Source organism: Anopheles funestus, chromosome 3RL (genome assembly GCF_943734845.2).
Source record: "Anopheles funestus chromosome 3RL, idAnoFuneDA-416_04, whole genome shotgun sequence".
NCBI classification, from domain to species: Eukaryota; Metazoa; Arthropoda; class Insecta; order Diptera; family Culicidae; genus Anopheles; species Anopheles funestus.
The window spans coordinates 7,136,915-7,342,500 of NC_064599.1; the positions used below are offsets into that span (position 1 = coordinate 7,136,915).

Here is a 205,586-nt window from a genome sequence, read left to right on the forward strand (position 1 = left end):
TGTAATTAAACGTTAAAAGAAATTTCTTTTATCACCCCATTCAAGAACTCCCAACAAACATGGTCATACATCGTTTCCACAGCTGTACGGTAAACCACATCACCCATATGGTACATCCATGGAAAGTGAAACTTTGCAAGGCCCTTCTACTCTCCCGTAGGAAAAACACCGCGTCCCCAACAAATTCACCATCGCCACTCCACACGTACCGGTTCCTTCATCCCATTCTGCCTTTGGTACCCACGTGAAGATCAGCTGTCGAACGAATCAACGGACGGGGTGCGTTGAACTCATGGCTGCGAAAGGCATTCAAGAAATAACCAACTAGCCCTCACCGGAACCCTTTCCCAAACGCAACCAAACGGCTAATCCGAACGAAGTCGTGAAACACCATGCAATCACTAGTTAGCCATTCGGGCGCACTTTTCGCCCGACACGCACTAGAACTTTCGATGTCGTGTGGTCAAATGCCGGGAAACCGTGTCGCCTATCGGGGCAACAGGCGACATGTTCGACGATTTAACCCTTGCGTTGCTTTACGAAGTGATTAGTGAAAAAAATCGTCTAATTTTATTGCACTCTAACCTAATCTTTCCGAGCACTTTGGAGAACTAATTAGACTAATATAAAGTAAAATTGCTATGAAAATAGTTGAACATACTCTAAAGACATTCAAATATTCAATTTCAACTGACTGGGTTTCAATTTCAACTGACAAAGTTGAAACAATTTCTAGCATCTGTTCAAGTTGAGCTAAAATGTGCCTATTTAGATTTGGAAACCTTCCTTGAACGAATTCCAGAAAAGGATCCATCTTTAACATTAGACCTCGAAAATCCTGTAATGTTTTAAATTTATAAAACATTGCATTTAAGAATACTTTAAAGAAAGCAATAAAATATTAAATTAATTCAATAAAACAGATCAAAACAAAATACAACCAATTGATGGTTTTAACAAAACCAATACAAAGATCAATATACGTTTAAGTTACACGATCCCGAGCAATCACTAAAGGGTTCACTGAAAGACGATTAAAGCAATCGCTGACCATTGAAATCCCCGTCTCCATGAACGTTCTTCCCTTGCGGGAGACAGGAATTGGCAACCTTACTAGCTGTATCTCTTCCTTCTTGTGGACTTTTCTTCTTTCCCATTTTGCTTCCAGCTGACCTCGTGCACGCACCAAACTACGATTTAAATTATTGCAGTTTCGTTCGTTTAGAAACGCAATTAGTTGCTACTCCACTGTCCCCATGCGCAACGACTCACTCACGAAACAGCGCCACGCACGGCTCATAATCTCCCAACCCGGGCCAGGAATTATCAAACGCTGATCATCATCCCATTCGATCGTTACGCTCAGCATAATGCCCGGTGCGGTGCGCTTGTAACCCAGCATAATATGACAGGAGGGAAAGTTGTCCGCCGTACCACCGCAGACACGGTACCGCAGTTTGTTTTTCTTTTCGTCTGTTTACTTTCGTCCATTTGGTGCTGCTGTTCGTTTGTTTGTCTGTTTGTTTTTCGTTAGATTTTCCTATCTCGCCACAGAACATGGAAACCGGAATTAATGAAAGAAACCAGCCAGTTCATAGTTGTGTATTTCGTGCACCCCGTGCTCGGTGCGATCGCGATGGCCTGGATCTATTGCAAGCTCGGACACACCGCTCCCAACGCTCCCAGATGCTGGCCACAAACATGGGAAGTGGGATTCATAAATCATCACCGGCACAAAAGGCGATCCAGCATGGAGGAAATTTAAGCTATCTTAGTTAGTGTCGAGGGCATACCCATTTGGTAGATGGCGTGTTTTAAGCCTTGAACTACTGCCTTCCACTGTATCGGCGCACATCTTTGGTTAACGGTGCACTGTCACGCTCGTCGGAGCATCCGCTTCCGGAAAGGGGAATCCGAAGGGATGAAGCTTACTGCAGTTGTCATTTGTGGCTTTGGATTTCTGCTGTTGATTTGCTGAAAATGGGCGATCTTCGAAGCGGGAGTGCAATTTTTCTAGCGCTGTCGATTGAAGCGCAAGATAAATTGGTTAGGAAAATATTCGCCGATGAATAATTGCTTCCTTATCAAAAGAATCTTTACGCTTTATCGAGTTCTATACGTGTGATGGCATGAACTAATGTTATTCACAAATGCAGCTTGATTCATCATTGTTGTTGACAAACAATTAATCTCGTTTCAACAAAGAACAAAATTTAACACTCGTTTTGAATGAAGAATAGGTTTAAATTAAATTTGAATTAAAGTTGTTTCAAGTTGTAAAGCCTGCAAAGGAATAATTCTTTTTCCATTTGAAAGCAGGCCAGTTTATCTTTTTTTTGTATTTCTTTCATTTATTTGTTAACTTTTTGCTCGACAGAATAATTGAATCTGATTTTGTCGATGTCTTCACAGTAAGACATTTATGAGTAATGTTTAAAACTATTCGCAAAAATCGGTTCAACTTTCTTCCCTTTCCCGAGTACGAAAGAATAGTTTTGGCCAATATCCGCAACGCTATCGATTCGTTGTGCGAAAAACAAAACGCACGCGGCAAACACCCACCCCGAGGTCGAGCGGTTGGCAAGCAGAGAAAACACTTTCCGGCAAAAGCTAACAACCCGGCCCCAAAGTGCGTTGCATTCTGCTGCAATCTCGGCTGCATTCGGTACCATTGCAAGCCACCGGTTATCCCGCGCAGGGAATGCACTTTCTCCCACACTTCGCTACGCTCCCGCTAACACACACGCTCTCTCTCCTTATTTACTCTCCCATTTCTCCACCTTTCTTCGTGTGCATTTTTGCTCCGCTCGCAAACAACTCGCACACCTTGCTGGGGAGCGAAATTTCCTATCTCATTTTCACTCATTTCACCGGCACAGCTTTCCACAGCATCACGATCGTTCAGATTTTCCCATCGACTTCGGGTTCCCAGTTCGCTCGCATAGTGAAGATCACGAGCGTGTGCTACGCAACGGGAGAATATTCAAATTGCATCCAAAACGTTCCGTTGCGCCCTTTCTGAAGGGGAGCGTAAGAGATGTTACGATTCGGGATGAGAATGTAAGAGAGCGAATGGAGAGCCATTCAGCAGAGAGAAACATCCCCCCACCGTCGAAGAGGCTGCAAACACCGGAGGGATGCTCACAACAAAATCCTCCGTCCGCTTGCTGTATCTGCTCTCTAATGAGGGGAGAAGAAAGAAGAAAAGCAAACAAAAGCCAAAGACCGTTGGGATGGCCGGGGGTGAAGGGTTGGTGTTGGGGATGGTTCCCTGTCGGTGGCCGATTGTGCTCGCGGTCGCTGCCCGTTCGCGGTCTCGGGGCTTTCTCTATAAATTCCGTAAGCCTTGGCATTGAAAATTCATTCTCGATTTATTTCTCCTTGGACTTGGACCAGTTTCTTCAAACTCACCCCGGATCCGGTGTGGCCCGTTTCGGTGTGGTGTGTCTGTGCTTCGCCTGTGCTTCCCATTCGACGCTAGTGCTTTGACGGCGCGCGAGTGCAAAGCCCGCTGCTGGTGTGCCAGTGCATGTGCGTGAAAGGTGCGTGTCTTTTTGCGCTTTTGCAAGTGTGAAATGACGTTCGTGAAGTGAATTTTGTTTCACCGTTCGATCATCATTACTTTCAAAATGTTATTGTTTACCGGAGCGTGTGCACGCACATGGGAGTTGTAGCTGTAGAAGTGAATTTTCCGAGTGCACATGACACTGACATTCAAATTGAGTGATTATGTGAAATAATATAAACGGCGATAAGGCGAAATTTCCGCACTAAAGACAATGTTACAAAATGATGTTTCTTCCGATTGTGAAATGATCGCAACTAATAGCGAAAGACAATTTATTGCTTGACTTTATTCAGTGACTAAACGTCTTTAAAATATCAGGACAAAAAATTTTTTGAAAACAAATGTCAATATTCTTAAGATTTTTTCTTATCATTTTTTTCTCATACCTTCTCCACATCGTTACCGTTCGCCAAATATCAATTGTGAAGTGAATGGACTGTTTTTTTTTGGCTGGCCTGCTCGCGATCGTTCGTAGGTGTCGCTCGACAATGCGTCTCGAAACTCAATTAAAGTATAAAAAACGAACACCGATTCCGGCCGACTAAACATTCTTACCGTTTGTTACCCTTCGTTACGTATGATCATTCTGCCGGCAAAACAGATTTTTGTTTCGTTTTTTTGTTTTGGCAAACACTGTACGTAGACCGCAAAAACAGAAGAAAAAAAACTCCAGATGGATTAATTAAGATGCACCGGAAGCGGAGTTGGTAATGGCATTTAAAATAAAAAATACACCAAGTTGAATGTAAGGAAAAGAAGAAAACTAAGACTCGCCTGTGTTGGAGTGCAGCGAAGGAAATTGTCGTGTCGGTTTAATCAGCGAGAATTTGTCATCCGCCCATGCTGGCGGATATTTGCGAGTGGCGTTCATTTCAGATCAGTTGTTCTTATGTATTGCTGTGATTTATTTTCTTTACATATTAAGAAAGGAACCTTTTTCCATATTCTTTATTTACTAAGTGTGTTTTGAGTTTCGTTTTTCATATATCTATATTGCTGTCTGAATTATTCTGTTATTAATGTTTGCATATCCACGCGATTTATTCTTTTCTTTGTTTAATTTATTTACATTCTAATCTTTTCTTTTTTGTTCGAGTAAATTATTCATGTTTTAATATTAAACTTTACTCCTAATATACAATAAATTGTTTTAGATGATTCTGTTAAGTTTTTTAGTAAAACTATTAGTATAAACATAAAATATGTTTCACCTCCCTTCTTATACATGGTTTCAGCCGATAGATGTGACACACACTGACAGAAATAAAATTCAAAACTAAACTAAAGACAAACCAAAACTCCCATCGTGTGCATCTCGCGGGTGAAACAGACCGCGTACGGTTATAAAAAGCAAAACAAAAACAGAAAAAAACGGAAAACACAAGTACGAAACAGTGCAGTAAAGTGAAACAGTGCAACATTCTTGCAGCCGCTGACATTTCGGAACGGTACTTTTGTGAACTAATCGTGCAACGATGTGGAAACTGGTGACGCTGTTGGCGGTGCTGTTCGCGTTCGAGGCCAGTTTTGCAAAAGGTACGTTTTTCCGAATTGTTTTTTTTATTTTTTTATAACGCTTTGGGTTACCCTGTTTAAGCAAAAAAACAAGAATATTTGATTTTTAACTGTCGAGTTAGCCAAATTCCAAATTGCATGCTATGAACCGTATTTCACATCGACTAGCTGGTGTATTTCATTAAATTATTACTTCCCTTTTTTACGTACGCGGCATCTTGGGATAAAGGACACGTGTCCACTTCGGGTACTTCATCGTCCGAGTGCACCCTTTTTAATTGAGGTCATCGACGGGGTTTTGTCAGTAATTAAAACTTCGACCGTCACAAATTTCCGCACACACCTACCCGCTCTGACCAGACGTGATAAGCGACCTACGAACCCAAACGAACTCCACTTGAACAATCTACGTCAGTCTACGGCTCAAGGGTTTTGTGTGGTGGTTTTGCAATCGTTTTCACCAAATTCGCTAAAACACTTCTTGCCCATCGTGAGAGAGAGACCCATCGGTTCGGTTTGGAAAGATACCGGTACCGGGTGCAAAATGCCGGCTTCCGGAACGGAGGACCGGATTCGACGTCCTGCCACGGCATCACACTGCTGGGAACGGATCCGGCTGACGAATGTTTCACAAGGTCCTGCGTCTCGATCGTGTTTTCGGTGTTTATTTGCTACTTTTTTTTGAGTTCGTTTTGTTTGGGTTTTCAGGTTTGTTCTCCGCCCGTCTGACTTTATTATTCACCTAGAGCTCAGGCAACAGGCAAACACTGATTTTAACCCATCAGCCGTTGAACCTATGAGATTGGTTTAATGTATAGAATCTTTAACTAAGCAAACGAGTTTTATATTGGAAAATGTAACAAAATATATATTTTTTATGTAAAACACACATTTAAATAATAAAATAGTATCGACAATTGCTCTTAACATCTGCTCTTGAAAATATTTGTTTAAAATTCAAAACATTCTTCATTAATCTAAGCTTGTAATAATTTCATATATCGTAGGAAATTTCTCTAAATTCTTTCGTCTTATCAGTCAATCGCAATTTTAGTTATCCATCCGCAGTTAGCAAAAACAAAAACGATAAAGAAACGAAAAAGACTAACAGAAACTAACGAAAATGGTACGAGTATGCTTGCAAAGAAACCATCGCATAACGCATAAACGGCCGGATGAACCTAAACCTCCCCCTCTAAACAACCAGCTTACTCTGCCTTCCCATCCCAAATTTCACCTCAGCAAAGAAAAATCAGGAGAAAGCATCAGGCAGGATTTGTGCTTTTCTCCTGTGTCTGTGTTGTTGTAGGTTCGTTGCTTTTTTTGAACTCATTCCTTCCTTTTTGACGGTTGCACATACGGATGAATTTCACTTTCCATTTCACGGTTCCCTTGACGAGAACGCACAACTGCTCAACGTTATGCTTCCAGTCCGGATGGTTTCGTATCCGCCGGCACACCGATCTACCACCATCCCGACATGGGCTACCATTTTCACCCCCTTTTGTTACCCACCAACCACCCCTCAGCGATCCTCCAACCTGCCAGTGCCGGATGCTGCATAAACATCGTGCATGTATTTCGCTTTCGTGCCACCTATGCTACCGCATACAACCCCATCGCACCTTGGTGTCTGACCTTTGCGATGTGCGCTTTAATGTGGGCAGCATAAGCACATATTTACTTTAACGCTCATTTCCCACCAGACAGCAGTTGGCTCAATCTGCGGCAGTGAAAAAAAAACAGTGCCAGCACAAGAAAGGCTCATTTGTGCCGAAACCTCATCCTTCGTAAGCTTTCTGACAAAAGGGTTTTTTCTGCAAAAGATCGGATGAGATCGGGGGCACTCAAACAACTTGTTGACCTTTTGCCACCGTTCTCTGGATGGGGATTGGATAGGAGTAGACTCGGGATTCGGTCAACCGAAGTTACCAACCTGTCTCCGGACACATCAAATAAAAGTTAATCGTCTTCGGCTGCGCCGGCATAGAGAGATGGCAAAAAGGCGAACGCAGTAAAAACCACCGTTGTCCTTGAAAGTCCGAGGATAATTCTTTGGGCGGGAAAATTGGTAGACGCGATGGTTCATAAAACAGGCTAGATCAGCAAATAAAGGGAAAGTAATATCGCTGCTTGCACATGGGTATAATACACCTCGTTAACGATATAAAACCAAAATTGATTCATTATTTCTCGCAAGGAGTTTACACAGCCAATGACTCGGGCTTTCGTGCACGGTGCAGCATTCTATTTTCTGGAATAATATCTTCATAAAAGCATAGTGGTACTTCCATTGTCTGGGTATGGTTAAAGATAAATAAGAGAGAGAGAGATGAGATCATCATTAAAATGGATTTATATCAATTCTTTGAAACCAATAGCTTTTTATCAGATATTCTAGCAAATTTCCCCCAAGAATAAGAATACTGAAAATTTATGCAAAAAATAAAAAGCGAATCATCTATGACATCAAATAATTAATAAAAAATACTAGTAAATGTTCTTAAGTATGAGTAATAATTTCGTTGAAATAAGTTTTTTTTGATTACATTAATCGATGAAATAAAAGACTTTTATTTACTATAAAGTTACTGATAAGCAGTTGGTTCACACTGTACCGGAGAACTTTAATTCTTGAAAATTTAAAGAGAACCAAAGAACAGACAATAGAATTCGCAATGGTTAGCTACAGTTACTTTTGGATTGGATTTTTTTTTCGCGTTTTCAACAGTACAAATCTGCTACGATACCGTTGCTGGTAACTTCATCACTGCAATCGTTGCATGCTAAAATAGACCAATTTTCTTCCATGCCGCGCTTTTTCTCATGCAAAAAGGCACTGCGCGAAGGCTGCCAGAAGAAGATTTCTGTTTTCTTTCTCTGCCACTTGACGTTCGCCTTCTAATCAATTTGCTTTCAGTTGATGCGGTGAAGAGTTTAGGGTAACACTCGATACCGGCACGCGCTCTTTGATACGATTCTACGATACGAGTGGAGCAAAACAAAAACCTCGGAAAGTACAGTCACCAGTCGAGATTTTGACCATTCGCTAGTGATCTTCAAAAACCTGACATTCAACTCGTTGGAACGTTAATCAAGCTCGATTATCGCGTATCGAACAGTGTCTAGGGAATGAAAATTTCTTTCTCATTGCAACCCCTTTTTCATCACGGGCACTCAACGCGATTGAAAAGATGTTCTTGTAAAAAAAAACAGAAAGAAAATAAAACAGGAAAATACTTAGACCAACAACTTCAAAAAAATAAAAAGCGAACACAACCAAATGGATATCAATTAACCATTTTTCGTTCTCCACGTCTCAGACTGCCCTTGCATTATCCCGTCCGTTCCTTCTCACCCTTTTTTTTCGTTGTTGTAGGCGATCACTCGCCAGATTTCCAAGCCTCCGAAACCAACAAAACCGACAATCGTCGATTAATGACGTTTCGAAAAGCGATAACGATGGCGTAGGAGATGGAAGCGAGGATTCGCCAAACGGAACGGAAGAACACCGTCCCCGTTCGGACTTCGTTTCGGTATGCTAAGAAGGGAAGAAGAATCGGAACAGTTCTACATCTTGCAGCTGATACAAAGGCAGCCACCGGCTGGTAACCTCATGTCCATGTTGGTGCTCAAGGTCTCTGAACCTTTCAGCTTTGCTCGGCTGCTAAACACGCGGTAACAACACTGCAACTGGTTGTATCCGCAGAACCAAAACCGGGCGTACAGTGGCAGCTGTTTTCCTTGCACGATGGCAGTATTACTGTCGCTTCCTTACCGCAACTTTGCACTTCTGGGCGCGGTTTAATGTTCCCGTATCACGTGGCATGAAAGATTTACAAGAAATACTGCAGATGGATTTATTACAAGCGAACGTAATGTGATTTGAATTGGAGCGAGTGTCTTAGACAAACTTTAAGTTTCTTCGTTGAGAAGTGATAAAAAAGTGGACGTGGGATAATGATCTACTTCTTCGAGGGGTTGGTAAGTTTTATTCCAACTACATAGTTCCCAGCAGTAAACGAGTGTTTCGCATAAATAAGACTATCTCTTCAAATTCTCCAACAAAAAATAACTATCTCTCAACACATTCGTTCACTAGACCGAATGGTGCAAAAAAACGAAGAAAAAAGAAATATATCATGATCCCACGAAAGTTCAATTTTAGCCAACGTCATCTGAGAGGATGATTTCCGGTGTACTGGATGAAGATGTACGTCCCACAAAGTTTAATAATTCAATTAAATCAAATCACCCTGACAGAGTGACCACAAAAAGCACACTGCGCTGTCTCACGAAAGGATAGTCGCTCGGGTACCCTGAAACTGAAGCGCCTAGACCGGTTCACTTAGCTCCCTACATGTACTGGTTTTTTTCCTATCTCCAGCTGTTGGAACATCCAACATGATTTTCGCATGTTCATGCGATCGTATTTACTTTATCCCCTGCTGCACCTTAGTCCACCCTCCACACATTCCTTTCCATTTCATTGGTGCCTAGAATCCTTCACAGTGCTTTGGGAACTGCTCGTGCAAAAGATGCTTCACGCATACGACGATGATTTACGATCGATCGCCGATCGTTGGCTGTGTAGCAAAAGAAAAAAGCCACCATAAACGAGAGGTGCAAAATCGAAACAGGAGTAAACTTCTACTTCTGGTCTAGGTCTCGTTACAGCAGCTTTCCGCACTGGGAAGAATGGGAATCGAGTGAACAAATAAAAAATGATCACCGAAGATATCAACTATTCCGTTTGATCTTATTGTTGACTCAGTTGTTTCTTCTTGTCAGTTTCTTCCCTATCTCTTCGGCCAAAAACCATTCCGCGTGTTCTGTTCGGTATTCTATTTTCCACTGCTAACTGCAGCCGTAAATTTACGCGCTCGTTAACTTTTATTACGACCTGTTAGGACATGTGTTGCATGGATGGTGGAAAATTGATGGAAGAAAGATCATCGGTCGGTAGAGTCGGTGTTGGGGCAGTACTTAACAGAGAAGGATAACGATTAGCACACTACAATTGCGGAGGTGTGATAGAATGCGAAACAATATTTTACACTAATTGTAATGTCATGTACAAATCCCATTGAAAGATGATAAAGAAAGACGAATGGCTTCATTGACTTAAATTATTGTCATGTGTTAAAATTCAATTTCATGTTATTCTATTAATTCTTGTGACAACTAAGGAATTGGGGAATAATTTTATATTATTGATTATAATTAAAAAGTAAACATTCATTTATTTTGTTTTCAAAGTATTTTTAAATTTTTATAGCGATTTAATACGTTATAAGTATTTTAGAACAAGTCTATTATTCGGTATTCCATATTTGAAGGTTCATTTTACTATTTACAAAGAAAATATTATTGCTTAAACTATTACTTCTTCTTGAAAGTACAACAGCAAAATAAGCACGAACAAAAACAAATTTCATTTACAAGATTTAATATCTTCATTTTACATATAATACCTCAGGGTAGTAAATCTTCAGCGACAGACGTTCCGTGTATGAAGCAAATAATAAAAAATAGTCAGCAAACGATTAAAACAAGATCAATATCGCGGGAAATCACGAGACAACCGGAAAAATGTCTAGAATCGCGCACGCTGGGAGTTCCACCACCAACACCCTCCCTTCCTCCCTCCCTCCCTCTTCAGATGCAATGTTGTTCCCGCAGTGTTAGAAGAGCATTGGCGAGCAGTGTTCAGTTATCGCTTTTGTTTGTTTTAGCTAGGCCTTTTGCCCGGACCCGTCCAAACGTCCGGAGCCAGTAGCGGCTGCCAGCGGGCAATCCAGCCACGGTACAATGACTCTCCCGACGATGACAAACCTCCACCTTAATGGAACATTTTGAATCGCGTAGGAATCCGGTAGAACCGCTTGTCCAACTCAGCGAGCCTCCCTGCCCGGGTGCACACACTCGTACAGTATAAATTAGCTGCTAAGCGAAACGAAGGAACAAAAAAAATACTCACCAACTACTCGCGAGATAAGATGACATGATAAGCAACGATTGGTTGGCGGTTGATTCGTTCGTTTGCTTTATGTTTTGCTACCCTTCCCGGGTCCTGGGTCCCGATTGCCTTCCCGTGGCGCTTGGCACGAAGCCGGGAAGATTCGTCGGAGCGATATAATTACAAGCTCCGATCTGATGACGAGAAGATTCGCAACCGTGTAGATCTTGCTCACCGTGTCATAGTTTGACGGCTGGCTGCCGGGTGGTTGTAGGCGACCAGTAGCAATCTGGCTTCTTGCTATAGTATATAGTTCTTGCGGTTTTGCCCCAATCGACTTCGGTTACTTCTCCAAGTCTTCAAAAGGCCTCAGCAAATTCTCGACTAATTTCTTCAAAATTCTAGAAATCTTTTAAACCTGTTGCTTTATAACGTTCCTCACATGCTCTTTCGAAGCTAATGTTGAAACCCTTTTCATGCAAACCTCATCATCCAATGACAGACTATGAGCCCGTAAAAACAGGCCTCAAACGCCTCAATCCACTCATGCACGTCAGTTCGACAATCCGCAAAACGACGGGAAAGTTTCCTCTTAACCCGATTTTTGGGTTTGGTGTGGAAATGGTATGAAACATTACCGATCTTCAACCGGCTTGAAACAATGCTTCCAACATACCCCTTCCGTCCAACCTCCTGGCTCCTTTCGCTACCGCCGAGACGACGAACCTTCTCACGCCCCAACTATCTTACACCGAAAGTGTCGAATTATTTGAATATTCATCAGGCCGCCACTTTAACACACGTTCGGAATCCGGTTGACCGGTAGTGAGGTGAGGTGTTGTTTACCGTCAAATGCTGTCTAAAAAAACCCCGACGCCGCTTCTGGTCCAAAAACCAGCGACCGGCCAGAGGTTTCGCGCCGTTGACTTATCCGCAACTGAACAAACGGTCCGCACATTGCTATGTGCGAACAAACTTTACGTCAAGAATTTTGACCGTGGTTTACTGGTGCATGCTAGCGTGCGGTCACGACCACATGCCGCACAAGCAAAACCAAACAAACCCAGAAAAAAAATGAACCGGGACAACGAATTTTGGCCGGAAGGTTGTGTGAAGAAAGTTGGTAGAAAATCGCCCTACTCTTCCTGCTGGCGATGAGTATGAGCAACAATACCGGTCTAATGTGGTTTTTTTGTTGTTGTTTATTTAGCAAAACTCTTACCAACGACATAGGTCCAGATGCACTAGTGCGAAAGTAAACCGAGTCACGAGGTGATGAATGTTTGTTTTGACAGCAATAAAAAAAAACAAATGGCGCACTTATTAACGTTTATTGGCGTGTGTATACTATGTCTTAGTTTGGGAAGTAACGATGAGTAATACACAGCAAATGCTACTAATATTAATTCTCTTAGCTATACGATTGTCGAAGTTATCAAAATGATTGAGTTTTATTATTTGAGTTTATTATTGAGTTTTATTATTGAGATTTGATTAAATTGTTTAAATTAATATTGTGGTATACAAAAATGAACAATGAAAACATAAAATAAAAATACATCAATAAATGAATAAACATACAAATATAAGCTTTGTTTGGAAATAATATTATTTAATATTATAAAAATGTTCAATTCCATTGGTTTGCAAGACTGTTTTCAAATAGTATCAGAATATTCGCGATACGAAAACAATGAAAAAAAATCGATCTGGCTCGTCAGTGTAATTTGAAGTGAAACATAACACTAAATTGCTTCCATCCCTTAACGGTTATCTCTCGTCTGTCACAATCAACGCAGCAGCATAAAATCCTTTCGTACGAGCTTGCTGTGTAATCGTCGTATCTAATCCATAGCTTACACGCCCCTTAGCGCACCGTAGCTGCGTCCTTATTACAATGTACCAGCACACACATCCATGACCCTAATGGGCACGATGCACAAAAAAGCGATGTAATGCGTTAGCGAGACGAAATTAACAGCAGCCAACAAAAGAAGATGAAAAAAACGATGCTACAAACCGGTCCGATTCGTTTAAGCGGGGCCGATTTCAACGTTTGCAGTGCGAATTTTTTTTCCCTCAAAAAAATCCACCACAATCCGGGTGGAAATGATTTTCACTGCTCATCCATGGATCGTGCATGTATTACACAATCGATGGTGTTACACGGTTACTACAGTGGTTTGGCCGGAAGCGTGAAAGTAATTTCACAACGAACCAACAACCCGATTAAGGTCAGTCTGCGGATGAAAAAAAAAGATCCTATTTGGGCGGAAAAAACCGCATCGCAGTCAAGCAGCGGTGTATGGAAGATTGAAGTTTTATTTTCGGAAAACAAAATGGAAATGGAAAAAAGTTTCAAGGATCGTTCGAACCGTTGTGCATACCGATTGCATACCTTCGAGGCGCAACGTGACGGATTATCCTTTCATTTTGCAAAATACGATACGGAAATAGGTCGATATGCAGAATGGAAAATTGGAAAACAAGCCGTCGAGGGTAAACCAAGTGCAAGCAGTAAATTAGGTAAAGCGAACCAGAAACATCTAATCAATTGTGCAAACAAACAAACAAACCGAACTCCGTGCAACGTAATGAAACAATTCGAAATGTACCCTTGTCCGGATTAGTGGACACGAGGGACAATTCTTTACGCTAGTTAGATGTTGTTTGAAGACGTACCAACGGGAAGCTTCCTTTCGCCTGATTTGCTTACGTTTTTCCCTTACTACTAAGCAAGTGGATTTGAAAGCGTAAACAAAAGATGACACAACAACAAAACGATTTTCCTGTTTTTTTGCTGATCGTAGCGCTTTTTTCCCCCCTTTTCAAAGACACATTTTAGAGCATCTATTTGTGGTAGCGATTAGTTATGCTTCAGAGGAGTCGCACTTGTCGCACAATTAGCGGTACCATTGCCACGATTTCCACAGGAAGAAAACAATCAACGGCACCACAGTCGGCACACGAGACCTACCGCGACGAACAGTAAACCACCGTGCCGGGGCGGTGAAATTCCTATTTCCCTCATTCGCAAACAGCAAATATCGCATCAGAAAGGTGTCAAATGTTTGGTTCTGCTGCTGGTTTTCCGTGTCAAACCGATTGGTCGCACGGTGCGAAACGGTTGTGGCGTGTGGCGGATGAGAAAGGTGTCCAACATAAACCGTATCGAAAAATGGTGGGAAAAACTCTCGGTTCCACCTTCTCCCCCTCCCCCAAACCGTGGTGCGCCGTATTACCACGTGGTGATTTATGTAGGTTTTCCGTTTTCCTTTGCATTTTTTTCTTCATCCCCTGCTCAGTTCCGGTGGCAGACCAAACGGGGTGGATAGTAACTGGTCTGGGCCTCCACGCTTCGTGCGTTAAATATTGAGGTGCCTGGTTTTTGTGTTCACGAGCAGAAAACTCTTGTACGGAAAATTTGCTTGATGGGAAAAAAAACTGACAGAAGGTGAAAACAAACAGAGAAAACGGTGCGGAGAAGATGCAGAAGCGAAGACACGATCGTACACACAAGCAAACAGTCTCTGCAGTGGTGTTATCAGCTCTGGTGTCTTATGTTAATGAGACGCTCGATAGCACCGATAAGAGCTGTATAATTATACGCTTTCAAGCTTCGGAAGGTACCCCATCGATAGTTGTGACCAACTTTTATTTCCTCAACTACCGTCGTTATACTTTAGAGGAGATTGATCATGAGGAATGATCAAACCTATCAATTAATTGTTCTGTATTAAGACGTTCCATTAACATGGATGTTATTTTCCTGCCAACGTTACTTATTTGCCTTCCGAATGACATACATCTGTGATACGCTTTACCTTAGTGAGGTGTAATTTATATTACATATGCATAATGCACTCCATCACTATACATTGGGATTGAACAACTGGGATTATTATACGTTTTTTTAAGTTCCAGCTGTGATATTGGACGAAAAGTAGAACAATACATCAATACACAAACGGAAATGATCAATCTCTACCGTACGAGTTTACGCCCTACAATTGGTTTTATGAAACAGCACAATAAGCACCACAAAGCGCCTGTTGTTATGCAATCGAGAGACATTTACGACTTGTGGGCTCTATACGTAAACGGTTTCCATCTTTCCGCTGAAATTACGTGCCGATGATAGAATTCTTCATCCGCTATTAGCTGACGAATGAGGCCCTTTAGCAATCATCATACGATCAACAGTTCAATCATTGAATACCTATATTAGAAACAATTTTGTTCGCCCATTTACGGCTCTAGCGTCATACCAAGTGGTAGAGAACGATAAATCAATAAAATATTTTAATACCTCATAATTTGCGGAACATCTAACAATCTTGATTTTTTCATTCTTCATACTAAACTGAAAATGATCACACTAGGATAGTACGCTCGACATTTCTCATCAACGTTTTCTTCAAAAAGGCAAGAAGGAGATGAGAATTGAAATAAAACGTGCTAATCCCTCTTATTGTCCGGTCAGCAGAAAAAGAGGTTTCGCTTTAGCTGCAGCCGACCAAACACATGACTTCTAGGGTTTCACACCGCTAACCAAACAGAGATCGAATCAATCGATCACGTAGCACGTCGGGATGGAAACTTCAAACTGCGCCATAACCACTTAGCGAAGAATGAAGGAAAAATAATTGCAGTCCCATTGCGGACCAGATTGCCTCATAATGCAATTCCCGGACAAGGAATGTGTTTATCACTCTCGCTCTTTCTCTGCCACAGTGGTCAGCTTATCGAATAAAACTGTTTGACTGTTTTCCTGGTGCATTTCACCCTTTTGCCTTTTTGCCGTATCGCTCGTTTATGCTATCGTTATCATCTTTTTAAAACGCTGCATCGCACTTTTCTAGCCGCTTTTAACACATTTTCCCTTCTTCTTATCTTTCAGGTGAGCATATTCGAGCAGACTTGTAAGATGCGGCACCTTCAAGAATCGATAAAGCGTACCGGCTAGTTGGTGGGATTAGGAATGTAATAAAATTTCCAACGGCAAATGATTCTTCGGCTTTCCACCGTTGATTGCATTCTACTTTACTGTGTCGGTGCCTAAGTAAGTGTTGAGAATCAACCGAAACGTGTGACTGCAGGTTGGTGATATGATACGGGGTTGGTTTATTATTATTGCCCCAAGCGTAGCTATCTCTTCTAGGGACGATAAAGGTAAATGACCTTGACCTATATTTTGTTTTACCGAGAGCATATCGTCTGATTAAAAAAAATTGACGTTTCAATGTTACTAGCTTAAAACATAAATAAAAAGTGTTAAAGTTCCGATACATATTTCCCATACATTTAATTGCTGGAGAATTCGGAAAATTATGAAGATTAATATTCCAAAAATTACTTATTCCCTAATAATAATTTAATATTCCGCTTCGTCTTACTATTGAACAATGGTAAATTGCACTTCATTTATATTTTTTTTTCCAAAATCTATACAAAAACAAATATTGAAATATACTTGCAGACGCTCATGAAGTGAAAGACTAGATTTTCTGACGCATTGTGCAAGAGCCCCATTTACCCCGAATGGAGCGTTATTAACCAACGGGTTAAGCAACGATTTGAAGAAAAAAAACCTCCATAATGCAACCCATTTTGCAAATCTCGTAAGGTTTACGAATGTAACTGACATCGACCGCATCGGTACCAAGGCATAATGCTCGCGAGGTGAAGATGACAGATTTAATCTAGCCCCAAACAACGGCCAAGACATCGTCGTTAACATCGCGCACATTACCGTCTTTCACTTCCACTTCCTTTTTTTTATTCGTTACCGTTTCCCTTCCACCTATTCCCCGTGCGGCTAACATAATGTACAATGGAGCAGTACAAACTATACTCGAACCGAGCAGCAAACGGACGACAAATATGTTGTTAAACTACCCATTCCATTGCTCTCCCAAGGTAACGCACACCGCCCCGTAACCATGCTGGATGTACATCGGTACATTCAGAAATAGTGTAACATCTTAAACGGACACTGCCTCGAAAGCAAATCCAGCCGCATCAGTGCACCGTGCACTGCGCCTTTGTGGTTCGATTCGGTAAATGAAGGCGATGAAGAGTGCAACAAGAGCAAAACAGTATACAACCTCTCCACTCCATTCCAGCGGCCAAGAATAAATGTCACGGTTGAGGTTATGTACTTCGGTGTCACCAACGGTCACCACACCGTTTCCCGGAAAGTGGATGCCGGCCAAGAGAAATTCTTCTACCGAACGTTGACGGGGAGGGGAAACGGCACCGGTCCACCGAGATGTTCGAACTCGGTTGAACCGGGTGGAAATAATAATACAGAGAAAAAAAACTCTTTGCACGCTTGCATACATATGCACCGCATGCACGTACGAGAGGCGCTCAACCACCGTAACCAGAACATGAAGTTATTTCACCATGCCCCGAGTCAGTAAAGTGACAAATGAATGTCGGCAATTTCTTTCCCTCCCCGGCTTTCCCAACGGTCCCAACCCCTCCAGTCCGTTCCCACTTTTTTTAAGTCGCCTTGCACTCAATGTCGGGATGCACTTTTATGTTGATGAAACACGTCGCGCCATCTGTCGGTGACAGGAATGTTGCTGAGGATTGATACCGGACAAACGAAACGAAGTCATAAAAACGAAACGTAACAATTGTGTGGTTATTCGCTTACCAACGGCACATACACACACACACAAAACACTGTGGCGACAGAGTTGAAATGTCGCGATACGGTGATCTGGGACGTGCAGCAACGTCAACATGTGCTATATTTCTTCATACCGTGACGTCTTATTGGCCTCAACGCCAGCGACCAGAAGGACCGTCGACTGTCTTGTCTAGTCTTCGAAGACCGATATAAAGACATGACTTAAAAGCACAAGAACTTCTTCAAATGTGCCGATTAACTTCCTTAGTACAGTGTCCTAAGCCCTCTCGGTACGACAAAACACGGCCAGAAGCTGTTCGAGGCCGCGCTAATACCGCCCGACTTTCGACACGTTTCGTGTGTCGGCTTTTCGTGCGCTTGCTGCCGTGGATTCGAACTCTGTCCGGGCGGCCCAATTTAATACAGCCGGATTTGTATTCTTTCAACAATGGCACTGGACGCTCGCAAATACTTAGCGCTTACGAACCGCTACATGAAACAGGTCAGATCATAACGTCACACGGTTAGATGCTCCGTGCAGGGAGGATTAGCTGGATTGGTACGGTGTTGTGGACATACTGTCGGCACGTCGCCACATGGAAATGCTCTCTATTTTAATTGCTCCGTATCGTACCAGCGTAATGAAGCCGTCAGATCGGTGGCTACGCTAAAGTGGCGGACAGGATTCGAATCGTAACGGAACAGCCAGACGACGTTAAGCTGGACCGGTCTTGATGATGGCCGTGTGTCGGTTCATTTGTCAAAGCTCGTCAAACAGTGCGCGGTGGGTTGGTAAATCTTGGCACGCTGTATACTTTTAGGTTGACGTACGGATGCGTTAATTCTTGCTGAGAAGTATTAATCAAGATGGCTGAACAGAGTTACGTAAACTTGATCAGCAGTTGATCCGGTCTTAGCCTTGTTATGAGAAAATTATTCTATTTTAAGTGTTTCTCATGCAATAATATCAACTGTAGATCGTGTATCCTGATCATGGCACCAACACGAAATTTGAAGTCATTTCTTCCTAATTTTCCGGACGCATCCATCTGAGAATATCGTATTCCTTGTGGATACCTGATGGATCTGTATGTCCTCTGCCTATAGATGCAGATCCGATCTTTAGATGACGTTATCCGGATTTCTGGTAACTGGCTCTCTAAATCATAAATCTGGGGGATATAGTATTTGGGATAGGTGAACTAGTACTTGTCAGTCGAATTACCTATAAAAAGTCCATAAATCCTATGAACTTTGGCTACATTCTTGAAATAATTTGAAATCATTTTAAACCAATTACTTCATCATCAGCAAATATTGCTTTACTTCCACTTCTCAAATATATCCTTTATGAAACATTTGTTTTGTATTACCATTCCAAAGCATAAAGCAGCTAAGTGCATCAGATTAGCAATATATTCCACTCTGATTATGATTTATCACCTTCTGTCTAGCTGTCTCATAAAACAAGCTCTCTTAACAAGATGACTTTTCCTTCTATTTCTACCAATAAAAAAACCCTTCCTGGCTTCCATCACTAAGTGACAGTTCTGCCAGGTTTTACAGTTTTGTCTAATTGTTTTCCCGCGAAACAGTTAAGCGTCTCATCCAACCCAGCTCACACACTCATTGCATCACATTCACTTAAACCGTCCGCAGCCGCTGCCGATCAAACGGACGACGGGAAGAGCGAAAAAAAATCCGCACACAACCAACCTAACAGTAATCGCAGCGGCAAACGGTTATCTGGTAGCGGGCAGAAAGGATAAATCATCACCCATCGACCGATACATGTTGCTCCAGTGCGGGGCCAGCGATCGGGTGAAGAAGGAAACGGAGCGAAAGTCAATTTATTTAATGATCAGCAGCGGGCCCGAGCCCAACCACAGAACGTCACTCAACGGCCTTTCCGGGGCTGCGTGTTCGATACTTTTCAATTTGCGTTCTGCTGCGCTTCTCAGCACCGAGAGGTGGCGAAGAAATGGCAAACACCGTGAAAGTAAAATTGTTTTCCCGGGATCCGACTGACCGTGGTCCGTTAGGATCGGTCTTTGGCAAAGAACCATGCGCATGCTTGATGTGCTCTGCCCTGTGGGCGTTTGCTGCGGTGAAGCAGGTGAGGAACGTTCTAAAATATGGCCATCCTCAACCGTGTGCTGGTGTACCCGAGCAGCTAGCTTGTACCCTTTCACAACAATCCGCCACGGACATTGTTAATCAGGGCAATTATTATTTGTCGACTTTTCATGTGCGCTTTCCTTCTGACGCAGAGAGAAGACAAAAAACTGATGGGAACGTACACCTGACCCGGGGTAAGGCATTCACACAAGCTCCAGCAGCTCTTGTGTTTTTTTTTGTGAAACGAAAAAACAACGGAAAAACTACAAATTTCCACGCTTCAAAACTGATTCCTGTAGCGGTAGAGCCGATAGATTCTAACGTACCTTTAATAGCCGATGATGAACCATTCCCGTTCTCGCTAATATTCGCAAGCATTTGGCGAAGATCGCGATCAATATTCAGCTCGGCGCTACTCGGTGCTTTGCGGATCCATTACGGCGTCAATGACAGGAATAGTGATGGTGGTCTATTTGTAACATGATTCAACGATTGTCCTAAAGCTACAGGGCGTGTCGAATCTAAAAATAGTCCACCACTTCACTCAAACATGCCTCCAAACACCGGGCAGCACCTTCGAAAGCCTATCATCACCTTATTTCCCTAACAACCGTTGCACGAAATGTTGGAAAGAACACAAAACGAGCGAGTAGCTTGTTAACCATCGAAGACCACCGATTCCGCGCACCAATTAATCATTAGACTAATTCCGAGTCTGTGTTGCAAATCTTCACCACTTCTGTCGGTTTCTACACCCAACCAACTGGCAGATGACTGGAGGTAATTCGATCAGGAAGAATCAGCTGCAATTGTTTTAGCTGGGAAAGCTCCCAAGGTTGAGGCGGATGGTTCATAGTGAAGATCGTAGCGGCATTTTCAAAACGCAGGCAAGAGGTTCGACCAAGAGGTGCAGTACGGTAGCCAACACCTGATCATCGATCAAGTTGCTTGCACGTTCCTCAACCTCAACTACCTGTGTGCCACTTGAAGTTGAGGTTGGGACGTGATTCCACGCAAGTGCAGAATACGTGCAGATGTTATTTGATTAATAGAGTCCTTTTAAATCATACTTCTTCGGTGTTCCAATTTATCCTCTAGAGAAGTCGTGAAGATAGGCACTATCTGCTACATCCAGCCATTTTTTCTCGGTGAATGGTTTTCAATGACGCACCCTTCTTCAATGAGCTGCCTGCAACGGAATCAGAAAGGATGGAATCGGTATGTTTCTATCACACAGCGGTTCCTCATTAGCTCCTCAATTCAAAACCCTGTAATTGGGTTAGGCGAGCAAACTAAAGACAAGTCTCCCGCTGCGTGCCTAGAAACGGATCCACAGCGTATCAATCTTCTACGTTACCATGCTAGTGATTATAAAACCAAACCCTTCTAGATCCTTTCTCCCGATCGGGTTTTTTTGCCAATCGATTTCATACGACCATGGTCAAGCATACCATCGTGTCGGGATCGAATGACCTACTGCCAATCCTTACCGGGTAGCCCATCCAAAGAAGAAGGCCTTTTTTATTAAAACGTTAACCTTATTAAAAATGGCAAGATTAAAGATCCCCACCCCATCGGATGCGCATTCAAGACGTGCCAAGCATCCAGATCGATCGAGCGTTCTATTCGCGTTCCATCACCACCGAAGAGCTGGCTTTTCTTACCCTACTGCCATAATGCAGTCCTGTCCAACTATCCGATCGTTATTGCACGATTGATTTAAGTACATTTTTCTCTGTTTTGCGTTGCGTTTTTCCTATCGGTTAGGAGGCGCTTAAGCATTATAGCCTTCCATCACCACTACAGGAAACGAAAAGCACGATCGTAGCGCGATGTTCGATCGTAAAGTGGTGTACTCACATTCAGCCTGCCTAGTTCGCGTTCGAAATAACAAGATAATTGGAAACACGTGTTTACGCGGGAGAAAACTACATTGCAAAACATTCTTGTGGCTGCGAGAATAGAGGCTTCGGTTCGGGGAAAAATATCGACCATTCATTTACAAAACTACAAACCAGCCGAAACGGCGGCTAAAAGCATAAAAGCGAACCGGTACACTATATTTACCTCATAAATTGTTTCCATTTTGGAAGCTTCTGCTTGGTTAAGCACTTCGTTTGCTTTTTTTTACCTTCTTACACACACACTTAGACTAAACGATTTGCAACAAACAATCACTCAAGACGGTTTTTTTGTTACATTTTTTTATTAAAAATAGATCGTGTAGATTGAACTTTTCTTCGACGTTCTTTTTCTGTTGCTTTTGCACTATATGATATTGATCATTACCGACACTTCCGATTCTCGTCAATTCTGACGTAGTTTTTGAATGGTGCTACAATATGGATTAAGGGTGGAAAGAAATATTTGCTTCGCACAAGTAACAAGAGAGGAGCATCAAGAACAACTAAAGGTGATCATTTGCTTTTTCGTACAAAAAGTATCGTTGCGTTTTTAATAATCATGTCATGAAAAACTAAGAAAAAAGACTTCTATCTTTCCTCTTTTCTATCGTACTGTAAGAAAATTCATAAACTTAACACATTTTAAACCATTTCCAAAACTGTTTCAAATTCTACAAGCCTTTTTTATCAAAAGACTTCAACAACAAGCAACGAACCCGTTTAACTTTTTTATTTTATTTTCATTTCGAAACGAAATTTTATCTTGCAACAGAATAAATACCACTCGTAATCTCCCCATACGCGCATAGCATAAATAATCGATACCACCGTGTATTAACACCATTTAAATCATCCGTGCAGCGCGCATAATGCGCGTGCTGGCGGCATCACCAAAAGAATAATCAACACCAACCACGGCACGGCACAAAAGGTCGTCCCGAAGCGCTACGATAAGGCTACGATATATGGGAAAAAAACTACGCAAGAAAACGCGCGGTAAGACAGTAGGTTATGTGTATCATCAGTTCAATGCGACCCGGATCTGACCCAATTTCGAACCCGATCCTCGCATTCGTCCCATTTGGTTCGCGCACCGTGCCCAAGAACGTTTCGGCCGGTTTCGACGATGGGAAAATTTATTTAATCAGTGTATTCCAATTTTCCTTTGCCATGGTTTTGCCACCATCGGCTGTAATGGGTGCGTTCAGGTTCGGCTCTAGGGGTGCATTGATTGATTTGTGCGATTATAACTCGATTAGCCTACAAACAAAAAAGAAATACCAACAGCAACAACACAAGAAAACGTTTCCCCCGGACGGGCAGTGTTACACACACATTGTTGCCAGGTGTACGGCTAAGCAATTCCATCAGGTCAGGTGCATCAGAGGAAGCAACCGAATCCATTTTTATCGAGTTCTGAAACGAGGCATCTAGGGTGTTATTAAATTTCACCCGATGTCAGAAAATTGAATGATCGCAAAAGCCTTCAATCAAGCTTCTTGATGGTGTCATCCGTGTTAAATGGCAGTATCATTTTGACCTGCTTCATTTCCGACGACACCTTTACCATCGGATAATTATGTCCTACCACCATTTTTAAGGTCAATCGCAAGTATATTGATGCCCTTATAGAGGAGCTACCCGTGACAAGTTAGTTATTTTCATCTGCGTATTTTAACAGAAGTCATAAGGGAAATGGGTTCAACAACCCTTATTCCAGTTGTGCTTCATGCACATTCTAAGACACCAAAAGCGATCCTCAAATAAATTCCATCCAAGGTACAAATTATACGCCTCATGAATTCGTACAACTACACCTCGAATGAGCAAAATTACCATAAAAATCTCGCTACAACTATTCAGAAAGATACACAAAACGCTTAACACCATTTAGGGAGAAACAAATAGCCCAAAGCAGTATTATCAACACCCTAGAGCGACTTCTACATTCTACAATTGCCACGCGAACCATTTGTACTTCCCCCGATGCTTCCCCTGCTGGACGACTCCCCGCGATGCCATTTCCATAATTGCACTTCTACAAGGTTTCTAGTCGCGGCTCCAATCACCAGAACTCGTTCTTATCCTGCCTAAGTGGTTAGGGCAGGAACTTCACCGCGGGCACCAAATGACAACGAGATGCGAAACGTTAATTAACCCCAACGCAGACGAAGAAAAGCCTTGGCAAGGTAAACCAATCACTACAGCAAATCATAAAAATGATATCCAACTAGAGAGATTTCGCTCCATGTGAAACTCCAACGCAAAGGAGAATCTGTGGAGAGTCATCATGTGCATGTTCTGCAGACATAGCCTTCCCGTAGAACAACGGCCGTAATTAAAACCGATGTTAAACTGATCTTTGAGCGAACGTATGCTTACAGAGATGCTGAGGATTGTGGTTCGATCTGATGTCTTGTTTGACTCTGTCTTGCTGTGTGTTTGCAAAGTGCTATTATTACACCTCTACATATTGTCTAGTGAAGTTTCATCTTGTCTCTATTCACTGTCTTCATGCGGGAGCTCGTCAAAATCGCTTCTTTCTGTTACAGTTTGGACTCAATTTATTCCAAACCTCAGTGCGGCGCAGGTTTCGGGTTATTTTAAACACCGACTGCAATGAAACTATGACCTTCCAGCAAATCCAAAGAAAGAAATGCTGAATATGACAAGAAACAGGTTGTTTTGAAGAAAACATATAAACTTTCACGGCTGTGAGGTTTTCGTTTATTTCGACACACTCGATGTTCACGCTTAGCACGGTAAATCTTGACTAACTTAGCTCCTCTCAAATGTTCCTCTTATATATTGTTTTGAACAATCGATCCCATTGTTCGTCCTTTGCTTTGCTGTTCTTCTTCTTCTTCTGACTGTCCTTTCGCTCCGTGTCCTTTTGCTCTGTGTCCTTTCGTAGTTTAGTTATTCTTTTGTGTTTATTTCGTAGGAAATGTTTTCGTCAGCTGTTCTACCAAAAACTAGGACGTCGTGTTTCAGTTTGTTTTTTGAGATCATAATCTTAGGGCGTATCCTGGCTAGAATTGTACTTTAAGAAAACATGTTTTTGCCGTAACACAGGTCGTAGCTAGTTCGTAAAGCTATTTTTGATAGAATATTAACCAAATATAGCTCTATAACAGTGCGATTGAAAATAAGAGATAGTTCTTATATGGAAATATTAATGAATAAAAATGATTTTCCAGTTGCAGAACTAGACTCTCCGTAAATACTCGAGGTCTCCATATTATCCTGTCCTGTGAATTAAACATTACTGCTCTAAATATCTTTATCTTAATCTTCAAATATCTTTATCTGCCACGCTGTAGTAAAACAAAACTGCACCCCAAAAACCAGGATCGTCACCGTAACAATAAGACAAGCATTCTCCGATCAAATGGCGGTACTAAAATGCCGAAACCACAAAATGGTACACACGCCACCTTTCCGGTTAATCGTTTCGATTTCAGCGAGCCACATAATTTGGGCGAAGTTTAATTAATTTCGCTCACGTGCCATTCGGGGTTTTCGGGTAGGTTCCGGGCAAAAGAGGAATGCGCCCAGTTGCATGGCTGAACGGGCGTCAGCCCGTACATATGTGTGTGTGTGCCAATGCCAAAGTGAAGGAATGTGTTTAATGTTTCGAACCGCCACCGCATGCTTGCTACGTATGAGACTACCACATTGAAAAGTGGAGTTTGGTGAAAAGTGTGGCCAGGGAAAAGCGATATAAACAGAAGCTTTACTGTCGGCATCTCGACCACAACCACGCAACCGGGTGGTGTGAAAATGAGATTGATTTCCCGGTCAGCTCCACATCCAGTTTCCACCCCCGGTTCCTCCCACACCGTCTCCTTCCATTTGGAGCGCTTTTCCTCGTGGCAAGCAGCGCATAATAGAGAGCAGTTGTTTTTTTTTGCGATGTGCAAAGGATTTTGTCTTCCCTTTTTTTGTAGTGCTGTTACTATACAGAGAAATTCCGACAATACCGATGGAAGATTTGTTTCCGTCTGTTTTTTTTGTTGTTGCTTCCACTACCAACCTGGTTCCGGTGCTCATAAACGTACGAAGTTCGGTATGGGTTCGGTTGGGTGCCCAACAAAACCCGAACACTCATTGTAATTGATATGTAGAGAAGTGGGCACTGTTCCCTGCCCGCTTTTAGCACGGGTGCAGGAACTTAGTTGAGCGAAGAATTGCATACTTTCCGTACTTTGGTAATTTAAAGTTGGTTGAAAACAATTAAAAGTTTACCACCATGAACCGGAGGATGTTTATGGTGCCGTTTGTCTTTGCGTTTGGCAATTGCACTCCAACGAAAGATGCTAAGATTGACTGTAAATTGCAGCATCTGAGCGGTTTGTAAGAATGTTTTTGGTGTGTTTGTGTGTGGTCTTACATTTGGTCAATTATTTCACTGCATATGGAAAAATTAGAACCGTTTTAGCATTTAATTATTCTTTACAAAGGTTAATGAACATTTTTTATTGAATAAAAAATATATGAAATACTATTTAAACTCTATCAACTTGATGTGAGGGTTTCATGACGTCCAAAAACCTTTATGGTGCTTGTTATAGCTAATTATACAACTTAAACGGCTTATAAATAATTATCAATTTGTTTAATTGACCAAACGAAAATTAAAACTTTGAATTCCCTTAAATTATTCCAGTCTAGAAACGGATGACCTGGAATGCATAATTGATTTTTCCCGTTGATTTTCAGTCACAAGTTTCTCTCAGACACTTCACTCCAGCTCTTTCTAGTTTTTCTTTCCCTCTTTCACCAAAGAGCAATCATTTGGAAATAGAAGAAAAAAAAACAATTCCAAACAAAGCGAAGCCACACTGATGAAGATGACTCTTTTTTGCAAGATTTACTCGTATTATAAGCAAACGTAAGGATGGACATTTTCAATTATGTCGTTTGCTCAACGCTCCACCCTAACGGACACGCCATCGTTCATCTTGTTGCGCAGCGTAACTCATCCACGATCAGCACGGGTAATCGTTCTTTGATGACTTTGATCACACGCACATCATCCGATCGAAAGCAGTCTGCAACTGTATATTCTCTTCTACACCGGGAACGATTTCGTCCAATCGTGTGCAGTGTGTACGGTTCGGGGGTGTACATCCCCCGACCACATAATCGAACCACCAACCCTCAGGCGCTTCCGTAAACGATCCTTATAATGTTGCCCATAATTGCGCAACAAAACGGTGCAACAAATATCGAATGTAACCGAATTCGTTCTCGGAAAACGTTCTAGCACCGTTTTTTTTTTTTAGGAATGGAAGCTCAAAATTTCATGAGTTTTCCTCCCCGGTTCCCCGGGGGATGTTGGTGGCGGGAAGTGGGCAATTTTGTTGGAAAAGGAAAGCACTGATTTCTTGCACCGGACCAGAGCAAAATAGACAAGAAAAAAAAAAACATTCATCAGAAAGGCACGACATAATCATGCGAAGAACAAACAACGAAAAGGAAAAACTCCCCCGTGAAAAGGGGATGAACTTACTATGTTGGGGGTTAGGAAGAGTTTGTAGTGCGAGGAGACGGGGAACGTGGGGCAATAGCAGTTTGAAGGAAACCTTTTAACCCATAAAACTGTTGCGCCAGTACGGGGCCGATTTCGTACAGCGTTAGCGTGGTGTTTGGCTAGCGATGGCCAGTGTCTCAGCAGCATCCGCAGCATGCGCAGCCAGCAGCCAGAATGCTTCACGATCAATTATAACTGTAAAACCAGATTATTCGGCACCAAGTGAGAATCGAACCGAGCGATCGTTCCGTGAGCGAGAAAAGTGTCAGTGGGAGTAGAAGGCAAACAAAGTGGAAAACTCAACGCCAAGACCACGACTGCGCTTTTGCCATGGTGACATGGTAAAAAAAATTGCAAAATTCTTTAAATCCTCTTTCGTATGCAAGCGTAACGTCTTCGATGGGTTGCCTTTTTTTAATTGTGTTTCTTCTATTTTAATTTCCAATTCGCGTCATCGTTAGAAGCATCATTAACATTTTCGAGGGGTTTTGTTTCTGGGGTTTCTATCGCGTTCTTCAGACGCTGTTGATCTAGAAACAGCTTCTGGTTACCGCTAATCACCTTCAAACCCTGGTTGCTGATTTGCATTTGCCATTGTTTTGAGATCTTAAACAGCAAACATTGTTCTTGAAGTTATGCAAAGAAGTTATATTTTTGATACAAGAACGCTCTCAAGATCCAATATTCCAACATCCAACAAAATCAAAGATCCAAATGAGTATAAAAGTATGAAAATCTGTGTGAGCCGTATGGAAGGATTCTTTCGTCACCGACTGTGCTCTAAATCGATGCCTATCAGAACAATGCTGCTGTTACACGCTCTATTCTACACACGAGCGTTCGTTTAATCGCTCTAGACGTCTAAAGAACTTTCCAGCCCAAGAACCCCAAGAAAAACTATCGTCCCAACCCCCCTCCTGCTCTCCCCGAGGAAGGAACGCCAGAAACAATTAAGCAACGATATCGCTTGACACATCTCCATCAACCAAAGGGAGAAGTTCGAGCACCTTGCGCCATCGGTATGGAATCACCTCAGTCGATCACCTTGTGTTCGAACCGAACGGTTTCCTCATAGCATGAGAATTCAGAATGATGTGAGGAAAGAATCAATAGATTTAGAAGAAAAGAAACCATACCATGGGGGAAATTATCATAAACTTTTAATTTCTCATCCTCCTCCACTCGACACCCGTCGTCCGATTGTGTCGATCGATCAAGTTCATCAGCATTCTGAGTGCTGAGGTTTCATCATTTTAACATCGCTAGCACGGTGCGTTCTGATTCTGTGACGAGCGCCTTGGGGCCCTCCTATAATTAATTGATCTTCTTCAACCGCATACAAATGGATTGATGCATACAATTGTCCTGGTTGATCCATGCGTCGAAGCAGAAAAGCATCTGTAAGATTACATTAGATCACCACCAAGTTCTCCATCCATTCAGCGAGGGGTGAATCGAACTAACAACATACTAACACACACAAAAAAACTCTATCAATAATAATAGGTCGTGATATAAAAACATTCCCGTCGCAAACGACGACGAACCGAATGCCTTTCGCTGACGGTAACAGTATTAATGTCGTATCGATAACGTCTACCGGGCATCGGGTCGAAAGCGATCCGACGCATCATTTTGAGGGTGTTTCAGGTTCATTAATTAGCATGACGCGAGATAAAAACTGGAGCGAACCCACACCCGCACGTACCATCATCTCATCGCGAACGAAATGCTCGATTAGCGTGATGACGGCTTGGACTGTCCCGGCTGCTGGTGAGTGCCGATATCCGCTAGTTGAAAACCCGACCGCCCTTTACCAGGCCGAACCATGTTTGGCGTTTTCCCATCCTCCCAAAAAGGTTGGTGGTGCATGACGGCCACAAAACCGCATACCGCGCCCTACTGCAACGGGAACAGGAACGGGATTTTGCTGCAACAAGAATGCATTTCAATCTCACTTGGGTTTTTTTTTTATTTGTTTTGGAAGCTTCGATAGCCCCTTCCATATAAGGGTGCTATTTTTGTGTTAATGGAAATACGCACGAGGTTTTCGGGGATTTAAGCGATAAAACGGAAAGCTGTGCAGCGCATCTGCACATTTTTACTGATAGATGAAGAAAACAGCTACGTTCTAAAAGGTTTTCTTTTTTGTTGGAGGAATAAATGGATCGCTTTATTGGGGAAAAAAGCCAGCCGGTTCGGTATCCAGTTCAGGAGGCATTAAGATTGTATGAAATCATCTCTTTTCACCATTCACCTGCGAATGGTATACTGTGGGTGCAGCAAAAATTTGATAGTTAGACTGGTATTTAAAAGATTTCATTTAAAAACTAGAATTAATTTAAGTTTAAGGAATATTTTGAGCTATTTTGATTGAAGAGAGATTTTTAAACTTTAACCAATTCACTTCAAACTTCCTATTTTATATGTTAATATATTTTCAAATATTTTGTTAAGCTTTGTGTCTCTATAAAACTAAACCAATGGATTTATTAAATCGTTAAAGTGAATAGTTTTAGATAAACAAATTTGCTTGGTTTATGATTAATCCTTTGGGCATGTTCAGAGTATCGTTTACCGGATATCATCTTTCGACTTAGACCTCCACAACGTTTAAGCGTCCCATACTGACCATAACCTAACTCCTACAATAAGATCATTTGATGCGATGGATTGAAACTGAACTGATACGATTTCCCGCACTACACAGACATTCTAAATTAATTATCACTATCCATTCCACTGCACTGCACCTGGACCTGGTCGCTGCCGGTCGATGACAAACGCATGCCAAACGCTATTGGTACGTCCCGGAAATGCCGGATGCGTCGGATACACGCGCCACAACCCAAGCCACTCGACTCGTAACAAATCGTTTGCTATCAAAAGTTTCACCCAATAAACTTTCCCCTTGGTCCGGGAAAACTGGGAAAAGGGAAATTGACGCCTCAACGCCTCGTTCGACGTGATACAAATCGGTGACCAGAGATGGTGAAATGGGTAGACAAAAACGATGGTATTGATAGAGAAAGGGAGCGAGAGAGCAATGTGACACCAACCGGATGAGCTTTGCCGTGTGCTGCACGACGAACCACCGCATCCATCCATCCATTCATCGGTGGACTTTTGAGATGCACTGCTGGCCTAATTTATGGCACAGCTTGCAATTAAACCTCAGCAAGAGATAAATCTTGGGACGGTTGAAACATTTATAACCTCGAACCAAACAAATGTCCGACCTGACCGCCAGTGTCAGCGCCCATGGTGGTCTGCACCGTCTGCCTCAATAGTGCTGTATTAGTACCCTTTCAGAAATTAAAGTACCAATAGGAAGACCAAAAAAAAACTGCTCCCCAAAAACTCCAACTTCCAATGGATCTTCACAACTTTGGCGCATCTCAGTGACCGCTTACAAGAATGTTTTCCTCCAATTTTTGGTGCATTGACGTAATAAAGCACAACAAGAAAGATCATTAGAGATGTGCTGCAACAGTAATCTCGCATAGTCTAGGTAGATGTGTCTATCATCACCACACACACGAAAAAAACAGCCATTGACTAGGAGGCAAGCAAGAACAAATAACTGTTACTGGTTGGATAATTTGTCGAGAGGTATTGGGAAATCCCTTCAAACACCTTCCTCCTGCCGTGAGTTTTACTTGCCCCGAAGCGGAATGCGATGTGTTGCGATTTAAGATATATTGCGCGGTCCAGAAGATCCCGTTGGAAGCTTTGCTTCTACATCCTTTGCTTTTTTTTATCTCCCGCCACTTTGGCAGAAGACACCGTTTCTAACTGTCATCGTTGGTGGTATGCTGATGTGTATCCAGGTTTGCTTGCCCATATTCCAAGAATTGGGTGAAAAACATTGGAATTCAATCTCATCAGTCAATAAATCGTTACGCGCGATGCTACTGGTGGCCCTGGGGTAGTGTGTGTGTGTGTGTGTTTTTCTTCCTATTTGCATTATGTGTCTATCGTGCGTCCTCCAGTGAACAAACAACAAAAAACTACAACTGGCCACATGAAGTGTACGAACAGTTCTTTCCGTAGCAATCTTTATCGCCATCGTTAGACACCTTCATTAGCAAAACAACCGAAGGCGATCTTAAGCTCAGCTGGCTATTCTGACATGAAGATGGTACTACAGCAATAAGAAAAAAATACAGAATTCTACACAGTAGCTACCTCGCCTGGCATCATTTATGCTAATAACATCCAGATCCAACCCCGTTTGAAGCCACCCGGTTGTTGTGTTGCGTGTTTGGCCCCGACCGACACTTTTCTTCGATTGATTGGAAAAGCTTCACTCCGCTTGGTGTGCCTCGAGATCATATGAAACGGAAGATAATAGAAGGTTCTAAAGGCAATTTACTGACATTTCTTTTCTACGGGACAAAGCCGATAATAGATAAACGTACAACAGAGCCTTCAAAACAGCAACAAAAACGCGGCATTATTTTTATCTTTATTACAGGTCGCAGCATCAATCTTTCTTCTAATAGCTAACAAATCACCTTCACTAGCAGGCAATCATACACTGACACACCTTAACAACCGGAAGTGTGTTCTGTTTTCTTTTTTTTTAATGAAACGCAACTAAAAATTCTCCCTCGATGGCACCATACTGGAACGTTGAACGCCTGATCTACACAACATTCCCCAGCGTTCTCCATTTTTTGCACTTGCGAGACCATGGCCTTATCGCACATTCAAGCTCTTCCCGGTACTCCGATTTCCGGTGTGCCAAGTCTCGTTTGAAGGCACCGTTCGTTCGGCTTCCTGACTGATTCAACCCTCGATAAAGTTCAGCCGGTTTGGTTCCTGTGTGGAGAAGTCGATACAACTGTCGTGCCGGTAACTTCCGGCGTCGTCGAGCATCAACCGGAAGCTGCACTATTTCGTTTTGTTTTCGCACGGTAGTAGTCGGTGGTGGAGTGGTGCTAGTAGTGCTTCTGGAAGTGGACTCTAGAACAGACACCTTACGGACAGGAGATGGCGTAGGCGTTTGTGGGGTATTGCCAAGTTTTTGTATCTTTCTGTAGATTCGTGCATAGACATCATCTTTACTAATCCAGCGCCGAACTCCGCCACGATTATGTGACTTTTTAATTTCGTTTTTCATAGGTGAAGGCTCTGTCGCATCGGAAAGACAGCTACAATTCTTTTTATCACAATACAGATAACAATTGCAATTCTTAAGTGGTATTAACGGTGGTGAGAAGTGAGACGTTGTACACTCATGGGACATAGGGGTAGACGCCGAAGTACTAGACATCGAAACTGTGGAGGTTTCTGTTGTTGTAGAGGCCTCTGTTGTTGTAGAGGTCTCTGTTGTGGTAGAGGTCTCTGATGTGGTAGAGGCTTCTGTTGTGGTAGAGGGCTCTGATGTAGTTGAGATGGTCGACTCAGTTTGAGACATCGTCATTTCTGTTGTAGTAGTAATCATCTCCGTAGTAGAAGTCGCTCCTTCGCTGGAAGTTGAACTCTCCATAGCTAAAGTTGTCGACGTGACCATGTCGTCAGTGGTCTTCTCCTTTGTGCTTTTTCTACTTCCTTTCCTCCTTCGTTTGGAAGATTTAGTAGTACCTTTGGAGTGATTGTCAGTTGGATTGTTCGTTGTGGTCCGGTTTGTTGGGGTTCTTGTGGGTTTTTTTGTTGGGGTTTTTGTGGGCTTTTTTGTTGGATGTTTGGTAGGTTTCTTCGTGGTACTCGAGACAGGATCCTCGGAGGGATCTCCAGTAGTCCTCCATTCCATAGTCGTCGTGGTGGTAGCTTCAGTGCTAGAGGTCATCATCGTGGTGGTCGTCACGTCCTCTTCCGATCCGCAATCGAATACTTCATGTGACACATCCGTAGAGTAATCCTCGTTCTCACTCTCATCCCAATCTTCCTCCCCTTCATGCGCATCTTTCACAAATTCTTCATCATTCTCTTCATTCCAATCGCTATCAAGCTCATTAGCGTTATCTTCCTCCTCCATCGACTTCTGATCCTCATCACACACATAGAAATCGCACAAATAGCTCGGCTCACACGCACAATCTCGTTCGCAAATTCTGTGCATCAGATCTTGCGGAAATAGTGCATCTTGTGGATGATGCCACTGATCCACCTGTGGAGCAGCTTCCGCCCATCCAACAAAACTCACACCGACCACCACTACCGACACTAACAGTTGCACCGTCACACGCCTCATCACTACATTCCCGTACAACATTCCGGCGGAACTAATGTGATCCGGCCAGCTGACGTGCTGTTTTTACGGAAAAGCAACCCTGTCACCTACCCTACCACACCGGGGCAGATGTTTACACGCCCTCCCATCCTTCCCTATTGCATTGCGTTCACCTTGTTCAACAGCTTTCCGGCATGCAACTGTAAACAAAACGAGCGCACTACGATGCGGACATGTCTCTGCGGGGTGCCACTGTTGACAAAACGACTTCCACTCAAAGGTCAACGCATTCCCTAGCGTCAAAACATCGTTTAGGTATAATGGTCAAACATCACGGCGCTTCACAACAGCGGATTCGCAACATAAACCGATCACACCCATAAATCGCCCACCGTGGATAGTGTCATAAATGGTAAAGGGAGGAAAAATCGACAACCCCCCGTTAAGGGTAGATTAAAGTTCCTTTTTCCCAATATTCCGAAATACCTTACCTCGCCAAAAGACGAGATGTTAAAAGGTTTCCGATACGATCATCTTTTTATTACAGCACTACGTCAAACACAGTTGTCTAGCCGGCACAGATTCTTACTGTTTTACTTTTAATCGCTTCTTTCCGCGAAACCATTTTCATTCACAACCGTTTTTTTCTCGTTTTTGCTTTCGCACAAAACCAATTGGGTAGACAATGGTAACCGTTTTTTTTTTGTTTACAACCTTACTGCCGTTTTGTAGCACTAGCTCTCTTTTTATTACTGTTATTATATGTTTTGTTGTACAAATTCTTCGCACATTATGAAGCGATTTATTAATATCTTCTCTTTCGCTTTCTTATATCTTTCTCCCTGTCGCAGGTTTGTACATCGCTCCGGTCATTCGCTTTCCATCCAGCCGACTTTATGGTTCGCGACTCGCGGGAACTAGAAATTGATTTAGTGCCATTTGCGTTACCCGTTACCCCCGCTAGCCGTAAGGGCCGTGTGTCTCACCATGGATTTTGGCTCACCCCAAAAAAAATAACATTGACAGATTGATCGTACAGGTGAGAAACATGACAGTTGCGGATCCCATCGGCTGGTAACTATGCACCATTCGCTATTTTATGGCTGGAATGAGCTTCGGGAAGAAATCGAAAGGAAGAGATAGTGCGCTAGACACGTTGCCTACCACCCTAACCATCCCAATCGGCGAATGAAAATGGATTCATCAACCGAAGCGTTCAGGGTGGCACTAATGTTTCGGAGAAGGCTGAATGTTGTCGATGATAATTAATCATTTTATCACCCCCTCTTACGCGGCCCAATGTACCGGTGGCACCACCCGGACTAGTGATTTATTTCATCAAGACAAATGATTTTATAGTGGTAACTATTTGTTTATGTATCTATTGAATTTTTTTTTTGTTAAGCTAAATTTTTTGAAAAATGATAACTGCCGTCGTTTTGTGATGAATACACTTTGTGCTGATGAGCTACCTACTCATCATACAATGGTGGCCGGTTGTTACGAAAGCTGGATTCTTTCACTCAGTTTAAAGTCACAGTGCTGATTGTAGTTAATAAACAACGTCGCTAATTATTACAAATTGCTCACACCTTTTGACTGTTTGTGTTGCGCAGCACTCACGGCAAACAACGCAAGGTTAATTGTGTCCCTCTTCCATGTTGTCGTTACGACATTAACAAACGTGACTTCTGCGACCAGTAAAGGTGCATTGCAGTTGCGATCTAACGGGATGATCAACAAAGTCTTCCGAAAGACACATAACAGTGTCAACATAAGGGTAGGGAGCTGTTTAAGTTACAGATAGAACTGGTGTTGATGTTATCAAATTCTTTCGACTGAGTTTTAACAACATTTTCCTCTTTTTTTAAACAAAAGCTCTTTAATAAATTCTCTTCCTATCGTTATTATTTTAAAGTTAAAATTTTCCTTGTTTCACACTCATGTAAATGATGTCATGTGCTATCAAACAAGACCGAACCTGACGTATTTCCTCATCAACATTAATTGTAACCCATAATTATTTGGCTGCATATGTTTAATGGAACATATTTAACCGAGTTTCAATTTTCACCTGATCAACATAAATACATTGCATCGAACGGTAAAGGAACCAACAACGAAAAAAAAGCACATCCTTTACCCACAGGTAACGGTTTCAAGCGTTACCGCGAATAGCACTTCAAAGCAAAAATGTGCGCAAGTACTTTAACAAAAAAATGGCAAACATTTTTCACCCTACATTTTACTTTTTTTTTGCTTATTTTTATTTGTTCCCTCCATCTTTGGGACGATATTTCTCGATCAGAATAAATATTGCCGCAGTTAAATTATATAGACTTGGTTCCCATTATTTGGTCTGGGGTAATGAATTTTTACTTCGTCCAAAGTGCCATCCTAAGAGGGCACCCATTATTTTCACCTCTGGCCACTTGTACAAAATGGGGGCCAAAATTTTCATTTGCAAAAAAAAAAGACAGAACGTAACGTTTCGGTTCCATTGACGAGCGGTTGTGTGTGTTTCACTGCGTATTCCGCCCTGTTTTTTTTTCGCTGGTCACAATAAATCGCACCCCGGCTGGGTTAATGACCATTTCAACGTTTTGGTGAACTCCTCGTTCCATCCATCAACCAAGTACTCACCACCAAGCACGCCACCCTTCCCATCGGCACATGTCCCGCTCTTGGGTGTTCTGGAGCGAGCAATTATTTACATACGAAATTGATTTTCACTGTCGGTACTGGTGACATCGATGTTATTGAATAAAACAATAAGCCGCCGGGCAAATGACCGGTGCAGCTTCAGCCGATACACGACAAACGGCAAACTGTATCAAAGTGCAATAAAAAGGCGATTGAAAATGCAACACCATGCATCGAGTGTGCTGCTGCAGTTGGCCCGCCAGAAGCGATAGTGACCAACCAGAATTCAATGAAGAAGATGATGATTTATTACAACCCAATGTGTCTTGTCTTTTCGTTCTTCTTTTTATTCCGGGTTTTGTTTTGATTCATATTCATCGATCGTTCTTGGTGTGATGCCGCGTGATCGCGTTCGGTGCTTGGAAGAACGGGAAACCAAACCAGACGTTGACCATAAAACAACGCATAACAGGACCTTGCGTCTGACTTTTTTTCATCATTTTAAATTTCCTTTTTCAACAGTCGAAGTGAATGCAGCACAGAAAAACGCACAATCAAGAGGGAGGAAGGGTCACTGCCACCGGTGATCGATGCAACCGATATCGATTATGATTTATTTCGTACATGAATGAACTTACTCGCTGCAACTGCTTGTACGATCAAACAGCCAACAGGGAAAGAATGGTTGAATAATGTTTTATTGGATAGCAATTTGGGTTAATTTTATTGCAAAAATAAACTGCGTAAAAGGACGAGAAATTTATGACAGCTGCATTGCATTTTAAGTGATAATGTGAAACAAATGGACTGTTACTGTGAAGGATTCCGTCTTTACATATATCCCTCGAAGATTTAACGTTTACTTTACAAATGTGTTTACAAGAATAATTATTTGTGTATTTTTTAAACTGCTTAATTTTTAGTCTCTTCTCTCTTATCTTTTTATTTATTTTTATTTAATTATTTATTATTAATTATTAAAAAATAATTATTTATAATTATTTAAGATTTTCGTATTGAAAATAATTAATATTTAATTGAAATTGAATGTTGTGTAACCTATAAATAAGTAAAATTTGTTGAAAGGTTTTAAAACAGCTACCCTAAAAAAGGGCAAAACAAATTGAAAGTATCAACTTTTCCCTTGAACAAAAGATTGTTGAAAACGATTTCCTTTTTTCAATCAACTTGCGACACCACATAATCGGGTAACAATTCAATTTGACTTAAATCGCCATCACCATCTCATGAAGCACATTTGTATTCCTTTCCACCCGTAACCGAAACTTTTCATAATTTAAATAAATCGCTCCAGACAGTTCTTATCCGATCATGGCACATTTATTTCTCAACCACGACAAATTAACGATGCTTTCCTTTCGTCCATTTGTGCTCGGTTCGTATTTCGCTTCCTTCCGCTTCTCTCGTTTTTTCATTCAATTCAAAAACGTAAATGAGCACCCTTTACGCTAATCTTTCGCAATACACAACGCTTCATTCTGAAGCCGAAAATTCAACAAGCACCCGGCGCGTATCGAATTACCACGCACAGCCCTCAACGATTTTATACGCCGTGATCTCGCTGTCATTGCGCAACCGCGTACGCAAGCAAACGATCGCACATTCTCGATCATTATCTCGACCGTCAAACGGAGGTAGTAGAAACAGTGGGATGGAAAAACACCAATGTACTGTTACGTGTGATCCGCTAAAGGTCTGGCTAAAGGATGGAAGCAAAAGACGAAAGGGCAAAAAGTCCAGAACCACTCAGCGGGGTGGAAAGAACAAAAAGGGAAGGTTATCTTTGTGAACTCTTCCCTAGCGATGCACTACGCAGCCGTATAGCCCTTTCCATTTTCTAGCTTCCATCGGTCGGGAAACCGACACCTTGCTGGCTTCGGTCTGCTTGTGGTTCAGGCTTCATTAGCAGCTAAATCAATTAGCTAATTTGGTTTTTTGTGCTGGGCCAGGAAGAAAGAGGATGAGTGCCCCTCTTGGGATCGCTCTGGGAGATGATGGAGAAGAAGGAGAAGAAACGAAACACCCGCAGGGAGATCCCTGACGTGACGCCACGTTCGAACGGGGCAAGGAAGACTTCTCGACTTGTCGGGGTGCGTTTGCGAGTTCCGCTAGACGGGCAAATTCCGCGAGCCACTTCAATTGCATGAAGGTGTGATGGAACGAGAGAAAGAGAGGAAAAGATTGCTGAAAAAAGGGATGGTAAAAGGGTGAAGTATAGAATCTCTACTCTAGCTGATGGCGACCACAACCAGTGCCACAGTTATGTAAATTGATCATCTCCACCGCGGTACGTCGGTTAGCCATCTTCCCTTTTTGAATGTTGCATCGCGAAAGGGAGGACGCGAAACACTTGAAGCAGGACAGGAGCGAGTGAAGAAGGTAAAGAGAGGTCCAATGGATCTTTGCTTCCCATGGAACCAGCCAGGCAAAGCCTTCACCGAATCTTTCGAATTTCAAACGACTTCCGAAGTAGATGTGTGCAGCACCGGCAGCTAATGGTGCCGGTAATGAAGAAGGACAAAAAAGCGGCGGATGGCATACGGCCAGGGATACGGCCTACGGCAACAAGATAAATTATCGCACATCGCACAAATTACATAACCGCATAACCGTTTTCGGGATACGGTCGCGTTCTCGCGATCGCTCAGAAACGATCAGGTGCGGCCTGTACGATGAACGATGCCTGGTGCGTATTCCAGCCTTTAGTTGTTTTGCTCTTCCACCCTAAGCCGAAGGGTTATCCTACAGTGTCCCTACTTTAGTCGCTTTTTACATATTCTTCTCCTATCAAACATCCTTATCTTTGTTTTATTTTTTTGTTTTATTATTCAAAACCAAGCAAATCCGCGTTTGCACGTTTCACTTCATTTCGTACGGAACGTCAGCGTGTGAATGAAAGAGCAATCGTGCAATGGCTGAGTCAGTTTTGAAGCCATGGAATCATTTTTATTTTGGGCTACAGCTATTTTTCATTTCCTTTTTTTTCAAATTTGCACCATCTAATTGAGGTTAACGACCAGCGTACGTTGCAACAGCAGCATGAAAATGAAATTTGCCTTCCTTCGTTTCTCTCTTTGTTAGTGTTGTTTCCTTTTATTCTTTGTTTTTGTTGTTTTTAATTATTTTTCAAGTATGTTTTCTTTTCATAAACAATTTGTTTAACATTACGTTGCAAGCAAGTGCTATTTCTTTCTTTTTGTTTGTTTCGTTTGTTCTTTTGTCTGTTTTTAGTTCCATTTATAAATTTAAATTTTGAATTTTTAACAATTTTACTTTATTCAAAATAAAGATTGTTTTTCTTTCCTTCTCCATCTCTCTATAAAAAAAAGAAGAAAAAACACTTATGTAAGCTAAGTTTAACTTCAACCCAACTGACTAAAGATAACACATACATCATGCAAATGTACACCTTGATAAAGGAAAACATATGATCATTTCGGTTCCATTTAATCAGCTCTGAATTTCGACACAGTATTCCTTTTAGGTTCCACTTTGCAATGCGCCCTTTTCCATTCCGACTCGGGTAAGGGTCAAACCGTACCATTTTATTCATTTCCTTATCCATTCCCATTCTGGTCGCCCTGTAGAAGCATATCAAATTTTGACTCACAGTTTAATTTTGACTAATTTCCGGTACAGATTGCCAGACCGCTTTAGCAATCATGTAACCGTTGCCAAGCGTTACTTTTTCTTATTCTACCGCTGCGGTTTGTTTCTTGCTTTGTGGAAGATTAAAATGCAGCCTTTGATTGCAACATAATTGAACGTTGCATTTATCTTGCAAATGAATTGTTAAATCATAATGCAGTAAAATTGTTGCCATTAAATGGTCCATTTATTTTAAATTATTTTTTTTTTCGAATTATTGTAATGGAAGGAATGAATGGAAGAAATGGTTTTATGGTTAATTAAAATGAAATTAGCGTATATTATATAATTTCACATGTCTTCAAAATACATAATAGAGGGGAAACAAAATTTTCAATGTACAAACTTCAACATTTTTATTTCTGTATAGTAAAGCTACATTATTTTGTAATTATTTAGAAAGGATTTGTTCATTGATTGATTGATTCATTTTTAAAGTTAGCTTTTTCTCTTTTCTATATTTCTTACAATCGATATAACACTGACCTAGTTCGAATCGCTTTCTTGAATTTGTTTCGAACGTAACATTAATCAGTAAGCTTACCTTTAACATTAACACCTGCATTAACCATCATTGCTCACTTTCACAGTGCCCAGTAAAATTTTACTTGACCTCAAGATTGATGTGCATGTGCATCAAGAAGTTACCAGTGAATGCTAAGAAGAAAGCTGTCGGCGCCGGTGTTAATTGAACATGTCCATAAAATATGCTTCCATCAGTCACTCGTACACTTGGCGGACTTTTAAACATCAGACAGCAAGTACAATAACTTTAAAAATCGCTACGTTGTTCTTATAATAAGTAACTTTCAATAGCAATTTCTTTCGCTTCGTCGCAAGTTAGTAATTAAACTGCCATTGGAAAAATAACAACACATCCACAAAAAGCCACCACGCAATAGCTCTACGGAGACCATAACGAGCACACAGTTTTCCCTCGGTTCATTAGCAATGTTTTTCGACAGTTTTCTACAAACCAGTTTTTCTTCCATCTGCAATCAAATATGGATAGTGTTGATTGAAAACCTTCCGTTCGTCTCGCTGTATATACCACCAAATGGCAAAAGAAGATCACTTTCAATATGTTTACCCGTCAACGAGGCTCACTCAATGCTAGTCTACGAAGCAAAAGAGGACAATCCGAGCGAAAAAAAACACACAATAACAAAAATCACGATCACGAAATGGCGAAACATAAACATGCACGCACACAAAACCTGTGCGCCAAAAGACATTCGTTCAACGCAAAATCTCATTCCACGCGTTTCCGTTCCGTTCCCTGCTCGAACGTGCGCACAGCAGGCTCCCCGAAATTGCTGGCGAGGAAATGAATTTTCAGCACCCGCTTACCATACCGTAACCCGGCACGTCGCGAGGTCATTAATCTGTGTGCAGTTTTCGTGCCGCTTGTGTGCGGTTTGTTGTTTTTCCTTCCATTCTGCGTGCACCTTCCGTTGGTAGCAAGCAACAAGGCATCCCATTAGCGTACCCCGTTAGATACGCATTTCCTTTCTGGTGGTGGTGGTGGCCAACCGGGGAGCCATCATCTACTCAAAACCCTAAACTGCCCATAAGTTGCCTCTTTGACCTCCGCATCTCTTACCTTGGAGGTTTCAAACCACTTTTGAATAGTTGAAGACACCGGTTTGCAACACGTCCAGAAGTCGGGACCCCTCATTTCGGAGGTCAGGTCGGATCGGTTACGGACATATGCATCTCATCGCGAAAAAGGTTCACTTTCTCTACTAGCGTTTTCTAAAAAGGTTTCGTTTTGTGAACCTGCCGTTGATACCAGGGGGCATTGAGTTGATTTATGCATCCGAACGAAAGTAATCTCGCAGTAACTGTCATCTTGTTGCGAAAAATAAAAAAGTGGACAACATATGCAGATAACCAGGTAGATAGTTAAGTACGATGCGCCGCCTGGTGGAGAATTTAGAGAAGTAACTGACCATGAATTTCTGGTAAGGAAATACTGACGCTTAGCGGTGTGGCTTTTTAGCCGTTTAGAGAAGCATTCACGCAATCAAAAGTAAGTCTGTAAGTTTAATGGCTTTAAGAATTAGTTTGTCCAGCGATTTGCTCATGACGTACTTAGCCATTAAGCCTATATCAGTCTTTTGTGTTATAGAATAGTGTTATGGAACATTCTTCTAAGCAAAGTTTGGTGATCTTTCACTTGAATGCTTATGACATGGCTTTCTAAACTTAGACAAGAGCAATTGAAATTATTGCTAACTGCAAAAATATAACAACATGTTCTGACGAATAAGAGATCCTCAACAACAAACTAGCCGCCTCTGTTGGATTTTAATCAATTCCAATAATACATAAGTGTACCGTTAGAAGACGTTCCTACCCTATGAATATGCCGACTACTCTAGCTTGTTTCTCTCGAGGTTAGAGGTGTCAAACTCTTTAAGCAAGCAAGGCACGTGCGTCAGAGTGCGTCAGATTCGACCATAAATCATACAGTAGTCAAGAGGGATAAACTCCCTATACATCGCGCTTCTTATTTTGCAAAAAAAAGTCTAAAAAGCCTTTTAGCTCTTCCTTGCATTCAAGCTAAGAAGCACTCTCCTTTCGCTTCTTGAAGCTACTTTCTTAGTCCATACGGTTGTTAGGGGGACTGTAGCTGAAGTTTAGTCACGATCGAAACGTCCGGCAAGATGTGATTTGCATTAGATCCCGGTCGATGGCCTACCAATCGAGGCGGTTCGGTTGGCACACGTTCCGTGGTCATTTGTCAGCTCCCCAAACTCATTCCACACGCTTGCCCGTACGATGCTTCCCGATGGCAAATGTGTTGCGGTGTGAAAATTTACCTTAAAAAGCCGGCAGATGCTTTTCATCCGAAGCAAAACGCAAGATGGGATGCTACAAAGCCTAGACGCGCTAGTCGAGTTCGTCTTCGGAACGAAACCGGGAACTCTGTTTACCCCCGGGGGTAGGGAAAACACTCGTGAGGAAGAGCGACCCAATCGAAAGTCAAACTCGCGCGAAAAAAAAATGTTGTGGGCAGTCATTTCTATTTAAACATCGAGATCGCCGTTTTAAACGGACACCTTATTGCCTTCCTATTTGCCATGTTGGGCAAAGCATCTTCACGGTGTGACGCCCCGAAGCACACTTCAAACACGTGACATTCGCCCGGGTATGGTAAATGGAGACGTACAGAAAGGCTCTCTGCATCTCTAATGGAAAAATGGTAGCGACGACGACAATGTTGTATGCTAATGAGCGCAGCCCAGCTAGGTTCAAAAGATAGAGCGCCTCAGGTTAGAAACGGTAACTCTGGCGTTGTGGACTTAATTTATCACAGCCTCACAGCACAGTGAAGATCGATGATATTTCTGGGTTTGTTAATGAGATAGGCAGCTGTTTGGTTGTTTACTCGCTGCTACTTTTCTAATGGTTAAGGAAGATACACTGCTTCGCACTTTCACTTGCCTTTATAAGGCGTTATTAACTGATCGTATAAATCGTTCAATCCACTTCAAGTCTTTAAAACAGACGATTAGATTATATAGGTATTGGGATTGTAAGCATTCTTAAATAGCCTCTGACAGGTTTTCATAATGAAATCTTAGTGAGTCTTTCCATATCTCGCATTCATGATTAAGCTTGTAAAAAATACTACAATAACCTGGGAAGCTTTGATGAGATCTTCAATAAAATAAAATAAAGAGTATAGTTGCAAGTGATCCCATCATCTTCTTCAAAAGTTATGAAACTCTCCTCTTCTTATCTCACAAAGATCTTAGATCTCCTTAGATAGGAAACTTTTTTTTTAATTTATTGGAGTTCCCTCGATGTATTATTACTACATCTCCAATTTTTGCCCTCAACTTCATTGTGTTAAAAACCAAAAATACCCTCCCAATTACTACTCAAAGTTCTTAAACGTCATTAACCCACTCCACATAGGAGAAACTCAACCCCAACTAACAAAGGCAACCCTTAATCTTCTTCGGCCACCAAGGTTCTATTGCAAAACTGGAACACGAACCTCGGAAAACGAGCTGCAAAAGAAATAGCTTCCCCGTAGCTACTTAAAACGACCCACACAAGGTATGCACATCGGCGGTTAAAATATGTAGGTATGTTTAATACCCTATCACGCTTCACTCCAATATCCACACTCCCACACCACTCCATGAGCACTGGCCAACAAAGACGACTGCAGTTTGCCAGTGCAAGAGTGCAGCTAATAATAACAATAAATGATGTGTGCCCTTTTCACGGACCCCACCTGAAGCAATAGAAACGCGGCAAAAACCATTCTGCGATGTGCTCCATATTCCGGGGCAAAGCGATCCGGGCAAATGTGTCCGCCGTGAAATGGGTCAACCCCGTCGGTTGTAGGGGTGCTGGTTGATTGGTTACCACCGTGATTGGGGGCGCTACACACCAACGCCCTTCGAAGCTTTTGTCTTCCGCGTTTATGTGTGCGCGATGCTCCTCACGGAACGGAAATGGCTTGTGCCAAGCTCTTTGGCCATTCGTCGCTTGCCAAAGGGTAGTGCAATTTTGCGGTTTTCTCTTCACTCCCACCTTGAAGATTACTGTCCTGTACTGACTGGTGCAAAAGCAACAAAAAAAACCCAGAGACTGATTTATAAGTATCGCTTCGGAAGAAAGGGAATTGTTTCTTTGGTAAAGACTTCTCATTGCGGGCGCTTAAGTTTTTCTTCTTTTTTTGTTTTGTTTCGTACCTCATCCGTGCTCCATGTAATCAATCGAGAACGTCGATGTTCCGGTACGTCCTCTGCCCTGTTTGAGATGTCGGCTTTACGGAGTATTATGTGGTGGGACGCGCCAACAATAATGATCGCGTTTCGCACGCGATCGCAATCGACGCCTCGAATGGGATCACTGGTGCAATGGGCCTGTTCACACCGCATTTCAACCTCCCCATTGCTAACAGACCCCCTTCGGGTGGGTGTAGCTGTGCATGTCATGAGGGCACGAGTCTCCCTTACGGAATGCATCCCTACGGTAGGGATGCCTACGCAGTCTCATTATATCTCGAGACGCCCTCCCAAGTTATTCGCCAGAAACACATCATTCGCCCGAACAATAATCTGCATATTTCGAACTGATTTCTGGAACGCGATGCTATACTCATTGACGATTCTCACACGCAGACGGATGGTGATAAGATCTCTTTCTCGAAGCTTGAAGTGCTTTGCCATGGAGAGGGTATGTGATTGGAAGCGGAACGAAAACAATCGAAATAAATGATGGTTTCGAAGCCACTCGTTTATGTTCCGTACTCGCAATTATATCATTACCCGTGGGTAATTCTTGCCGACTGCAGCGGAAGAAGTCGCTCTTATTGGTTGGTGAGTCGAAAGCAAGACCGGAAGACAGAACCACTCCCGGGAAGGTGTTGCGTCTGACGGGAGCTGCTCGCACGAGTCTGGTCCATTAGCATATGAAAGTAGGCTAAGCTAGTACCGGTGGCGTTCTGTCATTTGGGACCGTCAGGAGATCAATTTGTTATTCTAAAGATTAGAATAACAAAAGAAATCCCTAACTGTACTCAGTGATCATTTGGCACATCGATAAATTAAAAGTTGCAAATTATGACATCTTCATTAGGATTATTTCTTCATTAGCATCACTAACCTAGATCGCAATGCATACGGGTAATAATTTCTTTAGACGTGTGGTATAAATATTTTAATGATATTTTATTATTTTAAATATGATTATTAATAGTTCACCTTTTGTTAAGCAACATATTTAATTCGTTATCACAGTGATTATAAATCAGACTCCAGCGTTTCATTGGATATATTGTAATTATAAATTCATATCGAAATATACACCAAAGTGGAGTAATCGTGTAGGTGATCTTTCATTTGAGATCAATATTTTGCTATTCATTTATAGCCTTCCATCTGCAACAACAAAAACAAAGTTGATCATTTTTAAGATGGGATATATATTTCATACATATCTTGCTTGACCACAATCTTGCTTTATCATCGCTCAAAGCAGCATTCAATATCAATTTCACAACGTCGTTTTCATGGCAAAATCACCTGATACCACATCATTTCCATCGCGATACACACCTTACCATACATTCTTGCAAGCGCCCATGGAACAGCCTGAGGATAAAAAGCATCAAATACGCTCTCCAACACCTGACAAGCGACATCAATGAAGCTACATTTCGGTATGCAGATCTGCACCGTAATCTCTTTTAATGTGCAATCCGAGGGCACCAAAATGGACCGCTTAAGAAACGCTGACTGGCAGAAGAATGTTACCGAACTGAACGCTCGATCGTGCGATGGTAGTCGACCACCTTCACTAACAGTGTTTCCCCTTTTTTGCGTTCTGTTTCTTTTACTTCCCCTAGAATCCATTCCTTCGCTGATCGATACAGACACACACGGTGCGGATGGTTCCTCCAGCAGACAGAGTAAGGCCGTATCGACTCACTGTCCCCGTTCCTGCCCGGTACAGAGCTCGCCGCAAGAGCCGGTCTGCGGTAGCGATGGTCTGATCTACGCGAATCAGTGCGAAATGAAGAAGAAAACGTGTACGAAGGCGGCTCCAAATGCGGTCACCGAGGACAAGGCCGGCTGTGAACGATCCAAGGGATCACCGTGTAATCATCGCTGCCCGACCGAGAAGGATCTGGTGTGTGGAACGGATGGCCGAACCTATCTGAACCGGTGTATGCTGCGTGTCCAGGCCTGTCGCGTTGGTACGGCGGCTGTTTCGCTAGCCCATGTTGGTCCGTGTGCAAACGGCAGCGTGATTCGTGAATCTTGCCCGGTTGATTGCAATAGGTGAGGTGATATATTATTCCAGGATTATCAGTATCTCGAGAAGCTCTTTTGAATTTAAAATAAAATAAAGGAAGCTATTTGCTAATAACCCATAGTACTTAAATACTCTTCTTAGAGGCTTCGAGATCGAAGATCGATCGAGGCTTCGAGATTCGAGTCTCTGTTCATCATAAGCTTTACCCAATGAAATTAACTTGAGTAGATAGAAATAGTTCTACTTTTAATGCTGTATTCCAACAGTTTTCCAATTGATTGAACAATATTATGATAAATTTCCTCTAAGTACATTAATTTATCTTTTCTTTACTCTTCACTCAACCTTACAGTGCCCCACAGGATGGTCCCGTGTGTGCATCGGACGGTAACGTGTACAACTCGACCTGCCAGATGAAGTTGATCACCTGCGGACAGGGTGTGGTATGTTCGCGATAAGTGCTATCTCTCATCTGTTGTCGTTACTTCAAGTCAATTTTCCTTGCCTCTTTTTAAGGTCCGAACAAGCCGCAAACACTGTCAAAGCACACGGAATTGTCGTGAATCGTGTTGGCGTGTAGCACGTCCGACCTGTGGCTCCGATGGTCGACTGTACGCTAGCGCTTGTAAGATGCGTGCGTCCAACTGTGGCAAGCACGTGTTCGAGGTACCGATTTCGTACTGTATGTCACAGGAGCGTGCAGGCGGTAGTTCGCACAGTGCCAGCAACAAGATCGAAGACTGCCCCACCGAATGTCCGAAGGATGCGCAACAGATGATCTGTGGCAGCGATGGCAACATATATACCTCTATGTGCGAACTGAAGATGCTTAACTGCGGGTAGGTTTCTGTGTGATTACAATGTGATATTGCGGAGTTAAATAAAACGAATTTTGATTGTTTTTTTTCTGCTTTTCAGACAAAAGAAAAAGATTCAGGCACTTACACTCGACCGTTGCAAGCAGAAGATGAACCGTTGTAAATCACTGCCGGCCTGCAAACAGCACTCCAAGAATGGAGCTTCTTTCTTCGGCGACCAAAAGGACATGCTGTGCGGTACAGACTCGAAAACGTACAACAACGAGTGTGAACTGGCCCGAGCAACCTGTCTGTAAGTTTGACGACTCTATGGGTTCTTTGAGTTCCTTTTGCTTACGCTATTCTTTCTCTCGCTAGTCGTGGAGTACAGTTGGCTCATATCGGACCCTGCACGCAGCTGAAATCAAAGGTAGATGTGACTGACTGCAGTAGCTGTACGTACGATGAGGAACAGAATGGTCCACTTTGCGGTTCGGACGGAAATACCTACAAGTCGCGCTGTGAGATGAAGCAGAAGACGTGCGGCCTGCGAGTAGTTCCAGTGTCACTGAAGAACTGTGCCACCACGGCACTGTGCGAGGCAAACTGCGAACAGCAACCGACCAACTACGTGTGCGGCTCCGACAATAAGCTGTACCCCAACGAGTGCCACATGCGACGGGAGAACTGTGGACGCCATATGTTCCTGGTGCCGATGAAGCGTTGCCTAGCCGCGTTCACGTTCAAGGGTTGCTCCAAGATCTGTCCACAGGAGTTCGAACCAGTGTGCGGTACTGATGGCAAGACTTACTCGAACGAATGTTTCCTAAGCATCGAAAACTGCCGATCGCGATCGATGGTACAGAAAAAGCACGTCGGCCCATGTGGACGACCCGAGGAACCCTCGCACAACTATCTCTACTAAGGATGGACAACGCCAACCATAGGATCAACCGTTTCCCAAACTCTATCCTCTATCTGCCACTGCCAACAATCGTCATATGTTTTTTTTTCTGAAGAACTCTATCCACGTGGAGAAACTCTCGACCATGCTGCTTCTTTATTTCACAGCATTAGTTTGTAAGGATAAACCCTACGTAGAATTAGAGTAACGAAAGAAATCCTCCCTAACCTCCGTTCCCTTCCTGCTCCCACATGTAGCATGTAATTTGTAGTTAAGTTAACTTAAATCGGAACGAAAACACATACAAACAAAAACGGCACACGTGTAACTTTCGCGCTTGCAGAGGAGATCTATTTGGGGATCTTTCAATGTATCGCATCCCTGCCACGACGTATCTGAAAGACTAAGCCACGACAAGCCTTTTAGGCAAACTAGGTAGAGTTGCCACCATTTTTGTAGAATTTTTATATTCCAAGCCCACCTCAAAGTAACATTTAAATTCACTACTCTCGCGTATCAGAACTCATTCCACTGGACAACCTTTTTCTATAAACTCCCGTACGGTTGCAGGATAGCGATGTCATATTCATACTGAAAGACCCTCCGAAAAAAACAACGTCATCATCTACTCCCATATCCTTGTCTACGGTCACGTGATTTTAATGAAGGATTAATTTAGCGCAAGAAAAAGTATTCGTTTGTGTAATTTATTTAACAATTTAAGTAAAACGGAGGATCCATCAAACTGGTAGCCTCTTTAGTAGTGCTTGCGTGGGCGCTAATTTATTATTCCAACTACTGCAGTAGTAGCAAACATATCGGCAAACCGTGAGCTCAGCCAAGAAGATTACACTAGTGAGGTTAGCAGTGGAACGAACGTCAAGTCAGCGCCCATCATGAGCGGTTCGGCGCTTTATGGTAGGATATTTCGACAAAATGTGTTTTGTTTTTTGCCAATAAAGAGAAATGAAAATTGGACGTTTAACTTGTTACAGCGAACTTTATTATGCTTGAGAAAACATGAAATTCCGAACTTCCGAAAACAAGAATATATTCTTTTATATCTTCAGGCTGAGATGAAGATCCGAAATAATATATGACAATATATTTGAATTTGAGTTTGAGAACTTTAATCGATAGTTAAGAGTAGCTGGATATTGCGTGTTGTTAGTGGTAACAACCGACAATATGAACGTTCCATTGGTAAATATTACACAATAACTTTAACTGTGTTCATTGTGATAAAGTCTTATCCTCCATTTATGAAACATATAGGTATAATTTAAATTATTATTAACGCACAAACCTAGTCGCCAACCGCATTAACGATTTAAATTTAATAAAGGAAATTTATGACTGCCCTACACCTCAAGCCTTTTGACAAACTGTCGAAGAAGCAGATATGTCAAAATAACCTCAAAATATTACCCAATGAACGGAAAGCAAACTGGTGTCATTTAAGGGTTATTTAGTGAATTGGGAAATTTACTCTCTTTTCGTTTAATGGTAACAATCAAGCGGTATCAAATAAATTTGTAGATTATGTTTTCCGCACAACATTCGTTTAATTGCTATGGGTTATTACGCACTAATAAGCTTCTCAAAATGGATAAAACGAAGGATTTTTGCTATTTAATAAATATTAAATATCCTCAAAACAATTCCCTATCAGTGAGCCACCCTGTGCAGCTTGTTGGTGTGTTCATTTTAGTTGAGAAAACCCCTGAGCAAAACAGAAAGAGCGAGAGAGAGAGAGAAGCCGTGTAGTTGGCCAGAGTATACGAGCGATGCCATGTAGAAAGTTGAACAGTTCATCCATCCATTCATTCGTAGGAAACCATCATCGCGTGCGGTTGTCATCGTCGCGTTTCGATTCCGACTGTTTAGTGAAATGGTTTCTTGTAATATTGAACCATTATAAAAAAAGACCGGGCAGTTTGCTAACAATTGCAACAACGATCTGTTTGACGGGCAGTAGTAACAGTTTGCGGAAAATTGTGTATCTTCAACCATCGACAAAACGCTAGTGCCGTGTATGTATATGTGTGGCCTGTGTGTGCTTGAGTTTGTGTTGTGAATTTCCCAGGGACGGAAAAAGGGCCCAAAATGCGTATCCGTGCTTGTCACGGTTTTTCCTTTCGGTTCCATTTCATCCCTTCCCGTTGATTAGCGAGGAATAGTTGGTGCAAAATCCAGCCCGCAGTGTGTCGCAGGTGAGAAAGACGAGTTCCCGTGGACTGGTTGTCATATCGAGAACAACAGTTATCTTTTCATTCCGCGTTAAAAGAGGCTGTGCCGTTTTCACACGCACACACACCCTGTGCAGTAATATCAGCGACCGTAGCAGGGTAATTTTTTGATGTGTGCACATGCAACTTCACGATCGATGCACTTTTTGGTTGCTGTCAAAAAATGCAATCTCCTCCTTCGTAACACGGCCAACTGAGATTCGTGAGATAGGCCAAAAAAGACATCTTGTGTACGACCTCGTCTCGTTCCGCGGAGCAGAATCAGCTGAATGACCTCAAATAGAGGCTGTATTGTAGGGTGCGTGCTGTATAAGAAATGTCTTGTGCAATAAACAATGGATACGCAAATGAATTAGGGCCCTATTTAGTAAGTTTCCTTTTTATTTCAATCACTCCATGAAAGGTGAACTTTGTATAAGCAAAGTTAAGGAGTGTGGCTTAATATTTCTGTGAATGTGTGTGCATCCCCCGTTTCGCAAATCTCACGCACACACTGTCGCGAGGCGCGTGCTGCCACTCACACAGTGACAATGTGCGTCGTTTCACTGCCCATTGGAAATACCCGAACGGTTCACTGCCGGTGGGTGTGTGTGCGTGTGTGGGTGCGATTGCTTTGGATGAGATTTTTTCTGCGGCGGAAGCGAGACAGGAATGGTCAGAAAACGGGAGTGAGAGCGCAAAACTGGAAATCACTTCTTGAGATTCATCTTCTTTGTCTTTTTTCTTCCTGGTTCGCTTTGGCTTCTGGTAAAAGTGGATTGTTGTTTTTCTTTCGAGCCGCATCCGTCTCCACTTGTCTCACGCATTTTCCCGCTCTCGTGCGCTCTTGCTTACCCAATTTACCCGTCCCAAAACCCCGCCACCTCTCATGCGTAAGGTTGCCCCTTGGAAGATTGCATCGTGCCGCTATGCGGCTTGAAGATTTGTTTATAAACTTTTCTATCCTTTCCTGTGCGTTGTTGTTCTATGTGGAAGGTGCGTTGGAAGAAAAGAAAATACATCACTGCACCGGGAATGCACCGTTGTGGCTATAGCATAATCAAAACGTTTGAGTTTGTTAGCTTCTTTGGTGTGTGTGTGTGTGTGTTTGTGAAAAAGAGTAATAAAGTAAATACACTTTTTTCGAAGTTAAAAATAATGCCGCGCATTGGATGAAACCGACAAATGCATGTGGAAATGGATTTAACTAAAAATCGAACCTTGTATTATCAATAAAGTAATATATTTCTCGTTTTGTTTATTTTAGTCTCGTATGTAGCGAATTGCATAGCAACCGCATAACGGCGACGAAGCAGGCCATATCGTTCGCAAATCACGATGCAATTTTATCCCATCCTGTGGTGAAGCCATTTTCCATCCCGCAAAACGTGGAACACAGACCAGACCCAAACATTGATTTTCTTGCACCTTACCCCACCACCGGAGGCTAGGCCTTACAAAGCGAAAAGGAATAAAAAAAAGTGCAAGAACCAGCCCCAACCAGCGTTCGTGAGTGAACGGAAAGAAAGCAAAGCCTCCCCTTCGACTCTGGAACCCCTCTTGGCTGGGCTTGCTTGGGCCTTGGCAGCAACGGCGAAGAAGGAAGTGTACGGGAAAGCCTGCGAGAGAAGTTCGAAGGTTTAAAAAGGGCGCAGCGCAACACCGTAAGAAGGAAGGAAGCGAAAAGAAATCCCGAAAGAAAGCCACACAACCAGCAAAACGACGTCCAAACGTCGTCGAGATCAAAGAAAGCCATCTTTCTCCTCTTCGCTAGCAGAGTGCGCGCGCGAGTGTGTGTTTTTGTCTATGCGTGTGATTCGCTGTGTGGCTGTGTCTTTGCGTGTATGTGAGCTGTTGGTGGCTGCAGTAAAGCCTGCTGTCCCGTTTGTTGTTTTTTTTTCTTCTCTCGTCTTTAAAACCGGTGTCTTGCGAAAAGGGCACACTCAAAGCGAAAGCCACACACCCCGCAAGAAAAAGTGGTTAAAGAGGTTAAAAAGCGCGGAAAAGTGTTTTGTAAAGTGAAGGGGGAAGGTTGCACCTATATGTATCGTGTGTGTCCAAAAGTGTCGTCTGGTGTGGAAAAGTGTGCTTGTTGAGAAAAAGGGGAGCGAAAAATTGTATGAAACGCCCTTAGGCGCAGTTCGCCTGAAGTGTGAAAATTGCATTCAATCCAAGCAAACCGCTGCCAAAAAGTGGGCTGGAAAAACGCGACCCACAGCTGTGTGTGTGTGAGTGCGTGTATTCGTGTATTTTTGTTTGCCAAATTTTGCTCTCCCTTTGCCCCATCCGTTCGATCATGTAGAGGGGCCGCAAAGAGGAAAAGCGAAAATTAAGTATCCAGAAATTTCATTTATTTTTTTTTTTGCGTGTGCCTCCCGTGTGTTTATATGTTTGTACCATCGTTGGTACGTCGGCTGTGTATGTGTGTTTCGCGGTGTATCTGTTGCTAGGGGTGAGAATTTTCCACGCAATGTGGCGATCGTTTTATTTTTATTTCTCTGTCCGACCATCGTTCGGCAGAAGGCGACCGTAAAGTAAAGGAGCCGGGTTTGCGGTTTATTTGTCGTGCAAGAAAACCTATCCAGCATATCGAGCGTCTCACGGACGTGAAGAGGAACCGCATCCACAGTCCTGCGTGTGTGTGGGACGGCTACTGGGAGAAGGGTCACGCTCACGATCAAGCGATCCGTTCGTCGCCCTTCGAAACACTTCCCTGTGTTCCCGCATGTGGTAGCGACGATCGACGTTCATCGACGTATATCGGTGTGGCCTCCTTCGCTACGAGTACGACTGTGGCCCGCAGTGAGAAACTTCGCAAAAACACCCCAACCACCCAACCGCCTACTTTCCCCCTCCCCACCCCGCTCCACGCTCATTCGGCACAGCGGTGGATCGGTGGTGCTGTTGCGCAGCCCGCAAGATGGCGGCCACTAACCGGGCGCGGCCACAGCCCCGCGCCAACATATCCTTCTTCTCGAAGATTCAGGGCAAGATCAGCGATGCGTGCGCACAGCAGAAATTTCTCACCGACAAGAAAACGCTCGAAAAGACGTGGAAGCTGATGGACAAGGTGGTGAAGCTGTGCCAGCAGTCGAAAATGAACCTCAAGAACAGCCCACCGTTCATACTGGACATCCTGCCGGATACGTATCAGCGGCTGCACCTGATCTACTCCAAGTACGAGGATCAGATGCATCTGCTGCACTCGAACGAGCACTATAACATCTTCATCAACAACCTGATGCGCAAGTGCAAGCAGGCAATCAAACTGTTCAAGGAGGGCAAGGAGAAGATGTTCGACGAGAACTCACACTACCGGCGGAACCTGACCAAGCTCAGTTTGGTCTTTTCCCACATGCTGTCCGAGCTGAAGGCCATCTTCCCGAATGGGCTGTTTGCTGGCGATCAGTTCCGCATCACCAAGGCGGATGCGGCCGAGTTTTGGAAGACACGATTCGGCAACAGGTAGGTGTTACCAATCCCTTCATGGAAGACTTCAATTCCTCAGAATGGTTGAAATCTTGAAGTTCCTCTTCATTTCCAGAGTATCTTTTAGGAAATACATAGACAGGATACTAAAGCGATTATTCGTCTTTTATAATATTTTAATATTGTTCTTGTCCTAACGTAAGGTTGTTAATAGATTCTGCTCAGTATATTCGAAACTTTAAGGCTTGGTTTCAATTCGAAGCATTTGTTTATGCAACAAACAACTTTAGTACCAATGTTTAGGATCGATTTTCATAGATCATTCCACCACTGTAATGTTGGGCAGTGTTTCTCACGCTTCACTTCCCAATTCGGAGAACCACTTTGTACGCCGCAACCGAGCACTTTTGAAGTGCTGAATCGCCATCTACCAAAACACCCCATCTTTACTGGTTTTGGTTGCGTTTTCAACCCCGAGTTTCTTCAGAATTGTTCGGTTTCCGTTGATGGTGTTCTTCGGTTGATTTGCAACAAGGGAAGGCACGTTTGATGTTGCCCGAAGGCGCGCCACATTGCAACAATCGGCCAAAGACCCCAAAAACTGCTGCCACACCGGAAGCTACCAAGTGTCGCGTCGTCTGCGTGTCTCTTTCACACGCGCGAAAGGTTCTTTCCACCATTCATCAGCGTGCTAATTTTGGGCTGTCAGTTTCAATCAAACAGTAAGCGCGAGTCCTCACGGGAGACCGAGCAAGGCCTGCATCGTTTAATTTTTTCTAACCGATCTTCCTTTTTTGCTTCTCCTGAATTTGGAATAGAAAGCAAATGGTTAAAATCAAATGGAACGACCCGTTTGCCAAGTGCGCTGCGGGCACAAACGTGCGCGGGTTTGAAAGGTATTTATACGCCCCATCGCTAAAGGGACAGCAGATGACCATCATCGCCTTCGTGGGAGGGTTTCAAAGTTCCCTTCGGACCTCGAACCGAGAGGATAGGAATGGTCGCTCGCATTATCAAAACCCGAAATAGAATTGTACATGATGGTGGTACGTGGGCTTTCGGTTAGGTCGGAGATGAAATGGACGATATCTTGCCGGACGCCTACCAGTGGTCGGTCAGTTTGATAACGCTTTGCTCTCGCACGAAGGCGTACTGATTGATGGAAAGTCTTTAAACATTTATCAGCAGGTGTTTATTCGTTTAAAGTTTGGGTTTTTTTTTCCTTGTAAATTATGATCTGTTAACTTGCGACTTTAATGCAATGTTTAATGCTGTTGATATGTACTTTCTCTCCATGAATAGGATAAAAAGCGTGTGATTGTAAGTATCTATGCGTTCCCTACATCGTGGCAAAGGTTAACGAGCAGAAAAATCGATTATTCTCTGGACACCTTCACTGCCCTCTACAGTGTGCGGGAGCCCCTAAACGCGTTTCCACCAAAACAACTTCAATTGCTTTCAACTAGCTTTAAACGATACAAGATTAATCGTAAAAGCTTGGCCGAGCCTCCTCCAGCGACTGTTGTTGCAGATCGTACAAAGTGTACCTTTTTTTTCATCATATTTGACCTGACCCCGAACCCCCCTTCAACCGTATCCACCTGCCCCAGAAGCGGAACGATACTCGAAAATTGTATACTTCACACCTCTCAGGCGCGCGCACGTTAAAGTTCACTTTACGTCAGTCCCGACACACTCCCCCGGACCCTTGTGGCGTAACCTCGTTCGAGCAAATGTGGCCGGCGGCCGTAGCTTAAGCGTTTCCAATTAATTACACATCCATCACTTTGAGCTCCATCTTGCACCATCGAAGTTTCCGCCGACGAGAGTTGTCCGCGCTCTTTGCACATCAACACACTCCGTTCGATTCGGCATCTTTGCCGTACGATACTGTGTGCGATCTTGTGTGCGGTCCTCGGAGTCACCGCCGCAGTAGCAACAGCAGCAAACGAGTGCCGCTTCCAAAGGCAAACATAATCGACTTATTTCATTAAATGTGGTTGATTTTCAGTAGTGAAACGCGGGTGGGTGAAATGTTTAGTTTGGTAAAGAAAATATTCCAATTGACACACATTTGGTAGTTTGTAGCAACTGTTTCATTTGTTTGCTTCGTAATTTGAGTGCTTTCTGCGTTAAGTTTTGTTATTTAAACATTATTATGGTTCATATTGGACGGCTGTCTTGCTACACATATCAAAGACGACTTTGCGACTCCATTCTCACGAACTCCACAGAAATTGGAGAAATAGAGTGAGAGATTTAAACTGAGCTGTCGGCTAAGTATAGCTCACGAGCTCACAGTAGCTCTTAGCCATTCTCAATCTCCCTCTTAGTCGAACATAATTTAACTCATACTAAATTGTTGGGATTCACTTCACAAAGCAGATTCGAAACGTATTCGATTGAAGTCACAATTCTGTTCTGGACATTGCTGAAGTTATGGTTGAAGAATTTGAAATTTTTCAAAGTTCCTTAGGATCGGCCATCTTGGTTATCTTAGGCTTGTCCCATAGTTTTAGGTTAGTAATCTCCAATAAAGAAGAACAAAACTCAACAATTGTTTTTGTGAAAATGATGCATAAATAATTTTTAACTCTCTACAACACAAAATTTACTCCGAAATTCTAATTTTTGATTTCTAGTACTAAATTTTTGGAGAAGATTGCCGACCACTGTCACTGAATCATAAATGTCATATATTGTCTTAATAAACTCTGAATTTAACTCTGAAAGCTGCGAATATTGGGAACTCCCTTTCACCTTCATTTGGAGTTTGGAGTCCGATTTGTGCGAAGTTCACTAAGTCGAAGTAAATTTAACGCAGGTGGTTGATTCTTGCGATTGATTTCAAGCGTTAAATTAAAGGATAGTCTCCATCATCCCCAAACATACTACGACTTACGTAGCTTAATGTCAGCTGGAAGAGCATTTTTAGAATAAGAAACACATATTTCATTCGAAGCAGGTGAGCACACCATAGATCGATCGCCCTCCTTTTACTACCAAGGTTATGTCGTGCATGGTGTTGGTGTGGTGGTGGTGGTGGTGGTGGTTGGTAGATTTCGTACCCAACCGCAAAACTCGATCAGCGCAACCCTCTGTTTTACGATGGCACCCCATCACAACGTCAAACTTTGGTGGGGGATGCAACTTTTGCCAACGATGATCGCGGTTTGCATTCACAAAACGTCAGTTCGAGCAAAAGGTGTTGCATTTGACACACGCTGACGCGTCCTCCATCGTTCGAGAAATGGGGGGAGATCCTCACGGCGATCTTCGCAAACAGATACCCGCAACTAAACGGTGAGCGAAGAAAAGTTAAACGAAAAACATGCACAAAAAAAAATTAATATTCGCCCCCCGTCAACCAACGTGAATGTAAAACGTGGCGAACGATGAAGTTTGCTGTACGTCACAGATGCTCGCGATCACTTGTCCGTTCATACTGGTGTGTGAAGAAAATAGGGAAATGCTCCGTAAAATCGTCACTTGTTTGTTTGTGACTTTGTTGATGATGACGCTTTATATGTTTTGCGTCTTCTTGTCGATGCTTTTTGGCGAGAAGTGGATATTTATTTTATTTTTCATTTGCCCCTTAAATTGTTGCTTTATTACTCATCGTCGGGAAATTGGTTGTAAGCTTTCTAAATTAATAAAGTAATGTAATAAAAAATGTATAACAAAGTGAGGAATTAAAAAAAACAACCCCAAAGGTGCGATTCTTGTCACTCGTGACAATTTTATCTTTCTCAACATTGTTGCCGAACTCGACATGTGTGCAAGTTGCAAACGAAAAAAAAGTTCCTCACCGTCAGCTACCAAAAGTGGAAAAGCAGATATGATCAACATTACCGTTCGGTTGCTAATTCTAACCAACAACGAGAAAAAAAGAGTTAAAATAAAATAAAAACGATCAAGCTAATTACAATTCTGCAACCGCACCGGGGCAAATCGCACTTTTGTACCGTCGATGTGCTACCACTGCCAAATATGCAGACACATGGCCACCGGATCCGTTTCATTGCGTTGCAACCACCCCATCCCCTATAACTCTCCGTATACTTACCCTTCTGCAGGATGTCCCACATGCATGTAGTTAATGTTTTATTGCAAATTTATGTTTTATCGTGTTTTTTTTCTTTGCATTTCTTCTCTCCATTTCCGTTGCTGTTCCGGTGGCTTGGCTTGTCCCGGGTTTTTTGGGCTACCTTTCGCGCCCTTAAGCGTTTTTTTGCGATTCAATCGCACCCGTAAGGGGGCTGACTAACGAATGGCAAACGGAATGGACAGCTGTTTTAATTTCTGTTGCTTATGCTTTCCGCGTTTGGGACCGGTGCCTTAACAAAAACCGAAGTTTCGATTCAGAGAAAACAGTTTAAATTTTTCAATATTTAAAACACTTTTAATACTTTTGTTTAAAATTATGTTACTAAACGTATATACGGGGTTTCAATTTTAATTTGTGTTTGAAATTTAATTTATAACATTTTATTTTAATTAATGTTTATAGGAAATTTGTAAGCAATTTGACAGCAATTTTTAAATTTGTATATATTAATATACTTGACAGCAAATGTCATTTTCGCCATAAACGAATCATATTTTTTATGCCAAAGAGTTCTAAACAATCTGTTTCGTCCTGTCACGAATGCTCATGACAGTCACTGTGACAGTGATGTCAACAAAAAAAAAGATAACATTAATCCCCAAATCATTAATCCGAACGTTCTATCCTTCCTGTTTCTCATTTTTGAAACGCCCGATTGATTTTCCCAACTCAAACTGGCTCTTTTTTTGTTGCTTTCAATTCTACAGCCTCACCCCGGAACTCGGTTTAGCAAACCAAAACGTAGCAAATGACATAATAATGATTAATGAACATTGACGTACAATTTATTTGCCTTTGCATATTCGGCCATATTCAAAACGGATCTTCCAGTTTGTGTTATTAAGTTTTTTTGTGAACCATGTTTTGTGTGTGTGTGTGCAAAAAATAGTGAACAAAACAAAAAATCATCCCCAATTGATTCACCAATTTCGCATTATTTTGTGTGACGTTTCGGGATAAATGTTTTGCCATTGGTGGATGGAGCGGTAAAAAAAAAATCCCTTATTTCCATATAATTCCCACGCACACGAGAAACACGAGAGCGCGATCCCTTTTTTCCCCTGTTTGTTTCTCCTTCTCTAAATTGGCCACAGAGGAAGCTAATTTTGTTCTCAATTCATTTTTGGATAGAAATAAATAGTCTGCTACGCTGGTGAACATTATTATACGATCGGTTCCTTTCGTGACTTTCTCAGTAATTTAAAATGCATTTCATTTTCCTTCTTTTTTTTAGGCTTTAGCACACATTTTTCAAGTTCGATTACGGGTATTACCGTCCCCAGCTTCGTAGCATTATTTGAGCGCTCTGCGGGACGTGCTTTGGTTTGGGAGTTTTTCTTTCTTTTTCCCCCCGTAAAGCATTAAAAAAATCGTTTTTTTTTCTTCTGTTGTTGTGCGCCGTCCAGTGAAGCAGAACGATCGGTGCGAGGGAGCGCGATCATTGATTATGGTTCGATTCCCAGTTCTCTCTTCCGCGTGCCGACGGGCGGGCAGATCAGAAAAGTTTAGAATTAATTTGATTTTCATCCGCTGCGTGTTCCGGATGCTGGGCCCACCTTCGTCGATATGAAGAGGGAACCAAAAACCGGATTCGTTAGGATCTTTACTTTTTCCTTTGGCCGTTGATAGCTTTCTTTTGTCTTCTTTTTGCTTCTTCTATTTGTGGGCATTGCTTGACCATTTTGTTCTCTTTTCTTTTTGAAGATGCAATGGTTTGTCTTTATTCTCTTCTCTCACGCATCGTTCTTTGTCGCGTAGGAAAATCGTCAATTTTAAAGTTATAAGCGACACACAGTATCGTCGGACCTTTAAGGTTCGGCGGAGCATATATATTATCCAAAAGGGAAACTTTATCCTAGGGGTTGCTGGTACACACCACCCCACCATCTCAACATGCCTGAAGCTGTAAGGGCCCACGGCCCATCCAATAACGAGGGCAGTTGCCCTGAGCTTCGGGTTGTAGTAAAAATGAAATCGAAATTTGATTACCATCATCCTTCGATTTTGGTCGTTTCCTACCAATTTCTCAGTATTTCCTGAACGCAAAGGAAAATCGTCCGTCAGAAAATGTTATCGAAATAAGCTGTCAAATTTCATTTTACTCGCAGTGACTTTTTTTTGGTTTGTTACACCACCCTGTACGACTAGGAAAAGTCTTATTCAAACAAAAATTTTTTTATAGTAAAGTTTGACCAAACGTAACGCGAGGTAATGGTATTACTATGTCTTACAATCAAATTACCTTCTTCACTCCTACTGTTTGTGATTTGCTTTCCCACTTCCACATACTCATACACACACATCGTCGTCATATCCGGCGGATGCAATCACGGTAAACAAACATCGCCACCCCTTTCTGGTGTGTAAACTGTTAACAAAACTGGCCTTTCGCCCTTGCTGCTGCTGCTGCTGATAACGGAAGCCTTCCCTTAAGGCATCGATGTTATTAGATGTTGATTTCCCAAAGCCAAACTTTTCTACGGGGCTAGTGTAAAAGAAAATATTACAAGGAAATGATCCCTACGACCCTACGTTCCAGGGAATAAAACATGGGCAAAAGTTTTTTTTCCAACACGCTTCGGACATTGTAACGTGTTCGACCTAATCCTTTCCTATTCCACTCAATCATACTGCTAACGCATCTTGGGACAAAAATGGGAAAACCAGGAGAAAACCCAGTACAGGATTAGAGGGTGGAAAAAATTGCAGATCAATGAAGAATCCAATCTCGGTGTAAAACGGTCATTCCACAAACGGGAAGATTTTGTGAACACGTTTGACAACATTCCAAACGTTTGCCATTCGAATCCGGGATTTCATTCACTGGTTTGTATGTATGAGTTTGCAATTGGACAACCTTTTGCTGGATGATTTTATCCTCAAAATGGATTGAATTGTTTGCTTCACCGAAAGTAATGAAATAGCAGGAGAAATTGTATGACGCTTTTCTCTGCTAACGAGTCTCCCTTAGGCCAAGATATTTATTGTACTTTGGGAAGATATGGAAAAAGGAAAATCTTTGAAGATTCGGTGAGCAAAATAGCTGCGTTTAGTATTTTTTCCCCGTCCAAAACTATTGATTTTTTTTGCGATTCTCTTCAGAAGTTTGAAAGAAGATGGGGGCATTTTTTTTGTCAAACCAACATAATCGTAGGTTAATTGATCTTCCTGCAAATTATCACCATTGTTTGTCTCTTTATGTATGTTTTTTTATTCTGTTATTGCTGCAGTTAAAAATCCTCCCCTAGGTGATAATGTTCCCCAAAGATTTGAATGTTGAATATGCTTCTTTGAACATCGTTCCTGCACGATGATTTCAAGCGCTTAATTCTACAGATTATTTTCAGACAAATGAATATTGATTATTCATGCATGAAAAACACGGCGACAGATTCGAAGCAAACGGTGCGATTTTTATGTTCCATCCCAAAAATGGAGCTTCTGTTTACACGCTTTTCCGGTATATGAGCGCGAGATGTGATTGTACCTTCCTTCCATTATAAAGTGCTTTGACAAAAAACATGCACACGACACAGAGGTCTCCGTCCAATGCAAATTTCTTTTCGTGTCGTGTGTGTCTATTTTCTTTTGCGCTAATGGAAAATGAGCAAAGAAAAATGATATTACAAGCAATTTTTTATCTTCTCCTGTACCAGTCCCCGCACCAAGCAAGTGTTCAATTTTCCTTTTCGCCGGAAAATACTCGCAAGAAAATGCGCCCTCAGTGAACCCGGTTGTGCCTCGGTGTAAATGATATTGTCACTTGAACAGTTTCGATGCCGTCGGGGGTTTCCTTCGTTTTTTTTTTGTGTCGCTTCTTTTGATCTTTTTTTTTTTGCTCCCCAAGTAGGAAGGGATGGAACAGATTGTCATAAATTATAAATAAATTGATTTGCACAGATCTCAACAAAAGAAAAATACGGTGGAGCAGTTTTTTATTACATCCAACGAAAGGAGAAAGGAAGACGGAGTGGAAGACAAATTGATCAAAAAGCAGAAAACGCATCAGATGTTCCGAATTCAGCATAAAATCTCTGGTGTTGTTTATCTTCTTATGAATATATTTTTAGACTACAGGCAGATTTTTACATTGAATGCTCAAAATGATGGATGCGAAGGTTGGATTCCTCACAGACATTTGCTTCCTTGAACGAATACATCAAACAGTACATAAATACCGTGATTAAAAATAGAATATTTTCAATAATAATTTCAACTCGAAGCATTTTATTAAAAAACATTTTTCATCCACTTTCTAAAATAATATTGTGTTTGTCAAACTGTCAAACGACTAAACTAAAGTTTTATCTCGTCTCTTTGTCTTTTTAATTATGCATTTTCTTCCTTTCGCTCTGTCCTATCGTCATTCTCCAAATGGGAAAGTTTTATCTTACCCATTGGTACATTTTGAAACGATAAAACGACATGCAACGTCCAATATTGTTGCCCCATCGCGGCACGTGTAGCGAAAACTCAAAAACCGAAGGCTCCTATTTCTTCCCGTCCGCTTGACAGGTTTCCTAGCCGGCACTTAAACGGTCGCGAGTTCAAGTGCCTCCGGGGGTGCCAAGAAGCCACAGTTCCAGGTCGGTTTTTTTGCTGTTTGAAATGGGAAATAAAATTTCACCTCCCGTCTGACCCTAACGATGGTGCAAGACGGGTTATTTCCCGGGGAACATTTCCCGGTGACAAGTGACCGGTCCGAAACTTTCCACGAAAACCGCAGCCAACCATTTTGCATACGCCGGGTTCGGGTGCGCTAATCTAATAAGCCATCAAACCATCGAATTGTTCCTTGTACTGGTCTCCCATAAATGGGTTTTTCTTTCGCACTTTCCCACCCTGTACAAACACACACACACACACATACATGGGGATGCGTGAAGAAAAGTGGCATGGAAATGTGGTTTGTACTGCTTACCATAATACCACCTCGACACGGTGCAGAGAAAAACAATACCCATAACGAAAGTGTTATTGCGCTCTGTCCCGCATCGGTAATGGCAGTAAAAGTACGGCAAGCAACAATAATCTGCCTTTTTTGTTTGGGAAGCGGCAAAGCACAACGGTCGACCGGAAATACGAGAGCTTTTCACCCATCCAGGGATGGGAAGCTTAAAGGGATGTTACGGGTGTAACGGTTTGGCTTCATCTCTTAAGTTGTGTCACGGTTAAAACGATGTTCTCTGCTTCGGAGGCCGTCAGGTTACGTACGTAGTAACGTTCTAGAGTTTCGTTTGTTTATCGAAACATTTTGTTGTTTTTTGTTTTTCCTAAACACAATTGTCTTGTTTCGTTTTCATGGTCATGTTGTCTGGTTAGAATACTGTAATCTCTCTCTATTTATTTGTATCTGAAGTGTATAAAGAAATGATCAACAGTTTTTTTTCTTTTTTATCTGTTTGAGAAGTAGTTTTATTTTATTTGTTTTTTTTTTTTAATATTTATATATGTTTGATTATATTTATTAACTGTTTGAGAAAAGGTTTTATTTTATTTGTTTTTTTTGTATTTATATATGTTTGATTTCTTTTAAATTATTAAAAATTGTTTGTAATCTGAAGATTTTTTTAATGAAATTATTGAACCGGTCAATGAATCCCAAAGTAGATTCCCCCTTGAACAGCTTCGCGAAATTTCGGATCGATTTTTTGTTGCGATATTTACCAAACAGGTTGTAGTTTTTCGAGGTTCCAAAATGTAAGAGGATTTATTCCATTTTTCTAGCCCTATTTATAAGTTTTTTCATGAGTGTTCCTATCGTGAGAGACCATCTCACTACTCACTATTTTCTCACTACTCACTTGACGAAACTAGCTTTCGTCAAATGGCCCTCTTGACGTCTACGCGTCAACATACTCCCCCCCATGACAGAACGTCATAAAGAAAACAAAACAAGTTACACGTGCTACTAAGCAGACGGCTTCGCAACAGGTAACAGACAAATTTTAGTTACTGGACGCGTAATTATACCTTTCGCCGTTTTCAGCTTCACTACACGCGTAAGCTGATCCTCTCCGGGATGTATTTCGACAATGCGTGCGAGGGGCCATCGGGTGATGGGAAGCGAATCGTCCACTAGGATGACCAGTCTGCCAGGTACTATCTCACTACGATTCACCACCTTGTTATCCTTCTGCATCTCCTGCAGATATTCTGTTGCCCAATGCTTCCAGAAGCGTTGAACAAGCAATTGCCAGCTCTGCAATTCGTCTAACGTGTAGGCCTTCAAGCGGGTGTAGTCGGGAACAGGCACCGCATGCATCGACGTGCCAATAAGGAAGTGCGCAGGAGTAAGCGCCGCCAGATCATTCGGGTCATCCGTCAGCGGCAACAAAGGACGCGAGTTCATTGCCGCTTCTATCTGCTGCAGAATGGTGCAGTACCCTTCATACGACAGCCTCGAACTGCCTAGGTGCCGATAGAGATGTCGTTTGGCCGTCTTTACCGCGGCTTCCCACAATCCACCGAAATGTGGGGCCTTAGGTGGGGTAAAGTGCCAAGTGATACCCAAGTCGGAACATTTGGATGCGATGACGTTTTGTAGCTGTTCGTTCTGAAACAATTCAAACAGTTCATTAAGTTCGTGTGCTGCACCCTCAAAGTTTTTCCCATTATCCGAGTGTATATCAGATGGTAATCCGCGCCGGGATGTAAACCGATGCAAAGCGGCCAAGAATCCTGCAGTGGTGAGATCGCCAACCAGCTCCAGGTGAACCGCCTTGGTTGAAAAGCACACGAACACACACAAGTAACATTTAGTGGCAGCAGCTCTCTTGTGTGTTGGTTTGAGGTAAAACGGCCCGGCGTAGTCCACTCCGGTTACGGAGAACGGCCGGCTTGGGGTGATGCGTTGGTACGGGAGTTGTCCCGTTTGTTGTTGCGTAAGCGACGGATCTTGTCGTATGCAACGAAAACAATTCCTTACTATTCCTTTCACTAGACGTCGTCCGTCGAGTGGCCAATACTCCTCTCGTATCTGGGAAAGCAATAGTCTTCCCCCGCCATGCATAAGCTTTTCGTGGTAGTGGACTGCGATGAGATGAGCTAGCTTATGGTTCTTGGGGAGCACGATGGGATGCTTAGACTGGTAAGGAAGCTGTGCAAGCTTCAAACGCCCTCCCACTCGTACTATTCCTTCTTCGTCGAGAAATGGATTCAACCGTCTTAGAGGTGAGTGTTTTCCCACGGTTTCTCCTATTTTCAGTAGTCGGATTTCCGATGAAAACTCGTCTTGCTGCGCCAGTTTGCATAGTACGATTTTCGCTGCTTCGATGAACTTGGGTGTAATCGACAATGCAGCGGAGGTAAACGGTGCTGACGGTTGCGTACGTATCTTGTGTTTTGTGTTGTGTATAAAACGTGTGCAGTATGCGATTATGCGTAACAATTTGGTATATGACGACGACAAATTGAACCAAGGGTGAATGGTATGTATATTGGCGACTGCAGCACTCACCTGACGAGTTTCCATATCCGTTTCAGTAGCCAGTGATGGATTCGAAATAGGCCAGTTAGAGGCAGGTAAAGCCAACCAATCGGGACCACAACGCCACATCGAACTTTTCAGCATCTCAGCTGCGGACATCCCTCGGGACACCAGGTCTGCAGGATTCGATGTACCGGGAATGTGCTTCCATTGTCGGGGATGCGAATAATTCTGGATCTCAGCAACACGATTCGCCACGAATGTTTTCCAGGTGTTGGGTGGAGACGCAATCCAGTTTAGCGTCACAGTTGAATCCGACCAGAAAACCGATTCGGTCGCATCGATTTTCATCGCCCGTCGAACACGATGATGCAGATGTACTGCTAGCACGGCTGCGCAAAGCTCCAATCTCGGTAACGTAACACGTTTCAGTGGAGCCACCCGAGATTTCGACGCGAGCAGAGTCACTCGTACCTGTGCCTGCTGGTCCTCACAACGAGCGTAAATACAGGCACCATATGCAACCTCTGACGCGTCTGCAAATATATGGAACTGTATTTCAGAGTTAGGTAAAAGCACATAACGTTCACTTTTGAAGTCAGCCAAATCCTTCCAGTCGTCAGTAACCGATTTCCATTTGTTGCAGATATGTGCAGGAACCGGATCATCCCACCCGATTTTCTGCAGCCACAACTCCTGCATCAGCAGTTTCGCGCGTATGATGACTGGAGCGATCAACCCAAGAGGATCAAACATTCGAGCAATGTTTGACAATATGGACCGCATGGTGATGCTGGTGGTTTCCATTGTTACCGTCGACTCGAAACACAAAACGTCGAGTTCGGGCTTCCAAGCGATGCCAAGTGCCTTTACCGTCTCGTTCGGCGCAAACTGCAGCGATGACTGTGTGCCGATGTGTTCCACTGGTAAACCGGTAAGCACGTCCAAACAGTTGGATGTCCACTTTCTGAGCTCAAACCCTCCCTTGGATAGCAACTCAGATAGCTGCTGACGAAGCTTGCGAGCTTCATCCACGCTGTTGGCTCCACCAATGAAGTCGTCAACGTAGAAATTGTGTTTCAGCGCAGGTGTAGCAAGTGGATAATCAGCACCTTCATCTTCCGCCAGCTGCAACAATGTACGAGTGGCCAAGAACGATGATGGAGACAAACCATATGTCACAGTATTCAACTCGTACAATTCAATCGGTGAATGCGGTGAGAAGCGGAAGAAGAGGCGAACCAATTTTCGATCATCGGGATGCAAAATGACTTGCCGATACATTTTTGCAATATCAGCTACAACAGCGATCTTGTAGGTACGAAAACGAAGAATGATGTCGATGAGTTCATCCTGAATTATGGGTCCAACCCGTAAAGCTTCATTCAGTGAATGTCCAGTCGACGTTTTAGCTGAGCCATCAAACACAACTCTAACCTTTGTAGTGGTACTTGATGCATTAAAAACTGGATGGTGTGGTAAATAATAAGCAGCTGTATCGTCACATTCAGTGCTTATACGAGACATGTGCCCCAGTTCCAAATACTCCTTCATGAACGTTTGATATGATTCTCGAAGTGCAGGATCGCGTTCCAATCTCCGCTCAAGAAGCTCGAAACGACGGATGGCCTGTAATCTAGAAAGGCCGAGCTTTTGATCGAAGTCAGGCTGCTTTGGTAGGCGTACAATATATCTGCCGGTGTCGTCACGTTTGGTAGTGGTCTTGTAAAGGGTTTCACAATACCGTTCATCCGGTGAGTATGCGTCATTCACCGTTAAATCTTCTAATTGCCAAAATCGTTGTAGCGACTCCTCCAAAGATGCCATACAGACGACCCTATACGAAGCGTTGGAAACGGTTTTAGGTGCAGAACTTCCAACGGACGTTGCGCCGCTCACTACCCAACCAAAGACACTATTTATCATGACGGGTAGATGAGGTGCTGGATGGAACTGAGATGCATTCTCGAAAACTGTATGGTAATGACGAGCGCCAAGAATGATGTCAACGGGGGCAGCTTTATCGAACAACGGATCTGCTAAAGCGAAACCAGGTGGTATGGTCCAATCGTTGCGGTCAATATCGCGCGTCGGAATATTCGCAATCAAATTGTCTACGATCAACAACTCGGTGTTCACCGTAAACGAACTGGATCTAGAGACAATCTGGGCGTGTACGGATTCACGTACTGTTTTTGTAGATTGCCCAGCTCCAACAATAGTAATGTTCACATTACTTTTCTTTAAACGTAGCCGATGAGCGAGTCGATCGCTTATTAGATTCGGCTGCGATGCGCTGTCCAACAGCGCTCGCGCAGGATGAGCTATTCCGAAATCATCAATAATGTTGATCAACGCAGTTTGGAGTAAGACCTGCTCGGGTGCTTGCTGCAAAGCTGCTGCAAAAGTGCGTTGTGCGTTGTTGGTGGCTGTGTGATCTCTAGTGGTGTCGGGTGTGTGGTGCGGAAGTGCAGTAGTACTAGTGGTGTTGTGTACGTAGTGCAATTTCGTGTGGTGTGCCGCATTACAGTAACGGCATTTGTGCGGCGATGGGCAATCACGAGCCCTGTGATTCTCTCGCAGACAATTCAAACATAAACGCGCGGACATGGTAAAACGGTGACGCTCCTTCGGGTCCATCCCTTCGAATTGCGGGCATTTAAAAAGATAGTGCGCGGATTTGCATAACGTACAATTTGGCGTTTCATTTGATGTCGAAGCAAAACTGGCTTGGCGTGAAAAGGACATTCTCGGTGAGTGACTCAGGTCATGAACCTGTGACGTATGACGGTTGTTTACTAACAACGTCTCCAATACACGCATACGACGGTGAAGGAACGAAATTAAACTATCGTAACTCGGATCGGCGTTATTTGATGCGTGCTCTTCCCAATCGCGTAAGGTGATTATTGGGAGTTTAGTGCATAACAGATGCTCAAGAATGCTACCCCAAGTGTCCGTGTCTTCTCCCAAGTGCTGTAGAATCTTTTTATGCCGCTCAAATTCATCCACAAGATGGTGCAGTGTTGAAACGCTTTCCTTCTGGGCAGCAGGAATGGCAAACATTGCTTGCAAATGGCGTTTTCGCAGCAAATACTCGTTTGAGTATCGCTCGGTTAGCGTGTTCCATGCTAACTCATAATTAGCTGCACTTATGGTGATAGATTCTATCACTTGAGCCGCTTCACCTTTAACCGCGGCGCGCAAATAATGGAACTTTTGTATTGCCGGCAAATCTATGTTTGCGTGTATCAGGCACTCAAAGGTATCGCGGAATGTCAACCATTGCATATAATCTCCCGTGAATTCGGGCAGTGCAATAGTGGGTAGTTTGATGCCCTTTAACGGATTCAATCCGGTGCTCGTTTGTGGGATCGGAACTTGTTCTGATGGTAACTTAATCTGTAACTGCGATTGTACGTAGATCAGCCTATTCTCGAAATTCTCCCTTAGAGCAGCATTTTGCGCTATTTCTTCTGCAGTGGCAGCAGAATCTTCCAAACCTTGCTGAACACTTTCTAGATCAAGGCATAGCTTCTCGAACCTTTTTACACGTATTTCCACCTCTGCTTGGTCCCGTTCAGGAACGAAATCCTCCAAAAACTTCTCGTACCGCGAAAGAGACACCAACAAAATTGTCCGTCGGGACGCCAAGACAACGGGTTGCACGGGCATTGCGTAAGTGACTATGAGTGCGTGGGATTGACAGTGTTTTGCGTGCGGCGGCAAAATCAGCTGTGCGTTTCACAAAATCACGACGAGTGTGATACGAAAGCAGGAAACGATGTTACGGTAACGGTGTGATGATCGAAATTCGCGATTAAAAACCAGGAGCAAGTACCATCCTGGTCACGGCACCATGAACAGCTTCGCGAAATTTCGGATCGATTTTTTGTTGCGATATTTACCAAACAGGTTGTAGTTTTTCGAGGTTCCAAAATGTAAGAGGATTTATTCCATTTTTCTAGCCCTATTTATAAGTTTTTTCATGAGTGTTCCTATCGTGAGAGACCATCTCACTACTCACTATTTTCTCACTACTCACTTGACGAAACTAGCTTTCGTCAAATGGCCCTCTTGACGTCTACGCGTCAACACCCCTCTCTATGCAAGTAAATAGACTTTTTTAGTGTTAATAATTTTACATAAATTCACTAGAAAGGATAAATTCCTATAGTAACGCTGCAATATACATGCGAGCCGTTCGTTCTATTGCATAAAACATAGCCACAAACGCTGACCCAATGGCTCTAATAACACCCGAAAGTGTGTTAGATAATTGAATTAATGCTATTAATTATTTCGCTGCCCTTTTGCGGCATGTTTCTTCACATCTTGTGCCTCTTGCCGCTTCCAACGCAACACGCTGTTGCTCTTCCGTGGTTTAATAATACGCACCAACGCTAGTAATCTGATATAAGCACCCTTGCAAGGCTTGAGTTGCTTTGAAAGTAGAAGCAAAAAAAAAACACCCAAAAAAGATAACAAACCGACTCAAGCTAGAAAACCAATATTAAAGTCAAGTGTAACAACAAACGCTGGGAGCATAACGGGTGGAAGCAAAGGCAGATAGATGCAATGAATGAACGTTCACACAGATACGCGACACATACGCAAACCAATTGCGCAAACAATATTACGCACGCATGAGGTGTTGTTTTTGTTTTTTTGCGTCGTGCTTACGCCGCGCATCATATCTTGCGCACATTAGTGCATAATCTCATGTGTAACTTCTTGAAAATTAGTAGCAAAAAAATGTTAAGGGAGAATTTGAATGGTGTTATGAATGAAAATATTAACAAAACTTTGTGTTTATACCTTTTTGTTTTAACTAGGTTTAATAACAAACAAAACGAAACACGGTTTGTTCTAAATAGATCAAGATCTTGACTTTTTACTATCTGAAACAAGCTTCCTGATGAATCTTATAAACAAAACTTAATTTTCCTATTGTGTTCTCCACCCTCCACGGAACAGTAAATATGGTAGCGAAACCCAAAACTCCTTCGTTCTATTTCGCCTAGACTTGCCCTGCACTCAACATTTTCTAAATGAAGTAATTTATGTTTACTCCTCAGCAGGTTAAACGTGCGATGTAAAAGCGATTTCATTTTAATAGCGCCTTTAATTTAATAAAAGGGACCAACGGGGGGAAGGGAGACTGTACATTTTCTCACCATCTACTCCCCGAACTCCGTGTTTCAAGATGGTGATGATGATGGATGCAACTGAGAGAGGAAAGAGGAAGCTTTGTGAGTCAAAGTTAACGTTCTTTTTTTTTGTAGTACAAATTGGAACCATTTGGAATGATCGTCTGAAGATGAAGGGATGGTAAAGGTAAAAGCTAAGCAAATACACATGATAAGCGGAACCCTCTCTCACCTGTCAACGGCGCCATTCTAACGGATTTATGAGAGTTCTAGGGAGTCTACAAGGTTTTTTTTTATTTCATCCGCAACGTTGGGCCAGCGTTTAGAATATGTTAAGCCGAGCTAGGCTCAAAAGTTGACCGTCATAAATTCTGGCCCTTTTTTCCTTCATGTCATTTCGGTGTTGAGACGTTCGTTTACGCTATCGGCAGTAAGCAGCCAGTCAAACAAATGGGTTAGTAACAAGCTAACAAAATCCATTACCTTTAGGCATTACATTGTTTTGTTTGATTTGTGTTACAAGTGGAATATTGAAGAATAAGGATTACAAGACATCCAATCAGCATCCTTCAGGAATTCTTCACTATTTTCAGTGCAACCTCAAAGGATCAAATTTTTGAAGAAAAAGAAGAATGAAAAATTTTGTCAAGCTCAAATATCTAAGAAAAATCAATTCTTGCAGAATTTCCTTGAAGATTTCGGATGTCCAGTAGCAAAAGTTCCCAAACACCCAAGATCACAAAGTTATCAATATGATCTGTAAACTCAGAGATCAGTAGGGAAAAAAAGATTCACTAGTTGATCATCATCACTCTGCCGTATTTAAATCTTGTATTCTTCCTACGGTTACTTTTTTTTGTTTTTATTTGGAACGGATCATGCCAGATCTGCTATATTTACATCTGACAAATGAGAGATGATGACGCTGTGTACCTCTTATACGTACGCGTACGAACCCAAAATAAACCGGCTGTTGTCGTGTTTTGTGACGCGATCGTGATGGCTAGCGTACGTGAACGAAATCAAGAAATTCCACTCTTTTAAAAGAATTGGGTCGATCAGTAGAATGAAAAGGAGAAGAGGGGGAGGAGAGAAAGAGAGGGTAGAAAGGAGCCGGCCAGGGCCGGAAGTGGATGCCATAAAAATGAGAAAACCATAAATTTGGAATGTCCATTCGTCGGTGTTCGTATGCGCGAGAGAGCGTGGAATTGCCGTACGTGGAGAAGCAGGAGGCAGCTTGATTTGCTAGTGCTTCCTACCAGAGGATGGAGCGAAGTGCATTGATTAAACAAGTCTCCTGGTGGAAGACGTAACGTAGCCGTATAGTACAGTGGAGAAAAAAAAATGATAGAAGAAATTATTAATCGCACCACTTAATTGGAACCTCTCAGCCGATGTGGCGGTGATTGTGGAGATCTGGGTAAAGGAAGGTCGGGTACGCTTCATCTCCGCGGGGCTAGAATGTCGAACGATTGTGAATGAATTGGAACCCCGCACATGAATGGCCGCAGCTGTGTATCTGTGTGCACGCGCGCGAACGTCTGTATGGTAAAGATTGACCGACCGATGGTCTATAGATAGACGGGCGACCGATGACGAATAGTGGGCCGGCACTGCTCGAAGAAAAAGAATCTCAACCGCGGCCAGACGAACGAACGGCATATTCCTCGAAACCATTTCCAGTCGACGGTGGCGCCTCGGTACCAATCGAACCGTGCGGCGCCGTGTGTAAACTAAACTACAGTAAAAAAAAACTGTCAACCACAGAAGGACACGAAATGGCACGTAATAATGAACGCATACACAATCTTACTGCTTTTTACTGTCGTGTCGAATTCGCGTCTCGCTGGGAGTGATCTCATAATGGAGCATTATTGGGCGCCCGTGTCGTCACTTTCAAATTAGGAATGTTTTCATAAACACTAACAAACGCATTAAATGAACCTCTTTGTTCGAAGAGGAAGAGGGTAAGACGGTAACCACCCTGAAACGTGATCAATTATGCTTGATAAATTTATGACTCCATTTCCTCACATTCCCCCAATACAGCGAGGTTTTGAGATCATCCAAAAGTATATTACAAAAAAGAAGAAGAAGGAGACCCTCAGTTCTTTTATTTTTTGTAGGACGACAACTTCGACACCAACTCCATAAAAGTACGCAAACACCGTCGTCAACAGTGTCGCGCTAATCGTCATTGAAAAGTTTGTAATTGTGTTCGCAGCCTTGCTTGATGTTGATTGAAATGGAGTCGATTACCGCTTTTGCAGATTAGTGTACCTCGGGTCCGTGTCAAGGTTTTAGCTCTGGATGGTTGACGACAAACCGGTGACGAACCCGGGTCACGATGGCTGTTGTGTGGGGAAAGGACCGAGAAGCGTCTTTAAATTGGAATTTATCTTCAGTGCGTCGATGTCGGCGATGTCCTTCTCAGCTTCGCTCGCACCAGGTAGTCATGCTTCGTTCCGAAGGTGGATCGTGCGTATCTCTGGAGATGGAACCATTACCGAGGTTCCATTTGCCTTCGCATCGGAAAACATGACATCGTTGCCCGTCGTCTATCGGCCTACGCCAACTCTCCCCAGTAACTGTCATACTTATAGCGAAGAAATCCTCAATTTCTATCCCTCCCCCCCGCAGCTACTGCTGCTCTTCGTTAGTCCGAGCTTCCGGCTTGGTGCTGGCGCTGGTTCATGATTAAGCAGATGTTAATCCCTCTGCTAAGCTTCATGCTTGTGCTGTTACGGATGTAAAGTTCATCTTTGCGATGTACGCACGCCTACGGAAGCAAATCACTACTCGACTGAAGACAAAAGATTTTATTTTCCTCTTTTCTTCCGCATATTTGGGCGATAGAATCCCCAAAGGCTGTCGGGTATGGAAAAGTTTTTTCGGCACGTACTGGCAAAAGATCTCATAATTTGTGCGAGCATAAAGAAACGTTTCATAAAGAGCATGGCCATAATACACATATTGGCCTTACTGGGGAGGATTTACGAATGTGTGCCGGATTGTGGCGATCGTTCTCGGCGGCACATGTTCGCCGGAAGGTCATTAGAACAAATTTCATATTTAATTTTGTTCTGCTAGAATCCGTTGGTGTAGATGAGGTTTTGAGATGAGGTTGAGATTAAAATATTCTTCCAATGATGTGTAGCTTGTGAGTTCTATTCTTGTGAGGTATTCTAACCAAGGTGTGTTCAGATCCAGTTTTTTTACTGGATTTTTTACTGGAGAGATTAGAATTTAATCTAATCTTGAATTAATCATGAATCGACTCTCATAAGATTAATCACATTTAAAAATATTGACACATTTAAAAACGTTTATAAAATTTACAGCTTACAGTTATCAATATCACACGCGTATGCAGTAATATGTCAAGGGACTAAAATGGAATGTGATGATTCCATCATGTGTCTATATTTTTTTTTGCGCAATTTGTACACTGATTCATCAACGCCGTTTTTTTTCATATCCGGACCTAGCTGTACTATTCTGCGTGCCGCCACACATCCGATTATTTGCTTACTCACCTTGAAGTAGTCCATTTTTGGTCGCGCCTAACGTATGGGGAAAATGGGTAACCTTCTATGCAACCGCCTTTATATCCGCCTTTTGACATGGCGTCGGCAGATTGGTGGGGATGTTGCATGTGTACACAGGAAGCTTCACTCAAACGACAGCAACAACAGCAAAAAAAAAACGCAACACCGCAATGCGTCGTCGCGTCATCGAAAAATTTGCACGCGCTCATCCAATAAAGGAAGACGGAACGGATCACCGGTTTGGGGTAAAACCTTTTTTTTTTTAATCTGTTTTCTAATGCGAACTCTAAACGCTACTTAACATACACGCGCTCCACGTGTGCCTGTTTGCGAGAGAAAAGAACGTGATGAATACTTTCGTTGTGTTGGGAGTGCCATTGTAAACAAAATAAAAAAAAAATCTTACTTCAACTATTCTCTCTTCCTCTTACCCATCGGCATATTTGCCGTGTTTCCCACAGGATTTTGCGAATAAGCACACAAATCATCAGATTCCACTGCCCCTCCCGGGGGGATGGCTGAACGCGTGTTTCTATCGCGTTCGCTTAAGTTAATTAAACTTGAATTCCACCCGAACGGGGTCAGATGCGTTTGTTTGCTTCGACATGAAGGCAAGCCTAGTGCATGATTAGTGTCAATTAGCTCAACGACCCAGGCTACAACCTATTCAACACCTCAGCAAAACGCATCATCATGGGATCATCGCGTTTTAGGCCAGGAAAACTGAGAACGATTTGTGAGAAAAATGTTGGAAGTAGAAATTATTTCATTTTCAATTAAAGAATACAATATTTTATTCGATATATTTCTTCAAATGTTCCAAAGTATGCGTTATAGTATTCTGAGAAATTGAAGATATATCTACTAGTGTGTATATTTCATCTAATGGAGAGAAGATCCAGAAGATGTGATAACCTTCTCTATCTTTGTGGAATGTCTAGTAGGACTTCACCAGACATCACCTCACATCAAGACAAGAGTTGTCTTAATCTATTGCCCTCTATCTAACAGTCCGTACAGTTCAAAAATTGCATTTTATTTCAACTAAATAAATTGAAGAACTCCACAATTCCAGAGTTACTCGAAGACTCGTCGTCCAACAGAATCGTTATAGCCTTATAAGTGAGTTTTTATATTTTTTTCCTGAGCAAATGATAATCCTTTATCAAATGCGCATTCATATTAGAGTAATTAATGATTGAAAAGACGTGCTGTCAACAGTGTGCCTTAGTCACTTAGTCATCTCACTGACGCGGATACCATCTTGCAAGTCTACGTCAACCCATTTCGATAAGGCGTTTGATACGTATTAGCTTACCAACATTCTAGCATTACTCATCCACTTCTCACCTTATGTTTGACTAAATCGCAACTAACGTTTCTTAATCGCTGTGTGTGCTCCCTGCAACAATGACGCACTGAACACAATTGAGTTGTAGATTCTCCACCCAACGTAAACACCTTCCCATATGTGTGTAACCTTTGAATGTTCTTCTGGGATGAAAAACAAAAAAAAAGAAAAGCCACTAAATTTCTCAAATTTCTTGGCACGTTTTAAACCCGTTTTGCCTTTCTGCCCTTGGTGTCACTCGCTACCGACACTGTTGCGCTACACTCTTAGCGCGTAAACCACGAACCGCATCCCGAGCGATGGAGATAGTTGAGGGTTCGGAAGATAGAAGCAGAAAAAAAGCATAAAATCCACCCAGAATGACGCAAACCGGAGGTTGTAATTTCGCCGACCGCAGATGAAATCCCGCGTGGGTCGCGTTACGGGAACCACCGTCATCCCTTTTGCACTATCGTGGCAGTGACAACCACAAGTTAGAGGAGAGAGAAGAAGAAAAAAAACCGGCAACGGGGATAATGTTCTATTTTCATGACCAATGAGCGAGTGTAGGCCCCCCTCTGTTTGTGACGGCCGTTACTATCGCTGCTGCAGGTACTTCGGGACCGGATCTATCTCTCACCACTTCCGAACCCTCGCCTGACGCTGTGCCATAACATTGCCGAAACGTTTTATAATACATTGTGTCAGGTTGTGTCGCGCCTCTGTTGCGCGGATAGGAGGACACATCTAAAGACGTTCGTCCACTCGTGAGTCCGTGTGCGCAAAACCTTTTTCGCAATTTGGGGGGGTGTGGAGGGCGTTAAGTCAAACCAGAACAGCTGTTTTGCGGTGAGCAAAAACAACCAAACGGCAGCTTCCGGTTCTTCTGTTCCAGTCACTGCCAGTTTTGCTATTTCTGCTCATAGTTACCTCTTTATCGCTTACTTCCGCTCCTGGGTTCCGTTCGTTATTTGATACGCGGCCAAAGACGTAGACGCGTACGCCGGATGGGCCCGGTTTTGCGCACGTGCACTCTTTTTTTTTTGACGCCTTTGCGGCGTCATTTAAAGTACAGTGCAAAAGGCCAATGCGAAAGTGTGGAGGCACGTCGTTCCGTTCATCTGTTTTCAAAAAACCCGCTACTTCGTGCGCGCACTCCTGCAAAAAGGCATATAAACAGAGATAATGTAAACCATTCACTGCAAAAATTCATTCATGCGCTACTGTGCCGATGCGGACGAAGATGATGATGATGATGATGATGCTGTGAGTAACCTCATCTATCACCACTGGAAGACATTTACATACTCCCCCCCCAGCCACACTGTGCTTCCTTTCAGCGAAATGATGGAATCGATTAATCGATTGCCTTGTGTTTTTTTACGACCGCAGCAGGGTAAAGGCGGCATTATATTGATTGAGCGAGTTGCTAGTGTGGAAAAAAATAATAAACTTTACGTAAAAAGGATGTTAGTTCGCGATTTGCCTGCTTGTATATTATTTTGTGTAGAATAATTTATGTTTAAAATAATACTTTCAATAAGAGTCGCAAACAAACCATTTATTTGTTTTTTTTAAACCTGCATTTGAAAATTAAAGTTTTTCCTTAATAGGAACAAAGTCATAAAGATCTCCGAAATACCATCAATATTTCGTCCAATTTACAAAAACACTCCTATTCAGCTGGATAAACAAATTACAAATCGGGATCGTTTATCTAAAACGCTTACAGCATTCGAGATAACAGACATTGTGCTCTGCTTGTCAAATGTCGTCGTCGCCAAGTCGGTTTCGATTTTACAGCGGCAGTTTCAATAACGTGGAACGAAAAGCGTGAAAATGCAGACGGTCGTGCCCCGTTGACGACGAAACACATCATACCAAATCGGCGATGCTCGTAATTTGATCAATTTCATTTCGAACCATCGGCCATTTTTTAAGCCACGGTTTCGCTGCTAGTTAAAGGATCCAACCTAGCATTGGGTGTGACTAACAGTCCAAACAAAACCAAGTAACTTGAAAATGCTTGGGAAGCTATACCAACAGTCTTGAGTTACGTGAATTAGAGTATACATAATCTAAGAAGTATGCTTTTTGTTTATTAAATTATTTACTAAATTTGATCTTTATTATATTATTGAATATGAAATATAATTTATTTTAGAATGGTTTATTTTTACGGAAAAAATGTCTGGAAAAATGTTCTTTACACGAGATAGTAACCTAAATTCATCTCCAGAAACAGACAACTTCGGAGCAGACATCGTTTTATGAGGCCTAGACTTATTTCGGTCATTCTGCAGAGCCGTTGTGCTGGAAGGTGCTGCTAGTCGTTTGCATTTATTTATATGCTTTCCTAGCCGTAACAGACAACCGTTTTGTGGCTCCATTTCGTCATCGTTACAGCACCCATCCATCCACCACCCCAACCGTTACGCTCCGTAGCTATGCGTCGATCGCACTGTTAGGTGGCCGTGGCGTTCGTTACGGTGTTTAATTTTCTATTTCTTATACCGTAAACAGGAACAACTACTCCTGCAACGTAGTAGGGAGATGTGGTAAACATGCGCGAGGCAGCAACGGTTGTGTGCATTAGAGTCGAATTGAAGTCGAGAGATCTTTGAAGTTCGTGCGAGTAAGATCATCGTGCTTGACGTTCCACTGCCACGATGATCCACCAAAGGCGCCAATTGTTGGATACACTCCACCGTCTGGCTCGGTCGCCTCTGGCAGCAAACCATATTGAACTGCTTTGTTCATATTATTATAACCTTTTTTTTGTGTGTGTCTGTGTGCAAAATGCAATAAACGTCTAAACACTATCCCGGACTAGAAGGTGTTTGCCAGCTTGCCCTTTCCAAGTGTGATGCTGATCGATTTGAAATCGAAATAAGCATAAATAACTAACAGCTTCACATTTTAACATCTGCTTTAAAAGTCAAAAGACACCATACCTTTCACAAACGTACCTTCTTATTTCTCATGGAGTCGTCGTCCTCCGTATCTAAATTGTAACAGCATTAGGGTGCTTTTGTTATGAAGAACGTATCAGCAAGCTGTCATCTTAAAACCAGTTGAATATTGGAAAAGATACCTATTAATATATAAGTGCATCTGACGAGAAGCAGCATGTGGTTCGATTGGGATTTGAACCTTCGATAACCCTATTGCTTTGCACTCAATAATCGTGTACGGTTATGAGGCCGGTCCGGCGTGCGACTTGTTAAAAGATTATTTGATTTGATTGGTTGTTGACGTCTAAAACTTCACTCCTTAGTGTGAGAATGCAATTTGAAATGCTTTGGAGATCTTTTTTAAAGCACATTAATATCACTTAATAAGTGTTATAAATGTCTGATAAAAGATCCTCTTGAAACTGAAGTAATTTACAGAAACTATAGTTCTATCTAAGAAAACTTGTTTTCCAACGACATTTACCGAAGTTCATTTTATACTTCTACATCAGCTGTTCCATAATGTTACAGGTGCTCCTACACGTTCCATTTCCTTTCATTTACAAACTTTTCGTGGTAATGGTAGCGTGTAATTAAAAGTATCATGATGTGTGCTTCCAGCAACACTGTCAACTTCATTTCCCATTCAGCAAGCTCACTAGTTGAAAGTGGGTAGATTATCCAACCAGTTCCTACACCACTTGCTACCGGAAAAGCAGTAAATCCGTCGACATTTTGCACGATGAAAACTCGAACTCGACATTTTGAAAAAAAAAGGTCCTTGTCGACAGCGTCCCTTACACGACCGAATTACCCTTCGGGGGCTTTGGAAAGCAAATCCAGAGCTGTTCATTATGACTTCTTTACCTCGAAGGAAACCGCGCAACACTAAACGACGTCGCGTTACGTTCTCAGCATCATGTTCTGTATGTGTGTTTGGCATACGGGCGGAGGTGGTTCACCATGGAAAATCGATCGCAATGACGCCTGGCATTCGCCGTAGCCCGGACGTTTTCCCAACTTCATGCAAAATGCAGCGATTCTACGACGAAGAGCGAAACAGCAGGTCGATACGAGGCAGCTCCAAGTTCAAGGTGTTTTTGTACGTTGCATATGACGAAAGAGGTACTGCTGCTGGCTGCCCTCGTTCCGGTGTGGTACACTGTGAGACTGGGAGATGAGGAAACCAATTTAACTTTTAAGCAAACATAAACCACCGGCCTGAAAGTGTTGTGTAAAAGGTTAGCGCTGCTGGAGGTTCGTCAGGATTTGCCTATTTGACGGAAATAAAGTACGGATCCTTTCAGAAGATGGTTTGTGTTGTGTAACTTTTGTGCAGAATTCTGTGCCTGGTGTTTCATTGAACATTTTCAACCATTAATGAAGAAAAGCAGTTTGAATTGATCGGAATACCAGTCATTAACACCTTGGTACAGACGACTAACAGACGACTTGTTAAAGAAAATTTTCCAAGAAAGAATTATTGAAGAATATTGTCATTGAGTTCGATTCAAGTTTAATGTCTACATTCCGTTGTGAGAAATGTATTTTTTAATAAGATTGTAGGGTTATGAAATACGCTTAGATTGCCCTAGTCTTTCTTGATATTAAGTTAGTTCCTCAATAAGATATATTTACACCTATATTTCATCGAATTTGACACGAAACTGCCTGCCGAATTCACAAATTACGCAAGTGATTGGCTAAATAATGGTACCCTTCCCGAGCACAGGACCTAAGCAATTTTACTTTCTCCGTTACAGCTTTTTTTCTCTAAACTCATGCAATTTAGATGAAACTTTATCAATTGACTAAACCGAAATATTGCCCAGCATGGAGTTGGCCCAACAAAACAGAACATTCAATCATCGACGATTGCGTTGTAAATGGTTTTCTTTTCTTCTCACTTAAAGTAAATTGCTTCCTTTGTGCATTTTCCCGCCCGTTCAAGGAAGTGGGAAAAAGGATCCCAAAACAGTAGCACATTTTCTCCTCGTAATGGACATACTTCGTTAAGCGTGGCCATGTCTTGTAGGTGTTCAAGAAAATGGTTTACATCTTTTTTTATTAGTACTCTGTAGAACTCAGAATTTAGACGAATGTATTGCGAGAGAAATATTGATGAATGAAATCCCTCAGTTTTTTCATCACCTTTGGATTCGAGTTCTAATTGATTAGAGGAGTAATCGCAAAACCTCCAACATTTCTGTTCAAGGTTTTCTGACGCAAACTTGTTCCCCTCTTTTTTCCTACAACCTTGGAAGATCTTTTCGGGGGGATGCAAGAAGCTTTCATACCGCCACAAATGTCTTTCAATCGAGCCCATTGCGAATACACACCCATGTGGTTCGCTTTTCTTTGATTGCGTGCCACAAATCGATTATCGGTAGCCGGTACGAATCCCACCGCGAAACTGACGTATGAACCCTTTTTGCAAAATGCGACCGAACGGTGAACAAAACCTGACGGCCAATCTACTTATCCTGTCATGACACATTTCGTTTCGTTCCATTTGTTAGCTGTCCTTTTTCCCGTGTGTAGGCAAGGAAGGGGGAGATATAAGGACATTTCCACTACATCACATTGGATTCGCTTAAAAAAGGTGTATACAAAGCGAAATCGAAGTTTCCCATTGGAAGGTGGTGGGTTGATAAAGTTTTCCTAACTCAATTAAGCACAAGCGGTGGATCGGTGGAGCACCAAGTCCTGGCAGGAAAACTCATCGGAAACAGGTCGTTTAATGGTGGATGTAATACAAAACAGGCTTGTCATGTCTTTTGGTGAAGATTGGCAAAGTAACGTTCATACAGCTTTAGTTGTATGTTGAGCCCTTAACTACAAAATGTGCTCACATTTTGGCACATTAGAGCATTCACGTTGATTGTATCATAAAGCCACCGCCATCAAACCTGAATCGATAATTTCCGAATTGAGATACGGCTTATAAGTGCTGATCGTCATTAATCTGATCATCAATCTCAATCACATCCTGCGTATCTGTTACTCGCTTCATTCTCTGCAGATGCGTTTTATGAGGGAACACATCTTCCTTTGCTCGGTGTTTTATTAAATCTTGAAGAAAGGACTTGGGAAGAAGCACTAATTCGATACATTTTCTCGTCTTTTTCCCACAATCTGATGTCCTTGAATGAAAAGAAATTGTCCTTTAAACGTGTATCAGCAGGCTCTTCTGCGTGTATCCTTTAGGATTTTATACTGCCGCTGCCTAGAAAACGACTCGTTTGTTTCTCAATGTGCGGAATTGCCTGTCGTCGTTTTGTAAAACGCTCGGCCGAAGTTGGGCGTTCGGCCCTGTATCGCCTAGGTGGCACTTTTGCTTAATGTGGTGTGTTGTTGTCAAAGGAAGCTTGTGGAGGAGAACTATGATGAATGAGATAAGCACCTTCTGCTGCTCTTCCACGCAGTTCTTTGATGTAGGATGCTTTGTCGGTACAACGTGCTCGCTTGTTGGAAGTTGTGATAAACTGATTACAAACAAGTAAATTAACCGTTTACCGGATTTGGTGTTCGTCCAATATCATTCAAAATGATGTAAATTTCCATAACTCTCTTTTTATATTTGATCACTTTTGCTAGAAGGAAATTTGGGAAATAAGAAATTTGCTCGCCAAACTTGAAAAATCCCTTATTTTGACAGTGAAATGTTATTCAAAACATACTTACTATATCATGTCCCAACGTAGTTCGGGAACTTCAGATAATCTCTCCCATAAATTTGCCAAAGATTCCAACATTGACATACCTCTTACGATAAAACGGTTCACCAGCGTTGGGTTCATTGAACGACCCACAAAAGAGAATGCTATTCTTGTGGTGAATGTATTTAATTAGAAGAATGCCTTTTCTCCTTCAAGTCTGACAGGTTTTTCTTTTCCTCGCACACTCCCCAATGTCCGTTGATATATCGTTTCGGTTTGAAGACATAAAAAAGGGGAGCTAAAGAAATATCCTTCAGTCGACGTCATTTGTGCGTGTCGGAACACTTACCATTTACCCACAATCCGCCCGGACACAGATGGACATGGCCAATTAATGAGGTACTGCTGTCAGTTGCCGACGATATCGATCTCCACGGTCCCCTACTTAGCGATTCTAATGGTGTCGGTAATGCATGCTCCAACCCAGAAAGATAGGAAAGTGTGTTTCGCTGACACAAGCGGGGACAAAACCCGTGTGTGGTGTGCTGGTGACTCCCTTACTAGCTTAGCCGATTCGCATAGCGTTCCCTTTGTTATCCTCAAAATAGCACCAGAAGCACCCCGGTCCTGGGGTAATTGGGTTATTGGCTGGTTTCGAGCCGAGCGAAAAACACCCCATCCATTCATCCATGTGAAAACCTTCAATCCAACTTTTGTGTGTGTGCTAGGGACTGCTAGGGACGACATGCTGCTGGAGCAGTTTCTCGGAAAAGCCAATAGGTCGTAATCAAATTTACTGCCTAAATGATGGCGTAGGCTTCCACATGATGAGAATTTGGCAAACGACACCGAGTAGCGTGAATCGCTCATCAGGAATGAGACACAATTTTGACGCAAGAACCCTTCGTAAACAATAGCAGTGGGAGATGAAAATGGGTATAGGTACTTTGACCTATAGTCCTGAGGATGATGATAAAGCTACTGTTTTGCAAAAGATCACAAAGGCGATTCAGGAGGGTTTTAAGAATTATCTCCAAAATTGTGGATGCTTTGGTTGAAAGGGGGAAACTTCAAGAAATAGGAATTCAGGAAATGCGAGAGACAATTAGGGCCATTAAATCATATCTTACCTGTGCGGTATGTCCTTCCGATACTGTTTTTAGTAATGGGTTTGGTAACTTAAGCCTGTATTAACTTATCTTGGACATTGGTTAGGAATATATTGTCCTTCTGGGAATCAAGATGCTTATTACTATGATATCGTTTTCTTATTTTCCCAAAACAAAATCATTCTTTGCACTCGTTCTGAGCTGAAGGTTAGTAATTGCTTCGATTACGGATGGAAGAAGTGTGGCAACCTGTTCCCTATTACTGCCGGCTGACATGCTATCCATGCACACGTTCAATTTTACCACCGACCACCATCAATCCCAATCACAAACCAATAATCTGTAATACATTGCAACCGCTCACTTGGGAAATGTGTTCGTTGCTTATGCTCTTTTCATTCCCCGACCATGCTTGGTTCGCCGAATGATCCGTACCGGCAGCATTCCGTTTCAATCGTTTCTATCATTTATCCTTGCCAGCTAAAGGCACTCAGTGGAAAATTTGAACATTACTCACGACCGGACAATGGTGGATGTTGTAAGAAATGAAAAGAAATTCAATTGTTTTATGAGTTTCATTCGAACGGAAATGGTTTTCTGTTTTTGTTCAAGGATCCATCATAAGGTTATAAAATGGTGCTTTTGGCAATTTAATCACTTTTATTTATTTCTTGATATGTTCTGTTTACATTGACATGCCAATTAAACATCTGTTTCACTAACAAAAAAAGCATCAATTTTGTTTACGGTTTGGCAAGGTATTTATTTTACTCTGCAAAGTACGTTTGCTGGACGTTAGAAGAAATCGTAAAACAACAAGCCGGCGCTGTATTAAACCTTGAACCTACGGTACACACCGCTGCAAAAAAGCGTCGGATGCAGCTTTGATGGTGAGCTTTTGCAGCTGAGAATATTTAACATGATTCTCGGCTATAAGTCTTTCGGGCGTGAAATCAAAGCAAACAAACCCACCGTTACATACGAAACACCCACCCAAAGCCCCCGGATTGTCCCGCGTGGGGAGGGACCTCGTTTGGCCGTCCACATCCGGTGGGGTCCGTTTTTGGTACGATCGCTCCATACGTACGTAGGACGCACAAAATGAACATTATATTTCGAGAAACGGTACCGAATGAGTGGAAGTTTGTTTGCGCTCACATTGATGAAAGTTTTTTTTTTGTACTTGGTATGTGCAGAAAATTCCATTTTGGAATAATATCATCGTGCGTTCTGAGCAAGTCCTGCTGAATGATGTCCTGTGGGAGATGCCTTAGAAATTTGAAGTATGTTATTGGTTGTTATTCCCTGTAAGCAGTGTATTTAAACAGAAGCAGCTCGTTTTGAATGTTACTACAAATACTCCAAAATTATGTTATCTTACAATACCATATTATTAACAAACAATTTTTCTATTATTTCTCTCGTTTCAGGTAATAACGAAAACCGCCCTACAAAATTGTACCAGACAGAGAGGAGAAACTGACTCACGTCACACAGCAAGTAACATCTTTAGAATGCGTTTTAGTTACTCTCTACGGTGCAATAACGTTACTTCCCTACACTCTCCGAAGTGCTGTAAATCCATATTTAATGGCGATAAATTTCCATTCGATCGTGCTCTACGCCTCAACACAGCACGAACACGAGCAGGGATGGCGAATTAATTATTCCTTAGTCTCGCCTCAATTTCTGCTAGCATTGGAATCAGTTATTGTTTGAACGATGTTGTACAAATAGAAGGTTTTTTGATATTCTTATTTTAAATAATGTTTTAGATATTGCCATTTACAGTTCGGAGAGTTCATCTGGGAAGATATATTTCAACACACTTCAACAGATTAATATATTCCTCCGGGGGTTTGGTTGTATTGTAAAAACAAACGGAAATTCGCTCATTCCATGTTGAGTCCGGAAATTTGGAGAAGCGATATAGGAGATTGGTATGATTAATACTTATTCTAATATCCGGTAACGAAACGAAAGAAAATAAATAGTTTAAGTTCCAACTGAGTGCGAAACATGAGTATATACTGAAGATTTCGCCAGGAGTTTTAGGAAATTCCTCATTGTTACTCAACTTTGGTATCATTTGTGGCGGCTTTTGCAATACTGGTTACGTATCGTAAAAAGTTCTCAAATCCTGTAAATATTCGCTGATATGATTATCAGCAGCACCAAATAAGGAAATAAACAGATTGGTTGTTGTTTCCTTGCTATTTTAAGATGATAACAACATCTTGTTATCCAGCTTTCGTAGCACCAAGATTTTTGAAAACGCACCCAGAGCTTCTTTTATTATCCCACCGGCAACCGATTACTTTAACAAGGCAAAACAATCTTGTTCCAGCCCATCTTTCCGATCTGACGATGATCGGTTGCTAATCCAATTTTAGCTCTTTGCTCCTTTGTATGATTGCTTATTTTGCAACAATTTGGAGGATGAAAAATGGCGCTCACTCGTGATTAAATTGCCCACTTCTCGAGTCCGCCTTCCGAGGGTGTGTGGCGTTTATTTTCGCGAAAATTGTGCACAAAAACGCATACACTTACGCATCTCTTGGGTTTTCTTTGTTTAGTTGTTTTATTTTCCTTGCTTTATGTATGTTTTTCCACACTCCAATGTATGTAACGCAAGTGGTGTTTATCCATCTAATGAGATTAGGCACGCCATTTGCTGACTGGCATGGCCTGTCTATCCGACCACGTCCCAGTAGCCTGTTTTGCCATACGCCAACTCTTTCCCGCCCGACAAAAATTCGCGTGAGATGAGGTTGTGAATTATGGATGGTATAAAGATGGATGGATACTTGTTGTGAGGGCACACCCGGGAGTGATGCTCCGGAGCTAGTTGTGTTTTCGGGAAGTAGCCCCCCGGAAGAAAGTGGCTAATTCCATGTAATGTAACTCTCCTTACAACCCCACCCGTTGGCGAGTGGTGGACTATGGTAGAAAAATATATCCTATAAATCACTCTCCACAACTCACTCGTACTTCGTTTCCCTTCCGTGTCCCCGTCAAACCATCCCCGAAAAGCCGAACATCGGTTAAAAGGACCACGCAGCCGAACATGGGATGTATGTTTTTTTTTATTTTTTGGGGCTGGTTCAAAGTAAGATCCGACGCGTTAACGTTCTCGTTTGGGGGCTGATACGTGTAGGTGGCAGAAGGTTGCTTCATCCCACGCCATCCATCTTTTCATCGTTTTTTTTGTTGTTGTAACCCATCCTTGCCTTATCATCTCCGTCGCAAGTCCTTCTCACTCTAACGTTCCTATTCAAGCGACACCGGTAACGACCTTCGATAATGGGAAATTTATTGACGATGGCTCCTTTCTGCCAATGGTGAGGCGGACAACGGTTCCTCACTTTAAGGATTATTATGAATGGCGAAGTGTGTTAGAGGCAGTATAGCTCGATGATGGCAGAAATTGCGTCGCAAAATAAGAAATAGTCCATCTTTGGGGGATCTGCCTTCCCTAGATATATGCCTTTGTGTTGAAGCAATCACAAGAAGAAACAACGTCGGGCAACGGCATAAACCATCGAGGCAACATATTTTGCGCACAATTTCATCTCATTTTCTCTTCCTGATGAATGTTAGATTGCGTTTTTGTGTTTTTCTGTCTTTGAAAAAAATACTTACCAACCCCACGCCTGTCTCTTTTTTTCCTAAGCCGCAGCGTTTTACTGCGCAGTGGAGCTTCTGCTTCGCGGGTTGTAAAAAAAAACCAATCCCCATAAACAGTAGATCCTTGTGGAGATGCTTCCAGGAAAATGCTTCAAGCCGGTACACGGCCACGTGCAAGTGCATAACCTCAAGTGAACACAGATTGCATTTTTCCCCTGCACCGGCTTGGAAATGGAAGCAGATGCAATTTGACGAAGTTCACTTGATATGGTCCGTTTCGACGGTGGAGGGTTTTTAGTGCGAAAGGGAAACCACGTTGATCCATTAAATTCAGTTTCCATTCGTTACATAATCTAACGGGGGTGCGAACAAAGTGTGGCGAACACACAACGGCCCCCCGTGGCACCGAAAGACACTCGTCGCAAATCCAAGGCTGAATGCATCTCGTTGAAAATTGGAGTAAACCCAACAGGGAAAAAAGAGGAAACATCACACACGCACACACACAAATATCCTTTTTCCTGTTACCTCCGTGAAAGCCTTTTATGGATGGTCTCTTTCCGCTTGTTCTGGGCATGGGTTGAAGTGGGGCAACATTCATTAGTATTCACTTGGCATAGCAATTTGTCTGCAACTGTTCACTTTCGCTCTGTCCTGTTTGCATTCATCGAATGGACGCGAATTCAGGTTCAGACACATGCTCACGAGGATATGCTTCACGCGGGCGTGTGACCTCGTTGACATATTTTCACCCCAAACCATCGCCAGAGCGTCGGTGGGCACACGCATTCGCAACTGCAAGTAGCGAATGTAGGTTAAGGAGCAGTGAAAAGCGAGCCTCATTTTCCACCGATTGTATCCAAACCCTTTCGGAATAGTTATGTTCCGGCAGTGCGGAAGATGTAGTTGCTTTATTAAACTGGGATTTTATTTGTGAGATGATTTAACACCCCGGCAACCGAGTGGATTCGATTGCTACACATCTGTTTTATATGTATCATCTTACGTACAAATTAGTCAAGCAAAAGAAATAAACTAAATTGTATACTGTAAAAGATGGATGCTGCAAATGACGCAACACTTGTCGCCGTTAGCCAGAAATACAGCGACTGCTAGTGGTAAGAGTACTTGGACTATTTCACTTTTGTTGTGTATTCTCTGTCTTCTTTGAACGGACTTCCAAAGTGTGTGTCATTTATAAGTAAGAGTAACTCTCGTTTGTAACCAAGGACTCAGTGTTATATGTGGTGGCGAAGTCGGTTCCACACGACAGAACCGGAACAAAATCTCACCGGGCCGAGCGAGGACTTAGCTATCAAGAATTGGTCTAATAACTCAGTCCTTGACGGGCATAATAGATCACCAAATTTTGCCATCCATAGATTTTTTTTGAGGAGCTACTTGACGTTTATAAGGACATTCGGTATTCTAACAATATTTTTTAAGGGTAACATAACTACTCTATTTTGCTCTGGTTAACGAAAAATTGTAAAAGGTTTGCCGTCGAGAAAGCACACCAATTTTCAAACAAACTTCTACAAATGGAGCAAAACAACTTCCCCGTGCCAAGCCTAACTCGCCAGTAATTGCATTGTATCTTTGTGCCGTACCTTCGGCACAGGCGTTCGTACGTTTGGCGCCTGCGTGTGCAAATTAATCAACGTTAAATTAGGCAAAGCAGCAATGGTTTGCCCTTCTTTTTCGCGTGAACACTTAGCACTTTTCTCCCATGGGAGTGGAGATGGGCAAACAGCGCCTATCTCATTAGCGCCATCCGGGACTACACGTTCGTGAACGGTAGTCGCGAAAGAGTTGCTCGTAGCTCTAGAACAACGCGTCGCACGTCTTGATGTGTAAAGTGTTTGCCATGCTTCTTCGTAACGATAGAATGGGATTCTTTTCGTTTAATAGTTTTCAGCTTGACAAGAAATGGCGATGGTAGGGAGGCAGTAGTTAGAAAATTACATTATCCTAGTCACGGCACCAAGAAGTGTTGGTAATAAGAGAAATGGATTTTTAATTCGATTAGATGTTTTCCCCCGTTAAGAATACTTTCAAATATTGTACGTTGTGTTTGACATTCAATATTTGTTGCCTTGCCATCTAAAACGTACCTCTTTTTGTTAAACTGTTAACGATCATCACCTTGTTCCGCTCGCTAAAAACGGCAAAGTTTTGGTTACAAAAATGAATTTGAAGTGGCATTCAAGTAGCGATTTAATGGACACATAAATAATTGCACTTTGCACTTGTGTTATTACCTTCGCCAGACAGCAGGGGGTGGACTATTTTATGTCAACAAAAAAAAAGTTTAGCATTAAAATGTAATCGTCTAGCTTTTAACTTTGCAAACATTCGGCAAGATTTTATATTTCATTCGGCACCTTCAGAGTTTCTACTCGACAAACGTTACGTGACGGTGAAATGTTTCCCGTCACGACACCCAATTGTTTCACCCGCGACCGCAACGATGGCGTTGTCACTGACGGCGGGTAATACATAACCTCAATTAATCTCCCGTGTCTCGGTTACACTCCTTCGTGTGGCAGGTTTGTTCTTTTTTTAACTTCCAGCTGAAATGACACCGGAACGGAGCGTAAAATCAAACCATAAATTGGAGCACCAGACGCTCGGTGCAGACGCGAGACAAAGCGATTCAATTGCATTTTCTTATGTTGGTGAATCATGTTGGGGAGGGGAACATGGACTTTTCGCTGTCGTCGAGATGATGATCAGCGACCATCTTGCAATAGACTTCTTCCGTAATGGGAGGGGGGGTGTAATGGCTAGCTGTAATTCACAGGCTTTCTTTCGACATCGTCTCCCTTTACCTGTACGTACCTCTGTTGGATGCTAGCTGAGCAGTGGATTCTTTCTGCAAACATCTTGTCGTTTGCCTCAAGACATCGTTGTTTTCTTGTTGGTGTCTTTTTTTTTTGGAATAGAAAAATATATCGGCACCCACATTCTACCCCACACGTATGAATTTCGTGTACGAATTCGTTCGTGGAAGCGTCTGTTATGTGGAATGTATGTTTGCCACCCATACAGCAGATAACACTTGTACGTACACATCATAAATATGCTTCAACCAACTGTCTTTTGCCGGTATATACACACACACACACACACGCAGGACAATACCAATCCTACATGTGTTTCTTATCGTTTTCCACAGCGAGAGCGAATGTGAAAAATCTCCCGGGACAAACATACCAACAGTAGAAAGACACTTTTTTTCAGCAGCAGATGGTGAAATCTGTGCGAATTGCACCAATAAACCCGAACGTCTCCTGCAACACACGCACCACCTCTTCCTCTTCCAATTCCATGGAAATGCTTTTCACGAGTTTGTGTGTCCGATGTTTGAAGTCGTCCTCAGCTTTAATGCTTGTGCTGTTATGCTTTCGTTCGACAGTGCAGATATAATCCTGCCAGTGTGTTGTTGCCCCGGTATTTCATTGCATTGAATTTTGAATCGGATTTAAAATATCAGTCTCCATTACCATCCAATCCTGCAGTAGATGTTTGACTGTTCAATCGAGCATGGATTCTAATACCACGTTCGTGACATAAATTCGTTAGAGAAAATCGAAGCAGAAAAAATATGTTCCATTGCATAATCGTCAGCTTAAAGATGTCGTTCCGTTGGTTAGTTTCTATCTTCTATCGATATATTTATGTTATTTTTTAAGGATTTAGCATGTCCTTCAGCTTAATTTCTTGGTACTTGCTGCATTCGTTTGAACAAATGCATCAGATTGATAGAGTTATGATTTATGAACATGTCACTGAGTTCCATTTCGCTGTTGTGTTTTGTTTTTATACCTCGCTGCAGTTTGCCAGCAAGGAGCAATATGTGATGTACGAGTTCTTCATCATCGTTGATGGATTGCAATCGATCGAATCCTTGTTCGAATGTGGAATTTCCCGCGGGCTTCCAATCGGGACAGAGCATGAAAAGATTGTTTTTTTTTTTGTATTCCTGCACATTACTCTTTGCTCCATTTTAAAGCAGATGATTGATGTTTCAAAGATACCGTGTTATGGCATTTTAAACTACTACGTGCTTGGGGAAAAATATTAGCTATTGAGGTGTCAAGGAAATTGCATCTTATATAAAAATGCTTTAAAATTGTTCATTTCTTTCATGCATTTAAAGTGATCTCCTTGCCAGTAAGCTTGAAGTAATGCGCGCTATTCCATCCCTGATAAACATGACCGACTTTCCAATAACTGCAACGTCACGAAATGTTTATTCTCGGTTATTTGTATGCGACATATTCTAAGTATCTGCCTTTATCAATTTCTAGTTGAAATAAAGATTCGAATAAAATCCCACTCTCAGTCCTAGGAACTTTCTACGCGTAGACCAGACCAGAGCAATATATCACTTTTAGCAAGATAAACAACTATTTCCTTCCACCAAGTGAACTGCGCTAGAAGAAGCATCTCCCTCATTACGAATACTTCCAGAACGGCCTTGTTCCGTTTTCATTTAGCAAAAGAACTTGCCTTGGTGACTGTTCTTCGTTATTTGATAACGAACCGAATGAAGATGAAGTTGAGAACTTCTTTCTTTGCAACTTTTCTCGATGGTTTGCTGATAAAACCGGCGAAGTAGCTACGCATGCTGCTTAAAGCATTGATTCATAAAGCCACGCGACTTCCGGTCACACGCTGGGGCTAGCTGGTGACGCCTTATCACTGCGTAATGGATGTAACCGAATCAGTACCGATGGGGGTTTTCGGCATAGAAACAGATGTAGCGATTGTGTTTGGACGACAATGTGACGAAGTTTTTTTAAGGACTCTAAAGAGAGGGCATTGCCCAGTCGCAGTATGTCATGAAGTTTGTGCGATTGTGCGCCAAATGGAATGATTAGACGACAATTTTTACATTGCTTCGATCGAGAACCGTCAAGAATTTGTCAAGCGAGCCTTAATTTCTGCTTGCTGATGGACGTTTCCTTTTTTGTAGAACTAAATCCTCAGGGTTATTATCTCTAACAGCTAATCCACAGTTAGCTACAACGTTTTTTGTGAGGTAAAGTAAAGACACGGAACTATGTATATGTCACCAACAGGAGGCAACGAAGTACAAGGAACTTAAATAATAATCAAATATTCCGCTTAGTCTTTATGTTCCTATTAATGTAGCTATTCAATTGCTGTGTAAGACGTTTATGCCTCATTATGCTAAAGTAGCGAAACATTTAGGAAATACGTTCGGAAAGCATTTTCCTCGTCCCCCTATAAACTCATTCCATCACAGCTGCCAACCAACGAATGCTTATAACACGGTCAAAAGACGTTCGTAGCAGCACTGCATGTGAAGTGTATTTAGCTTCAAACTAACAAGGCGTCTTAAGAATCTGGTAAGAGTTCCGGTCATCGTACTTGAGGAAAGTACCTCACATGTCGCCTCCAATGTTGACTGAGGAGGCATCCGAGGTCTCACGGGATTTCTGGCGTTAGTTAGCTAACGTGCAGTCTATTGCCGTGGACGTCGTTTGCTAACATTCTAAGAAGTTCTAGGCTGTAATTGGAAACCGCTACCGCCTGTGTGGAACCGTAACGACCGACTAATCCTTCAAGGAAAATCGGTGTACCACAGGGAAAACGGACCACAACTAACTTCCGACACACTTCTGAAGGTACCGAAATCCGTTGACCCCTTGTAGACGCTGGCGAAAATGTGTGCTCGAGGTTAGGTTGAGGACCGTTTCGCAAACTGCTTGCAAGGAGAACCAATTCCTTCGGTAATGTGTTTTATGCTTTATTTCGCCATAGCCTCGATTGACTTTCCCTTCACTTCATACTCCCTCTTTCTATCCCGGTTTTTGGTTAAATTGTGGCACAAACCTTTCCACCGTCTCATTAAGTTACATCCACACCCACAAAACATAACTTTGCAATTACTTCGTTTTTTTTCTTGGGCTGCCGGGAATGGGATTTGTTGGTCTGGCGGCTTTTGTCGATTCCCCGTCGGGAAGCTCTGTGCCATTCTGCTTATTTACGATCAACCTCGTCGGCTACCGTCGGCTTGGGGCTTTGTGGCAAGTCTGCGGTTAGCGTAATGTGCATCAGTTGTGCGACAATGCGACGACTCTCAAGTGCACAAGACGTAATTTCGATACCTTTCGATTGTTTGGAGTACTTTAAACGGAGGGCTGAGAAAATATCAGGGTTGTGGAGGACATTTAACGTTGTCGTTTTGCCATGCGAAAATACATTTCATGGACATGTGGGGAAACAAATAAAAAGAGGATGAAATATCTTTGAGCAATTATTGAGAAAGTATGAGTAAAGAAAAATGAAGATGTTTGTTTCAATAGTTAACAAACTATTGCTAACAAACGCCTGAAAGTATGCAGCGCAGTGGCCTTGGAAGAAGCAACAGGATATTCTGCAATAAATTTCATATTTTCAGGCACTTAAATCAAATTAATAGTTTACGCTTATTAAGAAGTGTCAAAAAAGTTCCCGAAATTTGACATTTATCGTCGGAATTTATTCGCGCAAATTGTTTTGCGATCAAAAAATAATGTAGGATTTATGTTATTTAACAGAATATTTGTTACTATAGCACATCAATCATGAAGTTACAAAACAAAGTAACAAAATCTCGATGGTCATGCTATCGGTTTCCTGTTTCCGTTGACATTAGCAAATAGTGCGAGCTTCACAACTTCGCGCTCTTATCACGGTTCGTCTCTTCGCAGCGAACTCCCAGGCACCAAACCTCACCCATCGTTATGCTAACGAGAGAAAGTAAACTGTCCTGTTTGTTCCATTTTTCCCCCGTGAAGAAGAGCTGATACAGTCGCCCTTAATCAACGAAACCAGTGGTCAGTGTGTCGCAAAGTAAACGCACCTACAGACAGGGTAGATTTTTTGTTGTCATTCAACCCCGAGAGCTGTGTGTCAGCGCGTGTGCGTGGAGCAATGGGTAGGGGCTGCGCTAACATTAACATACCATACACCACTGTGATGGGAAAACGCACCACCGCCACTGCACAACGAAAGTCTTTTGATTCGGAAGGACACCAAAAACCGTTCCGAGGAGGTGGAGGAAACCGTGCCATACGGTGGAGCCTCGGTAGATAGCGTGCACAACAGCACTACTGCTGCTGCACTCTGTAGTCACATATGGCCGTGAGCACGGAACGTTATCTAGGTCCCGTTCGAAACTATTATTGCAACATACAAACCACCACACCCCGTCGTCAACCGGGGGTTGGTTGATAGCGCGGTGACAGCGTGCTGCTGCTACATGGAAACAGTGGCAACTTTAGCACCAAAAAAAAACATGAAACATTACCACACAAAGCCCGGTTGAACGAACTTGGCGCAAGTTTTCCCAACGCACCAGAAACTCACACACGCAATGCACTTGAGCGCATGTAGAATGTGTGCTGAAGAGCCACGAGGGGCGGGAGGAGAGCCTGAGTGCATTTTCTCCACCTGGAAATTGCAAAAAAAGGGTCGCCGAATACAAACATTATCAGCTGCTTGGTCGTTACGTCCAACGGTCGGTATCGACAGCGTAACGAAAGGACTAACAGTTTTCGCAAAGCCCTTACCGCAAACGGTACGTATGTATGTTCTCTTTTCCCAGCATACAGCATAGCAAGGCCTCTCCATTCGGTTCGTGTGAATAAAGGGCATTCTTCCGTCTAGCTGTACGTGTTATGATGAAATGTGATAAGAAATGTTGTTTTTTGTTTTCCGTATCAATTATAGCTATTCTAGTCCGGGCTATGTTGGTGGAAAATTACCTCCTATTTGAGTGTGCTGGGAAAACATGAGTACACGTACAATAAATAGAGAAGTTCGTGTCTATTCGTATGCGCTACTGTACTGGCCGTGTACTGAAATGGTTTAGAGTGTGTAATTAGTGGCAATGGCAGTTGATATAGTCAAATACAAAATTAAACCACAATGTCTAATCGATGAGCATTCTTCTCTTCTGATATAGAGGAGAAACGAATAGCGATTGATGGATGTGAGACTCCTCTAATGAGTTCATTATGATTCTTTTGAGCAAATATTTATCACACTGTGTGCCTAATTTTGATGTGCAGACAGATCTGGACAGTTTTATTGAAGTTTATTATTGCAGTTAAAGTATTTTAAGAACCATTCGTAGTTATTTTTTTTTACTTAGGAGAAGAATCGAGTCACAAAAATCGAAGGACTTCATTAAACAAAGCCCTTTACCATTTTCATCTCTGGGCTTGTGTATGGGAGATTTAATCCCTGGGCGGGATTGGTAAGACTTGTTTTAACAAACTTCATTACTTCATTTACATTTCAAATATTATGCGTCTTAAAATCAATAATTCCTTTTCATGAGAACCTTTCCTATTTTTTGTTATTTAATTAAATAAAAACCTTTACAAAAGTGGAAATCATCCCAAAACTGTTAACCCAGGCAGCGTAGGAAGTTTTGCAATTATATTTCGCCTAGCTGCACAATACAACACGCCCATTCGAGAATGGGGGTTTTTGAATTTTTTACTGATCCTGCCCGAGGTTTAGCCTCCACTGCACATTATGCTCCATTTTTTTATCCTTCTTTTTTTTAGTCTTTTAGCATCCGGGATGAACCTGTCCTTCAAACGCGCTGTAATAAATCAACGTACTGTAAAATTGTTGTCGGGTACTTCGGTTTCTAACGGGGTAAAGTCTTTTTTCTTATCTTATTCTACAAGCAAAGGGTTGAATGTGTATTGTGTGCGGTGCTAACTTTTTCAACTTTTCCGTGATAAGTACCCACAGGTTTTGCTTTTACTGTTGCTGCACAACTTGAAGACGTAAAGTTCGAGATGAAAAAAGAATATTTTTAGAATCATTTTTTATGCTTCAGCTATGTATACTTGAGCTTGTGATATAAGCAGCAAAAGTTGTGTGAATTTTTGGTTTTTGTTACACTGTTTGCAAAACTTTCTTAAAATGTTTGCTAATGAGCTGAAAATCGATATCATTTCTCAGCGGCAAACACATTGCAAAAGAAAAAAGGAATAAATCTTTTGGTGTGTTTGCTGATTCCCGTCATCAACGAAATGAAACTGACCCAAAAGTGAAACTTTTCCCCGATAATAATCCTTTCCACAATCTTGGTTTTTCACCAAAAATGATAAAGGATGAGGGTGAACAATGTGACAAAATTCATACTGAAAGTTTATCTGTACCTTCATCTTACGAACTGAATCTGACATTACTTAAGGAAAGGTTAAATACACAGCTTAAGAGTTCATTTTAATTTCTAAATATGGTTTTCTTTTTTCATAAAGAACAAATTCATCCCATCGCATCAATCTGTCCATGGTTTTATGATCCATCGTTCTCCATCGCTGCTATGTGATTTCGTTTACGCGCTTGATAAACATAATCATAAAAAACAGCGGCGGCCTTATCGGGCGCGCCTTATCGGAATGGGCGCACAAACAACTTATGTTTACGATCCGTCGTCCGACTTAATGGGCGGCCGGTAAACTACACCTTTTAATTCGCGCGCTATCCCCATCCCACCAGCGGCGGCGTCGGCATATCCATGTTATGAGCGCACATCTATTTCCAGCCCATTTGTTCCGCGCCGATACCGAACGGCCGTAACTCGGTTGATATTAGCAGCATAATTGATGACGCGATAAACTTTCGCTTTCACCAGTTTTTTTGCTTCACCTTCCTTTTGGGCAGATTGTGGGGACAGGTGGATTGTCATTCCCATTTCTCAGCGTCTCTAGATGGGTTGTCGTTTTTTTTTTTTACTTTATTTTCCATCATCGCTGGTCAAAAGATGGCTGCAAGAGCTTGGGGTGTATGTTTCTGCCCATTTATGTACATCCGTCCGTTGATCGAATTCGTCTCATCCAGCCGATGGTTATTCACTGTTTGTGTTTGATGTTCCCCATCGGACCCAACGATCCAGCAGCAAAAGCATCATCAGGCAAACTATCAGCGAAGTTAACCGGAAGACGTGACGGATTATTAAAGTTTAATTTTGCTTCCAAACCATCGCGGTATTTATATTCACGATCAGCGTTTCGTCATATTTTTCTCTTTCGCTTGTTTTTTCACACAGCAAGCTAAATAATGCCACGACCGTGAATGGTTGTTTAGAAAAAAAAGGGAAAAGAAACATTCAAGGACAGTACGGAGGGTAGCTTAACCATCCTCCCCCCGGCATCATCGTCCGGACGATTGGCTCGAAAACATAAACATCAAAAATTGAATCGTTTACCTTTCGACAGTGTTTCGCTCTCCACCATCAATAAAGCTTATATTTTTATCATTCGACAGAAACGTCGTCTCGGTTTTTTGTCCATTTTTGTTTCCCCAACCAGGGGCACCTGGATCAACTCACGCTAGAAAAGAGGCGAACTACGACGGATTTCAGACCAATGCTTATAAACCCGGAATTGGTTAAGCGTGATGCGGTTCTGGGTCAAGAAGTATTTTGTCGGAACTGATTGAAGAACGTAGCTCCCTGTGTGGTGGCAACTCACTACCGCGTACACAAAAACATTGACCCAAAATGTTATGGAAATCATAATATAAGATGACCCAGCGATTGTACTACCTTGGACTTCATGTTAAAGGCACACAAAAAAACACAAGGACGAAGATGATCAAATAGTTATTTTACGGTTGAAGTGTAAACATAAATCCATTCTTCAAGATCCGGTATTTTGAACGGGAATAGATCTTTTCTTTGTTTTGTATTTTTCCATCCGGAAATATAAAAATATTTAAGATTGTTCTTCCTCAAAAACTAAAGCTAACATTTACATTTTGCATGTTCGATTTCCTGTAATCGTAAGGTTTGTTCCATTTATTCATCTTTAATGTTAAAGTTTTTTTAAACAGACTTTTTTATTTTCTTCTTTTACTCACCTCGAGCTAATTTAATTATGTCAATCGTGCTCAAAGGCTCAGACGCTCGCAATACGCTTGTCCATCTGGAAAGCTGGACAAAAACCAGACCAATGGATCATTTCGATTGCACCGTCCTAAAGCATACAGCGAACCGGTTCCCAACGCCGCCATTAATGCTTTTATCACCCGATTCGTATTGGACATATTTTTGCTTGAGAAACAACAGAAAAAAAACGAAAATATACCCCCGTGGCCCACATTTCAAAAATGCTCACAAAACTCCTTTTTGATTTTGCGATGTTTTATGCTTTTCCCGTTTCCCATACGGACGTGTCCGCCAATGTCAGTCGAAAATCGCAAACCCGAAGTTGTGATCATCCTACTCGAAACGGTGACAATAATATAAAAAAGTCCTTCAACAAACGAATAACTGATTTAATCAAGTTGTGATGAGAAAAGAAGCAAAAAAAACACAAATCGACCCAAGAATCTTGGTGGATAGTATGGAAGGAAGAAAAAAACAATCCTCTTACGCTGATGTCAACATACTTTCGCAACAGGAACGGGCATGGTACAGTGAGTTCAAGATGGGACCAGATACCGATGTTGTACTGCGAGCCGTGACGGCGTGTTGTGCAAGATTAAGACTATAAACGAAATGAAGTTGCAAAGCAAACGAAAAAAAAGCACCAGCTTACATAAATGTGAAATGAATCACATTTTTTATAAACAATTTTACAAATAACTACCACAACAACAACAACAAAAAAAAACTACATCTCAAATTGGGCAAATGTTTTCTAGCGCAGGATTGCCTTTTTTTGTTATATATGTCTTTCTTCTTCAATTGGTGATTTCACCCTGCAAGAGAAAGTGAAAGTGTTTGCAGAAACTAACTACAGGCAGAAAAAAAGGAATATACTTCCTGTCTCTTCGACGTGATTCCACGATTAAGAGGCCCCCAGAGACAAACGGCATCTTTCTTGTGTTTCGGCGTTAGAAGTCGTTGTTCAATTTGTTCGTTCCTTTGGAATCAATTCGTCTCGCCTCATGCAATTCCGGTACTGAAGACCACCCGACAGATTGGGGCATAAATTGTCGCTGAGAATCCTTTTTTTGTTTGTTCTTGTTTGTTCCGTTTTCCGTCTCAGAACCATTGGGAGATGTAAAATTACAGAAAACCCAATACTGGTGAGCAATTTACAAAACCATTTGTTCGCTCTTATTCTCTCCCGTGATGGTGCACGGTGCAATCAAATCGTCACGAAACAATAAAATAAATCTCGCTACGATCATTACCATATCGTTATTGAGGTTCGCCCCGGGGACGGGAGTGTACGTGGATGCGAATGTCACACGATGTCGCCGGCCGTATATCATGTTTTATGCATATGTTATCATCACCAATTTTGAGCTATTTACTCTCTCTGCGGAATGGAATTCGGAGCTGGAGAATTGAAAGTAAAGTTTTCTAAGAAAATGGTTTCGAATTCTTCAACTAATGTCTATCAGATATTGAGAAGGAGTTGAAAAATACCTACCAGATATTCGTGTTAGTATACTTCGCATTTCCGCACATCATACCGAGTAACATTTAATTCAATATCCCATCGTTCTTTAGCATAAACTTAGTCTTTAATACATGCTGTACCTAGTAAAGAAGGAAGCGAATGTCTAGAAATCATACATCCAATTGCTGGAAGTTAGACATTCATTGTCATCCACTTCCTCGAACTCTAATGAATTGCTCCATTTGCTGGAGGCAAAAAAGGTATCTGCTTGCTGTGTGAGATGCTGTATCGTCCACAATTCTCAAACTCCCATTTCACCAGTGTGCCCAGCATCTATCGCCCATTGCATCTAAAGTTCTCCAGTTTTTGTTCTCGATTCTGCTGTGTTGTACAGTCAGTCTCTCCCTGCTGCTTCCGGTGCACATTCCCCCGCCTCGATTCGATCGGTGGGTGTCGGTGTTGTGTTGGCAAAATAAAACGGAAACCCACATGGATGAGTGTTTCACGGCCGGGTCCGTTCATCTCCACAGCAGTTCACAACCCCTCCCTAAGGTTTGCATCACACACCATACGACAATGTCCCCGATGCATTTGCTGCACCCAACGACAGTGGCACCACTATCACTTCCCTTGTGGTGTATGTATTTCTAATGTACACACAGACACGCAGTCGGAAGTGTTCTTCCGGTCAGCGATTGGTCGGTTGATGCACTGACACTGACACTGGTTATATGTAGGGCTTGTGGTACTTGTCCCTGTAGCAAGTGTTGAAAGAAAGCAATGTTACCAGCCTGTTGTACTACTGTCCCATCGAAAGGGAGAGTGGTGTGTTTGGTTAAAGACTTTTTTTAGGTTAGGCTAAAATAACGTGGACGGCACTCGTGATAAATATGCAGAGTGGCACTCTCGTAACAAAGTTCGTTTGATCATTGAGTTTGAGACGAGAAGGAGGTATCATTTTACCAAGTGGTTGAGTTTTCAATCCACTCAAAGGTAACAATTTTGGCATAAATAGAAAAAGGTTAAGTGTGATTTGACCAAACTTTGGTTTAGAAAATGTATAATTTATTATTTATATTCTGCAGGTATTTTACTAGAACAGTTGTTTGACTTATTTCTATTGCTGCTCTACTCTACTCTCTGCTGACTGTAGCTAACAAATGAGTCTGTCAGGATATTTCAACCTCTTTTACTTCAAAGTTCAGAAATACCTAAGGTAATGCACACTCTCTACAAAGATTGATAAGCTATTATTCGTCAAGATTACATTGAACTTTTGTGAGTTGAATGTATGAATTAGCAAGATAACGCCCAGAAACATTTATGAGAGTTTGATTAGAGATTAATAGTGAGTGACCCCGATAAGCCAATATCTTCCGAAACAATCATCACTCATCATATACCGATTTTGTCCAGACAGTATCATAAGTTTGTTCGATTGAACAAATTATTGTTTCCTTTGTCGCTTACACAGCTCGTCGATCATTGCCTACCGCCTTCCTATAGTAGCGAAGAATCGGTACGTAAAATCACCAACGCAATGCAGCAATTCGGTTGACTGATTGGCGTTCAAATCAATTACTGTGCGGCTCTCCCCCCCTAATTAAGTACGGACGGATGCGAAATCATAACCCACCGTAACCATAATAGACGTATTACCTGGCCATCGATCATAGAACCGATAAGTGAGTTTAATATAGCAAGCAAAGATGCTAAATTTCGACACGTGCTGCTTCGAAACGGTTCGATCACCCGGAACTTCTGTCCCGATGAAGTTGTAATACCCACAAAAAAGGGGCAAAAAACGAATCGAACTTCAAAGCGTAAAATTATGGAACTTCAAAAGCAAATATTTTCCGAGAAGGAAACAAATATTTCAGCAAAAAAAGAAAAAAATACACTCAGACAGAGATACTGCCCCAAAATGATGCTCGACAGTGTTGAGTGGCTACTTGTCTATCCTCACGATTGCCGGGTTTCGGCCGGGAGTCGAGCGTAGAATTGGAGATTCCGTGTGACTTGACACAATAACCGGAAATGGCGTAAATGGGATCATGGGGGGTTTGAATTGAATTGGTGGTGGTGAAATGGTGTAGAAGTGGCAGTTTAACCAAGCAAATATAAAGAGTCCGGTTGTCACTAACACATGGTCTACACACAAACGGAGGGCGCGACAGATGACCTTCCATATTTAACTCCGAGTAACGTTGTGATTCTGTGCGATTCGTTTAGTAGATCCGCTTTGCGATTCTTCGTCTTTCCGTTCGTCCCAACCAAGCTGAATCCGTCATATAATTGCATTTTTAAACCGCGAATATCGTCGGCGAACCTTGAAGATTATAGGATTTATTTAGACAACCCTCCGCATTCTCCGAGTCTCGTTACTGAACCGTATTTATGCAATGTTTGCGGAAGCATAAGCATAAGTACTCAACACTTTCCAGGTTGGCATTGACGATGAATGTTAACGAGTTGCCGGAACTATGTTCTCCCATTTTCCAGTTTAACTGCCCCAACATCCTAAAACATCCCATCTCGTCATTGCATCAACGCCATCAAAGCAATTCATCCGGCACTCGAGACATGAAATTCGATACATATTTTTGGGACGAAAAACCCTTTGTCGGGTCGGGGTGGTTTTTTTTTGTCGCCCGGGTCAGAATACTTCAAGTGTGTGTGTCTCCGAACCAATCTCTTCTTTGCGCCTCTTTTTTCCCTAGATAGAGAAGAAATGAGTGAGTCACCGACCCCCCACGGATGTATGCGAATCCGTCTGGTGCAGAACGTCTCTTTATGGTCTGAACCCGGACCATGCGGGCCCGGAACCATTGAAGGCTCGGCTAAAATTATGCGGATATATTTACGCTGCTTGTGATGTGGATCCAACAAATGGTTTTGCTGAGGTATGGCATAAATGGGAACCTTTCTTCTTCTGCACCGTTTGATGGGGTGTATGTTTGTATAAAGCGGGCAACATGAAGTGTTCGTCCTCGATCAACTGTGGGAAGCCACCATTAATCATATCATCGCTTTCCTTTAACCGTCAGCACACTTCAAATGCATCAAGCTCTCGCGCAAACATCGGTTGACATCCATCGGAGGTCCATATCGCACTTGAAAAGGATTCAACGACCTAACGAGTCAGCAGACACGCAAAGATGCACGTGTGTTGCCTGTCGAAGAACGTACCAATGTTTGTGCTGTGGCTATCAAACGAGAAAAGGGTTTCTGTTTGATTTTGCTGTCCTTTCCACCCTGCCTACGCGATGATGTGAAATATTTGATAGAATTCCATTGCTTTGTTTTTTTTTTGTTTTTGCTGCGTGATCCATTTCCTGGTGAAGTTTTATTTCCTTTGTTCAATCCATCCCGATGCAAGTAAGGGTGAGAGCTTCAGGAAAAGCGTTGTGACTGTTTGTGATGTGTATGTGTTCTGTTTTTTTTGCCATCGAATCACTTCTTAACGACGCGTTATGTGGTCCCCGCAGGACATGACCATGGTGATGGATCACTGCAGTTATAGCTTTCCCTCCTGTGTCATCATCAAACCACGCAGATTGATATCTGGTTCCGGTCGCCAGTTAAAAAAGGAGAAGGATACGCTGACGTATACAGTTCTGTGAAGATTAATTTCTACTGTTGGTTTATTTGTGCCATTTTTTTTCATGACCTTGTCTTGAAACTGTAATTTTACGCTGCTCCTCAGAGGTATCATTACTGTCCTTCATCATCTTGCAGACATACGTGTGTGTGTATGGAGCAGTTTTGTTTTATTAATCTTCAGAAAAAAATACGCTCCTCCACGGAAAAGATGAATGAGACGAAGAATTTTTTTACGATTATGATCGACTATAAACTTTATCTTTGCCCCTTGAGGCGGCTCTTGAAGAGAGATTGAACCATTGAAGTTAGCGAGCGAGATTGTTACGTTCTAGAAGGCCTGAAATCATCTCACTTAGTGAGGACATTTATTATTCTTATTCCATCACTAGTTCTCGGAAGGCAACAAGTAATACAGTATCGGTCAATGGTCAATAAAAACATTGGAAATGTGGCATGGATTCAATAATATGTTTTATCAGTATGCCAATAGTATTGATTTTTTTGTTTTGCGTGATAACTTCGGCAAACATTTTTAATAATATATTATACCGTAATGAAACATTCTGCAATGAAATTTTGTACCAAGTTCCTTTTTGGGAATTCGTGGAACCAGACAATTTAAATGAAAGATTCGACATGTTTCCTTCCCTTTGACTCCTTGCTCTGTCCGCATGGGTACTGGAAGTTTTCCAAAGTTCGGAGTTAAAACACACGCAGGATGTTTGATTGTATGAAAATGTCAGTACAGTCTGCTCCACACGAACATGTACTTCGTACTTCGATGAATAAATGTAACATTTCTTTTTATTGATAAATACTAGCGTAACATTAGACATGGCTAGGTAGTTCATTCTCTAACATTGAATCATAATCTGATAGACTGTCAGATTTCAATTCAAAAATTAAAAGTGCCATTACTTTAAAAATCTCCGTACATACTCCTGTTCTACATACTGTATACAACAATACAACCTACCCCAAACTGGCTCACCGCACCGATAAGGGAAGGGTGGTGGCTTAGGCAACCGCAATGTGAGGTTTACTTTCAGCAAGTGTGGTGTTTGCCTGTGTGTATTCGATCCACTAGAACTTCATCCTACCCAGTCACTTCCGATGACACGTGCTGTAAGAACTTGGCTGGTGGCCGGAATGAAACTTTACCATTAAACCCCCCGAAGGGTTTCATTTAGAAGATTGTGCTTTTACCGCCTGCCGTACCGGTAAACGAAGACTTAGCAAACGTCCCAGACCCGAACTTATCAGCGTGTACAGGTGCGTTGCTAGAATCGCCTACGTTCCTGAGAACTTTTCATCCCAAAAACCTTGAAGCCTGTTCATTATAGTTTGCGTATGTTGCATGAGTTTTCGGACGTCAATTCCAGGACGTCTAGAAATTCGCGGAATGCCTGAGGATGTCTCTTCGGTTGCGCTTGCCATGCTTGTTATGGTGTCGCGCCTGCTCAACGTTACGGTGAAATGAAATGAAAACATGTACTCAACTGTTCAATAAATACTACACACATGTGTGCGTCAGTATTGTTCCCGTTTTGTGGAAAAGGAATGTACCATTCTGTGATGAGCTTTTGCAGAAGACTTAATTGTTTGTGCAGAATTTGTGTGTTTTATTGCAATTGACATTATATTTTGCACATGTTAAATAAATTCCACTCAATAGAACTTTTTTTCCGGAACATTTCATCGATATCTTTTAAGGGTGGGTGAAATGTTTCCCATTCCTCCAAATTGCGTTCCATCAAGTGCTTCATATTCAGCTGTTGCGTAACGCGCATATAGACGAGAACGTAGGAAAACATTTTCCAGAATCAACAATAAGACCCACTTGTCGGTTCTTGTACCACATGCCATACCGTTTATCCATTACCGAGTGATCGGGCGACGGATGAAGCTTACATGCATTCGCTACAAAGTGAGTGTTTAATACTTTGCCAACTTTTCTCACCAAAGATCTACAAAATGATCCCAATGCAGTGTTGTCACTTTGTTGCAACCCATTTGCTCGGTTTCTTGTTCTGTCGAGCACTTGTCAAGCGTGGTGCTACGGAATCTTGGAAGAAGAACCAACGAAACCTCGTTCAAAGTTAAATTGCCATGCTGTCATTTCGTCTTGGCCGTGTGTTTGACGAGCCGAAAGCAGAGGATGACTTGGTTAAGTTGATACGGCCACCGGTACCACTCGTTATTGCTGTAAACACGACACAACTTTTACATTCACCCAGTGCGTTCTTTCGTTGCGTATCGTTAAACAGGACAAGCAACAAAAATAAAAATCCTCTCTTCCTTAGGATTCACTACACTGCGCCAAACGTGGCTACTCCGTCCGGGAACTCCCGTTTATTCGAAGCCATAAATCAGGCTCTTACTTCCTTCTGTTACAGAGTTGTGCTCAGAGTGCTGCACTCCATCTAGAAAAAAGTATTCTACATCCAGTTCCAAACTATCTTCACCGACGAGAAGCCGTCCAACACGAGAAAATTGGTGCGAGTGAAAGCACATTCAAAAACATCAGGATGTCCTCTTAAGAGAGATAAAACGACAAATCAGTAACTTCTTTGCTTGGTGTATTTTTATTTCTGCTAAGTTTGTTAACAAACTCGGAATATCTCATCACTCCCTTCTGTACACTTCTGTAGCGACTTACCGCTCAGTTACAGCACGGAAGTAATGTGCATTTAATGTGCATCTGTTTCTTGGGCACTCGGGTTCCGGGATTTGGTTTCACGCGCGAGCACAATGCAGCACCAGAAGAAGCTGTTGGAAAAGTGCACCAGAAGCTGTCACCAGCTGACGCGTTGAACCGGCACACACTTTGTTATCCACTTACTACACGACGTTCGGTGGACGGTGTACGATAAGAGGCCAGCTTTGCATCACAACCCTAAACGGGATGCATAAAGTAAACTGTTTCGTAATGATATTTTATGATGTGTGATGCATTTTATTTACGTACTATGCACTGATACACTTTACGCTTAAACCTTCTACATGGCTTGAGCGATTTTCGAAAATATTGTTTTTTTCTTCTCAATATTAAGAAGATTTTCCATCGCAAGGGTCTCACATTTCATGTTGTACGTTATGAAATTATCTCGATCATCACCTTCAACATCAATCCTTTCTCTCTTTCTCTCTCCAAGCGCCCAAAGTTACTGGCTGAATGTGAAGACATAAAATTCATCCAGATATGAATCGAATAAAAACGAGTTCTAGGTTTTTGGAGCATTTTTGGAACGAGAACAGAGATATAAGTGGTGCGGTAAATTAACAACTCACATGTTTGGAAGACCAATCTCAGCATACCTCAAAAGTAGAGATAGATCTGTTCCTTGTGTGGGCTTCTTCCATTTTTCTTCAACTTCGTTAAGGGTTGTGAGCATGTATGCAGTTTCCAAAACTGACCAGCAATAGCCGAAATTCACTCCATCCTCTCAGAGGGGGAGTTTTATTTTCAACTCCGCACCATGGAGTTCCTTGGTAAATGCGATTGATCATTATCTTCAGGTCAGATTTCATTAATTTAATATATCAAACCGCTGCATGCTAGGTAAAGGATTGTTCTCTTCTCATCCTTTAGACCTTTTTTTCCCCCATTCTATCGGTTTCCTTGGCACGAATGGTACGCATGCTAGGTTATAAGCAAGATCACCTATATCCATTAGTGATGGGACATACGATTCATTTCATGGCTCGACCCGGAGTCGGGTGCAACAAAATCGGAATCGATTCCGACCCGTGGGTGCAGCGGGTTCGGGCCGACCCGTAAACATAGGTAGGTTCAGTAGTTCCGACCCGAACTCGCTGCACCCACGGGTCGGAGTCGCTTATGGTAGCTTGCACCTACCGGAATCGTTGCACCTACTGGACCTACTTGTATCCACGGGTCGACCCGAACGGGTTCGGGTCGCTTATGGATGGCTCCGACCCGGTAGGTTCGGGTCGACCCGCACATCACTAATATCCATCTCTCTTGTGTCTTGATATACATGTTTCAATTTTCCACCTGAATTCTAGCGAACATTTCAATGGCCACGGGTGTCGCTATGCTTCGGGATTTGTTTTGTTGTACGCCCAATGGATTGTTGCTCGACGGGAAATATCTCCGCGTGGAAAGCTCAACCTACATTAATTGATTTATGCACTTCATTCTGCATCTGTGTTCGAATGGCAGTGGAGGTGTAATTTAATGAAAGTAAACCTGTTTTTTTTTCCTCTCGTCGTTCGCCTATCACTCCAAACTTACTTCCACCGTTTTGCCCTACAGCATCGTAATGCAAAGGCTTAGACATTCGTCCTTACGGTAACCGATCCGCACGTACACGATGACGGGTGCCTAGCTTTCGAATGGTATTATATTCTTTACCCGTGGATGTTGTTAAAACTGAAGGATGTGTCACAAGGATGTGCCGAGTGGGTGCCAGAGTGTGTGTTTAGAGAAGTATAAAACCAACAAATGGTAAAATCTCTGCGCGCGGTGAGAAAGTCATGAACCAACGCCAACGACTAGGCTCGATGTGTGTTTTTTCCGGCTTTTCCCTTTTGCTACTATTCCACGTGTGAAAGGAAATTCCTTCTTTTTTCTGTAACCTAACGCAGAGTGGCAGAGTAGATGAAAATAGCAAAAACAGGTAAAAGCACATCCATTAAAAGCTGGCAAGTAAATTAAAAGTGATTGCTTTTTGCTGCCACCCGTCGAGTATGAGTCCAACCCGTTGCTACCCCGAGGGTCTAGTGAAAAGTGTGGAAAAAAATCAGTAAAGAAGCTCGAACCTTACTAATGTGCAGCGTTGTAGTACCGACAACAAGGATCTGAGTCTCGTTTTGCCATTCGTTTTGTGCCGTTACTACATGATGCTACCGTTTTGGAGTTGTTCTTTTGCTGTTGTTCATTTTGGGACAAAAATGTGCCTACATTTTCAACTGTTTTCCAAACAGAAGGAGGAAAAGTTGTGAAAAGCAAAAGAAAGCATCACCACGGTGGAGGATGATTTTTTTCCCCATATTGAGCACCGTGAAGATGGTGAGGAAGGAATTGTAGGGTTTTTTTTTCGTTATTATTCATTTTTTTATTACTTATCAAAGCACAACAACAATGGGAAGCATCCGAGTGAGAAAGCATTCTAAGAATCACTCCCCGTTTCTGTTTTTATTTTTATAACGAAAATCAGTTTTTCTCCACCACCCAAAAACCATGCAAAAACCTACGATTCGTCACAGGAAAATCGAAAAGCGCTCCGGGTTTGCCCACGCTACGACACAACGCTGGACAATCGGGGACCACAAAGAAAAGGAAAGGTACATGTATCTTGACCGTGGGTTTTTGCTCCCTGGAGAGGTTTCCTTTTTCATTTCCCTTTTTTTTTTGACTTGGTTTTCTTTTTCTCTGCGACCCTGAACAAAAATGGGAACACAGGATGTGGGCGCAAAATTGCAAACAAATGACGGAATCGTGACAACACCTGTTCCTTGCCTTACGAGTTCAGTATTAAAGTTGTTTTCTTTGTGTGGGTTTTTTTGTTGCTGTTCAGGTTGTTTTGTTCGGGAGGTTGGTTAGCAGATACAGAAAAGGATTTTATACCTTTTGCTACATGTAGTGATATTATGTTTTATTGAAACAAAATCCTTTCAATACATTCTGTTTATATGGACTGCACTATGGAGCAATCTGTAATAATAGGGATCTGGAGAAGTCGGAACAGTCTAAGATGGTTCAGAGTAATCGAAGTACTCCGGAATGGTCACGATTGATTGGAGTTCCCCAGGCAATTGGGAATACAGTCCTGAACAATCAAAAATAAACGAATTAGTCCGGAGAAGATCGGAGCAATCGGAGTAACCTGGACCATTTCGGAGCGCTCAACTCAACATTAAAGTCAAATCCTTGGGTTTCAAGTGGCGAAGTCGGAGTACATTCGTGAATCCATTCCAACTCTGTCCCATCACTTGCACCCCCACCCACATTATCCTTGAATGCTTTCGATGCAAAAGTCATCATTAAAATGCACGGAAAAAGGCCTGTACCGTTGTGGTGTGTCGATGTTTCCATTATCATCTACCGCCATCCAGTTAAAGGAGTTTATGTCTAGAAATGTTCGATGCACGAGTTCAATTTTTTTCTTCCCCATGTTGCAAACGAAAGCAAAACTCTTCATTCGCTTTCCGCATATTGAACGAGCCCCGTGTTGTGTGTGTGGTAGAATGGAGTGACATTGAGCCACGCGGTTTGACGTGGAGACGGGTGCTTCCGACCATATAATGTCTCAGAAGCAGTCTGAGAAACACAGCATCGATGGGTAGTGCCACACTGTTCATGTTGCGTGATGGTGCAACGATTCGTTCCTAGCTTCACAACACAACCGGCCGACCATATGTGATGTGGTGATGTGTGCATGAAGGGATGAGTTTTTAATGATGAGAATTTCCTGCACCCGCAAGTTTCCATCTTTTATCAAAACCGTTCCGGACCGGCAGACGGTGGAAAAGGCATCATTAAGCCTTAAGTGTGGTGTAAAGGCATGATGAAGGCAGTGGCCGTGGGCTGGACAGATGACTACGCCATGGGAAGGAATGCAGGAAGGTGCTGCTTCTTCAAGGTGAAATAAAATGAATCTTAAGACGACGCCGGGTGGATGTCTCTCTGGTCTTTTTCCTCCACGTCCCATTCAGCATCTCTCTGCCCTGCCCCGGCGCTAATGAAGTGGAATGAAATGGAAGCAAATGGTTCAAATTTAGTTCTTCTTCTCAAATCCCGTCCCGGTCGACCGGCACACGGTAGCCTAGGCTAGAAATAAAATCGTACAGCGTAATGAGGAATTGATTCGTTTGTGTGTAACGTTCCATTCAGTGTTATGCTGTGGAGTATTTTTTTTTGTTTCGTTATTCGTTTCTTCTTGGCGAGTGCCTTTAGGTACGAGTGATTTGTAATTATTCATGACGCACTGTCTAATTACTTTACGGGTTCCTCCCACTCGCTGGGGCGCGCGGACTGGTCCGAGCTACGGAATTAATCTTCAGTTCAAGAGGCTACTACATTAACGGAGCCGTTGATTCTTCGGGCTTCGGAACCCCATTTAGCAGACGGCACGAGTAAATGTTTGCGATTCTGCTACCGGTTCTGTCGCCGTGACATGAAAGGCGTTTTAAAAACGAGCAAAAACGATAAAAGAAGTGCACTTGAAACCATCATTATCATAAAGCAAAATCATTTTAAAACGTAATTTAAGTTGAGCAAAGTGTTATCAATCAAACGAAACTTGGACGAAGCACTGGAATACAAAGGCAACTGGGAAAAGGGAAAATGAGTTGTAAACAGATGAGAAAAGAGAGCTGTTAATAGAATTAAGCGTTTCTTCTAAGATGATTATCAGTAAACGTTTGAATAGTTTCGAATAAATCTTTACTTTTTCGCAATTCCTTTTATTCGATAAATTGTTAAACAAACATTAACATTATTCTTTTTCTCTTTCTTTCTTTTTTGCAGCACGCTCGTACCGTGGAAGCTGTTCCGGTTCGAACTCTCCTTAGTGCATCCGATCTCCTCCGGACTGGAAGCGATGGCGCTTAAAACCACCATAGACTTAACGTGCAATGATTATATATCAAATTTTGAATTTGATGTGTTTACAAGGTAAAGTAATGGGTCGTAAATCGTGCCGAAAGGTTAAAAAGAAGCAAGAAGAAAGAGAAAATAATTCTCTTTTTTTTATATTTTTTATTGCAGGCTGTTTCAACCCTGGAATACGTTGCTGAGAAATTGGCAAATCCTTGCTGTGACCCATCCAGGCTACGTAGCTTTCCTAACCTACGACGAAGTCAAAGCACGCTTACAAAAGTATATCACTAAGGCTGGTAGTTATGTTTTCAGGTGAGGAACAAACGAAAACGATCGTTGCATGCAGAAGATGGAAGCAGCTTGCTAAACGCGTAATGGAAAAGGCGAATGGAAGATTATTAATGTTTTAATTTGACTTTTTTCAATCGACTACAGATTATCCTGCACACGGTTAGGGCAGTGGGCGATAGGGTACGTGACGCAAGAGGGTGAAATCCTGCAGACGATCCCGCAGAATAAGTCATTATGTCAAGCTTTACTAGATGGCCATAGGTAAGTAAAACAGTGTGATATGAACCTCGGTAGAAGATTGTTTTATTATTTCAATTTTTATCTTCTATTTCCATGCTGTTACGCACCGCAGGGAAGGATTTTATCTATACCCCGATGGCAAACCGAACAATCCCGACCTTTCGTTTGCTGTGCAGAGCCCGCTCGAAGACCATATCACCGTGACGCAGGAACAGTATGAGCTGTACTGCGAAATGGGTACGTTTGGCTGTGCTCATCCTCATTGCGAATGAACCGTTTGATCGTTTCTAATTTTACCATTTTTTTGTTGCTCTTCACAGGAAGCACCTTCCAACTGTGCAAAATCTGTGCGGAAAATGATAAGGACATTCGCATTGAACCGTGCGGCCATCTGCTATGCACACCCTGCCTAACGGCCTGGCAGGTGGACTCGGAGGGTCAGGTACGTTTGGTTGGTTCGGTTGACCTTCACCACGGTACGGGATGGCTAATGTTGAAGCGTCAAGCTGTGGCACCTGTGTCACACTATTTCGTCTCCTCCGTCACCGGTCATCCTGAGCGAGAGAGAGAGTAAATTGTTCAGCAAAACTAATGTCACCATTCGTTTCGTTTGCCATTTCAGGGCTGTCCGTTCTGTCGGGCGGAAATCAAGGGTACGGAACAGATCGTGGTCGATGCGTTCGATCCGAAGCGACAGCACAATCGCAACTCGGCGAATGGACGCCAGCAGCTACAAAATGACGATCACGATGACGATACGGAGGTACTGTGAGCTTCCCAACCCACTCTCCCAACCCACTCTCTGCTACCGTTTCTGTGTGTTGTTGTGTGTTGTTGTGTATGTGTGTTATTATCCTTACGCGCCCGTTCACGTTTCGCTCGTTCCTGCCCGCGCTCTCGCCCGCTCTTTCGCTCTCCCTTTCCTGTTCATGTTTTCAGCCCGGAAGCGTACATCTCCTGTCGATAGAGGAGATCTCATCATCAAACCATCATAAACTATCCACGCACCCACCTCACCAACCGCCATCGCTTGTCTCGTGATCTTATGCATCCTTATAGTAGCGTTTACTTTCCTTAGTCCAGTTACTGTTCAGTGTTTATCCCTTTCGGGCACCAATGCAAAGTTCACCTTATGTGTGACACTCGTGCGGGTCAGATTTATGCTCCTGTCGTAGAATCATAGCTTTAGCACCGTGCTCGAATTGGCTGAATTGAAATTGTATAGTATCCATTCATTACAAATTCCATTACTATCCTTGCTACGCGCATATACAACTTTGCACGTTTAGTTACGCACGCGCTTTTTATCGAATAACGAGATCCAATTTAATTCCTCATCAACATCGGATGGTAGCTAGATACCTTCATCCAAAATATGGCAAGCTTTCCCAACTACTCCCCACTGCCATCTTTCTTTTGTAAATCGAAAGTGCAAATGTTCTCGGGGTCGAAAATCGATCAAAAACACAACATTACACGTGCATCGAGCAGCAGTTTTGCTTTGGTCGGGTCGGGGGGGTCGTCGTGTTGTGTGATTAGAATTGGAAATAATTCCATTTGTTGCACTACATTTAGTGTGTGTGTTTCTGTTTAGCCAAATTTGTTCAATCGTAGCGTAGGTTAAGTATGCGATAAGCTTGTTTACGTGTCTACCGGATGATACCGTTCCGCTTTTTTTTTTGTTATATAAATTATCTTCTTTTTTGCAGTACAGACACTAATACAGAAGTTATTCTGTTCATATCAATGTAATATAAATTTCTATATCGGACGGTTTACATAGTAGGGCAACGGCAAAACTAAGACAAGCAATTATACATATTAGTCAACAAACAAACAAAAGCTCGGCATATTCATAATTATTTCCCCCTGTCATAATACTTCATTCGCTAGCACATACTTTCCATGCTAGAATGTTCAGCCTTCGTTAACGAAAATCATGTTTGTATTAGATGCTTAAACATCCACAACGCACTGGAGGCAATAATTGCTTGCTATTGATAGTTAAACATAAAGAAAGTCGAATAAGCAACCGATAATACTCTCTACTGCGTACGCATGAATGTATGATTCCCTAATGCTAATACCGCTGCTAGACAGAGGCTTCCAAAAGTACCACAGAGAAAAGAGAAAATAAGTGAAAAGGAATGGTTTTTTTTCGCTAGAAGGATTGTACATACATTAAGAGCGGTAGCTTTTTTTAGATAAATCTGGTTGGCAAATTGCAACACGGAAAAATGAAAACAAACAAGTATAAAGTGAACCTTGTGATGATTAGCGCGAATATATTAATTATACCATGTGGCCTTCAAATTAGTTACTCTAAACTATTACGGTTATCGTTTTACATACGGACCAACATTCGGATAGCGTAGTGATATAATAGAATAGTGATGAGCTGTAGCAACGTAAGGTAGATAGATATACGTTTTCAAAACAAATTTTCTGTACTGAGATGCAAGATGCCATTTATTTGCTTGTTGAATGTGCACATATCAAAAGGAGATTAGGTGTTTCTTTTTGTTGCAAACGGTAGAATTGGTGTGTCTTTTTTGTAATGTAGTTTTTTTTCTCACAACCATCCAGCAACAAGTCCTTTGGTCTCGAATAATGTATGTATAAATCTTACGAAAAATGTTCCCTAAATGTGTCCAGTATGTCAGTCTGCTTAGGGATTAAGATATTTATTTAGAAAAACTAAAATACTTACCTATCCTCAATCGAGCTGATTTTAAGTACCATTTGTCGCAAATAAAGAACGGTTAGTGAACAGTAAAGAAAGTTTCACAATTATTCAGACCTTTTACTTGTGAGATGTTTATACAACAAGAAGCAAAAACACAGGGACAACTCATGATAGATAAAATAGACACAAAACTATTCGGTTAAGCAATCGTGTGAAACGTTTGCCCAAGCGTTACAGAGAACCGTATGATAAGAATACGAATATTTTAGCACAAGCAAAACAAGCATGTTAGATAGTTTAAATTTTTCGATCAATAAGCCCAATTATTGATACAATAAAACGAAGCATAAGAACAAACAACACACGTAAGCGAACGTCCAATCGATACTCCGTCCCTTCTATTACCCAGAGCGATCGGTTTTAACCGATTGCATTAATCTGTTTGCATTATTGGATTGTTCTTTTTTTGTTTTGGTTTTTTTCCGTTCCGAGTTTATTTATCACCCTTTAGCCCCCACGTATCACAGCGCATCACTTATCATCACTGCAAGGCCCACACACCTTCCCATCAAAACGAGCACCAACAAAGTATTTCGCCCATTCGCCCAAATTGGAATGAAGTTTGATATGTTTTACAAAAGTTGTTTTTCCGCATGCAGTTTGTGTTTGTTGGGTTCTGTCGTTCGTGTTTCGTTTGTGTTTAGTTCGTCCGTCGGTTGTGCTTTGCTCTGTAATCTAGTTGAAACAAAATGGGGCCCCCTATCGACTGTCCTGATAGCAAATGTTTAACTGTGTGTCCGTGTGGAGGACGATTGTTTAATGTTTACTCGTGTGATTCGTTTGGATATTGTTAGGGAAAATATGCCATTCGATTAGGCTCGTCCTACGTTCGAGATTCTGGCCAAATGAATTGCTGCTAGAAACAGTATCGGATTTAATTTATTTATATTGACATTTGCTTCACTGAAAAGGGGAATGTAAAAGGGAAGAAAAAAGGAAATGAATTTCACCAAAATGCGAAAAAATAATAAAATGTGTAACACAAAAAGCTACAAATTTTTATCAGTCACACGTTGCGCACGTTTCATAGTGAAACCCAACGTGTCATAAATCATGCATAACTTCCAGGCGCATAACCAATAATGGCCCTGTCGATGCATGTCGCGTATAAAAAAGCAGAAGGTGCAGATTGTTTAGGATATTTTCATTTTTTGTTTCCCTTTTCGCAATTGGATATCGCTACTGAAGAAAAAAAATGTTTGCATGTTAAAAAAACACACCCACACTACAAAATAAGCTACGACAGGAAGAAAAAGGCTTAATATTAAAACAAGAAAAAAACTGTTTGCTTCACTCAATAAACGTAATCAAAGTGAATAATTCAGCTGTATCCATCCAAATTGACTGTCTCCGTAAGAATTCCTGCTAATGTACCCACAAACACAAGACCCCGTTCCGGTTTTTGAAATCTCCAAAAAACACTTTACCTCTTCCCTGGGACGGCAATCCAACAAAGGAAATTTAAATAAACTCGCAGCGACAGTTTGATCCCCTTTTTTTTGTCCCAGGGAAACGGTTGTGAACATTCACGATGGTTCTGTTCTGTAGTTTGGGATCCTTTTCTCTTTCCTTGCCTAAAACCACCAGCACGAGCTTGACGGGTTTTGTGCTGTGAAAATGGATACGTCAATCGTTAAATTCAATCGTTTGATTATGGTAAACGGAAGTGAAGAAGGATTTAAAATTGTGCTACGAAAGGATAAAATAGAATCTACTTCATCATGCTGGTGAACCATACGATCGGAGGGAAATCTTCACATGCCTTTTTTTATTTTGTTTGGATAGGGACGTCCTGAAAAAACGTCCTGATTTCGAGTTGCTGCTTAATCAAACCCTTAAACAGGTTGAGGCATAGCTATTGCCCTCCGGCCGATTGTGGTACGTTTGAGGTAACCTTCTTTCCCACGGCGTAGTTTCATCCTTTTTTCCCGGAAAAACTCAACCCTCACGAATTGATAGAAATGTTCGTTTAATGAAGGAAGCCACCAGAAACTGGATCGGTTGAGAAAAATCGTGCATCATTAATCTCGCTACTCTTGAGGTTGCTTTTGAGATCTTTTCCACCAGGTTGCTATCACCGGCACCGTCTAGCTTTGCTGTGCTGGAACTGGGAAATGGGAAATTGATTCGTGAAATAAGTCATCGCTTTAGCCATCGCTGTAAACCCTGTCCTTGGCAGAATGGTTCATGTTTCTGGGTGTGGTGTACACGACCACACAGAGTGGAATATGGAAATACGATATGATTGAAAATTCAAACTTTTTTTTTTTGCTGTTCTGGTCCCCGTTTCGCGATTTTTCTTTTTCGCACCATACAGCATACGAGAGCAACATTATTACCGGAATTTTCCATCAATCTTTGCAATGGTGTATGTTTGCGTGTGTTTGCCGTGGCAAACCGAGTATTTATTGATGTTGAAATTAAACTTTTCCACCCTGGCTTCCACCGTACCTTGTGCCTGTGGCTGTCGACATGGCTACGGTATCGCAATTAATATTGCATCAATTGAAATAAGCAAGTAGGATTAGCCTACAAAACCAGTCACCTGTCAAGAATGGTAAATGCACAACAATTTATCAGGATATACAGGGTTGGATTGAAACACCAGAATCACCAGATGATGAATGTAATTTAGTTTTGGTTTCTTAAAAATATCACTTTTATTATTAACCAAAAATGGAAATTCAATGCGGCCAAAACAAATCGTCTAGTTCACGTATTAAATAGTAAACTTTAGGTAATTTACAATAGATATTTACATACAAAACCCGGTCATAGTAATTGACAATCCAATCAATTAAGAATGTTGATAATCATTAAGAAATGTAATTTACTAACAGAAAACACAATTTAACGCATGTTTTGTACACTTAAATCAATATATTACTCACAAATGCATGCATATCTTTTTCCTTCTTTATTTTGCTTGTTTGTGCTGTAACATTCCTTCAGTCTCTCAACCTGTTTCACCTCTTTCCTTTTTTATGGTAAATGTTTCGATCGATTACTCGATCAAATTGGTAATATACTAAATAATATTTCCTTCTCTGGTTCTCGTTTCTCTCTTTCTCTCTCTTTCTTTTCTCTATTACACTATTTCCTGAATTTGATCGCTCTTACCTTTGATATGATGTGTGCGTGCGTGTGATCGTGTATCTCCTAAAACTCACCGTGGATGATGGGGATCCGATGGGTACTTGGGTGTATGTGTGTGTGTGCGTGTGTATGTGTGTGTGGAATCCTTTATATTATTTATTGGTGCACGGACTGATCACGACGAGCAGGACGATTTCAATATTGCCACCTCATCCCTGCACGCGCTGAGCAACAGCATGACGCTGGCACGCAACAACAACGACAAGCAAAGTCCGCACTCATCGCCCCGTCTGCCCCGACGCCAGCAACAGCAGCAGCAGCAACAACAACAACAGTCCCAACAGCAACCGCCATCGACGTGTCAACCGATCACGCAGGCACCTTCGGCACCGGTGTTATCCAGTAGTGACATCTATGCCGGAGGTCCATCATCAATGCTACTAGTTGGAATCACCAGCCAACCACAACACCCAACCGGCCACAGTGGAAATATCGTTGCAAGCGCACCAATAGGACCTGCTTCTGTCGGTACCTGTAATTCCTGTCCTGGAGCTCACCCATCCTCCAACACATCATCCTCCTCATCATCGTCCACATCATCCACGACCACCTCGTCGTCCTCGCCCTCCTCCTCGTCCTCCACCTCCTCAACCTCTTCTTCATCGTCATCTACCACCTCCTCGTCCTCCTCCTCGTCATCTTCATCCGGGGGTGTAGGAAGCACCGGGATGGCATCAGCACCAGTCGCAACTTCGCACCCTGCCCTTAGTTCCCCGGCAGCCATTGCTGCGGCAGCGGCAGCATCGGCACCACCGCTAGCGGCGGCCACCGTATCGCACACAGTCAACGGCAACCTGGCGACACACACGAACATTTCGCTTAGTAGCTGCGGCACCAACAGTCCCGTCACACACAACAACCTGGTGAAGTGTAATAAATCTTCCTCCTCTTCCCTTCTACCGCAGGGCGGTGGCGTTAGTGGGGGTGCCACCTCCTGTACCGGATCTCACCAGCAGCACCAGCCGGCTAATCGGTTGAGTGCCCCCGTCAGCAGTGCAGTCGGATCCGGTAACTCACCGAGCAGCTATCTCATCCTGAAAGCACTCAACAAGGCCCTCTCGAGCGAAACGACTGCCAGCTGTCAGGGTGGATCGATGGAGTCGATCTACCAGCACGGCTATCGGCAATGTACGACGACTCCACCACCATTGCCACCTCGCAAATCTTCGCCGGGTATTTTAGCGGGGAGCGGTAGTGGACCTACGGATAATCGACTTCAGAAATCGACCGTCTGTAGTAATCGTGTGATCTCCAGTACTCCATCGGCGCAACACCTGCAACCGAACGCGGTACGACCTTCGGGTCAGATTAATGGTGCATCGAGCATGGGCAACTTGGCAAACCATACGACCGGTGGGCTACATCTTAGTCGCAGTTCGGAGAATCTCCCATCGTTGGCATCCTGCCAACAGCAACCCGCTCCACCGCCCGTTCCCAAACATCAGAACATCGTAGTGACGGCACAGGAACAACACCACACGGCGACATGTCCTTGTTCTAGCTCACAGCAACAATCTGCAGCAGTGACCGACCCATTCGCAGCTGCTGACGGCAGCTCCGATAAGGTGATCGTCGGTCCAGCGGAAACAATCGTCGGTATTATCGACACGAGGCCACCCGAAGCGCGCCATCCGATCATACTGAAGGTGGACGAAAAGTCGGACCAAAGTCTGATCCTTACCGCTGCCCTCACACCCAACAACGTGTACCAGTTCAAGCCGACGAGTGCGTCGGTGAGCACCAACAATCTGAACGGACTCGTCACGGTACAAACAGCGCTCAGTGAGCAGGTTACCAGCAATAGCGGAGAGTCAGCGACAACAGTCAGCACAACGTCGGTCCAGTACAAACCAGCTCCGGCTCAACCGCAACCAACGCCCCAGCGACAGCCGCAACCCCAGCCAAGGACACAGTTCACGCAACCACAACAACAACCCCCGACATCTGGTGCGTCGACTCCTTCGAACAATCATCAGCGACATCAGTCGCTACCGGCCAACAGTGCAGCCGTCGGTGCAAAGATCCTGCCGCATCCACCTTCCAAATCGATCACCTCCTCACAGTTGGCAGCATCTGCAGGTGGCGGTCGAACCGCTATATCCTGCAGCAGCAGCAGTAGTACCGGTGGTCATCCGCTTGTATACGAGAACGTCAATCTAGCATCTAGCGGTCCACTGAAAGACTGTTCAAGCAATCGGCACGTAATGCCAGCCAGTGGCGGCGTTAGCACTAGCAACACTAGCACCGCCAGTAGCAACAATAACCATCTAGCCAATTTCAGCGGTGGTGGAGGAGGGCCTTCGCTCAGCTCGGCCCTCAACAACAACAACAACCCGAACGTACCGTACGAGAACATTAACCTGGAGTACATTGCACGGCTAATGCAGGAAGGCTACTCGAAGGAGAACGTCATTACGGCACTGGGTATCTCGCGTAATAACATTGAGATGGCGTGCGACATACTGCACGAGTTCGTCAGCAAAAGTGGAGGCGGTTGAACGGGATGGGACATGAGAAGGGAAGCAAACCGGTAACAATGCAAACACTAGTTAGGAGATTAGGATTTTGTAATGAGATAGACACTGGGAAGGACGCGTGACTGCGATCGTTGCGATTTGAAGAAGGACAAAATCGATAGAAAAGAATTCCCGGCAGTGTGTGTGTACATATAGCGAGATAGTAGGATTATTATACTCTATATTTAAGCATGCGAGTGTGTTGTGTTAGGATTTTTAATTGCCGTTGAAGTAAACACGCGATCTGAAGCTAGTTTTCGTAGGATGAGTGTGTGTGTATGAGTGTAGATCAACGGTTGAGGAGTGTATTATCCTTTCATCAAATGGAAGCTTTATTTTAGTTCCTTATCGAGCGTGGTGAAGTTTACGTTTAGCATTAGATAGACACGAGGTATTTTTGTTTTTAAACTCTATCAATTTTGTAGCTCTCTGTTTCTTTTATTTTTATTATGGATCACTATCTTCAGAAGAAGAAGGATTTTGCATTAGACGACCACGGAGGAAAAATAGTCAAACACGTAGCGCGTTTACAACTTTTGCGAACATTCCTGACTGTGACATCTCCTATAGTGGAGGTAGTTTTACTACAACAAATGCGCACAAACCAAACAAACAAACAAACAAAAGATATGCAAATTTCCGCATGTGGATTTCTGTGGAAGCAGATTTATTGTATACGGCAAAAGACTCTAAAAGCTCTGTTAGTCACAAGCGCTGAAAATGTGTTGCCATTATTCTCTTTTTCTCGTAGAGTTTAGTGAGTTATTTCAATGCAACGTCTGCAGCAAAAACCGATACCAGATTTTTTGAAAAACTTTAGATAAACTCTGAATTTATAGCACGCAGTTGTAAAATGAATGTGTAACCCGTTTTGTAAAGAGTAATGATGTGGCTGTGGTTTTCGCATGTTTTTATCAAATTTTGCTAACGAAAAACTGTAAGACAAGAATAATTGTATGCTTTCGGGTAGATAAAAAGAAACTTACTAATAGTACGAATAAAGTCACAAAGCTTTGGAGTTGTAGACATATTTCAGCGCTCGTGCAATCTCGCGGCTTTAAGATGCAAGGTGCGCGTTCGTGCCAAAGTGTGACGATAGGTGACATTCAGTCCTTGTGTTCCTTTTCACTGTAAAAATAAAACAAGAATTGATAGTCGACATAGTAAGGTTCACTAGTCATGCGTTTGTCGTCCTTACACTCACCCATCGAAAAGAGCACATAGTTCTGCGTTTTATTAAGCCATAACAACCTACCAAGTCATTGCTTGCTGGATAGATAGGTTTAAAACAGACTAACGTACACGGAAATGTAGCTGCAATATGCGACTCGTCCCGATAGGACAGATGTATTATAAGTTCCGTGCACTTGTATCAAAGCAACAACAAAAAACAGGATAAAGAATCTGAATGTGTGTATAAATGATTTGACTGATCGGTTCGATCGGATCGTATACAATAAGCTTTACGTTGCCGTTGATATTACAGGCGTTTTAATTTATGCTTACATTACGAAGTTGAATACATCTCACAGAAACTAATACGTAATGTTTTCTTTCTCTGTATAAGATAATTGAAAAACAAAAACGAAGGAAAGATATTTCAAACACAAAACGGAAGAAACGCAATACCACGCTCATATGTCTAGCGTTTGGCAACAGTAGCTATTTGCATAGGTGTACAGCACGACGCATTTAAAGGTGTAACTAATGAATTGATGAACGATTTTACATTTTTAAAACATTCGGTAATCCCTACGGAAACGTTTGTCCCCACAAAAACCAAAACTCTCTCTGTCGACTGGAAGACTGGGGAAGCTTTAAGCAATAGCAACTATTACATTCAAATCTCGCTTACCAGTGTAAAGTTTGCAACGATTACTTCATCTACATCCACTACAACCTAGGCAGTCATCGTTTCATATCCCGCTAACCTGTAATACTCATCGCTAGACACCGGAATGCGGATGGAAGCGGGAGAATAAAGAGAAAAACAAGTGCATCATCTTCCACTCCTTCTCTCATTTCCTTGTAGTGATTTTAGCACAATGAAATAACGTCAAAGGTAACATAAGTGTATCTCAGTGTATATAAAAAGTAGCAAAAAATAAGGAATGGAATAGAAAGAAAGCAAGGAAATCCGTTTATAACAAAACGAACCTAGATGAAACTAAACACCCAAAAAAGGCAATTGGATCGAATGTGATGCGTGGAAAGGAGCAAGAAGCAAACATAGAAGAAACATAATGCAATCAACAAAGCGAACAAAGAAAGAATTGTTTAGTTTCATAAATTGATACAAAAGAAACAAATGAAACTAAAAAACTTACAAAATGCAACACGACCATAGACAGGAAACCAATAGAGTTGTAACACAAAAAGAAAACACACAAATATCGCTGAAAGCGTTTTTAAACGCGATCAATACACGAAACGAATGAAATCGAACTAGACAAACTAGGAGCTGAGGGAGCTGAAAACAAAAACATGCATATATTTTTTATATACATTCTTCAAGTTAAGAGATAACACAAATGCAAAGAATTTCGAAGCGAAAGCGAAACGAAACTGGCAAAACTCTAGCAAGCATCATACATATACGAAATATTAAGACAGTGTAATTAGCAAACCGTCATTATAAAGGGCCCTCCCCACCATTTTTGATCCTTTTCGTGTATTTTTTTTGTCCTTTTTTGCTGTACATCGTTCAAGGAGCGTTTTGGGTAGGTGAATGTGTGTGTGCGTGTGTCTGCGTGTGTATGAGTGGCCAGATAAGGACACAATCTATCAAGTCAAAGATTCACCACTCAAAGACCATTAGCAGTAAGCAAATTAACAGCAATTAATCTTACAGAACACAGGATACCGTAATGGAGCACAATGTTACAAAGTATACTCCGCACACAATTTCAATAACAGTCCATTTGGAAGAGTGAATATTTACATAAAACCACTTACAAAAACAGTTGCCCCACACATGCACACACACAAACCAACATCTAAACAGTGAACCTCGCTCGTAAGTACACACCCCAAAATCGGAATTTAAGATGTTTGCCAAAAAAAACCTACTAATAGTTACTTGCCACAAGGATACCAGTACGAAGGAATAATTAAAAACAAAAAACAAAGAATACAGTTGGCACTCACTCTTCACTACTTTCTGGTACTGGGTAATGATGGTTTAAACTCTGTGAATAATGAGTAAGAGATAGATCAGATAGATCGTAGCGTGGTAAGGGCAAGGGGAGTTGAAATCGCATTGCAATTTGGCCATTTAGATTACAACTCACGGTGATGAGCAATGGCGCGTATTGAAGGAACTGGAGCAAATATATGTATATGTATCTCAAACCAGAGCATATAAGAAACTTAACAAAGCCCGCTGGTAGTTTTACACTTTTATTTGTCCTTCATTTTTCTTTTTTCTTCCTATGTTTTTTAATGTGTTTTGGTCGTATCTCTAAAGAAGTTTTGTTTTTATATTGTAGAGAGCTTTTTAAACTATTTTTACAATACTTTGATAACATAGGTTGAAAGAAAATTATAAAAAAAAGAAAAAAAAATAGCCTCTATAAAAGCATTCCTAATTTATGTTCCAATGGGTAAGTAGCTAAAGTAAACGATATTTCCAGTGATGTATGTGATAAACGGCACCGATTCCACAGGACCCGATATCAAAGGATTGACTATCCGACCATGTCGGGCAAGGGGTTAGCCTTACGAAAATTTCGATTTGAAATTTTTTTTTAATTTTCAATTCGAATTTGCATTAAAATACATCAACTTATAAATGAGGAAAAAAATGAGGAAAATTTTACATTTTCTCAAACAGGGTAAGGAACTTGGTTCCTCGAACAACTTCCGACACAGACATCTGAGGGCATGGCCGTCCAAGAAGAATATGTAGCCATTGATGCCATCTATCGACCACAAGTTAAAGATTGGCGATCCGTTGAATACCGACCAAGTTATAGGCAAAACTTGTTGCAAAAATGAGGAAAATTTTACATTTTCTCAAACAGGGTAAGGAACTTGGTTCCTCGAATAACTTCCGACACAGACATCTGAGGGCATGGCCGTCCAAGAAGAAAATGTAGCCATTGGTGCCATCTATCGACCACAAGTTAAAGATTGGCGATCCGTTGGATACGGACCAAGTTATAGGCAAAATTTGTTGCAAAATGAGCCTTAGGAAATTGACAAATTTACAGATTTTTTTAATTTTTATTATTATTTTTTATTCTTTTTTAATTTAAAGCATTATTTGAGTGAAAAGAAACTTATTGTAACAATTTCGCATTAAAATAAATCAATTTAATTTTTTTTGCAAAATTTCTCAAAAAAATCGTAAGGGGTTAGCCTTACAAAAATTTCGAGTTGAAAATTTTTTTTTAATTTTTTTTTATTTTTGATTGTTTTTTAAATTTAAAGCATTATTTGAGTGAAAAGAAACTTATTGCAAACAAATTTGCATTAAAATACATCAACTTATAAGTGAGGAAAAAAATGAGGAAAATTTTACATTTTCTCAAACAGGGTATGGAACTTGCATCCTCGAACAACTTCCGACACAGACATCTGAGGGCATGGCCGTCCAAGAAGAAAATGTAGCCATTGATGCCATCTATCGACCACAAGTTAAAGATTGACGATCCGTTGGATACCGACCAAGTTATAGGCAAAACTTGTTGCAAAAATGAGGAAAATTTTACATTTTCTCAAACAGGGTAAGGAACTTGGTTCCTCGAACAACTTCCGACACAGACATCTGAGGGCATGGCCGTCCAAGAAGAATATGTAGCCATTGATGCCATCTATCGACCACAAGTTAAAGATTGGTGATCCGTTGAATACCGACCAAGTTATAGGCAAAACTTGTTGCAAAAATGAGGAAAATTTTACATTTTCTCAAACAGGGTAAGGAACTTGGTTCCTCGAATAACTTCCGACACAGACATCTGAGGGCATGGCCGTCCAAGAAGAAAATGTAGCCATTGGTACCATCTATCGACCACAAGTTAAAGATTGGCGATCCGTTGGATACAGACCAAGTTATAGGCAAAATTTGTTGCAAAATGAGCCTTAGGAGATTGGCAAATTTACAGATTTTTTTAATTTTTATTATTATTTTTTATTCTTTTTTAATTTAAAGCATTATTTGAGTGAAAAGAAACTTATTGTAACAATTTCGCATTAAAATAAATCAATTTAATTTTTTTTGCAAAATTTCTCAAAAAAATCGTAAGGGGTTAGCCTTACAAAAATTTCGAGTTGAAAATTTTTTTTTAATTTTTTTTTATTTTTGATTGTTTTTTAAATTTAAAGCATTATTTGAGTGAAAAGAAACTTATTGCAAACAAATTTGCTTTAAAATACATCAACTTATAAGTGAGGAAAAAAATGAGGAAAATTTTACATTTTCTCAAACAGGGTATGGAACTTGCATCCTGGAACAACTTCCGACACAGACATCTGAGGGCATGGCCGTCCAAGAAGAAAATGTAGCCATTGATGCCATCTATCGACCACAAGTTAAAGATTGGCGATCCGTTGGATACCGACCAAGTTATAGGCAAAACTTGTTGCAAAAATGAGGAAAATTTTACATTTTCTCAAACAGGGTAAGGAACTTGGTTCCTCGAATAACTTCCGACACAGACATCTGAGGGCATGGCCGTCCAAGAAGAAAATGTAGCCATTGGTGCCATCTATCGACCACAAGTTAAAGATTGGCGATCCGTTGGATACGGACCAAGTTATAGGCAAAATTTGTTGCAAAATGAGCCTTAGGAAATTGACAAATTTACAGATTTTTTTAATTTTTATTATTATTTTTTATTCTTTTTTAATTTAAAGCATTATTTGAGTGAAAAGAAACTTATTGTAACAATTTCGCATTAAAATAAATCAATTTAATTTTTTTTGCAAAATTTCTCAAAAAAATCGTAAGGGGTTAGCCTTACAAAAATTTCGAGTTGAAAATTTTTTTTTAATTTTTTTTTATTTTTGATTGTTTTTTAAATTTAAAGCATTATTTGAGTGAAAAGAAACTTATTGCAAACAAATTTGCATTAAAATACATCAACTTATAAGTGAGGAAAAAAATGAGGAAAATTTTACATTTTCTCAAACAGGGTATGGAACTTGCATCCTCGAACAACTTCCGACACAGACATCTGAGGGCATGGCCGTCCAAGAAGAATATGTAGCCATTGATGCCATCTATCGACCACAAGTTAAAGATTGACGATCCGTTGGATACCGACCAAGTTATAGGCAAAACTTGTTGCAAAAATGAGGAAAATTTTACATTTTCTCAAACAGGGTAAGGAACTTGGTTCCTCGAACAACTTCCGACACAGACATCTGAGGGCATGGCCGTCCAAGAAGAATATGTAGCCATTGATGCCATCTATCGACCACAAGTTAAAGATTGGTGATCCGTTGAATACCGACCAAGTTATAGGCAAAACTTGTTGCAAAAATGAGGAAAATTTTACATTTTCTCAAACAGGGTAAGGAACTTGGTTCCTCGAATAACTTCCGACACAGACATCTGAGGGCATGGCCGTCCAAGAAGAAAATGTAGCCATTGGTACCATCTATCGACCACAAGTTAAAGATTGGCGATCCGTTGGATACAGACCAAGTTATAGGCAAAATTTGTTGCAAAATGAGCCTTAGGAGATTGGCAAATTTACAGATTTTTTTAATTTTTATTATTATTTTTTATTCTTTTTTAATTTAAAGCATTATTTGAGTGAAAAGAAACTTATTGTAACAATTTCGCATTAAAATAAATCAATTTAATTTTTTTTGCAAAATTTCTCAAAAAAATCGTAAGGGGTTAGCCTTACAAAAATTTCGAGTTGAAAATTTTTTTTTAATTTTTTTTTATTTTTGATTGTTTTTTAAATTTAAAGCATTATTTGAGTGAAAAGAAACTTATTGCAAACAAATTTGCATTAAAATACATCAACTTATAAGTGAGGAAAAAAATGAGGAAAATTTTACATTTTCTCAAACAGGGTATGGAACTTGCATCCTCGAATAACTTCCGACACAGACATCTGAGGGCATGGCCGTCCAAGAAGAAAATGTAGCCATTGATGCCATCTATCGACCACAAGTTAAAGATTGACGATCCGTTGGATACCGACCAAGTTATAGGCAAAACTTGTTGCAAAAATGAGGAAAATTTTACATTTTCTCAAACAGGGTAAGGAACTTGGTTCCTCGAACAACTTCCGACACAGACATCTGAGGGCATGGCCGTCCAAGAAGAATATGTAGCCATTGATGCCATCTATCGACCACAAGTTAAAGATTGGCGATCCGTTGAATACCGACCAAGTTATAGGCAAAACTTGTTGCAAAAATGAGGAAAATTTTACATTTTCTCAAACAGGGTAAGGAACTTGGTTCCTCGAATAACTTCCGACACAGACATCTGAGGGCATGGCCGTCCAAGAAGAAAATGTAGCCATTGGTGCCATCTATCGACCACAAGTTAAAGATTGGCGATCCGTTGGATACGGACCAAGTTATAGGCAAAATTTGTTGCAAAATGAGCCTTAGGAGATTGACAAATTTACAGATTTTTTTAATTTTTATTATTATTTTTTATTCTTTTTTAATTTAAAGCATTATTTGAGTGAAAAGAAACTTATTGTAACAATTTCGCATTAAAATAAATCAATTTAATTTTTTTTGCAAAATTTCTCAAAAAAATCGTAAGGGGTTAGCCTTACAAAAATTTCGAGTTGAAAATTTTTTTTTAATTTTTTTTTATTTTTGATTGTTTTTTAAATTTAAAGCATTATTTGAGTGAAAAGAAACTTATTGCAAACAAATTTGCATTAAAATACATCAACTTATAAGTGAGGAAAAAAATGAGGAAAATTTTACATTTTCTCAAACAGGGTATGGAACTTGCATCCTCGAACAACTTCCGACACAGACATCTGAGGGCATGGCCGTCCAAGAAGAAAATGTAGCCATTGATGCCATCTATCGACCACAAGTTAAAGATTGACGATCCGTTGGATACCGACCAAGTTATAGGCAAAACTTGTTGCAAAAATGAGGAAAATTTTACATTTTCTCAAACAGGGTAAGGAACTTGGTTCCTCGAACAACTTCCGACACAGACATCTGAGGGCATGGCCGTCCAAGAAGAATATGTAGCCATTGATGCCATCTATCGACCACAAGTTAAAGATTGGTGATCCGTTGAATACCGACCAAGTTATAGGCAAAATTTGTTGCAAAATGAGCCTTAGGAGATTGGCAAATTTACAGATTTTTTTAATTTTTATTATTATTTTTTATTCTTTTTTAATTTAAAGCATTATTTGAGTGAAAAGAAACTTATTGTAACAATTTCGCATTAAAATAAATCAATTTAATTTTTTTTGCAAAATTTCTCAAAAAAATCGTAAGGGGTTAGCCTTACAAAAATTTCGAGTTGAAAATTTTTTTTTAATTTTTTTTTATTTTTGATTGTTTTTTAAATTTAAAGCATTATTTGAGTGAAAAGAAACTTATTGCAAACAAATTTGCATTAAAATACATCAACTTACAAGTGAGGAAAAAAATGAGGAAAATTTTACATTTTCTCAAACAGGGTATGGAACTTGCATCCTCGAACAACTTCCGACACAGACATCTGAGGGCATGGCCGTCCAAGAAGAATATGTAGCCATTGATGCCATCTATCGACCACAAGTTAAAGATTGACGATCCGTTGGATACCGACCAAGTTATAGGCAAAACTTGTTGCAAAAATGAGGAAAATTTTACATTTTCTCAAACAGGGTAAGGAACTTGGTTCCTCGAACAACTTCCGACACAGACATCTGAGGGCATGGCCGTCCAAGAAGAATATGTAGCCATTGATGCCATCTATCGACCACAAGTTAAAGATTGGCGATCCGTTGAATACCGACCAAGTTATAGGCAAAACTTGTTGCAAAAATGAGGAAAATTTTACATTTTCTCAAACAGGGTAAGGAACTTGGTTCCTCGAATAACTTCCGACACAGACATCTGAGGGCATGGCCGTCCAAGAAGAAAATGTAGCCATTTGTACCATCTATCGACCACAAGTTAAAGATTGGCGATCCGTTGGATACCGACCAAGTTATAGGCAAAATTTGTTGCAAAATGAGCCTTAGGAGATTGGCAAATTTACAGATTTTTTTAATTTTTATTATTATTTTTTATTCTTTTTTAATTTAAAGCATTATTTGAGTGAAAAGAAACTTATTGTAACAATTTCGCATTAAAATAAATCAATTTAATTTTTTTTGCAAAATTTCTCAAAAAAATCGTAAGGGGTAAGCCTTATGAAATTTTCGAGTTGAAAATTTTTTGAAATTTTTTTGTTATTTTTTATTCTTTTTTTAATTTAAAGCGATATTTGAGCGAAAAGAAACTTATTGCAAACAAATTTGCATTATAAAATAGCAAATTTTAAAATTTTGAAAAATTGCTCAAAAAAATGGTAAGGCTATAGCCGGGGTGCAGTGTAAACGAAGCTAAATGTTCGAAAATTCGTCAACTGTTCAACGAGTCAAATGTTCACTGGGAGCTGTCACTAGCAGTGCGTGTCAGTTTGAACCAATTTGTAAACAATAACACCTACGGCATTGCACAAAAAGACACGCAAGATGGGATTTCTAACGATTCTAAAGAAAATGAAACAAAAAGAAAAGGAAATGCGAATATTGTTGCTGTGAGTATGGAGTGTGAAATTTTCATAAAACTGAACCGCATTAAGGGGTTTGTTTTATTCTACCAGTGGTCTCGATAATGCCGGAAAAACTACCATCCTGAAGAGATTCAACGGCGAGCCAATTGATCAGATATCGCCCACGCTTGGGTTTAATATCAAAACGCTGCACTACAACGACTATGTGCTGAACATGTGGGACGTTGGAGGCCAGAAATCGTTGCGATCGTACTGGCGCAACTATTTCGAGTGTACCGATGGGCTCATCTGGGTCGTCGACAGTACGGATCGGATGCGCATGGAATCGTGCCGCGAGGAACTCACACTGTTGCTCCAAGAAGAGCGACTAGCCGGTGCCACACTGCTGGTTCTAGCCAACAAACAGGATCTGCCCGGAGCACTAACGGCGAACGAAATCAAGGAGATATTGCAGCTGGACAAAATTGAAACACATCACTGGTCCATACAGAGCGTGAGCGCAGTGACGGGAGGCAAACTGGTGGAAGCCATCGATTGGTTAGTGGAAGATATATCGAAAAGAATTTTCACACTAGATTAGTTACACAAAACCCGTGAATAGATTAGCATTTTCTGCAATAAGCAAATGTATTTAGCGCGAGAAATCAGTCGCGCGTAGCGCTATTCCAGATGCGATTCTTTGTTTTAGCGTTCATCTTATCGCTGGCACTTAGTGGCGTTAGGTGGGCCGCATCGACAATATTTCTGTGGGTGATAAAAAAAACCAAAACAAAAATGATAGTTTCGCAACAATTGATGAGCACAAGACATGCGACACTCACTTGAAATCGTCATAGTTTTTCGATGTCAGTACCGCCCGCAACTTGGCATCGTTCCGCACAGCATACAAAACATCTTCTCGTATTTGTTCCAAACAGCGTGCCTCTAGTGCGATTATATCGTCGCGACTAATAATTCCATTGCCAGCTGCGGACATGGTGAACTTTCTTTCCCGATAGACCAAATGAACGAAAATAACACGAAAACGTTGCCCATGACAACATACCGTAACGAGGTTACAGGGCAGGGTTACTGCAACTAACACCCATTTGGGTTGCTTTTGTACTAATCATAAACTCACCACACCAATAACACACTTTTAAAGGGATTCTTTATCATTTAGGTATATTTATATTCATATGTTCTTACACGTCAAATACACTGCAGTTTCGATGATAATTATAGTGTAATTCTTTAAAATTTAATTCTCATACACGATGTTACCATGCCGTCCATGTCTACTTAAACATAAGTTTCCACATACCTTCTGTTTCGTCACATTGCCGTTTTTGCAAAAGATATTCCTTCCGAAACAAAAAAGAAGCATTCCTACTTGAGTTTTCACCAGCGAGTCTAGAGCTAAGCTTTGACCGCATGAAATATTAAGATTCCCCATCTTCATACGTGCAATCATATGCAGCACTTGGTTGCTTACAAAGCACAGGCGTGTTCTGTTCGTAATTTTGCCAGAAGTAAGTAGGCTCATTGTACTTTAAATGCTCTGTACACATTATCATGTAGAATCGAATGAACCCGGTTCTGGAAGCTTAATAAATACTAGAGCTGGTAAATAAGAAGAAAATAGTTACTATCCATCAGCAGAATTTAAAATGTCCAATATTGCATTCCAGCTAAAATTTCATCGTTGCTAGCAACGACACAAAACTCCTTCTGTGTGCCCTGTGTGAACTTCCTCTACTGAACTTTCATCGGAGGGGTACTTTTTTCTTGCTGTTCCGTGCATGTTGTAACAGTATTGACGTTTTCCTTCATCTCCTCCGGCAGTGCTGTAACACTTTTAACTGTGTCTGTTTCAGCGGAAGTTTCGGCAGTAACTGTGTCATGAGTATGTGGCTCTTGTTGTTCGTCACCCGTACTTGTTGCTGCCTTATTCGCCGGCACAACATCCGACGACTCGGAAGTAAGGGTAAGCAGTTGCTTTTCTTCTTCATTGTTAACCTTCCTTTGTTCATCATCATCATCATCAGTTCTACGCTCTTCATTATCCAGATCAGCGTCAAGTGTTGCTATGTTTTCTACCACAACCGGCCCACTGCATTTTTCAACAGCTTTTGGTACTTGTTGCGGGGTCAGATCTTCCAAAGTTTCGGCTTCTGAAACATCAGCCGGTATCGCAGTATCATCGTTATGAACCGCGTTATCTGCTGATGTTTGTTGTTCATTGTATGGCTCTTGTCTCTGACAATCCTGCACCTTGTCTTCCGGAATTGTAGTAACAGATGCAATCATTTTCTCACTAACATTTTGTTGTGGCGGTACAATGTCTTCCGGGACTGTAGTTACGGATGTAATCTTCAGCTCATTAACATTTTCTTGTGGTGGTACTATGCCTGCAGGAATCGTACTTACAGATGCAATCCGTAACTCACTAGCGTGTTGTTCTGGTGGAGGTACGTTGACTTCCGGAACCGTAGTTACGGATCCAATTTTTAGCTCACTATCGTTCTTCTGTGGCAATGCATTGTTTGCTATTGCTGCTACTTCTTCTGAACTAGACGGTTCAGATGATGAAGAAGAATCCGTATGCGGCAGGTTGTCCATCTCTACGGAAGTATTCTTTTGCGGCTCTTCTAATACTTCTGTTGCTTCTGGTGCAACAGTGTCCACAAGCGACAACGATAAATGTTCTACCGCATTGATGGATTTCACCTGCGATATTACTGGCAAACCGAACCATTCCGTTCGATCGGCCAAGGAATCGGTGCTGTCTTTCGAACCAGATTCTTGCTCTGTAACGGTTGGCACACTATCCTTTTTCTTCATCAGAGCAAACGGATTAATCATAACGCCAGATTTGTGAGCCATTACGTTCGGCTGACTGTTGGACGACTTTTTGCCCGCAGCAATCCGTACACCCGAAAGACTCAATGGATTGAGTGCTTTCTTGTAGAAATCACTGTTTGATGCTTGCCTTTTGTGCGACACTGGATCATCGTCCGGACGCTCTCGCTTAATGCGCTTCCCGTCGAATGCTACCTCGTCGGAAGGATCCGTTGTTTCGTCCGCGCCAGAGTCAGGTGCAGTTGAACTGCACGGTCGGGTGTCGTCTTCTTGCGGTTCCTGTTTAATTCGTACCGTCGACATGTCGAAGTGTGTGGCCTCCGGTGGACTATGTTGCGCCGGATATGTTACACTTTCCTGCACCCGTTCGTCCGCTTCCATCGGTTCTTGTTTAATGACCACACTCAAGGGAGATGTCATTGTCCGCGGACAGCGATTCACCGGTGGTAGTTTAGCTGGCGTTTTAGTCGTTTTCTTAGTTCGGGCATCTGAACGGGTTTGCCGTTTATTGGCTAGCTCATCCGAATCTTCTTCGGGCGTTAATATGGGATCAGTGGAAACCGGTTCCTCACCATTCTCACCTACCACGGAAGCGTTCAGCAATCCTTTTTCCTTCTTTATCTTTATTCGCAACGCTTGATACGATGAAAACGGTGGTTTGGATTGTTTTTCCATCACAGAACATTGCTCAACCGGAGCCGTTTCCGCCGTTTCCGTCGTTTCCGCCGTTTCCGTCGTTTCAGCCGTTTCCTCCATAAGCTCTTGCTTAACAGCAACAAACATGGAAGCATCTTCGTATCCTTCAAAATCTGACTCATCTCCATCGTCAGTGGCCATTGGTTCTTGTTTAACCTGAATCCCGAACGGTTGCGTTGGTTCGGTAACGATCTCCGCTACCTGAGTGTTAATCGGACCCCAGTTGGTAGCAAAAGGCCTTCCGGAACTGAGCGGTTGGTTATTATATTCCACACTAATTATCTCAACATCACTATCACTGTCACCACCATCATTATGATGCGCAAAACTATCGCCACCATTGCCATAATCGTCTACGCTGTTATCGGATTCTGCACCTTCCTCAGCCAGATGGTCAACACGGTCACGGTTTGTAGACAATGTGCCCAACATGTTGGAATCTTCATACATTTCCTGCTTAACGTTGGCCATCGACAGTACCACCATCGGCGTGTTGGAACCCTCACCTGCTTTATCGGCACCGGGCGACGACAAACGATCTCTTTTCTTTTTCTTTTTGCGCACCTTCGAAATGGTAGCGATTGCTTCATTCACCGACGACAGCATACTGTTGATGGTGTTTATGTCCGTGTTTCCATCAACCGATTCGCCCGAACGCAAAAGTGTTGTTATTTTGTCCGTCTCCTTGATCAGCGAAGATCGTTTCTGGGTTTCCCGCGTTTCGGCGCCCGACAATGTACCCTCGGACGACATGTGACCGTCCGCAATGGAGTTGGACTCTGATTTAACATCCGGTAGATCCAGCAGCGGTGGGAATGGCAGATCTATCATTTCCTCTTTCATTTTTTCAGCCGCACGTGACGGACGGCCTCTTCTTTTTACTTCCGTACCAACGCCTGCTACCAGACCATTCACTGATCCGGAAGCCGGTTCATCTTTCGGTACGATATACGGCTCCAACAACGGAATCGTACCGGTACAGTACAGCATAAAGTGGCGGAGGAGTAGATTTTTCTTGAGAAAATGTTTACCACACTTCGGACAGTTGGCTCGAGCGCGCATGAAACATTTATGCCACTCGTACAGGTTTCGCGTTTTGAATATTTTGTGACATAACGTGCATTGCATATCGGGCACGAGGGTGACTTCATGCGCTACTCGGGGTTGCCGTATACAAGCATTTACCGACACATGTCTTAAAAGAAAAGGATAGAAAGAAATTATGCAGGTTTTGCCTTACAGTCACAACATCACGCCAAATCGGCTATACTAACTTGTTTAGTGTATTGAGTTTAACAAACTTCTTGCCACATCGGAAACAGCCAAATGACGTTCGTGTTAGCTTGTGCCAAAGATTGTGGTCCTGAAACTCCGACGCCGTATCGAAATACTCCATACAAGACCCACAACCAAATTTGTGCACTAGCGGCGTGTGCTTTACGACGCGATGACGCTCCAGTTCGGTGCTCTGGCTGTACGACTCATTACAGTACTGGCACGGGTAGTCGTACTTTGCGCGCTTTTCACTAGGACCATCTTGAAATGGTTTGCTGTCGGCTTCTTCACTGCTAGCCGGCTCATCAGCCTCTGGTTGTTTCTTCCTGTTCCTTGTTTTCGGTCCACGTTTATCATTCGGTTTCACATCTACGTCTTCATCAACTTGTGTTACCTCAGCAGGGCTTTCTGGTTCGGCTTTCGGCTTAAGTCGGAAGCGACATTGATTACCCCACCTTGTTCGACATTCACAACGTATAAAGCATACTTACCAACGATGGAGCAGGCACCACCATGGGCAAATTGAGGAATCTTCGTGTCTGAATATTTGTAGCTTCGCACATCAAACGGTACTCGTGGAAATCGTTCACCTTGTCCACGCACAGTGAACAAATGTTCTGCGGCATTTTATCATTCAGATCAACCTGTTACAGTGGAGAAAGGTTCACCGTCGTTAAGGTAACGCATCACTACTATCTGATGTTTTGCGATTATTCGCACTTACCTTTATTCCTACACATTGCTCAATCTTTTTTGCCAATGTCGGTTCATCGGATTCCGAAATGAAAATAACATCTTCTGCGCCTAATATTGGAATCTTATCCGGATTATCCACACCGCATAGACGGCAAATATTGTACACTTGCTGGCAGAGGAAACTGATCGAAAATCGCTCCATCGTGCTGTATGTATCGTTGTTCCCTTTCGGGAAGAGCTGGGTTAATCCTTGTGCCTTCCTTTACCACACAATTCAAGCGCCTTCGCGTTCACATTAAACCACCAATTTTATGTTTTAATTACCGTCTGCAAAGAAAAAATATACACTGTTTTTGCTGTGCCATCGGAGTCTACCCTAGCGATGCTGTGTTTGACATTTACTGCTTTCGAAAATGGGCCGAAAAGTCAAACAATCGGTCAAGCAATGAAATCAGGCTGTCTGCACACTTTCTGGTTTCAATCTGACTGTGGTGTCCTAGCACAAAAATAGAACACTGTTATCCTTTATTTTACTATCAGATAAAATTTATACAAAAGTTTATTCTAGCAGTCGACAATATGAAATTCGATACAAGCGATTTTTGGGACGTATTGGAATCTTTCAATAAAGAAAAATATTTTTATTTTTATGAAAATGAAAATGAAACTTCTCGACACTTTTCGATAAAGCACCATTTTAGATTTCATTTTGACAATTGAGGAATATGCTTTTTTGCAAACGCACAAACATACGATTGCAAACTTTTGTTTATCTGCCTTTTTCTTAAATTATATTTGCTCATTTACTTAATTGATTTGGCCTTTGTCTATTTCCATATTAAATGGAAAAACATAAAAGTTAGCATTCCAAAAACATATGTCTACTATGATACATGAATGGAAAAAACACGCAAGAGACTACCCAACTAACAAGTTTGCCAGGAGAAAATTCACATGCCAGAGGGACAAAAAAAGCCCATTCTAGGTTTTATTGGAACGAAACTAAGTAAGGGTGTTCAACGACACACGACAGAACCGGTACGAAATTCCATCAGGATCATTCCTTCGTACGTGAGACTGACGATCCTGCTTCGGGCAAATATCTCAAACGGAAAGAAAAACAGCAGGACGAGACCGACGAGTTGCCACGAGAGAGCAGAAGACTACACTAAATTTATTAAATGATTAAACTTCGAGAAGCTGAAGCAGATACCAACAACTTTGTTGAACAATGACAACAGTAAATATTCCTATCATAAGTTTGTGGTTATGTGTGTCATAAGTTGACAACTGTTAAAATCCTATCATAAGTTTGTGGGTAACTCTGGGTCGGTATAAGGAAGGATATAATGCGAGCGGAAATTATTCTTGATGAAGCTTAGGCCAATTTACTTATCAGAATAAAATGCTGAAATGACTAACAGATAAGTTCAATACCAATTAATGTTAATCGCATTTTACTCTTCCAAACACTTTTCATTTCTACCGTGATCTTTATTTAGCCTAATAGCAATGCGTGCTATCAAATCTGCGCCATTCGCAGGCTAAGGTCAACTATCATTTCGCATCGGAATCGGGTGTTATTTTTGTTACTTTTCTACCATTTCAATGTAAAATGAGTTCAGTTTACCTTATCGCTTACGGAGTTACCGCTGAACAACAGAGTAAATAGGACTGCTAGCTACTTTGACACATTCCGAGAAATTAATTTACGAAAAACTAATCAGACTGACAGTCTCTGGCATACAAAATCGCTCGAAACATCAATTCCACACAGTTTGGTGAATTGGGTAGGATTTCGTCGGATGCTCCAATTTTTCTCACGGCAGGATCTTTTATGTTAGCCCTAGCGTATTTTTAAAACAAATAATTACAAATTCTAGGCCCATGAGCAGTACCATACTAGAAAAATTGAACACCATCGAATTTGTAATTAAAATGGTACAGAAAACACCGAACCGCGAAGGCCAGGCGTTTAAGCACAATAAGATGATAAAGAAGGTGAACAATATATCACTAAGCCTTCGGAAGTACATATGCTTTCCGCAAATCCATATTTTCTTGTAAATGAGATTGAATGCTGCAGATTTGTTTTGCTTTTTTTACCCCACCTCAATGCATGGAATTCATCAATATCTGATTTTCGCAATAACAAATCAACACCAGCACTCGAGTAAATGATCCGAAACGGTATTACCTCATTGAAAACTATAAGTTTATATAAATTATGCACACGATACTCACGGTATTCCCGACCAGTAAATTCACAAAACCTTTGCCTTCTGAGAAGCGTAAACAAGTAATAAGCACAATGAATACAACTTACGATTCCACTTGTCAAAAATTTCACTGCTTTCTCTGGATGGGTAAATGTTTGCGATAGCTACGATTCACAATTGCCCGCTTTCTTGGTTTGAAATGGTATGCGTAGGACGAAATATTTGTTTTGTTGTGAGGAGAGATAATTTTACCTACAGCTAATCACAAAATACAACTGGGCTGGAATAAACTATGCGGGTCTGCACACCCAAATCCAAATTTAGCCGGCTTCGCAAGGTCTGATCAATATTGGTGTTTTGCCTCAAATGAGCGAACCTTGTAAAAGTTCGAACAAGTGTGTTTCGAAATCCAAGTGAGGTTTGTGTCTTGGGAGTCGGCTGATACATTCCCGTCCCATTTGTTGACATGTAAACAAACGTTTATCTTTCAATGAGATTTAAAAAAGGATCCATTCCCAGAGTATTCTTAATGTTTATTGGAAAACGAAAATTGAAATATGATTAAGCCATAGGCGTTAACCTGTTGCACACTAATGAGATCGTTTCTTGGACAGATAATCCTCCCATCTTCGATGGTTGAGTGTATCAAAATCGTCACAGTGTTCGGCAATCGCCTTCAAGTATTTTGCCAGCTTTAGCAGTTCCTTATCCTTGTGCCGATTCAGATGTGCCTCCGAGAAAGGTTTTATGCGCAGACCCGACTTTGGATTCATCAGAAAATTGCGCCGCAAATCATCGAACATGATCGTATTCTTGGATGAATACTGGCTGTACTTGCCCCAGATTACTCCTAGCGGTTTTACCTCGATTACGCCGCGTAAAGGACACAGCACCGTGATCATTGCCGCATCATCCAACATAAACACCAGCTTGTAATCCCTCGTTTCATCCGTTACACCGAGCAGCTTCATTTTCTCCACAATCCATCTCATTGACGTTGCAGACCAGATTGCTATGTCATAGTACTGGTAAGCTGACGACAAAAATTCGTGTAAATACGGTCGCATCAATTCCGCACCTGCGAATACGGAGTAAAGTCGGTTCATTTACGTGCTACAGTAGGACGCTTTCTGTACAAACCATTCTCAGCAGCCGATCGATGATCAAATATAGTGTAATCAATGTCCAAGACGAGCAGTCGTTTGCCTTCGCGCGGTGGATTCAACTCTTTAATGGTGTAATCCTTGATTCGTTTGTTGATTTTAGCCAAATACACATCCTTGTTTTCGAACGGAACGTTATCTTCCTCTTCGTTGTCCAGATCGTTCACTACGCTGCCTACATCATCGGGACGCGAAGAAGCTTCTTGGATGTCGGATTCCAGCGAACCAACCTGTTACGACGGCAAAATGATCCTATAAATCCAACTACCGTCGTCAGCATAAAGAAAATGTCATCCACTTACCATCATTACTTTGAAATTGGACTTTAATTCCAAAGCTCCCAATACCATATCATCTGTAACCGGTTTTCCTAAAATCGTGATAGGTAATTACAGCATTTCGTTAACAAAATAATAATGCAGCATCCGAGTTGCATTAATTACAGCATACCTTTGTGCTTCAAATTCAGCAGCTTCTGTCGCTCGGGCCGGACCTGTGTTTTTTTGCATATTTCGTGTCTCAAAACGGCAACTGTGTCATGTTCCGTAAGATCCTCGATGGGGAATTCCTTACCGCTCCATTTGATAATTAACGACACTTCCTTCGAATCCATTTCACAGACGATAATTGTGTTTTTCTCTGCAATGTTTTTACTTTCACAGTGTGCGTCGTACACCGTCTGTGGCAATTTTGACAACTCAGCCCAGTCAGCAAGCTTTGCTTGAGGGAAAATGTCAATTCCAATAAACAACCGGCTACCCGGTGTATGTGTAAACAGTGCTGGACGTGTAGAAAAATGAACGAGTTTTTGCAGAGTTTTCCATTTCTAGTGCAACTACAGGCGAATCATTTTGTAGGACTTTACAAGAAGGTGATATGGCTTTGAAAAATTGGTGACCAACATGCTGATTGTATTATTTTTTCAGGTGTACAAAATAACGCTGCATTTTCCAAACTTTCCTACGACAAACAGCCATCGCGTAACAGTATTCCGTGGGAATCTTCCGATTGCATTAGCGCCGGACCAATCATCCATCTTACAAGTGAATAAATATGTGCAAAATCTTTTGGCCACGCTCGATTCCGCCAATACTTTCCCAAACGGGACAACATCTGCTCCATATCAAGATACCACCGCATTGACCAATCTTGCTCTGGAGTTGTTATCTATTCAGCAACAATGTGGGTGCAAAGTTGCTTTCAATAAAACTCTGACGCATGTAGAATTTATAAGCTTCGAAGACAGAGGAAACCATTCCCTAGCTCTTCAACGCATTGGAGGTGAACTGTTCAAAGTCACCCAGCACACTCTTCCCGAGCTTGCTGTTTCCGAAATGTTCAAAAGACAGACAACACTGCAAAGGCATGTACAGGTGTTTATGGATACACTCGAGCAGCTGGAAGAGTTTTACAACAATCTCAGTACAATCGACGAACTGTGTTATGTGATCCTTCCTGCAACAATAGACACCAAAACCACGTATAGAATCTTTAAATACGATCAGAAAGTGTTTCTGAAGATTTCCCTCCATCCGCTGCAACCAGCCGCAGTTGATATTGCATTTTTCGGGCCAACGAAACAAGTTGCGAACCTGAGAGAAATATACGACGAAAAGCAGGACGATTGGGATCCCGAATGTAACGTACACACCAACCTGGTTCGAATATTCAACATAATCGCTTTCCCGATGCGTCCTGCGGGCAATCTGTCTGAAAGTGTGCAGACCAATGAGGAGAATTGTGGGATTTGCATGAACTATCACGATGCAGATGATCGAGTACCAATAATTTCGTGCGACAACGAACAATGCAATCTAATTTTTCATATCCATTGTCTCAAGGAGGTAGAATACAATTTCTATAACGCATATTTAACTATTGTGATACATACATTCTTCATTGTTTCATTTTCAGTGGTTTTCTACACAGCGTGAAAGTAAGAAAATTTTCACCATCTCTATAGGCAACTGTCCGTACTGCACGCATAAAATTTCTTCCAGCTTTGAGGAGATGCTGGAAATGCTGAAATGAACGGAACTAAATAAATAATCCAGCACCCGTAACGATTCGTTTTGTTTTATTATTGAAGTAACGTCTAATTTGAAAAAGAAAGCAATTCATCTTTTTGACAGCTGCTTAAGCAGCTGTGAAATTTCGGCATAGATCGAGTTGTCAACGGAAAAAATACAAAGTTCGCATTCCATTCCAGTAAACAAGCTTTGCTCGTACAATTCTACATCATACATCATGTCCGATATTTTCGGAAATTTAGATAACTTTCTAGAAAGTAAGTAAAGTGTCTTTATTGTGAAGTGTTGAACTATCTTACGGATACCTTGCCTTTACAGATTACGATGAAAACAACATATCCTCAAGCAGTAATCTGTCCTACACAGGCAGCGGCATTGCAAACGATGCTTTGGTTAACGACCATTCTAGAAGGCAAAGCACAAACTCTGCTACGGAAAGTAACAAAACCACGAAGACCAAACGAGGCAGCGGTCCATCGCAAAACAATAGAAATAAAACAGCTACAACCTTAGGTAACTCAGCAGTTACCACATCTACGAACAGCAGTGTACTAACACCTTCAACTCCAGCACCGGCTCCTTCCGTTGTTGATTTGACACCAACAACTCTTCTTAGCATAGCAGGCAAGTAGAGTATGATTATTATTGTACCAGATGCGAACTTAACTGTATTTCCTTGCTATCTTTTCAGACGAAATGCAATTGCTTTTTCAATCGTTCCAGTCTATTTTCAATTCTAAAAATCCAATCGTGCAGGAGATGCTGAAGAACAGTATGTATTACTGTTAATTACGTGCAAAAACCTTGTGTTTAATTTATTTCTTTTTCTTTCTATTGTAGGAGAGGCAAGTGTGATAAAACGAAGCTTTTCTACGCTAAACAATAGCTACAACAGAAAACCACCTGTGACCGCGAGCGAGGTGATGAAACTGAGCAAAAAAATAGAATCAGTAAGAAATAATTTAACACAGCTGGACCAAAAGATCAAATCTACCCTAGAGCCTGTGTCTCCAGATCAACCTTCACCGTCTGGTCGATCACGGAACACCACAGCAGTGAACCAGTTGGGTCCGCCGATTGTGGTCTGTATTCCCCTGAATATTATATTTTTATTTATCCTTGTGTATCAAATCAATCACCTCCTTCTCGCCGTGTAGATTTCATTGGATTGTGATGATGACCCAGTACCGATGCAAACCAATGCCCTGTTCGGTAACAGACGTGTTACAAGACGTAGCAGGGCAAGCGCTTCCACCGAGGGTGGATCTCAATCAAATGTTGTGCGTATTAAATGATGCTCAATTTGCACACTGTACAAAACTAATGCTGAATGGTATTTTTTGCAGATAACGTTAGACTCTGATGAGGACAGTTTACCAGACTGCGTTGGGCAGCAGCTTAACAGTTCCAACAGGGCAAACAATTCATTCGAAACGGAAAATTATATAATGCGAATCAAAGTCAAATGGAGAAGAGGCATCGAGATGTTCGAGCATCGGAGGTTTCAAAAGTTTGGCGATATTATTGATCAGCTGGCTAAGAAGGAGTCCGCAGATAGTACATGCATTTTCCTGAATCTGGACGATCGCATAGTCTACCCGAACGATACGCCAGATTCCATCAACTACAAATCAAATCAATTCATATGTATGTATTCTGCAAAGTGCATGATTATCTAGTGAGAACCCATCTCAACACATTGTATCGTTACAGCTGGTCGCATTTTAAGAACTAAAGCTCCGGATCTTCCCACCGCTCTTGTGCCGTCCTCCAGTAACAATAACTGCATCACACTTAAGATACAAATGGAAACACGCAAAAAACCGCTACGATTGCAGATAGACAAACATCAAACCATGTCCGTGTTAGTGATCAAATGTGCCGAAGAGCTGAAATGTGAACCAAAAGACATTAAAATGTATTTTGACGGTGAGCTAGTTGATAACAGTTCCAAACCAGAGGATCTGGACCTTGAAGGCGAGGAAATTCTCGATATTCGTTTTTCAAAATGATTAATTTACTCCCCCAAAATCTGTTATGTGTGTTCATTCTTGCTGTTTTTAATAATTTGTTTGATCAAGTCTAATATAAGTTAGAACGCACCCGGTGATATCTGTTGTAGCGGCACCGGCAACCACAGTCTCTGAACTCACAGTCTTGAAGTTGTAGTATCACATAAGAAGAGGAAGAAGAAGGAGAATAAAAAAAATGTTTAAAGTTGAAAATAAAAACAAAAGTATTTTAAACAGGAAAGAATAACGAATTGAGCCTCAGACGTATCACCAAGAACAATTATGCAAGAAGTAGCGTCATTCGTTTGCACTTCATTTGTTACTCTTCGGTTTTCGAATGAAGCGGGTTTCTACGGCGTTTAACCACAATACCGTATGTAAGTTCCCACTAGTAGTTACGCACGACTAAAACGTTTAATGTTTATTTAAATCATTACCAAAAAATCATCGAAACGCATTTTGGTAATAAACAAAAGCAACGCAATCCTTAAGATTACACCAACACAGCGAAAAGTTCGTTTGTGTGCATGTGTTTCTTAATCTCGATTGCGTGGGCTCGAACGCTTCTGATCGACGGTGATCGCGCGGTATCTTAAGAGAGCCTTTGCTTCGAGAGCGATCTGCGATCGTTCGAAACATGGCAAGATGTATATCTCTCCATCGCGCTCTGGTAGGGCTCTGTCATCCTGGCCAGCACGTTCGCTCAGTTCGCATCTTGCTGTAAGTGTGAATGGATCGACACTTTCCAGAGCCGAGATCGAGCGGCGAGAGTGTAAAGATCGTCTAACGGCCACCTGAGCGTATTACGGCCACCATCTTACGGTAATCGTGATCTGCGTGCGTGTGCGCAAACCAGTGACCAGTGTGCAACAACCTGCCCAAGCCAGCTCTCTGGCTAGCCAACGTTTGCTGCCAGCAAACCGAGCACCGATTCGCGCGGTTGCCCGCCATCTAACGGGTTCTCGGTGAGGAATTCTTCGGCTGCCCTAGTAAAAAAAAACTTTAGTGCAGACAGAATTCAGCCTCCGGGAGTTTAACAGTTTGGTGCGTTGGACGAACCGAAGAAGCCGTCCAACATTTAGTGCTTCGTACAAAGGAAATCAACCCACGTTCCGTTGTGTGTGTGTCTGTGTGTTCGTTTATATCAAATGTAAGAAATGGTGAATTTATGTGCCATTATTATACAACATATTTATATCAACTGTGGTTATTAGTTGTGATGCCTAGTGCCAATTCCAATCTCATATAAGTGATCTCTTGTAACAAGCACAGAGTAATAAGCAAGAAACAGAGAACCAAAATGGTTTGTGTGTGAAAAGAAAGCAGTGTCACGCACAATGGAAGGCGAACATGTTGTGTGCGGTGGCCAGAGAGAGCATCTTGCGTCCCTGCGAAACACATCAGCATCATCATCTCGCGTCATTCGCCACTATTGATCTTGCATTCCAATCGAAATCCATGCCGAGATACGGCATCCCATCATCATCATAGTAGTCGTCATCATCATCATCATCATCATCATCTAGCCCATGAATCCATCCATCCATCCATCCATTCATCCCTTCCGTCGAAAGTCCCCTTCGTTATCGAATTCTTCGTATAACCAGTTTACCACTTTCGAATTTTTCATGCATAGCATACCCACGGAACAGCACTCCAACCCCCGCGCTGTATACAGCAAACGGTTGCGAGGGAAAAGATCCGATCCGGGGCCCATTCGGAACGCCCCGGAGAGTACACGGGCGTTGTGTTTTGTGCGTCTCGGTGTGTGCCTTTTTTCGCTCCTTATTTTCATTTAATTTTGAGGTCAACACCAACACACAGCCGGTGTTACCGCGAAGGGACTGCGCGAGGCTGCACTCTTTCTTCTTCCGCTCATCCGCACGATCATCATCCCTCCGATCATTTGCCGCAAGAGAAAAAAATGTCGTTTTCTTCTCTCTCTCGCTTTTGTTGCCTTTCTTTTACCGTTTTTTTTTTGTTGTTTTTGTGTCGGCAATGGTGTTTATGCATGTGTATGTGTGCGGATGTGTGCGGGAAGCAGAGAAAGAAGCTGTGAATGAGATGCTGCCCGAAACAGGTGATGAGTGCGTGCGGCAAGTTTGGCCCTTTCTCACTCATTCGCTCACGCTTCCTCTCTTTCTCTCTATCTACGGCTTTCGAGTCGAAGTTATAGAAAGACATCAACGTGCAGACAAGCGAGAAACCCGTACGGCGGACTTGTGTAACGCTTATTGAACTATGCAAGATTATTTGTTTCGTCGTCACCCTTTCTGCTTTCTTTCACCTTGCTCATCCTCACGATCGTGCGGGTCATCCTCTCGACGAATTCATATGCAATCGAATCTGCTAAATAAAACTAGCTTTTTACATGCTCGATCAACGAGTGTGGCAGGCTGGTGCGACAATGGCGTAACAATTTCGTCCATTTGCTATGTTTGGTTTGGAATAATCTTTCGATGCGGTGTGCAACCGTCGTCAACGTCAACATAATTAGACCCCCCAATGAGAGGTGTCTCCCTACTCCAAGCGCTCGATACGCTGATCGTGACACGATGAATAAAAAAACCTTTTTTTTTTTGAACGCATACCACTTACTATCCCTTGCACTACACGCGGAGCGTTAATTCTTTACTGCTACGAATTATCAGAGCGCGTGATCGATGGAAAATTTGCCTTCTGCCTACGGTGAAAATCGATTTATTTCCTTCGGTTTCTCTTTGCCGCCATCCACATTTGCTAAGCGTTTTCGCGCACATTTTTCTCGCCTGTCTCACCAAGATTGTTGTCTCGCATTAGTGGCGAGCTCCGTACGGGGCCCACACAAAGACACATGCACCCATACAGGTGTTGTTTGTGCTGGGGCATAACCAAGCTCTTCAGAACACAGCATCTAACGAAATTGCAGTCGCGTCCGAATGTGGTCGGCCTTGAAATCGCTTGAAATGTTGCCACATTTCCATCCTATGGTCACAATCGATACGCTAAAAATATGCTAATCAAGGCTTTTTCAGATTGCCCATTGGGACATTTTGTTTGCTTTATCGAAGGTTTTGTTTGCCCACTGCTCGCTAAGAGTAAATGCTTTGGTGCACAATACAGGCAATTTCCCTTACCATCCATGGTATTTAATAGCATTGTTAAAGGTCTGTGACATTTTTGCAATGTTTGTTAGGTATACTGCTTATGTACATTTTTTAGACAAACTCATCGCGTACATTGTTTTCACGTTGTTAAATACCTATTATGTTTATTAAATTTGTAATTTTTCATCAAAAATTGTTTGGTTCAATGATGTGATGATTGGTTAATTTAATAGCCTTAGATTTATTTCGAGTAATTTAGCAAAATTTTAAAAATTGATGTATTTTAATGCGAATTTGTTGAAATAAGTTTCTTTTTACTCAAATAATGTTTTAAATGAAAAAAAGAATAAAAAATAACAAAAAAAATTCAAAAAAAATTTCAACTCGAAAATTTCATAAGGCTTACCCCTTGCCATTTTTTTGAGAAATTTAACAAAAAAAAATTAAATTGATTTATTTTAATGCCAATTGAATGAAATAAGTTTCTTTTGACTCAAATATTGCTTTAAATTAAAAAAGAATAAAAAATAATAATAAAAATTAAAAAAATCTATAAATTTGCAAAGGCTCCAGAATCTCCTAAGGCTCATTTTTGCACCAAGTTTTGCCTATAATTCGGTCGGTATCCAACGGATCGCCAATCTTTAACCTGTAGTCAATAGATGGCATCAATAGCTACATTTTCTTCTTGTACGGCCATGCCCTCAGATGTCTGTACCAGAAGTTATTCAAGGAACCAAGTTCCATAGCCTGTTTGAGAAAATGTAAAATTTTCCTCATTTTTGCACCAAGTTTTGTCTATAACTCGGTCGCTATCCAACGGATCGCCAATCTTTAAACTGTGGTCGATAGATGGCATCAATGGCTACATTTTCTTCTTGGACGGCCATGCCCTCAGATGTCTGTGCCAGAAGTTATTCGACCGAACCAAGTTCCATACCCTGTTTGAGTAATTTAGCAAAATGTAAAAAAATGATATATTTTAATGCGAATTAGTTGCAATAAGTTTCTTTTCACTCAAATAATGTTTTAAAAGAAGAAAAGAATAAAAAATAACAAAAAAATAAAAAAAATATTTTCAACTCGAAAATTTCATAAGGGGTACCCCTTGCCATTTTTTTGAGCAATTTTGCAAAATTTAAAAAATTGTTTTATTTTCATGCGAAATTGTTACAATAAGTGTCTTTTCACTCAAATAATGCTTTAAAAGCAAAAAAGAATGAAAAATAATAAAAAAATTAAAAATCTATAAATTTGCCATAGCTTTCGCTTTGTTTTGGGAAATTTAGCAAAATTTATAAATTGATAAATTAATTTATTTCAATTTGGTTAATTTTTCTTACTTCAATTTTCATTTGTTTTCATTTTCTTATCGAACATCGAAATGTTACTTGAATGTAAATTACTTTTCTGCTATCAATCGTCTCATGCATTCCAAAGAATAAAATACGATCACTTCACACGTGCTACGTCTGCATGCAAAGTTTTTCACTATTTACAAACATTTAAAACCCCATAAATTAAATCCTCTTCGCTTCAGTTGCTCCCTTTTTTATTGCATTACATTAAACAAATAAAATGCCACTCACACATCATCTTCCGATCAACGAAATGGGAGTTCGATTTATTGCTATTCGTTCGTTTTTTTTTGTTTGTAACTAATTCATTTTCCTTTTAAATTAGTAATTTAAACTTTCAAGCGTCATTTCTACTCTCTTTAATAATAGTGGCAATAAAAATAATGCCTTTCTCTCGCACAATAGGCGTGTGTGACAAGCAGCAACCGTCCAAAACTCACCCAAATATGACGCCAATAATTGCCGACAATTTGCCCAGGCTGTTGCTGCTGCTCGCGTGTGCCCTAGCTTCCGTTTCGTGTGCGTGGCGCCCGTGCACCGATCTAGACGCGCTGCTGAAAATACCGTGCCGGTAAGTGTTATTGGTGAATTGCAACCTCCTCCTTTACCGCCCCCACTTATCCCCACCCCACCAGTCTAAAGCTCATCTCCAGCGGTCCATTAACTGTAGTGTGGTCGGTGGAGCAGGCCGCTATAAGCTTATTGGCCTACAAATTTCACACCGATCCGTTTCGCCAGACCGAATTGTGGGCAATTTTCGGTTCATTCCGATCGATACTTTTTCACGGCCAAACTTATGGAACGTTCGCTTGATCGTGTGTGTTTTTTTTTATTTTTCTTCTATCGATGCCTCTTTTTTCTTTATCGTTCCTTTCTCCAAATGCACAACAACGCACGCCATAGATGCAACATTGAGACCGCTGGGAACAACAGTCAGTACGTGTTCGTGAACGTAAACTGCGATCGGACCACGCTAACAGCCCCGTTTCCGAGTGGCATTCCGATAATCTCATTTTCGCAGCGCAACAGTGGCCATCAAACATTGCCGGTAAGTGTGGACACGCATTCGGCTCGCGAATTGAAAGCTTCTTTCCAACTGCTCCAAATCAAACAAAGCATAGGTTTGGGACATCTTTCTTTGTTTGAGAAGTTTTTTTTCATAAAGCAAGTTTAAAGCTCTAAAGGTTTACGATTGTGTTCCATCTACAGGATCTAGCCATCCTTAATGCGCCCGTGAGAAAGCTCGACTTCTCCAACAATGCACTTCGATCTTTCGGCACCAAAACACTGTTCGGTAGTGTGGCCGAATATCTTACCGAGCTGCGATTGGCAAACAATCTGCTCGGTGACAGCTTGAATCCAATATTTTCTACCGATGTCCTGCAGGCGCTTCAAGCGCTCAAGGTACTCGACCTGTCCGGCAATCGTATTATCGCACTCGAGGAAAGCATTTTCGATGGCAATCGACGGCTAGTGGAGCTGTATCTGGACCAAAACAAGATCACCACGATCCCTGTTGCGGCTTTAAAGGGTTTGACAAGCTTAAAGTTACTATCGCTGCGAAGCAATCGTATCGATTCGCTGGAACCGGATGCGTTCAACTTTGCCAACAAGCTGGAACGGTTGGATCTGCGCAATAATCGTATTCGCAGCCTAAAATCGAAAGCCTTCGCTAATCTGGGCAGCATGAAGGAGGTCTTGCTGGCGGGCAATCAGCTGAGCCACATTGATGAGCGTGCCTTGGCCGGGATGGACATACTGCAGAAATTGGACCTCTCCGACAACTTGCTGTCCGAGTTCCCGTCGGAAGCGCTCGGGTCTGTAGTGTCGCTGAAGGTACTGAATGTATCGCTAAACAATATTGCCAAACTGGAATCAAACCACTTGGCGCAGATGAAAAACCTGCAGATTCTTGACATCAGCCGAAACACGATCGCCACCATCCTGCCGGGAACGTTCCGCGAACAGCTACTGCTCAAGTACCTTGACCTTAGTCTCAATTCTCTCCGCACGGTAAGTGATGGTGACATTCCATGGTCCGCAAGGCGCCTTTTTAGATGTTTTCTTTTACGTTTACGATTTTTCTCTTTTTGCACAACAGATCGAAGATGATGCATTCGAAGGATTGGACAACCTGCAAACACTCATTCTTCGCGACAACAACATACTCTTCATCCCAGGCAGTGCGCTCGGTCGGTTGCCAAAGCTGTCGAACCTGTACCTGGACTTTAACCGCGTTGCAGCACTATCGTCGAGCATACTGAAATCGATACAGCCGGAAAATATTCGCTACCTTTCGTTGTCCCGCAACGTGATCCGGGAGCTGCCGGGCGATAGTTTTGCCGCCTTCCGCAAGCTTATATATCTGGACATTTCGGGCAACAGTCTGGGGGTGATCGGCGAGGACACGTTCAAAGGGCTTGAGGGAACGCTGCTAGAGATTAAACTATCCTTCAATCGTATTGCATCGCTTCGCAAGATCGTGCTGCCGAAGTTGCGCCGACTGGACTTAAGCTCGAACAGTATCGACGATCTTGCGATTGATTCGTTCCACAGCTTGAACAATCTGCTTTATCTAAACATGAGTGGCAACGAGCACATCGGACAGGTAACGCGCACTATGATCTACCCGTTGACGAAGCTGCAGGTGATCGACATTAGCCACTGCGGGCTGAAGATGGTACAGGCCGATCTGTTCCACAACAACACCGATCTGCGCATTGCGCTGCTTAACCATAACCAGCTGAAGGTGATCGAGGAAGGCACGTTTTTGAATCTGAACAATCTGTTCGATTTGTCGCTTGCCGACAATGGTTTGGAGCAGTTGCGTCCACGCTCGTTTGTTAACACGGTTAATCTACGTTCGCTGAACCTGCGACAGAACGCTTTGCAGGAGCTGCGTGCTGATATGTTCACGACGGAGACCGCTCTCGAGATGCTCGATGTGTCGCACAACATGCTTAAGAGCTTCACTTCCAACACGCTGAAGATACATCCGCGCCTGAGAAAGATTCTGCTCGCCAACAACCGGTTGGAGGTATTTCCACCTGAACTGATCGCCGGCCTGGATCATCTTGAGGTGATCGATCTTTCGGGCAATCGGCTCTCTACCATACAGCAGCTCGACTTCGGACGCTTGGTGAACCTGCGAGAGCTTTACCTGCGTTCGAACGTGATCGACTCAGTGCAGGACATGGCGTTCCACAATTCCTCCCAGCTCCAAATTCTAGATCTTGCCGCGAACCGACTCGATCGTTTGTCTGAACGTTCGTTCGAAGGTACGCTGCGTCTGGAGCTGCTTGATCTTAGTGATAACAAACTGACCAGCCTCCCGGAGCAAGTCCTGGCCAAGAGTCGCGTACAACGGCTCGAGCGTGTTTCGCTTGCCGGTAACAAGTTGGCCAGCGTCCCGGTGGCGGCCTTCGGTGATCAACACGACACACTGCAAACGCTCGATCTGAGTCACAACATGATCCGTGAAGTACCGCGCGCAGGTCATATGCTGATGATCAACACAAAACATTTCGACTTTTCCTACAATCCGCTCACACCCGAGGCAATCGCTACCGTGCTTGGGCAGCCGAAAACAGTACGATCACTGAATCTAGCCGGTACGGGCGTCCGTGAGCTGCCAGTACTCGAGACACCGTATCTGCGGAGTCTAAACTTGTCGTACAACAACGTCTCCGCGGTAAGTTCCAAAGCATTCGAAAAGGTAACGCTGCTAGAACGTTTGGATCTGTCCCACAACTCAATCATCGATGCGGATGGATTGCGCGATATTTGGCCAAAGTTGGGTCTGCTCGGATATCTCGACCTTTCGAGCAATCCGATCCGCACGATCACCGCACACACGTTCGAACGGCTGGACGGTCTGACGGAGCTCTACATTCGCGAGCTGCCCGAACTGGCACGGCTCGAGAAGAACGCATTCAAGCCATTAAAGGATCTTGCCGTACTGGAAGCGTATCAGTACGCCAAGCTCGGCTACATCGATGTACAGGGCATTGTGCAAGAGTTGCCGGCATTGGCTGCGGTCGACATCGAGGCAAAGGATGCCAATCTCGAGTCGGATCAGCTACAAGTTTTGCACCATCCCAAGCTGCACACGCTGGGACTGCATGGTTACGCGCTGCAGAGTCTCTCGTCCGGTGCGTTCGCTGGTCTTCGCAACAAGTATCTCACCGTCCGATTGCACAACACTTCGCTGACTGCATTGCCACCGGCTCTACTGCTACCACTGCCCCGATCGGCCCACATTGACTTCAGTATCGCCGGTTCGAAGGTCAGCACACTGACGCAACCGTTCCTAAGCTCGCTGGATGATCGGAAAAACAGCATCCAGATCGATGGACTTGCAACGAACCCGGTACGATGCGACTGCCAGGCCCGTGCCTTCCGTCGGTGGATTCTGGCCACGAAGGTAAGCGATGTACGGTGCGCTAGTCCGGCACCCGTAGCTGGCAAGCTGCTTACGGAGGTCGGTGACATCGAGCTGGTGTGTGACAATCGTAGCAAATCACCCACCAACCCTACCCAACCGATGTTGTCCAGCACTGGGACCGTCCTCAGTACCGGCACTCGCACTACGCCAACGATCAGCTTCTACAACTACACGTCCGAGGTGCAGATGACGAAGTCTGCTGCTACCACCGAGCATGACATCATCTGGAGCATGCCGCCCGTATCTTCATCCTCGACGACAACCCGTTCCAAGGGGTCCAAATCAAAGATTGCCTCAGCAGCGATGCCACCGCTGAAGAAGATGCCCTCCGCAAATGACGACACACTGATCATCGGCATTGTTGGCGGCGTGGTGGTGTTCATCTTTCTGCTAATCATCTGCATCTGCATCTGTCGGCTGAAGATGAACAACGACAGTTACCATCACCATCATCCCCGGGGTGGCCACCCGATGCCGATGGGTATGCCCGGTACACTGCAGGTGAATTACACAGGCAAGAAGGGTCAACCGGCGGCTATGTATCCGACGCTCGCACCGCCTTACGCGCAAAGTTACGCCACACTGCCCTACAAACCGAATGGCTCACCTACGCAGGCCCGACCAAGCTATTCAACTATCGGCCGAATACCGTACCAGTATCAGAACCATTCGCTCATGTCCAGCCAGGCAGCGTTACACCATCAGCAGCAACAGTCGTCCGGTCCTGGCACGCTGACACACTCGTCCCATAATCCTTACATCGTGTACCAGGACGATAAGGTATATCGATGATCGAGCGGGTCCGGAAGAATACGATCCCGTTGCCCATATGTAGCATCAGCTGAGGCTTCCTTTGACACGGAAGTCTCAAATTCACCCGATCGGCTCTAACCTTGAGTTCGAAAACCGTGTGTATGAGTGTGTGTGAAAGTGTATGTATCATGTTTTTGCATGTGCGTGCGTGCTAGAATGTGTGTATGCGTGTGTGTGATTTTAATCATTAATACAATTATTATTGTTCATGTTTTGCCTTACTTCCGCTGCTACTGGGCGCCTTACTAGGAGATAGATCTTTTCAATTTGCGCGCTATTACTTTTACTGAAGGGAACGTTCGTTCTCCCCCTCTCATGATCCTTCATTTTTCTCTTCATTGTTCTTTAACGGTAGAACTAGTTTGGTTTGTAAACGTTGCCTATTCTAGGGAACAGAAAATAATGCTCAATATAATTTTACCCTTTAGTGAACCTATTTAATAAACGTTTTTCACCTCTTGGTGCTGCCAATCGAGTAGGGTAACAGTGATCGATCTGGCCTGTTAGATAGTGCGGAGTGGAATACAGTGAAACGGCGGGCTTTGTAAGTAAATCTGCATAATAAATAAATAGAACTAATGACAACAGGTTGCAGCTATAATCCTTAATGTGTTTAGAAAACGAAAGAAAATATTTGATGAGAATTGATCTGAGTAGTGAAGAATTTGCATTTGCTGTTTTCTTTTTCTTTCTTCTTTCATATCCAATCGCGATATGATCATTTAATCATGTTTTGATTCAAACAATTTAACGTAATTTGATTGATTTATATTTATACCCAAAAAGGATCGTTTTATACCTAAGTAGATACGTTGTTTATCCGTTCGTAGATCGCAACACAATTGATGTTTTCACTTCCGATGGTGAACTGATCCACCAGTTTCCAATCGCGGCAAAACCACTCACCTGGTGCTAAAGGCAAAGGATTGGTATGCACACCCTTTTCATTGCCCGGGCCAACTAGTATTACGAAGCGACCGTAAAACTCCTTAACATACTGTTCGAATGCTGCGCCGTTGTTGAAATAGCAAAATAAAAGTGCATCTAGTCGGTCGTCGTGCCATTTGGACGTTACTTCCCGTAAAGAACTGTCCGATCCGTTGACGAACACTAGTGGAATGTATCGAACGGGAGCGTACTTTGAGTTCCACCATTCCTCATCGATCTCTACACCGACAACACTGATGGTGTCTGGAAAGAGTAGGGCAATTGCAACCATTTTGTATACTTTCAATCATTTTTCTAAAACACTTTAAATTGTTAATTTAACACTTTTTTTCGTAATCTAGCGCTAGAATAATGTAAACCATGCAATAAAAAACATATTCATCACTTACCATTTGCACAGCTGATGATCCACTCTAGCAAACCGGTACCACAACCCACACTGGCAATCTTTTGTATCCCGTGTCGGTTGAGTGCGTTGCCGAATTGTTCCACATCCTTCTCGAGGGGCCAGGCCCACAAATAGTTCGATCGCTGAGCTGGTGCTAAATCTTGCCCCAGTTCCAGAATCTTTCGCCACTTTTTTGTTTTCATAAAGCTCGCAATGTACTGCTGATCTTCCTCGTCCACATTTGTTGACTTCCGATCGAGCATGGTTCCGGGGTTAGCACCTTTTGCTTCTTGCTTGCTTCACCTTCAGACACAGCGAGACCGTGTATTTCAACCTGCACGCACTACACAATCGGACGTTCTGTCTGCGCCTTGCTGCTCGTAATAAAGTACTGCGAGGTACGCTTACGCCAGTGAACTTCACAGAAATTATTAATAGATCCTAGACCGCTGCTGCTGCTATTGGTAGTACTACTGCCACCACCAGCAGCAGCATCATCGTCTTCGCCCGTTTTTACGGCTAGTTTATTACAACTGCCGAGTTCAGCCGATGGTAGACGATCGGCTTTAAGCGTCCCGCTATCATCAGCTTGGAGGTTAGATTGACCTACTTCCGTCATTCGACCGTTGGCACCAGTGTTGCAACTACTGCTATTTTGCGTAGTGGCAGGTTTTAAGATTTTTCGGTATAGTTCTAGATTGTCGAGACGAGCATTAAAAGAAGCTTTTGGTGTTTCCTGTCTAGCGGAGGGTAAAGCGTTGATGTGATTCGATTCACGCCCCGGCGAGCCGTTTATCGCAGATGAACAATCGCCATTTGACTGCACCAACGGAAGTGGCGTTTTTGGCGTTCCAATCACCTGTATAACGCTGACCCGAATTGCCGGTGTGGAAAGTGCCGGTTTGGTGCTCTTTAAAGCTTCCTGTTTGATCGCGTCTATCTCACCACTATTGATGTTGCCGTTCGCAAGAACGATAACTTTGAGATCACCTTCGGGATGGAAGCTTTTCGCATGCCGTACAATATTGTCCCTGCGCGTACTCGTAACGCCGCAGATCGAACACTTGAAACCTTTCAGCCGCGAATGTGTTTTTAGGTGCCGTTCAAGGTTGCGGGCATCGATGAACTCTTTACTGCAAGACTGACATTGATAACGCTTCACGCGATGACTCAACATATGGTGCTTCAGCGCATTTGTGCGCAGAAAGGTTTTACCACATTGGTCGCATGAAAAGGAACGGCTACCGTCGTGCACTATGAGATGCTTGGTAAGGTTGCCCTTAAGTGTAAACTTCAGCGGACACAGTTCGCATGCAAACTTCTCCTTCGGTGTATGTTTCGATTCTTTATGTGTCTGCAAATGAGCCGCACTGTCGAAGCTGGCCGTACATCTGCTGCAATGGAAACGACTCGGTGCATTGTGCTGTTTATGATGCAGCTCCAAATCACGCTTGTGTACATAGGTTTTGTTGCAACGGTTACAGGCGTACCGGGTAGTTCGGTGTACTTCATCGTGGAACTGTTTGTGCGACTTGGAATAGACGGTTTTGCAACAAATTTTGCATTCGTAACTAACGCGATTCGAACGTCGATTTGAGGATTTGCTTTCCTCATTATCTTCCATTGACTGCGACACGATACATTCGCCTGTGACGATTTGATAATGAAAAGTGTTAACCAGAGTGGAACATGGTCAGGGAAAGGATCAGTTTGCACAACAACACCCTTCATACATTACCTGTTGTTTCACAAAATGTTACTCAAAAAGGTGACAAACTTTCCATTTCTGTCATTAAATTGTTATGCAAACTACATAAATCAAATTCTTATAATATTAACGGGAATATTTTCCCTCTGGTAAAAACCACTCTTCTTCTTCTTCTTCTTCGTCGAGGTACTGCCACGGTACCACCTAGGGATCCAGCTTCCTGGGCCTTCCCTTGTTACTCCGTGGTTATGGACTGATACCACTACCTCTATTTTTTTGTGGACCGGCTACTCAGGCCATATGTCCTCACTTTCTACGATTGGTACAGTTGCTTCTTATAGTCTGCTGTTTATGGATTGGTGTGTTGTTTATGAATTTCTCTCTGACTTTTCGTGAATGTGATTGTCGTTCTGTTTATGGTGTTGGGTTTAAAGCTCGAGGTTGCTATTTCTGTTCTTGAATCATGGTGTCTCAGAATTTCATTCTGTTTTCTTTGATGAACTTTAATACTTTTATCAGTCCCAGTGAGTCTTTCCTCTGCCAGGTTCTCTTGAACCTTTCTTCGTTAACGAAGTTTAATTTTTCCCGTTCTGATGCATACTTTATGCAGTGGAAAACTTTATGCCTAGCCGTGTCAGGCTCGTTGCATGTATCACAGAGGCCGTTATCCACTAATCTCATTTTATGTAGCCAATAATTACTGTGGTCATGGCCCGAAATCAGCCTATTCAGTATTTTGATGCCATTAGCTGGCAGTTTTAATCTGTGATGCCACATTTTTTTCCCCATACGGGCTTGGTATTCCGCAAAAGTTTTGCCTTTATGCTGGCACATTTCAGCATACCACGTGTCCGCTTCATCTTTTGCCTTGTTTTGAAATCTCGTTAGAGCATCTTGAAGGAGTATCTTGTTGTTTATGAGGTTGTCGCAGTTGGTACCCTCTTTAGCAAGGCTGTCGGCTATTTCATTCCCTTCAATGCCAACATGGCTGGGGATCCACTGTATGCACACGTTCACTTGTGCTCCATTATTTAGGATTTCTGATACTATTTCATTCGTGTATAATTCCTTCGCGGCGCTTTCGATGATTAGACAAGCCGCTCGGCTGTCGGTATATATAGTCGGTTTGTGTATTCGTTCTTGAACTACAAATTTGAGTGCTAATTTTATGGCATATAGTTCTGTTGAGCATATGGATACGGGATTTTTCAGTTTGTAGGACTTTTTAAGCAGTACTTCATTGTTACTAACAATGTATAAACCTATCCCGCAGTTATCGTCTATCTTACTTCCGTCTGTGAAGATTTTTGTGGCAGTAGGGGGGTTGGTAGTGGAGTTAATCAAGTCTAGACTTAATTGTCGTGCTATTTTGGGGTTATATTGTTGTTTGTTATTGTTTAGTCCGGGTACTGTAGTACGGATCGTTATGTTGGAACTGCTGTTGATGGAATCATTGAAATGATATGTGGCTATGGATTGTAGGGTGTCCTTGTTGTTTAAGTAATTTTGTTCTGTTGCTGCTAGTTTGACGGACCGACGATGGTTTAATTTCGAAAATAAGGCATTGCTGGGAGCGGAATAAGCTATTGTTTTGGCAATTTGTTTTGATATGAGGTACTTGCCTCTAATGGAGAACGGTCTTTCCGCCGCTATGGCGTGAAGGGTGTTGAGAGGTGTTGTTCTGGTGCATCCTGTAACCCTTCTCAGGGATTGGTTCAGAATCGCATCCACTTTGCGCAGTTTTCCTTTGTTTCCGTTGAGGCTAAATCCTATTCCGTATTCTATTGTGCCTCTTATAATGGCTCGATGAACTTGTATGGCTTTTTCTGGGTCAATGTGGTTGGAATTGTTACAGATTGTTTTAATTGGGTTAAATCGGTTCACCGTTTTAGCAATCTGGTTGTCTAGATGGGTATTAAATTTTAGCCGATTATCTATTGTTATGCCCAGGAACTTGTGCTCTTTGGTTTGCTCTATTATATCGTCATCAACTTTTACCCTTAGTTTGATCTTGTTGTTTGGGAAGGTCATTAATTTAGATTTGGCACTGTTAATTTCTAAGTTTAGCTGGGCAAGTCTTCCCTTTAGCCATACTACTGATCTTTGTAGCGCAAATTCCACCGCTTTTGGAGTTAGCCCAGTCTCCATTATTGCGAAGTCATCCGCATACTGTAGTATTCTAATATTATTGTCATTTAGGTCATGGCAGCTGCTCGTGTAGACGTTAAAGAGTGTGGGTGAAAGAACATCTCCTTGTGGAAGGCCGTTACTAACTATTCGTTTTATAGTTTCCTTCCCCACTGATATTTCTAAACTCCTGTTGTTTAAAAAACTCGCAATCCATGCGATATCTTCTTCGGATATCATACTTTGCCTAAGGGTGCCCAGGAGCTCTTTGGTGAGTACGCTGTTATAAGCGTTTTTAATATCTATAAAAACCACCCCAGTGTACTTTTTCTTTGCGTTGTTGTGTAATATTTTATGAACCAGGAGATTTACAACTGTAATGGTGGATTTGTGTCTTCGGAACCCAAAACTGGTATCCGGAAGGAGATTGTACTTCTCCAGGTGCTCGGTAATCCTTCTCAGTACTGCTGTATTGATTATTTTGGTAAGTGTACACAGCAGGGCTATAGGTCTATAGTTTTCTACACATTTTATATCCTTGCCTATTTTTGCAATTGCCACTATCTTTATCTTTTTTAGTTTTTTTGGTACCCTTCCTTCTTGGTACATCTTGTTAAGTTCTTTAATCAAAACAAGGACAACTTCATCATCTAGTAGCTTCAAAGCTTTGTAGGAAATACCATCTATACCGGGTGTGGTGTTTTTTTTATTGTTTAGTATGTCTTTCCATTTCTCCAAGTTCAGGATTTCTATATCTGTAATGAAACGTGGAGTGTACAGGCACCTTGATGTTTTAGGACTGCTGAAGTTCAGTTTGAGGAACTTTTTCGCATTGTCCTTATTTTCGGCTATAATATTAGTACTATTATAGTGATGTTGTTTCCCATGGCATTTATTGACTAGGTCCCATAGTTCTTTACTCGTACTGTCCGAGTTTACTTTGTCTAGCCAGGCCTCAAAGTTGGTCCTTTTTTCATTTTTTTTCAGGTACTTGAATTTTGCCAGGTCCTTTTTAAATTGGATGGAGTTTTCTATGGTTCGGTTTCTATTAAAATTCCTCCGGGATATGTTTTTCCTCTCCCAGGCATTTTGCAGCTGTTCATTCCACCAGCTTTTAGGTGTGTACGCGATGGTTTTGGTGTTTTCCTTTACAATGCTTTGAAGTGTATTCTTAATGCTATTAATACTGGTATTTTCCTTACATCTAATATCACGAATTTGCTTGTCAATTCTAGTAGTATTTATCACAGATCTTGTATGCGGTTTGGCAGGTTTTTTAATAAATACTTCAATTATTCTATGTCCACTGTTACCCACGTGTTGATTAGTGACCTTTCGCTCGATGTCTATGACCATGTTCGGTGACACTATGGTGAGGTCAATGGCGGTATTTTGTTTGGTCACATCTGGGCTTATAAATGTATATTCTTTGTTATGCACCATTATCATATCACAGCTGTTTATCTGCTCCAGGGTTATTCTTCCCCTCATATCACAGAGGTGGTTGCCCCACGCTGTGTGATGAGCGTTGAAGTCGCCTGTTAATATGGTTTTTTTATTGTCAGCCGCTTGCAGTATTAATTTAAGGTATTTCGAATAAATATTTTTTGTTGTAGTGGGTTTAACGTAGGTGCTTATGACAGTTACATTCAACCTTTTCAATAAAATGCCGATGGTTTGTATGAATTTGTTTTTTCGGTGTACTTGTACGCCTACTGCCTGGTATTTTTTATGTACAAAGATGCTACTGCCACCGTAGCCATCGTCTCTGTATTGGTAGAAGTGGTTGTATTGTGGTATTCTTATTTTGCAGGCAGTATGGTCCACTAGCCAGGTTTCTTGTAGGCATACCACATCTGCCTTGTCGCTGCTTAAAATGTGCTTCAATTCATCTATATTGTTTGTCAGACCCTGTATATTTAGTTGTATGATTTTAACGTTATTATTTGCAGCCATTTCAGCTGTTACGTTTTATAGCATTTCTAAAAACCGTTTGGTTGTGGCTGCTTTTTTTTCTTCTTGCGTTAGTTGCTTGTACGGTAGTGTTTCTCCGTTCTCTAAGGTAAATATTTCATTTTCGATATCCACATCGACTTTTTCCCCTGGGCATGGCGAGGGGGCTGTGATTGTGGAGGGAATGCTTCCCTCCTCGTCCGATGAAATCATCTCAATGCTCTTGTGGGTAGGTGTATTTATACTTTTGATTTGTGTTACTTTGTTTGTTTCTTTTGATAAGTTATTATTTTCTGTATCTTTTGTAGTTGGTTCTGTGTTTGTGTATGTTTGTTCTGTGTTTTTTTGATTATTATTTTCTTGTTTGTCTAGTCTTTCTTGGTTGTTTTCGTTTTCTTTTTGTGGAGTTTGGGTGTTTTGCCCGTTATTATTTGCTGTGATTGTTGCATAATCTAGGGATGTGTATTTTCTCGGAATCACAGGAGCTATAGCTCTGCGCATCCTTCTTGCTTCACGCATCGTCACTCTCTTTTCGGTTTGAATCTTTTTGATCTCACATTCGTCCTTGTAGATAGGACATTCTTTGTCTAGCGTACTATGGGCCTCTCCGCATTCTGCACACTTTACCACGTTCTCACACTTTTCGTGGAATGATTGGCTGCATTTCGCACATTTCTTTTCCTTATAGCATACTTTTTTCGTGTGCCCGATTCGCATACAATTCATGCAGCGAGTGGGTTTCGGAATGTATAATTCAACCCTTTCAGTGAAATATCCGATATCCACTTTTCTGGGTAGGACCGTGCTGTTAAAGGTTAAAATGACCGACCTGGTGTTAATGATTTGCCCCTTGTCATTTTTCCTCTTCATGATTTCGACCTTGGTTACCTTTTGGTCCTTTAACCCGTCTAAAAGTTCTTCCTCACTGAGGAACATGCATGCATCGCATCTAGCAATTCCTCGGGTGTGGTTAAGCGTTTCATGCTCGTACACTTTTACATTAATTGACGCGTTTGGATGGTTGAGGTTCAACTTCAATAGCTTTTTAGCGTCGCTCCTGTTTCTCATCTTCATTAGTATCTTTCCATCTCGTAGCAACGTGGTATGAATAGGTTTGCCGTTGATTGCCAGTTCGACGGCCTTTTGGAATAAGAATGGGTTGTATGTGGCAAGTGATTTACCGATTGTGGTACTCTCCACTACCATAAAGATCTCTTCCGTGTCACGTGTTTCTTCCATTATAATTCGATCCCCTTTCATTTTTCTTCTTCTTTTCCCCATTATTCTGTGATCCTCCCCAAGGATCTCATAGTATGACCCGGGGGAACTGCCCCCCCCAGGGTCCACGACCCCCATCTTAAGTACTTAGCCTATCCGTGTGTCCTTTTTTTTTCCTTTGTCCAAAATTCGTGCGTTTGTCTTAGTATCCGTGTGTCCTTGATGTTGTGAGTTTGTGTATAACTGCTGCTTCAAATTAAACCGATTAGCTGTTCACTTGTCAATAGTTCACAGACGAATGGTAAAAACCACAATAATATCAAATAAATCTAAACAAAGACCCAATACACAAAACTGTGTCCTAAACGTCAAACAAAGATTTGTGGCCGGTTTGCCCAAGATGCATACGTCGAAAGGTGACGGACGATGTGCAAAAATTCAGAATTAAATTTCGCGGTTCACGAATGCCAGGAAATAGGTATTCCACGGAAACAAAACTCTTTTGCGATTGACGATATTACAAATAATATTGAATAGCTTGAGTAAGTATCCTAACTTTATTTATCATCTTTGGACGCATGTGCATGCGCGAGTTGCGGAAGGTCTCTTTCTTTCTTTTTGTATTTGTTTCACTCGCTCTCAACCAACTATGGGAAAACATGCCGTCATAATTAACAATGCAATTTATACGCATCCACTGGGCAAAATACAATGCACAATGACAGCCGCCGTGCAAAAGTGTCATCAAAAGCTAATGATTTTCATGACAGTGATAAAACCGAGGGTGTGTGAAAAAGGCAAACGGCATCAGATCAGCGATACTATTATTACAGTGGATTGAAAATCAACGTATGAATCGCATCACAAAGTGCAAGCAAACTCGATGTGATAAAGAACGGAACGGCATTCTCCATCCTGTATAGCCGCGTACGGTTCGCGTCTGCGTCACACATTTTCTGTGCGTGTGTAGTTCGGCTGTGCTGCTGGGTGACAGGTATTGCACCGATAGTTTGTAGGCTCTCGACTGTACCCCATCGCGAGGTGTTAAGCGAAGAAAGTGATAATTTCCGATAAAACAAAGTACAGTTACCATATTGTGTGCCCGAATCCTTTAGCAAATAATTTAAGCGCAACTCGAGTTTCTATGATGTGGACATGAGTACTGCAGCGTTTACGTAGTGGAAAAGTGTGTGAACAGTGAAAATGGAACATCAGGTGAATGTTTAATGATGTAGCGCCATCCAGGGAAATTGGAAAGAATGGTACAAAGATGAAAGCATGCAAGTAGCAAACCGAGGCTCAACCCTTGCAAGTTCCGTGAAGTGGCGAAAACAGTTCAAACCGAAAGCAAATTTCCGAAGGGCTGGTATCTTTTTCGGGCCTCCGCAGGCAGCGCCGAGTGTGTGGAAAAATCAATACTAATATAAAAATTAACAATGGCGGCAGGGATCCATGCTAGTGCGACCGTATGAGAGCAAACGGGACAGAGCGAACGGACCACCACGAATGTGGAAACGAGACACGGGAAAAGGTGAGCGAATGGTGAGCATCAAACAGCGAACCGTTCTCCCAAATGAGATCAAACGGGATGAAAATTGAGAGCGCATTGCGAGCAGCAACAGCGACACGGTGTAGAAGAAGCAGTGGTGAAGTTCTAACGAATAATTTGCGCATCTTTGATCGAAAACGCTTGAGTTGTTTTATCATTATCATTATTACAAAAATGTAGGTTGCTACCAGTTGAAGGTTGTTTTTTTCCACAACATACAGACATACGTGCGTACGCAAACGGTGGTTGAGCGACGGCCGCGACGCGGAGATGAATCGTACACCGTATCGGGGCGTCAACAAATTAGATGGACGATGTGGAGAGGGTATTAAAGGCCTTCGGCAGGCAAGTGTCAATTTTCATCGTAGTGAAAAGATGTCGATAAAGCAAATTGTGTAGTCTCCACGGATGAGACTAGAATCCGATAAACATTTCATGCGAAATTACCGCAGTATACCAACAAGGATACACACAAAAGGAGCTGGAATGTGCAGTAAAAGTGTACATGGTCGTTTTTCTTCGGTAGATTAATATCTACCAACCAGTGCTATTGTTAAAGGGACGACCACTTTGCATCCATGAAAAGAACAAATTGTCACACAAAGGCAGACACTGCAGCGCATAAACGTCGCGAAGAATAAAATTTGGAACATCCATTGAATTGCGTCAGTGGGCTTTATTCATTCGTCCCCATATCGGCAGTATCCGTCCTGGTAGCCAAATTTTGCATTAGAAAACCGGAACAAATCAATGGCGATCAGGGAATTTTGTTTTTTCTTTTGTCAAGTGCAACCACAAAATGGTGAGAATGAGAGAACTTTCGGACAGTGTGTGGAACGAAACTGTTGTAAAATTTGTAACCATTCTCCACCGCCCGTGTCCTTTCGATTAAAATGAGTGTGAATGCATCCGTTTTCTCGCTGAATCACGTAGAATCTTCGCTGTTATCAAATATTCCTCTCTTCCTAATTTAAATTTTCGTATCTCTTTTTTTTCTGCACAGAGTAGCGTTCGTTTGCGGTACCGGCAATGGCAGTGAAGAAGGGAATGTATAAAATGCACCCCAATTATTATCATCCCTCAAAGACGAACACCATCGCAACGAACATGCGATAAAGGTGAACACATCGCATCGTAGCGCACAAAAGATACTCTCGAGGCAAGAAAAACTGCGTACGAGCGAGAGGAAACAAAATTTTCGTTCCTCGATTTTGCGAACGAGAGAAAAAGAGAAAAGCAGCAGCATAAGAGCATAAGCGGGTGCAATCATCGATACAACACACCACTACACAAAGTGTGCAAGAGAGTGTGTGAGAGCGCAGCATAAAGCATAGCGAAAAACGCTCCTTCTGGTCGTCCTTGTAGCAAAAGTACCAACGGGATAGGATAAAAAAATAACAAAAGGCCTTCGCCAGGAGCAGCAGCGCAAGGAGAGTGTGTAGCCGTGTGCCGTTCGGAAAAAAAGATTGATGGTGCAAAAATATCTTTTCGCCAGCACAACGGCAACTGCAGCAACAATCAGCAGATTATTCCCGTTGCCAAATCGTTTCCCGAAGCACTCCAACCGAGCGCCATTGCCGAGCGGCGGTCCTGCCTACTGCTGCTGGTAGGTGGGGTGGTGTGTGCGCTGGTGGGTCGATAGGGCGAAAACGTATCCGTGTGTGCACGGTGCTCCAAAAAATAAAACTCACTCACCCCCGAAAATGCACAGCATGATCCAGAAACACAGAAAAGGATCGCGACGTAAACTTATCAGCGGCTGCAACCATCACACCGTCGGATGTGTCCGGAAATCGCTCAACGGCTTACTTGATTGTGATTATTTCAACATTCCTGCTACCATTGCTGCTTCTGCTGCTACCGATGCAAACACACACCCTGCTACTAGTGGCAGTAGTACACCCAGCACCACGATATCCTCCATCCCCGCACGACAGCGGCGAAGAAGACGACGAAGGCCGGCCACCAACAACACCGTCTACGATGAGATCGAAATACGTCACCACAGCCGAAGAAGGGCCGGGGAAGCAGCACGGGAAGAAGATGGCTGCTGGAATGGTATCTTTCCCACCACCCACACCACCACCCCCCTTATACCGGCGGTACCGGAACGATATCATCAGTCAACACTAGTGTCTGTGCCCTCGCACCACAGAAGCAGAACGAAACTACTGTATAGAAGTATTGTGCAAATATGTTTGGCCTTGTTCTTGATCTTAGGATGCTGTGATGCAGCTAAACAGGAAGGTAAATACACTCCTACCGTGCACGGGCACACAGATCATCTTCGCTGTGTAGCAATTCGCTTATACAATTGTTCATTTCTTCCCTGTGTACAACAGTTTTACAAAGTGGAACGGGGTGTGCATTTCCCAAGCGATGGGAAGGTCAATGGTTTCAATCCGGTGTACAACAGCCAATTACAATAGAAGGATCCACATTAAGTACTAGGGGCCGGTGCATTGCTAGTGAAGGCGATAAATTTTTATTAGTTAATGGGTAAGAGTCAGCGTACGATTTGGAGTGCTATTTACTTGCAGCCATAAAATTAACTTAATTCTTTCCTCTACTTTTCTGTTTTCTTCCTCTCAACTAATGCGACAAATGCGCGGTAATCGTTTGGTGTGCCACCGGAACGACGATTCCCTCCCGTGCAGCAAAGGATGTCACCGGTGCGTTGTAATTTATCAGAAGCACATAAACATACTCCAGTATAAAGAAAGTGAGTGTGAAGATTTTTATACAGGCCAGTTGAATCCAGCTGCAATGCCTATTCATAGCGTTTTAAAAAGTGATCGGGGCTTAGCTCATCCCAACATGAACGGGCATTCAAGAATATCGTCATCGGATCCATATATGCGATCCAATGAAGATAGCGACAATTGTAAGCAACAGAAAAAAATCTACTATTTTATCTTTTTTATAAGTGATATATCCTATATTTTTAATGTGTTTTTCCGTTTTCATTTTTCATTCGCCTCTATTTATTTTCTACGTTAGAATCGCAAGACAGTTTCTTTGCTCAAACGATACTCTACTACTAGTATTACTACTAACTAATGCTATCACAACTAACTACTACTACTACTACTGCTACCGCCTCCACTATCATGACTGTTTATTCTTTACCACCACCAACACCCCTGAATTGTCCCCGATTCTTTGTTTTATCCACCAGTCCGGTCATTGTTCATCAAAGCCCTTCGCTATGTTTCGCTATACCTCTCTATCTCTCTCTCTATCTTTCTCTCCATTTGCCTTTTACTTTTTTTATACAGAAGACCTTAATCGGTTTGCAGAAACTGCAATGTGTTAGAATTTATATTCTGTTATCAAACCAAAACAGAATTGAAGGCTTCTTGGTTTTTTTTTCAATAGGCCCACTTGCTACCAATGGTTTTGTGAATGCAATTTTACCTGAGGTGGTTCAGTAAAGGCAACGTGCAGCGCGTAAATCATCCGCATGTGAAACATAGGTGGAACCACATAATCTCTTACCATTATATTGATGGTACTTAAGTAAAAGTGATCGATCAGTTTTGTGTCCTGTTGATTCAAACTTCAGAATACTTGCTCTCTGATGTTTGTACCACTAAGTGTTTAGAATAAGAATTAATCAAAAACAAAAACATTCTAATAGGCATTAAACGCTTTATTTGACTTCATTGCTTTTTGTTTTAGTTCACCATAGATTTCGTTTGTTTCTAAAACAAGTTATTATTGTTAGATCATGGGACGAGTGTCCTCGAAACCATGCATTGAGAATTGCACAGGCAAAATATTAAAGCAAAGGATTAATTGAATTTGTTCGTTGTTTTTGAAAGTATTTCCGACACAGTCGATACATTTGTTGACCCTAGCCTACAGTATAGCCTTTTGTATGAAACAAATCAAACAAAACCATCGCCATAGCGGTTAGTAGCGATTTCATTGATAAAAGAAACGGAATTAGTAGACGCTACAGGACATAACATAGAAAAATCACACCGCTCGCCGCTGGCCACATTGGTTTTTGTTTCCGTGTATTATCTGTTTGGTTTCAATTTTCCTTTATTTACATCAGTTACTCCACAATCAGTTAGCTCAACCTCTCGATACATCTTGCCTACAGTAGGTCAGCCAATCATTGCGTTCAGTTTCTTGGTTGCGTGATTCACCACCTTCATACCCCATTTTTGACTGTTTGTTTGTTTTTTTTATTGTTATGATTTTATTATTTGTGTAACGTTTCACATTGTCTTTCTAAGCATATTTAATTTATTGCAAATTTTCCCTTAGTTACCTTATACAGTTTTCTTTATTTTTGCAGCAAACGTTTTGTGTGCTTTCTGTAACTGAAAACAAACAAAAACTTTTCCCTTTTTCGAAAAAACAAAAAATTAATCACAAACATAAAAGATTGTAATGCGGACAAATATGGATGCTCAAAAACATTTGCTTAACCTAATACATTGCTCCATTTAAAAGTGAATTATCGAATCAGTATAAGATAACTGACGCACTTAAGTGAATTTGTTACCTTACTCTAGTCATTCCGAGCAGGTCGCATTGAAAAGCGGATCGTATAGTAATTAGTACGATATAAGAACGATTTTGCAACAAAATTATTTGAACGTAACAGACTGAATGTTGGGATGGGTTTGCCCGATGTAATTATTCCCCTTTTATAGTTTAAAATAACTTGTGTTTTTTTGTTCTGTTCCGTTTTCATTCGAATGTTGCGCTTGTTTCAATTTACCTAATGTTGATTAAATGATTAAAAAAGTGAAAAAGTTTCAGAATGAATTGTGTGAAGCTAGAAGATATAATTCAAGAACTGCACTAAAGGAAAATAGGTTACTTGTGGCGATCGTTGGCCACCGCAACAGCTCAGTGATCGATTTTCCAATTAGCTGCTGTCCCCCACCACGCGAAGTGTGAGATGTGTTTTCCTTCCTGTTGCTTTCTACTACATCCTTCCTTCCTTTACTGTTCCATCCACCCAACCCATAGGGCATAAGGAGAAAAGAATTTTGTTTGTTTTCCTTTGTATTGCCAACACTACCGTCTAGTGCAAGTGTGTGTTGGATTCACTTTTCGTACAGTAACGATAATATTAGAACTGAAACATAGACTGTCATAACATACAACAATCACGTTTTTTTTAATTAGTCCAGATGCTTCCACACACATATGATACGAACGTAGCGATTCACCGTTTACTGACAAGTTTTTCTTTTCTTTTTGAAAACACAAATACATTTGTGCACGGCCTACACTGGAACCATAGACCAGAGCATTGTTCAAAACTTTAACCGTAGCCAAAAATGATAGTTTTTGGCCCGTTGAACCTGTCCATGTTGAATCATGTTGAATGTTATTAATTATGCAAATGCACACGAAGTTATCTTCGTGGAAATCCCCCGTTTTTGGAGTTGCAACAATCACCTAATTAGTTAGTGCATTATCGCCATGAATCACAAACTAACACGTGTTGATAATTATTCGCATCACGTGTAGGCACTTGGATTTCGTGTATGAACGCATCAAAACTGCCTTACTTACAAACATTTGATAGTGGACGTTTTTAAAATCTATTCCTTTTATGTTTCGCACTTAATTACTTCGTTTATTCGTCTTCTGTCATAGGGCTGTTTATGAACACTTCGCAGTGTAGCTTTTTACTAACGTGTGTACCATTTGTTTCATTAATGTATGTAGGAATCTAAGAATGACTAAAACGAAGTATGTACACTAATATTTCCTCTAACAATGTAATACTATAACACTGGCACTCTGGCGCAATTATTTGACAAATGCGAAACGCTTAGGTGAAGTTTTAATCTTCGATCGCGAGTCTTTATTATTAAATTTTGTTTTAGTCATTCTAACACGTGGTTATGGGCAAGGACTTAGAAAATCTTTGAAATTTTTGGTGACTGTTTTGCTAAAACAGTGTAATTGATAACAGTGCAGGATTTTCTAATTCCTTTCAAATTTAACCCGTAGATTGTTTGTGTGATGTGTTGTGTGCATAATTTCATGGTTTGGTTGGTTTATGTTTTTGTTTTCTTCTCTGGTTTTTTTTTTGTTTGTTTTAGTTCTATTTTCCTCTCCCTCCTGTTTCGTAAAATGTTTGTGCGAAAGCCACTTTTTCTTATTTTAATACATGAATTTATTCTCATTCCCTTTTCTCTGTTCTTTACACCCAACCGAAATATTGGCCAACAACAAAAAAACTTTACTTTCAGGCATGGGATGTAAGGGTCGCGAAACATTGCATTACCTTTGCGAACAAATCCCGGGTGATGCTCTATTGTACAGTATGTTTAAAATAAATCCAGAGCCAATTAAATGTCCACTGTCAGGTGAGAATGCGTCCGATGGTTATCGGGACTGTTGTTATAGATCAAAATTTAATACGATTTTTTTCCCCTCTCTAAGGATCTTATACTTTCACCTATAACCGAGGACATGGTGAATGTAGGAGCCCAGTCTCGAATATGGAAATGTGTACAGAAGACAGTAGACTACTGCTAAGTTTTCAGGCATGCCCTGATGTACCTGGGACCGAAAGCACGGGTAAGCACGAAGAGAGCATGAAAACAACATGAAAAAGAACAAATCTCCTAATACCTTATCGGACTGTGATCTTTATTAAAATTTGTATCGCTCACTTTGTTTTCAGTTGAAGAACTAACATGCTTAGCATGGTGGAAAGATGGCAATTCACGCTATTTGGTGGGACTGGTTTCACATCATCATGCAACGTCGAACGAAGAACGATTTAGATGCTTCGTGTACGAAAAGTTGAGCGGTTCGGGTAAGCCATATCGATGCATTTTTAATACATCGCCGCAATCACAGTGATTTATAGTTGATAATGAATTCCACATTGCTTTTAGATGCAGAGTACAAACTGGCACAGTCTGGTGATGCTACATGTAACGGACTGGAAAGTGCCGAGGTATGTAAGGGGGTAGGATGCATTTTTAAAGTTTAAAACATGATTATAACGTACAATTCTTCTTGTGCAGGTTGGCTCTCGAATCATGACACTCAAGAAAGCTCCCCTAATGGATCGTTGCGACTTTCCCGTCTGGTTCAAAGGTCCTCGTTTCTGGCATGCATTGATGGGCAGTGCACATTACGTATTCGACGCTAGGTAAGTTGCTATCAATGTAAATATTATTGCAATTGTTTAAAAGAAAAAGAAAATAATCGGATATATTTCTTCCTACTCTCAGCGATGGGTCGTTGCACATCAAGAAACCGAATGGCCACACGGTAGCTCGTTCTCTTTGTGAACAAATCAACAAGCAAACTTCCTCGGAAATGATGGTCGTAGTGCATCACACAATGGGATGGTGAGTAAATGAAACCGAAGCGTTTAAATTATTTGTTTCAAGCTTTACTCCTTCAAAAGCGACGAGAGTATCGTTGATCCTTATACATTTTGTTTTTAAATTTCTAGCAAATCCGGATTTATGTGTGTAATGTTCTATAGAAGAGATACGCACGTAGCCGAGCTACAAATGGGAACACCGACGGCAAGGTTGGAAGATGCATGTACGACTGAAAACTTTGACGTGCATCGAACACCGTTCGTTACTTTGCTTGGTAAATGTCACACATTTACGGACCTTCAAAACCGGACGCGAACGAATGCAACAATTTATCCTTTCCTTTTGCTTCTTGCAGCAAACAACTCTGAAACGCAGCTCTGTCCATTAGAGGGTCAATATATGATGAAAGGTTTCCTAATGCCAACGTCGTCTATTTCACGGCACAAACGCAACCACAACAACAAAGCTCGTTCACATCGACACTGGGATGTGGTCGGATACCGCAACCAGGAGAGCGCCATTAGCGGTAGTAGCAGCACCGGTGCGGCCGGTGGTATTGTGGGAGGTTATATAGGATTGGAAGCGAAGCGAAGATCCTTTCTACCACGATCGCGACGTACACCGACCGAATCGAGAAATGATACGTACTCCGCGTTTCATGTCGATGGTGAAGGTATGGCTAGTCTATTTCTTTTGCCTAGGGCACTTCAACTAAATTGTATTTCTTTTTTATGTATAACAGCTGGTGCTATGGCAAGATTACGTCGGGAAACGGCTGGCGGGTGCAACATTAATCACAATACCAACCGGCAACTGTTAGTTGGATGTAACGAGAATAGCATAATTGAAGTCAAACCAAAATGTAAAACCGATGATGAGGAATGTAAGTCAAGCAAGTTGTAAATTAAAATTATATGCACGAGTTTTTAAATTGTTTACACAAAAAATTAATACATTGTTTCTTCTTCCTATGACTTCTCGTTCTTTACAGTATTCACGTGTCACGGTCACTGGCAGGAAAACCAAACGACGTACATTATTGCAAAGCACTCATTCTCCCAGCATGGTGTATGTATCAGTTATGTGCCAATGGAAGGCAATCACGTACAACTGTTCGTCGGGGACACCTGTCACCGTGCCAACATGCAGTCGGGCCAGCACAGATCAATGCCAGCCAACATTACCAGTTACGGTACGTGGCGTGTGTTAGCGTCAAAAGCGACAAAAACGTTTTCAAACTGTTTTGATTGTTCGTTTTTCTTTTAGGTAAATGTGGTGAGGTGAACAGTTCGTTAAAGCTTCACCCGCATCACATTTCGCTTTATTCCTTCGTCTTATCGGTGCTGCTAATGGGAGGTGTTCTGAGATGATCAGTTGCAGCCGAAACTGAGGATTAAATGTATTGAAATCATGTACTTCTTTCGGTGCATTGTAAGTGATCGTATTTGTTTGTGTACGTGTTGATGTGTGCGTACCGAAGAACAGTAGATTGCATGTTAGTCAACTACGACCGAATCTAGAAGCAAGGAGAGGAGAGCTAGGTTGTTTGCGAATGATAAACGACCAGAAGCAAAAAGACTCGTCTGTTTGATACCGTGTAAAACATTGGGAATGGGATGGGTTCATGGCATTGATGAAAGAGCGCAGTGTAACGGCAAGGGAATCGGTACATCGACAAAATGTACAAAGCGAGACGAGTGAAGCTAAATTGTTTTTATATTATTATTTATTAAATTATGTTCTACGTTGCACTTTTTTTAAATCTCTACTTGTTGTGATACGATAAAAAAGTAACAAAACCCGACCACCCCATATGCCTGGGCGGTAAAGCACACAGGACAGGAATGATAGTTATAGGAAGAAAAAAATGTGTTATAACTTTACTTGCCAGCCTCGTCTTGAACACTCCAATGCAAGAAGAGGATCGAAGGTGTTCGCTTAAGTGATCGAATATTCGACACTGCATTTATTCGCTTGGAAAGGCAAAACAAAACAAAAAAAATCAATCCTTCGAGCGTTATACAGCTACACTACGCGACTTTTGTTTTTCCCTCCAATTATTTATGGCATTATGCACGTGATTGTAAAGCTTTGTAAAACTGGCATATGTATGATGATATTTGTGCCCGGGGGTTCTTGCTGTGCAGGGAAGGTGGCAACAATGGCTAATCTTTTCAACCAATTGGAAAGAATGGCATTGCTGTACGGATTTGGGGCAGTGATGTGAATACGGCAGCGTACATCCACAACCTGTTTCTCCTCCATACGCTTGCCACAGAGACGGGATGGAGATGCGTTAAACCATGTGGGTGAAACCGATAAAAGGCTAAAATAAATTAAAACAAACAAAAAAAAAACCTACTGCACATATATACAAGTAACAACCAACGAAAACTAAACCAGTGGGAAGTAAGGTCCGAAGCGCGGGATAGAACGTGGTACGAGACAGCTTTGAGGAGTGTAGCATAATACAACCGGGGAGGAAGCATTTTCGCCGCGCAGCAGAATGGGGGATGGGGAAAACATACTTTCACCCGCTACACTAATGCATAATAATAATCATTCGTTTTTGAATTATGTATCCAAGGTTTCCTATTAAAAGTGATTGTACAATGGTAATGACAAAAGATGAAAATGCAGAAGCAACAAAAAAAACACACTATGCACCGAACGAATTGTGCAAAACTCTAGAAAATATGGAAAAAACGGATGTGTGGTGTTAAGCGCAAATTTCCAAGATGGATAGTAAAACAGAGATGAGACGATAAAGTAAAGCAGCATATATTATATATATACACACACACATATATATATAAAATTAAGGAAGAGTATGAGGGATTAATGTGGGAGGGCAAAAAGGAATCTGATAGCCGAATAATGCTGTAAAACGTGCGCGGGAAATGGGGGTGGGCGAACAAGAAAAAAAAACTATGCACGAAACGAAACTGGTGATGTTTGCAAACGAATGGGGCTCTGGTAAAAAGTTTGTTTTTTTTAAAGCGTACCAGTAAAGGAAGGACGAAAAATGGCTACTGCGGGTCACCAACATGGTGGGGCAGGAGAACAGAGAAACACAGACACAAAAGTACTCTAGGCTTTTTAAATTAAATTATCATACAAACCAACAAATTACTACGATCTGATATTTTTTTTGTGTAAGTACTCGAATCGTGACGATAGCAAGCAGAAGAGGGAAGGAAAAAAACAGTCAGTGAACGGGTGAAAATGAAAAACAAATGGAAAATGGAATGTTGGAACAGTGTAATGAAGAAGCAGCGAGCCGCGTAATGTGGGAGAGGAGAAAAATAAACCAACTAAAATAATGGATAAACGATTCGATTCAGCATTGGTCGCATATTTGCTGGTGTAACATTCGAAAATATTTTTAAATAACGGAAAATTTCTACAATCCCATACATAAAACACAACATTGGCGAGGATCAGTTGCAGTTGGTGCAACTGTGTTGTCTACACAAGTCTCCACAAATACACTCACACATATCCAGACGAGATCAGTATTTTCGAATTCTTTTCTACCACGCGCGCACACACTCTCCGGTACGGTCGCAACTGACAGTGTGTGTGTGTTGCGCATTGTGCAGCTTGTGTCGTTTACCGTGCGTCTGTCTCGCTCGCACCTTCGCACCATAGTGCTGTTCCGCGCGTTCATATGTAAACCGATAGATCATAAACAAGTTTATATGCGGCAACCATCTCGCTCTTGCCGCTGGAAGTGCGAGCGAGCAAGCGGTGAAACTCTCGCGCAACGCAACTGGATTTCGTCAGGGGCAAACATTACTACTTTTTCGCTCGTTCGTGGTGCGTACCAGCAGGGGCGTTCAGCTGCGGGCAAACGCACCCAAGTGGCTCGCTGTATGTTGTGTGTACATTTGGTGTGGCCGCAGCCAGCCAGCAGTAGTGCATCCGTTGTCATCATCACCAATCGTCATCGTCGTACGTCGGGATATACCGTATGTGCGTGCCTGCCTGCCACGGGTTGTTTTCTCTTTTGGTGTCGTTTGATTGATGTGTTTTTTTTCTCTCGAATCGATCCCATCTAAATGGCAGATGATTAACGCACAGGCAATAGGCAGCCGAGAACTGATTAAGGCGGTGTCATCTTTCCCCCAAAAAAAGAACGGCGTTTGTGTGCATGTGTTTGTACGTGGCGTTTTGAGAGTTCGGGTACCCGTGGTGTGTGCTGTCCGTCCAGCGCTTGCGAAGGTGCGCTAGCTCCCCCATTCCGTTATACGCGGCTACGTTGTATGTGTGCCTCGGTGATGAGTGCGTGCGTGTGTTGCATGCATACGTGTGCGTGCATTGTTGGGTTGGGTTAATTTATGAATGAAAGTAAATATGATGTGTGTACCAGAAAGGAAAGACAGCCCATGATTGAACTGCAATTGCAACAACTTCCCCCACGGCAACCCGAATAGCTCTGTGTGTGGCATAAACACAAGTGTGTCTGTAGCGCTGTACGCTTCCGCGATCGTTTGACAAGATGAAACAGTGCGTGCTATCGGCATGATCAGATCCCCGAAAACGGGGGTTTTCCTTTCGCAAAAGTCCTTCAAAAAAATTGTGTGCTGTGCTTCCTCGTTCGCTGCACACACGATCCAGTAGTTCCTCCATTCCGTCCATTGACTCGCTCGATTGACCCTTTCATATGCCGGTGGAGGGGAGGGGGAAGAGAGGGAGGAACATTATGATGGTGGAATCACAACAGAAGAAAATAGCATTGTATGGTAGCAGGCCGTGTCGAGCAACACGGTAATTATTGCTCTCCGATGGACGGTGGGTTCCTAGGCTGTTTGCTGCCTGTCATCTTATCCCCAATGGCAGAAGGCCTTGAGATTTTAGAGTCCGTCTGTTGCTTTATTGTTTGTAGCAGAACAAACCGCACATACCGGACAGGGGACAGGGGGGTTTAGATCGTTTTAACAGCACGCGACTGTAAAGCAAGTATAGTGAATGTACGGGTTTTTTGTGTTGTTTTATTTGTTGATGGATGTCTCTATGTGCCAGTAAGGGTCCATCAGTCGCACCCCTAAACTGGCCGGTCTAACTATCGAATGGAGAAGCCCGAGGACAACCTGTACACAATGCTGGAAATAAGTATAACGTCGATTAAATTATTCTTTTCCAATACAGTCATTGATGGCAGCATGTGCCATGAAGCCTGAAACACAAAGTTCTAATCAGGGGTAATCATTAGCTTGTAAGATTCATTTTATCTTTTATAACAAATTTTTGTTTGCTCAAACTCTTATGTGGCGTAAACTTATTTCCATCAGTGTAGTGTTGTGTTGCTGCTTAGCAGACACATTTTTACTTGGTGCGTCCAAAACCCCTATTGTGTCGCAGTATTGAGGCGTGTGAAGCACGTCGCAAGTGCAAAAGCGCACCGCCACCATCTATTCTTAACCTTCCACCATCCGCCGTAACGCGTCCTAGATCGACGCGGTCTCTTTCCCATTTTTCCCTTTGCACTTGTCGTTTCGCATATCGCTGATCGCTGCAGTGTCAGAGAGATGTCACTGCGTGCGGTGCCGCTCTGCCTTCCCTGCCCCAATATGGCCGATTAGCCACCGTACGATCGTGCGTGTCTTGGCTGGCGTTTAACATTATTTTCGAATGACGTCACTTTCGTCAGCGGGTAACGTGCGCGAACCGCGTACACCACACCAGCGAGGGAATGAAATTAATAAATACATACGCGTACGAGCCGCGTTGGGCCGCATCGCGTGTGTATCACTTTATACACTCACACACACACACACCTCTACAGTCGAGTGCAGCAATAATCAGCAGATGGAATAAAAACGATAGAAATATGCGCACTGGAGCGCACAACAGTGAGTGAGTGTGATATGTGTTGTTGATGCCCCGTCCGCTGGTTGACGCGTATGGTTGTGTGTGTGCGCAGGCGAAAGAAGAAAAAAGAAAAAAAAACACGGGACGGCAGCGATCGCGGGAGCTGTCAACGGCGTTATTCATCATCAAAGTGTGCTCTGTGTCATGCAAACGGCGTGTATATCCGTGGCTGCGATCTCCATGGTTCGATCCCTACACGCCCTACCGTGTTTGTCCCTGTAACGGGTCGCAGTGTTAGAAGGGTGCATAAGCTGAGAATTTGGATGAAAATATGTGGCCGTGGATAAGTGATCGGAAAGTGTATTATGACGTCTTTGAGCAGCGATTCGCGCAGCCTCGCCAGTGGTAGCTCCAACGGTGGGGGGGATGTTGCTAACAACAATCACCTTCCAAAGGATGCGCCTGCAGCGGATATTATCGTGTGTAGGACTAAGATGCGGGAACGTCCCGCGGTAGGAAATGGGCATCTGGCCGGTCGGACGGTGCGTAACGCTAGGGACGATCAATACAAGCAACAGTGCGACGCAGTCGATACGCAGCAGTGTTGGCCTGCGACCGAAGGCATGTGTCGTTTAGAAGCGCACCGAACCGCCAGTCCCAGATCCCAGAAGGAGTCACCGATGCCGGGTGCTATGATGAGCAACGTTCAGTCGCTTGCTGCGGTGACTCCATCGACGATCGGCAGCTGCGATCATCCTGCACGATCTGTCGATTCATCCGTGTGTACAGCTGGTACCTCATCAACCACTTCACGGCATCACCAAACGTCGCCTGGCGACCGGAATGTTCCTCGTGACCTGACAGATTCTGCGCCACCATGTGCTGCGATGGCGGTCAGTTCGACGGTGGTAGAATTGGAAGATCCTTACGCCGAACTGGAAAGGATACTGGAAAAGGTGCAAGTAAGTTTTGACGGACAACAATATCTTAGTATGTTCTTGATTTGTAGACTAGAAAACTTCTTTTCTTAACAACATTAACTTCGTTCACATTAAATCTTTCCGCAACTCCATCCGTCCAGTTGGAGTTCGGCAGTTGGACGACTGAGCGAGGCAATCTGTTTGTAATTCAAACCATATGTTGTTGGAACGTTTCTAGGTCGTACGTGATTTTCCAATTCTTGGAACTCATATGTTGTCCAAATATTACACGTCATTCTGTGAAGTTGTCAAGTCTTTCAACACAAGCATTTTTTTAATTGGATCATTTTAAACCTTCGATACTTAAAGACAAACATTTACAGGCAACTTCTGGAGAGGTCAGAATGGAAATAGTAGATAGAACGACAGAAGAATGTACATTACAACCTAATATTCTTAATATAACAAACATTCCTTCAAGGAAATCCTCCGGAAATGTCTAACAGACGTTTCGCCAGGAAATTGCGTTTCTAATTTAGTACAAAGATCGCTCTAATGACGTAAGACGTTGCGGAATCCAGCAGACAGTTGTAAAATAATCTGTATGTATTTAATGTCTACGAAAGGAATAAATTACAAACCGTTTCAAGCTCAAGCAGCGTTCAATTCGTTCCATAAATATTTTGCATCACATCAAGCGCGATAAGCGTTGCGTTCTGTTGGGAAGACGCAGCAACGATCCGATTGAGGGATTCCATTCCCCTTTGCCGATGTGTATTTATTTTGATGAATTACACATGGGTGTATTTGTGTGATCGTAATGACTTAAGTTTACATTGTTCGAAAACTTATTGAACAATTTAACAATCATCATCATCCAAGAATAGCCTAAACCTTATCTTTGGTTTTTTGGTCACAGTATGATTAATTTGCGTGTCCGTTTAAAGAAGCTTACTGCTTTTAGCAATATGAATAATTTTCTGTAGAGCATTAATGTGTGAATTGTGAAGTTAAATATTTGATTTCCTCCTCCCAAAAGTAGAAAGTAAACCTTTGTTAACTACTGATTGCTAAAATATATGCGATTCTTCTTTTATCCCTGGCAATGTTTGCCGAGTTGCCAAGCTGTTTAGTTTGCCGCTGTTAAACCATTGGCTCTACTGATAATTGGTTTCATTTTTGGACAAAAATACATACATGGCAATGGGTGCATTTGCTTTTAATCAGTGCCATCTGCGGTTTAATGGGCCACTTTTGCAATCTTCCCTACGCGCAAGACGCTTTATCTTAAAGTGCGACACTTGTGTGGCGGCATGTGGGAACGCGTTCGTGTTAGCGAAGTTGCAAGCAATTACACTATTGTTGCTTTATTAACACATGTAAACCGCGGGAATGCAATAATCACCTTTTAATCGCTCGTCCGCAACGGTTCTGTTATCGATGAAGTGTTGTCACAATGTCGCAACAGTGTGTGGATAAATAGTAAGAAAGGCAGCCGGAACGTCAATGAATCATACATCGTAGTGTAAATCGTGCTGTAAAAACGGATCGATGGATTGTCCCCATTGTAAACTGGATAATGATGTTTAAAAATGTTCTTGAGTCATCAAGAGATGGAACTTCTTTGAACTTTAATAGTTCTGTAAGAATTTTAATGGGTCCGTACTAAGGTAGACATTTTCTTGTGTTTATTAAAATGTTTCTCCAATTGATCTTTTAATAATTTAATAATCTTTTTGTCATAGATAGAGAAGGTTTTTTAGCTTCATTTTGTTGAAGATGTACAGTGGAACACCGATTATCCGTGCTCATCGGGACTCAGTCCTTGCCGGATAAGCGAATATCACGGATAATAGTCACAACTCTTTTTATTGATAAATATTAGTGTTTAGTGTGTAATAGGTGGATTTTTTTTCTAAAGTATAATGTGTAATAGTTTTAGGTGCATTTAAAAAAAAATCTGCTCTATTTGGTCGAACTTGAGCCAATTGTATCATTTCTTTTTGAGCCTTTTATTTCTTGCCATTACCGGTTTGCAGTTAATATGTCAATTCGCCTTTGGAACTGTCATTTCCGAGCTGCACGGATAATGGGATAGCCGGATAAAAGGAACCCGGATAATCGGCTCTCCACTGTATTTACAGTGCATCAAACACTAATTCGGCACTAATTGGCGACATTTGCTCCAACGACCGACAATCGTTACCTTTTGTCGGTGTCAATATGTAGATGTTCGGATTTGAGGTTTGAGTCACTGTAAGTGTAATAAAAATTTAAACTCTATTCCCCCTGTAGGCCGTTAAAAAATATTAAACATAATGAATAATGCTATTAGTGTCATGTGCATTTATTTCAGAAAAGGAAGTTTTACTTTTCCGCTTAATATTAGCATAACGGTCCGTGATTTATGATGCATTACTTGTTTTATCTCAATTTCTTTGCTTTTCTTTCACTTTTGATGCGTTTGTTACGCAATTTATTCGTTTCTTTTTTTGTAACAAATTATTATTAAATTGTTTGTTTGTTTCTTTTTTTTGTATTTTTGTGTTGTTGTCTTTTGCATACTTTGCATTTGCTTATAGGAATGTCACCAGCTTTAGTTGAGCAAAGTATAACGCTCCTAATTGCGTATTTAAAAAAAACGTACTACGATGCGTTTGAATATCGTATTGAGAAATTCATGGAAAACACATACAAAACATACGATAGAAACATGAATGCATCTCCCTACTACGAATCCACTGGTTCTGTGTGGCCGGTGTCAGAGAAAAACGTGAATTCCGATGTGCTGATGTTTACTGGTTCTTAGCTTACGGGTTGATCCAGCGAAAGCAACAGATCCTGATTCCACAGTAATGCATCGAGATCGTTCGGCTGGCTGGAAAACTCCGGCATCATTTCACCCGACAAACCTTCCGGACCAAGCTCGCCCGGCTGCTCGTCGGTTAGCGTATTACCAGGCACGAGCATCAATTCCTCCGTCAGCGGTAGAAGCCTTTTGCCACGCGACGAAAAGAACGTATCCTTGTGCTCGTTGGCAAGATTTTCCAGCAAATTTCGGCGCAAACGACTCGCTAGGGGCTGTTGAAGTTGTTGGACGTTCGACAGGGTGTAGCTATTCTGTTTGCCATCAAACGGTGTAACGGCCCGAGCGGCCATGGGTCTTCCATTGCTGACCGAGGAGTCGTACGTCAGCCAGTACTGCTTTTTGCCTCGGTTCGGGAAGAAGTACTCATCGGGCGTCCCACCCAGCAGTACGTCGAACTTGCCCTTCTTGATCAGTTCGCCCGTCGGCGTCGGTGCCTTTTTGCCTCTGTTCGGGACGAAGTAGTCACCCTTCTCAAGCATCTGCTCGATGGTGATCTGTCGCTTTTCGGTCGGAATTTCGAAGCCACCAAACCGACGACCACGGGCAGGCATAAAGACAAGCGGCGAAGGAAGGTTACGGATGTTTGGTTCCATCCGTCGGAGTCTTATTTGCTTCGCCGTTGTACCGGTGCTGATGGATTCTTCGTTCGTTGAAGTTGGTCGAATGATTTGAATTGTGTCTCTATATGCGATGTACGAAAATGAAGAAAATAGCAATGAAATGTATTAATTGACATTTAGCTCATTCGTTTACAACTTCAAAGTTTTGAAACAAATTCGATCGAGAGATGGTGTAAATTATTAACAAATAATTGCATTTCGCTATTCACCATTGAACATTTTTTAGTCGGATTTATGTTAATATTAAGATGTTCCATTTAGTGAAGAGTTGTTGAGATTATTTCTCACAATCTGAGTGATTTTTTGGGACAAGATACTAATTGAAATTGAATTGCAAAATGATAAGACTCATTCCTGATAAAGTCTCATTCAAAATGCCACCAATATGGTTTCATACAAGCAACAGTACATTACAATCGCCTCCAATGATCGCCTTTAGACAGAGACACACAACCCTGTTCTTACCTCGTTTGTCGATGACGTTCATTTTCGATCGCTTTCGGATCGGGCGTTAGTGGTGTTGTCGTGCCTGCCATACCCAGCGTGTCCGGTGCATCGACCGGAGATGAAAATGTTCCCGGATGCACCGGATGATGATGCACCGCGACATACTTTCGTGCGCTTGCTCCGGCATCACTGTGGGAGGCAGATTCACGCGCCACAACCGATAGGGACAGTACGCCGCAACAAACTGCCATTACGCCCACCGAGATTCGTGGCCGTTTCTGTGCCATATTCCGGCGACACTTTACTTTGCCAAAAATGGTTTCCCGGATTTGTCGCTTGCCAGATGCGGAGATGTTTGCTCCGTTTGTTTTGTTGAAGCTGAGCCGAAATTTACGCTCCGGATATCGTTTACACGGCGGCACTTTTCACGACTTAATTTGTCTTAATTTGGATATTTCCAATATTTACACCACCCAGCACGATGCGTTCCTTCTCTGTGTAAGGACCCGAAAACTTGAAGTATAAAGCGAAAATCTAGCTTTGGAGCCGATTTTCCGCGTAACTGCCGACTAGGTGCATCTTTGCCACCGTACTGACGATCTTGTTGGAAAGTGGTGCGACTTAAATAGTTTTTCCATCCCTCTACAACGATGCCCAGAAAGATGGCGAACAAAAGCATAAGAAAAACACTGATTCCATTAAGAAAATATCACCTTAGACCGAACACAAACAAGATGTTAAGGAATAAGGACATTTCGGGACGTGGACGTGTGTCGTTTGTTGTTTTTTTTTTGTTTTTGGTTTTGAGCATCCTAAGAGGAGGTCCTACCCAAAAGTCAGGGACTATGATGCCCACCCAAGTACGCTCAAGAAGGAGGGCGAAGCGCCCATAGGGTGTAATCTGTTTTGTCATATTAAATTGTCTTGGGTACATGTCGTACAGCGTTAGACCGAGCTGCGATTATTTGCTTATTTGCCAATGTCCTTATCGTGTTGCCTTGGGGTTTTTTTTTCTTCGTAGCAGTCATTCAAAGTCACGCAGAATGGGAATTGAATTGTACATCGCATTGTTACGACTGCGAACTACGGTTAAGATTAAACATGTTTTGATTTGTTCGCTTGTGATTAGAGCGTACCTAATTCTGGCGTTCCATCGCTAATCGAAATCGTTTCGGAATTTGTGAGCTGATGTTTTTTTTTTTGTTTTTTCCCTCACGAACCATTATTCATAGTTTTCTTCATTACCAAGTTGTTTGATAGAGTTCCAGCTAAGAAATTAAAATGAAATGAATTGAAAAAAAATAAATCTTTGAGGATTCACGAATCTTTGGACATCCATTAGTCTATGGAGATCCACTAATTTTCGTTTCAAATTCATGAACTCCAGTTTTACTCCAGTCATGTGAAGATCTCCGACCTCAAGCAAAAGCTCTAGTAGTTATTCAGGTATTATCAATTTTCAAGATTTCATTGTCGCTTTGCAGCTTCTTTCTCTTGCCTCATTCATTAAAGATTTATTGTAGAATAAAGATTCGTCACGAATTAGAACGAAAAAGATTTAGTTTCAGTAAAACCCTCTCAAACTGATCCCTAAACTAAAAGCAACATATTTCGCTTCCTCCAATTAAACTATCAACATTCTGACATTATCTCATTATGCAAACATAATTTAATTTTACAGCTACTAAACATTCCCCCCCCCCCCCAAAACACCAGTGTTAGCCGTAGCCACTGAATGAGCTCCCTTGTTCGCTTTCGTTTTATTTACGTTTCTATCCTCTGTTTTTCTTTCGTGCTTTTTTTTTAGGCGGAAATATCGGAAATGTTTGAACAAACCATGCAGAAGGAAAATGTAAGCACCGTTGTGGCCGGCAACGGGACAGGAAGCGACAAAAAACGGAAAAACGACTTGAAGGTAAGCGAATGATTGGCCATTTCCGGTGTTGCCGGTGCGGCATAGCTTTGTTGCAAGACGTTGTCTTTTCTCGCTGTTTTTCGCTTTATTTTACCGCTTCTTAAGAGGGAGCATAGAAAACCCTCATCCTCCACTGAAGTAGCTTAAAACAATCGTTTCCCGTTTCTACGATAGAAGAAGGTTTGATCGTAAATTGATACAAACACTGTGTTTTTTTTTCTATTCTTTTATTGTAGACTAATCATGACGAAGGGACTGAATATCGAAGCTTGGTAAAGGCCGGTCCACATCTACAAAAACATCACCAACAGCAGCAGAACGCTAGTCATCACGTGAAGTATGCAACCATACCGCACGCAACTGTTACCCAGCAGAGTAGTGCCGATGTCGGTGCACTTGCAGCCCATTTCGGACGCAACAATCAATCGGTACCGATCGACGGTAACGCGAAACGCACCCGAAATGCGTACGATCAGCGGTATCGATCGCATGATCGAATGGAAATGGTAAGCTCGACAACGGCTGCCACGACATCGGCGACACTGCCCAAGCCCAGTACACGCTCGCAGTCGACCGGTGAAACCATGTCCTCGAGCGGATATAGCAGCTACGGACGGTACACGGAACGGTCGGACAGTTTGTCCGACGACATGAGCCTGCTCGATGTCGCTGCACCTTCGTGCGACGATAGTCAGGAAGGTGCCGGTGATGATACGACTTCGGACGAGCGTGAACCAATCGTCGGCGGTGGTGTTCGCAAGCGTCATCAACAAAAAAAATCTTCGGTGCTATCGGGTGCGACTGCAGCGACGATACCAACGGGTAATGGTGGACACTATTACAGTAACATCGATCAGCAGCTGCTGTCGAACGATCGGGGTTTAAAAACGAGCACCAACAGTTTACCATCCGTTGCGGCCACTGGTGGACACCGGAATATGGCACTGCATCTCAAGTTCAAATCGCACCAGAGTGCGATCGATGCGAAGCGGAAACAATTCTTCCTGACACTCGATCAGGAACCGTTTCAACCGCTCAAATCTAACATGGCTGATTTACCATCGCCGAGCAGCACTTCGCTGCACAGCGGCCACAACCATTTGATTGCGGAAGAGCTCGGTTCCAAATCGAGCTCCGCACCGGTGTTGCTCAAGGATGAAGAGAACGTTCTAACGGTGGCAAGAGTAAGTGAAGTTTTGTACTATATTTTGTGTGTGTGGCTTTGATCATGTTATTAAATTCGACGTTTTTGTTTGCTGTCTTTTTCAGGCAAATTTGCGCTATTCGAGGTCACAAAGTGATCGTCATTTGGCGGGTAAGTGCAGCAGCGATAAGAGTTTTTATTTTTGCTTTCCAGAGAGTTGTTTGTGTAGAACAAAAACTTTAATATTTAGCATTGGTGAAAGCCTGAAAATCAAACTACTAATTTACATAAAGAAAGGTTCTTTATGGAAACCTTTTTCGAGAAGGTAACCGAAAAGGATTAAAAAGTTGTTTTTTCAGAACACTCAACACTCTTTATTGCAACTTTGATTTCAATCCTCGCCCATTTTGCTAGCGACTGTTGAACAATCAGTGCTGATAACCTTCCGTTTGCGATAATAATACTTGAAATAGCAAAGGGTTCCCGTCTGACGACGACCAATTCGACATGGAGCACCTATTCGGGCGCACTACAGTGATGCGCGTTGCTTTCTCATTGTTGTCTCGTGGGTCTACTATCCCACCGGAACGGGTGCGATTTAATTGTTTTACCACAAACGTGGACGAGCATAATTAAAATTCGAACAAGTGCTCATAAATGCCAAACCCGGAACCACGTTGACAGGGATGTGTGCTGTAAATGAACACCCAAAAGAACGCATATTCAACAACAGTGCTACGCTTTATGTTTAAGTAAGGCTTGTTTTTCGTTTTAGCAATATTGCTTCCAACCGAAAGCCATACACGTGCTGTGCGCTTCAGCTGGAAATATTCTACTACCGACCAGTGCAAACCGTCACCGCCCAATCGATGCTGCACAGTTTCAAGTTTTCCGGAAATTAATTGTGGCTCAGAATGACTGGTAGCAGCATCGTCATGCAGCTCAGTTCGATTTGATAGCTCCGTATGTTACTGTATTGCTACCGGCCAACAGGATAGCATTTCCTGTTTGAAACATAATTAGAATCTGCTCCACTCTGCTGCTACTGATGTGAAGCAATCGATCGAGTTTTTGTTTTGTTTTTGGTTTAGGATTTAAAAATTATTATTTCCTCAATCTCAGCCTTAGCTTCAGTTTCAATTTCATTCATGCTAGTTCGTTTCAACGCGCACAACTGTGTCACGGCATGTTTTCTTATTGGTACCAGCATCTTTCGCTGGTAATGTACGCTTAAACTTTTCCCATTGGGTACCAGCAAAACAGACCGCCTAGTGTAACACATTTTAATGAGCTTTTTGTTATCGTTTTTTGTTTTGTTTTGTCTGAAAGGAGGTTAAAGGTTGGATGACATTAAAAATTGTGCGTAGCCCGACAGATTGCGTTTACGTTTGTGTTGGCCTGAATTTTGTGTGGCTTGTGTGTTTTTATGTACAACCATCATGGGGACGCACATAATAACGGGACGCAGTGTTGTGCCGAGTGTACATAACGCACAATCAGAACAAAAAACGCAGGACCCCACACATTGCCTTCGTTCCTTCCTCATGTGCAGCTTGGTTCACAAAGACAAGCGGTGAGCAGCAAGCTTGGCAACAACGTTTGAGAGTCCGCGAGAAGCGACCAACAGCATCCTGTATCCTGTGCTTGTGAGAATTTTGAGCACGGTGGAAAAACGTTCTCTTGAATTTTCCAACCATCCCGACTCCGTACCCGTAACAACACTCCTTACGAGAAGATGCCAAAAGGCAATAGATGCCGTACACACACAATTTTCCTTGCATCCGTACACTGATATTGGTGGTTCGTTGGAGTTGTTTTAAGCTACTGGCAGAGGTGCGATATCCTTGCTCGTCGCTCATTGTTAGTTGGTCAGTCCTGGCTGGTGGCTGGTGTTTTTTAGTGGCCAGAATTTAATTGTTATTTCTTGCTTCGCTTGCCATTAGCTTGTGCTGCTTGCTTCTGTGGCTAGTTATTTTGCTTTTGTGCGTTAGTGTTTTTGCGTTACGATTTCGAAACGACTCAATCACGCGAGTGTCTGTTCCATGCCCGGGGATTTTGTGGAACTACAATTCTTAGCGTTTGTGGTTTTATTTTTATCGCTTGTTTCTGTTGGTGGAAAAGTTTTCCACTTTTGTTTGGTTGCCAGCATAGCTTTGCCCTTTGTTGGCGTGTTAACAACTTGCCAGTGTGCCGTGTCTAAGTGTGAAAATTGTCCAAATGTTGGTGCATCTTTTGTTTTCGCGAAAATCATTTAAATATATTTTGACACTTGCAATCGTTTGTCGTTGATTTTTCGCAAGTAAAAGTGCGTTTCTTTCGCGGTTGTGTCTCTGTGCTTTTTCTACAAGTAGCTCACAATATTCTGCAAGCACAACAAATCGCACTGTGAACGGATCATAAAGATCCGCTCTGTTCCTGAATAAAAAAAAAAAAAACAAAACTCCACTTCAACTCCAAACCGAAAAGGAGAAGCATCTGCCAAAGGAGGACCAAACAATGCACCGCAGGATGTCCAGCATTCGGGAGTACAAGTTTTTTCGCAGCTTTTCCGCCAAGATCGAGAACTGGCACATACGCAAAGCGGAATCGCTGTGGAAAAAGATGCGGGAAAGGAAAATTGCAGGTAAAATGGTAGTCCCCAGGCGGACATCCCGAGCACTGTTGCAACGGGGTTTAAAAGAATAGGAGACTTTGTCGGTTTGGTGGTGCGTGGGAGTCTCATACCATGGTCGTTGCTGGGATGCGCGGCATAGACACACTGCAAGGATTACGCGGTGTGGTGGCTCTGTGTTAGGATAATGGAATACGAAACCTGGCTAGAACAAGCAAGCAACAGCGACCAAAAAAAGGCACAGAAAAGCAACAAAAAATCATTTGTTGCTCTTCATTGAGAGAGCACCGGATGCCGAACGATGCATGTTGCCGTCGTTGGTGTGACTGTGACTGCGAGTGGGTGAGAAGCGAACATTGTGAAGCTTCCATCCGTTTCCATCCACACCGCGACGGATGCGAACATAAGCGCCGGAGATAAAGCAGCAAGTGGAATTGAATATCAGTTTAATTAGAGTGAGGGAGAACGAGACATGCAACACATGCAAAGAGAGAAAAAGATAAGAAATCACAGTCCACACACAAACATTCCCATACATATGTATTTCCCTGGAGCATGGTCGTATGCACAGAAGGGTGAGCTTTAGCATAGATAGGAGGACTTGTGTTTTCCACCTCCTGTGCCAGTGTCTATTTTTAAATCGTCCTTCGTCCTTGTATATTGATAAATTGATTGATGAATAGGTATGCAAAATTACAAAAAACGGGGAAAAAAGGTAAAAAAAATACACTGAGTGGCTCACACATTCCGTGCTTATAACGGCTGACGCTGATGGTGGCAAAATGGGGCCATTTGGATGAACGTTGTAGCTTTCGTCTCGTGGATGCTGTTCGGTTGGATGTTCTGCTGTGGCCTAAGCCTTAGTTCCCTGAGCTATTGGAAGAGATGAAAGGAGCGCAGGAACAGGAGTGTGGGTTCGGGTTTAAATATTGACGATCTGTATTCACCAGACACGAGGAAAACCTTACAGCGTACTGGCGGGTGTAAGGGAGTAAAAAGGGATTGAATTCTGTAGTGCACGTCCACAACAAAGCATAAAGAAAAAACAGAAAAATAATATTTTAAAACCTTTCAACAGTGACACGGTACTGGGGGGGAAAGCTCAGTAGCTATGTTTAAAGGGAGTTTTTACATTCGATAAATGGACGTCAGTACGGACAACTACATTCTCAAGCGTAGGTCTCGTGATCGAATAGGGGGTCTCGGTTATCTAGCTGTGGTTTGTCCGATACCAGCTAGATTTGCTAGATAAGTTCATTGAATTTAGACAAAGTTCATCAATCGCCCTTGTGGAAGTGCGTCAATGTCGTTATGCGACGAGTTTGCCACTGAACGAACAATCAAATTGAAATGATTTCATTTCGCTGATTGAAATTGAGGGAGTCAGATAAAACCCAATCAATTTCGACGAGAGTGGAGTGATTGTGGATGCATTTTATATTTTAAAAATATTAAAGCTTCCTACAGTCGTTTTCTACGCACGGGAGAACGATTCAAATGGGATTTGATACTGGTTCTGTCGTGGCTATTTGGCCATAATTCTGAATATCTAGAGATGAATGTTTATATGATTATTGAAGAGTCTCGTGTTTCTATTTGGTTAATATTTCTTTACTTTACAAAGCACATAAAGAAAGCCGTGAAAGTTTCTATAAACGGAAAATTATCTTCTATCATTATATGCTTTACAGTCGTGTATATTTAACCAAAATCAACCGAACCTTTTCTATCAACCTATCAATCCATATCGATGGTTAGTACTTGCTGTAAGATATTGTTGCTCACCTGCGGATACTTGTTGGATATTGACGACTTTGGCGCGTTGTTATCAATTTTGTTGGGAAGAAGACAACAGAAAGAAAACAACACAGTCACGTTGTTAGATTTTCGGTGTGTTTTTATTTAAAAAAAAACAGTTTCGGTTCACTCGTCTGTCGTTCGTGACTGTTTAATTCAATCCCAAGTTTTAAAGAACCCGTGGTTAGCTGATGTCACCTGGTTGTTTCTCACAACCCGTTGCAGTTGGTTGTTGTTCGTTCAGTGTCTCACCAACGTACCTGACGAGTAGTAGCGCCATATCGTAAAGGTCTCGTGACCTACCACAAATTCTGTCGAGCTGCATTTGTGAGACTGTACAGTGTGTGAGGACTCGTCTAAAGTGTGCTCTTAGAAGTTGCATCCTACAGTAGTACAATGTCGGAAGAATATAACGGGTCGAAAAAGTATCCAATTGCATCGAAAACACGTAAAACGAAGCTTGCATTCCTCTCCGGTGTGCGAAGTCATTATGAGAAGAAGGAAAAGGATGCTTCAATCGCCAAGGAACCACGCGTTAACCTCTCGGTTCCGGGTACACCGGTTTGTTCGCGGTATCTGCGAAAACTTTCGGGCCAATTGATAGATCCAAGTGATGAGAATGATAATAAAAATGGTCCGGTAGTGAACGAGCTCATCATTAGCAGCCTCGTGTTGGATAAGTTCCTGAAGGATATGGATAAACTGTCGGTAGATAAGGAAAATGTAATACAACCTCCTGTGCAGCAGCAGCAGCAGCAGCAGCAGACGCAACAGAAGCCGAAACCCGGTAACGTCCATGAAACGACCGAAGAATTCTTTATCAAGTCGGAGGAACGGAAAGCCTATCATCGCACATTTTCGGAAGCAGTGGGAATCGTTGGAAACGCACCAGTAATCGAGAAAAACCCGGTGGTAAAGAAGTATTTCGAAGAGTCAGCTAGTCAGCAAACTTATCGACGAGACTTTTCCGACGCGTATGGTGAACTGGTTGAACCAGATCCAATCGTTCCGGTCGATACGAAATCAAAATTGAAGAAGAAGAATACGAAGAAATCCAGCTCAAAACTGACGAAGCCTAGTGACACGCAACCAACGAAACTCATCAGCGACTCGTCGGACGATGAACGGTCGGAAGAGGATAGCAGTGAGTTCCTGCAGGAATTGGAACGGTTGAAGGAGTCCAAGAGAAGCCTCGAGGAAAAGATACTCGCATACCAGACAAAGACGGTGACGGACGTGGCTCAGGAGGCGGTAGGTGCTTCGAAAGGCAAAAGCACGCAACAGTTCTTTGAAGAATCGGAACAGGCAAAAACGTATCGGCGGACATTCTCGCAGGCAGTGCAAACATTACCCGCTGGCGCCGGCGATGTACGCGATCCGGCAGTACTGCAGTACTTCAACGAATCTGCCACACGTCAAACGTACAAAAGAGAATTTTCCGAAGTGTACAACGAGTATGAACCAGCTCCGGTAACGTCGCCTAACTTCAAGCCAACGGTGCCAGGAACTCCGATTAGCTCCAGGCAGCTGCAGAAATTAAAAAAGAACGCCGACACGAATCCCATCGTCACCGACCAACAGCAAGCCCCAGCCGCTTCAGAAAAATCCACATCCTTCACGGAGGAGTTGGAAGCGTTCAACAGAGAGCTAGAAAATCTGCAACAAACCAAACCATCGGTAACTGTTCCGCCCACGGAGCCAACCCTTCCGGTAGCTACGGATTTCTGCGTAGACAGCTACCTCAACACGTCGAGCCAGAAGCAAACGTACAGCCGGTCCTTCTCCGAGGCAGCGCAATCGTTTACCCAATCGGAAGTGAAAAGTCCGGCCGTTCGTTCGTTTTTTGAAGACTCTTCCCGCAAGGGCACTCTCCGTCGAGATTTCTCCGAGGCGTACCAAGAGGTAGAGGTACTAGCGTCTTCCGCACAAACAGCTGATGTAACAGCGAAAAAGCAGACAACCGATGTATCATATGACCGGGATCAAGATAACAGATCCATTACACGCCCCGCTGATGTTGATGATAACCCATCCAACATTTCCCTAGCGAGCACTGGACCCATTTCCATTCCAGGCACGCCAATCAGCTCGAAGAAATTGGCTGCCTTTCGGCGTAGCACCAGTGTGGAAGCCGCGGGCAAGACAAATGAAGTGACGACCACCGTACCAGTAGCAACCCAAGGAGGCCTTCCGGTGATGACAAGGGTTCCACTGACGCCGCAGCTTGATGGTAGGAAAAAATTTAGCACAGAAAAATATTTTGCCACGAAATTCTTCAAACGGGCGCGTAGTTTCAGTGCCAAACCAGCCGACCACGATGATGACGACAATCCCGGAAGCCTGATCCACCGACCGACACCTGCTGTAGCGACTGATAATGGGAAGGACGAAAATGTTACCGAGAAGGAAGCGAAACAGTTAAAGAGCGCAGCTGAATCCGTAGAGCTGGACAGAGAGTTCTGGAAGAAGTTTGGCTCCGGGCAGGATTAGCGGATGAACACAAATGCCGTTGGAGATAAGCAGCTTAACTGAAGCTGAACAATGGGGAGTTTAGTCTAGTGCACAAGTATTACAATAAACGAGTGAACACAATCGTTGTTGGATTAATTAAGGGACTTTTTGTTTTTTTCTTGTTTGAAGCTTTTGGGAAGTTGTGTGCCTGAAATGAATATCTTATTTTTCGATTTTGGACAAAATTATCAAAACGATAGTTAAACGACAAGTTGTTTGGATTCCAAAAGTATAAACTAAACTGTTTTGTCTATTGTTTCTGTATTTGTAGTTTAGCATCTTTCGAAGACAGAATAGAAGTTGAAATGTATCATTTAATCAAAATAACTTAACGTTTAATGAACTTAATAGTCCGTCTATTAGTATCACCACAATATATAAAATAAAACGTTATTATTTTGTTATATTGTTAAAATAAAGCAATTTGACATTAATAATATAATATGGAAATATGGAGCATGAAAACAACTAATAAAACCGCATTACACGAATTTTGATATCTACAATGTCTAGTGCGTCTAACCGATTAAATTTTACCTCGTATTTTGTTCTTTGTTCGCTATCTTTACAGAAATCGAAGCGGTTGAAGCATGTCGATGGTTACGTGCCGCCGGATTTCCACAGTACGCCCAAATGTACGAAGGTACGCATACATTTCAACCTTTCTGTCATTGCCATGTAGGATGTTCGTTTTTTACCAAACATTTGCTTACTCATTCTGCAGATCACCAGTTTCCCATCGTTGTGGAGGACGTAGCGAAAGATCATCCATTCCTGGAGCCTGATCCACTGCAATCACTATTTCGTCGACTCCACACACTCAATCGTTGCGCAAATATGCATCTCGACGCTCACCAGCATACACCAAAACCTTCAGTAAGATCCGATCGTACAAAATCGCCCAGAATCGCCCAAAGGCGTGAGATTAATTGATCTCTCTCTCTCTCTCTCTAACGCGCACGGTGATTCTTTTCATTTGCAGCACCGCGATGACTCGGACGATGATAGCTGTGCGCTGAGTGAGGCCTGGACATTCCAACACAATAGCCGACGCTGGTCCCGGGTGGATGATGCGATCGGTTTGGTCAGTGTGATAAACAACAAGCAGCAACAGCGCAACTCGCAGAAGGATGGTGGCTCCAACGTCAAAGGGACCGGTAGCGATCCGGCTGGACACGGATCGCATCAGCAGCGGCGACACAACAACGCCACGCTGCTACGTGCGGAAGATCACGAAAAGCTGTGGCTCGAAACGGGTGGTAAAATTACGATCGGTGTACCGTCCGATACGGATTCGCAGGATGACTGCGGCACGGATGGACGGAGCGGTGTACATCTAAGGCGTACCGGAAGCGAACGATTAAAGGACGGTGCTAAAGCAATTCTACGCCGTGTAGAATCGATCAAATCAAGACGCAGGAAAAAACAGAACCGCGACGGTCTGATCATACTAGCGCCACCGGGGGCACACTCGAGTGCGCACCTGTCTCCACACCATCGTCCGGCCGGTGACGGTATCGATGGGTACGGTGGGTCCGGATTTGATATAATGTCCTACTCCAATCCTACCTCACCAAGACCGTCGGCCGAATTGCTCGCATTTGATGATGCGCTCGATGCGGCTGGCAATCGAAAGAAAGATCTATTCGCAAACGATCTGCTTGGACGGAGGAATCTACTCCTGTCACCCAACGTAACCACACCGGCCACGGCCTGGTCACCGTTGCACGGTGGAGATGGGAAGCGTTTTGCCGACCGTTCGTCTCCTGGTGGTACACTGCCCTTTCGACAACAGGTACAGCTTCAGCAGGAGTCCCGATCGGGGGATGATTCTTCGTCGATATGTAGCGAAGATAGTGGAGGCGGTCCGGGGGCTGACTTTAACGCTACCAATCGGTCAGAAAAATCGACCACACGCAAATATCCGCGTGCGAAGAAAGCGTTACGCAGCAAAGTAATAACAAGCACTGTGGCAGATGATCAGTCCGGCGGTGGTGCACTTTCCGATTCCGAATGTCACACCAAACAGCGTCGTTCGAAAATTAAGGTGGAGCTCGATTGCGATCTGTCGGGTGTAAACGATGGTGTTTCTACCACAACCGCGGATGTTAAGGGTGGTAACGTTGGCAGAACCGGTGGAAATACATTGACCGCACCGGATGTTAATGCTTCCCCATCGAAACTTCACCGCGGTGGTTCGCTAAACCTTGGCAAAGCTTCCAAACGATACCGAGACGCGTTCAGCAATCGTTCTGTGCGGCATAGCGCAAAAGCGACCGACGAGAGTGGTGACGGTGTAGGCCGCTCCACAAGCAAAAGATCGACCGTAGCTCGCTGGCATAGCTTCCAGCAGCCTAAGGTGTCGCCGATCGATTTGCAGCAGTCCGATCAACTAGCCATCGGGTCGAAAGATGATCGCAAACAGCCAATGTTACAGCGTGGTACCACTATAGCGCAACTGGTCAGTAGCACCACCCATAGCAATGCAATGACAATCACCTCTACCACCTCCGTTACCACTACCACCATCACGTCCATATCGGGGAAATCCCACAAATCGGTAAATCTTACCGTGGACGGTAGCCAAAGTTCGAGCGGAGCGTTCACGGATACGTCCGGCACGGGATTGCGCATGTCGGAGATGTCGTGCGGCCAGTTGCTGGTGGTGCGCAAACTTGGACTGGCCAACCTGACCGGCTACATGGAGCGCCACTGTCCGACGCACCGGTCGGGGTGGAATTGGGATCTGCCAAAGTTTATCAAGCGCATCAAAACGCCCGACTACAAGGATCGCAAGGTGTTCGGGATGCCGCTGGTGTTGAATCTGCAAAAGTACGGCAGCACGGTACCGTATACGATTCGGTTAGCGTTCGGATGGCTCGAAAGGAATGCGCTCGATCAGGTCGGTTTGTTCCGGAAGCCGGGCGTAAAGTCACGCATCGCCAAGCTGAAATCGGTCATCGAGGCGAGCAATGATGTCGGTTGGCGAAGCGAAATGTTCGACGAGTATCACGCGTACGATGTGGCGGATCTGGTGAAACAATACTTTCGCGAGCTGCCCGATCCACTGCTGACGGCTAAACTGTCCGAAACGTTTATCGCTATATTCCAGTGTAAGTATCAATAGTAGCAATCCGGGTTTTTGCGCAACGTAAGGCAGTGACGTTAACGTTTTTTCCCTTACCTTACAGATCTTCCGGACGAGGTGCGTGCAGAAGCAGTGCAATCGGCCATTCTGCTGCTGCCGGATGAACATCGCGAGGTGCTCCATTTGCTGTTAACATTCCTCGAAAAGGTAGTGCAAAACTCGAGCCTAAATCAAATGACCGCCAACAATCTGGCCGTCTGTTTTGCACCTTCGCTCTTCTATCTGCTGTCTGGGAATAGGTATGTGCAGAATATTGATAATGAAACATTTATCACAGTATATATGACTTCTCTTATACGTGTACGATGTGTTTTTCTCTCACAAACGCAGATATACGGCTGCATCACCAAGAAGAAAGAAAACGGGCACCGGATCCGGTCAGCCCGATGAGAAGGAACTGTCCGAAGCGAAAGCATCACACGAATGTTTGGCGTACATGATTGATCGGTTCCAAAGCCTGTGGATGATCAGCAATGATCAGATGCGTCGTTGCAACTTCAACTACATGGACGAATCGAAACCGGTGCCACTATCATCCCTGGGTACGGAAATGCACGTCCAGAACTGGCGCGGCTATCTGTCCGAGTCGATCAACGAGTGTCTGCGTGAGGGGCGCGAACGGTAACGCTACACCGGTCTGTGTATGGATGCGCTGGATGTGTATTAAAACATTCTGTCTCTTCAATTTCTATAGACCACGTGGTTGGGTGTCACTAAGCTCCACCGATCCATCGGTGACCGCATTCTTCAAAAAGGTGGGCGATGGCCATCCGCTACGTCTGTGGAAGTGTGTCACGGAGGTGGAAGCACCACCGATGGAAGTGATACAGCATATCGTGAACGAACGGCCATTGTGGGATGCGTACCTATTAAAATGGCGCACAATCGAACAGCTCGATCAGGACACCGATGTGTTCCAGTACGCATGTGGCCAACCGATCACCGAGTATTGTGTCGTCCGGTACGTATGTTCGGTCGTATTTTAGCCGTAATACGCAATTGTCCAGATGCATATGGTGACGCTTGTTTCTTTTTCTTTCCTTTTGCTACACAGACAATGGAAGAATGATCTGCCCCGTGGTGCCTGTGTGATAGTGGAAGTGTCGATTTCGCACGAGAATGCCACCTCGCTGCTGGGCGGTGTGAATGGCGTTGTGCTCGCTTCGCGCTATCTAATCGAACCGTGTGGCAGTGGAAAGTGCAAACTAATGCATCTATCGCGCGTCGATATGAAGTAAGACCCATCGTCGTCTGTTTCTCTCACACGCATGTACGTTCGTTTCGTTACTAATCCATTTTTCTTTTCTTTTTTCTTATCCATCACACGCTAACGCAGAGGCCGCACACCCGACTGGTACAACAAAAACTACGGACACATTTGTCAGCAATATCTTTCTAAGATCAAAAAATTCTTTGAACACTGCACCGAGGGACCTGAAACTAAAGTATAATAGCATCATCACATTGGTTGGTAGTTCGAATGGTCGAACCCGACAGATATTAAACCCTTTTCGAAACGGGAATACCGGATAATATTTTGTACGAACGAACTTTACCTACAAGAAAGTAATGCAAAAAACCCAGGAGAAAGTAATCTCAAAACGGTAAAGTTTAAAGGAAGGGGATTTTTTTGCAACAAATTTCCGGTACTTTATGGTGGAGGACAACAAGTACAGAATCTGTTGCCAATCTATCGCACTAAGCGGCTACCATATATTACACAATAATGGTAAAACAAAATGCGATTATAGTTTATCTACAAAAAGAACCAGTTTTTTTCCTGAAACATTCCAGAATTTCATTACCAAGTGCCTAATGATAAAAAATGCAAACAAACAAAAAACACAAACAAAAGTAAGATTAAGCGTCATCTAGTGAAGCAGAGAAGCCAATAACTAGTAACGTTGCCACAGAGCATTAAGCAAGTAAACAAATCATCTTTAAGCTAACAAAAAACCCCCAATTGTTATGGATGCGCACATGTTTCGGGTAGGGACATAATGCCAATAGTCTGTATCTCTGTCTATCTCACATCTCTGTCCCCCTTACACACCGTAACAAATCTTCATATATAAAAGATGCAGCATATATACATATAGTAATTACACATTAAAAGAAACAATGGAAGTTGGATCAAAGATATATGTAAACATATATACACATATCGCTATATATGAAACCAACATAGACACACCCACACATACACAAACTAAAACTAGTCCAAACACAAAACTTAACCAATATGTAGCCAAGCCTGTTTTTGTTTTATAAAAGATATACTGTTTTGTAATGATAATTGTCTTTTTGTACATTTCAACAATCCACTACACACTACTACAAACAGCTAAAATGATACAAGATGTATAAAATTGTGTTGAGATCCAGTAAGGTTTGTTTTTTTTGTTTTCGTCTCTAAGTACTAGTAAGGTTATGAATTTGTAAATAGTTATATTTTATAGATTGTTAAGCTGTTTTTTTTTGCTTTCGTATATAGTAAATGTATGTGGTATGTGAATGTGAAACAATACATATAAAACATAAAAATACAAAAGTCACAATACAGGACAGTACAGGAGCAACACATTAGGAGCAGGAACAGGAAAAGACAACAAACAAGAACTGCAGAGATTGCACACACGAGAGAAGAATCGTACACGCAAGACTATATTAGGTATTGATCACTCCAAAAAATTCCACAACAGGGACCAACCAGCCACGGAATTAAAGTAACACAAAGCATTCGTTTCGGATTCGGTTCATTCCCCAGGGCACCATCTGTCGTCCATCTGCTGTCCGTCTTTTTGCGTTAGTACCTTATAAAGCTTTCAAACAAAGCGCATATTTAAAGATGGCGACAAAATGAAATCCAAATTAAGAAAGGAAATAATGAAAAACAGTTCAGTTTTGTTACAAAATGGTGCAAAAGCAGCCAAGATCGTAAATGGTTAGACAAGAAAACAGGGAGAAAAAGTGAAATATTAAAAATGGTGCATTAATGAAACAAAAAAGCGGCCGTGTGCGTTGTGGTTAATCAAGTAAATAAAAGAAAAGAAAAAAGGAAATACATTTAAAAAAAAGCGAATGGACAAAAGTATTTTTGTCTATGTAATAAGAAACAAAACGTTGTTTTTTTTTGTGTGTTAAATTCACAATGGACACTCTTCACAAAAGTTATCTCTTTTACTTTATTTCGTACCCTTTTTTTGCTACTGTGGTCTAAAAATATGTTGGTGCGTGGGTTTGTTTTTTTTCTTTCTTTATTCATTTTTATGTTTCATAACTAAATGTCCATTCCTGCTGGTTCCTTTTGCTTCTAACTACCCGAATTCATCGTCTCAATAAACGCTCACACAACAAACCTAGCACGCACGCTACTACCTAAGCATCTTCTTTTTTGACGAAGAAAAAAAAACTAAACCCTTCCGTGTGTGTGTGTGTGTGGGGGGGGCGGTGACGTTTCATATCTTATCCCCCCCACAAATGGCACAGCATTTTACAAACTAATATCATTCGCAAATAATGGGAGACTGGGAGATTTGGGAGCGAGAATGCGTGATGCTTGGAACGATCACTTGGCATAAGTGTATTCTTATTGAATGTGTTGTCGAACACCTGTAATTATGTGCAATAGCTATTTTAAGAACCTGTTTTCTTTTGATGTTTCTGTACCGTGCTTAACGGGAAACATTTTACCAGCAAATACCGTACACTTACGCGCGAAACATTCACATCAGCACATTTCGCTTGCACTTACAACTTACCACGCTTTGGACGTCATGCGGATTGCGCCATCTGTTGGTGGGTGTGTTCAACAGGGGTGCTATTGCTTCGGCTACTGCTGTTGCTGCTACTGTTGCTGCTGCTGCTACGACGATCGGTGCTACTAGCCGCCACCGCTAGATGTCGCTCGTGCTGTTTGCCCGTACCGCGTCTTTGTTCGCTCCCGGATGAGCCTTTCTTTACAGCGGTACCACCACCACCACCGGCTTTCGGGTACGCACGAGATTTTACTGACTGGCCCCCAGCCGGTGCCGGTTGCTGGTGTAATTCTAATTCCTGCACACTTACTAGCTCGTTCATCCAGGCCGATTTTGCTGGCTGTTCCGTGGTGGCCGATTTCGATCCAACGTTTGCAATTCGTCCACTGGCTTTGGCAACATCCTTTGGCGAGTGTACCGCATGGGAGGTGGAGGAAATGGCGCCGACGGACGGAACGTCCCCAGTACTACCACCAACCCCACCCGCACTGTCCTGCTTTTTCCACTTGGTACGACGGTTTTGAAACCATATTTTAACCTGCAAACAAAATCAAACACCCGAAAACGAACAAATTAGTCCCTCTCATTAATAGTCCCGGGTGATGAAAAACAGGAAACCGTGACGCTAAATAATCACCATGGCGACCCACAGGATCAACACTTTAAACTCTCCTCCCCTTAACCGCCCGTGAGCGTCTCGACATAAGCTCTTCCATAAGCTAAATCTTCCGTTTTTCCTTTCTGCAAGCGCATATACTAGCGATTAATTATCTCACATTTCGTGGGGCGATTCTTCATCCAAACGAGCAATTCCTCACGCACCGCATGACAAACAACCAGAATACAAGCGTGCGCGCGCGCCCCCCGTCGGATGCGGGCAGGGCAGGTTTTTGAGAAAATATTGTTGTCAAAATCATTTGAATGACACAAATGAGCCTCTCACGCGACGATCGTATCTTAAGTGTACACGGACTGACTGAGTGAGTGAGGAATTGGTCGTTCGACACGAAACGGTCTCGCCGTGGATCTGCCTCCCGGTGCTATACACACACACACACACACACCGTCTTTTAGGTGTTGCCTCTGCCGGATGATGGATTGTACTAAAAATAACACATTACACTCAAATTTTCTTTTTATAACTGTCGCTTTTTATGATTGTTGGAGCCGTTAAACCATCACATTGGGAAGCATCATCCAACGTTGATAAAGAGACACATCACACTTTGGAGGGAGTTCACACCACCGAAGAAGAAAGAAGGAAGGAGCGGGAGCGCCCGTGTGTGTGTGTGTGTGTAGAGGTGGAATAGAAAATAAACATTTCATTTTTAATTTTATATCCTGTACGTTCCCGTAATATGTCTTCGTCAGCTGGGGCACGGATGATTCGACGACGTAGCAAACGGTATATGGATGCGTGTAGACACATTCATTCTTTAAAGGCATTGGTAGATCTACTTTCGTGCATGCTTAAGCACTTCTTCGAGCGACTGTACACAGTCCATCAAACAGTAGTCCATGAGATATTGTAGGACTGACAGACGATAATGACAATCGTGTTTCGCGTGTTACCCGCACCAATCGTTTCACTCAACGACCAGCAGTCATCAAACCACCTTCATACACACACACACACCATGCATCACCAAGGCAACGGTGATGTGAACCGGATACGAAGGGTACGCATGGTACCGTCCTTTTCCCTGCGATATTCCGATGCGCCAAACAACTGATGTTTGTCTCGGTAACGGCTAATACGAATGGAACTAAATCATTCCCGAGCATCAGGCGGATGATGGGGGTTGTTGCTTTTCTTTACCATTTCCCTGCAGCACGCGTACGCGAACGATCATAAATGCGTTCCGAGAGTGTCTCGTTTCATGTTTGCCGACCCATTGCGCTACTGTAGCGCGACGCGTCGATCAGACATTAACGACGATCACAGTGCGCCGTCGTCCCGTAACCTCAACCGAAAATCCCCAAAACAACCCTTCGAATGCGAAAGGGGGGGGAGAGAGAGAGAGAGGGTGGCGTTGCCGAGCACGTGGGGAGGAACGCAAATAGTCGCGCCGCTATAGGGCGAAAGAAGTTGTCAATCAGTTTTACGAGGTGGAATAAAATAAATAAAACAAATTAAGCCGTGCCGCGCGCTTACGGGGCGGTAGAAGCGATATTAACTAATGAGCGAAGTAGGATTAACGTAACGCAACCTCAAAGGATATCCCACAGAGACGGAAATATCTTATAGCTTCTTGGTCGGTACCATGTTTCCCCCTCGGCACGGCGCATGGAGGGTTGTGTTTTGAGTAAATCCTTACCCTCCACCATCAGCCAGCCACAAACCGACAGTCGGTGAAAGTGTGTTTATTTGTTAAAAATTACTGCTACTTAATGGACTCGATACATGGGAGAACAGAGCTCTACCGGGTGTTTAATCAAAATATTCTAAATTAGTTTATCGTTTTCGATTTTGAGATACGTATTGAGGCCTTAGCTTATTTTTGAGTAATTTAGCAAAATTTTTAAATATGAAGTATTTTAATGCAAATTTGTTGCAATAAGTTTCTTTTCGCCCAAATAACGCTTTAAATTAAAAAAAGAATAAAAAATAACAAAAAAATTTCAACAAAATTTTCAACTCGAAAATTTCATAAGGGGTACCCCTTACGATTTTTTTGAGCAATTTTGCAAAAAAAATTAAATTGATTTGTTTTCATGCGAAATTGTTAGAATAAGTTTCTTTTCACTCAAATAATGCTTTAAATTAACAAAAAATAAAAAATAATAATAAAAATTAAAAAAGTCTGTAAATTTGCCAATCTCCTAAGGCTCATTTTGCAACAAATTTTGCCTATAACTTGGTCGGTATCCAACGGATCGCCAATCTTTAACTTGTGGTCGATAGATGGCACCAACGGCTACATTTTCTTCTTGGACGGCCATGCTCTCAGATGTCTGTGTCGGAAGTTATTCTAGGTACCAAGTTCCATACCCTGTTTGAGAAAATGTAAAATTTTCTTCATTTTTCCAGCAAGTTTTGCCTATAACTTGGTCGGTATCCAACGGATCGCCAATCTTTAACTTGTGGTCGATAGATGGCACCAATGGCTACATTTTCTTCTTCGACGGCCATGCTCTCAGATGTCTGTGTCGGAAGTTATTCGAGGAACCAAGTTCCTTACCCTGTTTGAGAAAATGTAAAATTTTTCTCATTTTTCCAACAAGTTTTGCCTATAACTCGGTCGGTATCCAACGGATCGCCAATCTTTAACTTGTGGTCGATAGATGGCATCAATGGCTACATTTTCTTCTTGGACGGCCATGTCCTCAGACGTATGTGTCGGAAGTTATTCGAGGAACCAAGTTCCTTACCCTGTTTGAGAAAATGTAAAATTTTCCTCATTTTTTCAACAAGTTTTCCCTATAACTCGGTCGCTATCCAACGGATCGCCAAACTTTAACTTGTGGTCAATAGATGACACCAATGGCTACATTTTATTCTTCGACGGCCATGCTCTCAGATGTCTGTGTCGGAAGTTATTCGAGGAACCAAGTTCCTTACCCTGTTTGAGAAAATGTAAAATTTTTCTCATTTTTCCAACAAGTTTTGCCTATAACTCGGTCGGTATCCAACGGATCGCTAATCTTTAACTTGTGGTCGATAGATGGCACCAATGGCTACATTTTCTTCTTGGACGGCCATGTCCTCAGATGTATGTGTCGGAAGTTATTCGAGGAACCAAGTTCCTTACCCTGTTTGAGAAAATGTATAATTTTCCTCATTTTTTCCCTCATTTATAAGTTGATGTATTTTAATGCAAATTTGTTGCAATAAGTTTCTTTTCGCCCAAATAACGCTTTAAATTAAAAAAAGAATAAAAAATAACAAAAAAATTTCAACAAAATTTTCAACTCGAAAATTTCATAAGGGGTACCCCTTGCCATTTTTTTGAGCAATTTAGCAAAATTTAAAAAATTGTTTTATTTTGATGCGAAATTGTTACAATAAGTTTCTTTTCACTCAAATAATGCTTTGAATTAAAAAAGAATAAAAAATAATAATAAAATTTAAAAAAATCTGTAAATTTGCCAATCTCCTAAGACTCATTTTGCAACAAATTTTGCCTATAACTTGGTCGGTATCCAACGGATCGCCAATCTTTAACTTGTGGTTGATAGATGGCACCAATGGCTACATTTTCTTCTTGGACGGCCATGTCCTCAGATGTATGTGTCGGAAGTTATTCGAGGAACCAAGTTCCTTACCCTGTTTGAGAAAATGTAAAATCTTCCTCATTTTTCCAATAAGTTTTGCCTATAACTCGGTCGGCATCCAAAGGATCGCTAATCTTTAACTTGTGGTCGATAGATGGTACCAATGGCTACATTTTCTTCTTGGACGGCCATGTCCTCAGATGTATGTGTCGGAAGTTATTCGAGGAACCAAGTTCCTTACCCTGTTTGAGAAAATGTAAAATTTTCCTCATTTTTCCAACAAGTTTTGCCTATAACTCGGTCGGTATCCAACGGATCGCCAATCTTTAACTTGTGGTTGATAGATGGCACCAATGGCTACATTTTCTTCTTCGACGGCCATGCTCTCAGATGTCTGTGTCGGAAGTTATTCGAGGAACCAAGTTCCTTACCCTGTTTGAGAAAATGTGAAATTTTCCTCATTTTTCCAACAAGTTTTGCCTATAACTCGGTCGGTATCCAACGGATCGCTAATCTTTAACTTGTGGTCGATAGATGGCACCAATGGCTACATTTTCTTCTTGGACGGCCATGTCCTCAGATGTATGTGTCGGAAGTTATTCGAGGAACCAAGTTCCTTACCCTGTTTGAGAAAATGTATAATTTTCCTCATTTTTTCCCTCATTTATAAGTTGATGTATTTTAATGCAAATTTGTTGCAATAAGTTTCTTTTCGCCCAAATAACGCTTTAAATTAAAAAAAGAATAAAAAATAACAAAAAAATTTCAACAAAATTTTCAACTCGAAAATTTCATAAGGGGTACCCCTTGCCATTTTTTTGAGCAATTTAGCAAAATTTAAAAAATTGTTTTATTTTGATGCGAAATTGTTACAATAAGTTTCTTTTCACTCAAATAATGCTTTGAATTAAAAAAGAATAAAAAATAATAATAAAATTTAAAAAAATCTGTAAATTTGCCAATCTCCTAAGACTCATTTTGCAACAAATTTTGCCTATAACTTGGTCGGTATCCAACGGATCGCCAATCTTTAACTTGTGGTTGATAGATGGCACCAATGGCTACATTTTCTTCTTGGACGGCCATGTCCTCAGATGTATGTGTCGGAAGTTATTCGAGGAACCAAGTTCCTTACCCTGTTTGAGAAAATGTAAAATCTTCCTCATTTTTCCAATAAGTTTTGCCTATAACTCGGTCGGCATCCAAAGGATCGCTAATCTTTAACTTGTGGTCGATAGATGGTACCAATGGCTACATTTTCTTCTTGGACGGCCATGTCCTCAGATGTATGTGTCGGAAGTTATTCGAGGAACCAAGTTCCTTACCCTGTTTGAGAAAATGTAAAATTTTCCTCATTTTTTCCCTCATTTATAAGTTGATGTATTTTAATGCAAATTTGTTGCAATAAGTTTCTTTTCGCCCAAATAACGCTTTAAATTAAAAAAAGAATAAAAAATAACAAAAAAATTTCAACAAAATTTTCAACTCGAAAATTTCATAAGGGGTACCCCTTGCCATTTTTTGGAGCAATTTAGCAAAATTTAAAAAATTGTTTTATTTTGATGCGAAATTGTTACAATAAGTTTCTTTTCATTCAAGTAATGCTTTAAATTAAAAAAGAATAAAAAATAATAATAAAAATTAAAAAAATCTGTAAATTTGCCAATCTCCTAAGGCTCATTTTGCAACAAATTTTGCCTATAACTTGGTCGGTATCCAACGGATCGCCAATCTTTAACTTGTGGTTGATAGATGGCACCAATGGCTACATTTTATTCTTCGACGGCCATGCTCTCAGATGTCTGTGTCGGAAGTTATTCGAGGAACCAAGTTCCTTACCCTGTTTGAGAAAATGGAAAGTTTTCCTCATTTTTCCAACAAGTTTTGCCTATAACTCGGTCGGCACCCAACGGATCGCTAATCTTTAACTTGTGGTCGATAGATGGCACCAATGGCTACATTTTCTTCTTCGACGGCCATGCTCTCAGATGTCTGTGTCGGAAGTTATTCGAGGAACCAAGTTCCTTACCCTGTTTGAGAAAATGTGAAATTTTCCTCATTTTTCCAACAAGTTTTGCCTATAACTCGGTCGGTATCCAACGGATCGCCAATCTTTAACTTGTGGTCGATAGATGGCACCAATGGCTACATTTTCTTCTTGGACGGCTATGCCTTCAGATGTCTGTGTCGGAAGTTATTCGAGGAACCAAGTTCCATACCCTGTTTGAGAAAATGTAAAATTTTCCTCATTTTTCCAACAAGTTTTGCCTATAACTTGGTCGGTATCCAACGGATTGCCAATCTTTAAATTGTGGACGATAGATGGCACCAATGGCTACATTTTCTTCTTGGACGGCCATGCCCTCAGATGTCTGTGTCGGAAATTATTCGAGGAACCAAGTTCCTTACCCTGTTTGAGAAAATGTAAAATTTTCCTCATTTTTTCCCTCATTTATAAATTGATGTATTTTAATGCAAATTTGTTGCAATAAGTTTCTTTTCGCCCAAATAACGCTTTCAATTAAAAAAAGAATAAAAAATAACAAAAAAAATTCAACAAAATTTTCAACTCGAAAATTTCATAAGGGGTACCCCTTGCCATTTTTTTGAGCAATTTAGCAAAATTTAAAAAATTGATTTATTTTGATGCGAAATTGTTACAATAAGTTTCTTTTCACTCAAATAATGCTTTAAATTAAAAAAAGAAAAAAAAATAATAAAAAAATTCTATAAATTTGAAAATTTCCTATGCGGAGGCGGATCCCGTTTCATGTTCTTGCCGATTAGACTTGCCCGCGAGTTCGCTTATGCAGGTTTTATAGTTAGGCAAAGCGAGAAGTATATTCATTTGGCTAGTTTGGGTATTGTACACACGTATTCCGTTTCAACTCATGTGTATCAAACGTTTCGTCTCAACTCACTCGCACATTTTCGTTTCAACTCTTCTATTTACTCTTTTTGCAACTCATACTACATGCTTAAACTCATGAGTGAGTAACATAAGAATTATCAGTAACGGAAAAAAGAGTCGCTAAAACACCTCGTGGTGAGTGAACGAAACTCGTATAATACAACGTTTCAACTCACTATCTCACTCTTGCACATCTCTAAACAGTACGTTTGGAATTTATTTTCAAAACACTCCTTTATAAAAGCTACTCCTTGTATTCCAAAAATTCCCTGCAAGATTAACTCACCTGTGTTTCCGTAACGTTCAACAGTTTCGCCATCTCTGTCCGTTCGTTCGACGACAAATACTTCTTAACCTCGAACTGTTTCTCCAGTTCAAAAATTTGACGACCCGTAAAAGTGGTGCGAGCCTTTTTCTTGCGTCTATGGTGACTGGCCGTGATATTGGCCGTTTCCTCCTCGCCCGGCATCGCACCGGTACCACCGTTCGTCGGTCCAGTTGATCCACCCGACGGTTTGGGAAGCGAAAAAAGCGTCGACATGGTCATGGTGGCCGACGCTACGGCATCATTAACGGCGCTAAAGTGACCATCGGTTGTGGAGGAGTCGTCATTCGACATGCAGATATCTGAGTCACCATCGCTAGAGTGGGCTAACGTTGGTGGTGGGGCTACACTTCGTGGACGTTGCTGATGGGTGGACGCAGAAAGTGCGGCTGTGTGTCGCTGATGATAATGTACGGAGGAGGACCGTGTTGACTCTTGTGTGGAATCTGCAAAATAAAGACACAACAAATGCAGTTTTTCAATTGACTTTTCGTGTAAGTTATGGAAAAAAAAATTATCTAACATTATCCGGCACAGTAATATTACCTTCCTCTGATGTAAGTTTTCGTTCGTTTATACGATCCAACGAACTGCGACCCACGCTAGGCGTTTTCCGACCCACAGCCATCGTTGCGTCCGTCGATACTACTCCACACTGCACAACATTGAATTCTACCGGTGGTTTTGATATGCACAGATTGAGCGGCTCATCATTGGGGCTCATCGGTCGTGAACGATCGACATTGAGTTTTCCTTTTTCTTCCACTACCTCATCTTCACTGTCCTCATCCCGATCCACGGTAATATCCTCGTCTTCTACCACCACCTGCCGCTTCTCGACGTCTGTCGGACGATAATAGAAGGAAGAAACGCCATGATCTCCACCATCACTCTCCTTGGTGGACGATTCGAAAAGACTACCGTAAGGTTTGGTGTGATTTTCCTTTAGTGCAGCCACAGAGAGCGGAGTACCACTCTCGGCAGTACACTTCGGGCGGGCCGTTCCTTTCCATCCCAGAATGTCCATTATCGAGTGCGGTGTTGGTGGTTGCTTCGGTGGGTTTGCGTACACGTGCGGATGCCACTGTGTCTGTTTGGTCCAGTCACCGCTTGGAGGAGCACTGTCGCGGATGAAGGAGGCACCATCGGTTGCAACATGGCCAGCAGCATTATCGTTATGATCACCATTCGTTACCGCAATCGTATCCGGCACCGATCGCACTGGGTTGTGATTGTTCGGCTCGTTGTTGGTCGGTTGCTGATGTTCTTTCTCACCGTGGCTGGGCGAGTGCTGATCGTCCGGTACGTTACTGTGGTAGAGATTCTTCACCTCGAGAACCTCTTCCGCTTGGGTCATTTTGGGTCTACGAATGGTTTGCAGGCGTAATCAATGTTAAGCTCGTTTACGTTCAAATCACATCAATCTTATGTGTTTCCCCTTCGATTTATCACCAACTTTGGTCCAACGATTCTATGTGTTGTTCACTGTTGGAAGCTCTACTTTCTGCAAATAATAAATTTAAAAAAAGCAACATTAATACACTAGATAATAAAGATTTCTTCAAAAATAATCACAATTAGCGAAAAGCATTAAACAAAAATCATGTTGAAGCTTAATTATTAATACTATGTGTGGCTATATTGTAGATTAAACAATGTAAACTCTTCGCATACATCAGTAGATGCCTCCCTAATGTTCGGTGACTTCAACGCTACCTCAA

At 42.2% G+C, this 205,586-nt stretch overlaps 16 protein-coding genes across 42 annotated transcripts in view; 9 read left to right on the forward strand and 7 right to left on the reverse strand.

Annotated features, from left to right (window-relative positions):
• The first annotated feature begins 3,332 nt into the window (after positions 1-3,332).
• LOC125769742 (agrin) lies at positions 3,333-49,199 on the forward strand. Of its 2 annotated transcripts, none has more exons than XM_049438561.1 (7): positions 3,333-3,542; positions 4,804-5,104; positions 46,104-46,539; positions 46,866-46,956; positions 47,030-47,352; positions 47,432-47,623; positions 47,689-49,199. In XM_049438561.1, exons 2-7 carry the CDS (start codon positions 5,044-5,046, stop codon positions 48,233-48,235), a joined length of 1,650 nt encoding a protein of 549 aa, XP_049294518.1. In that variant the 5' UTR covers positions 3,333-3,542; positions 4,804-5,043; the 3' UTR covers positions 48,236-49,199. The 2 variants fall into 2 exon arrangements, with proteins under 2 accessions (XP_049294518.1, XP_049294519.1); XM_049438562.1 differs by having other exon boundaries at positions 3,333-3,531.
• A 622-nt stretch (positions 49,200-49,821) lies between these two features.
• On the forward strand, positions 49,822-120,838 carry LOC125769736 (E3 ubiquitin-protein ligase CBL-B). 3 transcript variants are annotated; one of them, XM_049438537.1, is made up of 9 exons: positions 49,822-50,427; positions 51,710-53,907; positions 110,279-110,425; positions 110,519-110,662; positions 110,786-110,902; positions 110,994-111,118; positions 111,202-111,323; positions 111,504-111,644; positions 116,912-120,838. In XM_049438537.1, the coding sequence occupies exons 2-9, from the start codon at positions 53,363-53,365 to the stop codon at positions 119,279-119,281; spliced, it is 3,711 nt and encodes a 1,236-aa protein (XP_049294494.1). In that variant the 5' UTR covers positions 49,822-50,427; positions 51,710-53,362; the 3' UTR covers positions 119,282-120,838. The 3 variants fall into 3 exon arrangements, with proteins under 3 accessions (XP_049294494.1, XP_049294496.1, XP_049294495.1); XM_049438539.1 differs by having other exon boundaries at positions 117,689-120,838; XM_049438538.1 differs by having other exon boundaries at positions 49,822-50,247.
• An 8,006-nt stretch (positions 120,839-128,844) lies between these two features.
• Positions 128,845-129,948, forward strand: LOC125769749 (ADP-ribosylation factor-like protein 2). Its single transcript, XM_049438570.1, has 2 exons — positions 128,845-129,035; positions 129,102-129,948. The coding sequence occupies exons 1-2, from the start codon at positions 128,971-128,973 to the stop codon at positions 129,589-129,591; spliced, it is 555 nt and encodes a 184-aa protein (XP_049294527.1). The 5' UTR covers positions 128,845-128,970; the 3' UTR covers positions 129,592-129,948.
• Positions 129,610-129,996, reverse strand: LOC125769754 (uncharacterized). The gene is made up of 2 exons (XM_049438576.1): positions 129,833-129,996; positions 129,610-129,755 (listed from the first exon to the last, which is right to left on the reverse strand). The coding sequence occupies exons 1-2, from the start codon at positions 129,985-129,987 to the stop codon at positions 129,656-129,658; spliced, it is 255 nt and encodes an 84-aa protein (XP_049294533.1). The 5' UTR covers positions 129,988-129,996; the 3' UTR covers positions 129,610-129,655.
• Positions 129,997-130,147: 151 nt separating this feature from the next.
• LOC125769735 (uncharacterized) lies at positions 130,148-137,094 on the reverse strand. 3 transcript variants are annotated; one of them, XM_049438536.1, is made up of 6 exons: positions 136,764-136,841; positions 134,922-135,015; positions 134,548-134,846; positions 134,315-134,467; positions 133,823-134,247; positions 130,148-133,743 (listed from the first exon to the last, which is right to left on the reverse strand). In XM_049438536.1, the coding sequence occupies exons 3-6, from the start codon at positions 134,719-134,721 to the stop codon at positions 130,746-130,748; spliced, it is 3,750 nt and encodes a 1,249-aa protein (XP_049294493.1). In that variant the 5' UTR covers positions 134,722-134,846; positions 134,922-135,015; positions 136,764-136,841; the 3' UTR covers positions 130,148-130,745. The 3 variants fall into 3 exon arrangements, with proteins under 3 accessions (XP_049294493.1, XP_049294492.1, XP_049294491.1); XM_049438535.1 differs by lacking the exons at positions 134,922-135,015; positions 136,764-136,841 and adding an exon at positions 136,846-137,094; XM_049438534.1 differs by lacking the exon at positions 134,922-135,015 and having other exon boundaries at positions 136,764-137,094.
• A 156-nt stretch (positions 137,095-137,250) lies between these two features.
• Positions 137,251-138,589, reverse strand: LOC125769747 (ubiquitin-like domain-containing CTD phosphatase 1). The gene is made up of 4 exons (XM_049438568.1): positions 138,352-138,589; positions 138,204-138,271; positions 137,879-138,131; positions 137,251-137,816 (listed from the first exon to the last, which is right to left on the reverse strand). Exons 1-4 carry the CDS (start codon positions 138,512-138,514, stop codon positions 137,329-137,331), a joined length of 972 nt encoding a protein of 323 aa, XP_049294525.1. The 5' UTR covers positions 138,515-138,589; the 3' UTR covers positions 137,251-137,328.
• A 409-nt stretch (positions 138,590-138,998) lies between these two features.
• LOC125772223 (E3 ubiquitin-protein ligase FANCL) lies at positions 138,999-139,964 on the forward strand (the record flags this gene model as incomplete). The annotated part of the gene is made up of 2 exons (XM_049443689.1): positions 138,999-139,745; positions 139,816-139,964. Coding segments are annotated over 2 exons (864 nt in total), but the record flags the coding sequence as incomplete, so codon positions are not given.
• Positions 139,965-140,071: 107 nt separating this feature from the next.
• Positions 140,072-142,176, forward strand: LOC125769743 (uncharacterized protein CG4449). The gene is made up of 7 exons (XM_049438563.1): positions 140,072-140,188; positions 140,250-140,555; positions 140,623-140,703; positions 140,772-141,013; positions 141,089-141,211; positions 141,278-141,578; positions 141,645-142,176. Exons 1-7 carry the CDS (start codon positions 140,149-140,151, stop codon positions 141,941-141,943), a joined length of 1,392 nt encoding a protein of 463 aa, XP_049294520.1. The 5' UTR covers positions 140,072-140,148; the 3' UTR covers positions 141,944-142,176.
• Positions 142,177-142,370: 194 nt separating this feature from the next.
• LOC125769734 (chaoptin) lies at positions 142,371-152,231 on the forward strand. 2 transcript variants are annotated; one of them, XM_049438533.1, is made up of 5 exons: positions 142,371-143,093; positions 146,793-146,958; positions 147,291-147,435; positions 147,597-148,400; positions 148,489-152,231. In XM_049438533.1, the coding sequence occupies exons 2-5, from the start codon at positions 146,834-146,836 to the stop codon at positions 151,621-151,623; spliced, it is 4,209 nt and encodes a 1,402-aa protein (XP_049294490.1). In that variant the 5' UTR covers positions 142,371-143,093; positions 146,793-146,833; the 3' UTR covers positions 151,624-152,231. The 2 variants fall into 2 exon arrangements, with proteins under 2 accessions (XP_049294490.1, XP_049294489.1); XM_049438532.1 differs by lacking the exon at positions 142,371-143,093 and having other exon boundaries at positions 146,399-146,958.
• Positions 152,232-152,390: 159 nt separating this feature from the next.
• LOC125769748 (uncharacterized) lies at positions 152,391-153,354 on the reverse strand. The gene is made up of 2 exons (XM_049438569.1): positions 152,982-153,354; positions 152,391-152,835 (listed from the first exon to the last, which is right to left on the reverse strand). Exons 1-2 carry the CDS (start codon positions 153,241-153,243, stop codon positions 152,444-152,446), a joined length of 654 nt encoding a protein of 217 aa, XP_049294526.1. The 5' UTR covers positions 153,244-153,354; the 3' UTR covers positions 152,391-152,443.
• On the reverse strand, positions 153,324-154,843 carry LOC125769745 (zinc finger and BTB domain-containing protein 24-like). The gene is made up of 2 exons (XM_049438566.1): positions 154,719-154,843; positions 153,324-154,627 (listed from the first exon to the last, which is right to left on the reverse strand). The coding sequence occupies exon 2, from the start codon at positions 154,602-154,604 to the stop codon at positions 153,324-153,326; it is 1,281 nt and encodes a 426-aa protein (XP_049294523.1). The 5' UTR covers positions 154,605-154,627; positions 154,719-154,843.
• Positions 154,844-160,676: 5,833 nt separating this feature from the next.
• LOC125769738 (uncharacterized) lies at positions 160,677-171,228 on the forward strand. 6 transcript variants are annotated; one of them, XM_049438545.1, is made up of 15 exons: positions 160,677-161,528; positions 162,539-163,782; positions 163,878-164,034; positions 164,193-164,257; positions 167,766-167,882; positions 167,959-168,096; positions 168,203-168,337; positions 168,420-168,481; positions 168,552-168,679; positions 168,762-168,881; positions 168,989-169,134; positions 169,216-169,533; positions 169,603-169,743; positions 169,852-170,052; positions 170,127-171,228. In XM_049438545.1, the coding sequence occupies exons 2-15, from the start codon at positions 163,239-163,241 to the stop codon at positions 170,228-170,230; spliced, it is 2,376 nt and encodes a 791-aa protein (XP_049294502.1). In that variant the 5' UTR covers positions 160,677-161,528; positions 162,539-163,238; the 3' UTR covers positions 170,231-171,228. The 6 variants fall into 6 exon arrangements, with proteins under 6 accessions (XP_049294502.1, XP_049294497.1, XP_049294501.1 ...); XM_049438540.1 differs by having other exon boundaries at positions 160,678-161,528; positions 164,193-164,419; XM_049438544.1 differs by having other exon boundaries at positions 160,678-161,528; positions 164,193-164,419; positions 168,426-168,481.
• A 1,413-nt stretch (positions 171,229-172,641) lies between these two features.
• LOC125769732 (uncharacterized) lies at positions 172,642-195,141 on the forward strand. Of its 5 annotated transcripts, none has more exons than XM_049438528.1 (13): positions 172,642-172,835; positions 174,649-175,636; positions 181,338-181,445; positions 181,682-182,629; positions 182,715-182,760; positions 190,080-190,151; positions 190,233-190,384; positions 190,491-192,621; positions 192,700-192,895; positions 192,987-193,277; positions 193,351-193,617; positions 193,711-193,890; positions 193,993-195,141. In XM_049438528.1, the coding sequence occupies exons 2-13, from the start codon at positions 175,040-175,042 to the stop codon at positions 194,105-194,107; spliced, it is 5,103 nt and encodes a 1,700-aa protein (XP_049294485.1). In that variant the 5' UTR covers positions 172,642-172,835; positions 174,649-175,039; the 3' UTR covers positions 194,108-195,141. The 5 variants fall into 5 exon arrangements, with proteins under 5 accessions (XP_049294485.1, XP_049294484.1, XP_049294487.1 ...); XM_049438527.1 differs by having other exon boundaries at positions 172,642-172,831; XM_049438530.1 differs by having other exon boundaries at positions 172,642-172,814.
• LOC125769746 (uncharacterized) lies at positions 176,457-181,331 on the reverse strand. The gene is made up of 2 exons (XM_049438567.1): positions 179,549-181,331; positions 176,457-179,144 (listed from the first exon to the last, which is right to left on the reverse strand). The coding sequence occupies exons 1-2, from the start codon at positions 179,815-179,817 to the stop codon at positions 178,400-178,402; spliced, it is 1,014 nt and encodes a 337-aa protein (XP_049294524.1). The 5' UTR covers positions 179,818-181,331; the 3' UTR covers positions 176,457-178,399.
• On the forward strand, positions 185,080-189,472 carry LOC125769739 (uncharacterized). Its single transcript, XM_049438546.1, has 2 exons — positions 185,080-189,227; positions 189,289-189,472. The coding sequence occupies exons 1-2, from the start codon at positions 187,394-187,396 to the stop codon at positions 189,339-189,341; spliced, it is 1,887 nt and encodes a 628-aa protein (XP_049294503.1). The 5' UTR covers positions 185,080-187,393; the 3' UTR covers positions 189,342-189,472.
• A 630-nt stretch (positions 195,142-195,771) lies between the features above and the next one.
• LOC125769740 (homeobox protein B-H2) overlaps positions 195,772-205,586 on the reverse strand; it is a 20,306-nt gene continuing 10,491 nt past the window's right edge. For all 12 annotated transcript variants that reach the window (XM_049438560.1, XM_049438552.1, XM_049438548.1 and 9 more), the window contains 3 exons: positions 204,412-205,369; positions 203,827-204,311; positions 195,772-196,952 (listed from right to left, as the gene is read on the reverse strand). In XM_049438560.1, coding sequence (XP_049294517.1) covers positions 196,431-196,952; positions 203,827-204,311; positions 204,412-205,222 — 1,818 coding nt within the window. In that variant the 5' untranslated portion in view covers positions 205,223-205,369 and the 3' untranslated portion in view covers positions 195,772-196,430. The remainder of the gene's footprint in view (positions 196,953-203,826; positions 204,312-204,411; positions 205,370-205,586) is intronic.

What these genes read in the sequence shown, in the direction of transcription:
- LOC125769742 (XM_049438561.1), top strand. Translation starts at nt 5,044, where the DNA reads ATGTGGAAACTGGTGACGCTGTTGGCGGTGCTGTTCGCGTTCGAGGCC. An exon ending in TGCCCGGTTGATTGCAATAG is followed by an intron (nt 46,540 to 46,865) that starts GTGAGGTGATAT and finishes TCAACCTTACAG; the next exon opens with TGCCCCACAGGATGGTCCCG. An exon ending in TCACCTGCGGACAGGGTGTG is followed by an intron (nt 46,957 to 47,029) that starts GTATGTTCGCGA and finishes CCTCTTTTTAAG; the next exon opens with GTCCGAACAAGCCGCAAACA.
- LOC125769736 (XM_049438537.1), top strand. Translation starts at nt 53,363, where the DNA reads ATGGCGGCCACTAACCGGGCGCGGCCACAGCCCCGCGCCAACATATCC. An exon ending in TGAGCTGTACTGCGAAATGG is followed by an intron (nt 111,119 to 111,201) that starts GTACGTTTGGCT and finishes TGCTCTTCACAG; the next exon opens with GAAGCACCTTCCAACTGTGC. An exon ending in AGGTGGACTCGGAGGGTCAG is followed by an intron (nt 111,324 to 111,503) that starts GTACGTTTGGTT and finishes TTGCCATTTCAG; the next exon opens with GGCTGTCCGTTCTGTCGGGC.
- LOC125769749 (XM_049438570.1), top strand. Translation starts at nt 128,971, where the DNA reads ATGGGATTTCTAACGATTCTAAAGAAAATGAAACAAAAAGAAAAGGAA. An exon ending in GAAATGCGAATATTGTTGCT is followed by an intron (nt 129,036 to 129,101) that starts GTGAGTATGGAG and finishes TTATTCTACCAG; the next exon opens with TGGTCTCGATAATGCCGGAA.
- LOC125769754 (XM_049438576.1), bottom strand. Translation starts at nt 129,987, where the DNA reads ATGTCCGCAGCTGGCAATGGAATTATTAGTCGCGACGATATAATCGCA. An exon ending in AAAAACTATGACGATTTCAA is followed by an intron (nt 129,756 to 129,832) that starts GTGAGTGTCGCA and finishes TATCACCCACAG; the next exon opens with AAATATTGTCGATGCGGCCC.
- LOC125769735 (XM_049438535.1), bottom strand. Translation starts at nt 134,721, where the DNA reads ATGGAGCGATTTTCGATCAGTTTCCTCTGCCAGCAAGTGTACAATATT. An exon ending in TGGTGCCTGCTCCATCGTTG is followed by an intron (nt 134,248 to 134,314) that starts GTAAGTATGCTT and finishes TTCCGACTTAAG; the next exon opens with CCGAAAGCCGAACCAGAAAG. An exon ending in AAACTCAATACACTAAACAA is followed by an intron (nt 133,744 to 133,822) that starts GTTAGTATAGCC and finishes TTTTCTTTTAAG; the next exon opens with ACATGTGTCGGTAAATGCTT.
- LOC125769747 (XM_049438568.1), bottom strand. Translation starts at nt 138,514, where the DNA reads ATGGATTCGAAGGAAGTGTCGTTAATTATCAAATGGAGCGGTAAGGAA. An exon ending in CCAATTTCAAAGTAATGATG is followed by an intron (nt 138,132 to 138,203) that starts GTAAGTGGATGA and finishes CCGTCGTAACAG; the next exon opens with GTTGGTTCGCTGGAATCCGA. An exon ending in TCGATCGGCTGCTGAGAATG is followed by an intron (nt 137,817 to 137,878) that starts GTTTGTACAGAA and finishes CCGTATTCGCAG; the next exon opens with GTGCGGAATTGATGCGACCG.
- LOC125769743 (XM_049438563.1), top strand. Translation starts at nt 140,149, where the DNA reads ATGTCCGATATTTTCGGAAATTTAGATAACTTTCTAGAAA. An exon ending in GCAGGAGATGCTGAAGAACA is followed by an intron (nt 140,704 to 140,771) that starts GTATGTATTACT and finishes TTTCTATTGTAG; the next exon opens with GAGAGGCAAGTGTGATAAAA. An exon ending in GTGGATCTCAATCAAATGTT is followed by an intron (nt 141,212 to 141,277) that starts GTGCGTATTAAA and finishes TATTTTTTGCAG; the next exon opens with ATAACGTTAGACTCTGATGA.
- LOC125769734 (XM_049438532.1), top strand. Translation starts at nt 146,771, where the DNA reads ATGCCTTTCTCTCGCACAATAGGCGTGTGTGACAAGCAGCAACCGTCC. An exon ending in CTGCTGAAAATACCGTGCCG is followed by an intron (nt 146,959 to 147,290) that starts GTAAGTGTTATT and finishes CGCACGCCATAG; the next exon opens with ATGCAACATTGAGACCGCTG. An exon ending in GTGGCCATCAAACATTGCCG is followed by an intron (nt 147,436 to 147,596) that starts GTAAGTGTGGAC and finishes TTCCATCTACAG; the next exon opens with GATCTAGCCATCCTTAATGC.
- LOC125769748 (XM_049438569.1), bottom strand. Translation starts at nt 153,243, where the DNA reads ATGCTCGATCGGAAGTCAACAAATGTGGACGAGGAAGATCAGCAGTAC. An exon ending in GATCATCAGCTGTGCAAATG is followed by an intron (nt 152,836 to 152,981) that starts GTAAGTGATGAA and finishes TACTCTTTCCAG; the next exon opens with ACACCATCAGTGTTGTCGGT.
- LOC125769745 (XM_049438566.1), bottom strand. Translation starts at nt 154,604, where the DNA reads ATGGAAGATAATGAGGAAAGCAAATCCTCAAATCGACGTTCGAATCGC.
- LOC125769738 (XM_049438540.1), top strand. Translation starts at nt 163,239, where the DNA reads ATGCACAGCATGATCCAGAAACACAGAAAAGGATCGCGACGTAAACTT. An exon ending in AAATTTTTATTAGTTAATGG is followed by an intron (nt 164,035 to 164,192) that starts GTAAGAGTCAGC and finishes CCTCCCGTGCAG; the next exon opens with CAAAGGATGTCACCGGTGCG. An exon ending in ACCTGGGACCGAAAGCACGG is followed by an intron (nt 168,097 to 168,202) that starts GTAAGCACGAAG and finishes CTTTGTTTTCAG; the next exon opens with TTGAAGAACTAACATGCTTA.
- LOC125769732 (XM_049438528.1), top strand. Translation starts at nt 175,040, where the DNA reads ATGACGTCTTTGAGCAGCGATTCGCGCAGCCTCGCCAGTGGTAGCTCC. An exon ending in GGATACTGGAAAAGGTGCAA is followed by an intron (nt 175,637 to 181,337) that starts GTAAGTTTTGAC and finishes CTTTTTTTTTAG; the next exon opens with GCGGAAATATCGGAAATGTT. An exon ending in AACGGAAAAACGACTTGAAG is followed by an intron (nt 181,446 to 181,681) that starts GTAAGCGAATGA and finishes CTTTTATTGTAG; the next exon opens with ACTAATCATGACGAAGGGAC.
- LOC125769746 (XM_049438567.1), bottom strand. Translation starts at nt 179,817, where the DNA reads ATGGCACAGAAACGGCCACGAATCTCGGTGGGCGTAATGGCAGTTTGT. An exon ending in GAACGTCATCGACAAACGAG is followed by an intron (nt 179,145 to 179,548) that starts GTAAGAACAGGG and finishes CATCGCATATAG; the next exon opens with AGACACAATTCAAATCATTC.
- LOC125769739 (XM_049438546.1), top strand. Translation starts at nt 187,394, where the DNA reads ATGTCGGAAGAATATAACGGGTCGAAAAAGTATCCAATTGCATCGAAA. An exon ending in ACTGACGCCGCAGCTTGATG is followed by an intron (nt 189,228 to 189,288) that starts GTAGGAAAAAAT and finishes ACGGGCGCGTAG; the next exon opens with TTTCAGTGCCAAACCAGCCG.